Below are 288,358 nucleotides of genomic sequence, written 5' to 3' on the forward strand. Positions count from 1 at the left end.
GAAGGGGGTAGCATTGGAGTCTTGATCAACACTGTAACTGGAATATAAACCCAGGAAACACAACGTCATGCTTCTGTTTTCTGGCAGGCACATAGTAGTCCGTCCCCCCCCCCCCCGCCCAACATCAAGGGCATTCCCCAGCCAAAGGATTGCACATGGCAGATAATGGAGCAGTTGCAGCAACAGGGGGCCATGTTCCCTCCACCAGCTTATGTATCTTCCCAAACTCTGAAACTCCTCCTGCCTCTTGACTTACCTCCTGGCTGGTATAGCTCCCTACAAATCACTGCCCCCACGCCAAGTCAGACTCCAACCCCACTTCCCCCAGTGTACACTCCTCAGCATCCTTCCAGTCACTGACAATAGAGGGTGAATAACAACCAGGAGAGAATTGAAAATAAGCCACAACTAAGTGAAGTTGGCATGGTATTGGGTAAGGATCCATTATCTGAAGCCAGATGCAGCAACTCAACACACTTGGCTGGGGAATGCTATGGAAATTGACCAGCATACAAGGACCCAGTGTGGTGCCTTCCATGAAACTGGAACCCTGCTGGTAAATTTGAGATGAGTAGAGCCATGCCTTGCCTACTCAAGCTTGCACCATGGTCTGATGTGACTCCTCAAGAGGGCCCCATTATTTGTAGATGCTGCCCAATGGCGTTCCCACCCAAGTTGTGACAAATAGCTAAGCAAAAGACACATAACAACTACCTGTTAGCCACTGAAAGATGTGCAAAAACATTTCAACCAAAGGCGAGTGGTGGTTAATAGAAAAATTTCTTTCTAGCTCTGTAAACAAGCATCCACTCAACATATCAGTGGAAGACTCTAAAACTGAGGGAGGACTGGGAATCAGGTCACAAAGAGAAAGAAGGCTACAGTTGGAGCCGATTGACCTCTTTAAAGGGGCTCACTGCCTCATTCCTTCCCAAGATCTCACTGTAGATGAATCCCCACAATATCTCAGGGAGAATTGGCTCCTTCCCTGTCTTTGATGATGGCTGCACCACTTTGCAAGCTGGTTCTCCATTTGATTCCTTGCTGGGCCATTATTTCTTTTGCAATAAGAGGTAGTTATGGAAATGGAAACCAAGACATTCATTTCCCATTTGTCAAGTCATGGAGTACCTCAATGCCCAAAGGATAATGATAGAAAACTTAAAATGAAAAGGGCTGTATGAGTGAGTGTGCTGCAGTCTTCCATAATTTAAATGTCTTCAATTTGAGGCTGGTTGGTCTGCACTTTGAAAACATATGGACCCTCCACCACAACCTGACGACAAGAAGGTTGCATTGCATTCCCTACATGGGAAAATGTATTATTATTTTTTAATTAGATGTATTCTTTTCTAAGAGAGTATCCTCACAAAGCATCTAACACAGAATAAAAGCTAAAGAGCCATCCATAAACAATACACAAATACCATTTCAAACTTATCAAAAAACCACAAATCAATAAAAAAAAACCTCAGCACATCAATCTGAAGGCAAACAACAATCAGCCGAGCATAATCATAAAACACGAGATAGAAGAACAGCCCAACGGTTCCATAGTCAAATTAAACCCAATCTATAAAAGCAGAATACAAAAGTCTTCAGAGCCAGTTTAAAAATGCAATAAAGCGTTGGGGGGGGGGGAGCTTCTAAGGAGCCTTAAGTTTTAAAACTTTTTATTACTACACAATACTTCTCATATACTTTGTGGGGGCTTACTCCCTAATTTGGGGAAAACATTTGTTTTGGAGGAAATAAAAACAATTTTCATAAAATTAGCCAGGTTTCTCAGAGCAAGGGGTGCACATCTTCAAACACAGAGGTGCATCTTTGCTGTTGGTTGGTTCAATCCATAGAACTGTAGAGTTGGAAGGAACCCCAAGGGTTATCTAGTCTAACCCGCTGAAATGCATCCATAACAGATGACCATCCAACCTCTGCTTAAAAACCTCCAAGGAAGGAAAATTCACACCCCCAATTTGGTGACCTAAATTGAAGTTTCAGGAACCGAACAGGTGGTGAAGTTGTTTCTGTGAGCCCTTCACTGTGTTCTCAGTTTGCAACTCCCTCCACATAGTGGTTGGAGCAGTGACATGATAATGCAGGAGCACCACAATAAAGTGGGCTGGGTTGACATAACTGTTTTACTCTTTGCCAAATTCAGACTAGATTCATTCATCCCATGTTCTCAAGTTGCCTCATCAGTCTGGCTAGGAGAATTTCTCTGTCTGTCTGTCTGTCTGTCTGTCTATCTAACTAACTAACTCACATGTGCACATGGACATTCACACTTTGTATTTTCAGATTGGACAAATCAATTAATGAGAAGTCAGGGCTTACTAACTGGAGTAGTGAACATTCTGGAGACTGTGCAGCTTCTCTTCCAAGTTTACATCCTCTGTTTAGGGATGCAAAATGAACCTGGTGCTGATATACTGCACACCGGTGGCTGCAGCAAGCCAGGCAGATTGGTTTCTATAGCTATGCGCTGTAAAAGGATGCAAGAGTTCCTTTCAACTCCCTGGCTTTAGCCCAAGCCAAAGGCTTCTTAACGCAGGCAAGCTGTTGTGTGACTGCTGAAATGGAAGATTATTTATTTAAAGCAGAGACTTTTTTCTATCCCATCCCACCCCCTCAACCCCCAGCACTCAGAGAGCAATCAGTGCTAAAGGGAAAGATGGCAAAGCTCAGCGTCTCCAAATTGAAACTCAAGCCAAGGGTAGAGAAATGCCCTGCAGCTCATCCCAGTCTGTGAATGACAATAAATAACTGGCTAAGGGGATGTTATTGAAAAGTGAGAGGAGGGAGCAAGGCAGGTTGACTCTCTTTCAAAGTTTTTACTCCCAACATTAGTCTGAAGAGATTGCGAGGGATGCAAAGGAACCACTTTCCTCTGGCTAAAACACCCCTGGCAGAAACTGAGTGAGCAAAAAAAGTGGTCAGTCAGGTTGGTCAGCCATATAAACACAGCTGTGAGTGAGCTTCATGCATCACTGGGAAATAATGGCATCTATTTTATGGGGGGGGGGCTTGTCAGGTAATGTGACATTTTGGATGGCCTGATAAACATATGGATTAGGGAATTCACATGTCAGAGACTTTTGACACTCCTGAGAGTCTGCTCCTACTATCCATGCTTAAGTGCAGGTAGGTCCCATTGGAATGAACTGAGACTGCAAACCTGCCCACATCATAACCAAACATGTCCTACTTCTGAGCGAGCAGAATTGAGGTCATAAGAACGGGTTGCAGCCTAGGTATTTTTTTTTTTTTTTGGTGGGGTGTATCAGGAGAACTTCCCTCATCGCGTTGTCATAATGCCAAATATTGGGGGGGGGGAGCGCCCATCGGTCTAAAGAAGTCATATTACTGTTAGGCAGGCGTCTGCAACCACGAAGCACTGGAAACTGGGATCAACTTAGCCCCAACAACGCAAATCGCCTCAGAAATAAGTCCCGGGTTTGGGGTCCCCTGGTTAAACGCACCCAGGACTGCAGCTTCTGCGTTGTTGCGGATAGCGAGCCCCTTAAGGCGCTTCTCCCACGTCCGCGCCTTCCCCGCTTCTTTATCAACGAGGCGAAGGAGGAGAGGAGCAGCAGCAACGAGCATGTGCAGAGTGCCTTTTCCACAGGGCTCTGCCAAACAGCGAAGAGCGAGGGCGGTCGCCCTCTTTCGTATGATACATACATACACACTGTGCTTAAACATAGTAAGACATAAAAACCCAGCCTCTACAGCTTCTGCCCTTGGGAGAAGAAGGGACACGAGGCACGTTCACCACCAACGCGCCGCCGTCCACACACACACACACACACACACGCCGTTATTTTTAATTTTCGGCAAGGTGACGTCGCCTTGTGCCGGGAGGAAGGCGCGCGGGGTGGGGCTGGGGGGGGCGCGCTGTTAAAAAGAAAAAAAAAAGGCGGCAGAACGTGCGAGAGGCGCGCGCGCCTGTGTGTGCATGAGAGAGATGTGAAGAGGAGCGTGTGTCTGTGTGCGCGCGCCCGTGTGTGTGTGTGTGTGTGTGTGTGTGAAGGAATCCGGCGCTGCGCAAGAGCCTCCCCTGCTTTTCCCGCGCGCCTCCTCCTCCTCCTCGCCTTCTTCTCTCCGCCCCTCGCCCTCTCCTCTCTTTCCCTCCTCGAACAGCGCGGTGCCGGCGAGCGCGGCGCTGTTGTCGCAGCTCCAGAAGAGGCGGCGGGCGCTGCGAGAGGAGCCGCACAGGATTACTTCCCCAGGCTCGCGGCTGCTTCTTGTGGAAGTGCTGGTGGAGGAGGAGGAGGGGGGGGGGATAAAACCGGAACAGAGCGCGCCGACTACGACGAAGACTGCAGGTGGGTTGCTGAACTAGGGCACGGAGGGGGGGGGGAGTTTCTGTCAGGGGGTCTAGAACAAAATGGGGGGGGGGGGGTTGCAACGAACTTTTGCAAGGAGCCTAGTGGGGGTCTCCGCCCCGCCCAGCCTGCGTTGGTGGTGGGCTTCTTCTTCGGTCCTCGTCTGCCGAGAGAGTTGGGAACGAGGGAGAGGTGTCACGTTTCCTAACCGCCTCAGTTTGCTTTCTTTCAACTTTGGGAGCGAAGTTTATTTGGGGGGTGGGGGATGTTTTATGGTGGTATCAGCTTTCAAGCTGGCGGGAGAGCTGCGAGACATTTCGGCGTTGTTCTTTTATTTCTCGTGCTCTCTGAGCTGCTTCTTCCTGCTTAAGTGTTGAGACAGGGCGCTGCTAGCTATGTGATTTGCGAGGCGCCAGGCTCAAGTTTTTGTTTTTATTTCTTCCCCATCTCCTCGCCGCTCTCTGCTTGGTCCTTTTTTTTTATTATTGCCGGCATCATTTCCGAATGCACATTCGCCTTAAAAGCAAAACAAAAAGCCAGCTGTCACCTTTCCTCTTCTGCTGCCGTTCGCAGCAGCCTCCTTTTTTTTTAGCTCTGCCAAAGAGAGGCGAAGTCGACCAAAACCTTGCATTTTGTGGGGTGGAAAGGAGACTCCAGGGGTTGTTCTCTGAGGCGCTGTCTGTCTGAAAGCAGATCCTCTTGCCTCTCCCTTTTCTCCTTTGCTGTCACTTCGTTTGTAAGAACAAACTCATTATAAGAACATACACAAAACAACTCCTGCGTTAGGTTGATGGGACGGTAAGCAGAGAACAAACAAATAGGCACCTCTGAGAGTAAAAGACATAAACAAAAGTTCACTAGTTGTGTTTGTGTGTGTGTGTGTTGTGTGTCATCTTAAAGACTAATAGATTTGCAGTGCAAGCCTGTAATCAGAAGGAAGTGTTTATAAGGATTGCAGCCTTATTGTGGTACAAGCTTCCATGGAGTTGGAGTCCACTTCATCAGATGCATAAAGTGTTATTTAGTTGTAAATAATAATGATATGCAAGCTTTACAGCTCTGTGCTTTCATTTCACAGAGCACATTCCTTCACTCCTGTGCTCAAAGGAGGAAGGGGGGGCGGAGTTTCTAATGTGCCCCCAAACTAAAATGGGGACAGGATATCAACAAGGCAAAATCTCAAGATCAATTGCAGTAAAATAAACAAAGGCAGAATAATCCACACGAGCCCCACCTGGGGCTATATTGCTCTTGTATAACAATATTGCACTTAAAGTGGGGGGGGGGGATCTGTTTTGGAAGTGTAGATATTATCAATGATTATTACAGAGGGCTGTCAATGACTCACACCATCTGCATTACTCATTTTATTGTTAAATCACTTGTAAAACAATCACATTCCCTGTGTCTTTAATTTGTGTTTAAATGTTATCTTGCATTATTGAATGCAGAATGCATTCCCTAAAAATCATTTTTTAAAAGAACAACCCCTGACATTTGGAGCTAGGGAAAAATACTGCTCCATTCTCCTGTGGATCTCTTTAGCAGCATGAGCAATGGAAGATGCTAATGCTGCTCTGTTCCAACCGATCTATAATGTTAGCTTTACTGACTGAATATCTTTTTTTGCTCTCACTTTTGTGAGCACTAGGGGTCAGATGCTTTCTGCTGATGATTAAAAACGAGCTTTCATTGAGCATTGCTTTATTTGTAAACTGAAGTGTTTGTTTTATATAATCCAATTAGAAGGGTGACAAAACTACAGTCTCCCTCTAACAACCCCCAGTCAAAAAGATTCCTTGAGAGTAAACTTGCTTTGCTTCATATTTCCAGTTTTAAACAATAAATTAAATCAGGAATCCTCTTGAGACAAAAAAAATAGTTATTTCATGCTTCATAGTTTGCTCTTGGTAGGGGATTACAGATGAATAGGTGGTCACTATTAAAATATCAATTAATCTTACTGGATCATTTAGATTGGCAGGTCATCCTGCCATTCTAGGGCTGTTCTCTGTAACATGTTCCTTAATGCTTGGTACTCCTAATTTTGAATGTATTTGCCGGTCCATTTCTCAGTGTTAGATACTGTGACTTACTGATTTATCACTCTTGGATCTTTTGTGGCTGCATTTGATATGGTGGTTCTGACCCACTTATGCATTCCTGGATTGAGCAAGAACCGGCTTTTATGTCGTTTAGGTTGCAGTTTGCAGCCTTATACCAATTTACCTTGGAGTAAATCCCATTGAACTAAAGAAACATGATTCTAAATAGACTTGTACAGGATTGCACTGTTGTTCTTCTTACCAGTTGACTTGACCACAGACATATATTACATCTTGCTTTTTTCCAAAATCACAGAGTGCATACTTCTCAAGAAGAAAGTCCCAAGTTCAGTCCCTGGGGACTGCATTGAAAATTATACTGTATAATATGGCTTGGAAAATCCCCAGTCTTGGAGAGCCACTGCCAGTTGAGAGTAGACAGTACTGGGCTGTATGAACCAATGATCTGATTTTGTAGGTGGCAGCTTCTTGTATACACAGATGGTCAGAAAGACCATTGGATACCTCCCCCCTCCCCCCATTCAACTAGGCTTGTAGTTTAATCCCTTTCAACAGCATGTGATAATGCTGCCAAATGCAGCACAAGCTGCGTTACCCAATTTTGACGGTTGTGGCTGAAGTTTTATGGGCACTTTGGAAACTTGTTATAAAAGAAATTTGATTTCTGACTGAGATGCTTGCATGCAGAGTTTCAGATGAGAGTGACTTTTTTAACGGACAAAGCCATAAACAAGAAATAAGGATTTATAACAGAGGTTCTCTCTGGCGTTTATGGCACTGCAAATAACATTTCTGAGATGCATGCAGACAGGTGTGGAAATGTATTCATTATAAACGCATCTTGGTTTCAGAGGCACATGAAACATGATTTAAAAAGAGTGTTTGACAGAATTATTTAATAGAAGCTTGTAACATTAGCTGCAGAAATCCTGATCAGTTCTGGATCTTTAAAAAGTTCAACTTCCTGATAGTCTTGGTTTTTTTGTCTTGAGGGCAACTGATGTGCATGCTTTGACATTTCAGAATTTTGAGATTCCAGATATGCTGGAATCTAGGCATTATATCTTCATTATGTTTTCACCGACTATTAAGCCTTTATATGACACAAACAGTATGTATCCTATGGTCATACAGAACTAGGGAAAGAAATCCCTATGGAATATAAATACAATAACTTTACATCCCCCCGCCAAGCATTCTTAGAAATTTAGCTATATGATTGTTTTCCTAATGTAGGGTTCTGAACAGAATACCCAATAGTCATGGGCATAACTTCAATGTTGGGCAATGTTGGACCTGTGGAACTGTGGAAAAGTTCCAGTAGGATTGTACTGTGCGTCAGATCTGAAGCTAAGAGTAACTTATTTAAAGATTAAATAATAAAATTCCTTCCAGTAGCACCTTAAAGACCAACTAAGTTAGTTCTAGGTATGAGCTTTTGTGTGCATGCACACTTCTTCAGATACACTTGAAGAAGTGTGCATGCACACGAAAGCTCATACCTAGAACTAACTTAGTTGGTCTTTAAGGTGCTACTGGAAGGAATTTTCTTATTTTGTCTTGACTATGGCAGACCAACACGGCTACCTATCTGTAACTTATTTAAAGATTGATATCTGACTTTTGGTTTAATTTTTGAAAGGTTGCTGACAAAGAAACACCTATCATTCTCTTGTCAGGACAAGGTCTAAGTGTAATAAAATTTTGTTTGGGAAAGACAGTAGTGTTAAATTTTGTATCGTGTTAATCAGGCATGTATGAAAATAAAACTACGCATCATGCAAATACTTGTACATATGTGCTTTCCATGTTCCTATCTTGCCTGGGAAGCTTGTGTGCATATATATGGAAGATTTCACCTTTCACCATCACTTTACATTATTGCTTTAACGTGAAATATATCAGTATTGCATGCGTGGGTGTGTGACTTGTCCTATCTGTGTAGCCCAGGGATAGGCAACATGGTGTCCTCCAGAGATGTTGTTGGACTTTATTTCCCATAATCCTTGACCATTGGCCACACTGTCTGGGGATCATGGGAGTTGTAGTATAACAACACCTGAGGGCACCATGTTGACTGCCTATCATTTTTTCTCTCTGCTATTTTGAAGTGAGTTGTTCAAAACCCAGCATGCTTTGAGAGAAAGCATGAAGAGTGTGCTTGGCATGCTTGTTTTGGTTGTGAATGAAGAAGAAGGTTTGTAGTGCTGGACCAAAAGACCTGATCTACAGGGTCTGTAATTTTCTTGTCTGCTAATGTTTAAAAGAGGCACTGAAAAGCTCTCTATAGAGTCACCTTTGTATATGTCTGGTTGATTAGATGAAGACCATTTGATGCTGCACACAGTCTATAATTTCTTTTGGATTATGGGGAATTATCAGAAGTTGATAGTAGATTCAAGAGTTGTGGCACTTCCCATGGAATTTGGAGGACAAATTACTACATTTAGTGTTATATCCTTATATTTGAAAAGCCACTGTAAGCCTGCTCAGAAGTTTCCAAAACCTAGAAGAACAAATTAGACAATCCAGAAACCCACTGTGTTTTTAAATTTAATCCAGTAACTAGGGTTGCCATATTTCAAAAAGTATAAACCAGGACACCCTGAAAGTTCTTGAGCTTTTTTTAGGAAGATCCCAAAACTGTTGAACTTTTTTTAAAAGAAAATTGTTGTACAAAAATGCCCAAAACTCTGCGTTTTTTTGATTGATTTGCCTAAGATCCAGGACAAAGTGCCACATTTTGGAAATGCTTTAAATACTTTAAATTCCCAGTAATCATATTGTATAATATGGCTTGGAAAATCCCCAGTCTTGGAGTAAAAAAAGGTAAAGGTACCCCTGCCTGTACGGGCCAGTCTTGACAGACTCTAGGGTTGTGCGCTCATCTCACTCAATAGGCCGGGAGCCAGCGCTGTCCGCAGACACTTCCGGGTCACGTGGCTAGCGTGACAAGCTGCATCTGGCGAGCCAGCGCAGCACACGGAACGCCGTTTACCTTCCCGCTGGTAAGCGGTCCCTATTTATCTACTTGCACCCGGGGGTGCTTTCGAACTGCTAGGTTGGCAGGCGCTGGGACCGAATGACGGGAGCGCACCCCGCTGCGGGGATTCGAACCGCCGACCATGCGATCGGCAAGTCCTAGGCGCTGAGGTTTTACCCACAGGAGAGCCACTGCCAGTTGAGAGTAGACAGCACTGGGCTGTATGAACCAATGATCTGATTTTGTAGGTGGCAGCTCTAGTAAATCAAATTATTCCTGAATCAGAATGAACAGGAGTCCGTGATCTCTAACAGAAGGACTCAGTTTATGACTGAAAAAGAAGCCTGACTTGGAGATCCTTGGCTTGATAATGTAATGGCAGTTGTTGATAGATTTTCAAGTTTGGTAGTTTAGACAACTGGTAAATGAAAATTGGGGCTAATTTTTGAAAAGAGTTAATGCATGTTTCAAAAGCAACATGATTTAGCATCACTATCACCTTGTGGTTAATCGGAGTAAAATGAGACTTGAGTCAACCCTTCCCAATGATAACACTTGATGGCACTCTCAGCAAGAATATCACTTTATCTAACCAATTACACAGGGCAATCATCATGTTTGTCATGGCAGCTTTTGCACTGCATACATAGGTAGTTATTGAAAGGATTTCTTGGTAGGAGATACTTGCATGACCACCTCTATCTATTGCCTTTATCAATTCTATTTCTGTCATTTTTGAAATGCCAACAGAACGATAACAATTTTAAAAGAAATACCATGCACGATGCATTACAGCTTGTTATTTTTAAAAAACCCCAATATGATATATATATCTAGTTATTCCTGTATTTTCTTTTATACATTTATATACCGCTCTTCAATCAAAAGCTTCACAGAGCACTTTATAAGGGAATAGAGTAACAATAGCATTGATGTAAGCTTTCACGCAAACACAAAATCAATAAAACCATAAATTAATAATGCAGATTACAATACCTAACATTTTAAAAGGCTGAGGGGTAAAAGACTATATTTGCAGCTTCTCTGTTAAAACTGGATCTAAAGTTGGTCTGAATTGGATCTAAGTAATGCACCATCTAGAAACTTTTGAAGTTGTGTGGCCTCCACTCATTCAAGCAGTTTGCCTAAGAAGGGTATAACTGCCACTGGTTGATAGTTGTTGAAATTCTCAGGATCCAGGGAAACTTCTTGGGTGCAAAACAAAATAAAAAAATTCCTTCCAGTAGCACCTTAAAGACCAACTAAGTTAGTTCTTGGTATGAGCTTTCGTGTGCATGCACACTTCTTCAGATACACTGAAACAGAAGTCACCAGACCCTTCTATATAGTGAGAAGGTGGGGAGGGGTGAGAAGGTGGGGAGTGAGAAGGTGGGGAGGGGTATTACTCAGAAGGGTGGTGGGATTGGGTGATTGGCAGATAGCTGTGATGAGCCTGTTGACGACTCTTAACGACTGCAATAGGTTTTACAGGAAAAAGCAAGGGGTGAGACTTCTTGGGTGCAGACTCACAATAATCTCTTGGAAGATATGATATATCTTCTAATACAATGATCAAAGAATAGGTGGTAGAATAAGAAAATTTGTCCTATGTAATTAAAAACAACATAAAAAAACAACAACTAAATTTATTCCTTGTTTCTTTAGTTCTCTAGTATTTCCAAGCATCCTATTTACTCCTCTGCACTTTCTAAACCTATAGGACATAGCTCGGGAATATTACATGTTACCTGGTAGTTCTGAAATATGTTCATTAAAAACAAGAAGAAAACCTTAAAACAGAGGTTCCATTTAGAATAAATTCTGGTTGCACTGATGTATAAAGCTAGCATATAAGAATCTATAACGAAAGTAACTGAGTAACTGATTTGCATATTTTGAAATGATTCTTTTCCACTGTTTCGTTACTTTTTTGCTACTTTGCGTTGTGCCTTGCCTGCAAAGAAAGTCTCATGAGAGACTGTTAGCTCCCCCTTCCATGCCTGATGCTGTGAAATAATTTGCAAATGGGTTTATAGAACAGGAATTTGTAAAACCCTTTCCCCAGCCTTAGGTCAGATTTTCCCATTTGATTTGTGGTTACAGAATGAATGGAAAAGGGAGTTTTTAATGATAGGAAGAAAGCAAACTGAGCAGAATTCAATTGTTCACTGTTTTCCTATTTCCAAAGAGCATTGTGACTCCTGATTACTACATCGTGGGTTGAAGTTGGTCAGAGCAACAGTCTAATACGGATTCTGTAAGAACAGGGAAATGGCTTCAATTTGCAGGCATTTCATTATCAGTTTTCTTGGTAGAGATGTTTGGGTGACTAATGTAATCTCCCTCTCATTTTGTATCCAAATAGGGATGTTTGGGTGACTAATGTAATCTCCCTCTCATTTTGTATCCAAATAGGAGAGGCCCAGAACTACTCAGTACAGTAGTATGCATTTGCTGGTTGCAGTCACTTTTTGTTGTTGTTGCCTGTTCTGCAATTCATGACCTAGAATGGATCTTTCCATATTACTAGATGTATTTTGCTGTTTAAGAGTGCCTATTCAAAAAGTTGGATGGGAACAGCAGCGGGGCATCTGTTTTACCTTATTGAATTGCCATACATCTGTGATGGCCATTCCCTCAATGTACCATGGGGAAATTTGTGCGAGTGTCACCTGGCTAAGCCCTGGCTACACAGTTCACACTATTGTGATTCTTTTAATGAGATACTAGCATCTTTAAATATTCTCTTCAGTCTTTGGCTGACAATGAAGTTGCTCCAAGAAATGAACAGAATAACAAAATGCTCAAACCATTTATTTATTTATTTTAAAAAAATTGTTCTTCATTTAAGTTTTTGAAACTTTGTATGCATGGGTGAATTTGAGGAACACTGAAATTAGGCTTTATCGGTTTGAAAAAGGGAATGGCTTATTTCTCCCTCCTTTGCATTAATTTATTTTTTACTTAATTATAATTTTGCTACCAAATACAACAAGTTCAGAGATAGTTTTTAAAATTTCTGCAACCAAAGAAGAAGCATTTAGCTATCATATATTTTCTCTACTTTCATCTGAACATTGTACTCTTGCTAGCGTTGGGGAGGTTTGAGACATTGACTTTTAGCTTGGACCTGCAAACAGATCAGCAGTTAAGTGCCTGGTTGCATCCAACTATTTCCTACTCACAGTAGACCCATTAAAATTAATGGATCTTAGTTAGTCATAGTCATTTATTTCAATGGGCCTTCTCTGAATAGGACTAACATACAGTACAACATTCCAGTAGTAAATTCCGGTTCTCAGCTCACCTTCCTATTGCAGACTGAGTAAGACAATTTCCTATAATTTTTTATATGAAAATTAAAGGGAGAATAACATCTCTCTCACACACATATCCACACTGTCCACAAATGTTTTCTGTATATTTTTTCCATTCATCTGCCATGCTTACGGGTTTGTTTTGTACGGATTTCACAGTAGTGTACAAAAAGTTCAAAACAACAATATTAAGCAAATATATCACATTAAAATTAAAAGCATCAGTCAAAATCGTAAGAATAGAAACCATCAAGGACAAAATTAGCAGATAGACAATGTGATGCTTTTTGAAAAATAAAAGTTTTAAGTTGCCTTCTTAAAGACAATAAGGAGGAGGATTTATGTCAGTGTTGGGGAACCTGTGGTTTTCCAGATGTTTATTTATTATTAAATTTATATTCTACCCTTCCTCCTAAAAGGAGTCCAAGGTGGCAAACAACAAGTGATGAAATAATAAGAGCACTTTAAATGTTTTCCGATGCTATTTGACTCCAATTCCCATCAGCCCCAGCCAACATGCTAATTCATTAGGGATGATGTGTGTTGGAGCCCAGCAACATCTGAAGCACCACAGGTTCCTCATTGTTGTTTTATGTGTTTCTTTTACAAGAAGATTCCAGAGCATGGAGTTGCCACTGGGGAGCCCCTGTATTTTATTGAAGATTATTGCTCCCTTGTTCACACATGCAGAAGAATGGAAAATTGAAACATATGAAACTGCCTTGTATTGAGTCAGACCTTTGTCCCATCCAGCTCAGTATTGTTGACGCTGGCGGTGACTCTTCAGGTTTTACCAGCCCTACCAGTAGATGCCAAAGGCTGGACCTGGGACCTTCTGCTTGCAAGAATACCTCCCAGATAAAACACCCCCCCATCCCCAAGTGGGAATGAAGTGGAAAAGTTTTGATGTCATAGAGTGGACTGTGTCATTTTGGGTGGTGAGTGGGGGAAATTGACACTTTCAAATTATTTCATATGTTAAAAATGCCCCATATATATATATATACACACACACACACACACACACATGCGTGCGCACACGCGCACACACACACACACACACACTGGACGCTCGGGTTGCGAGGGTGATCCATGCGGGATGCACGCTCGCAACCCGCAGCATTCGCAACCCGCAGCGGCGTGTCTGCACACGCACGGGTTGCAATCTGGCACTTCTGCGCATGCGCAACCGCCGAAACCCGTTCTGGTACTTCCGGGTTTCGGCGGCTGCGTAACCCAAAAAAAGCAACCCGAAAAAACACTGTAACCCAAGGTATGACTATATATTAAGGTTGGCTTACCTTCCTTAAAAAAGCAGATGAGAGTTTTCCTACTTCTGGGGAGAGGAATACCTGTAGTGAGCATGAGGTATGCTTGAACCTTCTGAGCACTCCAGGTTTCCTGGTAGGGGCAGGTGAGGATGTCCATAGACATGCTCCGATTAGATAGCTATTCTGGTCACTACCAGCAGGAGCAGAAGGTTCCAGTGGACCTCAGGCCAACTTATTTAGATGCCCAGAGGGATTATGAGGCATACCTAAAGCTTTTGGTCCTGCCAGACTTCCTGCTGGGATAGCCAGAGTACTCATGGGAACAATCCTGTGCATTCTGTCCTGCCCCAGGCATGGTTTGCCAGTTTTTGTGCACCTCACATTTATCGTGGGCAGCCGCACAGGGTTTCTGCCTAAGTTAAAAGTGAGGAAACCCCCTGCCATGTAATTTAAGTAAAGTAAACTAATCCTTTTTCCTCCACCAAAGGCGTGCATATTTTTTCTACATTTTGTTACTTTGTTGTGGAATGTTTATTTCTCCCTTACACAGATGACACAACAAAACAACTGAGCTATAAGTAACAGACAGGCTCTTTGAAAAACTGAAGCTGTACTGTGGGATGTTTCCAATAATTTTCTTGTCCATCCCCACAAATAATAATTCTACTTTTTCTATTATATACTTTGATTCTTAAAAAACAACCCTGAAATGCAGATTATGACTTTAGATTGCTAGCTGCAAATATTCTGTGCAGACATGTATTACAATGAACTCTTTCTTGGTAATTTAATATGAATTGACTGAATCCATTCTCCCCCGTTTTTACATAATTGTGTTAGCTATTTATGGTTATTGGGTCAGTTTTCCTGAATGTGATTAATATAAAATAAATAAGCAGACAGAGTAACAGAACACTATTAACAATGGTTATACTTTATGCATTCATGAAAGTATAATCTCTATATGACTAAGCTCTTCTGCACTTCGGAATATATTAATTTTAATACATTTTATGTTCTTCAGCTTCTCATCGCAGTGTGCTACACAAGGACATTTTCTTCTTTTGCATTTGTACTTCATAAATTTGTCACCCCTTCTCATGGTATCTAAAATCTTTCTTGCAACCAAGTCCAAAGCCAAGATGGAAGAGTTAGTTTCACCATTTTTGTCAACGTACTTCAAATGCTGATGGAGGTGCAGTAAGATAGTCAGAGCACTATGTGATTGTAAACTGCCCTTCTGTGGTAGCTAATTTTTAACATTAAGTGGATTTGCATATCTTATGTATTTTGAGGAATATTTAGATACACACCTCAGCTAATATGCAGGCAGGCTAATCTGTGTGACTGCAATCTCGTGCACACTTACTTGCGTATTAAGTCTCATTGAATTCAGTGTCACTCCTGTGCAAATGGGGCTATCAGATTCCTGCAGTACAATCAGATTGGAGAATTGGGTCCAAAACTAACAAAATGAATTTCAGTAGGGTCAAATGTAAAGTTGGACACTTAGGCAAGAAGAACCAGCTGCACAAATATTAGATGGAGGACACCTGGCATGCCAGTAGTACATGGGAAAACGATCTAGAGGTCTTAGTAGACCACAAGCTTAACATGAGTCAGCAGTGTGACGCAGAAGCAAATAAAGTTAATGCTTGCATCAACAGAAGCATAGTGTCCAGATCAAGAAAAGTAATAGTACTACTCTATTCAGTTTTAATCAGACCATTTTCTGGAGTACCTATGTCGCAGTTCTGGGCACCACAATTGAAGAAGGATATTGACAATCTGGAACATGTGCAGAGGAGGGCAACAAAGATGATCAAAGGTCTGGAAACCAAGCCTTATGAGGAACAGTTGAGGGAACTGGGTATGTTTAGCCTTGATAAGAGAAGTCTGCCCCTTCATGGATCACTGCCTTGCCATGGTGAAGGGGCTTGAATAACTCAGAGAAGCTATGAACTATGCTGAGCAGGGCACCCATGATGAACAGGTCATAGTGGAGAGTTTTGACCAAACGTGATCCACCTGGAGGAGGAACTGGCAAGCCACTCCAGTATCCCTGCCAAGAAAACTCCATGGACAAAGACAACAGGCATATAAAAGTTATGACGCTGGAAGATGAGCCCCTCAGGTCGGAAGGTGTCCAACATGCTCCTGGGGAAGAGCAGAGGACAAGTACAAGTAGATCTAGAGCTGATGAAGCGGCTGGGCCAAAGCCGAAAGGACGATCAGTTGCGGATATGCCTGGAAGCGAAAGGAAAGTCCAGTGCTGTAAAGAAAAATATTGCATAGGAACCTGGAATGTAAGAACCATGAACCTGGGTAAGTTGGATGTGGTCAAAAATGAGATGGAAAGAATAAATATTGACATCCTGGGCATCAGTGAACTAAAATGGACAGGAATGGGCGAATTCAGTTCAGATGACTATCATATCTACTACTGTGGGCAAGAAACCTGTAAAAGAAATGGAGTGGCCCTCATAGTCAACAAAAGAGTGGCGAAAGCTGTACTGGGATGCAATCTCAAAAATGATAGAATGATCTCGATACGAATCCAAGGCAGACCTTTTAACATCACAGTAATCCAAGTTTATGCACCAACTACTGGTGCTGAAGAAACTGAAATTGACAAATTCTATGAAGACTTACAAGACCTTATAGAAGTGACACCAAAGAAGGATGTTCTTCTCATTATAGGGGACTGGAATGCTAAAGTAGGGAATCAAGAGATAAAAGGAACAACTGGCAAGTTTGGCCTTGGAGATCAAAACGAAGCAGGGCAAAGGCTAATAGAGTTCTGTCAAGTGAACAGGCTGGTCATCACAAACACTCTTTTCCAACAACACAGGAGACGACTTTACACATGGACATCACCAGATGGGCAGCATCGAAATCAGATTGATTATATTCTCTGCAGCCAAAGATGGAGAAGTTCTATACAGTCAGCAAAAACAAGACCTGGAGCTGACTGTGGCACAGATCATCAGCTTCTTATAGCAAAATTCAAGCTCGAACTGAAGAAAGTAGGAAAAACCACTGGGCCGGTAAGATACAATCTAAACCAAATCCCTTATGAATACACAGTGGAAGTGAGGAACAGGTTTAAGGATTTAGATTTGCTGGACAGAGTGCCTGAAGAACTATGGATGGAGGCTCGCAACATTATACAGGAGGCAGCAACGAAAACCATCCCAATGAAAAAGAAATGCAAGAAAGCAAAGTGGCTGTCCAATGAGGCCTTACAAATAGTGGGAGAGAGAAGGCAAGCAAAATGCGAGGGAGATAGTGAAAGATACAGGAAATTGAATGCAGATTTCCAAAAAATAGCAAGGAGAGACAAGAAGGCCTTCTTAAACGAGCAATGCAAAGAAATAGAGGAAAACAACAGAATGGGAAGAACCAGAGATCTGTTCAAGAAAATTGGAGATATGAAAGGAACATTTCATACAAAGATTACCATAATAAAGGACAGAAGTGGTAAGGACCTAACAGAAGCAGAAGACATCAAGAAGAGGTGGCAAGAATACACAGAGGAACTATACCAGAAAGATATGGATGGCTCGTACACCCCAGGTAGTGTGGTTGCTGACCTTGAGCCAGACATCCTGGAGAGTGAAGTCAAACGGGCCTTAGAAAGCACTGCAAATAACAAGGCCAGTGGAAGTGATGGTATTCCAGCTGAACTATTTAAAATTTTAAAAGATGATGCTGTTAAGGTGCTACACTCAATATGCCAGCAAGTTTGGAAAACTCAGCAGTGGCCAGAGGATTGGAGAAGATCAGTCTACATCCCAATCCCAAAGAAGGGCAGTTCCAAAGAATGCTCCAACTACCACACAATTGCACTCATTTCACACGCTAGCAAGGTTATGCTTAAAATTCTACAAGACAGGCTTAAGCAGTATGTGGACCGAGAACTCCCAGAAGTGCAAGCTGGATTTTGAAAGGGCAGAGGAACCGGAGACCAAATTGCAAACATGCGCTGGATTATGGAGAAAGCTAGAGAGTTCCAGAAAGACATCTACTTCTGCTTCATTGACTATGCAAAAGCCTTTGACTGTGTGAACCACAGCAAACTATGGCAAGTTCTTAAAGAAATGGGAGTGCCTGATCACCTCATCTGTCTCCTGAGAAATCTCCATGTGGGACAAGAAGCTACAGTTAGAACTGGATATGGAACAACTGATTGGTTCAGCATTGGGAAAGGAGTACGACAAGGCTGTATTTTGTCTCTCTGTTTATTTAACTTATATGCAGAATTCATCATGCGAAAGGCTGGGCTGGATGAATCCCTAGCCGGAATTAAGATTGCCGGAAGAAATATCAACAACCTCAGATATGCAGATAACACAACCTTGATGGCAGAAAGTGAGGAGGAATTAAAGAACCTTTTAATGAGGGTGAAAGAGGAGAGCGCAAAATATGGTCTGAAGCTCAACATCAAAAAAACAAAGATCATGGCCACTGGTCCCATCACCTCCTGGCAAATAGAAGGGGAAGAAATGGAGGCAGTGAGAGATTTTACTTTCTTGGGCTCCATGATCACTGCAGATGGTGACAGCAGCCACGAAATTAAAAGACGCCTGCTTCTTGGGAGGAAGGCGATGGCAAACCTAGACAGCGTCTTAAAAAGCAGAGACATCACCTTGCCAACAAAGGTCCGTATAGTAAAAGCTATGGTTTTCCCAGTAGTGATGTATGGAAGTGAAAGCTGGACCATAAAGAAGGCTGATCGCCGAAGAATTGATGCTTTTGAATTATGGTGCTGGAGGAGACTCTTGAGAGTCCCATGGACTGCAAGAAGATCCAACCTCTCCATTCTGAAGGAAATCAGCCCTGAGTGCTCACTGGAAGGACAGATCGTGAAGCTGAGGCTCCAATACTTTGGCCACCTCATGAGAAGAGAAGACTCCCTGGAAAAGACCCTGATGTTGGGAAAGATGGAGGGCACAAGGAGAAGGGGACGACAGAGGACGAGATGGTTGTATAGTGTTCTCGAAGCTACTAGCATGAGTTTGACTAAACTGCGGGAGGCAGTGGAAGACAGAAGTGCCTGGCGTGCTCTGGTCCATGGGGTCACGAAGAGTCGGACACGACTAAACGACTAAACAACAACAACAAGAGAAGACTGAGAGGATATAAGGTAGTCATATTTAAATATCTGAAGAGCTGTCATTTGGAAAATGGAGCAAACTTGTTTTCTCCTACTGCAGAGGAGAGGACCCAAACCAGTGGTCTTAAGTTACATGAAAGGAAATTCTGACTAAACATCAGGAATAACCTTTCATCAGTGGAACGGAGTCCCTCAGAAGGTGGTGGACTTTCCTTCATTGGATGTTTTTAAGCCGAGGTTGGATGGCCGTCTGTCACAGATGCTTTAGTTGAGATTCCTGCATTGCAGGGGTTTGGTCTAGATGACCCTCGGTGTCCCTTCCAACTCTAAAATTTTATGATTCTGTAACCTTAGACAAGTCTGTTCAGAAGTACATCCCATTGAGTTCAATGAGGCTTCCTTAGTTAAATGACTAAAGGACCTCAGTGTCATATACAGCCTTTAACTACTTTTAAATAAATTATTAAGCATTAGAGGATTCATGGATTTCAAGTCCCCTTATTTAAGGTCAATGTGTGCCTTTGTAAGAGTAGTTCCTGAAATTTATGTTGATAAGTTCTTAACTGTGCAGCACGTTTTTGTTTTTGCTTCTGCAGCTCTTCTGGAATTACATTGACATGCTAGTAATTTTGAAATCTTGTTTCAGTCCAACAGAGCTTGACATTCAAAAGATGTTTTATGGCTACATATATTTATCTCTTCTATGATATTAAAGTATAATCAATTGCTGGTTTTTATAGTTGTAGATTTCTCCTGCAATAAATCAGTGAAGACAATCAAGAAGCTTTACAGACTTTGATTTAGTAAAGTGCTAGCAGTGTAATACTACTTTACGCTGGGGATGAAAGAAATCATTGGTGGCATTACTGGTGTAACCCAGCCTAGAGCAAGCAATTATGATAAACTTTGCTTAGCTTACATGATGGAGGTTTCCATTATCCTTTGGCAGAAAATTCCATGGTGCCCAGTGTTACAGGAATTGAGTTGTACTTCATTCAGTAACGCATGTAAGTCAGAATAGTTGGCATGCAAATACTGTACCAAGTTACTGCATTTTAACCATTTTATTTCGTTTTGAACATTTTGTCTTTTTTAATGGGACTAGAATGGTGGTTTACTCGTTCTTTTTGATCTAATACATTTCTATTGCATTAAGCTCAGTGTGGGGGGGCTGTTTTGGAAGGTTTCTGCATTGAATTCAACATTAAGAGGTTGCATTGCTATGTTTGCACAGGATGGCTTGGTTCACGCTAAACAATAAGGCAAACCATGATGTTGTGTGAATGAGCAAATGCATGAGCTTCGAGAAGAGACTCTAGCTTACTCCTACCCAGTCATTTTGCCTCTGTGCTGAGCCATGGTGGCACAGTGCAGTAGCGGAATGAATGATGAGGAGCATAGCAGCTGTGGGTTACTGATTTGTTTTACAACTCAACATTAAGAAAACAAATGCTTTAGTGATGTGGAGTCTGCATAAACCTAGCAGTGCTTCCCTATTCCAGTCAGCCTTTCAGTTTAATACAGCTGCAGGAAAGTGCAGTTAGGGTAGATGTTTAAATTCTGCGCTTGTCACTATTCAGAGTTGTAAAGGCATTTAGCATTTTCTTCCTATTTTCATTAAGACTCTTAAAGCACCTTGCACTCTACAGTTCACGAATCATTATCATGCTTAACCTTAGGTTATTGCAGGCATAGGCAAACTCAGCCCTCTAGATGTTTTGGGACTATAACTCCCATCACCCCTAGCTATCAGGACCAGTGGTCAGGGATGATGGGAGTTGTAGTCCCAAAACACCTGGTGGGCCAAGTTTGCCTATGCCTGGGTTATTGCATACAACTGACTTCCTAGGGTTCCCACAATAGATAGTTAGACTGTTACTGTTTACACCTGTCGAAACATGAAACAGAAATAAACTGTGAGTCCCTGTCCATGACTTTAAATTTGCTCATACAATATAGTACATGTATGTTTTAATATATCAGTTTCAGGGTCTGTATGTACAGGATGAGTTCAATTACACTCATAGTGAATATCCTAAACCTAAAAAATAGCAGGAGGTCAGAATAACTCATTCCAAAATCTATTCTGGTGAGAGGAATGGTGTACATCCTTTCTTCCAGTTCCAGGTAATCCCATCTGTAGAGCATAGACACTAGTGTAAAGGCTGTCAGCAGAAACAGTGCTGATTGAATGCCCTTCTCTTGAAATTGCTTTTTGTAGAAGTGGAGGTGAAATGACTCATCAGTGGTCTCCTCCTCTTGCTAGTACCTCTGCATGGCTTGTAGTTGAGGCTTGTTTGAGCCCCCAGTCAAGGACCAAGATGAGTATAGAGATGTGAAAATTACAGAAGTGCAATACTTTCATTACCCTCCTCTTCTGTATGCATACAACTTTTCCTGGGCCCCTCTGTACTTGCATTCTTTCTGAAATGCCTGTCCTAACATTCTAGCCTCAGACAGCCTTTTAAAATCTGTTGTATTTGTAAGCAAACCAGTGGAGGCTGTATTGAGTCTGTAAGTTGTTAACCCAGTTTATTGGTAATATACAGTAATACCTCTGTTTGCAAACCATCCTCCTTGTGAATGCTTCAAGTTATGAGCTCTGCTAACCGGGAAGTAGCTGCTCCCAGTAGCGAACTTTCCCCTGGGATGCGAGCGGAAATTGCGTGCCAGAGGCCCCATTTGTGAAAGCACACCTCAGGATAAGAACAGTTTCCAGTTACGAACGGACCTCTGGAATGAATTAAGTTCGTAACCAGAGGTTCCACTGTAAACAGATTCACAGTGACTGAAATCTAACAACTGCTCTGTGGAACAGTGGATGTGAAAGTAGGTTGCAGCTTACAGAAGTTACTAAACGTGAGGTAGGTTGAACTCTTGGAGTCATGACTTTTCTGTAGACCTTAGGGAACTGCAGTTAAAAGATAAAGAATCTTCTCTGGTCCCCCCTCCCCCCGGCATATAAATTAGTTATGGCATGTGGTCTGTGCTGTCAGAAATGCATACTGAAGTATATTTAAGAAAGGTTTGGAAGAATGAATGTGATTTTTACACCACCATTAAAAGATAACTGGGTAAGAAGTATCTACTATATATGGTGTTTTTGAAGAATTTGTTCTGCCTTGGGCAGTGGGAGGTATATGCCTCTAGCTCTTTAGGAAATGTACTAATGTTTTTGAATATATGACTTCAGAGATTATTACTTTTTTAAAAAAAAAATGTATCTGGCTTGAACTTAATTTTCTTCCCATCTGTTCTAATTTTTGCCTCTATTGACTAAATAGGCTAAGAACATAGCATTGTGCAGATACATGAATTTGAGCCAACACATATTTGAGTTGAAGGAGCTGTGTTTTCCAACTATTCTCTGCATTCTGCTGGATAAAATTGGCATGTAATTTAATTCTGCATCAGCCGTTGAAAAAGTTCTTAAATTACAGCCCACATTGTGTTCAGGAAATAAATCTTGTATATATTTATTGTACCATTCGCCGAGTGCTTTATTCATAATGCTAAATGGCTATGCAAACGTATGTGGGAATAAATCTCATTGGGGCTGATTGGAAAGTATGGGATTGCAGAGTGATACGGAACTTTGAGACAGGTACTCGGTAAATAGGGGCAGTGTCAGTAACTGGCAGCTTGGGGCTGCCACTGGGCCCCATCACTCTTGTAGGTTTCAAAGCTGATGCCTATCCTGGGTTGTCTTCTGCCATCCAAGGCAGCAGCCCCACCCTGCAAAAGGGCTGGACCCATGTCTCTTTCTGTGTGCTATTTTCTTTAGTTGATCCGTAACAGTTGTGCCTCCCTCTTGTGGAGAGCTCTCCCCTGCGGCATCTGCCTGGTGCCATCGTTAACATCTCCCAGTCAAATGACTGGTTTTGATAAATGTTCTGCAGCTGAAATTTTGCTGGGTCATTGTAATTATGGCGTTCGTACAGAGCCCCCGGTCGTTTCACGGACTGTTGACCTATACACCACTACTTTATTCTCAGTCAGGTAGAGTTAACAATGAAGATTAAAGTTTACTTCAAACACAAGCAAGTTTTAAAATACATTCGAAACGCTGTCACTCTATTCCCTCTCAGTCTTGTCCCTGCCTCTTAACTCACTCTGACTCCTCTATCTCCCCCCCCCCCGCCAAAATAACCAACCGAACTAACTGTCAAAACCTCTGGGCTGAGCCTCAAAATCAGGTAGGCTCTGCCTCCGGGCTTTCTTATTGGTCAACTTATTAACCCTTTCTCTCCCGCAATACAAACATATTCCCAAAGAATGGGCAAACGCCACAGTAATGACTTTATTATAAGACATACTTTTTGTTTTTGTGCTCTTCATATCCTTAGACTTTTTTTGTAGTGAACAAGCAATAAGTCGAATGAATGATAGCTTATCATGCTAATTATTTATACAATGATAAGAGGACTAAAACTAACAAGTGATACTTTTACGTCTTGGTGAATATGTTTGTTTTTCCACCCTTTAATTGTTTAAAAACTGCCTGTTAGGAAAAGATACTTACATACAGTACTAAGGAATAAAATGTCAATTTTTTGGCTTTGGCAAATTATTGATATTGGGTTATCAAGTTATTATAAATGTGTTCTGGAATCTGAGCATTTCTCCCTATTTTATATTAACGTCTCATTAAGTGGGCGTGACTGGGCAAAAAGTTACTATGGACAAATTGTACTGCATGAATGAATGATTGAATGGGAAATGTTGAAATGGTATAAATAATTGATACCAACCCTTAAAAAGATTCTGTGTTACTGTAAAATGAAATATGCAAGAAGTCAGCAGATGTTTGAATATAATGGGGTTAGGCATGAGTTAATACGTTTTTTTTTTCATCTGCAGACCATACATTTTAGATAAGAGGATAGAGTGCTGGACTTAGCTAAAAATCACGCTCTGCAATGAATCTTGCTAGATGACCTTGTGTTGGTTATAGTCTTTGAGCAATAGCTACTTCACTAGGATTTTTGTGAGAACTGGAATACAATGTATGCCACCCTGAGTTCCCTGGAGGAAGATAGAGGGTGCAAATGAAGCATTTAGCCTCAAAGTCTGACTATGCCAGGCATCCCCAAACTTGGCCCTCCAGATGTTTTGGGACTACAACTCCCACCATCCCTAGCTAACAGGACCAGTGGTTAGGGATGGTGGAAATTGTCCCAAAACATCTGGAAGGCCGAGTTGGGGGATGCCTGGACTATGCTATCATTCTGCAAATAAAATGTTCATCAGAAAGCAGGCAGTGATTGTGATGCATTAATTTGTTTATCGGTGCATATTCAAGGATCCACAATTTTATTTTCCAAGGCTTCCTTCCAGCTCTGGATATGCAGGGGGAGAGATGATGCTCACATTTTTGGAAGTATATTTTAAGGTTTGGGACAAAATCCTTGAAAGAGAACACAGCTGGCAACCACAAATCTTTAGCTGGTCATTAACGAATTAGGGAAGATTTGTTTACAACATATATGGTTTTCCTGAGAAAGTTGCTCCTGGCTAGTTTGGCTGCTTGTGATGTTCTCTGACAAGTTCCAGCCTTATTTTTGTGTATTCTGATTGGGCAAGGGAATGTGGTTTCAGCCATTGTCCCCCACAGTCATTTAGTCACAAATGTTTCAAGGTCATCTTTCCCTACTCTATGTTGTGTAATCTATCTTGTCATCATAGTTGTCATCAATTCTTTTCGTTTATTCATTTTCATTTCATCCATTCTCATTTCCATATCACTTTATATTTAAGAAAACATCTCAAAGTGGTTTAAAACACATTAAAGCATCAAATAAAACAATCCAAAATAAAAGAAGGTTCAGATTACTTGAAGAAAATCAGATATATTATATATTCATTCAAAACAACATAATTAACAGGAAACTGAAATAGTTGCTGAAATATTTCAAAACTAAACATTACAAAGGAGGGCAACTACAGAGTGCACATTTAACACATCAAAGTTAACAAAGAAAAATCTTGAGCATTTCAAAAGAAAACATTACTAAAGGAAGTCAAATATAAAATGCACAATTAAAACAGAAAAATTAGCACGAGAATAAAATATCATAAGCATATCTGTGCCAATCCTGCCAGTGGTGGTTCATGGTGGGTGGTGGCTGTGGAAGCTCAGGCTTGATGACCTAGGTCTGCACTAAGAGACATCCAAGATGGCCTCTGGCCTCTACAGCAGCCTCAGCTTTTGTAACTGGAGTCAGTCAGGACCCCACCCTCCTAGGCCAGGTAGACAAAGGCCTGCAAAGGCAGGGAAAATGTATTCCAGGACCCCCAACCAAGATGGTGTCTTCTTAGCTTCTTTCGCCACATTTGTCTAACAGAGTATGGCTGTTTAATATATGTCATTCTCTTCTCCCTGAATGTGATTATATGGTGGTAAAGGGTTAAAAGGAACTGCAACTGTTGCTCCTCCTATCTCAGTCAGTGGGATTTATGTTTTGTATGTTTCAGCCCTTTACCAGTTCAGTTCTGTGTAAGGTTGCCTCAATGCTAGACCTGTTTATTCCCTTGTTTAATGAAGCAACTGTTCTGATGTTCTCTTGGAGTCACTGCTCTGGTGCATGGTTAACAGGATGGTGTGCAACCATGTGAGTACATACAATATGACATTGAAGTAGCAAACACAAAAATAATAAAACAATGCTTGAAAAGCATTGTCAAGACAGCAAAAACAAAACAAAACAAAACCTCTCACCCAGTGATCTCAAGGTTACCAGGAACTGTGTCCTTCAACTATCAGGTTTTTAATAAACTCTTCCTGAAAGTTGTTAACTAGGGAGACAGGCACACCTCACCAGGGAGGGCATTCTACAAATAGGGAAATGCCACTGAAAAGGCCCTGTCACTGGTCAACAGCAACCAGACAACCTCCAGTGGTGGCAGCGCCAACGAGGCCTCACCTGATGATTGCAGGGCCTGAGATGGTTTACTGGGCAGTTTATTTTCCAAATAAGATTGTGGTTTAGTTTCTATTCAAGGCATTGGACTTTTGCGAAACGTTCAAGAACTTGGACCGCAGTTCTGCTTGTTTAGTTTTTTCAAGGGCCAGATCCTTTCATTCATGTCTCTCATCAATCCTCTCACAACTGAGCTGCTGAGCTCAGGAGGTCATAAAAGACTCTCTCAAAGATGAGTTGAGTGTTTGAAGCACCTAAATTATTATCTGCTCTGATTAAAACCCAAGCAGGAGAAGAATTGCCAGCTTCCCTGGTAGACAAATGCTTCACACGGCCAAGTCTTCGTCAGCCAGGGATTGTGTGAGGCACTTTGGCAGCCAGAACTAGCATTGCTTTGGCTGTCAAAGCTTCTACTGTGTTACATTGAACGGGGTTGATTTCATGATATGTATAAACCAAATCTAAGGGTGGGGAATGGTGGGCGTGGGTGAAGGCCTTCTCCATACACAGGGATCATCCACACCCTTCCATTACATTTGGCCTCCACAATGTCATCTCCCTGCTCTGTAGAAACTAATTGAGCCATTCACTTCTGTGGGGGAAGGAAAAGGCTCCTAAAACTTGACTTTTTGGGGGTTGGGGGCTGTACTGTGGTGGGAAGGACTTGGGTAATTTCTGAATCAATTCAAGAGAGCTTCAGGAAGTTTGCCCAGCTCTAGTACTAATGGTGAAGTTTTGGATCACAATGCTCATGAATTCCTGGAGACTTGTGGCTGCATTGCTAGATTGCTAGGAATGAATGTTGAAGAAATGGCTCTTTGAAGAGAACAAGGGTAGTGGTGAATTAAGTGACAAATCTCTTAAAGGCATCACCAGCACTAATACATGTGTTCCTCTTAATGTGGCTTAGTCTACAGTCCTAGACTCATGTATCTAGAAGTAAGTCCTATTTAGGGTCATCATGTCCCATTTTGCTGCTTGAGGCAGAACAGGAAGTGCCACCCTGACAAATATGAAAGATCAGGAAAGAGAAAGACCACCCCCATCGTTCAGCCCGGACACTGAGGTCCAGCGCCAAGGGCCTTCTGGCGGTTACAGGGAACCAGGCAGAGGGCCTTCTCGGTAGTGGCGCCTGCCCTGTGGAACGCCCTCCCATCAGATGTCAAGGCAATAAGCAACTATCTTAGTTTTAAAAGACATCTGAAGGCAGCCCTGTTTAGGGAAGTTTTTAATGTTTAATGCTGTATTGTGTTTTTAATATTTGGTTGGGAGCTGCCCAGAGTGGCTGGGGAAACCCAGCCAGATGGGCAGGGTATAAATAATAAATTATTATTATTATTTATTGATGAGGAGATGAGACGAGAGATTATTGGGTCTCAAATCAGACCTAATATGAATGAGATTACCTGGCAAAAGCAAGCTCACACCTCTCATTGAGTTTGTATACATACTTAAGGTATGTTTATAATTATATTTTGGGAATGTTTCATGTTCTTATGTTGCTGCATTGTTTCATATTTCTGGATGTCCCTTGGTCATATTATATAGTAGTTATGTTCTATGTTGCAAATCATGAGATTTCTAAGCTTCCTTTCCTTGACTGAGTGGAGGGTAGAGGCCTACCATTTCCAATAAAAGCTTGATACAGTACAGTGGTGCCCCGCAAGACGAACGCCTCACAAGACGGAAAACCTGCTAGACGAAAGGGTTTTCCGTTTTGGAGGCACTTCGCTAAACGAATTTCTCTATGGGGTTGCTTCGCAAGACGAAAAAACCGCTAGACGAAGAGAATCGCAGAACGGATTCTTTTCGTCTTGCGAGGCACCACTGTACTTGAATGCATGCTGAATGGCAAGGGGTCAAGCAGGGCTCCATTTTATCTGTTGCTCTGTCACCTCTGTAGGATGTTCAAGGCTTTTATTTACAAGAATATAGACCCTTCCCCCCCCCACTTGTGTATTTTCAACATTTTTTTGTTTTCTTTGTTAGCAACAGATCATCAAGTGTATTTAAGTCAACTGAAATAAATGGGTTGGATCCAGAGATATATCAGTGGAAGAACCTTGAAGTGATGGTGTGCTGTGGGCAAACACATGTCTTGAGACATCACAAAATACTTTTGCAGATGTCTGGAATAGCTGGTGCTAGCAGACCTTAGGCTTCAGAGCGGGATTGAAGGGAAGTAAAGTCAAAGGAGGTTGGTTGGAAAAAACCTGGTTAAAATGCTTTAAATGAATGAAATAAAGTATATAAGTGCAAAATATGAGCCGCTAGGAGAGGCACATAGCTGGAGTTTGGTTGTCTTTCTCATGCTAGGACTTTGCCCTAAGTAGGCAAAATCTCTTCCATTCAGAGGGCAGCTCTGACTCCAATTTACTAGTTTTAATCTTGGTTAGCTCTGTGCTGAATTATGTTTTAGAATTTTATTTTTTAGTAGTTTTGAAGGTGTGGATGAGCCCTGTGGCTGGTTTTTTGGGGGGTAGGATTGCATACTGGCAAATTCAGGTCTCACAATTACAGCTGATGCTGCATTTTTGTGCAACAAACCAACTTCCACTAAAAATTTGGGACTTTCTGTGATAAGGAAAGTATCAGGAAAAAGCACTGGGATTCGAATTGTGCTGTACGGGCCAATTTTTACAGCTCAGGTCATTTCAAAGGTAACCATGCATAGGATTGCACTGCATGAATGCCAGTGCCTACTTGCTCTTCCCCATGTTGAAGTTGTAAAAGGAGAAGGAACATAGACATTGAAAAGTAAAAGTTGTACTGATGCAGCATGAGATGTTTGTCTCATTCTTTGTGCTTGTATTAGCAGATCCATTATAGATGCCTTATAAGAAGGTTAATGTATGGATGCACTTAAGTCTAAAGGTATTATACTTCTTGATTTTTTTTTAATTATCAGCAGCCAATACTTTACAGTCTCTGCTCTTAGATTCCCACACAGTTAACCAGCAGTGTGCTTGAGAACCTTTGCTTTGTTAATACTTCTACAATTAAAAGATAAATCCATATTGGTGACTAAATGAAAGAATGGTCTGAAAATTGATGTACTGGTGAAAATTGATGTACTGGTGCTTTATTTTTTCAACCCATGAATAAGGAGAAGTTACTTTTCGTAAAGAAGATAGGCTACTTTGAATGAGCGTGTTTGTTTGTACCTTCTGTTGGTTGTTCTGATAACATGTTTATGATGGTTTGTGATTCCTTCTCTTACACCCAAGTCCTCTGAAAACCCTCTACTTCCCACGAAGCTAGGATTTGACAGAATCCTCAGATGCATTTGGCTGGGCCGAAATGAGTTTCGTTTTCCTTCCCCTCAAATATTTCCCTGTTCTGTGGATCCATGTTGTAATCTGCTTGTTGCATATTACGGTACATTGGAAGCAGCAAATCAGACCACTGGCTCATCTAGCCCATTACTGTCTACACTGAATGGCTGTGTTTTCAGGAGGTTGAAACTTATGCATACAAAACATGCACTCTGCCACTGAGCCACCACATGAAAGCATTTTTATACCATGATTTTTTGGGTTTAGGGGTCATTCCAGTCTCTGCAGCTTTTCTGCAAAGGCAGGTATTCTCTGGTCTGATTCTGCAATTTATACCGCTTAGCACCCTCATGTTACAAAAAGGTAAGCACATTATTTCCCCTCTTGATGGTGATAACGGTGTTTTTCATGCTCAAAGCAGAACCACTTGTTTGAGATTTCACCTGGTCAGGACATTTCCCAGCAAGTATTTTAGGATTCAGTCAGCTGGCAAAGCCAACCTGAGAATTACTGCCCCACTCCTAGCAACAAATTTTAGGTTGGTTATTAGTAATGTGAGATTGCTGCTTGCCAAGAGCAACTTCTATATGTGTGTGGTCATCTGTCAACTGTGCTTACTGGTGATTTATCATCTCTGGCTTTTCCATATCAAGATTTGATGCAATAACACTATGCTGAATAACACATCATTGTTGTCTTAATGTGTCCTTTGTTTCCTTGTCATGCAGAAATGTAGCGATTTTGTTGCACCACATGGCTAACTTTGTGAAGATGAGCCTTATATTGTGCAGCATTTCCTGTGGTTTTATAAATCATCAGAGCCTTTTTGTCTTAGCTGCACCATTTTAAAAATAAATGTGTAGCTGAAATCTCTAATTTCCCCCAGGCCATCAGCTGCCAATTAATACTTTTGAGTTAGCCAACAGCTACATTAAGAAGGCACAAAATGAGTATTTCACATAATAGCCAGCTCTTGCATAACAAAAATGAAAAATCTGCGACCTTGTAAAACATGTCTTTGTCTGGCACGATCTATAGAGCAGTAAATGTCCTGTCTCTCTTCCCAACCCGCTACTTAGTGTTTTGTTTTCTGAGGTTTAAACAGTAAATCAGGGAATGAAGATTCCTTAGGTGGCTGGCATAATGACAGAACAAACTCTTAATTGTAGGTACAAGTAATCTAATGTTAGTAGCCACAAAAGACTAGTGGGCTATTGACCAGGAGCAAAATCAAGGGCTTATCCACACTTCCCTTCCCCCACTGCTTTCCCCTAGGGAAAGCAACTCTTTAGCGCTCAGTTGGAGCAAACAGCAATTCAATTTTTCTCTGGGTTGACATTTGTGTCGATTTAGCACCAAAGAGTGGGTTTTCCCTGGGAAAGGAGTGGGGCAAGGGGAAAACCACTTAGACCCATGCTTTCTAGACATGAGACGCAGAAGAGTGGACCAAACCAGTGGACTTCCGGTTGGTCGCCCGGTATGGAGGACGGGAGCTCTTTCAATTGAGTTGAGCTTTGAAATATTATGACTGGGTTCTCTTATATTTTCAAAAAATGTTTACAGGCACAATTCAGAAGCCCATGTTTTGATTAACATTGCCCCTTTGTTGCCTTACCCCAGTTGTAGTGCTTCTTCCTTTGAATTTTAAGGGGGGGGGAGTGTAAACTCTGTTCCTTAGCAACCTCTGCCCCAGTTCAGATGTAATAATCTCAATAGATGAACCTTGACTTGTCATCTTCTCATACATTCCTTGTCCTTTCTCTGGCACCTCTTCCTTACAAGATCCTGGTTTGTAAGCAGCAGTTAAACCATAATATCACAGACAGTATGGGTGTTATGGGAAACTATGATCCCCTCCTCCCACAAAGTCAGATGATATATGAGGAGGGAGTATGAGGGTATAAGGCTTGTTCTAGATCTGATTGTATTTATTGATGATTGTTGTCTGAAAGAGGCCTTTACCCTAATGTAATTTATATTCAGAAATAGATTGTGGAATCTTCAGACTTAGTCTAATAAGGTGAAGATTGCTTATATGTTGTATGTTTCCATGTTTTCAATTTTAGCTCTTGGTTTCTTGCAAGCAAAAACAACATCGACCCTTGCACTGATTTAAAAGTTATCACAAAATTAATTTCAGCTATATTTTCAGAAATGCTACCCATCCAGTTCTCAGCAGATGAGTTCATGTTTAGGGGTTGGCATAGCTCAACAGAATTTTTGGCCTTGGCAAAGTGTTACCTTGGTAGACTAAACTATGAGGGTTGCTAGTTTTCTGAAACATTGCTAATTTAAACATAAAATTTGGTCTCAATTTTAAGCAATTACATTAAAAAGTTACTTTTCATTATTTAACTCAATCAGCCTGAAATTAATAAAATCTTTACAACCACAAAATGTGCTGATTAGGGCAAGCCAAAAGCCAGAGACTGCAAAATTAAAACAAGAAGTGCATAGTAAAGTACAATAAAGTTTCTGATATTTCACTTTAGATTTGGGTCATTCCACATAGCTCTCATATTTAATATTCCATGTAATCTTATGTAATTACATTGAGTGGAAAAGTGTGTAATTCTCCACCCCACCCCTCGGGGCCGGGGAAGGATTTAATCTTTTTACATTATACCATAGATTTGATTCTACGGATTTTATCCACACACTCTGGTTTTTGGCAAGTAACTCATGGACAGGCAAAGAATATCGATGTGCATCTTTCTCTCCCCTCTCCTTTTGGTAATCATAGAAGTTAGAAGCCATTGCAAATAAATCTTCACAAGAAGAAGAAGAAGAAGAAGAAGAAGAAGAAGAAGAAGAGTTTGGATTTGATATCCCGCTTTATCACTACCCTAAGGAGTCTCAAAGCGGCTAACAATCTTCTTTTCCCTTCTTCCCCCACAACAAATACTCTGTGAGGTGAGTGAGGCTGAGAGACTTCAGAGAAGCATGACTAGCTCAAGGTCACCCAGCAGCTGCATGTGGAGGAGCGGGGACACGAACCCTGTTCACCAGATTACAAGTCCACCGCTCTTAACCACTACACGACACTGACTTCTTGTGCACATCTGGTGTTTGTGCTGCTGAGGAACGGGTACCGTTTGTAATACAATGAAGAACTAAAGCAGTATTCTGTACCAGAAACCAAAAATATATATACAATTCTTTTTTTCCTTTTTCCTTTTATAAAGATGCTGCAAATACAGTGTACAGTAGTGATGGAGACTTCCAGTTGCTAATGTGTGTGTGCTGATGACAGCCTTGCCGGCTAAGATTAACACTTTGTGGCTTCAGTTATTGTCTAATTCACAAACACAAACACACCTGTTGTTATTTTGTGTATCTTTTTGCCTTTTATATAGACCAGTGTTTGGGAAGATTGGCTCCCGTGAACACAGCCAGTGGTCAGGGTCAGGGATAATGAAAGTATCATTCTAGTAATATCTGGATAGCCACAGGTTCCCTATCACTGTTTGGACTTTGGAAGATGCCACCTAAGATGGTAGAAGGATTGGCTACCCATGATATAGATAATTAGAAGCTTATCATGAAAAAGAGAGAAGACACACAGCCCAAGTTGTGATTTGACATTGAAGCAACCACATTTTCCTTATGCTTTACTGATGTGGTCTTATGTTTCTATAGATGTTTATGCATTTTATAATGTTTGCACAATATGGGCTGTTGTATATGTTTTTAAAGCAACCAGGCAGTTCTCTTTAATGCTTAAAATATTTTTTAAGTTTTCAAAAAATGCTCTTGCTAAACAAAATGTAGAGAGAAAACTATATTGACGCCGTGTAGGGAGTGGCCCTTGACTATATGTTAAAAATAAAAAAATGGTAAAAATAAATCTCCTTTCTACTTTATTGGCCGAACATGTATCGTGCTTTATAGTATGAACAAAAGTGAAACATTCCTACCCCATGGAGTTTCTGTTTAATTTTTTGGCATTGTGGGATGAAAAGAAGTTGACGGAGTTGAGAGGCAAGAGCTCAAATTACCTAATGTTCTGGTGAAGGAAAAACCCTTGCACATTTTTTTGAATTTTGAATAAACTCACCTTTGATTTTCATACTGTGAAGTTAAAAATGGAATAGTCCTTTGAATAGTGCCTCACTAGCAATTCAGGCTTGTATGATTTTTTTGGGTATGTGTGTTTAGTACAATGAGATTTGTCACTTATGGGTAGAGAAGACCAAATTCTTTTTGGGAAATCACATTGAGAAAATACAGAATATTATTATCCATATATTATGGATAATATAGTTTCTTTCAAAATCATGAAGAAGAATGAGCTCTTGACAAATTGCTTTAGCTAACCCCATGAAGCCAGGTTGGTGTATAAAAAAGAATCACTGTTCCAAATACCAAATACTCTTTTTCAATGAAAAGAATCACTCAGTGGGGAAGTAGGTTTGCAAAAGTGCGGAGGGAAGGGCAATGAATGAACTTCTATAGAATGAATATCAGTAGGATTCTTCATGCGGTATGAGCAAGATGTTTTAAGAAAACGAGAATCCCAGTGGGTTAGATATTATTTTTATTATCATTTATTAAATTTATATACTGCCCTTCACCTGAGGATCACAGGGCGGTTTACTGATAGCCTAAATAAGGAGTATGGTATTCAGTAACTGAAGTCCGGGAATAATATCATCCAAGATATGCAATATCAAGCATTGGGATTGCCCTATGTGGTCTCTGGATTTGGGGGAATCCTTTATATGTAATGGGGTCATTTGATCTTCACCAGAGGACAGTCTGTTCCCTCGCTGTCCTGACAAGTTACCACACGTTATTTTATTAATTTGAAAAACTGCAATAATGTGGGAAAGTGTGATATAGAAACTATTGCTCACATTATCTAGCTGAATGATCTCTACCCTTACTTGGCAAATGAGGACATTCAGAGGAAATATATATGTACTGTATTTGAAAATGATCAATGTGCTGTTATTAGCCTTTCCAGAAGCACAGCCAATATTCTGTTTTGTTCAAGAGCAGGCCTACCGATCTAATTTTGTTTGTATCATATAGATGCCTGGGGCAGTTTATAATGGCACCGAAGTATTCTAAATAATATCTATTGGGAGGAACAAATGTATTGGTAATAGTTAACTGATAAAGTCATAGGACTGGAAAGTAGTCCCTGATTTAGTGGTTAGAATACCAAGTTAGAATAAATGATTCTTAATCTTTCTGAAATGATAACCAAACCTTATTAAAAAATTTCCCCAAAAAAACAAGTACAATTTTTTTTAAGGGCTATATTCTATTACTATTTCTTTTCTTCTTTTGTCTTTACTGTTCAGCTTAATTGAGGTTCCCTGTGTACTGCAGTTTCCTGCTGGGATAGGATTAGCCACAGGCAGCTCAGCAACTTCTACCTGCGAAGGCTGCTTTCTAGTAAGCAATACTGTTGCACAGATGAAGTGCAAAGATCTAATGAGACCTCCAAGGAGCCAAAGTGCCTGGCATTTTCTTCCTTTCTTTGTCCTTTCTCTGTTTCTTCTGGCACAAACGTTGTTTTGCCTAGCATGCAATTAGCATTGGCCCTTCATCATATACTGCATGCAGTATTTCTCAAAACCAGCCTGTTTTTCGTAAGTGACTGGTGATATTTCTGTATTTAATTTAGCTGGATACAACACTTGCATATTAGCACTGTTTACAGATAAGCATTTTACTGTAACACATTTATCTTATTTTCTTATTATATTTGCCTCCAGGGTTCAAAGGTCAGTGCAATTTTAGGGCTAGGCCAAAAGATGGGGTACTTTTCATAACGATTTTCACAAGTGAAGAAAAGCACTCTCCCCCACTTTTTAAGGAATCCACAGGATTTCGCAGCAAGTTGGATGAAGGTGCAGAGAGCAATTGATGATCTAATTAGCTGGTTCATCCAGCAGAAAGCATTGCCTTCATTATCATTGACTTCTTTCCCCTCATTGATGTTGTATACACAATTAGATTTGTATACACAAATCTAATTGGCTAATTGTGATGTTATCATTTCACAAGTGATCCCCGATTCTCTGGAATCACTCTAGGAAAGAGAATTAAGCCATAAGCAGATATAAATGTTGCCGTAACCACCAAACAGAGAGACAAAGTGGCAGCAAATAGCAGCCAGATAGGATTGATATAGAATTAACTTACAACTATTAATTTACAAGGCATTCTCAACTTTTCTCATAATGGGTTTACGCAAAGAAAAGAAAACATTGCTGTTCTAGTCGAAGTGAACTTGGAGAACAGGAGAACACTTTTATAAGGTCTATTTCCCAGAAGATCTGTTAATTGTATGATACCATCGCAGATTATGTGCTTTAAAAGCACAGAAAAGCAGGACTACTTTTCAATATGTATTTCCATTTACTTTGCAGATTTGGTCTTGTTAATGACCCCCTTGTTGCTTCTTCCACCTTCTGGGAAATGAAATTGTTAGCAAGGCAATGGAGGAATTTGTTGGACCTTGCAATCTTGGCAGAGTTTGAGTTCCAGCAGATATGGGGGTAGCTAAAGCCTCCCAGGACTGCTATATCTCTCTCTGAATGTTTGGTAATCTGCTCTAGGCAAAACATAATCAAAATCTTCTGTCTTTCTTGGAGGTCTATAGCAGACACCCACAATAAAGTCACTGCTGTTTCCTTCTCCTCCAGTTTTTACCCATATACTCTTAATCTGCCTTCCATGCTCCAGGTCATGGACCTCTTTTATAGGAGGAAATTGCAAAAGATAAGTAGAAGATGAAATTTCAGCCGGTGTACCTTGCATGACAAATTTCAAACTTTTTGGCTCTGGTAGGTGTTTGGCCTGTTGTTCAGATAGTGTTTGGCTAGATTTGGATCTTTTTGCCTGGTCTTCTCTTTCTTTTAGTTTCTTGTAGTTTATCACCTGGTTCCTACTTGTTGGTTCTTGTAAGTTTGTTGTTTGTATAAACTAAAGAACAATATTGGTTCTTTTTTGTTGTTTGTATATAAACAAAATAGGCCAACTTCAGTGCCTCTTTTGAGGTGGGAGACACATGTTTTTAATAAATACATAAAAGCTTATTTGCAGTCTAAAATTGGTATGCCAAATCTCATATGGTGGCAATTATGGAAAAGTATTTCTTAATTAAAATACTTGTACGCCTTAAACAAGATCCTCCATATTTAACAAGATCCTCCAAAACAAAATAAAAAAATTCCTTCCAGTAGCACCTTAAAGACCACTAAGTTAGTTAACACTACAGGACTGAACCCAAGGAACACACAGTACTTATTTGCCTAATAAAGTTGCTTGCAACTAGTTCCTCCATAGACCCAAAATATGTATAAAGGCACAGTCCTCAAACCACAGGCCTTATTTGCAAATCTTGCTGTCTTGTTTCTGAGCATTCATGGAATACTATCATGATGCGCTTTCATCATGATAACTCACAACTTTGGGTGGTATTCAACTGTGTTTTACTTAGAGTATACCCTTGAAATAAATGGGACTTAGCCATGCTCATTAATGTCAATTCACCTACTTTGAGTAAAATTTGATTGAATCCCACCCCATACTTTTTTTAAAAAAATGAAAGCCACAGACATCTAAAAATCTAATAATCATTTTGAAGTTCAACAATAATATGCAGTAGAGGGCTATGAGTGTAATGAAACAACTTGGTATTTATGGTAAAGGAGAGTGAAGCAACATAAACTTTACAAACTTTTTGCACTGCAGTTAGTTTTGTTCTAAAATACCAAATGACAACAACAACCAAAAAGTAAAAAATTATCACTGGGGTGACTGGAAAATGTAACAACATTTAAATTTCTGCTGTATATGGAATGATAGGCATATTATGGTTTTATAAAATCCTGGGCAAAAGCAAGCATATTAACTTTCAAGGAAGTCACCAGTAATTTTGAGGAAGAGTTCATTTAGTGGCTGAAATGAAAGGGAAATAAAAATGAAATGATGCTGCAGATGTCTTGGAAATATATGTGTAAATGGGAGAGCTGGTGGATCGTTTTAGCATGTAATCATAAAACAAGTCATGAACGTCTCTATAAACAGAAAATAGTATAGATGATTAAAATCAAGCCGTTATGTGAGTACAAATTAATTTAGCAGAAACAGTTATTTAAACAGTAAAAGAGTCTCAAGTAGCTGGGATTCTCAAGATAAGAAAAGGCATTTTTATGATTAGCAGGATGGTGCAGAAATACCTGTTGTTGTGAGTGAAATGAAACAATTTACCAAGATAGTGTAATTGGTAATTACATGAGCACGATTTCACTGGTAATTGTGGATTTTGACTTTCAGCGTGGAATCAGTAATTTGGGTTTCATAATCCAGACTTAATTATGACAATAACCTTTTAGAGATGAAGACAAAGCAAGTCTGTCAGAGGCTTCACAGTGAAGATAATTCCATTTCAGATTGCACCTCTAATTAAGACAAAGGCTGAAAATGTGTCCCTATAGTGCTTCCAACTCAGCTGTAGGGTTTCCCCTATGCTTCAGGCAAATTGTTGTTGTTTTTAATATCTAGTCTGTTGTATTTTTAGACTTCCTTTAAAAATAAAAAAGCAAGGGAGAAGTACCTGTGATTTTTGCAAGAGCCACCCACCCAAAATTCTGCATACTTGGCTTCTCTTTGAAACAGGAGGAATTGTAGCTCAGTAGGAGTGCATGCAAAAAGTCCCAGGTTGAGCAGGTAGCATCTCTTAGTAGAACTTTGGGAGACTCCTGCCTGAAACCCCTGGAGAGCCACTGCCAATCAGCGGTATCAAGCTACATGGACCAATCACCTGACTTGTTATAGGGCAGCTTCCTTTGCTCCGAAAGAAGTTGGTTGTCACAAGAGAACAAGGAGCAGAAAGTGGGGGCTTATGGGTCCAGATCTGTGTGTCTCCAGCCTTGCAAACAAGCCCACAAAACTTTAAAACGTTAACAGCACATCCTGCCCACAAATACATTGATTAGAAATTGGTGACAATTATTACCATACCCTTCCAAACTAGTGGACATTTGCAGGACTTGTGTGCTTTGTATTTTTATATTATTGCCTTCGTTCATCTCAGAGAAATTTGGCATATTGTGAGTTATCATTGGCCTTTTGAGACCTGGCCCCATCTGTGAAATGTGAACTTTCAATTTTTTTTTTTTTTACTGTGTCCATTTTTAATCTTTTTCTTTTTTTGTGGGGGGTAATGCAAAGAAGGTCATTGACTTGTATTTTTGATATTTCTGAAGGTGCAGTTTAAGAACATAGTAGAAGACCTGGTAAAGGTAAAGGTAAAGGGACCCCTGACCATTAGGTCCAGTCATGACCAACTCTGGGGTTGCGGCGCTCAGCTCGCTTTATTGGCTGAGGGAGCTGGCATACAACTTCCGGGTCATGTGGCCAGCATGACTAAGCTGCTTCTGGCGAACCAGAGCAGTGCACGGAAACACCATTTACCTTGCCGCCAGAGCGGTACTGTGATGGGATGATGAGCTGCTTGTGCGTAAAAGCTTAGTCCCTCAGAGTTTGCCCAGATTGGCAAAGTTCTGTCTGTAGCGGAGCCCCTTAAGCATGGCTCCCTCAATCGCTGGCAGAATCCGACAGTGGGCGTTTATGGAATCTACTCCAGCATAAAAGCTCCTTGACGGAAACGCGTCGTCTGGATTCTCGGCGCGACAGTTTCCGGCGAGGAGTGTCCTGAGACTTCTCCGCTGTTTTCGCTAGAAGACTCCCTGAGCCATTCCTTCGCCTCCCTCTCTCTCTGATCTCCCGTTCTCCCCCTGCTGGTGCCTTCCTCCGCTGCTGAGTCTCTCCTGGCTTCTGAGAGCCCCTCCACCACCTGCCTTTCCGATGGCAGTTCCCTGACATCCACCTCCCCTCCAGGGCCCCCTTCACCCCCTCCCGCCCCCTCCCCTACTGGCGGTGAGGATGGAAAACCCCGGAAAGAGCCCTCCTCATCGTCCGAGGATTCAAACACTTCTCTCCACTGCCTCCCGTCTCTTCTCCCTGAGTCCTCCTCCTCGTCGGAGTCTATTCCCTCTTCCAGCCCTGATTCTGGGAAACCTTCAAACTCCTCTTCCTCATCGGTGGTGCCGTAGTGTTCCCTCCTGAACCGTGCCATGGGCTGAGGTTTCCTTGGGAACCGTTGATGAAACATTTCTATTAAAACTTCGTCATTGACCTCCTCTGCCGGTTCCCATGTGTTTTCTGACTCCAGTTCCCCTTCCCATTCTACCAAATACTCCACCTGATTCCTTTTCCACCTGGAATCAATGATTTCTGCCACATGCATGTTGCGTTCCCTTTCTTCTATGACTGGCGTTTGAGTAACCTCCCTCTCACTTCTCCCCCACTCTCGCCCTTCTCGGTACGGCGACAGTAAGGACCTGTGTAATACTGGATGCAGTTTCATGTGGTTGGGCAACCTGAGTTTGAATGCTACCGGGTTGACCTGTTGTATGACCTCAAAGGGTCCCAGCCGTTTGGGTCTCAATTTCTTACACCCTCCCTTGAACGGCAGTCCTTGGGTGGATAGCCACACCCGGTCCCCCACCCTTATGGTTTCACCTTCCCATCTGCTTCTGTCTGCTTGCTTCTTGTATTCTTCCTTGGCCCTCTCTAAGTTAAGCTGGAGTTGCCGGTGGATCGCTTCCATCTCTTCAACAAAGTGTTCCGCTGCCGGCACACTCCATCTCTCCCCTCCTTCTCCAGGAAATGCCCTGGGATGACACCCATAATTAGCCAGAAAGGGACTTATCCCTGTGGACACATTCTCCGCGTTGTTGTAGGCAAATTCTGCCAGGGCCAACTTATCTACCAAATCATTTTCTCTGTCATTTACATAACATCTCAGGTATTGTTGTAAAATCCCGTTTGCCCTTTCCGCCTGCCCATTTGTTTCTGGGTGTCGGGCAGTCGAAAAATTGACTTCTACGTGCAGTAAGCTCATGAGCTTCCTCCAGAACCTGGAAGTAAATTGTTCCCCTCTGTCTGAGACCATCCTCAAGGGGGCGCCATGCAACCTGAAAATATGCTTTACAAACAACTTGGCGGTTTCTTCCGCTGTGACCGCGTGTGAACAGGCTATAAAATGGCACATCTTGGTTAATAGGTCTACCACCAGCATGACAGCTGTTTTCCCTTTGGATTTTGGCAGATCCGTCATAAAATCTATGGATACTGCCTCCCATGGCCTCTCTGGTGTGGGTAATGGTTCCAATAGCCCCGCTGGTGCCAGCCTCTCCCCTTTTGCTCGCTGGCACCGGTCGCACCCCCTAACATATTCCCGTACGTCTTCCCTCACCTTGGGCCACCAAAACTCCCTGGTAACCAACCACATGGTTTTGTGTTGGCCGAAGTGCCCCGCTGTGGGGCTGTCGTGCAATTGTTTAAGTACCCGACCCCTCAATTCTCCTTCCGGTATGTACAGTGCCCCCTTGTAATACAACGTTCCGTTCCTTTCCTCAAACCCCCGTGTGTTCTCTCCCCCTCCCCGGAGTCCTCTGAGTTTATCTTGGGCGTATTCATCGTTCTCGGTTCCCTCTACCAGTTCTCTTTGCCCCACCAATGCCGCCCCACACACCCAGTGGTCCTCGGGAATGATATGTCTCTCCTCTGGCGCTCCCTCTCCCTCTAAATACTCTGGTTTTCGAGAGAGAGCGTCCGCTCTGACATTCTCCTTCCCCGGCACGTAGCAAATTTCAAAATGGAATTTGGAGAACTCCTGGGCCCATCTCACTTGTCTCTGGTTCAGTACTCGGGCAGTTCTCCAGTATTCTAGATTTTTGTGGTCGGTGCGCACTTGGACCTTGTGCTGCGCTCCAATCAGCAAGTGTCGCCATTTCCGGAACGCTTCATGAATGGCGAGTAGTTCTCGGTCGTACATGGTGTAGTTCCTCTCGGATTTGTTCAACTTCCGCGAGAAGAAGGCACACGGTCTCCATTCTGACGTATCTTTTCCCAGCTGTAGAAGCACCGCCCCCACCACTCGGTCTGATGCGTCAGTCTCCACTCTCATTGGTTGCTGTAGATCCACGTGCAAAAGTTGTTCTTCCGACGCAAACGCCTTCTTTAATCTTTCGAACGCTCGCTGCGCCTCTTCCGTCCAGACAAATTTCTTCTTGCTGCTGAGACAATCAGTGATGGGCGCCGTTAAGTGGGCAAAGTTCTTGATGAACTTCCGATAGAAGTTTCCGAAGCCTAGGAACCTTTGCACGTCCTTCTTAGTTTTCGGTGTCTTCCATTCCAGTACCGCCTGCACCTTGCTGGGATCCATGGCCAATCCCCGGTCTGACAACTGGTACCCCAGGAATTCCACCTCTCTGGTATGAAACTGACACTTCTCCAGTTTCACCCACAGCTGGTTTTCTTGCAGTCTGCTCAGTACTTCTCTTACATCTCGCACATGCTGCTCCTCATTCTCTGAGTACACCAGGACGTCATCTAAGAACGCTACACAGTTCTTGTAAAGCAATGGTCCCAGGACGTGATTCATGAACGATTGAAAACAGGCCGAGCCCACCTGTAGACCGAAGGGCATAACGAGGTACTCAAAGGCCCCTAAGGGGGTGAACATCGTGGTTTTCCACTCGTCTCCCTTTCTCATACGTATCAGGTTATACGCCCCCCTTAGGTCCAGCTTGGTAAAAATTTTCCCCTTCCTCACCCGGGTCAAGATGTCATCGATTCTGGGCATGGGGAAGGTCACTGGTTCTGACACTGCATTTAGGGCCCGGAAGTCCACGACCAATCTGGGTTTATCAGTGTGTGTTTTTTGTCCACAAAGAACACTGGGCTGCCCCCACCGCTCTTGACTCTCTGATGAAACCTCGCTTGAGGTTTTTGTCAATAAACTGCCTTAACTCCTGCATCTCCCTGTCTGACATTGCATACAGCTTGCCCACTAGCAGTTGTGCTCCTGGGAGTAAGTTAATTTGACAGTCAAAGGGTCTGTGCGGGGGCAGTTTATCTGCTTCTCTTTCGCTGAAGACGTTAACCAGGTCGGCGTATTGTCGTGGTACCTTCCCTTTATCAGCTACTTCCATCCCTGCTAGAGTGGCCTTGGCTCCCACCTGGGCTTCCCCTTCCTTGCAGTGTGCCAGGCAATGCGCTGACCCAAATGAGACTACCCTCTGGTGCCATCCCACTAGCGGATCATGCAGCGCTAGCCAGCTCATCCCCAAAATAATGGGCGCTCCTCCCAAGGTGGCCACATTAAACGCTATCAGTTCTGTATGTCTTGCCACCCTCATTATCATTGGGACAGTCTGTTGGTTAACTTCTCCCCCCAACAGCTCCCTCCCATCAATCGTGGTCACCTGCAAAGGGTTACTTAAAGGGATAGTCTGTATCTGGTGTTCGGCTGCAAACTCCTTACTCATAAAATTACAGGAGCTGCCTGAGTCCAATAGCGCCTTTATCTTTAGTGGGTGTCCGTTTGGCAGCTCTAGCGACACCTCTATTACAAGTGCTGGTCTTGGGGGTTCCGGCATGGGCACATTCACTGCTCTTTGGCCTGGCTGCTGTGCCCCGATGGTGGCAGCCAGGCGTTGGCTTTTACTTGCTCCTTAACTCCCTCCTCCTCCCCCCCAACTGCTCCCACCATCCCTTGCCATTCCTTCCTTTGCGGGCAGACTCTGGCAAAGTGACCTGGCTGTTGGCAGAGAAAACATTTCTTGGCGCTCTTTCCCTCCTTCTTCCGCCCTTCACTGGGGTTTGAAACTGCGTGCGTGCGCGCTGTTCCAATTTCCATCGGCTCTGCTGGCGGGGAATGGTGCTCGGGAATCTCTGGAATGCGGAAATCCCTCCAACGTTCCCCCTTCCCTTCCCGCTTCTCCAAAGCTCTCGCCTCCTGGCATGCTCCTATGGCCAGCGCGGATTTAGTCAGCTGGTCCATACACTCCGCCCTGGGCGCCCGGGAAAGTTCGTCCTTCACCGCCGAAGATAGCCCTTCTTCGAACAGCATTTGTATCGGTTCCGCCGACAATTCCCATCCCAATTTATGGATCAACATGGTGAACTCAGTCCAGTACTCACGGACAGATCGGCTCCCCTGTTTACACGCCATTAACTGTCTGCGCACCACTCCCTGCTCAATCTCGCTGGAAAACATCAGATCCATGGCGCGAAAAAAACTTCCTCGAGTCCTTTACGGCGTCATTATTAGCTGCCATCAGGGGCCTCACCCAGTCTTTCGCCCCCCCTTCGAGATGGCCAATCACAAACGCTACCCTCGATTCCTCATCAGGAAAGTCATCAAACTGCAGATTGAGGGCATATTGCATCTCTGTCCTAAAGGCTTGATAGTTCCTGGGATCACCCCCAAACTTCTGCACCAATCCTGGCACCTTCCTTGTGAGTGGGGTGGTTTTTCCCTTTTCTGCATCCTGAGCCCTCCTCTCCTCGAGCCTCGCCGTTTGCAGTGTTAGCTGGACCTCCAACACCCTGTACCTTTCTTCCAGGCTTGGACCTGCTCCAGCTCCTCCTGCGGCTCCGGCTCCGGTTGGGTTGCTCATGATGCCTCCTCTTGCACAAGCGGCTTTCAGAGTCTGTCGGATTGCTGTGATGGGATGATGAGCTGCTTGTGCGTAAAAGCTTAGTCCCTCAGAGTTTGCCCAGATTGGCAAAGTTCTGTCTGTAGCGGAGCCCCTTAAGCATGGCTCCCTCAATCGCTGGCAGAATCCGACAGTGGGCGTTTATGGAATCTACTCCAGCATAAAAGCTCCTTGACGGAAACACGTCGTCTGGATTCTTGGCGCGACAGTTTCCGGCGAGGAGTGGGTGTACCTATGGGAGGTCCTGAGACTTCTCCGCTGTTTTCGCTAGAAGACTCCCTGAGCCATTCCTTCGCCTCCCTCTCTCTCTGATCTCCCGCTCTCCCCCTGCTGGTGCCTTCCTCCGCTGCTGAGACTCTCCTGGCTTCTGAGAGCCCCTCCACCACCTGCCTTTCCGATGGCAGTTCCCTGACAGGTACCTATTTATCTACTTGCACTTTGATGTGCTTTCGAACTGCTAGGTTGGCAGGAGCAGGGACCGAGCAACGGGAGCTCACCCCGTCGTGGGGATTCGAACCGCCGACCTTCTGATCTGCAAGTCCTAGGCTCTGTGGTTTAACCCACAGCGCCATCCGTGTCCCAGAAGACCTGTTAGGTTAGACCAAATGCCTGTACTGTAAAGCATCATAGTTCCCATGATGGCCAGCCTGATGCCTATAGGATTCTCACAGGAAGGACATGGATATAATAGCCTTCTTCAGCCGTATTATCCACGAATTTGTCTACCCCCCTTATAAAATCATCGCCTCATCTTGTAAAGACTCACATTATAAACTGTATGAATAAGTACTTCCTCTTGTCTATCTAGAGTCTTCTACCACTTGGCTTCATTGTTTCTCACATTAAAAGAGGCAGAATAAATTCTCTCTTTCTCTATTTTCTCCACATCACACATACATTCTTTTATATCCTTCACTGATGGGTTGCTCCAATCCTTTGTTAATGCTGGTGGTTGTTTTCTGAACATCCCCCCCCCCTCCGTTCAATAGGACTTCTGAGTAGACATGGTTAGGGATTGCACTTTAAATGTGTATACTTTTCCCCCCTTGTTAACTTTAAAATGGGCTGCATCATCCATTGTGTTAAAAGCTCCTGGCTCCTTTAAAATAGTTATTTAAACAATGGCCATGTCTAAAATATATATGTCAGAGTGCAGATGTCATCTAGCTATTGAAAATACCAATTTCAAAAGAAATTGCAATGCTGTCTGTTCAAACAGGCATTAGGAGAGAAGGAAGATGGATTAGGAAAGAGGATGGGAGCACAAGAGAGATTTATCCAAGCATATTGAACTCTGGGTCTCTATGGGCAGAGAGTACCCAGAGGGTACCCAGAAGTAACATGTAAACCTCAGTTCTGCCACTACTACTATTTGTAAAAAGAAAGAAAAATTGAAAGAAAAAAAGACAGATAATGTTCTCCCTCAAGGACAGTGCCAGAATAATAGCTGGACAATAATGTTATAGGATAAATCCCATGGAGGATTGAAGAGGTTTTGTCTTGACAGTTCTGTAATAACATGTCTGGACAAAACAGAAACCTTCAACAGTGAAGAGTTCCTGTGGATTCCAGGCTGCATCAATAAGACTAAACAAATTTACAGGGTGGTGGTGGTTTTGGCCTGGGGCGCTTCCATAGCATAGATTAATGGAGTTGTAGAATTGGAAGGGAACATGTGTGTCATCTAGTCCACGCCCTGCAATTCAGGAATATTTTGCCCAACTTAGAGCTCACCCACACCCCTGAGATTAAGAGTCTCATGCTCTACCAACTGAGCTACATGTTTAAATGCATTTGCTTTTATTTTTAAAGTGACACTTGAATTAGCCTGTCCCGTACCAACAGCATGATAGGGTGGTGGTCCAGTTTGGAGCGTTCTTGGTGAAAACAGATGATTTAGTCCAGACTCTTTACAAACTAGGTTTGGGCTTGGGTTTGGCAATGAAACAGCCTTGGTTGCCCTCATGAATGATATATGTCTGGACAAAGACGGAGAAGTGTGTCTCTGCAGTTTTGATACCATTGACCATGGTATCCTACTGGGCTATCTCTGTGGATTGCGGGGACAGAGGATGAATTTGTTTTGAATGGATTTCTACACAGAATTTGGCAGTTTTGAATCAGTCAAGCTTTCCCTGCATCAGGCCATCTGTTGCACTGAGTGCCTCCTTATGTCTGAACCACTCATGCGTCGTGTTTCTATGTGTGCATCATAATTCATTATATGCAATCAATATGCAAGATGATGCGCAAAAATAAGTATCTACGTATGCATCTATTTCTGTGTTGCTTATTTAAGAGTGTATATGCATATAATATTACATGTATAATATGTTAGAATTGTTTGTATTTTTAGTGGAACCAATAAAAAAACACTCACTTCTTGTCAAGATCAAGAGATCAAGATAGGGGAGGTTTGCATTGTGATTTGCAGAAAGATCTGTTTCCAGAAGGCATAAAGATATTGTGGGTTTGCAGAGTTGGTTAAAGAACATACCAGTGATGGGTTCTGCTCAGTTCCATTCTACCCATACAATGGCATCCATCTAGGTTCTGTTTTAACTCCTTTGCTTTCTAACATCTCTTTCAGGCTAAGGAACCTTTTTCAGCCACATGCTCTTCTGGGTGATCTTCCAAGGACCACATGCCAGTGGTGGGTGGGGCCAGAAGCAAAAGTGGGTGGAACAATGAATGCATACTTTAGCTTTGTAGACTATACACACTCACATACCCTACTCTGTCCTCCATCCAGAAAGAGGCGTAATCAGAGTTCAAGGACATACCTCAACCAGGCTATCATACTTGAGGTTAGGTTCGTGACATGGGGAGAGTTCTGGTTGCCAGCAGGGTTTGAGGTTCCTCTCTGCTGATCTCGGTGAAGCTTTTGAGTGAGTTCACTTGAGGGTTTGTAGAACGGGTACCATCAGTATGCTGATGACACTGAACTCTATTCTCTTCATTATCCGAGTCAAGTGAGGCTATGTGAGTGCTGAATCAGTGGACTGCTTGAAGATTGATAAATGGATGGGATGGAGGCAGTATTGGTAGATAGTTTTCATGTCCAGGAAACTGGTGTTCAGCCTGTTCTAGACAGTGTTGCACCAGACAGATCAGGTATGAAATGTGGTGTTACTGATTTTGGCCCAGGTGCCTTAGCTCCTCGGGACACCTTTTGGCTTATTTGCCAGCTCGTGCCATTCCTACTTAGGTATAGCAATGGCATGGAAATACATTCTCTGGTAGCCTTTGGGTAATGAGTCAAATATGGGGCTCTTCTTAAAGACATTGTTGGTTTTGCTCTGTATTTGAAGCTATTGTTTTTTCTCAGTTTCTTTCCCCCCCTACTCTTAAGTCTACTTTTCCTAAGTTCAGTTTTCCATAATTCCAAATCAGTTTCTATTTTGTTTGTTTGTTTTGTTATTTAAGTCCTAATGAACCTACAAGTTTACCCTTGAGTTTGCCTTACCCTAAATGTGCCCACTCAACTGGCCAATGAACTAAGAAGCACAGTCTTGAAGCACGGAGCAGAAGCCAACTGAACTATTTACTATTACAACTCATTGTTGTTCTTTAGTCGTTTAGTCATGTCCGACTCTTCATGACTCCTTGTAACCAGAGCACGCCAGGCACTCCTGTCTTCCACTGCCTCCCACAGTTTGGTCAAACTCATGCTGGTAGCTTCAAGAACACTGTCCAACCATATCCTCTGTTGTCCCCTCCTCCTTGTGCCCTCAATCTTTTCGAACATCAGGGGCTTTTCCAGGGAGGCTTCTCTTCTCATGAGGTGGCCAAAGTATTGGAGCCTCAGCTTCAGGATCTGGCCTTCCAGTGAGCACTCAGGGCTGATTTCCTTAAGGCTAGATAGGTTTGATCTTCTTGCAGTCCATGGGACTCTCAGGAGTCTCCTCCAGCACCATAATTCAAAAGCATCAATTCTTTGGCGATGAGCCTTTTTTATGGTCCAGCTCTCACTTCCATCGATCACTACTGGGAAAACCATAGCTGTAACTATACGGACCTTTGTCGGCAAGGTCATGTCTCTGCTTTTTAAGATGTTGTCTAGGTTTGTTGTCACTTTTCTCCCAAGAAGCAGGCGTCTTTTAATTTTGTGACTGCTGTCACCACCTGCAGTGATCATGGAGCCCAAGAAAGTAAAATCACTCAACTGCTTAGAACAGCAGAATTGGCAGTTCTACAGATGCCACATTATACCCGTTCCACTTTTGTAAGAACTCAGTCATTTAGTGTGGCAGCACCTGCACTTTAGAACTCTCTGCCTGTTGAGATCAAGCAGATGGCTTCACTGTACTCTATCCATCACCTGCTAAAAACATTCCTGTTTAGACAAGCCTACCCAGATGCTTAGAAAGTTGAGATTCTGTTTTAGTAGCATAACTCTTGCATGTTTTCCTGTATGGTTGTAATTTTTTCTTGATTTTACTGTTTTATCTTTTGTAAACTGCTTTGAGGGGGGGATTTGCAATCAAGGGGTGTATAAATTTTATTAAATAAATGAATGAATGAAAACTCAGCATTTAAATGTAAACTTATAGACCATCTATGCATATTTGCCATCAGCTGTAGTTTTAGAGTGTTGGCCGACGAAGTGAGTTGCCTCAGAATGAAGTGAGACGCAGAAAGTAAAATCCATACTTCTGTTGTTTTAGAGTTTGGGTACAATTCTAAAGATCAATTTTAATGTCTATGTCCAACCTAATGGGTAATCCTGATTGTGTGTCAATAATTTGGTTATTTCACCGTATGTATGTATGTATGTATGTATGTATTAATGACTTTTGTAAGCTGCTATCAGCTAGCATTCAAGACATTAATCTTAGAAATAAATATATAAAATAATTTCAGTTTTTTGGGTGAGACTGTGGATGACAGTGCATTTCAAAACATCTGAAGGAGTTCTGATATTGGTTAAAGATTGCAACCCATGTAAATTTTAGGAAATGTCCTAGTATATATTGTGTAATTGCTGTACAATTTGATGTTGAGATAAATGCTTCGGGAGAATCCCAAGACATTTATTTTCTGCATTTTAAAAGCTGGTAATCTGCTTTATAGAATATATGAAATATATTTCACTTTGAAAAGTTCAGAGACCTCAAACAATATCATTGAATAGTCTGAGGCAAACACCTATATTTTCACAAGCTGAATAATCATGCCAGAATATAATTGGAAACATAATTTTTCATTACTTTTGTAATATAATCTCTTCGTGCACTTGTGACCTCTGTGTCATGGTGATAATACTCCTGTTTCTTCAACAAGTAATTGAATAATGATGAAATTTTTGTTCCCCTCTAAGGTATTATAGAGCAGACTCGGTTATACAAATGGAACAGCAATACAAGCTTTGCCTTTTTTAAAAAAAAAACCCCGCAAAAGTACTGTACCTGACTGAGTATAAATGGCAAGATTATTAATACTCCAACTCAAATTCACATTGTGGCTCTTTTTCTAAGATAAGATGCAAGAATTCTGCAACAGGGGAGTTCTGCCTTAAAGCCTTAGCAAATCTCCACACGCACCCCTTTTAAACCCCGACATTTGAGTACAATTAACACTAACAATGCTCTCTGCATTTTCCCTGGATGTGGCTTTCCCCTTTGTTTAATGACTTTCACTGAGAAGTTTATATGAATGTTGAGATTTCCAATGCACAAAAGCATCAGTTTGTAGTGGATTAAAAGATGTGAAAGGCAGGGAGAACTGCTGGGACTTAACAGTCCACAAATTTATTTCTCTTCAGCCCACAGACATCCAATACATACATAAATATTTACATACATATTTAAAATCTCATATTGGTATTTTTTGTAGTGCAACGAAAGTCATGGAAGTGTCAAATATATTAGGCACATTAGCCAGTTCTTACAGAACACTGCAATTTGGCTAACACAACTGGTTTTTAACATAGTTGTTTCTTTGAATAAACCTAATCATTTAAACTAGCCTCAGGCATGAAATATAAAGGAAATGGCATATTTCCACCCCTGTACTGTAGCCAGGCATTAAGGTTCATGGAGATTTGTTGGGCTAACATGGCAACATTAGTTTTGGTGTGTTTTTTTTTAAGGAAACCTGTTTTGATCTCCAAATGAAGATAATTCTTATAATGCTGAGCTGCATAAGTACCAGGAGGAAGACCTGTTTTCTGGCTGCCTTTCATATGATCTTTATTGTATATCTATGATTGTGTCACCAGGCAGAATTTAGTAATACCATTGATTGTTCATGCTGGTGGAGAAATAGGAAAGATGCTTTCATCTGTTAGGGGCTGGATGGAGCGAGCGAAGGTGAGGTACATTTCAAAATGTCTGAGGAGAGGAAAGAAGAAGCAAATCAAGCAAATGAAAACCCACAAATACATATGAACACTGAGGAAATCTACCGTATGCCTATGGGTGAAAGAGCTGTGGCTATTATCTGTGAAGGAGCTGTAGTTGTAAAGCATGTGATTTCTCTGTGGAGCTCGGTCTAAGGTTTAAGAAAGCTTGAGTAAGTCTGTTGATGGGATTACTGTGTGCACTTTAAAATTCTGGTATTTGACTGACTGAACCATTGCTGTGCTTGAGAGTATTGCTTTACGGCAATTATTCATTTATGTATTTTTCTAAATTTGAGAATGAATTTGCATACACATGTAGATTATTTTCCTTTTGTAGTCAGAGATGCTATCCAGTGCAGATATAGTAATTAACAGAATATTATGTTAGGATCATAGAAAATAACCTTATTCTAAGTTAGAGCCATTGATCCATCTAGCTCAGTTATTGCCTACATTGACTGGCAGAGGCTTTCCAGTCTTTCAGGCAGGGGGCCTTCCCAGACCAACCTGGAGATTCCAGGGATTGAACCTGATACCTTCTGCATGCACCTCTGGGTCTTGTTTGAACTCCTTCTGGGTCTAGTTGGAACTGCCTGGAATAACCTCTATGTCTACCATTTCCCCATTTCCCACATTTAAGATGAGACTCCTCTCAGATGGTCCTTTGGCATTGGCAAGATAAAGTAGATTTTGGAACACACCAACTCTACTTATTGAAACCAGAGCAAGAACAGCACTCCCAAAGAAATAAGATTACTTGATTGCTAGCTGGCACAGTGTGTAATTTTCTAATTCTAAGTATAGTTTTTTTACCGAGCCTGAATTGAAGAGTGAATAATTTTTTATGGCCATGAGGGAGCATCAATCTTCCTTCCATTAAAAAGTTCATGTGACAGGTAACATGCTTTTCATGTGGTGAATCCTATAATTAAATTATTTGTGTATTCATGTTGTTTTAACAGATTAAAGGTACTGTGTGGAAGACTTAAGTGTACTGTTCATTTGAGGCTGGACAAGAACTTCTAACTTTTGGCAGCTGAAGATGTTGTTACTATGGAAACAGATGTTCCTGCTTTCCTTTGTTGGCTGCCTTGGAGGTGAGGATATATGTTTATCTATAATTTCTAAATTAGAGCTGCAACTGAATCATTCCTTTCAAAATAAAATGTTGCAACAGTAAAGTTAAACTTTTCAGTCCATTAAAAATAAGTGCATTATAAATTTGGAACATTAATGGAGTATAAAAACAACTTCATTTTCCTGTGTTGGTTATTACATGCAGCTTGCAAACACAGACATTCAAAAGAAGGAGGGCCATTCCTTAAAAGTCACAAAGAAAAATATGTGGTGGTGATAAACCTAGATGCGTGCATTAAAATGAACATCAATATACTGAATAAATAAGAATGTATATTTAAAATATGACATCCAATGCAAATAAGCAGACAAATCAGCATAAATACCCAAGTGGTACAGCAACAACAAAATTGTTTAAAAGTTTGGCAAAGGCTTTCACCATTACAAAATGATTTCTGCACAGCTCAGGGGTGGCTCAATGTATCCCTTTTGAGAATTCTTAAGGTAAGGTAAAGGTACCCCTGCCCGAACGGGCCAGTCGTGTCCGACTCTAGGGTTATGCGCTCATCTCGCTTAAGAGGCCGGGAGCCAGCGCTGTCTGAAGACACTTCCGGGTCACGTGGCCAGCGTGACAAAGCTGCTCTGGCGAGCCAGCACCAGCGCAGCACACGGAAACACCATTTACCTTCCCGCTATAAAGCGGTACCTATTTATCTACTTGCACTTAGGGGTGCTTTCGAACTGCTAGGTGGGCAGGAGCTGGGACCGAATGATGGGAGCTCACCCCGCCGCGGGGATTCGAACCGCCGACCATACGATCGGCAAGTCCTAGGCACTGAGGTTTTACCCACAGCGCCACCCGCGTCCTCACCCGCGTGAGAATTCTTAGCCATGAGCAAAACCGGAGTATCCTTCACTGATAGTATGATGTTTCTAAAAAGCATAAGGAATAAGGAGCTGGGTGGAATTTAGTGCACTTAGGGTGCAGGGTCTAGAAGCAATAATCCACTCAAGGAGCAACTTTATTTTGGTTTTGGAGCAGTAAGAGTAGTGTGGCATAGAGCAGGGATCCTGTCATTGAGCAGCACTCCAGTTGGCTGATGTTCCAGTCCTGCCCAGTTGCCAGGTCCACTAGCACAGGCCAATCTGATGAGCCCCATAGGCAACCTGGGGTGCTGTGGCCCAGCAGCAACCCTATCCAGCTGAGCTTTTGTGCAGACATCAGCTTGCCAAGATCCATGAAGGAGACCCACCCAAAGGGAAGCAGGGTGCACACCCGCCCTGCTCACCCCTATAATATTACATACATATACATTCTCAAGTTTCCTAATTTAATCAGCACATAAACCAGTACATACAGCAATGCATATCACTGTGTAAAAAAGTTGTGTTATCTATAGTATAAAACTATTCAGCAGAAATACAGTGTCACATGGAGTTTGACTCTATCACATGCATTAACCATATCTTTGCATATAATTTTGCATATTGTTTGCTTTTTTGTGGGTGGGGGGAGAGAAATCAACTAAGAAAAAGGCTAAGATATAAGCCAGTGCTCAATGGAAGAAGTGGACTGAAGTAAGCAAAGACTGATCAGGTTGAAACCACCAAATATCATGTATAAATACAATTAAAACAGACTCCTTCTCTGTTGCTAGTAAGGAACCACTGAATTTCATTGAGAAAGCTGTCTCCAGATGATTTGTTTAACGTTGCATGAGGTCTTCAACAAATAAAAAAGGTATAAAAACGAAACCATACAGAGCTGTTGCAAACACTGCCTTGTGCACTAAACTACTGTGCATCGTACAGTGAAGGGAGATGAAATACACCTTCTCAGACTTCGCAAGCTGAACTCAAGTTATGAAAGGCCACATATATACACTTCATTCATATGAGGACAACAATCCTGCGATCACTAAAAATAGATGGAGATGATGTACCGTGCTTATAAAAAGCAGCTCAATTCCAACAGTTCATATAATCATAGAATTGTAGAGTTGGAAGAGACTCCAAGACCCATCTAGTCCAACCCCCTGCGATGTCCACAACAACCCCTGGTTTGGCTCGAACCACCACCCTTCTGGTTAACAGCAAGATGCACCAAGCCATTATGTCACTGGGGGCTCTGAACTCATGCTGCAGTGCCTTAGTGTCCACATCCATCAAGTCATGGGACTTGAGGTTTTCAATAGCAAACACTTTGTCAACATGAAGTTGGCAATATCTAAATACGAGGAGGACAGTAGAGCACATGCTTTGCTTGTGAAGGGTTCCAGGTTCGGTCCTTGACATCTCCAGGTAGAACTGGGAAAGACAGCTGCCTGAAACCCTGGAGAGTCACTGCCGGTTGGTGTGAATAGTACTGAGCTGGGTGAACCAATGGTCTGATTTGGGATGGCATATTTCATCCCTATGGGTGGTTCTCCAACATTGTGTGAGGAGACTTTTCACTCACCTTTCACCCCCAGTTTGATACAGAGTTGCTCACAACACTTGCACCTTTACTGATGCCGTTCAGGTTCCCTGCTGTGCCTAACTTTACGGCATTGTTATACTTGCCTTTGAGAGGCATTGGAATTCCTGATTTTGTCTGCAGCTTCCTTCACTGAATGAGCAAAATGAAGGGAAGGGCTATAGTTGTTGCAAGTAGTTACGCCTGGGAGCTTCAGCAAGCCTAAGTGCTTCTCTGTAGCGACAAGGGCAAAATGAGACTTTACTCATACACTTCCACATATTGTTTAGCCACCAATTTGCTCTGTCTGTTTGTTCTAATTGTTCTCATAACAGTTCTTGCCCCTAAAGGATTTTGAAGGCTATGAGTGAGATTATAAACATCTTGAAAGTGCAAAGGGTAAAGAAAAGACAACGTTTCTCAATTTTCAATAAGTGGGAAAGCCTCTTGAGATGTAGGAAGGAGGGAACTGCTTGGAAAGCTGCAAGAGAGATCCTGATACAGCTCTGAGCTTTTATATCAGAAAGACATTCTAGCTGTGCTGGAAGTTTGACTGTATGGTGCATTTCATGGTGTCTGTTTCATCATGTTTGAATGTAAGCTTTTTCTGCAGGGGTTTTTTAAATGACAGTTAGGTTTAAGCTATTGGTTCTGCTTCTGAACATGTATTGCACATATTTTCTGGCTAATGTTTTCCCCATCTCGAATGAGAATAGTTTCAAGGAGAAAAAAAGATACTTGTTCTGTTCTAAAACATTAAAAGGCTGCTGCAAACAGAAAATCATTAATGGGATCTGGGCCAAATTTTTAGAAATTATAAAATGAGAAACTGCAGCTGAGTGAAAGAGCACTAAGATTGCACACATAATGGCTTGACTGTTTTTTCTCAAAACAAATCTCAAAACAAATCAAAAACAACACAACATAAACACATACACAAACAAAAACATATAAACATGCATAATTTCATAACCTTTTTTCCATAAACCTTACTTCTCTTTTTTTTTTTGAATAATATTTATTGAATTTTCCAGTAAAACATACCAATACAAAACAATTACAATAAAGACAAACACAAACAAAAAACAACAAGTATAATTCCAAAAATTATTTTCTCAACCTAATTTCCCCGACTTCCTCATACCTCACCGTTTTGTATTCTAATTTCATTATCCCGTCAGCAACTCCATTCCCTTATTTCCCAAATTTTTTTAACAAATTCCATTCCTTTTCATACTCTAATATCTCTGAAAACCACCATATTTTAAATCCACGTCAATCTAACATTCCTTAATCTTATAGTATTTATTAAGATAGTCCTTAAATTTCTTCCAATCTTCTTCCACTGTCTCTTTCTCCTGGTCTCGGATTCTGCCCGTCATCTCTGCAAGTCCCATATAATCTGTCACCTTCATCTGCCATTCTTCCAGGGTTGGTAAGTCTGATGTCTTCCAATACTTTGCAATGAGAATCCTTGCTGCTGTTGTAGCATATAAAAACAAAGTTCTATCCTTCTTTAACACCACATGACTAACCGTGGCCAGGAGGAAGGCCTCTGGTTTCTTCAGGAAAGTGTATTTAAACATCTTCTTCATTTCGTTATATATCATTTCCCAGAAAGCCTTAATCCTTGGGCATGTCCACCAGAGGTGAAAGAATGAACCTTCATTCTCTTTGCATTTCCAACATTTGTTATCTGACAAGTGGTTAATTTTTGCAAGCTTGACTGGGGTCATGTACCACCTATATATCATTTTCATAATATTTTCTCTCAAGGCATTACACGCCGTGAATTTCATGCCGGTGGTCCACAACCTTTCCCAGTCAGCGAACATAATATTGTGACCAATATCTTGTGCCCACTTGATCATAGCTGATTTAACAGTTTCATCCTGCGTATTCCATTTCAGCAGCAAGTTATACATTTTTGATAAGTTCTTAGTATTGGATTCTAACAATTCTGTTTCCAATTTAGATTTCTCCACCTGGAAACCAATTTTCTTATCCATCTTGTAAACCTCCATTATTTGATAATAGTGAAGCCAATCTCTAACTTTGTCCTTTAGTTTCTCAAAACTCTTCAATTTAAAGTTACTACCCTCCTGTTCTAAAATTTCCCAATATTTCGGCCATGTGGACTCCATATTAAGTCTTTTCACAGCTTTTGCCTCCATTGATGAAAGCCACCTTGGAGTTTTGTTCTCCAGTAGGTCTTTATATCTAATCCACACATTGTACAATGCTTTCCTGACAATATGACTTTTAAAGCCTTTATGAATCTTCACTTTGTCATACCACAAATATGCATGCCACCCAAAAGAGTTGTTAAAACCTTCCAAATCTAAAATGTCTGTGTTTTTAAGAAGCAGCCAATCCTTCAACCAGCAGAAAGCTGCTGATTCATAATAAAGTTTCAAATCTGGCAGGGCAAATCCCCCCCTTTCCTTTGCGTCAGTTAAAATCTTAAATTTTATTCTGGGCTTTTTGCCCTGCCAGATAAATTTAGAAATGTCTCGCTGCCACCCCTTGAAACACTCCATCTTGTCAACAATTTGCAATGTTTGAAACAAAAATAACATTCTAGGCAATACATTCATCTTAATTGCTGCTATTCGGCCAAAGAAAGTTTCAAGTTAGCCCAAATTTCTAAATCTTTTTTCACTTGGTTCCAACATTTCTCATAGTTGTCTTTAAACAAGTTCACATCATAAACCTTACTTCTCAGACTTCCCCTTACCTCCCCTTCTCTGCATCCCTGTTTTAAAATTTATTCAACAACCCTTCAGACCAATTAACTAATCACTTATTTTCTTTTTTAAATTTCTTCTCATGATTAACCAATCAATCAATTACAGCTGTATTTCTATATTTTCCTTTCCCATGACATTTCAGCACTCATCAATATTGCAACAGTTCTTAAGATATACTTTAAATTTCTTCCAATCTTCTTCTACCGTCTCTTTTTCTTGGTCACGGATTCTGCCAGTCATCTCCGCCAATCCCATGTAGTCAGTCACCTTCGTCTGCCATTCTTCCAGTGTGGGTAGTTCTTGTGTCTTCCTAAAAGAATCCTTGCTGCTGTAGTGGCGTACATAAAAAAATGTTCTATCCTTCTTTGGCACCAACTGGTCGACCATGCCCAGGAGAAATGCCTCTGGTTTCTTGTGGAAAGTACATTTAAGTACCTTTTTAATTTCATTATAAATCATTTCCCTGGGAAATGCATAATGGCTTGACTGTTAAGAATAATCTGTGTTGAAGAGTGTACCTACTTGGTTTAAGGTGTGGAGCAAGGCATTAGAAAGAAATTCTGAAAACTTGAATTCTGCCTCTGAAAACTTAAAACTTGGTTTTACTGTCTTGCTTGTTGTCAGGCACCTGTGTTGTAGGAACAGTCTTTCAGATGGTGAGGGTAGCAAATGCTGTGTCTCTCCCCACCCCAAAGCAGGAGGGTTCAATCCTGCTAGGTGCAGGAGTTTGATTTGACCACCCATTCCAAATAGGACTCCTGCAGGATTGTGCCATCTAAACACCAGCGATCTTTAATCTAATTGTATAGTTAATCTCATAATCTATTTGTATATTTCCTCAAATTCATTCTTCCTTCAAATTGTGTGTGTATGTATATGTATGTACATGTGATACGAAGTTTGCTTCACAATCTAGTTGGCATTCTTGTATAGAGGTATAATATTAATTATTGATATTGACATGAATTAAAACAGAGTTATAAGATTTTTCTATTGAAAGTAAGCACTACAATTCATTGTAAGGAGGAATAGTCAAATTTCCTACACACTATGCAGTCGATAAAAAGTAGATTTTTAAAGAAAGGTTGTGAGTGAAGCACGCATTCATATGTTTAGGCCACATTTTACTATTGGATATTCATCTTGTTTTTCATTAGGCACTGTTCCTTAAGTAAATACAAGCAGTATATTTTCATGTCTCTCCAGTAATAAATCACATTTTGGTTTAGCAACAATGCTCAGGTTATTTATAGTACAATGAATGAATTTCTGTAACTGAGAGCAAAGTTCTGTTTTGTCCAAGGCAATTCTTCTGGGTATGAACATATAAAGTAATATGAATTAATTGCCCTTTGACCATCCTATTGATACCACTTGTATGTTTGTCAAAGAAGAATAAATGGGCATATTTTTGCACCTTTCAAAGAATACTTCTCAGTAAAGCACTTAATAGATCATGAGTAGATAACCAAGGGATTAATAGTTTTAAAAAATCAGTTAAGATAGAAGGTAAGGGCATTATTTTATATATGCAGATCTGGATTGCTAATGCTTTCATACACCAGGCAATGGATAGATGTTTTCTCTTGGTTTTAAAATCTTGATCGTTCTCCTGGGGAATGTAAGAAGTTGTCTGCAGCTCCCAATATTTGCTTTCCCCTTCCCTGCCCATTTTGTGGATTTGACATAAGAGGGAAATTGGAGAGAAATAATACACTGGTGATAGTGACACATCATCTGTCTTACCCAGCTTCCCTGCCAAATCCTCAAGATACCTGGGAGTGTTTGAAGAGCAACTGTGGCTCATAGTGGAGGCAGTTTCTAATACGCAAACTGATGTACATGTGCACATTTTATCAATGTAAGGAATGATTCAGAACCCTGATTTTATGTTGCGGGACAGTTGAACCCTGCTTTCATCCTTTCTGTGGACCTTTCTAGGATATTAATGGATATTAAAGTATACCTTTTGTTATAATTGCCCCACACTGTGCCATGAGAAACCTGTAATTAAGAGGATATGCTGCTCCAGTTTCCAATAGGACTTTTCACTGTATTTTAAAAAACAACCTCATTCATTTAAGGCACTGCTTTAAGTTTGCTGCTTTCTAAATAAACATTGTGAAAGTGCCTAATGTCAAGGCCTCTTTTGGTGAGCTGCATTTGCTTACAGAAGACGATTCTTTCTAATACTGAACCTAGGCTGGATCAAAGAAGTTTTTCAGTTAAACACGTTGTAAACTTTGTATGAGAAATCAGGTTGGCAAAAACAGAACTCCACTGCACCATCTGGTGTCACAGTGTTATAATGCATATATAATACATTTAAAGCGTTTTTTTCTTTGCCAATCTAGCTGAGTCCTTATAGACATGGACCAAATACTAGACTAGTTTTCCTCAAGTCTGGTTTTCCCATTGTACTTAGCCGTTGTAACACTGCTGTATGAATCCTTTGGTGTGATTCATTATTTGCTATTTACCATAAATCATTTCTATCCTATATTTCTATATTTAAAAGTAGGAAAGGCAGAAAACTATGCTTCAGTCTCCGATTGAATTAACGTGTGAATACAGCCACCTGATCTGGTTCTTGGGAGTCAGTGCACACTACCATAATGGGGGAACAGGGACACACACACACACAAAATTGGTTAAGGATAAAAATTATGATGATAACTTGTCCAGTCTACACACCTACCTGGGAGAGATAGATCAGGTGAATTCAAACACAAAAAACCAAAAAACCAGAGCCCCCTAATTCCTCTACAGCCCTAATGTGGACCATTTCTTTCCAGAGCAGTCTCACATCAACTTGCTTCAGAATGGCAGGACCAGGATTGGGCTCGCTATTATACAAGGAGAACTTTATTCAGAGTTTGCTTGTTTTTTTTGGGGGGGGGGGTTAAAAATTGTTTTCCAGTGTTTTTAGTACTGTGGTGAAACCGACGAGTTCTGCTCTTGGCTCTCCAAACACATACATAATTTTATTTGCAGACTGCCTTTCCTTAGTTAAAGCCATGCTCAAGATGGCTTACAACATGTTAAAATTTGCTAAATTGCAAACAAAACAAAATTAGTAAGAAACAATGAATAAAATTTTAAAAGTATGCAAACAGTTGCCACATAACTCATAAGGAGATCTAAAATAAAGATACAAAATATTAATCTAAAGAACAATAACACCCCTAAACAGCCCGACTGTCTGTTTAGCAGCCTCCACTTTTGTAGCTGGAGTCAGTCAGGGCCTCAGCCACCCAGGCCAGGTGAGAAAGAGCCTACAAAGCAGGATCACAGCTAAGGTGGTCTGCCCATCCTATTCTGCTGAGTTGTTTGGCTGGCATGATCTAGGGAAGGACTCTTGAGGAAGTTTTTTTCCATCTATTGTAGGGCTTTATGCCTCCAAATAAAATATGCAATAAATTGTGCCTTTTTGAGGTCATATTTAAAGAAGCTTATTTGAGCTCTTGTTTTTGTTGTCATGGGATAATTACAATTCTCAGGATTAAGAATAAGCTGCAAAGGCAATTTATTTTAGATGTATTATTCGGGATTCTGAATTCACTGGGATAGAAATAGCTTTGCAGAACTGTTGTTCTTCTAATATGCCAACTCAGCTTTAGAGATGATGGTGTAATGAATCAAAATGCATAAGAATGGCTTAGTGGCAATTACACAATGTAATAGCAAATCTTATGTAATTCACCATTAGCAGCAAGACATACATGTTTGGGAGTTTAAGAGCAAAATGTATAACTTGTGAGGAAGAGAGCAGCTCTTCAGCAGTAGGATTTGATCACTAGCTTGAAATTCACAAATGTACTATGAGCTAAAATGTTCAGTTTTCTTAACTTACCTGCTTCAAAGTTACATTGAACAGTTAAATGTTTAAGTAACTTGCACAGTAAAAGTAGAATATATTTCCAATGTTCTGGTCCCTTCAGGACTCAAGTTCATTTCCCTGCCCTTTTGGGAATCAAGCTTCCCCTTCAGAGATGCATCACAAATTAGACTATATAAATTGCTACTGGAGTCTATAATGAAAATGTTTTATGAGGTCTTCATAAATAAGGTTTTATTATCTATTGAGAGCAGTGAAGTCCCTTCCAGTATTCATATAACACTGTACTAGTCATAGCTGGTAATACAAGCCTATTAATCAGATTAGCCTTGGTATGAAATGCATAATTTACAGTGACTAATATAATGCCAAGAAAATGAGCCACAAGCATTTGAGGTACAAGAGATTTAATTTGAATAATATTGTCTCTTGCAGATGGTAATTTTAATTAATACTTTTTACAAATTATGCATTGATAAAAACATTTTAGGTTATTAATTCATTGTCAGTTTCAATAATAAAATATGGCTTGTAGAAAACTTTGTGAGTAGTGGTGGTGGAAATAAGGCAGATAAAATCAAAACTCCCAAAACAAATGAAGACTGCAATCCTGTTACACATTTATCAGGGAATAAGCCCCATTGTACACCAACAACATATGGAAGTTTATGGAACTCTTTAAGCACAAAAAGCCTTGATGTCAAATATCACTGACCAGTAACTTGCGGGGGGGGGGGGGGGCTCTGTGCCACACACTGTGGACAGACAGAATATTCAGGCTGAACAGCAACCTTTGTTTTATATCTTATGTAGTTTATTTACTTTTATTACTTTCTGGGGATTTCTCTCACGTGTTTGTTGTTTATGATTTGTAGCCTTATCTTTTACAAGATTAAATAAAAATTAATTAAAACAAACAATTGATCATGAATCACTGGCATGTATTCCTTAACAGCTAGCAAAACTGCTCTGCCTCTAGGTTAGCCCAACTCAGAAAGAAATAGTCCCCGCTTGGTCTGTTGCTTTGCACACATGTGCCAGCTAACCTAAATTGCTTAATTTGTGAAGGACCAATCTAATCAAAATTAATCACAGACTAATCAAAATTAATCAACGATCCATTGACTTCATGAGAAATCCTCAAAGCCCATTGAAATCAAATGATATATGCAAATATTGCTCCTCATTTCAGCAGCATTTCCTCCTCACCTTACTTCAAGGTTGGGTGAAAGGGAGTGGGTAGAAACAGCCACAGTTGTTTATCTCACAGTGAAGAAGTGCATCCAGTGAGCCACAGCTGAGTCTCAGCAGAAGGGGAGCAAAATAAAAATATTACCGCTGACTGGCAAAGATTCTTAATACAGTCATACCTCAGAAGTCAAGCGAATGTTTTGGCTCCCGAACGCCACATACCCGGAAGTGAGTGTTCCGGTTTGCAAACGTTCTTTGGAACCTGAATGTCTGATGCGGATTCCGTGGCTTCCAATTGGCTGCAGGAGCTTCCTGCAACCAATCAGAAGCCACACCTTCTTTTCCGAACGTTTTGGAAGTTGAACGGACTTCTGGAACGGATTCTGTTCGACTTCCAAGGTATGACTGTACATAGTGCTATGGAATATATTATTTTTTAAAAAACAACAACAGTTTTCTCAGAATGGTGGGTTGTTGTGTGATGAGATGGTGTGCATCCCACAGCCAATAAACTGAAATAATAAGCAATGCTTTTCCAAGTTCTGTCTGACCTTTTGTGATGTGATCAGTTCAATTCTGGGGAAATGGAGATGTTGCTGGTCTTCGCTTATAAACCTTGACCTCCTTTATGTTCTAACAGATGGACTTATTTGAAATTAGCTTTGCTGATGGTTTATTTTCTGTCTTGAATTGCTTTCGGTTTGTCATTTAGATCTTAATAGGAAGGATAAAGGAGATCCCTTGACTTGAGAATTTGGATGAGTTTTTGAAGCTTGCTTATTTTGTTTTAAATGCAACCTTGAATACTGACTTCGTGGTAAAGGTGAGAAAGCACCGCCACTTCAGTCTGCAAGGCTGCAACACCCAGAAGTGGATAATGGGTTCTACAGCACCAGTAAATCAAATATTTCACTGACTTTCACTGGTTCAACTGATTGTGTGTCACTGCTAATGTTAAGCTTCGGCTCTAACGAAAGGTAAAACTATATAGAATTAATAGGGTTCATGGGCACCACCCACTGCTTTACAACAGTTGTTTGGGTTTATATAAAATGTATGGTTCTAATAGTTAACATGTCTTACACTCTTTGTGATCATATTTTTGCTGAGGGTTTTTTTGACCACCTGTGTATGGGGTGGGGTGATCATAAATTCCATGGAAAAGAGAGAAATGTGCATGTACACACAGCAGCCACAAGTAAACACTTGTGTGCTCATTTCCCCTGCTCCTTGCCAGCAATTGGGTGTGGGAAAAAAGTTTAGCAAATTTAGTTGGGAGGGGCGCAGTGATATCAATGTAGAGTGCAGCTGCAGACAGAAGAGTTAGCCTTCCTTCCTTCCTTACCTGCAGGCTCTAGGAAGATACCCACCCCCCAAGAAAAAGAACTAGAACAATTCGGCTTGAAAAAAGCCTTCTACTGGAGCTTATAAAAGGCCTCTTTAAAACCTAATTGCAGTGGAGAAGGGGCAATTTTATTGTAATAAATGGAGGAGGGGGTAAAGAAGTTAACTCTTCCCAGTTATGACCTTCCACACCACCTCTCTGTCATTGCAATTAGGGGTCCCCCCCTTCAAAGAACACTTATTACAAGCCAAATTGTAGGGTGGGGGTAGATCTTGTAGATTGTAGCTGGTGGGTGAAGATTACCTGTAGCTCTTTTCTTCTCAGCACTCTCTGCAGGAAGATCTCTTCATCCCCCCCTGCCCCCACTCCAGAAAAAAAGACTTGGGGAAAAATGTGATCAGGACCAACTTGCATTTTTTAACAATTGTGTAGTTTCAGCCTCAGATAGCTGTTACTACAACATGAACCTAGGAAACATAGAGCATATTAAGTGAAATGAGTAACTGAGATTGAGCTAGGTAATGGTTCTACAGTATATATATCAATAATTACTAGTAATGTATTTCATCCTCTATTTTTTATTAGATACAACGAGGAATAGCTAGTGAATATTCTTTAGCTCTTTCATTGAGTCTAATCATCCCCCCCCCCCCCCGAAAAAAATTACACATTTCCTGAGGTGATGACATCAATTATGTCCTGGGTGAATGAGTTCTGGAGGTTAATTTCTTGCGTTTTTAAAACAACACGGTTTGTAGTACTTCTTTAATCTGTTGTTTCCCCATTTTGCTACAGCCCTTTGGGGATTTGTTTGCTAGATTTCTTTGAACAAAACATGTGTAAAAGGATCAACCATAAAGTCAATTGCATATTGAAAAGGGGAGCAGATTGCTCACACTTGCAGCTGCCTGTGTCGCCGAGAAAAGCATTGACTATTCTATACATTTAGCATATACAGAAGATTTACCCTTACTTACCCAATTCTGGCTGCTGGTGTTGGTTGGTGTGACCTGTCTTATTACTGTATTTACTCGAATCTAATGCTCACTGTTTTGGGCCAAATTACGTTGTGAAAATTAAGGTGCGCATTAGATTCGATGGCACATTTATACTCGCCAGCAAATACTTTTTTGCTTTCAAGGTTCTGAAAACTGAGGTGCACATTAGATTCAGTGGTGCATTAGATTCAAGTAAATACAGTAATTATTACATGGCTTTATTTTTCTTGTACACCACTGTGGAATCCTAAGATACAAATCACGGTGTTTTGTTTTGTTTTGTTGTTTTGTTTTGTTTTTTGTTTTGTTTTGTTTAAAAAACAAATTAAAAACTGATGGCTTTGTGCCAGTTAGCAGAAATGGACATTATAAGTTTTGCAAAACATAGTTGAAATTCATTGTATTGAATAGCCAATCATTTTGTAATGATAAAGACATAATAGGAACCCAGGGGCTCATCATGGGAGTTCCGAGAACAATCCTTAAGGAATCTTGCATTTCATAACTGTGTATCCTTTTTTGGACAGTGCAGTGTATCTATTTTTTTAAGAGTGTTTGAGAATGGCCTTGCTGGATCATGCCAGAGGGGCATCTAAGTCCAGCATGCTCTTTTCACGGTTGCCAGCAAGGTGTCTATATGGGAAGTCCACAAGCAGGTCCAGAGTACAGCAGCACTCTCCTCACTTGAGATTCCCAGGAAATGGCATTTAGAGGCATAGTCAGTAGAGGTGTTGCAAAGTGTTGTTCACTTGCCTTCCAAGTGCCAGAGTGTTACTGCCAGTTCCTAGGTGGGGTTGTGGTGGTGGTACTGAGGCATAGGGAGCTTACCTCCATGTGAGCAGCCATCATGGCTCCACGCATTTGTTTATAAATAGCAGACTTTATGCATGAGAGAGAGAGAGAGAGAGAGAGAGAGAGAGAGAGAGAGAGAGAGACTGGGTTTCTTTCTGTGGTATATAGAACATTTACATGGTTGTGTAAGGAACAAGCCACGTTGAGTGCTTTTGGCATCAATTCAAGACGCCTGCTTCTTGGGAGAAAAGTGACAGCAAACCTAGACAGCATCTTAAAAAGCAGAGACATCACCTTGCCAACAAAGGTCCGTATAGTTAAAGCTATGGTTTTCCCTGTAGTGATGTATGGAAGTGAGAGCTGGACCATAAAGAAGGCTCATCGCCAAAGAATTGATGCTTTTGAATTATGGTGCTGGAGGAGACTCTTGAGAGTCCCATGGACTGCAAGAAGATCAAACCTATCCATTCTGAAGGAACTCAGCCCTGAGTGCTCACTGGAAGGACAGATCCTGAAGCTAAGGCTCCAATACATTGGCCACCTCGTGAGAAGAGAAGACTCCCTGGAAAAGACCCTAATGTTGGGAAAGATTGAGGGCACAAGGAGAAGGGGACGACAGAGGACAAGATGGTTGGACAGTGTTCTCAAAGCTACCAACATGAGTTTGACCAAACTGCGGGAGGCAGTGGAAGACAGGAGTGCCTGGCGTGTTCTGGTCCATGGGGTCACGAAGCATCGGACACAACTAAACAATAGTCTGGCATGGCAGAGAAAGGTAGAAGCTGGAATAAAATAAACTTCTTCAGAATACTCAGGAGTTTAATGCCTCTCTGGGCTGCAGCAACCCTTCATTGTATGAGGAGCCATTTAACACTCACAAAATTCCCAAGACCTCTGTACAGAGCTCTCCACTCTGGACAAGATTTCCGGTGAAAGCCAGAAACAATCAGTGAGTAAGAAATGGAGGAAGGCAGCAATAAAGGGAATCATGGTGCTATCTTCCAGAAGGAATGACAATTTCTGCTGGATGTGAGGGAAAGATACACATTTAAAAGTTCATCATTGTGTGTGCATTTAACTCTAGAAGGAAAACTGTGTCAGCACAGCAAAATTTGTTCAATCAGTCTTTATGGTGCGCACCAAACAAAGAGAAATCTGTTGCATGACAACTCCACAGTACCATCTATTTCTTCATCTGCAGGTAAATTATTGGTGATGACTGAAAACTAATCAGCTGCCTTTTCATTTCAGCAATAGGCCAAACCCTTGAATAGAGAGCAAGGTGCTGCTGACAGCTACTGTTTTTTCTCACCGTGCAGCCTTGAATCACTGCAGTGCAGCCACTATGGTGATGAAAATTACAGGGGAAGAAATATCTGCTTGTGTTCCATTTCTAAGGGAAAGTAAAGGAGACGAAATGACATTTGTGAAAAGACACAAGCAGTACATGCCGTGTGCCTGGCTTGATAGTACTATTGACATTGCCATTATAGCTAACAAGATACACACCAGAACTATAGAAATGTATGATTTGACAGAGTAGCTGTGAAGCAGCAAGCGCTGTCTTTCTGCCAGAGTCTCCTAATGGGATACTTGTTCCTAAAAATCAAGCAGTCTACCTGATTGCAACCTGGCTGCTAGAAAAGCCCCAAGGTGCTTGTGGGTGGCCTGACTTTGAAGATAATTATTTAAGCAGAAAATGTAGGTATGCAGTATTGTATTCTGACGCTCTGCAGAAGCTTTACAACTGCAAAATGAAAAGATGCTTTGGAGAAAGGAGGGCTTTATATACACCCAGGAACTTTTCCTAGTATGGTCTATTGATTTTATGATGAAAAAGAATTGCATCTATTTCCTTTCTGCAATAGAATTTGGAAGTAACCTGTTCATCATCTTGAAGGAATACATATTACAGATAGCACTTGCCCAGTTTGCAACTGGAAGTTTGAAATGCATCAATTTAATAGGTTTCCTAATTATGTCAGAGACCTTCAGGGCTTTAACTAGTTATATATGTATATGAAGCACAGTAGAATTATAAAAGCAGCAATTAATGATTAATAGTAGAACGCTATCTGATTTTTTTGTAACCATCAGTTGCACTGAATTATGAATAGATTAAATTTAGCTCTGAATTTTCTGGTCTGTCTTGGTTTCCTCCTGAAAACTCAGGTGGTGAACTTACTAGGATCTGGTAATGTTTCCAGGAAGTCACTCGCCTTATTTCTGCTGCATCTACTCAGAACAGCCTGGGCCTAACATAGGCCATGTCTTGAGTTGATGTCAGTTGATGTTGTCATCAACCTGTACCTTATACATTAGTTTATGTACATAGATGGCAAGGCAATTGCCCCATCGTGCTGTGTTTTGCCAGTTCCAGAATATAAACTGGTCAAGAATACTACTACTACTACTACTACTACTACTAATAATAATAATAATAATAGTGTCGTACCTTGGTTCTCAAACTTAATCCGTTCTGGAAGTCCATTCCAAAACCAAAGCGTTCCAAAACCAAGATGCGCTTTCCCATATAAAGTAATGCAAAATGGATTAATCCTTTCCAGACTTTTAAAAACAACCCACAAAACAGCAATTTAACATGAATTTTACTATCTATCGAGACTATTGATCCATAAAATGAAAGCGATCAACAATGTACTACAGTCACACAATCAATCAATCAGTAGCTGAACTCGGTTCCACACAGTCACAAAAACAAAACAAAAAAGCCACCAAAATGCAAAATAAATAGCAAAAACAAACAGACCTCAGCGTAACACTCAAAACAGAACTGTGGCACTCAAATCAGAAGCATAACACTCCAAATGGAGCATGTTCGGCTTCCAAAAAAGTTTGCAAACACTTGCTTCCGGGTTTGCAGTGTTTGGGTTCCAAGTTGTTTGAGTACCAAGGCGTTTGAGAACCAAGGTACCACTGTAATAATAAATTTATTATTTATATCCCACTCATCTGGCTGGGTTTCCCCAGCTGCTCTGTGGCTATGGTCAAGAAAGAATTTGCCTAGCTTAAAATGGTGTACCAGCTGTACCCATTCCTAAATAAATAAATAAATAAATTTGGACTGGCCACAGTCCACATGCTTCTCACATCCTGATTGACTTATTACGATGGGCTGCATATGAAGCTACCTTTGAAGTGTCTTTGGAAATTTGAGTTGGTCCAAAATGCAGAAGCAAGGATATTATTGAGTGTGGTTCCAGGATACCTTAGGGGCTGCATCTTCACATACCAGCCAGTCTGCCTGCCTCCTATGATCTGGTAGAGAGGTCCTTATGCATGTCCTGTCTGTGACACAACTGTATGTGTCACATACAATTGGCCCCTTCCATTGAGGTTTTCCATCAATTGGTGAAAAGGTCCCTGTTTTTATTTGTTGAACTGTATACAGGGCATTTTATCTGCTAAGCCTGGAATACTTAAAGTTTCCCCTGAGACTGGTTTATGTTGCTTTGTTATGGCTTGTGGTTTTTTTTCTTGCTTTAAGGCCCTTCTAATTAATGGGACTGCATTAGAGGGAGGGGATGTGCATTTAAAAATAAAATAAAAATAAAATCACGAATAATTCTATCAAATTCATAAATTCCCTCACAGTACCCTCCTTTACTAATATAATGCAGCTAAGGTATCCTCTTTTCCATCACTCTGGGATGCCATTTGGCTCACCCCACTTTCCCAACTCATCCCCCTTTCCCCTATCCCTTGTTGTAATCTTTAGAAGTCAAGTGCAACTCATTGCTTCTTAATTCAATAATAGCTAATGATGTTTTCCCATGGCAGCTTCTACTTTCCTTTCTCTCTGGTCGGGGACAGAGGGTGGCGCTCGGGGGGGAATTGTCATCGCGCCACTCCTTGGTGTGTGGAGTGCCTCAGGGTGCGATTCTCTCCCCGATGCTTTTTAACATCCTTATGCGCCCCCTCGCCCAGCAGTTTTGGGCTGGGTTGCCATCAGTATGCTGATGACACCCAACTCTATCTGTTGATGGATGGCCATCCTGACTCGGCCCCAGACACACTGGCGAGATGTCTGGAAGCTGTGGCTGGATGGTTACGTGGGAGCCGGTTGAAGTTAAATCCTTCGAAGACAGAGGTCCTCTGGCTGGGGCGGGACGATATGGGATTGAGGGGGCAACTCCCATCTCTTGCGGGGGTGCAGTTGGTGCCAGCACTGTCCGTTAAGAGTTTGGGTGTAATCTTCGATACCTCCCTCTCTATGGAGGCGCAGATTACAGCTATTACAAAGGCGGCATTTTTTCATCTCCACCAAGCTAAGCAGTTGGCTCCTTACCTCTCTCGCCCTGACCTAGCCACTGTGATCCATGCGACGGTCACCTCCAGACTGGATTATTGTAACTCGCTCTACGTGGGGCTGCCCTTGAGACTGACCCAGAAACTCCAGCGGGTGCAGAATGCCGCGGCGAGACTCCTTATGGGGTCTTCGCTGCGAGATCACATTCATCCGGTACTATACCAGCTGCATTGGCTCCCGGTGGAGTACAGGATCAGGTTTAAGGTGCTGGTTTTAACCTTTAAAGCCCTATACGGCCTAGGACCCTCGTACCTACGGGACCGCCTCTCCTGGTATGCCCCACAGAGAAACCTACGGTCTGCAAATAATAACATCCTCAAGGTCCCAGGCCTCAGAGAGGTTAGGCTGGCCTCAACTAGAGCCAGGGCCTTCTCGGCTGTGGCTCCAATCTGGTGGAACGCTCTGTCACAAGAGACTAGGGCCCTGCGGGACCTGACATCCTTCCGCAGGGCCTGCAAGACAGAGTTGTTCCACCAGGCCTTTGGTCAGGGCGCAGCCTGACTCCCTCCTCTGGCAACCTGCACAGAATCTTGCTTAATTAGTTGCCATTAATTCGATTTTAATTGATTTTTATAATGAAATATTTTTAGAATGTGTGAATATCTGATAGTTTGATTGTTTGATTGTTGTTAGCCGCCCTGAGCCCAGCTTCGGCTGGGGAGGGCGGGATATAAATAAAATTTATTATTTATTATTATTATTATTACTTAAAGGGTCAAGAGGCAGACCCATAATGTATATAATTACACTGGCTGTTGAGACGTTGCTTCATTCCACAGTGTTGTTTGTTTGTTTGTTTGTTTGTTTGTTTGTTTGTTTAAAAAAGAGGATTGAATTTGGCAATAATAAATACATAAGTTAGTAAGAGATGCTGGTACTGTGTACTTAGTGAGTACAGTGGTACTTCGGGTTACAGATGCTTCAGGTTACAGACGCTTCAGGTTACAGACTCTGCTAACCCAGAAATAGTACCTCGGGTTAAGAACTTTGCTGCAGCATAAGAACAGAAATTGTGCAGCAGCGGTGCGGTGGTAGCGGGAGGCCCCATTAGCTAAAGTGTTGCTTCAGGTTAAGAACAGTTTCAGGTTAAGAACGGACCTCCAGAACGAATTAAGTACTTAACCCGAGGTACCACTGTACCATCACAAAAAAGCACTGGCAGTATGCATTCTTGGACCATGATCTCCATCCTGGGCTGTGTAATTGAAAATCTCATTTGGAGATATTATTTATTTATTTCATGAAAAATGTGTACCACTTTATTGCAAAATAAAACCCTCCAACCAACTTCTAACTGGTTTCTGATCACAATTACGCAACATTGATTTCTCCCATTTAAGGTTTTCAGTTCGGAAAGTTAGGAAATTCTCCCATGATCTGATGAATACCAGGAACCTTTCAGTGTTAAGGATTTGGAAAAGTCTGACATATGTGGTAATTCTGTGCCAACTATAGTTAAGCCTGATTATTAGGTTCTATTTTCATTTGTTAAAATTTCTCAGTTCTAAAAATTATTTCTTCAGGATGTGGGTTCTAACTAATGATAGTCTTACGTTCCGGAGTTTTAGTGAAAGCCACGTGACCCAGAAGTGTCTTCGGACAGCGCTGGCCCCCGGCCTCTTAAGCAAGATAGGCACGCAACCCCAGAGTTGGACACGACTGGCCCATACGGGCAGGGGTACCTTTACCTTTACCTTTAACGTTTCCTGGGTTTTTACATTCAGGTCAGGAGAGAGGTTCGCCAGGTAATAGTCACAGGTGCATTGCTGTTATTTATTTTTGTCATGGTCACATATGTGAGAATCTGGCTTAAAGCGTTTTTATCATCCTAGGGAAGTGCTGTGACACCAACAAATGAAACAATGCATTTTATTCCCTAATCCCAGCGGCTGAAAGCCTACAGCTATTGGCACCATAATGTCATTAATTCAGCTGTGACTCAGAGAAGAGTCTCATTTGAAATATTAGAAGTTCTCTCTCTCTCTCTTTCTCTCTCTCTGTGTGTCACATTCTACTTCTAAAAATAAAACTTGTGTCAACAAGGATCTGGTAGGATGAATTTGTAGCCATGTATCCATCCATCCCCGGGAAGCATAAGGGATTAATTTGTTCTACATGCCCGGCTTCCTTATTGCTTCTATTAATTATTTATATAACAGTTAAGGTGTGCACATATGCTTCACAAACTGCACAGTACCATTCCCTGGCTAGTTGGACTTGGAATTACTTTTAAGATATAGGGCACAGTTGAGTGTGAAAATTCAGGAGGGAAAAATGGAGGTAGTAGAATAAGGAATAACTCTGCAGGCTAATAAGTGCCTAGTAAGGGGGGGGGAACGTTATGTGTTGCGTGAGATGTCTTCTGGTATCCCTGACAAATGTCTTAGCTAGGTAAGAAAAATAGTAGCAATATTGTTTAATAGGTAGGTGGAAATTCTTCGGTCTGTACAGCACAGCTGTGCCACTAAACTCCACCAATTTTTGTTATTATGGCTCTCTTTCAGCATTAGGTGTCCAGTAGCCAGCCAGTTCTGCATACACTTAACCAGAGCTGGAACTGGCGAGGGAATCATATAGATGGGTACGCTATAGGAACACTAATCCAACCTTCTTTGGGTAATAACTCAAGCATCTTATCATTGGAGTTGTTTAGAGGACATGGAGATATAGAACCAATTTCCCCCTTGTCGTCATATTAAGCACACATATTTCATTGTGAGTAGATCAGCTGAGAAACTGAACTTGCAGTTGCTTCCTGTGGTCCATGCCCAGCTATAAATACCAGCACAGGCTGTGGGCTGCAGCGGCACATTGCCAGTGTCCACTTCCTCTGGTTGAGCTGACTTTGGCTAGTAAGTAACCAGGACAGGAAGAAATGTAACTCACTACCAAAATAGACCTGGGCCATGATGTTTTCACCTTTTCCATAGCAATTGCTGAGCAGGTTGGGTTGCAGTACTATGAATTTGTCACAACTTTTGCTCTGATGATAGATAGGGTCCTCCCTTAAAGAGGGCACGTATTGTGGTGAGACCTGGACAACCAACAGCCTGTGTTGTGGGTGGGTACAATTGGTAAGCCACAACACCCGACTGGTAGGTCCCTCGAAGCTGGGTACAATCTGGCCAATGGGATGTAGTTCAAACGGTTTGAGGGACCTATTTATGCCCATGCACGTGACCCAGAGCTTCCTCTTTCGGCGCGTGCATTCGGAACACCCGCCCACCTCTACCTACTTTTATGGTTTTGCGTTTGACCTTGCTATGCCGTTGTGTGTCGCCTGTCGTTGGGAAGGGGCATGGCAGGAATTTCCCCACTTGGCTGATTGGCTGTTGCCATTTGGGTTTCGCCTGCCGCGTAGCAAATCGTCACAACTTGTAAGGTTGTGGATAGGCTCTGGTTCAGGTGATAGGGATGGGAGAACGCTCTCGCCATCCCTATCTGAAGAGTATTCCATTAAAGGAATCCAGGGACTTGATGGTTTGGTCAACCCTGTGAGGGGGTTGTGCTCGTGCCTGAGTCCAGGGGGCATATGGATGGTGGAGTTAGCCTGTTCCTGGCTTTCTGCTTATCCAAGTGTTCACCCTTGACTGACCTATGCTGGTGCCCTGGTCAGTGCTATCTTCATGGCAGGGAGCTAGTCGAACCAGAGCCTATGCAACCAGTCACTTTCTGTAATCAATAAAGTTGTGGCCTAAATTCTGCCAAAAACCAAACCAAAAATTTGGGTCAAGTGTGAATTTATTTAGGGGGGAGGTTTCTGGGTCTGAACACGCAAACTGTGCTGGGCAGGATCCATAGCATATGAAAGAATCCTCATAGGAAGTATTGTGGCTTGTGTTGTAAACCCCCAGCCCTAGCTTGGAGGACTGCGGTGGCTGCTGCAGCAGGTTGCTTGCCAGCTTACTAGAGGGATCCACTGGAACAGCCCATGCCACAGTGTGGCTTCTTGCCTAGCAACTCCTGGTTACCCAGCAAGTGGGTGAACCATTGGCCAGCAGGCTATCTGTCTGATAGACAGATCTTTACTCCATTCTATGGCCAAACCTGATGTGCTGTAACTAGGGATGTTTTTTCCCCAGAATAATCTTTTGGAGAATATTCTCAAGAATATTCTCAATTAATGAGAATATTAGAGAATTTTCATTTAAAATAGGAGAATATTCATTTTAATGCATTGAAAAATGATATAATTTTAATGCATTGAAAATGATATAATTAGTTAATATACATGTTTATTCATGGGTAAACTTGTTCAGATGGCAACCAAAAACTGTACAGATACTTTTATTCAATGAGGCAATACAGTGAATTCACATTATTTGATTTTTTGCACCAAACTTGAAATTGAAAATTCATCATGAATGACTCACCTTAATCACTAAGCCTGCCACCAAGTGTATATTTACCATCAACTTTGAATTCTAATTATGTTGTGTATGTATGAAATGTAGCTTTTAAAGTAAAAGGAATTTAAAAAACAACCTCAGGTCCATTACACGAGTATGTTCTTTCATAAGCATATCTACATGGTACAGTATTTTCAGTGCAACACTAATAAAATCAATATAAAGTTTAAAATAAATGCTATTATTTCCAGAAAATAAAACACAAATAATCAGTAATGACAAGTTACATAACATCAGACACCTTGTATTATTGAATGACACTGCAAAAACTAGTTACTGGCACTAAATAAAAATATAGAAATGTCAATTGTTTAAATCAAGGCCACCTCACATGCTGTTACACCTCACATAATTGTATCGGCCTAGGTACTTTAAATGTATAAAGCATTAAAGCTACTTTCTGTTTTTAAAAAATCACACTGTATGGCCAAGGGTATAGAATTGCTAAGAATAAGGTCACACCAAAATAGAAAAAAGGCTATTACATATAGTTGAAATACATACGAATTCAAAGGTTCATCAAATTAAATGAAATGCATTTTTAAAACTAAAACTGTTTTCTGTAGCTCACATTTCAGAACTGCCAATGGTGAATGACACAATGCCCAGTAATGTAACTAGATTTAAAAAAAAAAATTATTCATTACTTACACTGGCAGTATAAGAGCTTGACTTATTATTTACTAGATTTTTTATATGTGGGTTGTAAAACTGGTTCTTACAATAGAATTTACAGTTTGTGGAGAATATTCTCCAGAGAATTTTCTAGCAGAGAATATTCTCAAGAATATTCACCGGAGAATATTCTCACCTAACATCACTAGCTGTAACCTATAAAAAGTGTCTTCATGTTTAACCTATACACTCATATTTGCCTGAATATTGCTCCTGGATATGGCTGGTGCCTGGTACACACTTCAAGCTTTGCATAACATAACATAATATCAGTACAGTCGTACCTTGGTTTTCAAATGGCTTAGTTCTCGAACGTTTTGGCTCCCAAACGCCGCAAACCCAGAAGTGAGTGTTCCGGTTTGCAAACTATTTTTGGAAGTCGCATGTCCTACGGGGCTTCCGCGGTTTCCGATTGGCTGCAGGAACTTCCTGCAGCCAATCAGAAGCCGTGCTTTGGTTTTTGAACATTTTGGAAGTCGAACGGACTTCCAGAACAGATTACGTTCTACTTCCAAGGTACGACTGTAGTGTAATTTCTGCCAAGTTGTAAGCATTAGTATAGGGAATAACATATTTCCTCTGTTTCTTTGTTGTTATGTAGATCCAGCCTGCCTTTTGTTCCACTGCTCTTGAATTCCATTTATCTAGGCACATTCTAAAATTAATTCTAGAACCGGAGCATGGAGTTTGCTGCAGCTTTTAGTTCAGATCGTTTGCCTTCTCACACTTTCCCCTTTCAATTAATTCATGAAATTGCTGAACATTTCAATTCCCATAAATGTTTTTGGGGTTGTTGTTGTTTTAAAAAAAGCTATTAGTATTTAAAGACAGGCAGTTGATAAAGAAAACTTTCTTGTAGTTGCATCTAAATTGATCCTCAGTTGCTCTCTCTGTGCAGCCAGAAGAAGAGAGTGGCCTATAAAAGGAGAAATCATATTAGAGATTTCAAAGGTACAGATGAAAAGAAAAGGGTTTATAGTGATGATTAATGCAGTCTTCTCAGTAAAGTGCACAATGACCTTATTGGTTTTCACCTTCTGAACACTCAAGACATTACATAATAATAGAAAGGCAGTTGGATGATTTTTCTCTTTGTGAGTAAATAGAAGTATTGATCTCTTTTCTGCACTGCATTTAGTGTGAAATTCTTTCTAAAGAACAAAGCAGAGGACTGAACCACATAAATGCCAGTATCCTAGTACTGTTATTTCTGTGAAAACAGACAAGATTGGACAGTACAAATAATCTTCTTTAAAAGTAAAACTGTGTGTGTGTGTTTTAAAAGAAGACATAAAATAGCTTGATAGTTCTAAAAAAATAACAAGTAAAAGACTTGATCCAGTTTCAGGTGTGCAACCTACCTGGGACTGCACTATTTCAGATGTAGAACCATATGTTTGGATGTTTCAACATGCAAAAAGCCAACATATTTTTAGCTTCCCCTTCCCCTTATGTGCTTGTTTTCTATCAAACAGACTGTAGTTTTTGGGATAGAACAAGTATTCAGACATGTTACACCTTCCTCCCGTCAGCAACCTGTATCCTAAAGAGAGAAAATTCCTAGATGACTGTATCACATAGTTTCTGAAGATATATATTATCCCTGAAACAAGGGTTTGGAGTTTCTCAGCTATTGCTCAGGTGATACGATTGTGAAGTGTGGGTTTAGCGCTATGTGAGTTGCAATTAGCTCTGAGGACTTGGATAAAAATATATATGTTTAAAGTAAAAGCGTGCACTTGTAGATGCGGAACCTTGTTTCACATTACAAGCTGTACGAGAACTTACAAGGGAGGCACCAATCTATCCTTATTGGTTGCTTAAAAGCATAACAATCTAGGCAAATGCATATTCTGCACCAGGTAAGTACAAGGTTTTGCACCAAAAACAATGCCCCATCACACACAGATCACATACCAATTTCCTGGTTCATGAAGATCCTGAATGCTTTCAGTGGTAATCGGTGAATTTCTGTGGTCTGACTTGAAATTGTAATGATAATACAAGACTTCGTTTATTTATTGTGTTGCTATCCCTCTTTTATATCCTTTGCACTCAAAGTGATGACCCATCTGGAAAATATTTACTTGTAGTGGGTCACCTGTGGCCCTTCAGAAATTGTTGTTCCTATCAGCCATAGCCAACATGGCCAGTAGTCATGGCCAATGGGAGACGCACTCCAACAGCATCTGGAGAACACCATGTTAGTCATCCATGGTTTATTGGGCGCTCAGAATCATTGCAGTGCTACATCAGGCCAATTCTAAATTAGTACAACACCCTTTCTGCTCTGCTTTCCAAGCAGTTCCCCCTCACTTTCTTTTTCACCCATAGAGAGTTCTCCAACATGGTAGACCTCAGTCGGTAGTAGTGCACTAATGCACAGGGCCACTAGAAATTACATAGAAATGGTATTTTGAGTATGAATAGTAGTATCTAGGGCCTGATTCATTCCAGAGAGAAGAAAGTACTTTATAGCATATAATTACATTTTTGGATTTCCCGCTGTAAGCCGTGGTGATGGCTTAGATGGTTTTAGATCTTCCTGCTGTTGCTCTGCTTAATCACTATCTTTCAGACTGTCTTTGAGACATATGGCTTTCCTTTTAAGAAAAAGTAGCTTAATGTAGTAATTTTAGATGAGACCTCAATTTCACTGAAGCTTGTTATAGCTGTAGTTTTTGTGTAGCTCAGCAGTTTTCTCACTAGGTCCTTTAGAAGAGACCCTTAGAGATGATCGATAATGGTGAAAAAACTTACTGAACAAAGGTATGCCCATCATTAATGATCTTCCTCTGCAATGTGCTGCTGCAAGGGAGCAACAGATGTGTACTAGGTCACACTCTCACTTCATATGAACAAACAGTGGTGCCCCCAAAGCCTGCGTCCCCTAGAATTTGTCCCCAAACACTGCAGTGAACTATACTTTCATGTGGATTCCTATCCAGCGCACTCAATGTGGAAAGCATTTCCTAAAAAGACATGAAGTTTTGGTGGGAGGACCAAGCATCTAGTCAGATCTCATCTTCTCTGGGAGATTTAATTATGTGTTGAAATTGCTCTTTTATTTATTGCATCTGCCACTATAATAAAATTCCGATTTTACTCACTGGTATATATATATATATATATATATATATATATATATATATATATATATTTGCTTTCGTAGATTTTCACGGGTACAGGAATGCAGGTTTTGGTGTCCTCGGGTGTCTTCCCGTGTAAAAGTTGGGGTGTCTAGGCGACGTTTCGACGAGGTCTCACTCGTCATCTTCAGGCTGGTGCTTTCGGCTTCTTGTTACTGGAACAGAGCAGGATCTCAGTGTTTGAGTTCCTATAAATACTGTAGAGGGGGTGTGGTGTATAGCCTCCAATGTTCTGGGCAGAGAGGAAGTTCCCAGGCTAGTGTGCCTTTTCTTCTTTTGTTCCTTAATTACTTGAGAGATATCTTGAGTGATTTCTTGAGTGATATCCTGAGTACCACTTAGGTGGGTCATTAGGTGTGGATTAGTTGTTAAAGTCTTTGTGTCTTGACCTCTTGAACTTTGTGAAGAGTTTTCCTGAGAAGATGGCTGTACTGTACTTAGTTGTGCTCTGGCTTGGCTTCGTGTATAGGGGCGAGCTGTGGTTTTGTGGCTTGTGTCAGCCAGATCTGTGTAGGGATTGCAGGGGGGTGCAGCATCCGGAGGTGCCACCATGGATTGGCTACTGGATGGTGTCTGTAATTCATCTGTGGAGAGGGTCTGGGTTTGGGTCTGGTGTGGTTGATTGGTGTTGGCGTTCTGTGTGCCTCTGGATCTGGTGTCAGTTTTTGTGGGGAGGGCTAATTTCCAGATGTCTGGCAAGCGGGATGTGTCGTCACGCTTGTTCATGTTGTGAGGGTGTTTCTCTATCTCGATGGCTTCCATGATTATTCTCTTGTGGTGATGTTCCGTGTTAAAGAGCAATTTGGAATCTGCAAAATTAATTTCGTGTCCTGTTTCTTTCATGTGTTGGAAAAGAGAGGAAGTTTTTTCTTCTTTTTTGACGGCATTCTTGTGTTCTGCGATACGTGCATTTATCCCTTCCTTGACGTCCTAATCTACAAAAAACCTGATGGCTCCCTAGGACACACTATCTACCGGAAAAAAACACACACCAACCGCTACTTACATGCACAATCACACCACCACCCTGCACAAATAAACTCCGTAGCCAAGACTCTCATCTCCAGAACCAAACGCCTGGCTGACAAAGACCACTTGACAACTGAGTTACAGAATCTCTCAAACGTGTTAATTGCCAATGGATACCAGCAAAACAGGATTACGAAGCTAATCCAAAAGGAAACACCCCCCAAAAACCAAGACACAGAAGAAAACAATGGCATGGCCCTCCTTCCTTATATCAAGGGCACTACAGATAAAATTAGCAAAATCCTCCATAAACACAATATCAAAACAGCCTTTTGCACCAACCAAAAAATAGCCAATATCCTCAGAAACCCCAAGGATAAAATCCAGTTGGAAAACCAAGGGATCTATGAAATACCCTGCAAAGTCTGCCCAGCCACGTACATTGGACAAACAAACAGACGAATAAATGCACGTATCGCAGAACACAAGAATGCCGTCAAAAAAGAAGAAAAAACTTCCTCTCTTTTCCAACACATGAAAGAAACAGGACACGAAATTAATTTTGCAGATTCCAAATTGCTCTTTAACACGGAACATCACCACAAGAGAATAATCATGGAAGCCATCGAGATAGAGAAACACCCTCACAACATGAACAAGCGTGACGACACATCCCGCTTGCCAGACATCTGGAAATTAGCCCTCCCCACAAAAACTGACACCAGATCCAGAGGCACACAGAACGCCAACACCAATCAACCACACCAGACCCAAACCCAGACCCTCTCCACAGATGAATTACAGACACCATCCAGTAGCCAATCCATGGTGGCACCTCCGGATGCTGCACCCCCCTGCAATCCCTACACAGATCTGGCTGACACAAGCCACAAAACCACAGCTCGCCCCTATACACGAAGCCAAGCCAGAGCACAACTAAGTACAGTACAGCCATCTTCTCAGGAAAACTCTTCACAAAGTTCAAGAGGTCAAGACACAAAGACTTTAACAACTAATCCACACCTAATGACCCACCTAAGTGGTACTCAGGATATCACTCAAGAAATCACTCAAGATATCTCTCAAGTAATTAAGGAACAAAAGAAGAAAAGGCACACTAGCCTGGGAACTTCCTCTCTGCCCAGAATATTGGAGGCTATACACCACACCCCCTCTACAGTATTTATAGGAACTCAAACACTGAGATCCTGCTCTGTTCCAGTAACAAGAAGCCGAAAGCACCAGCCTGAAGATGACGAGTGAGACCTCGTCGAAACGTCGCCTAGACACCCCAACTTTTACACGGGAAGACACCCGAGGACACCAAAACCTGCATATATATATATATATATATATATATATATATATATATATATATATGAGTGAGCTATGTACATTACAAACGGAATCACCCGTATTCTTCTTTTAAGCAAATACTGAACAAATGTGCACAGCCAAACTGACAAGGCCGAATCGATACAGCATAAGTCATGCAGCCTGTAAAATATATGTAAAGTGTGTTGTACTGCTTGAATACTAAATATTTGTGGATACAGGAGCACTTGGTTGTTCATAGCTGCTTGCCATTGTTTAACAAACTGTTGTTCATTCACAACGAGGTTAAAAACTTTAATGCAATATAAAATGACACCACCAAAGCATCAGTGCTGGGTGGATTAGCACTTTTTAATGCATAAAAGGATACCTTGCATTTCAGAAGATTTCTTTATCACAGTCTGGGATGCTGGGCTAGCAAAGGAAGTTCATGCACAATAGGTTCATGATAGGCAAAATAAAATATTTTTTTCACACAATGACATGGGGCTGGATTCGTTTACCCTGTTCCTCTAGCAGCAGTCAGCACAAGGATTCCTGCTAGCACAATGGGCTTTCCCGTGTCCTCCTCCTCTGACTCTGGAGTGCTAGGGGGAAAAAACCCAGAACAGCATGTAGGGAGAGTAAAGGGGAGATCATTCTGTTGGGCTTGCACTAATAGAACAGTCACCTTAGCACTATAATGAATTCCACCCATAGGGTGGTATTTAACTATGTTTTACCTGTAGAAATTAATGGACTGAACTTAGTCATCTTCGTTAATGTCAGTGGGTCTACTCTGAGTAAAAAATTAGTTGGGTTGATATCTACCTATTGGGTTGGTATCAACCTCTTGAAATGAATGGACAACTAACCAGTTCACTGATTTCAATAGGTCTACTCTAGATTTTGATTTAGTCAGATACAATCCAAAATAGTACTATATTAGCCAGTACACCTGTGATGGTAACTTGAGATCCCTTAGGAGATGCATGACTTATGCTGTATCGATTCGTAACCATCGATTCGTTCACCTCACCAGCTCTGTCAGCAGAAGTCCTGAGCTAGAACTCGCACTTGTGCAATGGGGCCTCCCCCTGCCCTGTTCCTTCTATGTGCCCCCATGACACCTGCAAATTGCTTGGGGATGGAGGTCAGGAGATCCCTTAGAACAACACCCAAGGGAGGAGATGGGGGGTCGTTCAGTGTGGCAAGCGGAAATGCTTGTGCAGATGGAACGACTGGGAGAGCATTATGTTGAATTCCACCACATGAATTAAATTTTTGCTAACAGCAAAGCAATAACAATTTTTTTTGGTCACTTTTTTATGGCAACTCATTCATAAAAGCATGTTTCTATGTAAGTGAAAGTGAGACACAGTTAAAAGAAATGCCACTTTTGCAAACTTATCACAAATATGCTTTGACACTTAAGAGAGTTATATTAAGATATTTACCGAATTCAGTCTTTCTTAAAGGTTCGTAAAGGAATGACTAGATATGTTCACCTATTGTTATTTGCATGTAGGGAAAGAACATGTCCCTAGGGACTCAACTAAAGCATAGAAAACTGCCTTTAAGACCGTTTCCCCATCAATCTTTTCATGTGCACAATATGCCAATCTTTTAAAATGTATGAAGGAATGCCATTCTAAAATAAAAAGCCATTCGTTTCTTTTATAGCTTGCTTTCTAATTAACTACTGTTGTGTTCACTATTGCTTTTACTGGAAGTAATGGAAATATAAACAGCCCCCAAGAGATGAATGCTTGGAATTTGCATATTTAATTTTTTCCCTTTGAAAACATAACAAATTAAGTCTGAGCAGTAATTGCCAGAGAAAGATGTGCAAGTGTTTCTAATACTATAAAAGAGACAGATTTTCTGGGCCACTACCGTGCCAATTTTACTCCAGAAACATCAGTCCAGAATTCATCAATCATTTGTTCCATGAGTCAGAAGATTTATTATTGAGCATGATACTCTCTAAATATAACTGACCAAAGCAGTTGCCTAGTTTTCTAAATGATAATACACCTGGCAGAAGACAATGGATCCCAAGTAAAAACTATACTGTACAGTTGTACCTCGGAATTCAAACAGCTTGGTTCCTGAACGTTTTGGCTTCTGAACATCACAAACCGGGAAGTGACTGTTCCGGTTTGTGAACTATTTTTGGAAGCCGAACAGCCGACTGGGGCTTCTGATTGGCTGCAGGAGCTTCGTGCAGCCAATCAGAAGCTGTGCTTTGGTTTTCGAACATTTTGGAAGTCGAACGGACTTCCAGAACAGATTCAGTTTGACTTCCGACATATGACTGTATCCCTTCTTTCTGCCAAATGGTGTTCATGGTGGCTAACAGCAATAAAATACCAATGCACTAAAACAGCAGTAAAATACAAAGAGACGCTGAAGTCCAAGTCACTTTTGCACTGAGCTGGGGGAAGGAGTCAACTAAGTGGAGGTGCCATTGTCCACAGAGTAACATCAGTGTCCACATGTGTAAAAAAAAAAAGTTAAATATTTAGTTTCAGGTCCCAAAAGAGATGAACAGATACCAGAACCAGAAGTCCCCTGCCTCAGTTGCACTTTCATACTCAAAAATCAAAGAGGAGAAGGAACATCTCATGTGAAAGCCGTTTAAAATTTGAAAGGCCTCCTTTTTTCATTCTTTCAATATTTTGTAGCTAATCTACAAAACAAACCCTTTATCTTTCAGTGATACAGTTCCAATACCAGAAAAAGTCCCTGATAGACGATTGTTGCTTAGGCTAATCACAGTGTCTAGGGCTTCCTTGTGACAGTAAACAATTCATTTGTTAGAACTCTTTCATATTAAATAAAGTTCTTGGCACTAAAGTGAAATTGTCAGGCTTATTAAGGACTTTGGGAAGGGTTTGTAATTCCTGTTCTCCTTTGAAGTATAATGCAAGCCAGAGGGATGAGGGGCAGATATCAATGTAGGTTCAAATTTTTCCCTTAACACAGAAGGATGCTTTTGAATTTTGCTCATATTTCCATTCAGTATGCTGTCCTTCTAATACCCTCTTCAGTCCTGCTGAGACGATGTCCTAATTAACCTATGAATAAAACTTCTGGGCATGGTGGGGGTGTGGGGACATGATAGAGATCCAATGACACATCTAATTAAAACTCTCAAAGGGCAGGTTTGTCTTGAGACCCTCTGAATTTTATCTGCTGAACAAATGCAGCCAATTAAGAATCTCTTCATTCAAGAAGGCACCAAAGGCAAGTTAAGTGCCATGTAATTCAGTTCATATTTTCATCACTGCGGGGGCTTTAGCCTTGTAAGTGAATAAGAATACACAATTTTTAATTTTATTTTTGCTGTTGACCAATTTGGTGTAAGAATCTTACTGTAAAAATATTATTCTATGCATAGTTAATGGTGACATTTTAAAAATGGAGGCAGCTGGAAAAAAGAACAGAAATTGTTGCCCCTGAAAGAAAGCATTGTGAAGAGAACTATTTACATCATGTAGTTTATTCTGGTTCTCTCATTCCCCCTCCCCACCCACCCACATCTATCTTCAGCTGGATTTAATGAATGAATGTAAAACAGCATTAACTTCAATGAATTGGCTTTAACAAATATCTAAAACTAGAAGAGCTTAACTGTAATGTTTTTGCTTTTGGACATTACATATGTTACATAAACCTCATTCGGTTTTCTTTTGAGTAAACTTACATAAAATTGGGCAGCATTCTGATAAACCCATAATGTATCCATTTTTAACTGGACTGTGGAATAAAGTTGAACAAGGGCCACATTTTATGAATAATGAAAATTGTGTGCGGCTGGTGGGACCTTATCTCCAGAATATAGTTTGAGAAATACATTGATCCATCATCACAGTTTTCATAAACAAAAGATGACCCTAGTATATTCTCGATAAAGGTTTATTGCTTATGTTAAAATTCTGCATATCTTAAGCCAATGTCTAAAAAACCTTTGGTATATTTTCCCCATAATTGATAGTGCATACTCTCTACTTTCTGGATTAGCTGAAATGAGGGAGACACCTAACTGGTGTGCATTTTACTTCATTCTTGACTTTTTGTATGTGCTGTATTTCCTTAGTCAATCAAAGATTTATCACTGTAAAAAATAATGCTGAAAGTATCATGCTCCACGGAAATTGAATAGCAAGGTTTTGTTTTGTTTTTCCAACCAGCCAGGAACTGTGGTTAAAACACTTGGGAATGATTTTTGTTTTAAACAAGAATGGTTATCTCAAAATAACAATTCCAAATCTTGATGGTTATTGTAAACAAATCTACAAACCATACCTACAAACTACAAACGAATATACACAATGATATACAAAGCAGAAAGATACAAACTTTCCTAATCTTTCCATATTTAGGAGGAAAACATTCAGTGTTTGGTTTAAATAATGCCAATTTTCATTTGCCTTTGGTAAGCATTTTTATTCTGTACCCTCAATTACTTTATCTATGATGTACTGCCTAAAGCATTCCTTGCATATTTACAAAGAGGAAAATCAGTGCCTCTCTAGTGTAGCAGGTGCCTGATGTATATTATAAAACATAATATTCTTCCAAATAATGTCACATGTTAAAGTGCAGTGTAATCTTAATAAATAATGGAAATACTGAACATGAAAATTTATGTAGATGTTTAAAGAAAGCAGGATGTTAACAACTCAAATATCCTGTTTGTTAAATTATCACTTTTTGCGCAAAGTAGAATTTTTTAAATAAAAAAAAAGAGATTCTGATATTTATAAAAAGTAGAAGTTATTCATTGTGCAAATGCAAAAGGTAAAAAAAGAAAAAGGTAAAGGACCCCTGGATGGTTATGTCCAGTCAAAGGCAACTATGGGGTTGCAGCACTCATCTCACTTTCAGGCCAAGGGAGACGACATTTGTCCACAGACAGCTTTCCAGGTCATGTGGCCAACACGACTACCGTATTTTCCGCCCTATAGGGTGCACTGGCCCATAGGACGCACCTCGGGTTTTTTTTGGGGGGGGGGAATGAATAAAAAAAAATTCCCCCCCCAGCTGCGGGGCTGGGGCGGGGGAAGCCTGAGCTTCCCCCAACCCCAGCCCCTAGAACAGGCTGCTATCCGCAAGCCTTGGGAGCCTGGCGGCAACTCCCACCAAGCTCGTAAGGCTTGCGGACGCCTGCTCGAAGCACGGGGCGCCCATAATTTGAGTCATGACTTTGACTCATCACTTTGCAAACCAAATTGAAGACAGCTTAACATGAAAAGCTCAGACTGTGGCAGGTCAATATTAATAGCAGTGTGGCGTATAATTTTTACAAGGGGTGACCAAAACAGAAACAAGTGCTCCAGAAATGTTATCCCCCCCCCCAAAATCAGAAATAATAACTCCAGTGAAAGAACATGGTTTCCTCAAATACTGATTGAGGGAGCACAATCTCTGAGGAACCCTTCTTAAGGAACACTGGTTTTAATAGATATAAAGATTGAGGGCACAAGGAGAAGGGGACGACAGAGGACAAGATGGTTGGACAGTGTTCTTGAAGCTACCAGCATGAGTTTGACCAAACTGTGGGAGGCAGTGGAAGACAGGAGTGCCTGGTGTGCTCTGGTCCATGGGGTTACGAAGAGTCGGACACGACTAAACGACTAAACAACAAAATAATTACATAATGGTCCATTAAAACCAGTTCCAAACCCTAACAATACGAACTGTATCTGTGAGCTTTTTGGCAATCACTCCTTTGCCCAACAAGTCAGGGTAGCTCTACTGATAAAAGACCCATATAATTTGATAATCTTTGTACCTTCAAATTTTTATATTGTACAATTGATACTTTACTTGAACATATTGAAATAAAATGGGAAAATATATTAAGTAGTTAAATATTTGCTTGTTCTAAAAGTCTTATTTTAAATTTAGGCCAAATATTATCACTGTGCTTGTCAGAGTTTTGTTTTGTTTTTTAAATGAATGCTAGGGAGTCCTAAAATGTATTGGTACTTAACAATGTCTGAGATTTGCTGATGGCTCTTCCTTTATATGTTCCTTGGGAGCACTGTTGACACCTAGATATATAGTTATGTTTTGGTTTTCCTTGAATATTAGTTATCACAGTGCTAGCTACTTATCACAGTGCTAGCTACTTAAAGCAGAATTTTGTGTTTATTTGTGCCTAAAGTGAAAAATAAGGCTGGACTAATTAGCAACCATCGCAATGCCACAAGCACTGAGAATATGGCCTGCTGTGAAATTAGAGTGGTGATTCCCTCAACATAACAGGGCAGCTGGAAGTACAAATTTTTATCTTTCTGTGTGTCTTTGATGTACCTGGAAGCTTAATTTCTTTGATCCTTTTATACATTTTGCTTTTATTTTCAGTGAATAGGCAATGTATTACCCTTGAACATGAGTTGTTTCTGTTGGAGAGGGGGAAATTACCCATTTAACTAAATACTAACTAGAGCATTACATTTTTTTTAGAATAGCATTGTCTCTGTACATCAATAGTTCTTGCAGTTGACTAATACTTTTGAACAATACTTCTGAACATTGGAACAGTGACCTTTTGATTCATCATAATTAATCAAAGCCTAGTTTGTTTGTTTGTTTGTTTGTTTGTTTGTTTAAAAAAATAGAAATGGAGAAACCTTAAAGTAGACAAAGACTTCATATTGTGTAGAGAATGGAATCTTGGCATGGTTTGTAATTGGAACATTGGTTTTCTTGACTCATTAGCTGCTTCAAATATATCTATATCTATATCAATATATCTGGAAGAGTCTAATATGTATTTTGTGCCATTCCAAAAAAAGAGTCTAAATTTCAGTGTGAGAACATACAAGTCTGAATCATACATGTAGGATCATGTAATAGTCTGTCCCACCATAGTTTTGCTGTGCAGCTCTGAACAGAGCATTCACATTATCCACCTTCTTTAAAATGGAATAAAGTTTTTGTTCTTGTTATGACTGGAGTATTCTCCTATAATGACCAAATGAACCATTTGGCACCTGCAGTTTTCAGAAATGTGGTTAGAAAATGAATATCCATGTGCACACTTCAGAAAAGTCAATGCTTTCAAACTCAAGATTGCTGCGAAAATAAGAAAAAGGAATTGTTTGTCTGTGATGTCCAGCTTCCCAGTCGAGTACTCTCACATCTGATATTTTGGACTACAATTGCAATCAGCCTAAGGATGCATGCATGGTTAATGGTCATGGATGATGGGGTTGTTATATAAAACATCTGGAGAGTGCCATCTTGAGAAAGTATACATAGACATTGACTGTGTGTAAAATATGAACAAATATGTATTTATTCTGTAGATCTGTTAAACAGCCTATCTTTATCATCTAACAAATATGAACAATTTGTCTCTAAGATCAGCCTCCATAACATAAGGTCTGGAAAGTACCCAATATAACACCATATTTTTTTAAAAAAAATGGAGCCAGGGTAGATATAGAATATTACAAGCTGGCTAGGATAGCTTCAGCTTTGTGTGTACTATTTATAAACTTGGTATTAAAAAATAAAACAGAAAATAGTGTAAAGAATGATTAAAGAAAAACTTATCAAGCATTTGGGGGTCTTTTTGGAAAAGAATTAACGTGGCTTTAGCAAAGGTAAGTCTTCTCTCACAGACCTTACTGAACTGAAGGGCCAACAGAGCAATTCAGGTTTTTTTGTTTTGTTTTTTAAAGTACAATTCTGCTTGCAGGAAAGCTTTTGACCAGAGTTTCCCCACCAAGGACTACTGATTAGTCATGTGATGGGAGGACTTATCTTCTTATGGATCAGTAACTGTTTAAGGAAAAGAAACTAGAGAGAAGGAATAAATGGACAGTTCTTTCAATGGACAAATGTAAGATGTGGGATCCCCAAAAGATCTGCATTGGATCTAATGTCTTTTGTTTATAAATGATCTCGAGGTAGGGATGAGCAGTGAGGTGCCCAAGTTTGCAGATGATACAAAATCAATCAGTATGGTAATACAACGGTACCCCTGGCTGCGGACAGGATCCGTTCTGGAGGTCCAGTCAGATCCTGAGGTTTCCACAACCTGAGGACCGTTTTTGCGCATGCGCGCGCAGCGAAACCCGGTAAAATACTTCCGGGTTTGCCGCTTTCGCATCCTGAAGTTTACATAACCAGAGGGTTACGTAACTGGAAGTACTACTGTACTACGAAAGTTTCAGAAATGGTCTTTCCAAGCTGGGGAAATGTCATTAAAATAACAAATGCATTTCATTGTAAGAAAGTGTGAATTGATGCATGGTGGGGCAAAAATTCTCAACTTTACATCTGCACTGGCAGGGTCTCCGCTGGCAGTGACTGACCAGGAAACAGGTGATCTTGAACGAGAAGTATCTAGCTTTATGAAAATGTGACCCACACTGTGGCAGTAGTAATTATTTTTTAAAAAAACAAGTTAGGGATCATTAGGAAAGGAATTGAAAATAAAGCTATCAGTATTGAAAGTGTGACCCTACTTGGAATAGAGTGTACTGTTCCGGCTGCCTCACCTCAAAAGGATAATGTGGAGCTGGAATAGGGGCATAAAAGGGCAAGCAAATTATGAGGGGGCTTGACATGTTTGAGATGTAAAATATTATTGAGGGTGTGGAAAAATGTTAATGCATGCATCCCCCCCCCTTCCTCATCATTGTGGAACCTAGGGTCATCCAATGATAGTGGGAAATTCAGGCTTCCTGTAGGCATTTAGTTTAGCCCTGTGAGAACAGTATACTGGAATAAATGGTTTTTGCCATGATCCAGCAGGGCTTTTCCTATCCATGTGTTGTTATTTGAACAAGTAATTCCTTAGGGTAGGGCAACATTAGAAAAAAGAGGAAAATGGCATAAAACTGTTCTGAAGAAAAAAATGTTTACCTAATTATTTGAATGTTAAAGTAAAATATTTCTGTAGGCAACAATTTTACAATATTCAGTTTTAAAATGTTCAACTGCTATAATGGCTTATTTTTAAATAATGTGATAATGTTCATTGTTTGTGACCACATATTATATACCAATTCTAATAGGTAAAAATGAGTGTGAATTGGAGTTATACTGGGCAGCATATGCATTAGTTTCACATAGAAAATGTGTTAGCATTTGTTCTAACTAGGGCTACTACATTGCTTATGCATACTCTGAATTGTCAGGAGCATTATTTTCACAGGCTTTTGACAAGATACAGCGCATGCTGGGCTTTCCTCTCTCTGCTGATGCCTTGCCTAGCACTATGTGCTAAGGCATCTTCATTCTTTTTTATGTAACAATATTTTTGCTTTCTGTAGCTCAAGGCTTTTTATTAAATAGCTGTTAACAGTATGCTTCTGAGGATTACACTACCCAGCATGGAGCAATTTAGCTTACGCTAGAGATCAGTCGGTATATAGTAGATTAATTACTTAAGGAATCTGTTTTGACGGCAATAGAAAGATTTTTGATCTCTGGAGTGTTTTATTTTGTTATGTACTTGTCTCTCACTGTGCAAACCTTCTTGGTAGCACTGTGTCTTTTATAGAAGAAACATCAATAGTTAGAAACTAATGAATAGATAAAACAAATCTCCACCATGAATTGTATTGTTGGAACATCTAGATGCCTCATGGGTTCTTTTTGCTTTATTTTCTCTCACACACCAGAAATAGTTGCTCTGGCAAGATGCAACTCTGTATTCAAACACATTTTGGCAACCACAGAAAGCATGCAAATTATCCAATTTAACGTTCATGATACGTTAAAAGTTTGTCCAAAGATGGTCTCTGCTGTCATCTGTTGGACCCTTCCACAGTCTTGACAGTCTTTACCCTAATTTTGCTTTCATTCATGTGTGGTGTTATCTTATCAGAAGTGTGACTGCAATTCTCCATTGACCTGTCTTGGTTAAAAGGTTTAGCTATCAGACAGTTTCCACAGCCGTCTGATTGAGCAATATCCAATGTAATGCCAGCGAATGCAAAGAACTTCCATGAGAACAAGCAATGTTGGATCAGGCCAAAGGCTCATCTAGTTTAACATTCAGGTTACTCACTTGCCAACCAGATGTCCATGGGAGTCCACAAAGGAAGACCTGAGTGCTACCCTTTTGAGATTCCCAACAATCTGGTAGTCTTCAATGTCTTTGAGCATTGAAAATCTCATTTCACATACCTTTTATATCTTTACTGCATAGTGGAGGCAGTTTCCTCTTGAGTGAAGGAAAGTTAATATTAACTTTTAAACTTTGCTGCCATTCCTTAACTTTAGTTTATTTCTCTCCTTTTCAATGGGGTATAAACATCCTTCCATTGTTTCTGTTTTTCAGTTAATGTAAGTTCCCTGTAAACTCTCTTACAATGCTATTGCTATGCTTCATGGTTTGGGGTAGTGTTGAATTATTTTCTCATTATCTCTTATGGCTTCTATAACTATTTAGTCAATTTAAATTGGTTAGTTTAAATGGGACATACTTTTAATCCAGATATTCTTGAAACCAATTTGAGTGTTTTAAAACTCATTTATTTAAATTGGTGTTCATAATTACAATAGAGAACAAGCTTTCTTGCTAGGCCTTCATAAAATCTTGCTTATGGTATCAAATCAAAAATCTTGTTGTGTAGACATTGCATTATGATGTGATAGGATATGATATGATATGCTTCAGTTTGTCTGAGTTTATATATATTCACACTATAATGTAAAATTGAATACCATTATGCAATCTAACAGTGCAGGAATCATGTTTTCATTTCACCAGATAAATTACTGGGTAAAGTATTCTTACTAAACTGAGTTGTTGGTATCATGAAACTAGTAATGAAGTTCTTTCCCTCTGGGACAAGATGAGGGGGTTGCGGCTGTACAAGCCCAGGCATTATCAATGACATTTATTAATTTGATCCACCATGTGAACAATAAAGGACTGCTAATTCACTGGATATTCCTGTGCCTTTTGATATACTGACCATGGTATCCTTCTGCACTGACTGACTGAGACAGAAATTGGAGCTATTCTGTTCCAATGATTTTCTTCCAGCTTTGCAAATTGGTTTTAGAAGGTGGTGCAGGTAGACAGACCATTGCTCTGCACCATGCTTCTTCTGTTACAGTTTTCTGCAGAGTTCTGCTTTGTTTCTCAAGCTGAGTGGGATCATCCCATTATCTGCTATATTTTGGAACAGCCAGTTCCTCCCAACGTCCTGATGTCACACACCTTAATAAACTAAATCTTAATGAAAGTGACTTTTCTGTGGTAGACTCTGCCATGCTAAAATCTTTTGTTTTTCTGCCCAGACTTTTAATGTTAATAAATTTGAAAGTGCTGCTTTAGATCTGACTGTTTGACAGCTGGTTGGTCTGTTTTATGTTTCGTTAAGGAAATTATTTTAAAGATTGCTATTGGTTTACTTGGTGAAATCCATTAGGATATATATTTTAATGATAAAGTCAGGGTATAAACTGCAGAGAGAGAGAGAGAGAGAGAGATGAGTAAACCAGCACTTTTGCTTCAAAATAGTAACATCTCAAGCATATTGTAAATACTTCTAAAAGAAAAAATCCCAGCTTCAGAAATGTATGAGAGATGAGATTCAGAATGAGGAAATATACAGTGATGAACCCTGCAACATATAGGCCCAGTTTATTAAGCTGCGATATGTATAAGCTTGTGCCCATTTTCTCAATCTAGATGCCATCCTTTCCCTTCTCAGAATTTGCAGTTAATCCAAGATCCCTTTGGTTCACCATAAATGCCTGTTAGAACTGAAAAACTTTGGAACCAGTCAGGATTGTAAACTCAAGTTCAAACAGGGGGCGAAAGGCAACAAAAGAGGAAATATAAAATCTAATTTGTTTTACATCATGCATCATCAATCCATTTCATTTCCAGGGCTGGAGTGAAGTATGTTCTGATAACATTAAATAGCTTAAAAAGTAAAATATATTGCTTAGCCAATGTTTACCCCATGCCGTGAACACTTCTTTGTAAACTGCTGTGAATGTACTGATGAAAAGAGAGGAAGAACAACATCAACTTGTTTATTTTACATTTCTGCTTTAGCTGATAATGGGCAAAACAGTTAAGCTGTGTGAGTTCGACTTGCTGTGTTTGTTTAAAGGGATTGTTGGTCATCAAGGCAAGCTTCTTTCAACAGCTAACTGGGATGCTAATCAGGAGCTGCGAAAGGAGTGTGGTGTGGTGCCATACCTGTCTCTGCTGAATTATAAATCTGCATGAGATACAATGCAATTTGAAATTACACAGTGCAATTCAATTCCTGCAATCCAATTTCATAATTGCGAACAAATTAAGAGTTGAGAAGGAAGAAATGTTACTGGTAGAGCAGACGATTTATTGTTCAGACAGCAGAAGGATTACCTGTGCAAACCTCTTGCCTACATTTCTAAAATGTTTTCTATGCACATTTTGGAAGATATTTTTCATTCATATATCAAATGTGTGCTCACTGAAGCCCCAAAGCAATTTTTGAAGTTATTTCAAATGTCTTCTGATATTTCTGATTTTTTATAACTGAACTTTTAACGCTATTGTTGTTAAACTCTTCAGTGAGGAAAGGGGCTCTTTAGTTTGAGGAAAGAGTAAATTATGAGTAAAGAAGGTAAAGACAGAGGTCTTTCTTCCTCTCTCACAATATTTGAACTCAGAATCATCCAGTGAAGCTGAACGTTAGACACTTCAGGACACTAAAAGAAGATACACAGATAATTAAACTGTGGAATTCTGTACCAGAAAATGTATTGCTGGCCACCAACTTTTACACATTAAAAGATTAGATTCACACATGGAGGATAAGACCTTTAATGGCTACTAGTCATTATGGCTGTGTACTCCCTCCTGTATCACAGATGGTATGCCTCTGAACTCCAACTATCGGAGAGCCCAAGTGGGGAAAATGCTATTGCATTAATATCCTGCTTCCTAGAAGCATGTAGTTGACTGATCTAGCAGGGCTCTAGTGAACTTCCATTTACAATGCTACCTTGATGGCTTGGCTCCCAAACCAGATGGCTTGGCTCCCTAACAAATCAGCTCCCAAACACCGCAAACCCAAAAGTGAGTGTTCCAGTTTGCAAACATTTTTCGTCAGGTGAACGTCCGACGCGGCTTCCGTGGCTTCCTCCAGCCAATCAGAAGCCGTGCCTTGGTTTTTGAACCATTTCGGGAGTCGAACGGACTCCTGGAACTGATTAAGTTCGAGAACCACGGTCCCACTGTATCTCCATGAGTTTTGATTTTTAAACAGTGTTTAATCATCCCTTCCTTCCCTATTTGTTTAGGGTATTAATGCATTGATCCAGCTCTCTTCTTTCCTTTCATTTGTGTCTAATACATCTCCTCCAGTTCTTTAGATTATAATTATGGGGACAGGGCTTGATATTTTTAACAGTTGCTTTTATAGAAGTATATTAGCATTAGATTTAGTTTGGGTGATACTTTATAAATAATAATTATTAACTCGCCCACCCCACAATGAATTGCCAAACTTGTAATAGAAACAAGATTATGTGCTTTGCCTCTTGGGCTTCGCCGCATCAGAAGTATGTAACAAAATGTTGCTGTAAATAACACTGGGCCCATAATATTTATTTATGCAGAATGCTTTCCAGGAAAACTGCTGTGCCACAGCTCATTAGCATTTGAAGGTATTTGTTTGTTTTTTATGTTGCTTTCATCTAGCTGCATAAAGGTGGTTGTGCATACAGATCACCCTCCCTCTAGGCATCAGACCAGACTGGATTTTGTTTTGTTTTGTGTGTGTGTGTGTGTGTGTGTGTGTGTGTGTGTGTTGGTAAATGCTTTTTAAGCTAGTGAATCCTTCTATGTAGTCAGTGTCATGCCTTTGTCAAGTAAGGTTACCTTGTCTCTAATCAGGTGCACAGGTTATCTCTATATTAGTTGGAATTAAAGTATGCCATTTAGGTGCCAGCTAGGGGAGCCTAAAAAAGAGAGGCATTTCCAATTTAATAGGCCTCTTAAAAACAGCAGCAACAACTTTTGTAGACCTTCGAGATGCTGATTAAGAGGTCACTGTGCCTCTATTTCTGATCTTCACTTAAAATTCCATTCCAAGGATCAGCATATACAGACTACTGTAGCAGAAATAGATTTCTTCAGTTTGCCTTGCCTTACCTATGTGAATAAATGTGCATCTCACTTGGAAGCCCCCATCTGCCCTTTCCACAATTCATTCAACAATTTATTCTCCATTTGCTCTGCTTTATTTCATTATTTTACACTTTATTATTTCATGTTTAACTACCCAAACAAGCAGGCAGGGTTGCTCATATTCCTTGATTCTCATATTGAAACTAAATCCTTCGAAGACAGAGGTCCTATGGCTAGGTCGGGATGGCATGGGGATGAGGGACCAACTCCCTTCTCTTGCGGGGGCCCAATTAGTGCCATTGCCTTCCGTTAAGAGTTTGGGTGTAATCCTTGACGCCTCCTTTTCCATGGAGGCGCAGGTTACAGCAACAGCCAAGGCGACATTTTTCCACCTTCGCCGCATCAAGCAGTTGGTCCCTTACCTTTCCCGTCCCGACTTGGCCACAGTGATCCATGCGACGGTCAGCTCCAGGCTTGACTACGTAATTTGCTCTATGCGGGGCTGCCCTTGAAGCTGTCCCAGAAACTCCAGCGGGTACAGAATGCTGCAGCGAGGCTCCTCACGGGGTCTCTGCCATGGGAGCATATTCACCCAGTGCTTTTCAAGCTGCACTGGCTCCCGGTGGAGTACAGGGTCAGATTTAAGGTGCTGCTTTTGACCTTTAAAGCCCTTCACGGCCTAGGACCCTCGTACCTACGGGACCGCCTCTCCCAGTATGCCCCACGGAGAGCCTCAAGGTCCATAAATAGCAACACCCTAGTGGTCCCGGGCCCTAAGGAAGTTAGATTGGCTTCAACCAGAGCCAGGGCCTTTTCAACTCTGGCTCCGGCCTGGTGGAACGCTCTGCCTCATGAGACCAGGGCCCTGCAGGGTCTGATTTCTTTCCGCAGGGCCTGTAAGACAGAGTTGTTCCGCCTGGCCTTTGGCTTGGAGCCAATTTGATTCCCTCCCTCCCTCCCTCCCTCTCTCTCTCTCTCTCTTTTTTCTTTTCTTTTCCTTCTCCTCCTGCGATGAGGCTACATTTTAATATTTTAATGTTCCATTATTTTAATGTTGTATTTTATTTTTGTTTTTAAGTTGTAATCATTCTTCTTGTTTTTATTATTGTTTGTAAGCCGCTCTGAGCCCGGCCTTGGCTGGGGAGGGCGGGGTATAAATAAAAAATTATTATTATTATTATATAGGGCTCCTAGCCTTTTCACAGTTGAAGCAGCAATCTACTTTTCCATTTCCTCACTGTGAGGATATGGTGACTGAGCAGCCACTTCCACCATAGCAACAGGCAGAGGTTCACCGCCATTGCCTTTGCCATTGCCATCTGCAGCTACACATGTCAACCTATAATGCAAAAATAGTCAGGCACAGGCCTACCATTAGGTAGAATGAGGTGGCTGCTGCAGACAACAGATGCTGGAGAAGACCCAGGGGCAGGAACATGCTGGAAAACAGCTGTATTTTCCATATGGTCAGTCCTGCACCTCATAGGCTATCCTGTTGCCCACAGGTAAGGTGGGGGATGCTGTCCCACCACCAGTCAGATTAAAATGCTTGGGTGGCTTCTCTACAAGGAATGGGGGCATGTGCACCACCTTGTCCTTCTCCCACGGAAGCAAAATGCCCTGAAAATAACAAACAAGCTGTCACCCAAGTGCGTCACATTCAGAACTGCATTCCCCAAGATGCCATGTGAAAGAAAGAGGCACAATGCATTCAGAAATTTATGTGACTCCTGCTTCATGGAAGGTCCTGGTAGAGGACAATTTGTGGAATGGGGGAAAGTGGAAAAGGACTGGAGCAGATAGACAAATGGACTATTTTATTATTATTATTATTATTATTATTATTATTATTATTATTATTAATACCCCAGCCACTCTGGGCGGCTTCCACCAAATATTAAAAACAATACAGCATCAGACATTAAAAACTTCCCTAAACAGGCCCCCTTCAGTTGTCTTTTAAAAGTAAAATAGTTGTTTATTGCCTTGACATCTGCTGGGAGGGTGTTCCACAGGGCGGGCGCCACTATCGAGAAGGCCCTCTGCTTGGTTCCCTGTAACCTCACTTCTCGCAGTGAGGGAACCGCCAGAAGGCCTCGGCACTGGGGGTGGAGATGCTCCTTCAGGTATACAGGACCGAGACCGTTAAGGGCTTTAAAGATCAGCACCAATACTTTGAATTGTGCTCAGAAATGTACTGGGATAACGAAATGAAAAAGGAGAATCACCATTGTCTATAACTGGAATATGTGACACAACATATGTTATGGAAAAAGTCAGCAAAAAAAAAATCACTTTTTTAAGGAATGGAGATGAAAAATATAGACTGGAATAAAAGATCCTAAAATGTGAAAACTTCTATTTGTTTTGTACTGCCTACAATGTTATAGGACCTGCTTCTTCTCTGCTGTTCTCCCAATCTTTAAGTATTATTTTAAAATAGTTTTTATTAAGATTCTCTTGGGTTACAAAAATGTATACATCACCTCTGTTTTCAGATAATAAAGTCCTTTCTTGGTTATATTGAGTGTGAGACATTAATGTTGTAGATCAGGGGTGTCAAACTCAAATTCATCGGGGGCCGCATCAGCAGTTTGGTCACCCTCAAAGGGCCGGTTGTATCTGTAGGACAAGTAGAGGTTTCCTGAATGCATGTAAAGTGGAGGTTTCCTGTGTAGAACAGCCGGCGCCGCTAGAGGGCAGACGTTCTCTGGCTTGTAGGCTGCCGCGCATGCGCTGAAGAGGCGGCTTTCTTGTGTAAAAAAAAAAAAAAGCGAGAATAAAAGGTGAAGGCTGTCGGACGGCGGCGGCTACACGGGCCACATGACGAGGTCTGGCGGGCCGGATTCGGCCCGCGGGCCTTGTGTTTGACACCCGTGTTGTAGATGGTATAAGGTTGGGGGATGTTATGTACTGAAGTTCTCACCCTGGGCCAGCAAGGGGATACTGTAGATAGTTTTCACTCAGGTCCACATATGCAAATAAGGGATCGAAAGTGACGTTCAGGGATTGGATAGTTACAGAAAATGGTTACTGTTGCGTTCTAGTGGAGCTCTATATAAGCAGGCTTGCTGAACCCTTCAGTTCAGTTCTGTTCTGGCCTGTGAATAAACAAGAGCTGTTTGAAGAATCGCTGTGTCGTCTGATATGTTCACCCACAACTTAACAGGGGAGAAGAGAGGGGGGTGGTAAACTTTCATTCTTTTACATAGTGTATGTGAAAGTTTTTCACGGCAGCATCACGTGGGTAGGTTCTCTTTCTACTCATTTATTAGTTTTCATTGGCAGTGAGAGAACATTGTTTAGCTTCCTGCAGATTTTCTGGCAATGGTAAACTAAGTTTTTCTCAGAGTAAATTCATTAAAATTAATGGACCTTAGTTTATCAAATCAATTAATTGAATGTGTCTACTCTGAATAGGTCTACCATAAGGTTATATCTGACCAAGTCATCAAGTTAGTGCAAGGACTTCCCCTTGCAGATCAGAACTTCTCTTCTCTGTGCTCACCATAAATTTGTTGTAGGGGTTACCCTAACCCTCCATAACAGATTTGGGGTGCATACGGAGGAAGGGAGAGGAAGTTCCATTCTGCAAACAGAAGTTTTTGCACAAACCAGGTGACTGTGTTTTGAGTTGTACACAGCATTTACTACTCTCTTTGCAAGTTCACCAAGTAGGAATATGTAAACCTTAATAGAGTATGACGCCTATTTTTGCCATTTATGCTGCAGTTTAAAAGATAAACACATTTGTGCCTGCTTCTCATGTAAAATAAGATGCTGTCTTGAAGCAACTGAATCCCATTTTTGTGTGCTATTTCATAACACTGGCATATGCATTCCAAATAAGCAATACCAAATTCAGTAGTAAAGGAAATGTAAAGTAGATATATATGTTATGATGGAAATGGAAATGAAATTACTATTTCAGAATCTTGGAACGTATACAGCTTCTTTCTTCGGTTGTTGTTAATTTTAAATGTCCTTCAATTTTCCAAGCTGTAAAATAGCAATAACATTTCTATCTCTTTTTGAGAATCTGGTTTTAGGACCTTGGTTTTCAGCCCAGTCATTCAATTTTTATAAAAGAAGAAACACACACCTACCTAAGCGCCATTGCTGATAATGAACAGTTTTTACCACTTCAGAATTATTTCCCCTGAAATTACAATCTTAAATCACTGCTCATATTTAGGCATATCTCTATCATTTGCCATATGGAAAAAGATACACTTGTTTTTCATTATGGACAGAACTGCTTCAGTACTTGAAGGAGAGACTAGTTGTTTCACTATCAAACCATTCCTAGTGTTTCAGAAACCCCCAGCACTATCAAGGAAATCTTGTTAGCCACAAATCGGTTCTAGATCTCCAGAAGCTGTAATTTATTATGACCATTATTATTGGGTGACATTCAGTGAGGCCCACCTGATGTTGCAATGGACTTCTGCTTACGTTACAACGTTTCCCCCTCTTCTCCATCAACCCCTGCGCACCCTCAAAATCTTGTCTAGAGAGGTGTGTGCTGTGGACTGGAGCGGGGGAGTGTCATTGTATGAGTGAAAGTCCACTTACTCAAAGTTTGGATATCACTCTGTATTTTAAAAAATATTTATAACCTGTTTTTGTCTATTGATATCAGGGTCAGATACAGAACATAAAATGAACCATGCATTAATTAACTATGCAACAATAAAAACATAATTAAAACAAATGGAGGCATACTCTAGAATACCAGCAATCCAAATTATTAAGATAGAAGATATTCTAAGACTTGGCAATGGAGCCTGGGCTGCTGTTAACTGATGAGAGATAAATTACAGTATTTACTTTTCAAGTCCCATTCAGTTTCCATATACAGGTTCAAAAGCACCAGGTGGAAAGATAGAGCAATTGTTTGTTTGATCTCAGCAAACACCTTATTCCAAAACTGAGCTGGAGCTAAATGATAATATTATTTTTTAGACATACATCTATAAGAGGAGAACATTCTATAAAAAATATTCTTCTGTTACAACATGGTTACATACCATAGTTCTACTTATTATTTAGTTTGCTAGTTAGATACAGTGGTACCTCGGGTTACATATGCTTCAGGTTACATACACTTCAGGTTACAGACTCCACTAACCCAGAAATAGTACCTCGGGTTAAGAACTTTGCTTCAGGATGAGAACAGAAATCGAGCGGCAGCGGCGCAGTAGCAGTGGGAGGCCCATTAGCTAAAGTGGTGCTTCAGGTTAAGAACAGTTTCAGGTTAAGAACGGACCTCCGGAACGAATTAAGTACGTAACCAGAGGTACCACTGTACATCCCAAGAAAAGTGACTATCTTTCAGTGATTTTTTGCCCCCAGGAAACATCAGACATTTTGGAAAGTGTTGCTATTCTCACATTTTGCAAGGACTGTGACTGCCCCATTGGACAGAGAGGGAGTTTGGGTATGGGGAGCAGGGCATGCTGGATATTGCAGGTTGCCTAGTGATGGGAAGATGCCAGGGAGACTCATCTCAAGGGGGCTTCTAACCAAAGCCACACCTTCCATCTCCAAAGGCTTAATAGAAGCCCTTCCCATAGTCCTTGACAAAACTACCTGCTCCCTATACTCCTCCCCAAAGCTGCTCCCTCCCCATGCTCTATTCCAAAACCTCCCCACCCCCCTGAGCTCTCCAAAACAACCCAGTCGTCTCCTTTTAGACTTCTCCCAACTTCCACTTCCTGGCCTTTGCTGCTCACCAGCCTCAACCACCTGTTAGCCTGCCTGCCTGCCTCTGGTTCCTTCTTCTGATGCTGCTGTGATAACCCAGCTGGTCTGAGATCCTAGTTTGTCATTGTGCTGTAGTTTGCAGTGTCACCTGTTGGTGACCATGCAAATTGTAGCATGACAACATCCTTAGGAAAATATATATTAGGAAAGAAACACTGCCCTGCACAGAAGGGGAAAACTAGGACAGTTGCACACAGGTACAAAGGTATGATCAGGGAATCACAGGCAGCTGAAGGAGGAGGACAGAGGGTGAAGAAAGAGCTATGAGTGGAGCGAGGTCCTCCTCCCATCCTTTGGACCGCCTGGGAAACTCAACAAACCTGCTGTACCTGGAACTGGGTGTGGAGAGTGCAGCTGAATTGGACACAGGTGTGGGCAGCCTGAGGAAGTCCCATCCACCTGTCCTTAAAAAGCAAGTCTAGAGTGAGAGACTAGGGTGATGTCCACTGTTTCCAGGTACTCTTCTCATTGTCAGACTTTTGTGGGTGAGGTGAGAGGTTGTTGGACCCGGGGTGAGAACCCAAAGGCTGAGAGGGAGAGAGTTAGAAGGAAAATTAATTGATACTGATTTTTATATATTCATAACTTTGTTTTAACGTAGCTTTTTATATGTAACTCTGTATATTTCTAATACAGTGGTACCTCGGGTTAAGTACTTAATTTGTTCCAGAGGTCTGTACTTAACCTGAAACTGTTCTTAACCTGAAGCACCACTTTAGCTAATGGGGCCTCCTGCTGCTGCTGTGTCGCCGGAGCACGATTTCTGTTCTCATCCTGAAGCAAAGTGCTTAACCTGAAGCACTATTTCTGGGTTAGCGGAGTCTGTAACCTGAAGCGTATGTAACCTGAAGCGTATGTAACCCGAGTTTTCATTATATACCTTTAGGCCCCAGGCAAAAACATTCCTTTTCAACCAGGCCTTTGGTTGAATTAATTGACATCCTCTGCCCTTTTTAAAATTGGAGGGGGCGGGTTGGGGGGTTATTAGGTTGTTTTTATTTTGATTGTGTATTTTGTGGTTTCATATTTTGCTTTTGTTCTGTGAACCGCCCTGAGACCTCCGGGTATAGGGTGGCATAGAAATTAAAGAAATAAAATAATAATAAGTTCTCTGTTGTTGCTTCAGTTTTCTGTACACCGCTTAGAGATATTTTTAATAGAAAAATAGGAATTAAAGATTCAAAAATAATCAAATATGTTTCCATCTTTGCTTTGTGCATTTGTGCATTCCAGATGAAACCTGCAACTATGAAGGAATTAAGAGTGCTTGCTAATATGATATATTACACTAATAATGCTTTGCATTTTACTAACCCTATTATCAAGAGCTCACAAGTGTGTTATTTGTGTGTTATTTATTTAGTTAGCTATTCTAAAAGCTTTAAAATAACTGGATGAGGTTGCAGTACACCAGCAGTGGTGTGATTGCATTCAACAGTTTGTTCTTTAGAATAATGAGGCATTGAAATGCCAAATTACTGTTGTTTAAGTGGCTTCGGTGAACATCTGCTGTTGCTTTTTTAAAAAATGTTGGGAAAGACTTTACATTGCACAGAATAACTATTTTTGGTCACTCCACCATTTTCATTATGTGTTGTTGGAAAGATAGTTTACTTTGAAGTGTCCTTTGGGTGCATCATTGAACATCTGTACCTGAGTAGCTATGCTTTATATAACTGTAAACAAAAATACAGGCTGTTGAAACTGTTGCTGCCTGGCAGTTCTCTGACCTGACTGAATTGAATGTACCTCCCTTTACTCTAGTTTATAATTTGGCGAAAACAGAGGCTGTATGAGTGTGTCTATGGCAGGGTGACATGCCCCAATAAACATGGGGGAATGTGCAGTATATATGGAGACATCTAGATGAGAAATGCACTCGAGGTATTTTAGGAAAATAGCTGGCTTGGTCCTTTAATCCTTATGAGTGCCTAGGCTGTTCAGCTGAGCACCATAGTCCATATTTGAAATAGCTTATTTTTCCCCTATCAATTTACATCTGCCCTGTCCTACTCCCCCCCCCCCGCTTGTATCCTATACTAATTTATGTTAAAGCATTGCAATTTTTTTAAATGCATATGCGCTCTCTCTATCTCAAATGACACATTGTTGTATGCAGTGCTAGTCCCACTCAGAGTAGACCCACTGAAGTTAATAGACCTGGGTGGCCTATGTTAATTTCAGTGGGTCTACTCCCAAGTAGTACTTGTTGGATACAATATTAAAATATAAGCAGACATAAAACCATTCCCAACCATAGCAGGAAAGCAAGTAATCAAGCTGCAGTATGCCCAGGAAATACAGTCATTGAGAAGCTATTTTAAGTAGGTATATTTTAATGTAATTTTGAATACTGCAGATGAAGAATCCAACAATGCATCCTTTGTGGGACAGTTTGATAAGGGAGTGGCCTCTACTGAGAAGGCCCTGCCGTAGTGTCAGTATTAAAGGGAAGGCATCATCTGTTTGCATCATATCATGCCCATACATGCCCATGCATTTGTGTATTGCCCCAGAAGCACAAAAAGAGAAAACAGCTTCTTTGTATGCTATCTGGCGAAGTCAACCTTGAAACACATTTATATGAATTATTCTGTAGACCAGGGGTCAGCAAACTTTTTCAGCAGGGAGCCAGTCCACTGTCCCTCAGACCTTGTGGGGGGCCAGACTATATTTTGAAAAAAATAATAATTAACCAATTCCTATGCCCCACAAATAACCCAGAGATGCATTTTAAATCAGGACACATTCTACTCATGTAAAAACACGCTGATTCCCAGACTGTCCATAGGCCGGATTGAGAAGGCGATTGGGCCAGATCTGGCCCCCAGGCCTTAGTTTGCCTACCCATGCTGTACACTCTACTTCTGTTTTTAAATGTTGCCCGATTGTTGTGTTAAGGGCGATTTTACTACTGTTTTAAATCAATATTAGATCATTTTTATTGTTAGTTGATGTATGTTCCCCATGGGAGGAAGGGTTGGATATAAGACAGATGAAATAAAACAATCCACACAGTATAGTTAGCATAAAACTGGAATGTGCAAGTTACAAAATACCATGGCTTGCTTTTTACAAGAAAATGCTGTTATCTCTTTCTAAGCAATATCTCTTATGTTTAAAATAATCTGATAATAAATTTCTTTTTCTTTCATTCTTTTTACTGCCTGATTTTTAAAATTTGCTTCAGGACAGTATAAACGTAGGATTTAAGAAACTGTGTTCAGAAAACTCTGCCAGACTTTATTCTGGTTATGGCCAATAATTATAAGTGACACTGGAAAACACTCTCAAAGAGTTTTCCTTCTGTGAGTTACCAAACCTCCCAAAACTTTAGCTTGCAATTGTTACTGCTTTAGCAGCAGCTGGTGTTCCAGTGTTGAGGGAAATGTGATCTATCTCTCCATTTTCCTACTCTTCTGTCTAGGCCCTGGAAAATATACCGTATTTTTCTGTATATAAGACGCCCCCTATTTTGGGGGACTCTAATAAAATTTAGTAAAGCCTCAGCGCCTAGGACTTGCCGATCGCATGGTCGGCGGTTCGAATCCCCGCGGCGGGGTGAGCTCCCGTCGTTCGGTCCCAGCTCCTGCTCACCTAGCAGTTCGAAAGCACCCTTAAGTGCAAGTAGATAAATAGGTACTGCTTTATAGCGGGAAGGTAAACGGCGTTTCCATGTGCTGCTCTGGTGCCGGTGCGCCAGAGTAGCTTCATCACACTGGCCACGTGACCCGGAAGTGTCTGCGGACAGCGCTGGCTCCCGGCCTCTAGAGTGAGATGAGCGCACAACCCTAGAGTCTGTCAAGACTGGCCCGTATGGGCAGGGGTACCTTTACCTTTACCTTTTTAATTTAATAAAACGGGGGAAGATGGCCCAGAGTTGTTGAGCTTTGGAGGGGGAGGAATGCCGAAAATCACTCACCAGACTGACAAACGCTGCCAATCGCACACATCACAAGCAAAGAAGCGTCTGCCCGCTCACCAGCCAGCAAACACACACCCAGTTGACGCAGCAGCAGCCCTTGCCACATCCAAAAATCACCCACCCAATCGCCGCAGCAACAGCCAATCCAAGGCAGATCTTGTTGCAGCCACCAATCAGCCACCCAATCGCCACTAACAAGCTCCTGCTTGTGGCTGCAACCAATCGCCCATCCCCCCCTCTGCACTATCCATGTATAAGACAAGCCTTGATTTTGAACATTATTTTAGAGTAAAAAAAGCTTGTCTTATACACGGAAAAGTATGGTAATTTTCCTGGGTTCCTGATGTTAATATGGTTATTAAGTGCCCTGGGGAAGCTCCAGGTGCCCAAGCGTTGTGACTTGCTGAGGTTTGCTCTTATATTGAAGCAATGACTGATGAACCTTGGAAACACCCGTAGTAATAATGGACATTCTGTAGAAACATTTCATGTGGAATTGGCTCCCCATGACCAATTATCTCATTGAAATTAATGGGGAAACTACCATTTTTAGGACAAAGCGTACTGAAACAAAAACCTTGCTCTTTTTGTTGATATCTGTTTGCTAACACGTTTATTTCCCTTCTTTTGGAAAAATAAAATAAACAGATCTTGAAAACTTAAAGACAAAAATGAGAAGCACTGTGTCTGTACGAGAAGGACAAGGGGTTGTTCTGCTGTGTGGGCCACCAACTCATTCTGGAGGTAAGAAATGTTTGGAAATATTAGCACTCTTCTCTGTGGCGGTAAAAAAAATAAAGACAAATACTGAATGGTTGCAGTATATTCAGGAGGAAATGTTATTCATGCTATGAAGTCAGACTATCGGTGTTGGCATTGGCCTATGCTGCTCTGAAAGCATGCATTTCAGAATCAAATAAGGCATGACCTAATTTGGCATCATTTGTGTCTTTCATCCTTGTGTGTTGATTTTTATTAAATAAACAAATAGCTGGAATTAAAGGGGGTGGTAAATTTCCTCCCATTGTAAATAGGTGGAATGGGACATTCTTGGATTGGGATTACATTGGGGCGGGGGGCTTTAAGTCTCCTCCTCAATGCTGTGGTGCAAAACTGGCTTGGGCGGCCCTGTGCTAGTTATTCCTTTTTTTTTGGGGGGGGAGGATGACAGGGGCTTTCATCTAAATAAGTTTATTAAGTTTATTCTTACTGGTTTCAGAAATGCAAACTCTGTTCCCCGCTTCAAATTACTTGAATCTAAAATGCTTGCCACTACTTCAAAACAGGCAGTGGCAAATCTAGCAAAAAGAATGAGGCTTTCCCCCCTTTTTGTGCTCCCACCTTCTGCCTGCTGAATGGGCCGGCAAGAGTGCTGTCAGTGGACCATCCACAGATAGAACCCAGCAAAAAGCCCTGAAACTGGGCATTCCAGGAGTGGGGGTGGGCTGAGCCAGCCTTGGATCCACTAGATCTGGAGCTGGTCATGTGTTGGCAGTGGGGTTGATTGCTGCACCAGCCTGTAGCCTCGGTTGGTCTGCTTGTCTTTCCCTTCCCATCTTCCATCATGGCTGCCATGTGTGGCAGGGCTACAGATATTGGGGTAGCCCAAATATTCTGCAAAACCCCACCAGCTGTTGGGGGAAGGGAGTTTGGATTACATTCTAAAAGTCATAATGGATTTTAAGGCCTACAGAAGCTTAGCGTCTTAAAAAGTGCTCGCTGGTTTTCTGTTTCTTTTTTTCGCACATTAGTCAGGGCCGCATATCTAAAAATAGCTTAGGTGAGATTTCCAAACATATGGACATCAAATGTTTTCTTTTTAAGCATAATACATTTTTCTTAAATTATATTTGCCATGGGGACCATAAGATTATTCCATGCCACTAAGTAACAGAATTCAAGCCAGACGTAGTGAATTATTGAACACCAGATCAAGATCAAAATAGGTCTGCTAGTGCAGCATTTTATTTTACTTTATTTTTGATCACAAAGTGTGAAAATGTATCCTGATAAATATATAGTTGGCAATATCCTGGTCAGGTTATATTAAAAGTCACTTTGTTTACATTCAAGAAATTGTAAATTGGTTTATGATTTGGAGTAACGTATGAGGCAGAAGCTCACACAACTGTGCTGATGCACCTCTGTGAACAAAATATACTTCCTTGTTCATGGCAGCTGCTGCAGCTTTGTTAAAGGAATGCTTGCTCATCACGTGTTGCACTGCTCATTTGGGAACTTTGCTTGCATGAGTAAAGTTCAGAAATAAACTGTTATTAGCTCCACAAACAGAAGTCCATTTGTGCAATACAACAGACACAAGGCTTTGTGGGATATTCTGTGATACAACCCCCCCCCCCCCAGTATCTGCAAATTTTCTTGGTCATTGTAAGCTCATAAGATACAATACATATAATAAATAAATAAATATAATAACAAATATTCAGGAGAAGAAAAGCCTAAGGAGTAAACCCTACACAAATCCAGAGTAGAGGCCCTAGGGCAGTTGGATGGCACCTTGTACGCCTCCTTCCAGCAACTCCTGCAGCCAAGCTGTTGCCAGACATATTGCTCTGCTTTCTTTTGGACCATATCATTGAGACCAAGAGGGAGTTCTTATCATCTGGGCAACCCAGGACTTACATCCACACTGCCCACACTTGTACCTTCTCTGTTCCTAATACAGCTGTTTGACTTCACCCCTGGAGGCACGCTTCATTGTCTCTCAAGAGAGATGGATGCCAACATATAATATAGGCCAGGGGTGGGAAACCTGTGACCCTTCAGATGTTGATAGGCATACATCCATCACCCCCAACCAGTATGATGGATGATCAAGGGTGATAGGAATTGCAGTCCAGCAGCATCTTCATGTTACTCAATCATAACATAGACAGCAATCACAGGTAGATATAGCTGATTTTCTTAGTGTGATTGTTTAAGATTATCTTTCTCCCCACTAAATCTTTCCCCCACTATATTAGGCACCAATATATTGATTTCTACAGAACCTGATCTGTGTTTTATCTTTCAGGAGTGCCAAACAAATTTTATCTTTCAGGAGTTTAAGGCAAATGCTGATAAAGAATAATTAAAGTGACATGACCTACTTCATTTGGTATAGTTTAAATTGTCACAGGTTGTTTTATTGACAACCTCTGTAATGAGCTACAGTCTCCTGCAAGTTGTAAAGTGAAAAACATTGATGACAACTTAATGGGATATTTGGAGAAAACCTATAGATAATGAAGTAGACTTTGTTTCGTAACTGAAACTTGGTGTACTTAGTGTCAGTTCAGGCACCAAGTACAACCTTTATTGGTTTGTTCATTTTAAACTTTTGTAGCCACCCTTCCATTTCACAACTTCCAAGACAGGAATATAGGAAGCTGCCTTGTACCAAGTCATATATATGCTATAAGAGCCACTATCCTGTAATATTACATATGAGCTTGTTCTACTGATGAAGCCTAGGATGGCAAAACAAGGCTAATATTCCAGAAATCCTTGTCTTAGACTCTGTGAAAGGATTCTGGGGAACTGTAACAACCCTTCATGTGGATTATTGGACTCTATGAACAGACAGGTGGAATAGACACTTATACATGTATGGACCTTATGCATGAACTGACTAGAGAATGAACTAATCTACTGGGTCTTCTGCTTTTTTTGTTGAACTTTATGAAACTTCCGTTGAAATCTACAATTTGATGCAATGAATAGTATACCTTATTTATTCAAAAGTACAGCCGGTTACGTCTTGTGTGTTTATTCAGCATCCTCTTTCCAGCAGGATGTGGAAGCCTGTAAGTAGGAAGTGGAAACAGCAGTGTTTCTCATTGTCTCACTCCCAGCCCAGTCTCATCTCCTGAATAAGGGGTGTTTGGCCCCTTGCTGGTTTATAGGAAGAGAGCAGTACCAAACCCTTGGCAGAAACAGCAGGGTGAAGTTCTGTTTCAAAAGCCTTATCTGAAGCCCTGCTGGCTATCTCTGGCCATCAAATGTGGCTGCTTGTTAGCTTTCCAGCTCCAGGGTTGCACTGGGCCCATCCCAGAGGAACTGGCCCATGTAGGTATTGGCCTATGGCATGTGCCAAACGAGTGCAGCTCCCCAAGCGTGTAGGTTCATGGCAGTGCAGTTTTGTGCTGGAAGAAATTGAGACCGACTTCAACTCTCCAGTCATTTCAGTCCTTTACTGACAGGTCCAAAGCCTTAAGGCAGTTTCACTATATAGAGGCTTCCACTAGATCCATAGTAGAAGGTGCAGGCTTCAAATGCAAAGCAAGGGCACCTCACAGCATACATACAGCACAGAGTTCAGTATCAATCTGGCAGAGCTTCCTTGCAGTGAAGCAAAGAGGCAATGTACAGCCCCCTCTTAATATACCCAAGAATGACCACACCAGTTGCCAGGTCACAGTGACCTAGAATCACAGAATCATAGAGTTGGAAGAGACCACAAGGGTCATCGAGTCCAACCCCCTGCCAAGCAGGAAACACCATCAGAGCACTCCTGACATATGGTTGTCAAGCCTCTGCTTAAAGACCTCCAAAGAAGGAGACTCCACCACACTCCTTGGCAGCAAATTCCACTGTCGAACAGCTCTTACTGTCAGGAAGTTCTTCCTAATGTTTAGGTGGAACCTACTTGGCTGGTTGTCAGGTTAGTGACCTTCAAACACTAAATCACAAGACCTGCAAGATAAGAGAAGCACATGCACCAGATTTTCCTTAACAGCAATTAAAGGAACCTCAACAGATGCATGGGAAGCTGTTATCTGCCGCCCTGCCCCACCTCACCCCCATAGGAGCCTGATGCTGGATACTGCATGTGAAAACACCGCTGGTGCTGTTTTTTTCCATGGCTCATCTTGTCTCAGCCCCTCCAGCAGCAAAAATCAGCAGGTGGAGATTGGTGTACTCTTCAGCTTGCTTGTACTTTCCTAACTTCCTGTATACATTCTAGCTGAGCTCATATTGTCTTGGTTTTAAATGGTCTTCCAGCATTCTGATTTCTCCATCTTTGTCTCTTCCCTTTCATTTGATCCTTTCATTTTTGACAGGTTTTTCCCCTTTGAAATTAAATAAGATAGAGTTTAATTGCATGAATGTTTTGAAACATGCAGGCCACTAGAGCTGTAATTGCCGGTCCTCTATGTTAAGTGCCAATCATTCTATATCAAGTGCACTTGCTTTTGACACTTAAGTCAGTGGGCCTGAGTTAGTTTAAGTGAATCCATTCTAATACTTAGTACTTTGTGCCCTAGGTTTCTATTAACATATTTAAAGCATAAGTATCCCCAATACAAATTCCACTTGCCTTTTAAAATGTTTTTGGGAGTTATCTATAAGCAACAGACAGTGGCATATATTTTTGCCATGTGTTCTTATAGATAGATGGCTGTCAATCATCTACCTAATAACATCATGTGTGAATATGTGCACTGACTTTTAAGCTTTGGACTTCTTCAGAAAACTCTTGTGTGAGGTGCCAAACAGAAGCTGATACAAAAAAGCAGGATGATATTACTAAGCACTGCAATCCAAAAAAAACACATGGTGAAAGGTGAGAATTATTTCATAATCTACAGATGGGATCTTACTAACACCCACACTAGAAAGCTGTTTGTTCACTGAAATGCTTGTGCAGGAAGAGACAATTTGAAGATAGTTTCCTCCTCCTTTTTGAAAACGAAACTCTCCAGTAACCATTTGGACAGGTATTGGTCAGGATATCTGTCGAAGAAAAGAAGGCAACCAGTATCTAATGATGGGTGAATTCCGTTAATTTTGAAATCTCAAGTATCTGTGTTTTAAAGAACTTTTGGGGGTGTCTTTTCTCCAAGAATACTAAACTGACTTGTAATGTTGGTTTTACTTTATTAAACTGATACGTTTTTGTCTGTTTGTGATTAGCCAAGTGACAAATAAGTCATAACTGTGGGGAAACAATTCAGAACCTGTAATAAAAGCGTTTGCACATGATATTGGCCCTTGCACTGGGGAGGTTTCTAGAGCTTCATCAGATAAGCTCCTGGGCTACAAAGCCTTTTAACCCCTTGGTAGCTTCCCTGGGCCTGCCCATCAATTTTTGAAGTCTTCAAAGTTTCCCACTGCAGCTGTTTACTTAGCACCTCTTGAGCAGTAAGTCATGTCTACAAATTGAACTATGTTACTGGTTTTTATTATTTTAGTTTGTGATTTATTATCTGCCCTTCAGTGTAAAGTGAAGGGCTAGTTACAATAACATGGCTGTATAATTTAAAATCAGATAAAAGTATTTAAATAAAAAAGCAATGCAATTTAAATAAGAACAAATGCAGTTTAAATCCAGGGATAGAGGTAGACATGAAAACACATCTCAGCTGTCAAAGGCTGAGGGTAAAGAGGTTCATCTTTAGTACCTGACCAAAACAATACAGTGAAGATGGCCAGACGCGCCTCTGTGAGGAGGAAATTCCACAATTTAGCTGCTGCCAATTTAGGTGCTCTCAAGGGCCGCCACTCCCTGTAGTTCTTAGGGTATTGGAACTACCTAAAAGCGCTCCTTTGTCAGTCATAACACCCAAGAGGGTCTGCAGGGAAGGAAATGGTGCTTCAGATATTTGAGGCCTCTGTCATTTAAGGCTTTGAACACCTTGAATTGGGCCCAGAGATAAATTGGCAACCAATGTAGCTCTTGTAATACGTGGGTTAAAAGAAGTTCAAAATGGAACCCTGGTCACTGCATTTTGGTCCACCTGAAGCTTCAGAGTGGTCTTCGGGGATAGCCTAATACTGTATAGAGGCAATAATCCAATCAGAAAGTTACCAAAGCAATGGAGTACAATGGCCAAGTAATCTCTTTCCAAAAGGGACCATCACTGGTGAACCAGCTGGAGCTGGAAATAGGCACTCCTAGCCTCCACTTGCAATACACTTTAAAATAATTACTTCTGCGTGTGCAGACCTTTGTTTTAAATTCCAAGCTGTGGAAGAACTTTGAAGGAAATAATATCCTATTTAAACTGGCTTTACAAAGTAAGTAAATTGTACTAGGTAATTGAGTTTCATCAATGTCACAACAATTGATTTTTTTATATAGGTTTTTCATATCTCAACACAGAGTTGAAAGTGTTGTAAAAGACGCTAATAATTTTCATTGGTGTATACGTTCATATCTTTTGTTCACTTATCTCTGGTTAAACAGACTCTGCAGGTTTTGGATGTGTAAAACCTATGTATGAGAGGTGAACAGTGGATGAGTGTACACACTGTAAGGAGTGATGCCTTTGTGAAAACTGCCTTCAGAGTTCTGGAAAAAAAAACAATTTTTGGTCTCCTACCAAAGATTCTGACCTCACATTTGCTATAATATTTTGTATATGTAGCAACAAGTTATTGTATTCCTCAGTGGCCTGAGTTCATTGACTGAACTTCAACTTTCCTTTTGGTTTTCCTTTGGGACACTATGTAAAACTGGCAGTTCTGTCCTGAAATAGACAGTTAAGGAATTGCTGTAGGTATACTTGTGGGAACTTGTAAATCCCCTGTGCATTTTAACAAGGAGGCTGTGAGGTTATGCTCGCTGTTACAAACCTCCCTGTCAGTTTTCACTGTTTTACAGCAGAGCAGTGTTACTTCACAAGGGGCCCTGTGTATGACTTCTTACAGTCTTTGTATCATACGTCCTGGAAGAAACTTGCTGAGTAAATCATTTCCACTACAATGTGAAGAGTTTGTTTGGCATACAGTGCATTTTTTGTTGAAAGAGGAATCCCCTTCGCATCCTGCGTAGTACTGTGAGCAGTAACTCTGAAAAGAATCTGACAATTTCAGTTCCCATCAGTTTTGTAATTCAGCAAAAGATGGTGGAATGTGAAGAAGGTATGTGTGAAGAGGGGAAAGTCTGAGCTGACTTCACATTATTCTGAAAAAGTAAAGAACCACCTGCCACAAAATCATGCGTTTGATGCCCAAAATCTCCAGTTATAATTATGTTACCTCCTTGTGAATGTACCTCTCATAAGCCATAACCATTGGAATTGCCATGCCCGTGGTCGTGGTGCTGGACATCTAAGGGGTGTTGACCATATCAACAAGAATTATGGAAGGCATGAAAAGTAGAGGGGGAAGATTTGACTCTGCAGTAGGCTGCAGATCTCCATCCCTGATAATGCCATATTCTTTTATTTTCTTTCAAAACTTTCCACAGGATTTGTAAAGTTAAGATATCATAAACTGTAACAAGGGGTTAATGCAAGCTCAGACTCATTAAACTCTTTTCCAACTTTCTCGATTCTTGTTTCTTGTTCTTTTCCTATGGGTTGTAACCAGCCCCAATATATTTGTATTGGATTTAGTGTAATTTTACTTGATTTAGCTCTGTTTTTATCCTGTATTGAATTTATCTAAATGGCGACAGACAGGAAATAGGTTGAATATGTGAATGAATGAATGGTTCCATCCTCATAAACCACTTTACAGAAGTAGTTTGCTCCTGCTCTAAAAATTAAATGGGCTGTCTTGAATCAAAGGCCTACAATAAAGTTCAGAGTGTATATACTGTCTAGAGGATTGTGCCTGTTGTATATAACATGGCATCACCATTTGGGCTCTGAACATAATACTCTGAATGAAAATTCAGAGTATATAATATAAGTTGCATTTTAACGAGGCCTTTCACAACATTAACACTGCAGCCCACAAAAGAGAGATTAGTTTTAAGAAAAGAATGGTAAATTCTGTTAAATACTATTTTAAACACTAAACATTTACCCTTAGGTATATTTTATGATGCTTACATAGCTTTATGTTCATAAGTTCTCTCATTTCTTTTACCTAAGAAATTAGAATAACTTTTGTCTTTTAATAATTAAAAAAATCATTATAGACAGGAGGCAATTTATACAATCTTCAACTATTAAAGGCTATTAACTATTAACTATTAAACAGTGTTGTTAAAAAATGTTCAAAGCAATTGACTGCAAAGTTCTTGGGAGTTGATTAAAAGATCCATTTGTCACTTGAAATGGGATATGGTTAATGGAAATGTATTTTTAAAATTGCTTCCCAAAGCATTTTTTCACTTTATACATTCAGAATAAGATAAAAAATGATCAGAGTCATAGCACTTTGAACGACATTGTTAGTCTGAAACAATTAGCTCAGGAATAAGATAAAAAGGAATTAATCCGTCATATCCTCACAGCTACAGGGGAAACTAAATGGACATTTTGTTCGTTAGTTCTGCCCAAATGTGTAAAAGTAGTTTTGCTGGACTATTTCATTTAGAATCCCGGCTTCACTCATAGCAATAGGCAACATTTAACTTGTCAGCTAAGTAACACTTTTTTTTATTACAAGGGCAGAAGTCCCATCTCTCCTTGGAGATTTACTTTTCCCCCTTTTCCCTCAGCAGTGCTGTTAAAACAGAAAATGATGCTACCAAAGTTTCATTTGAAACAAATGACTAACTAACCATCAAATTTCATATATGTCTGAATAGGTTTTTTGTTGTTTTTTAAAGAGCAGATGCTGGCAGTTTTCCAGTTTTTGACAGACGTTGCACAAGTGCAAAATTCTTCCACTGTTCCTCCTGATACGATGCCTGTAATCTTTACCCTCAGTTGACTCGCGATTTCTCTTGTTTACCCAAATGAACGCTACTTTGCCTGAGAAATGAAAGAGAAAAGTAACTCTGGGGAACGGGGAGAGAAAATCAAGGACAATGCCATGAACTTAACATTTCCAAGGATACACAGGGCAGCCTTCAAAATTCACCAGGTTTACCTGGTTATTGACAACTTGTGACCAAGTGAAGATGCCCAGGCACCAGGATGGCACTTGACGTCTCCACAATCTGGAGGTTCATGCCTGACAATCTTTGGATCTTCCCTGTTTTCACACATCAACACATCCTTTAGAATTTTATCTGTGATATGTTATCTGCACAATTCAGAGCAAATTTCAGGAACCAAAAAGATCTATTGAAAAATAGGACTTTCGAGCCGCCCGGCCCTAAAATGGCAGCTAGGCATTCCGTTTTGGCGACTTCAACCTTGGCTCAAGGAGTCACTTAGCACCTAGCTTATATATCTGAGTTTCTAACGCTGCAAGGTTAAAGCCTTCAGTCAGCTTTGGGGTAGCCATATTCCACCCAATATACAGACTGAACTGGAGTGCTTTGCAGTGACTTCCACAAATCCCAAGGTGTTTGTCTCATCCAGTCTTTTGTCTAAGAAAACACACTGTGTGTACCTGAAAAGTATCCCAGTCTTGTCACCAGTAAAAAGTGTCATGAAGAGGACTCCACACAGCAGATGTAGACGAATGACTCTTTTAATACAAAACAGTTTGTGGAGGGAGCAAACCTTGCAACAGGTTTCCGTTTTGATGCAGAACTAAAAGTTAAGTGCACGCTGCCTGAGAGCTGACACAGCAATTCCTGGTATGGCAAGCCGGGATGGCCAATGCACTACACTGAGATAGTTACAATTCCTAAGTTAAGCAGGGCTACTCTAGAAGGCATCTTAAGGGGCAAATTAATGGCAAGATCTGCAGGGGTGAGCGGTTTAGGATGCAGTGGATCTCCAGTGCAGCCAGTGTCAAGTCCAGCTCAGCCACAAATAAACCACAGATAAGCTGGCATCAGTTTCTCATCTTGGCTGAGTTGAATGTGGCTGAACCGAGGCCAGTGTAAGGCTCCAAAAGAGGGTATTCTGGGGACAGGACCAGACTTAGGTCGCATCCTAAGCTTGTTCGCATGGCCTGTTCACCCCACATAGGACACTATTTTAAAGGCTTGGTTTCCCACTGCCGAGCGAAGTCAGAACAGCAGCAGCCCTTCTGCTGAATGGGGTTTGGTGCTTAACTTATACTGGCTTGCTTTACACCAACTTCTTGTGTATAGGATTGCACCTTAAGAGAATTACTGTGAATAGTACAGTCCACAAAGAAACGGTAGATGCAGTTGGTGCTTCTGCTCCACAAGTACCTAACAGTGATTTGCCATACTATTCTCTGTTTAATATTTTAACTTCTCCTGAGGCAAACATGACTTTCATCTTATTGCCTTGCTTTAGTTTCTACCCTACCAAAAAAAACCACAAAAAACTGAGCTGCTACACCAGGAGTGAATAACCTTTTCCAGTGCAAGGGCCACATTCTCCCCTGGGCAACTTTCCAGGGGCCACATGGCAGTGGTAGGCAGAGCCAGACAGAAAAGTGGATGGAGCAATCGAAGCCTATTTTATTTTATCTTTGCACAATAGGCTACTTTCTACACAAACTCTGCATTCCCTCTATCCTCCATCCAGGCAAACAAGGGGAGGCATTTTCAGAGTTCAAGAACACATTCTACCCAGGCAGAAACACTCAAGGAGGGCTGGTTGGAGAGGGGTGTATGGCCCGTGGAGAATGCTGAAGGCCAGATATAGAAACCCGGAGGGATGTATTTGCCTGAGGTTCCCCACTCCTGTACTAAACAGATTTGAGAAAATCAAGTAGCAGCTATATGGATGGAGCCCTAGATATAGCACGAATGAGTGTGTTGTGTCTCCTTTCAATATCCAGTTTTGGATTTGAATTATGTTGTCCATTTGACTGTAGGTGGAAACGAAACATTAGGAAGATTCCTCTTTGCTTCAGCAGAGAATTTGCCAGCCCTCTTGGAGTTAAATTTTCCACATTTTATTGCACATTATGTAGGTAATTGCTCTCATAACTTTCCTTGTTCTGGTTTTCTGAAGAGATGACATGCATTTTCATTCCTACATCAAGCTGGAAAGTCACCTTTTTGGATTTTATCTGCTGAATAATTAACCTTTTATGCCAAAAAGATTAATGATTTGCATCTGTTTCAAATCAAAATGGTATTGTAAGCATTTCAGAGGGGAAATGGAATTTTGCTTCCAGGCTCACTTTTAATTTCTGGTACAATTTAACATATATCTAAAATATGAATTGTCCACATTTCTAAACCATTCTATATGCATTTGCATTTGAAGGTTGAATGCATTTTTGACAAATAAGGCAACGGCAAAGAAAACAACATTGCATATGGTTAATTCTAAGTCCAACTTCTGCAACATTTGTCATAAACTACATTTAAATGTGGAAAGGCAAATATCATTACATACCTGTGGAAGTTCAGGGGTATTTTCTGAGGCTAAAATGGGGACAGACACACACACATACACACACACTGCAAAAAATAAAACTCCACAATCCTCATGCTTGATTAATTCCAATGTTGACACCTTTTCTAACCAAAATGTTTTGTTTAATTAATTAATTAAAATATTTATAGCTCAGCTTTAATCTCAAGAGCTCAGGGCAGGGAACAATAGCTTCATTTAAAAAAAGCAGAAGAAATATCACATAAGGAAATAAAAATCAAGGGTTCAACTATGTATTACCCTGCATTCGAAGATCACAGGGCAGTTCAGAACATAAAATTACAAAATAAGAACACAAAATAAATAACCAAAAATCAAACAAAAGGACCCCCCTTTAAACACATTTAAAAGGTTGTTGTTGTTGTTGTTTAGTCGTTTAGTCATGTCCGACTCTTCATGACCCCATGGACCAGAGCACGCCAGGCACTCCCAGCTTCCACTGCCTCCCGCAGTTTGGTCAAACTCATGCTGGTAGCTTCGAGAACACTGTCCAACCATCTCATCCTCTATCGTCCCCTTCTCCTTGTGCCCTCCATCTTTCCCAACATCGGGGTCTTTTCCAGGGAGTCTTCTCTTCTCATGAGGTGGCCAAAGTATTGGAGCCTCAGCTTCACGATCTGTCCTTCCAGTGAGCACTCAGGGCTGATTTCCTTCAGAATGGATAGGTTTGATCTTCTTGCAGTCCATGGGACTCTCAAGAGTCTCCTCCAGCACCATAATTCAAAAACATCAATTGTTCAGCGATCAGCCTTCTTTATGATTGTTTACTCAGTCAAAGCCCTAGTTATAAAGCCCTGGTTTTCACCTGGCACCTTCATAAGTACTGTTACAGATCAGGGGCAACAGAGTTTGGGGGCGCAAGGGCACCCATAACTGTTAGGGTCAGTGAATGTTAGAAATTAATTTAGCTGATTTTGTGAGTATTGAAGGGAAGATGCCAGGCCGGTGGAAAAATGCAGGCTAAGCTTCCTTTCCACGCCATGGCCATTAACATGACAAAAGAAATATGGAGCAAGGACTGACGGTAGACAGGATTTAGTTTTGGATTGAAGCTTGCCACTCATAAAAATCCAGAACTCAGTGAGCTGGGTTTTCACAAACATGTAAGTAATTTCACTTCAGCCATTACTGCACACTGGACATACTGAAACATCCATGCTCAACTCTGTTCTCTCAATTAGCCCAGTTACACATAGGCTGTTGTAAGTTTACAAATATTATATGTTGTTTCACTAATTAATTTCACAGATTTTATACTATTCATCAAGAAAACATCTGCTCAGTTTCATAATTAGGTGTTAATGGGGAAAACAAAAAAGTGGGTGGATCTGTAATCACAAGAACTGTCAAGGTTGATCTGCATTTTTCAGTGTACTGCTGTTTAGCAAGTTTTTAAAAAAATATATATGCAAGAATTGAATCACATGTATAATATTTGCATCCATATGCCTGTTAACAGTGCTTTGGAGATAACCTGATTTTACATCTAGCTGAGCATCTTGAAGTAGATTTAGCAGAGTTACTAAAGTAGTGGAATTATCCTGAACAAGGCAGCAGAGGAATACCATTTTGATTTCCCATTCACCATCAAAGTAATAAGTTTAGTTCATGTGCTTTTGTTATGTCTGCCCAACTACTGTATTTCTGAAATGTATCATACAATTCTGCTTGCATTGTCACTTACCTGGTCTGCTATGTCAGTGTTTCCCAACCTTTTTTGGGCAAAGGCACACTTGTGTCATGAAAAAAATCTCGAGGCACACCACCATGCCAGATGGGGAAAGGTCACTTTTTACTTATGTAAAAAAAAATAAAAAAATAGTAACAGCATAGAAGGTAATGGTAGATGACTGTTAGGGTCTCCCCCCAAATGCAGAATTCTATTAATATCTTCCTTAGCGAGCCGCGTTAACCCCTGTAATGCTTTCTATAGAGTAAGCATAGGGGACACTGGGGGATGTGGAACCAAGGGGGCAGTGGGCCAAAAGAGTTCGGGATCTACTGCTTTAAACAGAAATAAGAGCCAGTGGGTTCTACCTTTTTTAAAGTATCGTTTCAGCGGGGACAGCAGTCCGGATTTCCAAAAAGCGGCGCTTTTTTGCGTCTGAGCAAAGAAGAGAGAGAGGGGAAAAAAGAGAGAGAGATTGATTTGTGGCTGCGCAAAGGGGGGAGGAGCCCAGGAGTAAAAGTAGGAAGGACGAAGGGAGGGGAAAGGAAAGTTAATAGAAGGAAAGGCGGGTGGGAGAGAAAGAGAAAGAAAGAGGGAAGGAAGGGGGGAAGAGAAGTGGAAAGGAGGGAGACCGAGGCGGGGGAGAAGCGTCTGGAGAGTTGCTCCGAAGTTTGGGGCGCCGCGGGGGTGGGCGCGCGTCCCAGGAGGCGGAGGCCAGCCCGGGCTGGGAGCCGCGCCGCGGCCCGGGGGCGGTAGGCGGACCGCGGCTCCTAGGATGTGGAAAGGGGACGGCGGCGCAGGGGGAGGAGACCCGCACGGCTAGGGCAGCGCGCAGGGGGAGGGGAGCGGGCCGGAGGCGGGTGAGGGGGGCCGCGATCCCGCGCGCCGCGAACATGGCCTCCTTCCCCGCGGGCCCCGCCGAGCCCCCCGGCCGGGGAGGGCGGCGCACCCCCGCCGCCGGAGGAGAGCAGAGGCAGGAGGAGGAGGACGAAGGCGCTGCCGAGGAGGCGCGCCAACTTCTGCCAACTTCGGCGCCCGCCCCGTTGCCGCAGGCTCCTCCCGGCCGAGAGCCAGAGGACGGCGGCGGAGCAGGAGGAGGAGGATCGGGTTTGGCGACGGCTGCTGCGTCCTCTCCAAGCGCGGGGCTGGCCTCCGCCGCGCCCGATCCTCCGCGCTCGCCCGCTTCTCGGCGGAGCAGGTCTCGTGCGGGTGCGAGGCGCTGCTGCAGGCGGGCGACCCCGGCCGGCTGGGCCACTTCCTGGGCTCGCTGCCGCCCGACGCCGAGACGCCGTGCGACTCGCCCGCCTCCCTCCCACGGCATACTAGGCAACGTCTCGCGGCACAGTAGTGTGCCGCGGAACACCGGTTGGGAAACACTGTGCTATGTGCATTTGTCACCAGACTAGCAGTGTGTGGGTGTGAGAGAGAGAGGTGTCACAGGTAGTATCTACCCTAGTCCACTTCTCTTATTTTTCTTTTTTTGTCTATACACACACACACACACACACACACACACACACACTGCTAGTCAACCAGCTAATCAACCAGCTTATCAATCAATATATCCATTTACATTTCCCCCCCTTTTTTATCCCCTCTCCTCCCTCCCTCTCCCCCACCCAAGGACTTCCCTCAGCTTGTCTCTCCGGTTTCTTTACACATATTATCCTTTGTATTTTGTAAAATTGTACATATCATTGCCTTATCTATCATATACTCAACAAATAAATTTGTGTATGTTTATTCAAAACCTGCCAAGGAGTCCAAATCATTTTGTTGTCTTTTTTTGTGCATAGGCCATGCTAATCTTCTCTGTATCGTTCCAATTTTAGTATGTGCTGCCAAAGCGAGCACTCTTTTTTTTATTAATTTTAATAAAACATGTTAACATAACACAGGCACCACAGAAGCAACAGTGCATTAATCTACAAGCAAAACACTGTACTAAATCACCCAAGAGAGAAAAGCCGATTCCCAGCCATGACTACAAGAATATAAGATTATCTTTCACAATTGCCTTAAGTATGATGATAGTTTATGTGTTCTGAAAGTGCTGTGTTCAACACTCAAGACCACTACATGTCCTTAGAACATGTGCCCATGGCTTTCCTGCTTTGAGCGACTTCCAGGCTTGCAAGGGTTAAGAGGAGTGACATAAGTTATTTGTGATGGATAATGGGGTGCATTGAACAATGGGGTTCATTGACCAGCAGGGGGTCAGAAAGAAAGGTGCTGGGTTGTAATTTCAGAGATTAACACAAAAACCCACAGCCAACATGGATCAGACCCTTCCTGGGATTGGTCTATCTCCAACTCCCCTATTTCCTCCCCCTCATCATCTGATCACTCTTTCCACAATGTCTCCAGAAGACTCTCATAGACTATGTTATAGTATTCAAAACAGGGTTCTGATCCTAATCTGTGCCTGGATAAGAGATTGCCTGCAACCCCAAATGTGTCACTTCAAGCTTCCTCAAGGAAGAGCAGGCTGTAAGCTGATTAAGTAAAAGATAATTTTTTAAAAAGAAATAAAAATGGAGTTCTGAAAAAAATACTGTTGAATAGTGTATGTCAAATCTCCACTCCTTATGCAGCTTTGGGCCTGAAGAAAGTTCAAAAACATCTAGCTGAAGTAGAGGAATGCATATCCCAGGATATTACTAAAACGAATTATTTCTATGTTTAATGGGAAATCAACTGAAGAAATGTAATTGACAAGAGAAGTTTTATTTTCCTTGAAGTAATCTCACTAGAAAAGGGTGTGTGTGGGTGTGTAATATATGAAACAAAAGTCACATGAGAGGTTGTTTACTACAGTTTTATTTAGGAAACAATGCAATTTTGTTTTGATTTCACCAATACAAAATTAAGTTATTGCAGATGGTTACAGACGGAATGTTGCACTCTGTTTTAAAGTGCAATGAACATTTGATTAAGGCTGTAATCCTGTGCATATTTTTGTTTCTCGTTGTCAACAACAACAGAAAGTTTTGCAACAGAGATTACTCGTAAAATTATGGTGTGATCAATTCTTGTTTTGTAGTAGCGAGAATCAGTAAGGAAGATTCCTTGAATCCATTTTTTTATTATAAATTTGTACTTTCTCAATAAAACATAGACACTGAAATATAAAATAGCCCAATATTAGAAATGGCCTATACATCAATGCCACACCAGCATGCCACTCACCTCAGTGCTTGGCAGGAGGCCTCCTCAGTCCAGAGAGCTGAGCAATATGATGCCTCTGCTGAATCCAAACATCCCACAGCCTGGAATGATTGTTCTGCTAGTGTAAGAAAATGCAAAATTAAGCAGTACCAGCTTTTAACATTGCAGTCTGTGGGTTAAACCACAGAACCTAGGACATGCCGATCAGAAGGTCGGCGGTTCGAATCCCCGTGACAGCGTGAGCTCCTGTTGCTCGGTCCCTGCTCCTGCCAACCTAGCAGTTCGAAAGCATGTCAAAGTGCAAGTAGATAAATAGGTACTGCTCCGGCGGGAAGGTAAACGGTGTTTCCGTGCGCTGCTCTGGTTCACCAGAAGCGGCTTAGTCATGCTGGCCACATGAACCGGAATCTGTACGCCGGCTCCCTCGGCAAATAAAGCGAGATGAGCACCGCAATCCCAGAGTCGGCCATGACTGGACCTAATGGTCAGGGGCCCCTTTACCAGTGTTATTTAGTAAAAAGTAAAAAGAACCAAGACTTCTGTAAAATTAAAACAGAAGTCAAGCCCTGTTAACGGCCTTGAGAAATGTGGAAATGGGAAAATATATTCTAAATCAGGTTTAAATATGCTCATCTAATATTTTGTGGTTGAAGAAATAGAGAAGAAATAGAGTATTAAAAAACCAAAAAACCATTATTGCATTTGCACTCTGTGAGTGTCATGTCCAATTAACAAATGTTTTATGGAAATGGCTGTGGAGGAAACACCTTTACCTCTCACTGCCTCTGGGTGCAGGTCAGGGCTAAAGTTGCTGTGCTCTTTCCTAAGCTCAGGTATTACTCAGATTTGCATTCCTACCTTTTGGCCACCTAAAATGTCCCAATCTTCTGCTATGAATATGAAATAGTCTTGCCTCATAAGCTTACCTACCTTGACTAAGAATTAGAATGATAGTTTAGGAATTTGAATTTACTGTAAGTAGAAGGTTTTGTGACACAAATGGGATTGTCAGTGAGATAAATTGCAAAAAGTGCAAGGAAAACAAGTGGGAACTGTTGCGTTGTAAGAACTACTTTGCCCTCAGTTAATAATGAAGATGATATTGAAGAATAGTCTCGTTAAAGGGTGGTTAATTTAAGTGAACATGGCAAATTGGACATGTCACTATTTTAATCTCTCTCCAAACTGTTTGAACGCTGTTAGCACATGCGACAATTGTTCCAATTGAGATACTCATTTTAAAACTTAGTTACCTAAATGATATTGCTAAACCCTGCTTTTAAAAGGAAGGAAAAATGCCAGAACAAGCTGTCCCAAAGTTTGAGGAACCACATACAGACATAAATATTGTGGAAAAGCCAGGGAGGAATGATGGAAAGCTATGTTTGCACCTCAACACATTTCTTCCTTGTTATACTGTTCTTAGTGCTGTATCTGTTTTCTTGAGAGGGGGCGCTATCTATTGTTTAGTACAACTCTTTGCTTATGGGTGCAGTTGATCCAAGCTGTAGTGGATTATTTGCAGACACAGCCTTTCTCATCTTGTCATGTTCAAATTTCACTCAGTTTGTATGCTGCGGTTGATTCAGAATCTATACCTGGGTGCCAGAAGTCACTGCTTGTCACAGTTGCTTGAGTTGGTTTGATTCAATTTTCCTGGAAGGCCTTCACAGTGCACTGGGAATATCACTGATTTTGCAGCTATTACATGTTGAAATAATGTTGGTTATTTGTTAAGTACTAAACTTTTCTTAATGTATTGTTTAATAGTTGTTAGCCACCTACATCTGATTAAGACAGTTAAGCAGTTTCACTTAGAACTGTTTTGGTGTGTTCAATTCTTGATCCATAGTAGCAAGAATTAGTAAGTAAGGATCTTTTCATGCCAATTTCAGGGGGTTTTTTTATAAATGTATGCTTTTCCAGTAAAGCCTAGACATCAAAATATAAAATAGACTAGGATAATAAATAATAGTTACAATACATTTCTTATACAAATGTTTACATCTTAGAATTTCAGCAGGGTAACATTTCTAGGAGAAAGTAATCTTGCCCACCCCTGTTCCAGCTAGAAGGTTTACAGGCAAGGAGCTTAAGATGGTAGAAAGCTAATTTGTTTAGAACTTAGAGCATATTTGTGCAATTTCTAAAGATCACATCATGTTGAATTAATCTTTAACATAAGCGAAGAATCCCATAAATTTGGGCTTATGTTCTTATTATTCTGTTATTTAAATGTTCTTAAATAATTAGAAGATGATTGGACATGGACACATCTGTTTCTTATAGATAAGTTCTACATTTGTGCATTTCATTTTCTAGATAAGAATTGACAGGTCTTAACGCAGAGCTACTACTATCTTACCCTAACATGGGAATGTAAATGTTATGGCTTTTAACTGATAAACAAAAGTCCAAGTAAACCTCTGACTTTGAGTGACAGTTTTACAACTCAACTTTCTTCCTGATTGCCATGATCTTGTTTATATAAGTTACCCAGAAGACATCATTAACATGAACTGCTTTTGTGTCTTCCCTTAACATAACAGCAATAACACCTTTAAATTTGTGAATATTTTCATATGAATCGTGTCAATTTGCCTTCTGCTTGCCCTTTCCTTACAAGATACCTTGTATCACTGATGGAGGTGAATCAGCAATTTCTCCGGTGTCTCTTCTCATCCAGAAGTGCTAAAGCAACTGATTTTGCTAATTACGGACAGTATCATGGCTATCAGCTAGATGGAGATTGTAAACAAACCTTATTTTAGATATTTGGAGCTGATGCAAAGTTTTATGAACAGGAATGATTGTTTTGGTAATAGCCACACAGAGACAGCTGTGGACAGGATTCCTGCCTTGCAGAGGGTTGAACCAAATTACCCTTGGGGGTCCCTTCCAACTCTACTGTGATTCCACCAGGTGGGGGAAATGGGTCCCCCTCTTCCTCTCTTCCTCTTAATAAACTTGTTTGATGCGGGTTCAGAAACTTCAGCTGGTTCAGAGTGCATCAAAGTTGGCTATAGAAAACAGGTGTCCTCCATGTTGCAACAGTTTCATGCCTTACTGATGCATGTCCTGTGGTTCATTCAAAAAGTGCTGATTATGACCTACAGACCCACTTGGGATCTGAAAAACTGTATTCCGATTCTATCACCATATGAACTTGCCCATGGTTTAAATATCTTCATCATCAACTGAGTTTTTGTGGACATTGTAAATATGCCGCAGTTTGTTCAGATAGAATTAGATTTTATTAGTATGATTGATTTATCTGGCTTCTTCGTTTCTGATATTCTGTATTTTAGTTTTAGTTTTACTGTTAGACGCCTTGTGGACCTTTGGGTGAAAAGGCAGGATATAAATTTAAGAAATACATAATTAGAAACACTTTTAAATTACCCGAAATCTACTTGTTTGCCATTGTTAGCTTTTTTCTAGCTTACATAATGGTATAACTTTATAGTTTAATAAAGGGCAATTAAAGATAATTGGAAAAGCAATCAAATTTTGAACTTCTTTCTGTTGTTAACAGATACCATAAATATTTCAATAATTTGCATTAGTTTGTTTTTAGTTTTATGCAACATTTTACATACTGTGAATTAACCTTTCTGTTCTCTTATTTCTTGGCAAAGCAGTACTAATACCATTCAGTAATTTTCTTTTCCCGTAGCTGCATGAAAATAATTTCCCAGGCCCACTTGTAAATTACTAGGTTACACACAGGCAAGATTTGTAAAGGCACTGAGGAAGTTTGGCAAGATGTGTTAATGACTACTAGGCAGGTCAGTTAGATTATAATTAACTGAAATCAGTTTGTATAGAAGCTGCAAAGGCTTTTATATTCATCTACTTATTTTTTAAAGATGAAAATTATATCTACCTTTGAAACTGTGTTTTAAAAACCTTACTCAAGCATATGAGCTTGAAGGAAGATAGCATACCAGCTCCTATAGGAAATGGCTTTTGATACACACACCCATATTCTGTCCATAAACTGTGATCTATAAAACTAAATTACATAGTAACTGCAGTTCTTCTCGGATCTAATCCCATTGCCATACTACTTCAAATTGACTAGATGACAGTGGCACTGGCCCAATACCAATTTGCATGCTGCAAATCCTAATAAACCTTTGCATGTGCAACTGCACTGGATTATGGTTACTGAAATTTGTGACACGTGGCAGGCTAGTGCCACATTTTTGGCCCTTCTTATCATCTTAGAATTGCCAGAATGGACAAGGGATGGAACCAAATCCACTTCTCCTATAATCTAACAACTTGCCCTAAGTGCTGAGTCACCAAGTGAAGTAATAGGGAGTCAAAGATATACATGTGTGACTGTTTTCTTAAAGTCACACACTTGTTCTAGAAAAGCAGCAAAAAGTTGTTGTTGCTTTAGAGATATGAATAATTATGGGTGAAATCATATGCATATAGTGCTATATTATTCCTACTAGGTATGGGTTCTTTCCCATAACTGTATGCAAGCAAACAACCTTGGGATTCATCTGCTTAAGAATACATCTCATTTCATGCGTATTTTCATATATTGACTTTCAGAACATTCTTATGCTTGGATCTTCAATGAATATCCATCATTTGTGCAAGAAGACAGTCGTCGATTTGTTTCTCAGGAAACTGGGCATCTCTACATAGCCAAAGTAGAGCCATCTGATGTAGGAAATTATACATGTGTCGTGACAAGTACCGTAACAAATGCCAAAGTTCTTGGCTCGCCAACACCTTTAGTGTTGCGTACTGATGGTATGTATGAGTTTATGCTTATATAATGCAGCAACTAACAGTTGCTTAGTGTAATGCTCAATGGTTTCTAATTCTTTGGAATACACACTTTTTTCAATGCATAATTTATCTCTAACAAAAATATTTATGTTGCCTTTGCCTTGCTAATTATGGCTCTTGTACTTTCCTTTAGTGCCCCATTTTTGGGGTGTAATGTCATCATGTAGGATACTGTTAAGTGGTGATTCTGATGAAGTATATTGAAAGAACCCAAAGACAAGAGTGGCTACTAGGAATTGTCAACCAAATGATGATTGTCAACCAGAAGACTACTAGGAAGCTAAAAGAAATAATACATAATAAATCCCTTCCTTAAAATATCCAAAGAAGCCTTATTGCATAGTTGTTCTCTGGGGCTCAAAGATACAAGCCTCCTTCCCTAATCACTCTTTTCCTTTTCTGAAATAATAGGAGTAATGGGGGAATACGAACCCAAAATAGAAGTTCAGTTTCCTGAATCACTTCCAGCTGCTAAAGGTTCGATAGTAAAACTGGAATGCTTTGCCCTTGGAAAGTAAGTTTGTATTCATGTTTATCCATATTGCAATAGTTGGAAACAGAAAAGTTATGTTGTACGTTAAATGGATGATGTGAGATCCTTTTAAATATGCCATAATTTTTTAGTTGCATATAAATAGTTACAATCGTTGTGTCCAGTTATAAACTAAACAACTTCTCACTATTATTGCACATGTGATACATTAATAAGATTTTTCTGCTGCCTTGTTTAAAACAAATAAGTACATACTTTGCCTCCTCCCCATTCTATCCTCACCTGTGAAGTAAGTTATGCTGAGAGTGAATGACTGGCTCAAGGTCACCCAGTGAGTTTCATGTCTGAGTGGGGATTGAACCATGGTCTCCCATGTCCTGCTACAGCACTAACCACTATCCCACACTGATTCTAAGGTGGTATGACTGGTCACAAAAACACATGTTTGAGAACCTCCTGAGCTAGGATTATAGTGAGAAAACATTGAACTATGGGAGTCTGCAAGATTTGGGCTAAATTTCACTTTGACTCATGGATTCCCCCCCCCCAAAAAAAAATAATTGATTCTCATGACGATGGAATTAGAACTGAAATTAGAATACCTCCTGAGAATTTCCAGAGACCAAAAGACTAAAACAATAACACATATTTATGCTTTTGGACCTAGAGTGTCTGTCAATCCTACCTAGGATTAATGTATCCATCCGACAGCAATGAAGTCTTGGCTCACATGACTATGTCTCAATCTTAGATAATGACTGAGTATCAAGTTCTAGATTCCCAGTCAATGAAAGTGTAACAGGTACTCTAGAATAAATTATCACAGTGGTGTGTTGGTGTTGTTTTAAAGTACCAGATATTGTTAATTCCTTCGTATGCTGCAATATTATGTTTCGTTTTTAATCAGTTCTTTTAAAATTATCTTCAAAAGCCTTAATTGCATTTGGTTTCTGCAGCCCAGTACCTCGGATTAACTGGAGAAGAGCTGATGGGATGCCATTTCCAAGCAAAGTAATGTTGAGGAAATCCAATGGCATGATTGAAATTCCAAATTTCCAACAAGAAGATGCTGGTCTCTATGAGTGCATTACTGAGAACTCTAGAGGGAAAAATGTTGCCAGGGGGCGCTTGACATATTATGGTAAGAAACCTTTTTTTTAATAGTAAAAAAATGTTGAAATAGTTTAGTCATGCTGGCCACGTGACCGGGAAGCTGTCTGCGAACAAATGCCAGCTCCCTTGGCCTATAGAGCAAGATGAGCGCAACCCCAGAGTCGTCCACGACTGGACCTAATGGTCGGGGTACCTTTACCTTTACCTTTACCTTTAAAATGGCAAATGTCCGATTTTAATGTGATGCAGTTGTATAAATATGAAGTCAGAACAAAGCCCAGCTACCATTCAGTGGGACTTTATCACTAAACTGAAAACTATGGAGAGACCTGGTCTTAATAGAGATATTGGATTCCTGTCTCATTACATATGCTAACCATCTGCATACTATCCCTTCCTTTTTTCTGTAGGACTAATTGCAGTCGTTAACAGTCGGTCAACAGGTTTACCATACCCATTGAGCCAATCACCCAACTCCTACTACCCTCCTGAGAAAAACCCCACCCCACCCTCCCACTATATATAAGGGTTTGGTGACTTCTGTTTCAGTGTATCTGAAGAATTGTGCATGCACACGAAAGCTTATACCAAGAACAAACTTAGCTGGTCTATAAGGTGCTACTGGACAATTTTTTTTTTTATTTTTTTTTTTTTTGACTGCGTCAGACCAACACGGCTACGTACCTGAATCTATGTACCTGAATTTACACAGGGATCTCAGTTTGTTAATCTCACATCATAGAGCTTTCCTAAATCAAACCCCCCCAAAGGGTGATGGGGCATTATGTACATTATGATGAGAACCAGGAGAAATATATTGGCTATATTCACTGCCCTCTAGGATCACAGGAATATAGTTGGAGTGAACTGCTTGCAGAAATCCCTTCCCCGGTCTACTTCACCTAGCGCTTTCCTTGTTGGCTTCTAGGTGCCAGCTGAAACACTGCTCTTTGTGTAGGCTTTTAATGTGCAAGTTTTTAAAAGAGACTGGACTCTTAAAAGTTTTGTTATTGGTTTCAAACATAGTTTTAAGCTGACGTTGATTGCTATTGGTCTCTGCTTCCATTTCTCTTATTTCTGCTTTTAACAGAATTTCCTTCTCCCAACAGTCAGTGTGCAACTTCCTCTAATGGGACAATTCTCAGTGTGGGCAGCCAGGCAGCCAGTATAGAGTACACCAGGTCCAAACAGGAGCAGGACTACTGCTGGCTGAGCTGGATTAAGGAAAAGCAGACCTTTAAAATAAACTTACACCCTTTTTGCTGGCATATATTCTGCTATGCTGCCAGGCCACATGACTAAGCAAAGGGGTTAAGACTAGTGAATCTTGGGTTTGTATTACTCCCTAATGGGGCTTTCTCCAATGGTGAAACATTTCCTCTGTTGAGGATTATTCCTCTCACTGCAAAAAGACTTCCTCCATCACAGAAATGGATATTGGGACACTTTTATGTCCATATTTCTTTACAAAACATCAGGAACCAGTATCTTTCGTACTTACTATCGGTATATGAGAACTTGTACATGAAAAGTACTTTTTCATAAAATGATGTCTGTGGTGATTATATTGAAAACATAACCCCAGTTTTGATAATATCCTTTAAGTATATATGTTTTAATCTCTGTACCAGTGAGCAGGTTATCTTTTAGTTTTGTCTCAGTGGAAGCTGTGTCTGGTGTGATTACAATGGGGAAGTTATAGTCCAGATTCCACTGTAGAGATCTGCATTCCTTTTCAAGTCTGTATTTGAGCAATTTGCTCTCTGTTACATTTGGTTGATCCCTGGTTCATAGGAAATTATTTCTAGTAAATAACAAGAAGAACAAAAAACAGTCAGTGACAGTGTTTTAGTGATTCTGGAAGACTGGTGGTATCTAAAAGGTCTTAAATATGACATGTGCTGTTTCCTGGAATAACGTCTGACAGGAAGTTCAGAAAAGTTGATGTTGCTACTTTATTGGAAGATAAACGAGCAAATGGTTTAGCCTATTCATAAGATTTCTAAGCTGTGATATCTCCCACATTGTGACAAGTTCATATTTTGAGTCACAAGGTGATATCACCCTCAATTATGGAAAAGATATATTAATCAAAAAAAGAAAAAAAATCTCCCAGTGTGCAGAAAAGGATGAAAACCTTAATTATAAGTAGACATTTTCTAACTATAAACCAGTTAGCATTCTATAAGCGTCACCCAGGCAAATGTCAAAGCAGGAAAGATTAAATAAAACTGGTTAATCCTGTCATATGGATTACAGTGGAGAACTGATCATATAAACTCTGTATCACTTTAACATATGAGGTGGTTATTTATGGCTAGCATAGCAACTGAATCTCACCCAACCCAAACATATTTGATGGACCATCTGAATGGTTGGGGCACTGTGTGATATGGAAAGCTTCATATACAGCCAAACTATAGATGTGTGGGTGCGCACATGAGCGCGTGATGTTTCTTGTTGTTGCTGCTGCTGCTGGTACATCATCATCGCCGCTGCACAGCATACTTACTGTATGATCTGTTATTTTAATCAGTGTAAGAACGTAAGAAGAACACTCAGGGCCAGATTTAGGTTTGATGAGGCCCTAAGCTACTGAAGGTAATGCGGCTTTTTATATGTCCAGCTGTCCTTTGTCAACAACAATTTTTTGCTGTTTTTGTGCTGAATATATGCTATATGGTAATTTATGGACCTAATAGGTATCTAAAGCCATTTGCACATGTTGCCGTGCAACCAGTCCATGCAGAATGTAGGCACCCTGTATATAAAGGTAAAGGGACCCCTGACCATTAGGTCCAGTCGTGACTGACTCTGGGGTTGCGACGCTCATCTCGCTTTATTGGTCGAGGGAGCCGCCGTACAGCTTCCGGCTCATGTGGCCAACATGACTAAGCCGCTTCTGGCGAACCAGAGCAGCGCACGGAAACGCCGTTTACCTTCCCGCCAGAGCGATTCCTATTTATCTACTTGCACTTTGATGTGCTTTCAAACTGCTAGATTGGCAGGAGCAGGGACCGAGCAACGGGAGCTCACCCCGACGCAGGGATTCGAACCGCAGACCTTCTGATTGGCAAGTCCTAGGCTCTGTGGTTTAACCCACAGCGCCACCCGCGTCCCTATATATAGCAGTGAGCAAACCAGTGATATTTTAGGGAGAAGACTAGCAGGCGGGGCCCATTACTTACATCATAGGAGCCTACACAACACAAAGCACTGTTGCTGTGTGTAGGTTTTATTTTATTTGTTTTTTATCATATGTTTTGGAAATGTACATCCAGTAGTTTTTTCCTTCAAAATTTTTTGGGGCCCCTAAGAGAGTGGGGCCTAAGCTATAGCTTGTTTAGCTTATGCGTAAATGCGGCACTTAGAACACTGCTGGATCAGGCCAATGGTTCATCTCATCCAGAATCCTGTTCTCTCAGTGGCCAACCAGATGCTTGTGAGAAGCCCCCAAGCAGGAACTAAGGGCACCAACCCACTTGTGATTTCCAGAAACTGACATTCAGAGGCATACTGCCTCCAACAGTGGAAGCCAGCAGATGAACAACCTGTTTTTCATCTCAGACTTAATTGTCACAAGTGTCTAGAAGCAGCGGTGGACTAGCAGATTTGACAACTGCACCTGAATCCCTGTCAGTTTTCAAAGGTCATCATTCTGTGGCATTTTTTACTTTGCCAGCTGAGGGTTCCAAATCAGGCTCCCCGCATGATAACAGATCCAGCAGTGTTGTGGCTGTCACTGTAACACCCTTTCAACATACATCCTAGTCAATATTCTATGCCATTTACTAATGACAAGAAAACCATTGACGATAGCGTTCAATCCACCATGCTCTCTCTGCAGCTGCAGGAGGGGCCTGCATAGCATACAATACATAGCAAACTGTAGCATTATATTCCTTTATGGAACAATATATATCACAAAGATTTTTGGGACAACATTTCTTATGTGCTGCCTGTGTGCATTGCTTAGCCTTTGCAATGGGAAGTGAAACATTGCTTAATTTGCTATTTCTACAATAAAGAAATGCCTTTCTTGGGGACTTTTTTTAAACAAAAATTGTCAGCTTGCAAAATAGTTTTATATTAAGAAAACAGCAATATAGTCTCTTGGCGTTCAGTGTGTTCATACTTTAAAATGCACAAGAGGTTATCTTGGTATTCTGCATCTATTTCTTACATTATGTTGCTTCTTATCTCATAGCAACTTCTCTCAAAACAACGATTATGTTAAAAAAGAGAACAGAGGAGGGCAACAGTGCCCTTAAGATTCACAAAAGGAATCGGGGGGGGGGGGATCAGACAATTGGATAAAAAAACAAAGAATGGCTTCTAAGACATAGTACGGTATGGACAGCTTGTGGGGCAACTGGGAAGCTATGACCTTTGCATCAAAAGAATAAAATGCCAGCTTCAGATATCTAAGGATTCAGTTGCTACAGTCAATTAGTTTGCTATATTTCTTCACACAGAATTTTCACAAACGCTACTGCTAAACTTTCAAATCTGAGGGAGCAAGTTGGCTTAAAACAAACTGATGTAAATTAAGCTGGTGTAAAGTGATGCCAGGTCCAAACTCCATCCATCAGAAGTTCTGAACTCTGTTTAGGAGTGGAGTTACTGTTGGTTGAGCCAGCCTAAGCAGAGAGGAAAAAAACAAGCCTTTCAAATAGCGTTTCAGTTATATCACCATTTAAGCCACCATTTTGCTGGGTGCCAGGTTGCCAGATCATGTGACTGAGCTGAATAGGTTTGGGATGCAGTTTAAGACCTGCTTCTCTGGTCCTCCCATGCCACACCTGTTTTTCCAGATCTTATGCAAGTTTGAGAGCCACTGGGATGGGATGGGTTATGCCCAGCTGAGCCGAAGATGAAAGAGTGAAGTCAGCATAGCCTGGCTGTGTCAGAAACCTCCCAGCTCAGCTGGAGACCTGCTGGATCCTAACCCACTTGTCCTGGTATAGGATTTCTCCTTTGTACTGTAACCCTATGCCTTAGTCTCCAATCCTACATGTGCTTACCTGGGGGTCCCACTCAGCTCAGCATGGCTTACTACTACAGTAAGTAGACTTGTATAGGATTGCACTGTTAGTCACTGGTGCCAAGGTTAGTCACTGGTGAGGTGGGGTATTTCTCAGAAGTGTAGTAGGAGATGGGTGATTGGCTCAATGGGTATGGTAAACCTGTTGACGACTGTTAACAACAGTTAATGACTGCAATTAGTCCTACAGGAAAAAGCAAGGGATAGTATGCAGATGACCAAAAATAGCTTTAGCATGTTTAATGAGACAAGAATCCCATACAGTGGTACCTCGGGTTAAGTACTTAATTCGTTCCGGAGGTCTGTTCTTAACCTGAAACTGTTCTTAACCTGAAGCACCACTTTAGCTAATGGGGTCTCCTGTTGCCACTGCGCCGCCGGAGCACGATTTCTGTTCTCATCCTGCAGCAAAGTTCTTAACCTAAGGTAATATTTCTTCGTTAGCAGAGTCTGTAACCTGAAGCATATGTAACTAACCTGAAGCGTATGTAACCCGAAGTACCACTGTATCTCTATTCAGACCAGGTCTCTCCATAGTTTTCAGTTTGGTAATGAGTTGTAATAGTAAATAGTTCAGTTGGCTTCTGCTCCGTGCTTCAAGACTGTGCTTCTTAGTTCATTGGCCCTTCCGAGTTCTGGCTCTACTTTACCCTTATACTGCTTCTCTCTGGATCAGCTACTGCTAACCTCAGTTGCACGTTCCCGACAATAGCAGAAGCACAAGGAGCTCTGAGTGTCTTTCTCTGTTTAGCTCTGGAATAGCGAGGTCACAAAATTTCAATGAAAAGTTAAAATAGATCATTGTCACTCACTCCTAGAGCCCTACTATATGGCTTCAGCTGTGCTAAAGGGCAAAAACTAATGCTTGGACCCATATATACTGACTGTGCTGAAGTCATGGTACTTCCTTCTGAATATAGACTATTGTGGTAAAACAATGGAAAAAACGTTCTTTCCTAAAAAGTTTAATTACAAACATAGGCATTTAAGCATAAGTTCTATGCTCCATAAACTTAAAAGCTGCATTATTTAAAGGTTTACTTAATGATGTATTTGAAATGTGATGGAATTAGATTTTCCCACTGATATTAAAAAGTACAAGAAAAGTAATACCCAAAATCTATGGGCTTGCATTCTCCTCCTGTTTGATTGTAGTAGAGCAGAGGCTGAAGAAGGAGAAAGAGGTAATAAATTTGTGCAATTGCAAATGTAGCTATTGAGTCAAGGGCATCCTAGACTAGGATGCTGAAGGTTGAGCATCAGCTGCATTCTCCAGGGTTACAGAAATTAGATATTAGAAGAGTTTTAGCAGAGCTCTAAGACACTGCCAGAGTAATCCTGTCTGTGAGTTATGCCCACTGGTCAGGACTACTAATTCTCCTGTGTGCACAAAGCACAATTCTGCACTGGCAGGAAAAATTACGACAATGTGGTAGTAGAGGAAAAATACAACCTTCAGGATTCAACCACATCACAGAGGAAAACTAGGATGTGACCTGGAGAGGAACAGACTTAAATTAGAATCCCATGTTCATTTAGGATCTTTTTCTCAACATACATATAATCTTAAACCTGCAGAATAACTGGTATAGCTTTGAACATTCCCATCAGAATCATTGGAGAACCCCGGATAATTCACCCTAAGGTTGAAACACAAAGGGGATAGGACTGAGCATGTAGCCAATTATTGCTATAGCACCAGAGGTATAAATTTCAAATGGGGAAGATAGATCTGTCTCTATACACACTGATACGGTTTTTATTATGGAATGTTAATGTTAACCATTGCAAGGTACCTTGAGCAGCTATACACATTAGAAAGGTACAATGAAAATCTCAATATAAATAAAATACATACAGGGATGAGTGGTGAGGCTACAAGGCTTCTTGGCCCATGAAGAGGATAAGCAGTTACTGTTGTAGAGTTACAGCTCCACGTGCCAGTCATTGTGGATAGCTATCACAGTACATCTTTGTGGGCAGATAGATCTCTTCCTGACACCTAGGAACCACTCACCCACAATGGTACCCTTTGCCACACCATAACAGGCCAGATACATATCCCCCCCCCACTCTAAACCTGGATTTCTGGAGCAGGGGACATTGCTTCTGGTTCTGCTTCATCTGCCTCCCCCCGCGCCTGCCTTTAAAGTTATTGCTGCTGTCAACCACTTCCCATGATGTAGGCATTGCCTTCATCTGTGCATTTATCTAAGTTGGGACTCAAACCCATGGTTCATGTTGACTGCTTCACTCTCCTTTCCCACTGAGCTACTGGACAAATCACAGTGTTACCCTCCCCTGGGTTTGCTATTATAGTTTTCATTCTTCTTGCAGGAGTTGTGAACATGTATGCATGAGTTCCACAGTAAGACTTGTATCCTTCTCCCGAGAAGCCTCTAGTTTTCTATGTTGGGCCTTCTTGTACAATGAGAAGCACAGTAGTCTCTTTTCCAATGGCCTAGTTATACATTGTAAGAGTGCACTGGATTGTGTTATATCATGAGCTCATTTGACTACCACCGTGCTTTGATTAATGCCTTCTGTGCCTGGGTGATGTAGGCATATTAATGTTCCGCAACATCCTTATTTCCAGGCACACTGTGGTATTGCCTATCAGTGCTGCTTCTGTTAGCTGTTCCTGGGTGTGCATTGTATTGTGACTACCTTATGTGGGCATGAAGCCTGCCATAGTAACCCCATATTATGTAGTGGAACAAAAGCATCAGCATGCTCATCTCACTTTTACGTAACAGTTCTTTGGGTGTAGAACAAATAGTTGGCATCTTTAAAAAAATGACTTAAAAGGCTCAATAAATCAAAGATGCAAGGAACTATTTTGCTGGGTGAGGAAATTTCATGGCTGCATACTCTCCTTTATATGGAAACTTTCCTTCTGGCTGCTTATGCGTCAGTGAGGCATGGCATCGAAATCAGCACCTGCCGCCGTAACGTTAGTCATGTTAACAGGCCTAAGTAAAAACACAATGTGACATTAATGTATCATTTAAGGAACTTTTTTGTTGTTGTTGTTCAGAACATTCCCTGCATTTACTGTTGGTCAGCTGCTTTCCTAACATGCTTCTGTTATCACCTTCTTGAAGAACAATACCCCTCTTTATTAAGGCTTTCTTATCCTTTTGCTTTCCTTTAAAGCAAAGCCTCACTGGGTTCAACTCATAAAGGATTTTGAAGCTGCGGTGGAGGACAACTTATACTGGGAATGCAGAGCAAGTGGCAAACCCAAGCCATCCTACAGGTGGCTGAGAAATGGAGAGCCTCTGGCATTGGAGGTAATGGTGGCTGTTCTTTCTTTGGGCAGGGGGTGGGGTAGGCATTCTTGCATATATGTAGACCATGGACTCTGCACAAGTAACTCAAAACGAGCTGACAAAGGATAATGTTATGCCTCAAATAGCTTCTGCAGTTAATTGTTTACCAATAGCAAATTATGCTTAAGAGGATTTATTCTTTGGCACATGGGCTAAGCTGCATTGCCAATGTACATGGTGGTGTTGGCACATGAAGGTTGTGCGCCCATCATTTCTGCCTATTCTTAAAATTACTGTTGAATTGCTTGGGTTGTACTGTATGTAATGCTAATCTGAGTCTGTTTATAAACGCGATAAATAAACAACTCAGAGCAGATCCATTAAAATTAATGAGCCTGTCAGTTATGTCTATTAATTTCAGCGGGTCTATCCTGTGTAGGACTAGCATTGTATACAACTCATGGTTCTTACATTTACATGAGCAGTTAGCCAGGTTATCTATCCTACAAAGAAGGGTGCCTCCAGGCTTAATGGAAGTTATTTTCATCCTGTATCACATTGCAGGGTGAGAGATTGTCTTCTGGCTTCCCTCATATATAATCATTTCTGCACTGTTTATGTTGCTCACTTATGCAAATCAAATGGAAAGATTGCACATAAAAGCACAAGAAATCAAATCTATTGAGAAGTGTCATTTTGCCAACTCAGTCAGCTTCCCCTTCCCCTTGCTGAATAGACAAAAGCAGTAGATGGGGAAGGCAGGGGAGGGCAGAACGGTACAAAATTTATTGGCAGGCAGTTACTATGAAAATTACAGTCTAACAGATGTTTGTTGTCTCACTTTTAGTATCATCTACGTATGTGAGACTGAGAATATCAACTTTATTCAAAGTATACTACAGTGGTACCTTGGTTTAAGAACAGCCCTGTTTACAAACTATTTGGTATACGAACTCTGCAAAACCGGAAGTAGTGTTCCGGTTAGCAAACTTTACCTCGGTCTAAGAATGGAATCCGAACGGTGGAAGGGCACCGGCGGCGGGAGGCCTCATTAGGGAAAGCACACCTTGGTTTAGGAACGGTTTTGGTTTAAGAACGGACTTCCAGAATGGATTAAGTTTGTAAACTGAGGTACCACTGTATATCACTTTTGCACATTCCTAGTTGCTGGTTTCAGGATCAGCATTTGTCAGGCAACTGTTGTTCAGTTGGACAAGATTCCTAGTAGACCAAGTACAGTGATAACTAACTGAGTAGTAGGGTGAAAAATAACTAAGAGAGGAATTCAGTGTAGCGCTAAGTTAATGTCCCTTAGCACTAGCAGAATTTTTTGTGCTAGTGGAATGGTACTCATGGCTGGTTGCACAACAATTTGCTTGTTTCGCTTTAATTCTGATACTTCCTATTGTGCAATCTGTTGCACAACAAGCTTTCTGTGTGCATAGCTGTTGTGCAGGATTTCATATTGTGCCCCCATTATTCTTGCCCTTCTGTTAGCACAACAACCCTTCCGCTGGCAGTCAGAGAACGCTGAATCTGAGCCTAGGGTTGTATCTAGTGCTAGTTCAAGATTTTATATACATGTATGGAGGACACGGGTGGCGCTGTGGTCTAAACCACTGAGCCTCATGGGCTTGCCTATCGGAAGGTCAGCGATTCGAATCCCCATGATGGTGGTGAGCTCCCATTGCTCTGTGCCAGCTTCTGCCAACGTAGCAGTTCAAAAGGACACTAGTGCAATTAGATAAATAGGTACCACTGTGGCGGGAAAGTAAACGGCATTTCTGTGCGCTCTGGCACTCATCACAGTGTCCCTTTGTGTCAGAAGCAGTTCAATCATGCTGGCCACATAACCCCGAAAGCTGTCTGTGGACAAACGCCGCCTCCCTCGGCCTGAAAAGCGAGATGAGCGCCGCACCCCATAGTCGCCTTTGACTGGACTTAACCGTCCAGGCGTCCTTTACCTTTACTTATACATGAACATCAGTAACTTAATAGGTGATTCTGGGGGGGGGGGGGAGAAAACTGTACACAGACTTATATTAGGTCTGCAAAAGGATGTAGGAGGAGGGGACTCTATAGTCTATAGACTCTGAATTTGAAGATAATCCTGGATCTCCCCAGCCTATGAAAACATGGAAAGCAATATTTTTAAATGAAATGGGCATTTTAAGAGCATATATTGATTACAAAATTGAACTGGCAAATAAAAAAAAGTTCCCTGAGAAAGTTAATGAGTTTGAGATTATGGATTTTAGAAACCTAATAATTGCAGATAAATTAAGTGGGCTAAAGTGTAAAGTTCCCCAATATGATGAGCAGTTTCTTCGTGCCTTTGTTCACAGACTGGATGATCTGAGAAATAAGACTCCTAACTTTATTTTGCCAGCAGTAGCTGAAAGGATCAGAGTCAAAAGCATTGGTTATAATTATTTCTCACCTCTATGCACCTTTGAAGGTGAGGCAGGGAGTGATACAGGAGAGGGCCTTTTCTATGGTGGGATCCTGTCTTTGAAACTTACTCCCCAGGGGAGCTTACCTAACACCATCTCTTGTTATATCTTTATGCAAGGCAAATACTGTTTTTATTCGCCTAGGCATTGGAGGATGTTTACATCTGCTGATGGGATTGCCAGACTTCAAAAGTCTCTTTAGTCATATCTTCTTCTATCACATTGTATTGTATTCTTCTTCATTGCTATTACTAGTGGGGAGTGATTTGTAAGGATTTTAGTGTGATTTGTAAGGCTCTATTACTAATTTCTCTTCTAGTCATGTTAGTATTCTTTCTTTCTCACAACTGCAAAATGAATCCCTCCGTGGCTTAAAAAAATCATTCCTAAGTGAGAATCATGGACCACAAAAGTGATGGTGGAAATGTGATACTGGCCAAGGGGGCTGAGTCCTGCTGCCCAGATGATCAGGCAAAAAACCTGTGCTATTACAGTCAAGGCTGATTGATGTTCTCTAAGTGCCTCTAAAGATAAATTATAAGTTCTTAGGTTTCTTTCTTTTTATTCAAGTGTGCATAAATTGTGATAAACTGATTGCTGAATGTGATAGCATATAACATTATTATTTGCATATTCAATAAGCAATGATATAAACTTCCATCTACAGTCTGAATTCGTGCTTCATGTATATATACCCTGTTCAAGGTGAACAAGACTCTGTTTCTTTCTCAAAACACTACACCCAGTCTCTGGAGTTGTAATATGACTTGACATTCCGAAGGAGCAGAATTGAACCCCCACCCCATGCCAGGCTGCAAAACCGTTTTATAGAAGTAGGCATGCTTGTAAGCACCAAAATTAAAGTGAGTTGATCCCCAGGATTGTTAGGAATAGGGCACATTGACAATCAAATCCAACTCAATTTTCTCAGAATTCAAAAGAGGATTTTCAAAGCTGGTGTTCCAGTTTGAGGCTTATATCTGCTGGATAGCACATAAAGCCTTGTAGCTCATAAAGGCCATTATTACTGTTATTATTGTTGTGCTACTCTCTTTGGTCAGAGCATGCCAGAAACTTCACAGTTGACTCAAGCATCAGTTAAGCTATGTTTAAACTCTTCAAATGAGATTTGATAAAAGCATGGGGTATAGTTGTGCAGTCAAAATAGCTTCCCGTGTCTGTTTTATCAGTCATTTAAAGGCATATACATTTCTAACTTTTGCTTTTGCTGTCCAGGGAAGAATACAAATCGAAAATGGGGCTTTGATCATAACAAACCTCAACTTGACAGATTCTGGCATTTACCAGTGTATTGCAGAAAACAAGCACGGGACAATATATTCCAGCGCAGATCTCAGAGTTGTAGGTAGGTCTAAAATTTCCTATCTCTTTCATAGAATCGTTGGGTTCAAAGGGACCCTGAGGGTCATCCAGTCCAACCCGCTGCAATGCAGGAAACCTGCCCACAGTCATCCCTGAGTGGGCTCGAACCACCGGCCTTCTGATTAACAGCCAGATGCACCAATCCGTTGTGCCACTGTTACTAAATATGTATTTCCATGCCATGTAGTTGTCAGAATGATTGCCTTAAGAAAAAAACAAGTGGCAAAACTTGGTGTGTTGTTGTTTTCTCATCGCAGCAAAGCAACTTCTAATTGTGGTGCTGCAATACTTTACTCACCTGCATCTAGAGGATGTATTAGATGGGTGCGGGGGTGGAAGATGAAGCCTGGTGTGTTTTACAGCCCAATCATTCACTGCTTTAAAACAAGGAGACCAAGATAAATTATTAATTAGGGGGAGAGCGGAGACAAAGGCTTGGATGCAGTCCCAGAGATTAAAACTAATCACACGATCTGGAAGCAACTTCGGTTCAGCACATTACTCAGGTGTGCTGACCTTCTGCATCACGGCCCTGGTATTCCTGGGAGAGCAATGTCATTTAAAAAGCAATAAGATGGGTTCCTGTGACCCCTTCCTTGATTATGGAGACAGGGGCCAGTTACTGAGGTTATGCCAACTTGCTTTTGAAAACAAATGGCAAACACTCATCAAGGCTGAGTGCTTGACTCTCGGCGCTTCCACAGAATTCTAATAACAAGCACCCTTTTTCACTGATAAGGCAGTTGAGAGAAGCCTTGACGACCACCTTGTGCAGTTTCCTTTTAAGCATTTCTAAATAGTTACCAGCACCTGTTCATTGTTACAATTCACAAAGGTCACATCAAACTATCCTCACAGCTATATACAGCACATGGGGTCGTATCCAGCCAGTGCAAGTTCTCAATCCTCTCCTTTCCCTGTGCAACCCCTAAATCTCACCCACAACAGATTTAGGGGCCATGCTGGGAGAGAGAATGGCAGGGAAGTTCCACTGCACAGCCCAGAATTGTTATGCTAGCAGAACTGTGTAGTTGGAACCACACACGGGCTATATTTGGCCAGTTGTCTCACTCCATTTGTCACTTGTAATATAACCTGCTCTATTTGTACTGAAGAGCATGAGGAAGCCAAGTGGAGCCTGCTAATGGTTTGAGGTTGATTGCAAGGTTATTAGTTTGAGAGTTTTTTTGTGTGCCAAAAGCAGTTCTCTGATATTGCAGCACTCGATAAATTTGCAAAAAAAAATCACTTAAATATGAGCCCAAAATCAAACTAAAGGTCAGCTCACATGGCATCATTTTAACATTGCCCTTCTGCTCTTTGAAGTTATCCTAAGCTGTGTATTCCAAGGAGACCTGTTCTGCTTCCATTTTGTGTTCCTTCATTAGCACCTTGGCTGAAGAGGTTCCATATTTTCCAAAATGGTTGGCTGGCAAAGAACTCGCAAACCAAGCCCTAAATGCGCTTGAAAGCCTCCTGCCAAAATCTTCTGCTGAAATGAACAAGGAAGTGCTTTTGCCTTCGGTCCATTGCCGTAGCACTTCCCAAAATTGTTAATGTTAAGTCTTCCTCATGTTCCTGATGTAATCAAAGCAACGCTGTCACCTGCTGATTAGCCATGAAGAACTCTGATATTATTTTGGAAGAAACGATCATTTAGAACTCCACCTGAAGCCTAGACCAATTGTTTTGGGGCCCTTCCCAGTCTTACTAGTAACAGCACTATAGTATGTGTTTCTTCGCCGCCACCAAACTGGTAAAATGAAGCAGTTATCAGCATTATCCCATTGTAACCCACATCCTGACATGCTAAAAGTTGTGTCCTTATGCAGTTTCTGAAATCAAATTATATTCAGAAAAGCCAGTTTCTCTGGATAGCAGTCGCTGGGAGAAACTGGCGGAAGAAAGATGTACCCTGCTTGTGAGCTTCCTGCAGGCATCTGGTTGACTGTTGTGCAAAATGGAATTCTGGATTAGATAGACTTCTGGTGCGATCCAGCAGGACTCTTCTCATGTTCAATGAAATGAAAATGAAGTATGCGTTTAATTCCAGCTGAATTCAGTGACAATTTAATGTGTGATAATGTGCAATGGTAATTCAGATTCTTCGGTGGTTAAATGAAAAACGGGCCTATTTTAACTCACGGGATCCACTGAGGCCATGGCAGAGAAAGTTGTGTTTCATAGTTAATATTCTTTTTTCCGCTGCTAGCCTCTGCTCCTGACTTCTCTAAAAGCCCGATGAAGAAGCTGATTCAGCTTTTAATTGGCAGCACAGCTCATTTTGACTGCAAGCCGAAATCTTCCCCTAAAGCGACGACTACTTGGAAAAAGGGAGGTGAGCTGCTCCAAGAAAATGAAAGGTATTATGTGAATCATGAGTGCTTCCATACTACAATTTAAACTATTATTCTTAGTCCCTATCCTGAATAATAATAATAATAATAATAATAATATGCACTAATCTAAACGAGGTAATAAACATGCAAACACAGCTTTTGTAAAAGTAATTGAGCTTCTCTTTTCCCCTCTTTTTCCCCTTTTTGGATCCACCAGAGTAACATTCAAGGCCACTGAAACAACATCCTGTCTCCCCAGTTGCCCAGCAGATACACTGCACATACATTTGGTCTTTTTCTGATTATGTGGTTAAGAACGGTAGCTACAGAAGTGTTGCAACACTTCAGAGAGCGATTTCTTGTGAAGTGGTCTTTCATACACACAACAGCCTGCCTCGCAAAATGCATGAGATAGGGTGTGTGCTTGTTGTAATGTAATATATAAACACAACACACAAACGCACATAGATTGCAACAGCAAGGAATTTTAAAAGATAGGAACTGAAGATACCAGGGTTACAAAAAAGGAGCAAAAGCCTTAATAGCTAAATAACTTCTGCTTATAATACAAAGGCTGGAGGTGGAATCCTACACAGTCTACTAAGGAAGAAGTCTGACTGATTTTTTTCCTGAGTAAACATACTTTTGTGAGTTTGCAGTGCGAGTTAGGCTGTATACCTGACCAGTAAAGTGAAATTGAAGTATGTTCCTAAGCAAACAAAAACAAAAATACTTTATGCCCCAGGAAGCTTATAATCTAAATTCAGTTAGTCATGCGCAGGAGAAAGAATGGTGGAAAGTAAGCAATAGGAAAGGCGGGGAATGGATGTGAGCAAATGCAGAACATGTACCTGGGCTTTGTTTCACTTGAGCGTGAGACCTAGGGAATTAAGACAAAGGCTTCTCAGATGAAGGACATTTTCAGCTGAATTTGAAGAAAGGGGGTCACTAGGTAGGAAATTGTAGCATCAAATGAGGTTTAACAACTTGACAGCATTGCTCCAGGAAGCCTTGCCAGGTTGGAATTTTATCAGCAAAGAGCAATGGGTGGTTGTTGTTGCAATGTTTGAAGCAAAACTGAAGAGTCCTCATTCAGTTCCTAAGGCAATTACACAAATCTTGCCCCCTTCCTCCTTTTTTTAAACATTCCCCCAAATATGGGGAAATACTTCCACAGGAAGAGAAGTTCTTTTAAAAAACACACAACTCAGTGTGGTTCAGCACAGCACTAGGCCAGCAAATGCATGATGCCTTGATCTAGTTGGGAATACAGCTTCTAATGCAAATAAGGATGCACATCCCATTGAAATGTTCAGTTCAGTGCTGACCAACACTATGTTTCCATCTATCTTGTGCAAGACTTGATGCATTTAGATACCTTTTTTTTATCTCAACTAAATTGGATAGATCTGAACATGAGGAAAGTTAGGCATAACTGTCAACACCACTAGAACAACAATATCAATACTGAAAATGCAACATCATGAATATCTATATATCCCCAAATACTAAATTGTGTCACCAAGATACTGTCTAGGTGACAGAATATAACTTGCCTGAAGTTTGTAAAGTTTTGTTCCATGCACTGTGTGTGAGAGGGAGAGAGTGCACAGCTGATTGGGGAAATTAGAGGGGGGAATTACAGTAGAAGCTATATGTTGAGAAAAAGGTGGCGTACTCAGGTAATACTGCAGGCGTAATATCATTTCATACAAACTCACGCCCTTTTCCAACAGTTGGGCGTTTTAGCACAAATTGGCCTTTAGCACAAAACTGATGAGACGTTGTCATTGTCTCTGGAGATTTGATTTGTGCCATAGTGTCATCATAAGCAATATTTGAAAAGTGAGGCATGCACATAAAAGGAAGAATACATGGCAGAGATTCGTGTTAAGAAATGACTGGTGCTTAACAATGGGTCGCCTCCTGTTGTTTTCTAAATAAAATGCATTGTGAAGAAGTTGCAATGCCATAGCAAATCAGCAGACGATACAAATTATTCTGGAGAGTCAAAGTGGTGCCAAGGGAGCTAATAAAGCCAGGCAGCCTAGCAGCACCTTGACAGTTCAGAATCAATGCTGACAAATGCAAGGAAATGTGTGTTGGAAGGGAAAAATTGAACTACTCATGTACAGGACTAGGTTGTAATAAATTAACCTGTAACAGCTTAGACTGGAGCATCACTTGTGGAGAGTTCAATGGAGATATGTGCTCATTCTGCAGCAGCAGCAGTCAAAACAAAGTGAACTGAGAAATGAAGAACGAGATAGAAAATAATACTGGAAATCTCGTTCTGTTGTTACATAAATTGATTTTAATGCCCTTAGACCTTGAATGCTGCACACTGTCCCGATCATCCTGGCTCAGTGATATAAAGAGACTAAGGGATGGCAGGTGAAGATTCAAAAAAAATTGCAAAGGCATCCCTATGAACTGCGAGTAGGAAGAACTCAAGACTGATTTAGTCTGAGGAAGACTAATTGTATGGGAATCTCTAGGTACAGAAAAAGCATTATCAGAAGCTTAATATTTACCTAACTATAGCTTCCATTACTAGGAACAAATGAAAAGCAGTGCATTTAAGGCAGCAAGGAGCTTATGTTGACATAATACCATTAGCATATGGTATGGTTGAACCAACATTGTGGAGCGACTAGAGTGTTCTGTTTGGAAGCAAACTGACAAGTTTGTTGTTATCCAGAAGTGTTTCATTGGGATTGTTGAAGGAAAGATGGGACATAACAATTGTTCTAAATGTGCCAGATTACTGAAAGGATTGAGATAAGTGGGGGGGGGGGGATCCAGTATAAATAATTGTCAGTCGTGGTACTATGCACTATGAATGGAGAGCATGAGAAATGATTTTGAAATATACCACAAGAGTTATTTCAGCCAATTAAGGTAATTTCTCATGAAAAGATTCACATAGCATCAGCATTCATAGTTGCAAGTTAGGTTATTTGTTTCGAGTAGAGTTATCTGTGCAGAAAACTACCGATTATTCTTATGTTCCCTTATTCTCTTTGACAAGCGTTGACATGTCCTTCATTATGACTAGCAACCAAATGGTTTTACTCTGGAAAGGTAAAAGCAATAAGGAAATGCAGAAGTAATGTTGTTTTTACTGCATCCATGTCTTTTGTCTTTGGTACGAGTATCCTAATGTAGGGGGAATGGTTTATCAATTCTTTTTATTTATTTATTTTATCTCAGACATTTCTATGCTGACTTGCCTTTTGCAGTGCACCAGGAAAAAGGTATTCATAAAACACTTCACTGGAATCCTTCCCTAGCCAATATGGTCATACATTGTGTGGTTTTTTAAAAAATAAATAAATAAAAATTGTTTTATTTTCTGTAGAGAGAGCAATTTAGACCACGAACTGAAAGATGAAACCAGAGACCAACACAGCTTTTATAAAGCCATCTACAAATTTCTGTGACCATAGCCTTTATACTATATTTGGTCTTCTAGGAAGAGTTTGTAATACTCTGATCATAAGGAAACCTACCTGTGATTAATTGCTGCGTAGGACTTCTTATCCATGAGCTATCCAACTATGTCATCACACGAGTAGAACAAATTTTGCTAATGTAACAGTATTCAGCCCTTCTCTGCAAGCCCCTGCACCACTCCCAGGGCAGATTTTGGCATGTGTGGGCTGGGAGCTGGGGTGGAACAAATATTGTTACTTGTTGTTCAAGTAAAAGTGCAATCACTTAGATACAGCCCCAGGGCTTCAACAGCAGCACAATCCTCTACAAGTTTACTCAGAAGTAATCCCTTTAGAGTCCAGTGGGACTTACATGCTGGTAAGCGAACTGCAGCTTATTATACACTGGCAGTGTCCAATTCAATTGCATCTATCAAGAAATGAGGAAGAAGGTAAAATATGCAGAAGCTATTCAGCAAGTTGAAAGCCACTGAATTGACCCTTTTCCAGAGACACATCTGTTTTTAACATTCCATTGTCAAAACACAGTTATTTTTATGAAGTGTTGTTTGTCTAGCCGTATGCCCCTACTTGAGCTTGCATCATTGCTTTGGCTAGGAAAGAAACCCAGAGGGAAGTTGTTTCTTAAAAATACAGCAGCTGAATTTCTGACCTAAATCTTGCAGCGGCTTATGAAATGAATGTATTAGATTAACCCAGGATTAGCTACTTAATTAAAAGTGAAGTGTGTTCAAAGCAGAATAAAACTGTGTACATTTTGATGGAAGTACTCTAATTCTTTCGCTTCTTTGAAGTGGGTGATCTGAAGGGCTGTGTAAACCCCCTTGTTTTGGGTGATGGACTGATCTCCATCCCAGCAGGAAGGCTCCCTAGCTCTGCCCTAACTTTACATTTCTTCATAGAATGCATTAAAACAGTACTTGCACTTCTATCAGCTTCTAGCTTTACCTACACACAAGACTGCTTCCTTGGTGGAAGATGAGGTGGAGTTGAGATCAACTTTTTCAAGTGATATTTTGAGCTTCTACTAATATATAGCTACGCTGGAAGTTTCTTCAGGGAAGCTAATTTATAGGGCAAAGCACTATTAAAATCTGGAGAGCACATAATCCCTGCCCCTTGCTCCACCTTGTACTTTCTTCATACAGTATTATGCTGACCTTTGGGTCAATGTACTGAAGAAGGTGGAGTGGGGGTTCAGGTTTGAGGCATGCTTGGAGGAAACTTGATTGCTTGGATCCATTCAAGCCTGGTTTCATGGCACTGAAACTGCCTTGGTCGCCCTAGTTGACAGCATTTATTGGGAGAGAGATGGGGAGAGTCAGTCTCTTGGCAGCTTTTGATACCATGGTATCCTTCTGGAGTGTCTCGGGAAGGCAGGAGGTGCTAAATAGCATGGAGGACAAGATGGAACCTTGTGGGACACAATAGGACAAGTCCTAAAATGCCAAAGATTAGTCTTCCATAACTGCTTTCTTGAAATAACCTTGGAGGTAGTACTGGAACCATTGAAGAAGTGCCCCCATCTCTGGGAAGCCTCTGAAAGCTGTTGCCAGGAGTGAAGTGCCATCAATATGCAGATAATATCCAGTCACATTTCTCTGTACCATCTGAATTAGGGGAGGCTGTTAAGGTGAAAGCATCTTGTGGCTCATTCTCAGACTGGAGAGAGACGGATCTAGTGGGTGAGAAAAATGGGAGGTGCTTCCTCTCTTTTTTGAGTGAGTCATTCAAACTTGCCTTTAAGCATATTCTTGTGCTATTCAGTATCTGTATATGAACTGAGCTACAGTCTCAGGGGATGCGGGTGGTGCTGTGGGTTAAACCACAGAGCCTAGGACTTGCTGATCAGAAGGTTGGCGGTTCAAATCACCGTGACGAGGTGAGCTTCCGTTGCTTGGTCCCTGCTCCTGCCAACCTAGCAGTTCGAAAGCACGTCAAAGTGCAAGTAGATAAATAGGTACTGGTCCGGCGGGAAGGTAAACGGCGTTTCTGTGCACTGGTCTGGTTCACCAGAAGTGGCTTAGTCATGCTGGTCACATGCTGTAAAGTGAGATGAGCGCCACAACCCTAGAGTCGGTCACGACTGGACCTAATGGTCAGGGGTCCCTTTACCTTTACCTTTACAGTCTCAAAACTGACATACTAGAAATCAATGGATACAAAAAGAATGTTGCAGGTTTTCTGTTCCAGCGGTGGTTTCCCAGGGTCACATCAAATGCTACTACAGAGGATGCCCCCATCTTCAAGATGGGATACCTAGGGAGCATGAAAGGCTCCTATGGGAAAGAGCAGTTTAAAAAGACTTGGTTCACATATGGTACTTCATGCATAGTCCCTCTGGCCTCTGGAACCCTATGTTTTACAGTAACAGAAACTGGTTGCACAAGAGAGCCATTCTGCTTCCCTTCTCCACTCCTGCCACATACACAAAAATGTAAAACATCCTACGGCTTTGTAAAAGTGATATGATGATGATGAAGAAGAAGAAGAAGAAGAAGAAGAGGAGGAGGAACAGCTGTCAGAGACAGCAGCATGCCTCAGGATACCAAATACTTAGAATTTAAATCAGGACACATTTGTTCCCTTAATGTCTTATTTGTGAGCTTCCACTATTGTAGCAGAAATAGTGACTTGGTCCTTTGTTCTTTTGCAGTAAACTTCTCCTTATGCTCTAATGGAACCATTCACTCTGCTCTGCTTTCACAACCGTTGCTTTAGGTAGCATAGCTGGAAATAGAATGCTGTGCTAGCTAAAGGGACCTCTGGTTTGATCCACCAAGTCCCTTGGGCTCTTATAAAGATAATAGTTCTGACCTATAATTCCACAGTGTCAGAGCCATGGATTTTGACAGTGTAGATTCTCGTGTTGATATATAATATAATGCCTTGCCTTGGTTTCTAGACCTTGTATACTTACAATATCCCCCCCAGTAGATAAAATGCTGTGAAAACAGATGCATATACTTTTTATCATGTTGCAAAACCATTCTATCTCTATTACACAGGGAGAGAAGTTGCTGTTTCACTGGCAGTTTTAGGATCATATATAATCTTATTGTACAGCCATATTCAATAACTGTCTCACAAGATTCTATTTATAGTCTATTATTACTTTGCAGGCACCTAATAACAAGATGAAATTCCTATTAAGGTACTCTGTATTCTGTTTAATTCTAGTATGCAAAGCAAGGTTTCTCCTGAAATATTTTCCTCTGGTGTCTGTGAAATAGTTCAAAAAAGTTGGGTGATAGCAAAAAAGCCAATTACTTTTGAGCATCAGTATGTTACTCTTTGATTTCTTATACAGTCATACCTTGGTTGTTGAACGCCTTGGTACTCGTACGTTTCGTCTCCTGAACAATTGAAACCCAGAAGTGAGTGTTCCAGTTTTCTAACTTTTGGGGGGATGCCGAACATCTGATGCGGCATCCGATTGGCTGCAGGAGCTTCCTGCAGCCAATCAGAAGCCATCCTTTGGTTTCCAAACATTTTGGAAGTCGAATGGACTTCCAGAACAGATTCCATTCAACTTCCAAGGTATGACTGTATTATAAAAGTCATTTCTGCTGTCTTCTGAGTTGGTTTCATCCATCTTCCCAAATGTTCTTACATATCAAACAGATATAAGCAATTATTCATGGTGCCTCATTGACATCCCAGTTAAACTGGAACAATTTGATTAAACATGTTTTGTTTCGTCCCATTGTAGCTAACATGACAGCATATGTTCAAATCCATAAACTTTAGCTTAAATAAAGGATCCTTAGGAACCATTGATATTTCAGCCATCCTGCTATAATTATTTAGGAAGGTTCATATTGAAAATCTGTTCCTTCTGAAAGAAAGATTTAGGAAGGTTCATATTGAAAATCTGTTCCTTCTGAAAGAAAGGGAGAAAGATTTCCGATTATGTATGTTTGCTGATGTGCCTGTATACTTGATAAGCATGTTATTACGGGGGAGGAGAGGCATTTTGATCCTGCTAGTTAGTGAGGCCGCAGTTCAACTTTCTGCAAATGTTAAGCATTTATTACAGTTTCATCAGTGTTTGTACCCCCTTCAAAGTCTACCAACAGTCCACTTATAGCTGCTTAAAATTGAAATATAATATCTGAAAGAATAGGCAAAGCTCTTTAGGTACTAGACATTTCAGTAGAGTATTGATAAAGAGAGAACTGTACTGTAATCCATGTCTTTCACTTATAAGTGAAGCATAAAAACTAGGCCATTTCCAGTCATTTTTAAATGAGTGCCATATTAGACTATGTGGGTTATTTTCTCTCTTAAGTCATCAAACATTTACAATTGGACTGGCTCCTCTTTCAAGCAGGAAGGGTTGTTGATAGCAGATATGTCAATGTCTTCTTTGAACATCAGCTTAGATAGCTGGCTTGTGGCGGGTTTCTTTGCTAATAAAGGCCTTTTTTAGAATACATTCTTTCTACCATCGATTTGCTTTGTGTATATCAAAAAGGGTGATACTTAAATATAGGCAGTTGAAACATACATTATCAACTCAGACACGTGTTTGACTTCCAAGTACCTCAAAGTACTCTACATTGTTTATTTTAACTAAACAATAGGCATTGGTGTAATATGCCAGGTCTTCTTTCTGTGCCAACTCAGTGCTGCTGTCAACATTGATTTGCATTGATGTGACAAAGCCGATAGATGTGAACCACTAGAATCCTCTGAAAATGGAATTTGAGACTATATCGCACCAACCAACCACTTACTGCTATAATCTGTGGTGCTTATGAAATGCATCAGTCATTTTTCAGTTCCATTCATAAGCAGCTTTCAGAGGTGCCCTTGAGAGCAAAGACAAATTTTGTAGCACAGATTTAATGCACAGATAGCTAACTAGCAGCATGAGAGGTAGATCTAGTCCCAAGGTAAGTTTATCTGGTTTTTTCCAAATTTTAATCATTTCATCTGGAAGGAAAAGAAGAATACTTAATATAAATTTGGGGTGGAATTTGAAGTAGCACTAAGGAGACCACTCCATCATTGCAAACGTTTCAGCTTGCCATACAATCTCCCCCTCTACCACCACTTATTGTTCTGGGCATTCTCACAACCCCCTAGACCTGTGCAGGGGGAGAAGAGTAGGGAAACCCTTTTGCACTAGTGGGACTCATACTGGTTCCAGCTTTAGTTGAATCTGTGCATTAGTCTGGAAAGTGTAATACAGTGGTACCTCAGTTTCAAACGTAATCTCTTCCGGAAGACAGTTAGAGTTCCAAAACATTCGAAAACCGAAAACTCAATATGGAAGCCTCAAAACGGAAAACTCAATACGGAGAACTCAATACAGTGGTACCTCAGGATGCGAACGGGATCCATTCCGGAGCCCCATTCGCATCCTGAATAGAACGTAAGACGCATCTGTGTGCGTGGGTTGCATTCCGCTGCTTCTGCGCATGTGCGTGATGTCATTTTGACTCTCTGCGCATGCGCGAGCGGCGAAACCCGGAAGTAATGCACTCCATTACTTCCGGGTCACCACGGAGCGCAACCCGAAAATACTTATCCTGAAGCATATTTATCCGGAGGTATGACTGTACAGAATGTTCAACTTCTGAGGTGAGTTCAAAAACCGAAGCATTTACTTCCGGGTTTACAGCGTTCAAAAACCAAAATGTTCGTCAACGGAGACGTTCGAATAGCGAGGAACCACTGTATATAGTGCTTTTAATGGTTTTATCCCATTCACTCCCCACTACTGCGGCTTCCTCCACTACCACTTCATCCTTTAGTCTAGCATTCTGTTCCCAAACTGGGTGACCAGATGCCTATGGGAAGCTCATAAGCAGGATGTGAGTCTAACAGCCCTCTCCCTACATGTGATTTCCAGCAACTGGTATTTAGAGGCATAGGGCCTCAAAACACTGGAGGGGGAACAGGAGGCAGTGAAGAAGCCAGCAAAGATTCTGAACCAGTCTCTGCTTGTTGTGAAGGCACTCTTGCAGCATGCAGCATGGCTGAAGTATGTGCTTTCCTATTGCATCCATTTGTAGCCTGAATTTATTGCTTTCTTACAAGCCTGCATAGTGCAGCTGAGTGCTGGATGAGAGCTGGGGCCAGTCACTATCCGAGAATGATAAAATAGGATGGGGGAGAGCTCTGCACTCTGCCATGAGGTCCTTAGAGGAACAGCAAGATATAATAAATCCAAATTTTAGAAATAATAAATCCAAAACCCCTTAAGCTCCCTTTATTATTCTGGAGCTCTTTTCAAGAACTTTCTGTTCCACCATTGGGTAAACACTGTAAAGCAGAGATGGAAATGAGCTGAGGAAGTATTATCTCATGCCATTGCTCTTCTAAAAGCAACTCCCAGCTTGAACTCACCTATACTAAAGGGTTACATAATTATTATTTTCTCAAAGGAGTGATTAATTTTAACGTTTTTTGTTGCTGCAAGATAGAGCTAAAAGGACAGAATTTAAACTAATTTTTGAAGTCATATATTTTCGGCTTGCATTACCATTTCATTCACCTTTTAGAGGATTGTGCATTAATCATACCCCTTATACATAACGTTTTCCCTTCTTGAATATATGTATCTGACTGCTGCTTGTAAAGTATTCTGCAGTTAACAAGACAAAGGGGCCTGGTCTCCCTGTTCAGTGCCGCACAGTTGCTTTGTCCAGTGCACTTATATATCCAGGTATTGTATGCTATGATTATTCCAAACTGAAATATGCCATAAATTGTGGGCTTTAATTTCCCTTCATTTCCTCCCTTGATTTCTCTGATGCCTCTTCCTCCCTTGACAGTCTTACCTTCTTCCAAAAAATCAAAATCAAAATCCTTCTCCTCTGTAGCTTTATAGTAATATCCATTACCGACTCACAGCCACTGTGTGTAAAGCCTTTTTCCTCTCCTGTGTGGAACAATCCTGTGATAGTGGTCTTTTCTGACTCTGTAAATTATCCCAGAAGTTGATGGACTCTGCACCCATTAGCCCAGCCAGCATGGTCAATGGTCAGGAATAAGAACATAAGAAGAGCCTTGCTGGTCCTTGTCGTCCAGCACTCTGTTCTCACTGTGTTTAACTAGATGCCAGTGGGAAGCCCAGTAGCAGGACCTGAGTATAAGCGCGCTCTCCCTTGGAAAGGATGACTTGTGTTGCTGTCCAACAAGACCTGGAGGGCACTAGAAGGTGGCTCTAAAGAACACTAATCCAGGAGTTTATTTAGTTTGTTCAGGAAGCTCTACTCACTAGTACAGTCCAGAATACATCATCTGAAATTCCTATTATCCAGACCGGCCTTTCTCAGCCTTGGGTCCCCAGCTCTTCTTGAACTTCAACTCTCATCATCCCTGACCCCGGCCATTCCACTACAATAGGAGTTGTAGTGCATGTTGAGAAAGGCTGACCCGGACTGCTCCTCTCTTTATAACTTTTTCAATAGTTGGAGAATTTTAAAGGTTTTGGGTTGCTGTTTTGCTGTGTTTTCACTTCACATAGGCACAGCATCTCCAAGGCTTGTAAATGTAGGGTTGATGAAGCTGCCACATAATTTTCTTACTCTGTAGCCAGAGGAGGTTGGAATAGAATGTATTATTTCACTTTCTCTTAAGAACATTAGGGAGCTGTGTGTGTATGTGTTGCAATTAAAGCATTTAAAGAATACACATATTTCTCTTTGCAAAGCTACACTCTTTTCCCCCCATCTCTCTTATTTTTAGAATTTCACTATTAAAAGATGGAGGCCTCCGAATAGCTAATGTGAGTAAATCAGATGCTGGAAGTTATACTTGCCTGGCAGAGAACCAGTTTGGAAAAGCTAGTAGTTCAACTAGCTTATTAGTTACAGGTAATTAGATAGCTAATTGTCTATCAGTAGCAAATTGTATGAACTGAGAAATTTGTGAAACAGACATTCCAGTTTTATATTTTCAGTTTACTTTCAATTAGTACTGCATGCACAATTCATGTGAAATATGTAATCAGTGCTCTTGCTAAGCTCATAGGAAAATGGTTTTATATATTAGACTGTTTATATTGAATGCTCTATCTTTCAGAGTTTTTTATATGGTGACGTTTCAGCTTTTTCTATGAAACTTTCTGATAGTCTCCATGGACAGCCATATGAAATCTCTGTTGCCTTAGTCTATACTTGACCATGCATTTGTGGAGAGGGAACAGGTTTACAGTTTTGAAATAGAACTAATTTTTGCTTTAAAAATATATATGACAATTCCATTACAAAAAAAAAAAGCAGGAAAATTGGGTTTTTGTCAAGGACAGTACTGGAGATTTGAAATGCTTTTTCATAATACATAAAAGAGTGCATTCCATATCCTCTGGTTGTCATTCTCAATCCTCAATCCTCTCTTAGGTTTTTAATTCTGCAGTATGTTTATGCCTATATTTTTTCACAGGGCATTCTTGTTTCAAAGGCAGATTTTGCACAGTTTCCGGTTTCATCAGATTTCCTCTCTACTTTTGAGATGTTTTCTAACATTCCTGAAAGATGCTTGATTGGAGTTTGGAAAATCTTTGAGGCAGGGAAACTGTACTTAAGTCTTTGACTCAGTTTTGTGTGTGTGTTGTATACAAAATTATACTTTAAAAAAACACAACTATGCAGGAAAGTAGAACAGTAATTCAGACAGCTGAAACTGACTCTTCCTGTTCTTCACAGAACCAACTCGGATAACTCTGGCACCTTCAAACATGGATGTTTCAGTAGGGGAAAGTGTTATCTTGCCCTGTCAAGTTCAACATGATCCACTGCTGGACATTAGTTTTACATGGTATTTTAACAGCGCATTGACTGACTTCAGAAAAGATGCATCTCATTTTGAGAGAGTAGGTGGGGTAAGTTGTAAAATATTTATTTATCTTCTGGTTGTTATCTTTAGCTATACTCGTCATCTGGAAAGGGCAAAAAATGATTTTACTAAACTTAGTACGTTTGTAGCTTTTTAATGACAAAAACAATACATAACCATTAAACTGCTAATGATAGTGTGGGGTTTGCTGCATATTATTAATGGATTTGACAGTAGAGGAATTTCTGCAAAATAAATCTCACTTTTTTATTAGTTGTAGAAATGTACTTACAAGTGGATTGAATTTACATATTCTTTTTTGCAATAGCCCATCCATTTTGCCCAGATATTATTTTGCTCCACTCATTTATATACCCTTTTTGGGGTTTGAACATAACACCTCCCGTCCCTGGAAGATATAGCTGCTCCTGTTATGTCTAGGATGACTCCTACCATAAAAACCTTCTTATAGTTTATGATCTGCTTTGGCGGCTCTGCCACAAAGGTCCGGTTTTCATGTCACAGTAAACCAGAGTATGGCTTGTCATGATTTCCTGAATGTTCTTTTTTTATAATTATATTTTATTAATTTTCCATCAAAAGAAAATACAAATCACACCACATTACAACTTCTATAATTTTTTTCCATTTTTGACTTCCTTAAGCCTCTCTGCCAATCATCTGAATTATATCTTCTTTAATTACACATTTCCAAATTTTGCTATTGCCTTTATGCCTACCCCCCACTTCTATTTTCCCTTTTTACAATATTTCTTATGTTATTACAGAGCTTCTTTAAATGCCACTAACGTTATTCCATTATCACTTATACATTCCCAATACTCAACTAACTTTCCCCAGTCCTCGATGAACTTTTGATCTCATAGATATCTGATCTTCCCAGTCAGTTTATCAAGTTCTGCATAGTCCATCAGCTTCATTCTCCACTCCTCCAGCGTTGGTATTTGTTCTTGTTTCCATTTCTGGGCCAGTAGATTTCCTGAATATTCTGCCTCCTTAATAGTTGCTCACACCCACTATGTTCCTCTCCAAGTTTTTAGATTAGCCCAGGACCACAGCTAAGGGATCATAGGTAAGCTATCTTCTTAATCACAACCTATAACCTTGGGGCAATCCTTGGCTACAAATCATGTTTGAGGAAGAGGGACCTTAAACCACAATCCTGGGTTAAGATGGCATAGTAAGTGGCCTAAAAATGCCTGAGAAGGTGCAATCTCCTCCTTGGCTTTGTGCCAAGCCATGGCTTAGCATGACAAGCAAATGCAGCCGAAGTGAGGCTAATTGCAGAGAACATTGGGCAGGGGCTTTGCCAGTGATATACCAGCTGTGGAACTCCCTCCCTAGGAAGGTTAGAGTGGCTTCTTCTTTAGTTTTAGGCAAGCTATTAAAACTTACTTGTTCTTTGTAGCTTTTAATTCTGCCCTTTCTCTTTAAATGTGCATTTTTCTTGTTCCTAATCTGTTCCTCCTAATATTGCTTTAAATTACAGTTTTTGAATTGTGTGTTGCTTGGCTGGTGTGCTTTTGGATCAAAATGCAAATTCATAAATAATTTTATGAATAAATAAGAGAGTCCAAGTACCCATGGAATTGTGCGCTATATTCCCCTATAAAGTTTAAGGCTAAATTGGACCTGACATGAATCACATGATCGTATCTCCCCCTCCCCCTTACTAAACATTATGCTTTTTTCTGCTTTTCTTTTGCTACATTAAGCTGGGGGGCAATCCAAATTGGGGCAGTGGGAAAAGGAGCAGGGAGATTTAAACTCTCTGGCCACACTTTTACAACTTATTTGCAGAAACAAAAACAAAAAAAATGGACTCGGCAAGATTTAAATAAACATTTACAATTTTATTTACAGAGAACAAGAAATATAACAGGTGATAACATAGTATTATGTACAAACAGCAGAATGCAACATTTGATGTAATAAACCAGAAGTTGGGGGAAGTCACAGGGAGGGGGGAAATTGGAAAATGAATGTTAAGTAATGATATTGGATAGTTGTTATCAGAAAAGAAAATCAATAAAAATTGTTTTTAAAAAATAAAAATAAACTTTCTGGCCACACTGTGGCACCAACGGTAGCCTCGCTCCCACATAAAACAGCAGTCAAGAATGAACTCTCCTCTTGTTATAATGAAACTATCGTTTTTCCTTTTTTTTCAAATAAAAAAGACTAAAATTATAATGAAGTTATATCTAATTATAAGACTGGATTGTTTTAAAATGCAATGTTGGTACTATACAGCTTTATTCCACTAATTGCTAATGGCAGGAATCCAAAGCACGGCATGTAGTGTTCCACATACGTGCGTGGGCCAACTTTTTTCACTTCCAGTCTGCCAGCAGTCAATTCCCTCCCACCTCTTTTAAAACAAACAAACAAAGCAGAGGTTTTGGAAACCTCTCCAGCACAGAACCTCTTGAGGCCTTGAAGAACTGGGAGGCGGGGAGGGGCAGGGAAATCACATTACCATCATACCTAACTTAAACCATTTCAAACAAAACCTGGCCTCTTTTCAAGTGGCCGGGTGTCCTACCCCAGTGTTAAGCATCGTTTGTTAGAATTGTTTTATTCAGCTTTTATTTTAAAGGGTGACGTCTTAACGATTAGCTGACAGGGGCTGATACAGTGAGTGTTCTTTCAGAATGAGACACAGCTTACTGTCTCCTGCCTAATTAAACTTCTCACCCTGGTTTCTAGCACCTGAGATGCAGCACCCATCTTCTGCAACTAGTACTGCAGGTCTTTTCAAGCCAAAAGAAGAAGTCTTGGGATCAGCTTGTGTGACGCTAGGCTTTCAGTTCTAGCCAGCGCTGCCTCCTTGACTTTTAGAACTGCATTGCTTGAGAGCAGGGTAGCTTTTCAGAGCACGTATGCCATGAAGCAGTTGAGGGAAAGAGGGCTGGAATTTCAAAGAGAGAGAAGCTACTGAGAGGCTTGGACGCTTAGACATAAAGACAGAACAAGTGATCGCTGCTTGACATGTGGCAGAAACTTAGCAAGTTGAATGTGTTATCCCAGCTTCTAAGCCCCACTGTATTTCAACTTCCACACCACCTCTGAAATAAAGATATAGGAAAGTGAATGGGTTGCACTATGGGCCCACAGGGTCTAACAAACCCTGCGCAAGGACTTTCCCTTGCACAACAGGGCTTTGCACACACACACACCCTCTGAAATTGACTCTTGGGGAGTCAAGTGAACCCCAAGAACAGGGGGGAAAGGGAAGGGAGGTCATTTCACCTAGCAAGCTGCAATGCTTGTGCAAACAGAATGATTGGTAGAGGGTGACGTTGAATTCCACTCCACAGTAGACTTGGGCGATATATCAGTATATCACCCAGGACAGCTTTGATGGGCAGACCACAGTGACAGCTTCACTCAGCAGTATATTGCTGGTGAAACTGCTGCTGCTTCTGAGTCCTCTTTCCTTCAGCACACTGGGCACTGGAGGAAAAAAATCTGCCGGTGCTGGAGGCAGAAGGACTCAAGCGGTGGCAGTTTCACCAGCAATATACCACTGAGTGAAACCGCCACCATGGTCTGCCCCTCATACTGGCAGAGGGAGATACAGCTGGTTCCTCCACTTCTTTAAACTGCCTGGCTGAGGAGCATGCCACTGCCCTTGTCTCAGCCAAGCAGTTTTATGGAGCCTCCAGCCCACCACCAGCTTGCACAAGCCAACTGCGCAGGGGGGCTCTGCTACAAGTGCTCCCGCTTCCCAGCTGAGGGAGCCTGAACCCAACTCCTGTTGCACGGGAGCAGAAGCTGGATCGGGTCTGCTCAGCTGGCGGGATGCAGGCTCCATCACACTTTTCCACTGAGGGGTTCCCGGCTGTGTTCCCCTCAATGGAGAAGTTTAAAGGAGCACCGCCTGACCAGGCTGAGGCAGCCCAGCAGCTGCATCAGAAGCGGTACAGGAGCTCTCAGATGCAGCTGCTGGGCTGCTTCCACCTTCCCCGACCCCAGCCCCTGTTCTGTCTGGCTGCCTTCAGGTGGCGCAGGGGCTCTGAGCAGCCCTGATCCTGCTCCTACTTGCAAAGAAGCAGGAGCGGGGTCAGGGATCTCTCAGCTGGGAAGCAGAGGCTTCACGCTCCCCAGCTCAGCAGCCCCGATCCTGCTCCTATTTGTGTGCATTGCTCCCAGCGCGCCAGATGCTGGGCTGAAAGTGCCTCAGGTCCCGCCATGAGACAGTTTCTCCCAGCGCCTTGCCAGCTTATTTCAACATTGTGGTTTATTGCCGTACCGTGATGTTTTGCTGGTGATGCACCGCGATGTTGAAAACCTAATATCACATAGCCCTACTCCAGAGCTTTATTCATTTATATGTCTACTCTGGAACATTTGTAACTAGTTAAATCCAGTCCAGTTTATGCACAGGTGTACTTCCTTTCCAAGCTGAGGTTTGCTCATCTCTTTAAAAGCAGGGGATTAAAATTAGAAGTTTTGCCCAGATTTCTCCAGTACTGTGGGAGTGAACTACAGATGGTCTTTGATAGCGTATGCTAATTGAGGTGACACTTCTTCAGAAAAGCACGAGACAGGCTAGAGAGCACACATGCATGCAGACAGATATGTATAGTCCTTAAATATTACATTTTGCCTGGTGTGTAGTAAGCTAGTCTCCTCCACCACCACCACCACCCCAGATGTCCAAGCAAGTAAGGATTAAACAAAAATTGCCTTACCATTCTCTTGACAGATGATGCACACAGCTTCTGAACTGTTAACATGCTGCCTGTATGCCACTGAAGATATTACTGTGTCAGAAAGCCTATTATCAGCTGAAACTGGGTAGACATCAGTATTAGAAATTGTTACAATGTGGTTACTGGTTTTAATACCTCCCAGACTGCTGGTGATTTCTGTTTCAAGAGTCAGCGTAGTACCGGTCAGGGAAGGTGACCTTCCTGTCATTGTGACTTGACCACAGCAACACATATCTAATTTCACTGGCTGAAGATGTGAATGAAATCTCTCCGACTGCCAGAATTCCAAGAAACATTGGCAGTTTGAGAGCATGTTGCTGCACCATTTTTGTAGTGCTTTCACAATACCCAATACTGAGTTACACAAAATGCTAAGGCTTTGGTAGCACATCCTTCGTGATATGGTGAATGATTGATATTGGAATTCAACTTTCACTCTCTCTCTCTCTTGCCAACATGATATTGTTCACCGTGATTAGATACAGCATTGTTTTGTCTATTCAAACTTGTCATCGGAGAGGTGCACAAGCTTATATATAGAGTTTGACAATCCCACAGGCAAATTTATACTTAGTGCAAGATTTATTTCAGCAAATAAATTACCGCATTGGAAAGGGTGAATGTGGGTGTCTTAGCCTTGAGGGTTGCTTTACACTGTCAGTTCTCACTGTTGTGTGAATTTATATGTTGTGCTCTCTGGAAGAATTTTGAGCTGCAGTTTTTTACACCAAACATCACACTCTTTCCCATTAATTGTATACAACACTTTTTACAGATATTCCAGCTTGTATTAAACATAGAAATAGTCAATCATTACCAGGTACTTAAGCTTTCCATTAAGCTAGTCACTTCAAAAAACTGGCAAGGGGAATATTACATTTGGTTTAAGACACTTTCTTTTAGATAAGACATGACTTTGCATTTTTGGAAAGCAAAGGCCACTGAAAATAATTTAATCAAAAGATTAAAGTGCTGCTGATTGAGATCATAAGGGAAACAGAAGGAAAATAAAGCATCTAAACCATATCTAGGGAACTTTTTTGAGCCTGAGGGTTGTGTTTCCTGATTGCCAGTGTTCCAAGGTCCTTATGTAAGTGGTGAGTGGGGCCAAAACGTGGACAAGGTGTGTGTATGAACATACATGCATGCACACCACACATGAATGCAGCACACATAGTGTGCACACACCATCCCCAAAACGCAAAAACTTTCCTGCAATATAAAGAAGCACAATCATTAACATTCCTTCTTTCCATCGGTTCATAAAAACTCTCTTACCCAACCATCCCACCACAAACGAGAAATCTCCATCCAAAAAAGACCCAATAAACTCTTTGCAACAAAGTCAGCATTTCTTTTTCTTATGAACGTGGCTTCGTGCTTAAGAAGCTCTCAGTGGGTCGTCCTGTTATCTTCTCTCTCTCTCTCTCTCTCTCTCTCTCTCTCTCTCTCTCTATCTCTCTCTCTCTTAACGGGATTGGTTTTTGGTTCTTATGCACTGCTGTTTTTGTAGCCTTAGAAAAGAAAATGCTTGCCTAACTCCTGTCCTCTGTTTAGTTGTTATTCTTCGTTTCTTTCATTATTTATTGTTGGTGTTATAGATTGTGAACAATCAAAATAAATTACTGGTGGTTTCCTGTAGATGCATACATGCACAGTGTGAGATGATTTTATTTGACAGAAACACACAAGTGTCTATCTGACACTGATGCATTGTTAAGGGTCATACAAAGTGTGATGTCTTGAAGTGTGAAGTCACAGTAGACATTTGTGCTTCGGGAAGATAAAGTTTTGCAAGTTTGAAAAATGAGACACAGAGAGAGAGAACCACTTGTCAGCCTTCTGTCACTGGAACTGGAATTTTTAATGCTTCTAAGAGCTGCTTTCTTTTTAAGGAGATCCTCATTACAAACATCTCTGGATAGAACAATGAGTATTCAAGTCATTTGGCTTCTTTTTTTTTTATAAGGTCAGTTTTATATTTGCTGTGCACCTGTCTGCCCAATTTGGGGCTGGATGCTAGTTTCAGCTAGTAATTGGGGGCATAGATAATATCAGAGTCAGATGGCAGGCAGAAGGTTAAATTGCTCAGGCTAAAGAGAAGAAGCAAAGACCTTGGATAATAAGAGACCCATTATCCCCATGGATAACTTGGCTGGTTATGTAGTTAACAAGGCTCAGACTGGGCATGGCAGGTAACAGGTGTTTTGTGCCCATAGTACATGGTGGCACCCAGCAGCAGAGGCCTGGCCTTCCGTACTTACTCCTCTGTCTTTTGCCTTACTTGCACAGACAGAAAGAAGCCAGAGTTTGGCTACCAGGACTCCCAATTCAAAGTCCCATAGTATCTTTAGACAGAGTTTCTTCCACTAAAATGAAAGTTCCTCCCTTTACATCTAGGACCCTTTGACCCCAATCTGGGGCTGGAGTTGTTTTGTTGTATGCTTGCTTTTAGCATCTTACATTTGTACTTGACATTTTTATTTATTATTTTTATTATTAACTTTCTATGCTTCCCTTCATTTGAGGATCACAGGGCAGTTCACCACAAAATACAAATACAAAATGAGAACACAAAATACACAATAAAACAAAAACAAACCAATAACACCCCTCCAACAAACACATTTAAAAGGCCATAGAATGTTAAATAGCCAAAGGCCTGGTTGAAGAGGAACGTTTTCACCTAGCGCCTAAAGATGTGGAATGAAGGCGCCAGGCGAGCATCCCTGAGGAGAGCATTCCACAAGTGGGGAGCCATAGCAAAAAAGCCCCCATTGTTGTGTTGCTGCCCTCTGGACCTCTTGTGGAGGAGACGCATGAAGAAGAGCTTCAGATGATGATTGCAGGGTCCAGATCAGTTCATAAAGGAAGTCAGGTCACATCCACAATCCCAGTTCTTTTATTCATCTAAATTTAAAGGGCACCTTTTTATGATTCCCCTTCAGCTTTCTCAAAATTCCCCAGGGGGGAATTTGATGTCTAAAGATACTATGGGACTTTGAATTGGGAGTCCTGGTAGCCAAACTCTGGCTTCTTTCTGTCTGTGCAAGTAAGGCAAAAGACAGAGGAGTAAGTACGGAAGGCCAGGCCTCTGAAAATAATTTCATCTTCCTCTGTCATATTCTGTTCCTTCTCCATTGTGCATGCACACGCTAGTGCACACTAGACAGACTGCATTCCATGCAAGCAATTATTGATAGAAGTGTTACTTCAAAGCTGGTTTCTTCCTCTTGGGGACAGGTTGCAGCTCAGTGTGTACAGCACATGCTGTCATGCAAAAGGTTGCAGGTTCAGCCCCTGACATTTTCAGTTAGGGCTGAGACGGGCTCCTGCATGAATTTCTGGTGAGCTGCTGCCAGTCTTGTGTCAACAGTAGTGAGCTAGATGGACTAATGATCTGACTCAGCACCAGGCAGCTTCCTCTCTTTCTCTCTTTACCTGAAAAAACCCAGATGCTGTTGAACCAAGAACAAGCAAGCTAACTGAATATAAATTTTAAATATATATATTTATCTGAACAGAGTGCATCGGGAGACTTAATGATTAGGAATATCCAACTGAAGCACAGTGGAAAATACGTGTGCATGGTGAAGACGGAAGTGGATAGTGTGTCATCTGCAGCAGATCTCATTGTTCGAGGTATGAGCAATGCTACTTACTTACCTAGGCGTAAGTAAACACCTCTTAGGGTGTTTCCAGATTGAGTTTGAGAGTTCTTTTGTTGTATCTAAAGTGTCAGACACTGCCTTGCAAACCTCAAGAAAGTGTTCCTTCTTGACATGTTGATTTCCTCAATATGTACATTGAGATCTATCAGGACCAGCAGTAGTGACAGAAAGAGAGAGACTGTATGTTGGAACTCTGGTTGATGTCCCTGTCAAAGAGTGCTAAATTAGCAGTGGTGGGAGATAGTTTCTGAATGTTTCTTTCTAGCTTCCCATAGGTTTCTGAGATGTTCCTCCTACTTCCTGAGATCTGAGGAAATGAACACTACACAATACACATATTCAGTTTATATGTTGCAGTGGGGGGGGGTGCAAACACAGCAACTTGTTGCTATTGAAAGCAATAAATCCTCTGGAGGCTTGGGGGGGGGACCCAGCACAGGTTTAGGGGGCACAAGGGAGAGGGGGAAGGTATTACTGTGCAAGTATACATCAATTCATGCTGTACAAATTAATACTAATTTGGATGAAATTTGTCTTTATGTGTAAAAGTGAATGTGACAATCTTCATCTGTGGCTACACTATTTTACTTCAAAATAACATTGTATTAGCTCTTACTTGATGTTCTCTCTGTGTGTTTTTATTTTAAAATGTATTTAAGAAGAAGTAGAAAAACACAGTAGTATATTTTGTAAACTGAAGCAAATCCTTATTTCCAGAAATGCTTAAGAAAGCTTTCAGGGTTAAATTGCTGTCCAGGGTGCTGATGCGGTTTTGTGCAGGGGAGAAATGACTACCAAGCGAACATCATGGCAAAAACTGCTTTAGATAACAAATTGTCAAACGAAAAAGATGTATTAGCAGATTAAGGCAGGACATCAAGGACTAAAGTAAAAGACGCTGATTTGAAAAGGTAGTGAAAAGTTGCTGAATAAAGGTCCCCGGAAGAATACATCATCTGCTCTCTGCTTGTGAAACTGCTGTTTCAGAACTTGCTTTTACAACTATAAAATAACCAAGCAGGAGTTTAGTAAATGTAAAAAATGGCAGTTTTATTGCAATCTAAATTGTTTTCTTCCCCCCACAGTGCTGGCAAAATAGAAATCAGCTGGCACTGTGTTTAAAGATTTGTAGAATAAGTGCTGCCTTCATAACACCTTTCCAATTTAAAAATCTAATATCTTATTGCATTAGGCTCACCTGGACCACCGGAACGTGTAAAAGTGGATGAAATAACAGCTACCACAGCCCGGCTTACTTGGCATGAGGGCTTAGATAATCACAGCCCAATCGCTAGTTATACAATACAGGCCAGGACACCCTTTTCAGTGGGATGGCAAAGAGTCACAACAGGTAGAGGGAAATATTTTTGAAGTGTTTATGAAGACTGCATTTTAATATTTTATTGTTGTGGAGGAAACCAGGAATTTGCAGTTTCTTTCAAAATACTCTGTTACAGTTCCTGATGTCATTGATGGGAAGACGTTCACAGCCACTGCAGTAGACTTAAACCCTTGGGTTGAATATGAATTCCGTATAGTTGCCAGTAACAAAATCGGAGGTGGAGAACCTAGTTTACCCTCAGAAAAAGTAAGAACTGAAGAGGCAGGTTAGTGGGTTTTTTGTTTGTTTGCTTGGTTCAATTGATGCAAGTTCAGTGCAGCAGGTTTTCAAACCTTTACATTTTTAAAAAACTTTTGTAAATTTTTTTTTTTTCTGTTTTTAGGCAGTTCAAGAGATGAGTGCTTGGCACTCAGTGACTAACCAGATTTATAATACGCAAGTGCTTGTGTGCTCAGACAACTTTTACATGAAGTTACATATTAATGCATATACTGAAAACCTTCCCCTTGTACTAAATGATGAACTAGAGAAGCCAAATTGTAACAGTGGGGTGCTTGCTGCAGTCCTGAATTCTGTTCCGTCCAAAGTGAAAAGTGTCACCTATCTGTTCTGCTAGAAGTTGTTGCCATAGCACTGCTTGACAGAATGGCTTTTGCTGGCATGTCTAATGCTTTGCTTTTGGCACCACTGAACATTCTTAGGTGAGGCATAGCAAAGCGCATATACTGTGGACCCTCACATCCTAAGATAAGGAAAACCAATTTCAGTCACCACAGGTTGGAGATTACTGGAGAAGGTCACTAAATAGTGGTGTTTGATGTGCAGCCCTGGAATATTTTAGGTAAAGGCGAGAAATAAGCCTACACAGGAATAAGAAAATTATTCCACAGTATTGCGGCTTTGCCATTGATGTTTAGAAAGTAGAAAAATTGTGAATACAAGTGAAGATCAGAGTATTCTTTGCAGTAGTCAAAACAACTTGTTTATATAGTTTTAAAAAATGGTAGAGAATAAAGTAGGTTTGTGTGAGTATTGAACAGGAGCACTCAGATAGAAATTGCTTAACGATTGTTTTTTCTTCTTCTGAGACTCTGCCACCCACACTGACAAGGTGACTGCAACCTTTATGTAATGCTTGCACATGCTTCACGGGGTTCCTTTCCTCTTTGTAATACATACATATATTTCCTCTCCTTAGAATGTGATTGTGCAGTTTAATCAGCAGAGCACTGAAAAGCAGGATGTCATAATTCTACTATGATAAGAATTCAGAATGGCCTTCTTAATTTTTGTGCAGCTTTTTTTAAATTACTTGGCATAAATGTAACATAGAAACCAGCTCTGTATCTTTGAGCTACAAGAATTCAAGCACTACCTGGGAGAAATCTGCCAGTCAAGCAATACTCATAGAACATACTCAGCACTTTGTAGACTTTGTCTGAAGAAGGGTTCCCTTCTTTCAGGAGACTTAGTATGGTTTAAAAAAAAAACAACTTAATTCACTTCTGAATATTAAGAATGGTTATTCCCACTAATAATGAATTTTGACTGTTGAGCACTCATTCGGGTGACTCCAAAATAAGATAGTGGCTTTTAGATAAGTTGGAGACTCCCTATGAACACAGAAACATATACCGTTTTTTTCGCTCCATAAGGCGCACCTGACCATAAGGCTTGGGGGGGGGCGGGAATTCAAGGAAAAAAAATATGTGGCTCTTGGGGGCTTTTGCGGGAGGTGGGGGAAGTGAGAGAGAGCCTCGCTCTGTCCCTTCCCCCACCTCCCGCAAAAGCCAGGGATAGCCGCACGAAGCCTCCCCAGGGCAGAGGGATGAAGGCTCCCCGCTGCCCTGCAGAGGCTTCACGGGCTACCCCAGAGCTGCTCGACCCAACCTGCTCTTTGGGGCTGGCGGTGGGGAAGCTCGGCTCATGCGCTCAGCCTTTCCGCCGCTTCCTGACCTGCTCTTTGGAGAAAGCCACCGCCAGCCCCAAAGAGCACGTCGGGGAGCTCCCCGACCTTGTCGGGGCTGGCAAGGGAAGCCTGGGTCCCCCCCCCAAGCCCCAGGGACCACACATTCAGTCCATAAGACACACAGACATTTCCCCTTAGATTTTAACAGGAAAAAGGTGGGTCTTATGGAGTGAAAAATACGGTAAATACAAACTTATGGCATCTGTCTGTCTCGAGTGAATATGGAGTGTACCTCCAGGGGTGAAGTCAAATTGCTGTGTTAGCAGCACCAAAGTGACCTCCCCAGGGTGCAAGCCTAGGAGGGCAGAGAAAGAGAGGAATTGACCTGCTTGAACCCTCAACATTATAGTAAATATCCTGGAGAGGGAGAATTGGGGCCAAGAGAGATATATGCCATGAGACAAAAGAACCCCTCTTTCTTCACTATGCAGGGATCTAAATAAAGTTCTTTATCATGATATAGAACTGATACAGTTTCACCTCTGAATTTCTGGGACCATTCAATTAATGCGCCTTCTGTTATATTCATGTGCAGCTAATGTGTGTTTTCCCTGTACAGTTCCTGAGGTACCACCATCTGAAGTGAGTGGAGGAGGTGGCAGCAGGTCTGAACTGGTCATCACATGGGATGTAAGTGTTCTGCTTGGAATTTATTTCCTGAAAGTAGCCTTTTTTATTATCTACTCAGTAAAAAATTAGCCAATAACTGACATAAACGTTCATTTATCTGATACAGCTGACTTGTTCTGTCGTCTTAATATGTATGCTTTTCCTGGCCTCTTTCCAGAATATTATCAGAGCAATATTTAGCTAAGCTTATTATTATAATAATTTCATAGGTTTTCAGAGTTAACACAAAAATTAAAACAGCTACTGAAAGTACCTCTTCTCATCAACTTTATGTCCCCAACAAATAGCATATGTTTTCAGAGTTTTGGTCTGAGATTTTCTGTAAGATTATTTGACACATAAACAAAATCACACAGATTTATCCCAGTCTGGCTGAGGCCATCTGAAAAATACTCCAGTAGGAGAAACCTGTAGATTGAAAGGGTGCGAAGGCCTGCCATTACTTCCCTTAGTGATATATCCCTTTGATGACAGTGATGACATTGGAAATAGTCTTCTTAAATCAACACTCTGTAAAATCCTGGTTGTATTTGCCTTAACAATAGACCCAACTTCCAACCTTCCAAGCCTCCACATAGTGGAAACCCAAACATGGTGTCTCTTACTAAGATTATCATCCTAAAACTAGTTAGGAATTGCTGTCGAACTGAATGGGACTTGCATCTGAGTAAACACACTTTGAAATTTGTTCATTTAGGACTAATGAATGCACCAGTCCTTGGTCTCTTTAGGGATAAAGCTTATTGTATTTCTGTTGTGGCTTTGTTTTATGTTTCATTCATTCCTATTCCCCAGGTTGCAATCTTCATTCAGTTAGTGCTCCTTTCTTCCCTTTATAGTTTCTTTTTTCTAATTCCCACCTTTGTTCCTTTTCCTATTCTCTTCCTTGTAAATGTAATAATCTCTCTTTTGCCATCCATCAGGCTGACTCCCCTCTATCTTTCAAACCCTTTTCAAACAAGACACTTTCTTACTGTACCTAACGGATGTTATCGCTTCTCTCCCTTTGTTGGTTTCCTGTGTCATCTTTCTTTTGCACTGCACATGTGTTTATTAGATTATAATATTAACTTTCTGTGTAGTTGATTATTATGCTTTTTGTGTTACTGGTTTGGATAGGGAATGGGACCTGATCTGTTTTATATTCTGTGCAGCTCTTAATTAATCATCTGTGCTTAATAAATGACTGACAATGATAACTCGGCTTAATGCTGTATGGAATTTATGCCACTGAATACTGGGGCTGAACTGAATGTCCTCTCTGTGAAACATTTAGTCATTAAAAAAACTTGCTAAATCAAGCAATAGGCATGCTTTGTAAAAGCCCAGAATGTCGCTGGAAATGGTACTATGAGATCGTGTTGCAGTATTTCCATTGTACAGGGGAAGAATAAGGTGCTTGGGTCTGCAGACTTCCTTGGGATATACTGCTAAATATATGTGCTATCACATGCATTCCTAATGTGCCCTTGGGTTTCTTAAATTGGATCCCATTGCCCCTTTGGCTAATTTAATAAAAACCCTCAGGAGTCAAGTTTCTCTTCCTCATAACGTTGATGAGACAAATTCTTTTTGAGACCTCAAACAATTCTTTTACTAGCTTTTTTATGTTTACATGGCTTGAAGTTTTTGTTGTTGTTATTTTAGTATTTTATTAATTTACAAATTTTTTGCTTAGCCCGTTCCTGAAGAATTACAAAATGGTGAAGGATTTGGCTATGTCGTAGCTTTCCGACCTCTTGGCATTACAACCTGGATACAGACAGTTGTCACGTCACCTGACACACCCAGATACGTCTTCAGAAACGAAAGCATCTTGCCCTTTTCACCATATGAAGTCAAGGTTGGTGTGTATAATAATAAAGGAGAAGGACCATTTAGCCCCGTGACCACAGTGTATTCTGCTGAAGAAGGTGGGTTTTTGAATCATCTCTTACATACCTGTCATTATTTCCCATGTCAATGAGTGAAATATAAATATTTGCTTTGCTAGTATCTGTGAAGCCATGTTAATTAGTTGGCCAGTGAGTTCGTTAAGTTTCTTTGTTTTTCCTGATTCCCCTTCCACCCTGGGTTTTCTTACTGTTTTTGTTTCCTAATGCAGAACCCACCATAGCACCTTCTGGTGTATCTGCAAACAGCCTCTCATCTTCTGTAATTGAAGTCTCCTGGGTTTCCATTCCTTGGAAAATGAGTAGTGGAAGATTGCTGGGCTATGAGGTAAAAATAAAACACTGTGAAAATGTTCCTTTTCCTAGAAGCTAACATGACTGTGATAAGGTGTTTGATTTTTTTTTTTTTTTACTTTCAAATCATTATTCAGTTGCCTGTTGGAAGCCAAAGCTTGCTGCTAAAATCAGCTGCTCTGTCTCTGCTTCTTTATGGAAAAATGAGTCATGCAAACATCTGGTGATGTACTTTTTTCTCTCCCCCAAATTTTGGAAGGGAAGTTGCTAAACAGGCCTGCTGTTTGAAACTAGAAAGGGAGCTTTCTGCTCCTGAATCTAGGCGAACACATGGCATAGTCACAAATAATCTGTTCTTGGGAGAGTATAAAAGCCAAATGTAACCAATCCCACTTTTTGTATGTGTAAAACTTGAGCTTTGCCTTATTTCCTGGCCTCATGCCAGATCAATTACTGCAAGCTCACTAAAACTGCATTGAGAATGGAAATCAGTTGGCAGTCAGCTCTGCTTTTGCTAGCTGCATATGCCTGCTTGGTATCTACAGCATCTCTTGCTGTTTCTCCAGCAAAGGTAAGCACCGTACCCAGTTTCCATTAATAAAAACCCAGTTGCATTTAAATACCCGTGGTTGTGTTCCTTTCTGCTTTGGGAAAGGTAGTAAAATTGCACGTGCATGATGACTTTATGTAAACTGGGGTTTAAGCTGACTACAAAACAAGCCAGGCACAAAATTCGATACTGGCATTTGCAATGCTTAATAGCAATAGTGTTGTGTGCCCATGTAATGGTAGAGAGCTGCTGAGTAACTGCAACTTCTACGAAAATGAAAATAGAGCTGTTTCTCTGGGTTTTAAACAAAAACCTGGGAGGGGGGGTTCCCTTTCAATACTGTGCTATTTCCCATAATAGTCTGAAAGTAAAATTGCATTCAGACAGTTGGACCTGCTAAGCAATAGGTGATAAACAACTATATCAGAGTAAGCAGCAAGGTCAACAATATGTTCTAAGTAGCCGGCTCTTTGTACCCTTTAGGTGAGGTACTGGAATAATGGTGGAAAAGAACAGTCTTCCAACAGAATAAAAGCCATTGGAAATGAGACATCAGTAAGAATAACAGACTTGATGAGCAACCTGGTGTACTACACAGCTGTTCGAGCGTACAACAGTGCAGGAGCAGGTCCTTTCAGTGCCACTGTCAATGCTACCACAAAAAAAACACGTAGGTATCATCACTAGGGGCAGATGTCACAATGGGGTTCCTTTTCTTGCAAGGAAAACAAAATAAACTTTTAATAATGCTACCATAAGCTCTGTGATGCTTTGGAAGCATGCTTGCTAACCAAAGAAGTTTCAATAATAGACCTTTTATCTATTTTTTTGTGTCTGCTGGGAAGACAATAACACAACTCGTACATGGACCGTTTTCAGATATAGGCAGGCAACTGGGCTTCAATATACCTAAACCAAAGCATTCTCTGTGCACCTGAAACAACATTCCTGTTATACTGATAACCAATTTGTTGCTCAATAACTTAAACCTTTGGGAGTCTAGAGCTACATATCAGTCATGTATCGTTGGAGTTTGGTTCTGATTCCTTTAGGAAGAGGGAAGTCTTTCAAGCTGTGAACCCTATCACTGCTGAAGAATATGCCTAGCTGTGTGTGTGTGTGTGTGTACACACAGACACACACATCCAACAGTGAAGGATACTGTTTCACAGACTAGTGGGCATGTATACAACTCTGATGTGGGTGATATGCGTAATATATTTGGATTTGCACCTGCTGCATTCTGCCAGCTTTGGATAGGTAAGAGCCACGGAGGTTGTTGTTATTACTATTACCTACTACTATTACTACTACTATTGTTAGCATAAATGGAACTCTCTGGGGGGAGCATTCCTATTACTTGCCTTCAATATAGCGGCAGTGTTGTGGTACATATTGAAACATAGCTGTATCTTACTGTTGCTACGTGAGATGCAGGATTCTCCTTGAACTGTTGCCTCTTGATTTGACTAGAAATGGGCAAATTGCCCCCATATGGTACTCGGAGTATCTCAGAAATAAACCACTTTGTCCTCCAATATATCAAAAACACATTGGCTCCTTTCCCAAGGCTCTTGAAAAATAAAGGCATCTCCCCCCCCCCCACCGCCCCGCCATGCCAAAAGCACTCCCACCTAATGAGCATCCAGTGCTGCTCTCACTGCCACTCAACTTCAACATAAATTTGTATACAATATAACTCAGATGGATTAGACTATTCCTCTAGGTGTTAAGATGGATGTTAGAATTAGCATCAAAATCTATAGTTTAGAAATCTGAAATACCTCCCCTCCCTGGTGGTCAGAGGACTCTACTCCCTAGTGGTCATTTATTTTTTAATTTTATTTATTTGAAGGTTTATAAACTGCCTCACAGCCAAAAGATACCAAAGCAGTGTTCAGTAAAATAAAGTAAGATAAAATATAAAAGAGAATGGTGTACAAACTTAATAAATTGATTCTCTAATTTTAGCCACCTACACACACACACACACACACACACACACACACACACACACACTCAATACACACACTGTGATCATGTGCAGATTTTAAAGTTGCTGCCTGGTGATTGACAGATTGGCAGGTCATCCATATGCAGAGCTTCCAGGGGACTGGGGTGGGGAGGTCATGGGAGAGGGAAGTCACCAATTTGCCTTTTAAAACTTGGTTCTACTGCTGGCAGATCAGGTAGAGCCCAGTATAGAGTATCAGTTCTTCAGAACTACTTACCTAGATGTTCCCACAGATATGCCGGTAAATTTCAATTTTTGTCATCATTTCAGGAATTTAGCCTTATTAGAACGCTTGGGGGCAGGGGGAAACTAACCAATCCAGTTTAATTTCTGACGCTCTCAGATTCAGCATGAGTTTCAGCATTCTCATCACAGTCTATTATTGCACAGTGGGTCCGTAATAATTGAGGCTCTCTCCTAATTGCAACTTTCTGATGTGATGTGGAGAGATGGAAATGTATATTTCAATATAGATTTGGGAACCAGTGAAGAGGCTCGTAGAAATTAAGCAAGGAGAAACTAGTAATGACCCCTGCGGCTGAACACGGCTATTCAGGTTATGATGTTACAATTCCGTAGTAATTGAAAAAGTAAAATCATTTTCAATGACCTTTGTCTTTTTAATTATAATCCTAATGTAAGATTGAAAACTGCCTATTTATCTTATAAAGGTTGGAGCAAGTCAAGGGCACATGCTACAGAGTTGATTGTTATCTCTCTCCACCCCTGCTCATCCCTGCAGTAGGCACTGTGGAAAATGGAAGTTCCCCTTTCATGCTTGCTTCCCCTTCCTTAAAAAAATATTTGAATGCTAAGGTTGAAAAACACTTGCATGCAGGACTATTGTTATTCATAATTAATTAATAAGGACCACGACAAGGGACTGATGTCCATATCCCCCACTTTCAGATCACTCTCACTCTGCTCAGCCAAGAAACAAGGTCCAGAATTTGGCCTGCCATATGCAATCTACAGGTCTGCAATCACAAATGGGGCAGAGCCCACTGGCCTAGCTCCCCAGCAGGTTGGTCACTTGTGTTTATTGGGGAGGTGTGGGGCAGTGGGAAGCCATGCTTCCATCAGTATTACTACACCATGCTGGCTTTCCCACCGCCTCACCCATTTCCCTCCCAGTAAGCAACAGCCACCCACCTAGCGGGAAGTTAGTGCAGTGAGACACTTCTGTCTACAGTTATGGCCGTGCCCTGCACTTCGCAGCTTGAGCAACCAATACACATTTCCCCAGGAGAACATTACGTATAACAAACCACAGCATAGATCATTAGCATGCTTTGAAATCAATGCCGCAACAGCCAGGCTTAGCCATTTATCACTTTAGCGGATACTAATATAATTATCCTGCAGTTTTAGGAGATAGTGATTTGTTACAGAAGCTCTGTGGCTGAAAACCCGGATAGGACCGAGCTGAAAATAGTGGTGGTGTGTGTTTGTTTTTCTGAACAGTTTAGACAGTATCTAAAAAGAAGCCCCACCCTTAAATATTTTTGTTGCATTGAGTGCATTCACCTTTTGTTGAGTTGTTAACCTCTCTCAATTGACTTTGTTTGCCCTCAGTTTACATAAGCTCATAGACCAACCTGATTGGCTGCACAACATTCTGTTGGAAATGTTTGCTACGTGATCAGCAATCACATAACTGAATAATGCAAGGAGATGAAAGAAGCCTAATAAAGTCTAATTAAAGGAAGGCTAATAAAAATGCTGCCAAAGCAGCAGCCAACAGAGAACAATGACACGAAACAGCAATGTCTAAATTTCCTGGAAGCTGAAATGTTCAATACATCTCTAAACAGAGTTTAAAATGTTGGTTGAAATTTCAAAATTGGGCTAATAGGACCATTTACGCTTTATTTGTGTTGAGTGCACACACTAACTTAAAACAGTTAGAAACACATTCAAGTTCACCATCTCTTGACTGAATTAAGCAGTTCTCATTCCTACCCAAAATGACAGCTTAATAAATAACAGTTTGTTTTTCTTTGACTTTGACTTTACTTTTCATTTTATTTTCTTAAAACTAATAGTTACACTTTGAAAAGCACCCCCATTGCAAATTCCACCTAAACAATGTTCTGTCATAGTATGATTGAGTCTTTAAAATGGTCTCTTTTATTTGTCGCAATTTGTAGGGTTCCTTTACTAATCACTTAAGAAATAACAGAAAGAAGTACAGTGAGAATGAGACCTCCGGGTATAGGGCGGTGTAGAAATTGAATAAATAAATAAATAACCAGATTCCCCACTTAATGAAGTACATGTAACAACAACAAAACAAAAAACAAAAAAGTTGCAGTGTTTTATGCTGATACGTCTCTTTGAGGATATTTAATGGAAGGTCCAAAGTCATTTTAAAACATAATAATATTTACATGCCTCTCCATATTTTAAGAAATGAATCTAGAGTACAAATGAGATGGCGCTTTGTGAAAGTGCTCCTACATCTAACATGTCATGACAGTCAATTTACCTGGGTTGTTATTTGCTCGCACGTAATAAATCTCTACTGCCAAGTAAATTAAAATCATGTTTTAATTATGCATTTCAAGCACCCAGCCAGCCTCCAGGAAACATTATGTGGAACGTTACTGACTCCAGGGTCATGCTGAATTGGGAGCAGGTGCATGCAATGGAAAATGAGTCAGAAGTCATTGGTTATAAGGTAAGTAACCAGAGAGACTGCAGTGATACCGTTCAGAATGCTTGCTTAGAAACAGGCTGTTTGTATCAGTGCTGGGAAATACTTCTTTTCCACTGATTATCTTTTTTTATTAAAAAAAAAACCCCAAACCCTCCTGTAATATCTTTTTATATAATTTTTATATATATATATATATAAATTTTTATTAGGTTTTCACATTTTATAAAGACATACATACACAAAAAGACACAGACAAACACGTATGTAGTTTCATACCCTTACTTTCATTACCCTCTTTCTCTGACTTCCCCCCACCCCCTCTTCCTACATCCCAATTTCAATAATTATTTCAGCAAGTTCCTATCCATTATCTTACACATATTATTATTATTATTGTTGTTGTTTTAAAAAAGAAGAAACATTTTACTTAAAAACATTTAACTTTTCACTTTCCAATTCTCTTTTTCCTAAGGTCGACCCCATTTCCCTTCCATGAATTTCTCCCTTTAATATTACTTATAAATCCAATTGGCCTGATAAAAGATTATAAAGTTTTAAAAGTTTTTGTTCTCCCCTCCCTCCCTACCCCGGCTTCCGTCCCCAGAGAAGCATCCCCAAAAAGAGTTCCTAGCCCGGATTCCTCACATCCGAGGCCCTTAATTCTCTGTTAGTCTCTCTCTGCCAGTTTTGTTGGTAGTCTTTTTTGTTGGTCTTCGGTTCTCGAAACAGTTCTGTCACAGTCACATCAAGTTTTCTTCCATCCAAAAAGTTTAAAAGCTGTTGTTTCTGAAGATCAAGCCCATGCTTAAGAAGAAAGTCTCGGTCGTATTTCTTTATTCTTTTAAATTCCAGTGTTCCAAGTAATCCAGGGGCTTCCTTCTTCATCTTTCTCATCTTTTGCAGAGTTGTAATCCAAAGGGCTTCTTCTTTACTTTCTGTCAGTATAGGCTTTTGGTTAATATTTAGTTGGTTGATATTTTCCACTTGAACTGTCTCCCTTCCTCCTTTCCTTTCCATCCCTCCTTGTGGCTCGGCTGCAGATTCTTTTTCAGGCGTGTCGTTTGTACATTCTTTTTCAGGCGTGTCGTTTGTACATTCGGCAGAATTGTTTGTTTTGGAGTTCAAGGTCATAAGTACTTTGCTCATAGCCGTAGTCTGCTCTTGTAAAATTCCCACGAGAAAAAACATTTTTTCTATTTCTGCCAGTAATTTTCCCTCTGCAGCCATTGTAGTGCCTCTAGTCCCCCCTAGGGGGATTCCAATTGCTCGATAGTCCTTTCCAACAGTCTGTTACTTTGTCATTTATTTACTACTTTGTTTCCAACCATCTCATTTTAAATGTATCGCTTTTAAAAGAGAGAGTTATTAGATAGCAAGATTTTAACTTTGGCCGCTCGTTTGACAGCTCCTTTGACAGCTGTCAAACTCTTTGTTCTTTTTCCCTCCGGCAAGACGCTCCCGGGTTCAGGGGGGGGGTTACATTAAAAGTTCCAAAATTCCTCCCTTTCTCTCCAGCACAAAATCTTCACCTGTCAGATTCATGGAAAGATCTTTTTTTCCCTGATCAGACAGCAATTTTTCCACCTTAGTTCTCCGATCCTTGCTTTAGATCGTTTGTAGATAGGGGGGGTGCGGACTTCCCTTTAGCACATCCCCTGGTCGTACCAAATTCAAAGCCAAGAAATTTTAAGTCCAAATTCCCTTCTACTCACGGGTAGCTTGTTTTACAGTCCAAATTTCAGGAAGAAAGTTAGCGCTCTCCGGTCATGGCTCGCGGCTTCACTCCACTGAGGTAGCGATCTACTCACAGCACCACGCCGACCTCCGTACCCCTCCGTAGCCTTTAAAAAGGCTCTTCATGAGTCGGGGGCGCTTAAGGTGCCCACCGAGTCACCAGGTCCGCAGGCATCCGCGCCTGCGGTTTCTGAGGGTCCCCGTGTCGCCGGCGCGGCAAGACCCGTCCTCAGCGGAGCCGATTCCCTCCGGAGCTCGGAAGGAATCCGCCATTCGCGTTCGCGCTAACCCGGAAGTCCCACCCTCCTGTAATATCAAATGTAGGGCTAAACAAAAATGTTTCAGTAACCAGCACTTAATATCTCCACAACCTCAGTTCTTAGGAAACTTGTATAGGATTTGGCTGCTTCATTTATTTATTTTCTTACATTTATATTCCATCTTCCTCCCTTCATGGAGCCCAAAGTAGCATGCAGTTGGTCACCCATCCAGGCACTGACCAAACCCAGACCTCCTTATCTCCAGCAAGCTGGTGGTCTTATGTGCCTTCAGACCATACATGTAATTTTGATCGTCATTGCTAAAATACACTACCAGTTTGTATGGGTGTCTTATTTCCCTTCGGATTCCCATACCTCCTTTTAAATCTTTACGTTTGTCCCCTCTTTGAGCCAAGTACAACCTGTGAGCTTTTCCTTTCTCAGTACACTGCACACACTCAGTACAGTGTATGAAACCACATAGAGTAGTACCAACAAGTCACTTGCTTGTGGCCTCAGAGTAATCGTCATTTCTAAGCAGGGATTTTTTTATCCATTTCACCAGTCTAACATCCAGCACTGCCTGTTATACTACATCATGGGTAGGCAAACTAAGGCAGGATCCGACTCAATTGCCTTCTCAATCCGGCCCACGGATGGTCAGGGAATCAGCATGTTTTTACATGAGTAGAATGTGTCCTTTTATTTAAAATGCATCTCTGGGTTATTTGTGGGGCCTACCTGGTGTTTCTACATGAGTAGAATGTGTCCTTTTATTTAAAATGCATCTCTGGGTTATTTGTGGGGCAAAGGAATTCATTTTTTTTTCAAAACATACTTTGGCTCCCCACAAGGTTTGAGGGACAATGAACTGAAAAATTTTGCTGACCCCTGTATTGCATCAATTCTTTGGCAGTGTCAAATGCTCCTGCACACATTCATCGGTAGCTTCACAGCAGGCTCCCTTTCGAATGCTCTAATTAGCAATTGAATTAGGTCTAGAACAGGGAAAACAACCACTTAAAATGTTTTCCTTTGTTTAAAGAGCCGTACAATTTTGTGCAGAAAATCCCAGGCATTCGCACTTCTGGCTGAAAGCAAAAAAGAATTTGCCTTAAAAAAAAAAAGATTTGGAAAGGACATCATTGTGCGTTCCATTAGTTGCACAGGTCATTATGGGCTATATGCCTAAGATTTTCTGCACTAGCTCTTAAAGTATACAGTGTATCATGCTTGATGCAGCCATATGGGTTTGCTCCATTCATGGTAATTAATTCTGCAACAGATTAGGAACACGCAAAGCCCAGAAGAGTAACCATTGCACAAAATTTTCACACTACTTCATACCTTTCTCTCTCTATCCTATCTTACCCCAATCCCAGTTTCTGATTTAGTATCAGAGTGGAAGTGATGTGGAAAGAACCAGTGTGCGCAGGTGTCTTTCTCTAACTATTAATAACACTAATTATGTTGTTTTTGAGTATTCCAAATTCATTGGAGGTGACATGTGGCTTAGGTTAGTCTTCAGCTTTTGCTTTGTCAGCACAATATTTTTTAAAAAAGAAAGAAAGTGGGGGGAAGAATTTTCACTAAAATCTGAACTTCTGTATCTCATGAATGGCCTTAGAAATCCCAATTGCCAAAATCACTTATTTGTTAATTGCATCTTGCTGTGAGGTTTATTGCAATAGAACGCAGATGTTGTTATAACTGCATGAATTTTTTTTTAAAAAAACCAGCAATAAATATTCAGTTTAATTCCAAGGTAGAATAATGACTTACTACATACAAACTTTCTCTCCACATAGCCCATAATTCTTCACTTTCTTGTGTGCTTGACACTCCAGTATCCTGACCCTATTTATTGCTTAGAGTCATTGATCAAGCTAATGGCAAGCTCCAAATAGAGTAATAATTTATAGAAGACCCCATTACTGAGAAACTCAATAGAATATATTATGTATTCGTTGTTGTGTATTCTTGCATTCTAGATCAAAGCTGTGATAAAGGTACTTGACTGATGCTGTATACTTCCAGTGCCTTGGAAGAGATTAGGTAGAATTCCGTAGTGTGCTATGCCTCTCCCTTCTTCTTGTGTGTCCCCCCCCCTTCCACCTTAAAATGACATTAAATGCATCATGTTAGATGAAATAACATCCCTAAAATTATCAGCTTTCTTTTCCATATTTCAGATTTTGTATCGGACTAGCAGTCAAAACGAGCTCAGTGTCCTTATGACAAACAGAACATCTGCAGAACTTCTGCTCCCTTTAAATGATGACTACATTATAGAAGTGAAAGCAGTGACTGATGGTGGAGACGGCATTAGCAGCGAACAGATTAAAATTCCTAAACTAGCAAGTATGTTTACTAGATGCTGATGAATGGAGTTTCATCATAAGTAGAACATTACGGTTTATCTTTAAAGACTGAGAGTTGATGTGAGATATGAATTTCATTTAGTGGAAAAAACTAACTTAACCCTTTGTCATGAAATTGCTTCAAAGCAAGGTCACTTTCACATCGTACTTTTGAAGCACTATGATGCCACGTTAAACCGTCATTACTTTCTCCAAATAAGTATGGGAGCTGCAGTTTCTTAAGGCTGCTGAGAGCTGTTAGGGGACGCCTATTCCCCTCACACATACCCAGCTTCCAAAGTTCCCTGGGAAAGGATTGATTGTCAAACCACTCTGAGAATTGTATCTAGGGTGTTATTATACAACGGAATCTTGTAAATATAGACTTAGATTTCAATTTCATTTCACTTTCAGTTTGTATCCTGCCTTTCTGGGATACAAGCGGAAGACACAACAAAATAGGCAACAAAGATCACACATGTTAAACTCAGAATTATAGGTGAAGAGGCACATAATTTGGTGAAGTCAATATCTTGGAGGGAAGCAGATGACATGGAGGCCCACTGCTCATTAGATTTAAATTGAGACTAGTGGGAAAATAGGAACAACACAGGCCTATCCTATCAGCAAACTGAAGGCATTGGACCACGTGAACAGCATGGAAAAATTATAGATGATATTGGTGCTGGGGGTTTATAATCTGCTGTACCCCAGCAGAGAAATACAGGTAAATCTCAGTTGCAATCCATTTAACTTGAACTCTGCAAAAAGTTGTTGGGCAGTGCTGTTTTCGAAATTGAGTTTATATTGATTAATAAAAGGGTGGGGTAGGGGATTTATGCACTACATTAATGTTATGAAAAAGAACCCAATTAAAATTCTTCATGTTCCTATGCATGACAAATTGCATTCAGTTGAGCTAGTAAATTACCATGTAAATTAGACAGCGGTATGTGTAGGAGAATCAGTTTTTAATTTTTCAGTCTGTTTTTCAGAATTGGAGATAGCTGAATAAATATTCCAAATATTAATTTGTTTCAATTGTTTTTAAAATATATACAATATATCACTTCTCAATTGTTTGTCTAAGATCAAGGGTAATGACTCTATACAATAGCTGGACAGCATAATGTCATTCAGGGGAAATGTAAAGCTATTTTTTAATAGCTCCTGGGAACTAATGGAACATTGTCCTTACGATGGTCTATGGGAACTAGTCCGTTGCAAATGAAGCTTACCAGTCAGTGGTCCCAATAGAACAAATGGCTCTACAATCTCAGAAGACCCTCCTTTTTGTATGTTCTTTCACACCTCAGCTGCTCCCAAGCCAACCTAGAAATGTGTTTCGGATTCTGCCTATATGGGTGCTCTCACCAGTTACAAACATGCAGTTGATTGCATTTTCCAGAGGATTTGGTGCTACTTTACAAGACATAAATATCTATTATGATTTTATTTATTTTAAATAGTTCTAAACCAGCTTTCAGCAAGCAGATTTCATGCTGGTGTGCAATAAACATGCCAGTAAAAATGTCAGGGAAAATGCAAATAGGTCCCTGGCCTATATACACAGCTACCTGAAAGAAAGGCTCATTGAATTCCATCGGTTTTACTACTAAGTAGACATGCAGTGCATTGCACCGTAAATGCATAAAGCTATGGCATATGGAAAGGCACTTCTGGAGATGAGCAGTTGGGGAGATTTCTATGACTAGTAAGCACTAGTGAGAGCCAAAAGAAAGGGTTGTATTTTGGGGTTGGGGGGATTAAGAACATGCATATTTTGCTTTCCAACTAATCATATATTTTCCCATTTGTTGTAGGTATGGATGCAAGAGGTTCTGGGGCAGCAGTCTTAAATGGCCTATCCAGCTGTATGTCAATAACACTATACTTTATCTTTAAAGTGGTATTGTGTTGATGCATTTTCACAGATAGGTGGAGGCTAGGTGAATAATTTACTTTAAAAGTGCTTTTTAAAACAACAATAGCAACACAACTACAAATGGTGGTTATGCATGGATCTGCTACCATTGATTTTAAACACTTTCTATGAATTTCATTCAAAAAATAAAATAAAGAGCAAACCATATACATATTAAACAGTTCCTTCTAAAGGAATATAAAATGCCTTAAAATGTAATGAACCAAAGGACTTTACACATTACATGCTTCAGAAATGACAAAAATAAGAGGATGCACATTGCAAAAAAAAAGAAAGAAAAAGATGCGAGAGTTCCATTTTCCAAGCAATTCGGAATTATTTTAATGTAAATTGCAACAAAATCATACACATACACACAGATGGTAGATAAAAACAAATCCGTATTTCAGCAGTATCTGATGGGAAACTTTGCATTATTTTCTAAAAGCCTCACAATGGTGAATAGTAACTGGATAACTATCATTCTGGCCTTTTGTTTTATGTCCTTTTTTTCTTACTAATTAAACACCACAAATATTTAGTTTACTATTTAAAGTCCCCCTTGCCCCCATTTTTTTGTACCATCTACATGAATGTTCAACTGCTTGTTCTTACTTTGTAATATAGATTTAAACAGTCAAGTTCTTTATGGTTTTTAAGCTTTTTTCAATCGTAAAAAAGAGGAAACTTTCTTCTAGATGCTATTAGAATTTTGTTTTTGAAGGATTATATGTCTGTACAGCATCACATAAGAAGTGCCTCCTAGATTGGGCCAGTGGGCCCATCTAGCTGAGCATCCTGTCCTCACAGAGGCCAACCAGATTCCCATGGGAAGCCCAAAATCAAGACCCTAGCACAAGAGCACCCTCCCCACTTGTGATGCCCAGCAACAGGAATCACAATTTGAGTATCAAGAGGCCCGGGGCTTATTTTCACACTGGAGCACTTAACGGTCCTTGGCCTTTTCTACCAGTCTGCATTAGTGCAGCACAGAGTGCTCCTTTTTGAAATTATGAATCAGCAGTTTTAGCTTAGCATTATAAAAGTACAACGATCAAACCTCCTAGTGTAGGGGGTGCTAGAATGTTCTGGAATATCAGGTATTACTTGGATTCCAGTCTTTTCACCCAGCAAGTATTACTGCCAAGAGAGGAGCGTTTGCCACAGAAAGACACGGCAAATAAAATATGACCACTAGCCCTTAGTACGGACCTACGTCCGTTTTCTATTCAGCTAAAAGTTGGTAGCTCTAATATTGTTCAGCCATGCAACAATTACAGCATTTTGACCCTAACAGAAAAGCCTTCTGTTGCATGAGTTTAGACTTTTCCTAATATGTTCAATACACTATAAGATATCTTTACATAGCTTCCTTTAAGATAGGCTTCCTTATTCTTTCTTTGTAACCTACAACTCCTCCAGTTCCTTATATTTTGACATTCTTCTCTATACATCATATTTATCATTGTATTTTTTAAAAAAATAAAATAAAAAATAAACACAGATGAAGTGCCCAGAGTAGAACATCACACTTTTTGGTGCAATGCACCAGAGCCTTATAGCCAGGGAATATTACCGCCCTAAATTATTTGTGGTGTATCTGAATATGCAGCCCTAAATCTGTTGCCCTTCTATATACCACTGCTACATTTTGTGTCTCGTTCATTGGATTCTCTTTGAATCTTGGTCCTGCTGCAATTTATCCACTTTTTAGAATGATCCTGGATGATAACAGCTTCACTGCCATTTTCTTATTTCTCAGCAGAGACTTTTGTCAGTATCATTAACTGGACTGTTTTAAATCAACATTTTCATAGCAATGGGTATATATATATATATACAGAGAAATCTATTCTTGGTACATTTGAATGACTACAGTTTCAATGTTTACACAGTTTTCATCTCAAAATTTCTTTTTCACACTTACTCCTGACAGGTGTCAGCCATAGAACAATTCAGATATCACTCTAAATTTTATTATGCATTCAGATAATATATCATCATACAGCCCAAACTTTAAAACACACTCCTTTCCCCAGTGTCTTGGGGAAATCTGTATATATTGTACATAGTAAAAGAACGTAAATAGTTACTTGCTCTTCAACATGGCAAACTACTGATGCTTCCAAACACTTTCCAATAGGTGGGAACAAACTCCTTTTTTGTGTAATTCATACTCATGCAATGAGAGGTGAACCTGTCATTCTTGCTATAAGAAAGTTATACATCATGTTCCTGTATTGCCATTGTCATGACCATCCTCTTGAATTTAAATCCTTGCTCTATTGTCTCTATGAGATGTGTGCAGAGTATTTTGTTTCATATTGAAAAGTTTTATCAATTTCCCCTTCAACTCCTAGCTGTGTGTGTATATCCTATGGTTATCTGTATGTATTTTTTTTATTCTAATAAAATATTTATAACATTGAAAAATGACTGGGTTGCATCATGTTGCTATAGAATCACAGACATTTCGTATTCACATTGCAGGCATGTACAGGTCTGTTCCTTATGCTCGTAAGAACAGCTTGGCAAATGATACTTCTCTCCTTTTCTGTCCATAAATGAGTTAAGCTGGAGTGTTTTGATTTAAGCCAGTGGTTTTTAAACTGCATTTCCAAGAACTGTGGCATTCTAAATTCCCTCAATGAGCTGATGTCCTCAGACAACTGAGACAATTCCTGAATAGCAGCCTCCTCAACACTCCTGGTCTTCAGTCAAATAGAACATAGCACTTTTAAAATTTAACTTATTTAATTTTCAAAAGTTTAACACATGTGCTCTAATACATAGTTTTTTCTTTGGTTTTGTCAATTTCCCATCCTGTTTCCCATGATGTTTTTTATTTCTCCCCCTTTGCTGTACTCTATCTTCTATCTCTTATACCATAACAACAAAATAATAATCTCTAATTCCTTCTGTTGCTCATAGTTCAAATCCTGCTTCATAGTATAGTATTTATTTAAGCAATCCGAAAAAAGGCTTCTATTCTTCCATAAAACAATCGTCATTAGGTTCTCTTATTTTGGCTGTTAACTTTGCCAATTCTGCATAGTCCATCACCTTGCTTATCCATTCTTCTTTGTTGAGAACCAAATGGAACATATCTTGTCAATGTTGAAACAACTGGCTGCACATTCCAAGGTGCTGGGTTTTGCCCATAAGGCCCTAAATAGCTTGGGATCCAGCCATTTCTTCCTGCATGAACTTTCCTCAAACTCCTCCCACTGTCTGAAATAAGGTGGGTGATACTTGTGGAAAAGGCCCTTTCCTATTGTAGCACCCTGACTGGGGAACACTCCTAGGTAAACTTACCTGGCACTGATTCTGGTGTCGTCTTTGTGCCATTTTAATGCAAATTCTTGGATCTTTTGACAAAGTCTTGCTTGTTTTGGTGACTGGTGCTATTTTAAAACGATCAATATATTTATGCCTTCATGAAAGAGTTAAAGAATACTGCAGTCTGTTGGTATATTCTGGGCTTGGTTGCCTGATGACACCCAACAGACCTGGCCAGGGTCCTACAGAAACCAGTTTATATGCACTGGAACATGAACCCAAAGTAAAACATTTTAAACCAAGAAATTAGGCTGTCTAAACACTTTCTAAATTAGGATGTCACTACTGATGAGACTGGCAACACAATCCTATACATGTTCACTCAGTTGTAAGTTCCATTGAGTTGTCAAGTAAATGGGTTTGGATTCCCACCTAAATTGCTTTACATGTTGAGTATTTGGGGCTAATTTGTGGATTGGAGAACTGTGCACAAGGATCCTTTCTTTCCTACTAAAAGCCATCTTGCAGTCTAGCACTCTTAATATGAACATTGCCTACTATAAAGTAGAAAGAAAGAGTGCCCCCAATTTGTTTTCCTGCTTATTTCCAACTAATGGCCTGTTTCAGTATTCTTCTTACAAATATAATGATTTTCAGCATATGAGGAAAGAGAAAACAAATTGGCCTTTTCTTTCCTTCCTCATTGCTCTTCACCTTATACTTGACTCATTGAAACAGCGAGATCCCTTCCTTTGCTGTGTCCCTCTAATCATCGCAAAACATGTCCATGCACAGAAGCCAGACCCACATTATCAAGCCAAACACGAGGGAAACGAAATCCATTTTTGGCTTTTCTGCCTTGTTATAGAATGGGTTTGGGAGTCACTGGGCAATGTTACTAAGGAACAGCACATCCTTCATGTGTTGCCAGTTGCTACCAAGCCCAGCATTTAGTCCAATGAAAGAGCCAATTAGAACAAACTGCAGTTACATGGCCTTTACATGAGTATTGTGCTGCCGATCCAAGTGCTGGAAGACAAAGTGTTAAGTTCAACATCCATTGACAAGGTGGCACGATAGGAAATTTAACAGCAAACTGGGTGCCAGGTTCTGAAGGACTGAAGAGAGGAACCTTTTGAATAAGATAGGACCCTACGCTTAAGTATCTGCCTATGATTTGCATTTGTCGCAACAGGACTTAGACAGTAGAAATCAACACGCTACAATTACAGGTAAATAGGTTGAAAACAGGCTCAGTTAGATGCACTGTTACTGGTTCTTTAAATCATGGTTTGTGAAACTGTGAATACACATTAAGCCCACACTGTTCTCCCTCAGTGCAGAGGTCTTTGTTTGACTAGTTAAACAGATGAGCTGGGATTCAAAACATGAAGGGGTAGACGTATATGAAAGCCTTAAGGGACTGTAGCTCCACTTCTAAGGGCTGGTTCAGACATGCAGCACGACTGTATCATCAGGTCCTGACTTGTACATGTAAATGACACATCGCAAACTGGGGGCGGGGCGGGAATACCAAGGCAACATTGCTTACATAATACTTTCCTAGTGGTGCAGCAATAAAACTGCTAGCACATTTGCAAAGCTAAGCAGGGTCCAGTATGGTTTCAAATCGGATGGGAGACCATGTGTTGAGTTTTGATTACCCTCATGGTCCCTTCCAGTTCAATGATTCTTTAAGCATTCTATATAAGTTTGTGGTCTGACTGTCATGCAAACTCCCTTAAGAAGCCCTTTTGGCTGAAACATGAATAAATACCCCCACGGTCCTTCATTTTGGTAGCTATTTCCTGGAGGGGTTTTGTGTTTGTGTCTTCTAGATTTGTGATAGGCCAGTTTCATGCACAAGTTGTGACCTCATAATACACAAGCTGACGTTTTACTGCAATTGAAACTTGCATGTCATCCACTGTTGAGTAATCAACGGTTGTATCCAACTAAACCCTACGCAGAGTTGAACCACTGAAATCAGTACTTAGGTTAGGTATGGCAATTGATTAAGGCTTATTTGGATACAGCCCCAGGTGCTTTGGCCCCTTTTCAAACCAAGCTTATTTTTACAACTTATGGACAGCAGTGTCCCGTGAAAAGATTGGTTCTCTTAGTGAGATACATACTTTAATTTTTAAAAAAATATTCTGTGCCCAGCTGGCATAGCTTTCAGAATAGATACTACAGTATCATAAACCATGATAAAAACAAATAATAATAAAATGAAGGTAAAGGGACCCCTGACCATTAGGTCTAGTCATGGACGACTCTGGGGTTGCGGCGCTCATCTCGCTTTATTGGCCGAGGGAGCCGGCGTACAGCTTCCGGGTCATGTGGCCAGCATGACTAAGCCGCTTCTGGCGAACCAGAGCAGCGCACGGAAACGCTGTTTACCTTCCCACCGGAGCAGTACGTATTTATCTACTTGCACTTTGACGTGCTTTCGAACTGCTAGGTTGGCAGGAGCAGGGGCCGAGCAACGGGAGCTCACCCCGATGCGGGGATTCGAACCGCCGACCTTCTGATTGGCAAGTCCTGGGCTCTGTGGTTTAACCCAAAGTGCATAATTAAAACAGAAGGGAAGACAAAATAGAAAAGTAACGCAGCTGACATATCAAAAGGCCTGTGGACAAAAAGAAAAATGCCTTCCCCTAGTGCTGGAAAGACACAGTACTGAGAGCAGCATCAGCTTTCTTGGGGTGAGCACCAGAGAAGGACTTCTAGTAATAGATTTAGTGTATGTTGTTTATTTAAATATTTCTATCCCTCCCCTCATTGTCAATGAGTTTCAGGGCCAAGTACCTACCATGAAGCCACAAACATCATGTTTAATGCAGAGTTCCATGAGAGCAAATAAAACATGGTCAAAACAACAAAGTCTACAAGAGAACATCAGGTAGCATCCTTCCAGCCTAAAGCTGCAATGCCAAGAGCCAGCAAATACATCTTCAGTGGGTGCTGAAAATAGCAAAGAGGTGGTGTAAATTAAGAGTAGTGCAAGAGAGTAGAATGGAGAGTGGTGCATGAGCAGGTATGGTTGCGTGCATCATCTTAAGCTGAGTAAAGGCATCCTTTTTTGTTTCTCAGAAGATTCAATAAGCAAAAGGTTCACAGAGGTGTAAATTCTTGGGAGCTGTTTGAATTCCTGTTGATAGGAATGCCTCCTGACGGCACAGCTCCTGAATCTTTCAAGAGATACACCACAGTCAGGAGTTCAATGCTGAACATTTACCTGTGGCTGCATTTCTATGACAACCAAACTCTCTCCTTCTGAATTTCTGATATAGCATGTTTTTAAGTGGACGGCTGAAACAACAAGATCTGCAGCATAAGACTAAAAGACAGAACATGTTTACCATGTTATATACCACAGTCATTTTTCAACTTATGACCATACTGCCTTCCGTTCACCTGTTCATCCTGTTGATGCTGCTCCTACAAGTACTGTACAAAGGGCCCAGTATACCTGAAGGAGCGTCTCCACCCCCATCGTTCTGCCTGGACGCTGAGGTCCAGTGCCAAGGGCCTTCTGGCAATTCCCTCACTACAAAAAGCAAAGCTACAGGGAACTAGGCAGAGGGCCTTCTCAGTAGTGGCGCCCGTCCTGTGGAATGCCCTCCCATCAGATGTCAAAGAGATAAACAACTACCTGACATTTAGAAGTCATCAGGGAAGTTTTTAATGTGTGACATTTTGATGTATTTTTAATCTCTGTTGGAAGCCACCCAGAGTGGTTATTATTAATTCTATGATTCTATTATTATTATTATTATTATTATTATTATTATTATTATTATTATTATTCCCAATCATCACACTATTCATACCAGGTGCTCATGAGTTCAGCTGTAACTTCCTCAGCAGGAAACGTTTTCTACTCTTTACAATGTGGAACCCTGATCTATCCAAAGTTACAGCTGAACTTATGAACACAAGCTGAACTCATGAACTCAGTTACAGCTGAACTCGTGAGCAGCACAACAATGTGGGGGTTGGGAGCAAAGGCACTGCTGACGTCCAAGCTATCTGAAAGACCATACTCCCACATATGAACCTGCCCAGGTTTTGAGATCTTCAAGGGAGGCCCTTCTCGGTGGATGCTCCCAGACTCTGAAACTCCCCCCCCCCCCGCCAGAGAAGCTAGACTGGTTCCCTCCTCTTTTTGCCAGCAGGTGAAGACTTTATTGTTCCAACAGGCTTTTGGGAATTGAGTGCTTTGAACGAAAGGATTGGCGCCTGCTGTTTTTATTGTAATTAGCTATATGTTTTAAACAGATTTTATATATGGTTAATGTTTACACTGAGCTCCCCTAGCTTTGGTCCACTGACTGCCAAAAGCTCTCCGGGGTTTAAGGTGGGCTTCTCTAACAGCCGCACCTGGAGGTGTCAAGGATTGGGCCTGGGACCGTCTGCCTGAAAAGCAGATTGTCAAGCTTCAGGGAATTGGCTTCCTCCCCCATGGTCGTAAACGATCAAACGAAAGGAATTCTTATCAGTTAGTTTCTTTAATAGACACGGCAAAAGAAAGCATCTACCCAGAATGGCGGTGCTCCCAATTAAGGCTAACACCCCTTCCAGCCCTATTAATCTACGTCACTCCTACGTTTTTGTAAACTGAGCTTGTACCCTCTGCGCTTTCTGTTCTGAGACCTTCTGAGCACTTCTGGACCTTGGGCTAGGCAGAGGAATTCTGTCCAACGACTGTGAATCTGTTAACCCAGTGTTTCTTCTCCTAGCTGTTCCCTATCCAGTATTTCCCAGCTTCTGCCTTCTGAACTATGCCCCTCTGCAAACCACTGTTCCAAATCTCTACTGTCCTCCTGCTCCTGGGAAGATGCAGGAGCAGGGAGAGCAGGTGGCTCCCACCATCCCTCCTCAGTGCAGCCCCCCTCAGCACAGTCCCTGACACAGATGCTCGACTGAACTATTGCACTGAACTATGGCACTTCCCCACAGAGAGACGGATCACAGAGAGATGGCTACTCACAGAGAGATGGATCAACCATTACTAACCTCTGTAAATAAGGACTTTAACCAGTACGAGGCTATTCACCACACTGCTTGGGGGGGGGGGGAATGGCCTCTCCAGGGGAAGGTAAAATAGCCATGCTGGACTAGGCTGATTGAGCTGTAGTCAGAAGCCACTTGCAGGATGGGGCTGAGCCACTGCAGTAGCTTTCTAGCAGGAGGGTTGCTGCTACTTAATGGGAGGAGGAGAGGTGAGATGGCAAGGAGGTCGGCATGGTGCAGATGCACCAGCAGGAGTGTTAGATTAGCTCTGCTGATGCATTCCCCCCTGCAAACCCACCCCCTATTTTGCACCTTGTCCTCACAGTAAACAATAGCAGCACACCTGACAGGAATCAAGCATAGCCATTCCAGCAGGTTGCTTCTAGTTCTAGTCCACAGCATCTGGAGAACAATGGGTTAGTTCCACCAAACAGCCAAAAGACATTTCATTACGAACATAGGCTAAGAAGGAGACAATTTCAGTATCCGTATATTTTCTCATGAATGTAAAGATCTTAATTTTGATCATTTGGAGCAAATTTCTTCACCTTGCTGAGCAGCCAGCCCCCAAAGCCTTGAAAGGGTGTAGTTATCTCTGTGTCAAACTGGAATTCCTAACAGAACAAAACTCTTCACACTTTTAAAGTGCATCCAATTCTGGGGGCACTTACCCCTGTGCCTCACAGTTTTCAGAAGTTAATATGCCATTTTATTTTTAAGAAAAACCAGAAATTAACATTTCTGTCCTTTAAAAAGCTGGTAAGCAGCAGCATCAGACAGAAGTGGGCAGCTCCTGACTGTATCTGCATGTAATACCTTAACAACAGGCAGTAAAAACTAGCAGCTCTGCGTGAGAGGATGCATTAATCTGACAGATTTCAGACTGGGAAATATAGCTGTGAAATAGTGGGTAAAAAGAAAGAAAGAAAGAAAAAGAGTTGTGGGGGGAGGCACAGGAAATAAAGAATTGCCCTGCATTATTTTACCCAAATCATCTCCAGGACAGAAAAGCAAAGCTTGGCATAGCAAATGCAGATATTTTTACATGTGCATTGTCACTTTTTGATCAAACATAGTAGTAAGTAGATACATTCTTTATGCGGCTACACACTTACATCAAGTTACTATATAAACAAAGATGCACTGTCATTATGCCACTTGAGATCTTATTTCGTTCGTATTTACCAGCCTCCCTTTTACTTGTATGATAGCAAACTGTCCCGTAGGGATCTCTGCTTTCTGCCTCTCCCTTCGATAGAAACTGCTTCAACGCTAGGGCTGGTTCTGCTTCCTTTTTTTCTTGGCTTTTGGCTCAGAACAACAGAGATCAATAGCAGGGGGTTCTGAGTTATTTTCCCAGGCTGGTTCCCCCCCCCCCTTTTTCTGCACTCCCTTCTGTTCCAATGTACGCAACTATCATATGCGTATGATGCAAACTTGGTTCTCCATCTATTTTTGAACACCAAGGGTTGTGGACAAAGCTAGTCCAACTCAGAATAGACCCATGGAAGTCAATAATAGGTTTATGATTTATGTTTGGAGCCTGTGGTGCTTGTTGTTGTTGTTTAGTCGTTTATTCATGTCCGACTCTTCGTGACCCCATGGACCAGAGCACGCCAGGCACTCCTGTCTTCCACTGCCTCCTGCAGTCTGGTCAAACTCATGCTGGTAGTTTCGCAAACACCATCCACCATCCAACCACCTAAACGTTAGGAAGAACTTCCTGACAGTGAGAGCTGTTCGACAGTGGAATTTGCTGCCAAGGAGTGTGGTGGAGTCTCCTTCTTTGGAGGTCTTTAAGCAGAGGCTTGACGACCATATGTCAGGAGTACTCTGATGGTGTTTCCTGCTTGGCAGGGGGTTGGACTCGATGGCCCTTGTGGTCTCTTCCAACTCTATGATTCTATGATTCTATGATTCTATGATCTCGTCCTCTGTCATCCCCTTCTCCTTGTGCCCTCCATCTTTTCCAACATCAGGGTGTTTTCCAGGGAGTCTTCTCTTCTCATGAGGTGGCCAAAGTACTGGAGCCTCAGCTTCACGATCTGTCCTTCCAGTAAACACTCAGGGCTGACTTCCTTAAGAATTGATACGTTTGATCTTCTTGCAGTCCATGGGACTATCAAGAGTCTCCTCCAGCACCATAATTCAAAAGCATCAATTCTTCGGCGATCAGCCTTCTTCATGGTCCAGCTCTCACTTCCATACATCACTACTGGGAAAACCATAGCTTTTACTATACGGACCTTTGTTGGCAAGGTGATGTCTCTACTTTTTAAGATGCTGACTAGGTTTGTCATTGCTTTCACGTGGTGCTTAGAGCCTATTAAATATTTTTAGGATTGCAGTCTGAATGCCTTATGTTGTTGGTAATGTTGGGAAGAGGATGGAGTTTTATTTATTAAAGCAATTTTATCCCACTCCAGCAAAAGAAAGAAAGAAGCTGGCAGAGTGGCCTAGATTATAATAAAAGACACAGTCTACCTGCAAACTTTACTTCTAAAAGATATTTTATAAAAGAAAAAGGTATTAGGAGGGAAGAGAAAAACGAGGAAACTCAGGCACCAGTAAAAGGTCTTTTTGTAGCTGTATCTTTGTTGTTGCCAATTATTCTGGTCCAGTATATTGCATGGTAGCAAAATTTCTCTGAACACAGACACATATTCACAAATGGACCTCATAATTTCAAGGACTGGCTCAAAAAATATGTGCTATACCTCCCTCCTCTTGCCCCAAATCTCTTTGTGAAAGAAGTTAAGAATTCAGTTATGAGATACCATCTCCAGCTAAGTTACAAAGATATGTGGCTCTTTGTCTGTTCAGAGCATCTGCATCCTCTATTTTGCTTTCTCAAAATTCTATTTGCTCAACTCCCAGGTTCAAGTTCTTTAGTTCAATGAGAAATAAAGATTATTATTATTTTTTTGTATTACAAGATACAGTACTTATATAACAATGAGCCACATGGGTAGCAGTCGAGCCTACTTAAAAGTCCTTGGAGCTCAGAATGCTCTTGGAACCACATCAATTATAATAAATAGGCCTCTGCTAAAGAACTACAACTTCATTCTGTCACAGGCATGTACAGTTTGTGTGCATGTCTGAATGTTGCAGATGTGTGCTAAGAAGTGGAAGCAAGATGCTTTTAAATCCAATGTACGTGCCAATCTACGATTGATTTTTTTTTTTTACAGTGCAGATATAGGGACAGCCCCCTCCTCCTCAAACAGAAAACAAAACAAACAAACCCTGCAGAGGAATCTATAGTTGACTCAATAAACCCGAAAAGACCAGGCTTTGTTTGGGAACTGGACGTGTGAAGGCAAAAGTATGTCGAGAGATGGCGGCACATGTAGGGACACTGAGAGGCAATTACAGCAGATTCTGATGTACTGGATCCCACAGCCAATAGGAGCTCCAGACTCTTACATTTAAAAAAACCCACAAATCTCTAGTCGTCTTAGAAAGAAAGTTATAAATCAAAATGTGCAGGTAACCTTCTAAGCTATTTCTGAGAGATAAGACTAGCTTCTCCTGCATTTCAGTGCTTTTAGCCAATGAATGAAGTCAGCTGTGATTGACAAGTGAGTTGTTTAGACATCAGGTGAAAGGAACCCCTGGGGTCCTAAAGAGCAACCATTTCCCCCTCCCCTTTAGTGTTCTTTTCTGTTTCTGTGAAATTTATGTAGCAGCTAAGCACCAGGCACTTGTAAGAAGTCACTGCAAAGTTAATTTACAGTTTATGGCATACATACTCATAAGTAAGTCTCCTTGTGTTTAATGGGCCATACTCCTAGGTAAGTGAGTAGACTGTAGCCTGGGCTTTGGTTTAGAGTTGGCATTTGGGAAAAGCAGGATTCTTGTGCCTTTAAGAGCAGTGAGGCAGACAGAAATTAACCAGGCCAAGCTTTTTCTAGTCTGGAAATACAATTATAAGGGAATTTTCACCTGTCAGACATTTTATGCTATGTGTGGATTTGGTGGCCCTCCACATCATCTGCAAAAGAGGATGCAAATTTCCGTATGTCACGAAGCAAATACAAACCCTACACAAATCTGAATCCTGTTTTGTGTGTGGGTCAGAGGGCCCAATCCATATACAGTGTACAGAGCCCAGAAAATCCTGTTGACCCCTCCAGGCACATGCTGCAGCATCTACCCCCACCATTATATATCTCTGGGGATCCCTGCTCCACTACAATCCTTGTGTATTTAGTGTGAACATCTGAAGGGTCGTGTAAGCATGTTTGTCCGAACATTGTTTACAAGCCTTCCAAGGAATATTGTAAGTGGGTGCAGGAAAACATGCTTACAAGCCGATTTCGCACCCTTGCACTAAATCCTTGGAGGTTGGGAACGGATAAAGTGTGTCATGTGTGGTGTGCCTCTGCCTCATTGTCTAATTTTGCCCTTACCTGCCACGGCTGAGTTCCTGAGGGGAACAAAAGCAGCAGTTCACTCAATAACCCATATATTAGGCACGGGACTTTACACAGTTAGACATGTGGCTTTAGGTGGGACACTTTTGAGAGACAAACATTCCTTAAGCTCTTACTGGTTCCCACAGCAAATCAAAAGGGGAGAGGCTGACAGATAATGGCTTACCTAAAGCCACCTATTAAGTTTGTGGTGAGATTCAGGTAATGGGATTCAAGCCAAACTAGGAGCGATGTGAGGTTGATTGCATGACTGGAATTTATATGCAGCCACCAACTGGGGTGTGGGGGTAGGACTGTGCCGCAGGTGGGGGGGGGGGTCAAACCTTTTCCTACCCACCAGAGTCTTGATTAACCATTTCCCTCCAAAAGTTCTATTAGCTCCTTTCCAATGGTGCCAACAGAAAATTTCCTCCCAGGACTTAGAGCAGTTGGCAGGACGATGAATGCTAAATGGCAATGTCTTCTGCACACCGTTCAAAATGATTTCCTGGCATTGCAAAATTGAAGACTGCCATGTTTCAATATCTGTCTGCTCTCTGATACCCCAAGAACCTGCCATGTTTCATTTAAGGTATGGGACAGATCTGGGTTGCAAGCCAGACTCTGATACAGTGGTACCTCTAGTTGCGAACTTAATTCGTTCCAGAGGTCCGTTCTTAACCTGAAACTGTTCTTAGCTAGAGGCGTGCTTTCGCTCATGGGGCCTCTTGCTGCCACTGCACTGCCGGCACACGATTTCTGTTCTCATCCTGGGGCAAAGTTCTCAAGTTGAGGTAACTCTTCCAGATTAGCGGCGGAGTTTGTAACCTGAAGCATTTGTAACCTGAGGTGTTTGTAACACAAGGTACCAATGTATTTCAGAGATGGAGGGTGGGGGAAGCCATTATTACTTCTTTATCCCAGAATCTATATACGTCATGTGATATCTGTAGCACTTGGCTGGGAGCAGGCTTGTTCACATGTTGTGTGATACTGGTAGCACAGGCCGGGAGGAGGCCTGTGAGCTCCATAATGATACTGAGTCTACAAACTAACCTTATGGTTACGACTTCCAGATTAACTTTGTTTCTTTTCTTGTTTTTAAATCTTTCATTGCCCTTTGCTTTCTGAAGAATTCTGCAAAACTCAAAAGCTTACCACATTTGGGGGTAGTTCTAATACAGGCCTTGTCCAACTACAAATGCCCAGACAGCACATTTAGGATTCTCCTTAGACTCAGCTACATTAGTGAACAAAAAAAGTGTTTTAAATGCATTATAACACTGTGACACCAGGTGGCACTGTGGAGTCCCATCTTTCAGTAACATGATTTCCCATTATGAGGTTTACAAAGCATTTTCCTGAAACGTGTTTTTTTTTAATGTGTCTAAAACCACAAGAGTAATTGCCATAATGATCACCAGAGCTATCAGCCGATTCATATAATTTCCATATGGTCAAAGTGAATCGTTTCTTTGAACTTTGGACGTTTTTCAGAGCATGGTGCTAAATGAAAAGAAATTGTCAACGTAGAAAGATTGCTGTTATCTCTTCTGCAGTATTTGTACAGTTGATTTAGAGAAGGGAGGTCTTTACTGAATTGACCCCAGTCTTAGAATTTGTATTTTGGGATTATCTAAACTCCTTTTTTAGCCTCTGAATATGAATTCAATGTGAATTCAATTATGCATATCATATAGAAAAGTAAAATCCCAAATGACTATCAAACCTGATCTGCCTTATTTGAGCTCATCTCTGTCATAAATTAGAAGGCCTGAGGTCAGTATTTAACTTTGCTTCCCTGCAGCCACTCATGCCCACTCTTTGAGCTTTAATTTTCTGTCTGAGGAGCAATGGCTAAAATCATGGGTGTCACTGCTTGTGTGCTTGTGCTTAGCCCTGGTGCTAAATTTACTGGGCAATGCAGTTGAGAGAGGTGCCTGAAAATGGGATATGCTAACAATTTTGGAAGAAGGCAGTTTCTTGTGCAACCTGAGCACAAACCATCATTTCCCCCAGAAAAAAATGGCACCCAATGGCAACCCTTCTCTAGGCGTTATATGCGTTCTGTATATGCTCCCCCATAAATAAATTTGGCTGTGGAATTCTGACCTAATCAGAGCTTCTGAACAGCTTTCCAGGGTGGTCCCATGGTAATAGTCATTAAAAACACTTTAGGTTGCCATCCTATATATACATTCCTGGGAAACCTCATTGAATACAAGTAAGCATGCATAGGATTTCAGTGTTAGTGTTTGATGCCAAGCATTAGAAAGAGCCTGTACAGATTACCATTTTCTTTAAGACATAAATAAAAAGATGCAGCACAAGGTAGTCCTACAACAAAGATTTATTGAAAATGAACAGCATCCCAAGTAAGGCTTTTTGGCTGGAAGCAGCAGCCTTTTACCACACATTTCACAGAACTGGATGTGAGGGGCACATAAATGTCCCCTTGCAACATGGCCACAAGACACAGCTTTAATAACACAGGGTGACAGAGATCGCCCTGGACTACTTTGGTCACCTCTATGAATTTCCAACGTAGACAAAATTAACCTTGGATTCTTCTTCCTATCATTCATGATTCTGGCAATTGTCACACTTTCCCCCTGCCTCCTGTTCTATGAACACTGGTGTTTGTTTGCGGATTTCAAGTGCCATTAAAAGGGAGGGAGCATTTAGGTCAGCACAAGAGCTCAGCAGTGTTCTATTGCACTGAGGGCTAAAGGGGGATAACAATGACTGTGGACTGGGACTTTCGTAGAACCAACTCTAATCTCCTGCTACCCTTTTGCCCACAAGAGATGCTTGTTTTTGTTTTGTTTTGCCCAAGAAGAAGAAAAAATCACATCATTATGAGACACGTTGCTGATAACCAGATGCAATCAGGTGGTGCTTTCTGTGAAATGACACCTCTCCATAGCTGTGTTTTTCAATCATCCTCTGTTCCTCCAGATGACCTGTTTATTGTGCATTCACCCTGCTTTGCTTACACAAACCTTACACGGAGTTCAGGCTGCACTCAGCCTTCATTGAACATTCCTTCTGATTTGTCAGCGGGGCAGTAACACAACAGCAAACACTCCTCCTGATTTGCTTTTGGGATGCTCATCAGCAGCACATTTCCTGCTCACTTTCCTAACTGCAAGAAGTCTTAGGATTCCTTGTTTCGTTTTTTAAAAATGGAGATTTGTTGCACCACTGCAACAGAGCACTTAAAACATAAGAACATAAGAAGAGCCTGCTGGATCAAGTAGAATGGCTCTTCCAGTGTGGTGTAGTGGTTAAGAGTGGTAGACTCGTAATCTGGGGAACCAGGTTCGCGTCTCCGCTCCTCCACATGCAGCTGCTGGGTGACCTTGGGCTAGTCACACTTCTTTGAAGTCTCTCAGCCCCACTCACCTCACAGAGTGTTTGTTGAGGGGGAGGAAGGGAAAGGAAAATGTTAGCCGCTTTGAGACTTCTTTGGGTAGTGATAAAGAGGGATATCAAGTCCAAACTCCTCCTCCTCCTCCTCCTCCTCCTCCTCCTCCTCCTCTTATTCTTCTTCTTTCCCAGCTCCTGGTTCTCACCGTGGCCAGCCAGTGGGAAACTAGCAAGCAGGAGCACAAGAGCCCTCTCCCCTCCTGTGGTTTCCGGCAACTGGCATTCTGAAGTATTACTGCCTCTAGCTGTAGTTGCAGCACAATGTTGCCACCATGGCTAGTTGCCATCAGTAGCTTTCTTCTCCATGAATTTGCCCAGTCCTCTTTTACAGCTTCCTGAGTTGGCGGCCACCACTACCTCCCGTGGGACTGAGTTCCACAGTTTAATTCTTCGCTGAACATTAATCCATCTTAATTGGACAAACCCAGAATTCTGGAATGTACTTGTTTCCCTCTCCAAAGCAACTTCTATTGACAAGGGAGGTTTCTGGCCAAACTAGCCCTCTGCCCTGGCTGTTTGAAAAGAAGTAGATGCAAACCAGCACTATTTTTCTAGAAAAAAAGGTGCCGGAACTCACCATGAACACCTCCCATTCTCTTACAATGGCAATGGCGCCCACTTGAGAGGTGCCAGAACTGAGTTCCAGTGAGTTCTGGCTGGAAAAACAAGCCCTGGATGCAAGTCATGAGTTACCATAATCTATTCCCTTCAGCTATCAAGATGATACTACTACTTTGCACATATTCACAGTATCTGAGCTACACTTATGCAATATATTGTGCAATGCAATCCCAAGCAAATTTTAGAGCACTTTTACAGGTTTTTAAATCCTGTGCATACATTATCTCAGTAATAAATATGGCAACTGTGTTAAATTGCAGATGGGAAGAGGTGTCAAAGCCTGCTGAATGCATTCGTATCAGTTCCAGTTCAGCCTTTTCTCCTCTGTGCTATACCCACAGTTATTTGCTACATTCCTGCTTCTTTTTAAAAGTTTAACTTTTGATTTCATGGCAAAACATTGCTCAGCATATTCTCTCTGTCTAAACAGGGGGACATTTCTCATTTTACAGCAAAGCCTCTGCAAATGCCCCAAGCAGAAATGCTGTTTTACCGGACTCATTTTCTGTCTTGATGCAGATGGCATCTTTTTCAAGGCACCTGACAGAAAACCTCTAGGACTTGTACTTAGTTCAGTCAAGAGAGGCAATACTGGATGGCATTGAAATGTTATGGGTCACCAAGTTGTGACAGGTAACATTCGTGATTGACCAGAAGGGCATATAAAACTGGGATGTGATTGCTTTAAGTGCTGTGGATATTAATGCTTACAAGGCTCTAGTGGGAAACTGGCACACAGAACCCATAAAAGGCTTGCCTTCCCCCTGCCTGACGACACACGCAAATGAACCTAGCAGGACAGGCTTAGACTTAGCATTACTGGCCACCGGGAGTTGGGTCTATTGCTAGTCCTACTCAAAGTAGACCCACTGAAATTGATTGACTTCAAAAGATCTACTTTGAGTATGACTAGAACTGGATACAGCTGCTGGCAGGTGAGCCCCAGGAGGAGACCCACTGCTACTCCAAGGAACCTCCTGGCTAGAGTTGCCACCTTTGTTCTGGTAAAATTCAGGATGGAGGGGGCAGATGGGAGGCGATTTCCCACCCTCCACTTGGTTCTGAAATGACTTCAAAGAAATCCAGCACAATCTATTATAGCCTAAGAGGATGGCCCCTCTGGAATTTGTCACACACACACATAAATTTGTAAATCTGCCTGTGCTTTGCTACGCAGAACTTAAATACATGACCTTCCACCATTGGCATGGTTCTGAATGAGAGAGAAAAAAATTGGGGCAAAGAGGGAAGCCAAGCCTTGTGGGGAGCTACTTCCTACCCACCCTCCTGTGTCAGATATCATGCAGATAACTATGTTCAGAACTGGGGCTCTCCCACTCTCTGACTATCTCCACTGAGCCCAGCCCATTGCCAATTTTTGCCTCTGGTCCTGACCAGCACTGGGACACATAGTAAAGAAATAAATGCAGCCCTCAAGCTGAGAAAAGTTCCCCACAGATCCTGGGTTGTGTCACTGACATTAACTGGGGTAGGGTTAGTGCACAAGCTTTTCTATCCGGGCAGAAAGGGGTTTGTCATCACCACTATTTGTTTCCCTCCCCCTCCAAACACATTGGAGTGACACTTGCCTTTATTCCTGTCACAGACTTGTCAACTAGGTAATTAATGTTTTGAAGCTGTAATGGTTTGATCTTTATGAATATTGAAAAGCGAAAGTCACTGTGGAACACTTGCCGGTATAATAATGTTTTGGTTTGGAGGCTTATTGAAATTCCAGGGTATTTGTTACGTTTCTTGGAAACTGAGGTAGCCCAGGCCAAGCTTTCAGGAGCTCTTATATAAAAAGACAGTCCTCTAATTTAGATATTGTCCTGTTTTTAATGGACCGAATTAACTTTTTAAAAAATGAGAACTAATCACCACATATTAACCTTCCAGCTGTGATAAGACAGCCAAAGATGTGATGAAACCTGGAGTTAAGAGTCATCAAAATGAACCTCAAAGTAGGCCATACCTTTACATTCTTTCCTGAGGCAAAACCAGAATGCCTTTTATATTTTCTCTGTTGAACTTAACCAGAACAGAAGTTTTACATTATATTACGACTGCAAACCTAAACAAACTTCTAGGGGAACAAGGGAACACAGTGCTGACCTCCCCACCAACTCACCCCCCCTCCTTCTGCTAAACGGCAGCAACAGAACTGCCCAGAAGCTAGTGTTGCAACATCACCCCCCCCAGAAGACCAGCTTCTTCTTCTCCTGATGTACTTCCTCCCCACCATGCATTATTGTATACATCTCTATCATGTCCACCTTACACTCTCTCTTTTTTTCTATACAGTGGTGCCTCGCAAGACGAAATTAATCCGTTCCGCGAGTCTCTTCGTCTAGCGGTTTTTTCGCTATTAGCGGCTTAGCGGCTTTTAGCGGCTTTTAGCGGCTTTTAGCGGCTTTTAGCGGCTTTTAGCGGCTTAGCGGCTTAGCAGCTTAGCGGATCAGCTGATAAGCAGTTTAGCGGCTTAGAAAAGGGGGGGAAAGGAAAAAAAACCTGCAGGAACTCGCAAGACATTTTCGTCTTGCGAAGCAAGCCCATAGGGAAATTCATTTTGCGAAGCGCCTCCAAAACGGAAAACCCTTTCGTCTAGCGGGTTTTCCGTCTTGCGAGGCATTTGTCTTGCGGGGCACCACTGTACTAAAAAGCCCCAACTGTTGTAACTTTTGCTGTTGTTGTTTTCTGTTCTCATGGCAGAAGTGGAATTCCGGGAGCACAACTTCTGCAAATTTCAGGTTGAAGATCTTCCGATATTATGAGCATTTTTAGGAACTTCAGTGTGATGCTAGCATAGTTGCACAACCTGCTTTTAGAATGTAAGGAAGATACAATGTCAACCTAAAGTAGCAACATAGGGTTGTACCCAAAGTAGCACTGCAGAGCTCATCCCATTAGTGCAGTGTTTCCCAACCTTGGGTCTCCAGCTGTTTTTGGACTACAACTCCCATCATACTTAGCGAGCAAGACCAGTGGTTAGGGATGATGGGAAGTGTAGTCCAAAAACAGCTAGAGACCAAAGGTTGGGAAACACTCCATTAGCGCAAAGACTTCCCCTTGCACAATAAGGCTTTTCTCCCCCTGGACCTTCTCCCTAGATCTGTTCTAGGATTGCCCCAAACAGGCTATGCTTAGGGGGGAGGAGAGTGTGAGAAGTCCCATTGCATGAGCAGAGGTCCTTGCTCTGGTGGCATGTGTTAGTTGGATGGCACCCTTTAGGAAGGAAGGCTAGCTGGGAGACGAAGATTGGACCCAGAGTTGCAAATTATATGTAATTTATACAATTGAACCTGTTGCACCCCTGACACTTGGTGACTTTTTAAATTTATTTACAGGCATTTGCAGGTGAACCATTTTAAGTGCTAGTTATTTCATCGTGCAAAAAAATTAACGCCCTTCAATTTATTTCAAACATCTGATCATGACTGCTTCCAGAACTTACTGTCCACCTAGGAAGATAGAACAATGAAATTGTGTTACAGCCACTGTGCAACTGTCAGAAGTGTTCACATCTGCTGTGCAATTAGTCGTGAGTAATATTTTCACCTCTATGTTAGCATAATTTCTGTGTCAAACTGAGTTGTTTATACTGGAATTCTGAGTTGTCTATTCTTTATCCAGCTTTCCAAAACAGCAACTGGCAGGCTTCCCCTCTCTTTTTCTACGTAGTGTTTATTTTTTAACCCTCTGTTAAGATTAAACTCATTCTTGGAAGAAAAGGTATGATCAAATAAAAATCCTTTTATCTTGGAGGCAAATAGAAATTTTGAAACTTGGGTGAATATGGAAAGCTCTTAACAAAATATATTAAAATATTTTTTTGTTAACTGACTGTCATTATTATTATTATTATTATTATTATTATTCGCCCATCTGTGTTTCCCAGCCACTCTGTGCGACTTCCAGCACATATAAAAACATAGTAAAACATCTCTAGGTAAGGATGAGAAGGACTCTTGTCTGAAACCCTGGAGAACCATAATGTGGCATTGTGAACAATGCACAGCTAGATGAAACAATGATTCCTTCCTAGATTCCTACTGTCTTCCCATGTCAATAGCAGCCATTGTTTTGTTGTTGTTTAGTCATGTCTGACTCTTTGTGACCCCATGGACCAGAGCACGCCAGGCACTCCTGTCTTCCACTGCCTCCTGCAGTTTGGTCAGACTCATGCTGGTAGCTTCAAGAACACTTTCCAACCATCTCCTTGTGCCCTCCATCTTTCCCAACATCAGGGTCTTTTCCAGGGAGTCTTCTCTTCTCATGAGGTGGCCAAAGTATTGGAGCCTCAGCTTCACAATCTGTCCTTCCAGTGAGCGCTCAGGGCTGATTTCCTCCAAAATTTCTCCCAGGCAACTTTAATTACTGTTAATTTCCAACAGTTTTGAGATTGCTTGAGATATGGGTGCCACTCAGCTGGCTAATAGCATGCCTGTTGGCCTGATTATGTCTTGACCTGTCTTACCCATCATCTCAGATAGCTTCATCAGTCCTGTGTCATCACTGATCACATCTACATTTACTGTGCAGTGGGAGCAGCTGTATATTTGGGTGACTCCACCAGTCTTTGACTTTGTTATGCAGGTTTGGGGTGAGGGTCACCATCATTCTCATTATCTCAAGAAGCTTTTTGCAGATCTTGACACACATGCAACCGTGCTTCTGCATCATACTTTATATAATGTGGGGCTGCATAGACAATTTATACTGGCCTCTGCCCCACCCTCCTTCAACAGAGAACAAGTGCTCTCAGTGAAGTGGGAGCAAACCTGAAAGCGTACCTCTCTTACTACTCCAGCATCCTTACAAAACAATTGTTTTCTTTGCCCCCCTTTTCCCCGCGACACGCTGTCGGTTGCTGCATTTATCCTTCATCTTTGCTCCTTGCTGGTAAGGAATAGCAAATGCATTCTTGCACCATGGGATTCCTGAGACTTAAAGAGATCAGCTTCAAAGACAGCCATCCCTGTTTATTTGGGAGGTGCGAGGCAGGAATCCTTGGCTTGTAGCACAATTTGCAGGTGGGCCTAACATAAAATGACAGTTTTAAGCATTTCATTCTCCGGCTTTCCAGAATTATGTGAAAGATACACATCTCACTGCCTCCTAGAAAGGAAAATTTAGCTGCCTTTGGTCAGGGGTAATTGCCTAGCAGCAGCCCATCTCAAAGTGGGTTTGCAAAGTGGCAAAAAAGCAAATAATATATCATTGCCTATCCCCTGGAAGAGGCTGAATTGAGCCCAAAGAGACCTGCATGACTCCTGTTCAAAGTTATTAGATAGGGAAACATAGTGCAACTCTCTTCACTTCAGTAAAATCACTTGGCTGCTTTGGCTGCCTTTGTTTTGTAACTCCAGCCTAGATCAGATCAGATCAGATCAGTGTACATGCAAGTCCTGCTTTCTGAATGCAATGTGTAAATTGTTTATTAGGTGAGTGTTCGCATAACAAGCTGATAATTTCCAGAATTTCCTATGGGAACATTTCAAACCCATGATTTGTCCAACCTCTCTCCCCACCGCACTCGGCCCCAACCCTACATGGTTTCTTCCTGAAATGGCTGCAGCCAACCAGCAAAAGAGACACAAAGGAAAAGCTTATTTGTTTGAACTCCCTTCCTATATAGTTTCTGCCTTTGGCCAGCAAAACACAAACAAGTAAGGAGGTGACTGAAATTCCCAGGTGTCAAAAAAGGTTATTTATGTATGCTACTACTGCGGCCCGCGTTTTGTTAGCCCCAAAATGGAAAGCGATTGAGGTCCCAACTAAAGAAGAATGGCAACTTAAGTTGACAGAATATGCACAAGCCTCAGACTTAACATATAGAATAAAAGAAGAAGAACTTACATTTAAAGAAGACTGGGAAATGTTTGTTGAATATATGGAAAATAATTGCGTACAGCTGAAAACGCTGGCAGCATTAGGGTAAATTCAACAGTATAAACAAGTTTTGATGGATGTGAAATATACTCAGAGTCGCAAAGTGATTTCATGCTCTTTATTCAGCTCATAGTGGTGAGGAGGAATGAATGAATGTCCCCTCAAAGTATCTGCTTTATATACATTATTTACACAATGGGCTGCACATGATTGGCTAATTCCAGGATTCTACTGTAGGCCAATCAGGTTGTGGATTCACTTCTATCTGGAGCATGATTGGGTGGTTCCTGCTAACCAATCATACTGCTGCATTGTTCTAGGACCAATCAGACTGCTGCATTCTGAATCCTATTGTTCTAGGACCAATCAGACTGCTGCCTTTTGGAGCCTATTGTTCTAGGACCAATCAGACTGCTGCAGTTTGGATCCTATTCAACTCAGTACATAACACCCCTCCCCTCTAAGTTCCAGTCCTGCCCGGAAGGTCGCATTCATAGTCCTCAAGGTACGCCGGTGGCCTACGTGTGCGTTGCGGCCTGGGGTGTTCCCTGGTCCGGGGTTCAGGTTCTGGCTCGTGTTCCAAGGATGGGGCTGTTTGGTCTGGCGCAACCGGCTCGCTCAGTCGTGGTTCTGGTTCCGGTGTCCTTTCGGCCTCGCGGGTCCTCTCTGTATTTACTGATTCTGCCTCTCCTGCTTGCCCCTGCTGCTCTATGGGCCTCACTGCCCCACTGTTCCCTTGGGACTCCTCTGACCTGTCCTCCTCCTCCTGGTTTTCTCCCGGGAATCGTCGCCGTATCTGGTCGCAGTGGCGGCGCCAGCATTGCCCCCCATCTGTTAGCACCTCGTACGACACGGGGCCCGTGACCCTGGTGACTGTGGCAGGTACCCATGCAGGGCCTGCCCCAAAATTCTTTGCGTACACTGGGTCCTGGGCCTCGAAGGTCCGGGGGTTCCTGCCTTCCCCCACCACTACCTCATCCTGAGCTCTATCGGGGTGAAGGCGGTCCAATCTGATTGCAAGGCGCCGACCCATTAGTAGTTCAGCGGGGCTCCGGCCAGTCGTTGAGCTGGGGGTGCTGTGCTGTGCTAGAAGGAATGTGGCAAGGCGGTACTCCCAATCCCCTTGCGTCATGCGGCGAAGGGTGTCCTTGGTGGTCCGCACCATGCGTTCTGCTTGGCCATTGGTGGCAGGGTGGAATGGCGCCGAACGGATGTGGCGGATGGCGTTCTGCACTGTGAAGGTTTGAAATTCTCCTGATGTAAATGCAGTCCCGTTGTCTGAGACGAGAGTGTCAGGGAGCCCGTGGGTTGCAAACAGCCTGCGTAGTACCCGGATGGCTGCGGACGTAGAAGTGGACGGTACCAGTGCGACTTCCAGCCATTTGGTGTAGGAGTCCACCACTATGAAGAATGTTTTCCCCTGAAAGGGGCCAGCGAAGTCCACATGCAGGCGTGACCATGGTGCTCGGGCGGACTCCCAGGACTGGACTGGGGCCCTTGGGGGATCTGGGCGGGATTCCTGGCAGGCCTGGCAGTGTTTGACCCAGGCCTCTATCTCTCCGTCGATCCCCGGCCACCACACATAACTCCTGGCAAGGGCCTTCATTCTTACTACCCCTGGGTGTGTCTCGTGTAGGGCTGTGAGGACCCTTTTGCGGAGGGGCTGGGGAACAACGACCCTGCTTCCCCATAACAGGCACCCCTTGTGGGCTGACAGTTCATGTTTGCGGGTTGTGTAGCCGGCGAATTCTGGCCCGGGGCTGCGGCTGGGCCATCCCCTCCACACCCAGTCCAGGACCCGGGAGATGACCCTATCTTTCTTGGAATGGTGTGCAACTTCTTGTGCCTGAATGGGGCGGTCAGGAAGCAGCTCCAGGCTCATAACCTCTTGTGCAGGTGCTGGGTCGGGGCCTGTTTCCGGTAGTGGTAGCCTGCTGAGGGCGTCTGCATGGCCCATCGCCTTTCCAGGGCGGTGAATCAGTGCATACTGGTAGCTGGCAAGGAAAATTGACCACCTGAGGACGCGAGGAGACAGCACTTGGGGGGTCTGCTTTTCGGGGGCAAACAAGCCAAGCAACGGCTTGTGGTCAGTCACCACGGTGAAGGGCCGCCCGTACAAGAAATCATGGAATTTTTTTACTCCCTTCACGATTGCCAGACCCTCCTTGTCGATTTGCGAGTAGTTCCGCTCGGTTTCGTTGAGTGTCTGGGAAAAGTATGCTACCGGTACCTCTCTTCCATCCGGGAGTTGGTGTCCCAGGACAGCGCCGATGCCATAGGGCGAGGCGTCGCATGCTAGCACCACCGGCAGCCTCTCGTCGAAGTGTGCCAAGACCGAGTTTGAGACAAGCAAGTCCTTGACTGCCTGGAATGCGGCCTCCTGGCGCTGGCCCCACACCCAAGGGGCCCACTTGTCCAGGAGTCTGTGTAGGGGCTCTGCTACCGCCGCCTTGTGGGGAAGGAAGGAATGGTAAAAGTTCAATAATCCCAAGAAGGCCTGAAGTTCAGTCTTGTTCTTGGGCGCTGGGGCATCACAAATGGCCCGTACCTTGTCCCCAGTCGGGTGAACCCCTTCTGCATCCACCATAAATCCCAGAAAGTCCACTTGAGGCACTCCTAGTAGACATTTTTCCCGCTTCACCTTGAGACCCGCCATCTGGAAACGGTGCAGAACAGTGCGGAGGCGGTCCTCAAACTCCTCTGGTGTGGGCCCGGCAATCAACACATCATCAAAGAAGGGGGTGACACCAGGAATCCCTTTAAGGAGAGAGTCCATTAGATTCTGGAATATGCCTGGTGCCACGCTGACCCCGAATTGCAGCCGCTTTACCCTGAACGCTCCTCTGTGCGTCACAATCGTCTGTGCCTCTGCTGTGGCCTCATCTACTGGCAGCTGTTGATATGCTTGGGCCAAGTCCAGCTTGCCAAAAATTTTCGACCCAGCCAGGGTGGCAAGGACATGGCTGACCACTGGCACTGGGTATGCATGGGCCATGAGGGCCTTGTTTATGGTACATTTGTAGTCTGCGCAGATGCGGACCGAACCATTAGGCTTGACGGGTGTGACGATTGGGGTTTCCCAGGGGGCATTAGGCACCGGCTCCAGCACTCCTTGCTCCACGAGTCGGTCCAATTCCTCGTCTATACGGGGTTTCAGGGCGAATGGGACCCGGCGGGCCTTGAGCCTGACTGGTCGTACTGCGGGGTCAAGCTGTAGAGCAATGGGGGGGCCCGTATACTGTCCCAATTTCCCATCGAAAACCCCCGGAAACTCCTTGCATATGGCGTCCACGTCCACTTGTAAGCTCATGTGGTTCACCCCGGTGATGGCTAGTCCCAGTGGTCCAAACCATGCCAACCCCAGTAAGCTAATGTAGGGGCCCTTGACCACAAGCAAGTCCAGTTGCCGCGTCCGCCCTCGGTATTGCACCCTGAAGGTCCCCACCCCCATTGTGGGGACCTTACGTTTCTGGAAGTCCCGGAGGGTGAATGGGGCCGGCCTGAGTTTGGGACCCCCAGTAGGACACAGTTTCCTTAAGGTCCTTGCCGAGATTATGGATAGAGTTGAACCCGTGTCAAGCTCCATGCGGCATGGGGCCCCCTCTATCTGTACCTCTACATAAATTTTCTCTACGTTGGGGTGGGGCAACTGGTATACCTGGAAGTCTGTGAGCTCCGTCGAGTTGCCTTGGTGCGTTGGGCCCCGGGACCTGGGGCTCTTGGATTGGTCATCTGATGCCTGGCTTCGGGTGGGCCGAGCCCGACACACCCGGGCGATGTGTCCCAATTTTCTGCACTGCCTGCACTCTGCGTTGCGGAAACGGCAGGTCCTCCTCTCGTGACTTTCTCCACAGCTTGCGCAGTTCCCTCCTTCTCGTCGAGGCAGCTGTGGTATGTGGGCTGCTTGAGTGCGCTGCTGTACTCGGTGCACCTCCTCCCTGTCGGATCCCGAGTCGTTGGTGAGGTCTTCGTGGTGGACCCTCGGTTGGGACGGCTGGCTCAGCCGTGCCTCTTGCGTCGACCTCTCAGCAGCTTCCGTTGCCAGGGCCTCCTCCAGAGCGACCTGGAACGTTAGGTTCTTCTTAGCGTAGAGGCGTCGTTGCAGCTTCTCATCCTTCAGGCCACCGACGAGGCGGTCACGAAGCATGTTCTCCAGCTCTGAGAAGTTGCAGAACCGGGCAGCTTGGCGGAGAGAGGTCACAAACCCAGTTATGGTTTCCCCAGGGGCTTGCCGCTTTGCGTAGAAGGCATTTCGACGAGCCACCACTGAGGGCTGTGGCGAAAAGTGCCCCTTCAGCTGTTCCATTATTGTTTTGTATGGAACAGTAGCGACGTCTTCAGGCGCAAGGAGAGCCCGGGCGATTTCAAATGTCTCCTCTCCGCAGACGCTGAAGAATATTGCCCTCTTCTTGGCGTCTTCTTCATCGGTGACCCCTTTGGCTTCTAGGAGGAAGGTGAAACGGGAGGCGTACGCTTCCCAGTCTCCAGATGCTGGGTTGAATGGCGAGAAGCTGCTGTCAGTTGCCATTCTGAGTTCCTTGTGTCCCGGAGCTGAAGCCTGGATACACGGTGCGAGGCAGCGGTGCGGCAGGTGGCGGTGCTGCGGTGCTGTGTGTGGCAGTCAGCTCAGCGGGATCCCACCTTCGTCGCCAGTGAAATATACTCAGAGTCGCAAAGTGATTTCATGCTCTTTATTCAGCTCATAGTGGTGAGGAGGAATGAATGAATGTCCCCTCAAAGTATCTGCTTTATATACATTATTTACACAATGGGCTGCACATGATTGGCTAATTCCAGGATTCTACTGTAGGCCAATCAGGTTGTGGATTCACTTCTATCTGGAGCATGATTGGGTGGTTCCTGCTAACCAATCATACTGCTGCATTGTTCTAGGACCAATCAGACTGCTGCATTCTGAATCCTATTGTTCTAGGACCAATCAGACTGCTGCCTTTTGGAGCCTATTGTTCTAGGACCAATCAGACTGCTGCAGTTTGGATCCTATTCAACTCAGTACATGTTTGTTGAATATATGGAAAATAATTGCGTACAGCTGAAAACGCTGGCAGCATTAGGGTAAATTCAACAGTATAAACAAGTTTTGATGGATGCAATAATGGAATACTGAATGGTATAGTTTTTGTAAAATACGCAGTGGATTTATGATATGTTAAATGAACCATGGAAAGAGAAGAAGGGAAGTCATTGATATCTTAAGGATGTAAAAATAGTATTTTAAATTGTAAAACAGAAAATTTAATAAAGAGAGAGAGAGAGAGAGAGAGAGAGAGAGAGAGAGATTGAGTAAGGAGGTGGGCAAATTCAGGCTGTTTTCATAGCTGAATCTTTGGTATGTTGGAGTACTAATTCCTCTTGTTCAGAAGTGAATATTCACATAGCGAACATTCAGAAAGCAGGACTCGCATGTGTATGTATCTAGTCATCAGACAGAATACTGCAAAGGGACCACATTGCCATATGAAGGGGGAAGGTGAGAAAAATTAAACATAAAATTAAAAATTATCTATAAATAAAATTATATATTTTTGTTGTTGTTGTTTAGTCATTTAGTCATGTCCGACTCTTCATGACCCCATGGACCAGAGCACGCCAAGCACTCCTGTCTTCCACTGCCTCCCACAGTTTCGTCAAATTCATGTTAATAGTTTCGAGAACCTTGTCCAGCCATCATGTCCTCTGTCATAAAATTTGCACATAGCCATATACATTATGTAAAAACATAGGCAAATTTTAAAATCTGAAAATCCCTGGCCAGACACAGCATTCTCCCTTAAAAAATGCATCCCTAACATTAGCACAGGTTAAAATAAATAACATTTACTGTACTCAAATTATAACATTGCATAAAAGCATAAACAAATGTGAAATTCTGAATCTCCTTGGCATGAGACAGGATTCTTTCCTAATTTGATTGCTAATAATTTCTATGCTTTCCTTGACCATGTTCATGTTAATCCTGCAAGCACATTGCTTCCTGGCTTGGATATGCCAATGATTTTTCAAGGTTAAAAATGCAAATGCACTGCTTTCATCTCTGAGCCATGTAGGAAATATGCATCATAATTTAGGATGCACAGACTTTAATCTTGAAGATCAGAACAAAGCTCTTCAGTTTGCTGGGGAGGATTATCATCCCTCTTTCTATGAAATACAAAACAGCCTGTAATCCAAGGGAAGCATTGTTTTAGTCATATACTAATAATAATAGTAATAATAATAATAATAATAATAATAATAATAATAATAATAATAATAAACTGGAACCCTTAGACATACTGGAATGTTTGAAATAATGAAAATTATATAGCAAGGCACAAATGTTACATGGCCTTCCTTCCACTGCTGCTGACTGGATTTTAGACTGTAATATAAAAACAACAACACAGTCTTGTGGCACCTTAAAGACTAACATGTTTATTATGGCAAAAGTATAAGCCTCAGTTAGCAGGTATAAATACACAGGGGTATAAGCAGGAAAATGTAGATGCTAGGAATGGAATTGGAAAGCAAAAGCAAAAAACAAACAAACACAGCCTGTGGCAATTCAGATAGAGCTTAAACACATATAAAATATGCCCAGAAAACCATTCACAGCTACAGTAATTGGTTAAAACAACAATCATTTCAGCAATTACTGCCCTGGATCCTCATGGTGATGGGTGGGTGAAAAATCTACTGAAATAGTGATGATGATAATTGCATAAATTAACACTGGTAGTGGAATTGGAAGCCATTGTCTCTATTGAGACCAAATTGAATAAAACTGAACTTCTTGGAATGTTGTAACTTGGCATTAAAATGCACATAAGAAGCGCCTGCTGAATTAGGTCAATAGCTCATCTAGTCCAGCATGCTGTTCTCACAGTGGGCAAACAGATGCCTGTAGGAAATGGGCAAGCAGGGTAGGAGCACAGGAGCACTCTTCCCTCCTGTGGTTTCCAGAAACTGGTATTCAGAAACATTACTGCCTCCAACATATTGATAGACATATCCTCCATAAATTTGTCTCACCCTCTTTTAAAGCCATCCAGGTTGGTGGCCATTACTTCCTCCTATCCCAGTACTGATGTATGGAAGTGAGAGCTGGACCATAAAGAAGGCTGATCACCGAAAAATTGATGCTTCTGAATTATGGTGCTGGAGGAGACTCTTGAGAGTCCCATGGACTGCAAGAAGATCAAACCTATCCATTCTGAAGGAAATCAGCCCTGAGTTGTCACTGGAAGGACAGATCCTGAATCTGAGGCTCCAGTACTTTGGCCACCTCATGAGAAGAGAAGACTCCCCGGAAAAGACCCTGATGTTGGGAAAGATGGAGGGCACAAGAAGAAGGGGACGACAGAGGACGAGATGGCTGGAGAGTGTTCTTGAAGCTACTAACATGAGTTTGACCAAACTGCGGGAAGCAGTGGAAGACAGGAGTGCCTGGCGTGCTCTGGTCCATGGGGTCACGAAGAGTCGGACACGAATAAATGACTAAACAACAACAACAACAACATGCGAGTGAATGCCATAGTTTAACTATGCACTGCATGAAGAAGTACTTTCTTTTATCCGTTGTTGTTATTATTATCAAATTTATATACTGCCCTTCACCACAAGATCTCAGGGTGGTTCACAGAATAAAATACAAGCGAAAAACACAAGTAAATAATTAAAACAAAAACAGCAAAACAAGAATCTTTCAACATCCCAATCACCATCCAATCACCAATCGATCAGGTGCCAGGACTGATACTCCTACCTCTGTATGTGCAAGGATAACCAGCAAGAGGACCAGACCAGCCATGCAGCAGAGCCAGGTAGCATTGCTTCCAATCATGCGGCATGAACTTATACCTAGTGGAACAAGAGATTTTGAACAATTGGCCTTGGCATGGGTGGGGTACCATCTGAACTTTGCTTCAGGCAAACTCTGCCACCCCCATGGCAGCCATTTTCTGACTGGCACCCACAACACTTTCTCGCATTCCCAGTGTGCCCACTGGCCCAGAAAGGTTGGGCCAGACTCCTTTGGGAACTTTACACACCAATAATAATACGTTGATCAGTCATGTCCTAGCAGCTGGTGAACAGCTTTTAGCAGTGATGTAATATACAGAGGTGCTTTGGCCAAAAGCATGATATCTCAGAAAGCAGAGTCCCAGATTGCCTTATAAACTTGATTTGTGAAAACCACTCTGAAAAATCTATGCCTCAGCTCCTGCTTTTGAACACTCTTCTGCCTGTCTACCTTGCAGGTATAGCCATTTCCTTACTTAAAGTTCACCTCTCGCTAAGTAAGTCTTGAGCTGCCTCTGTGGAAAGCCGACTTAATGTGTGGCTTGAAGTGAAAGCTTCTCACCTGACCTTCGTTGCCCTGCCAACTCCAAAGCCAAAAATCTAGGAAGAGAATGAATGTGTGCGCATTATGACCCTCTCAGGCACATCCAGGCTTCAGAATGGTTATCCTTTCCAGATATGCTATCAGAGGGTAAAATAAGGGGGGAATTACAAGCTGGTAAGTGATTTTATTCTTGCTTCATCATGCCAAGAAGTTCAACGCTTGCCTTGTTCTTTGGCCAAAGTCAGAGCTTAGACATTTGTCATGTCTATGGCTAAGCCTTTAAGAAGTGAAGTGATAGCATACAGTGTGTTTGCCAGTAATGGTACTGTGCTATTAGTTAGCTGCTGTACTGATGGTAATGATAATGGGCAGAGACCACCTCCCCATCCTGACCCTTCCAGGGAGGAGGAAGAGGAAGACAGTATAGATTTATAATGGGGGTATGCGGGAGGTCACAGCTCAGAGGCAGATGAGGGGAAAAGCTAATGGGAGAGGAGAAGCAGGCAGAGCAGCAGCTGGCTGACCTGTTGTCTCTAGAAAGCATTCCAGCCCCATCATCTCCCAGAACCTGGCAAGCCTTAAAAGTAGGAGAGCAAAGAGCTCAAAGACAGAGGGCACTTAGCCGGCATCCATAGAGGAGATGGTGTTGATGATGATGATGAAGAAGAAGAAGAAGAAGAAGAAGAAGAAGAAGAAGAAGAATTAGGAAGTGGGAGAGAAAGAGGGGTGGAGATTCACTTGGGACAGCGCCATTATCCAAAAGGTTGAGTTCTATAGCCTCTCTTTGTAAAGTTTGAAATAAAAAGATCTGTGAGGAAGATTTATTGGGGATTCACCCCAGTGTAAAAGAGCAAACTGACCTTTGTAAGACACCCCCCCCCAAAAAAAATAAGCCTTTAGGAAGAAGCACCTTCCCTCCTTACTAAGAAATTTCTAAGAATCTCATTTATTTTAGACTCTAGAGCCTTCATGTTTTATATCGGTATATCTCTACATCAGCGCCATAAGATGAGTCAGGTACTCTCCTGGCACGCAATTCGGTCTCTCATCCTACTATACCAGAGGCAGAACTTGAAAAAGGAAACAGCAATGCCAAACTGAATAGGCCTACCTGCCTACCATATCTTTCTTCATTTGGATCTGTCCCATTCTTTTGACAACAACACAAAATGGCACTTAATATTGATTTGCTGCACACCAGTAGAATCTTGTCCATTGCATTTAATTCCAACTCATTGCTGTTGCTCATAGAAACCATAATCACCATCCCTGGGGAGTAAATTGCTATGGCATTCATGCTTGTTTCCAGGCATGCATTTTAAAAAGTTTTTAATTTAATCCCACTCACCCTGAAAAAGTTATTCAAGCTTCTCAAGTGCATCATAGAAGCACAAAAAGCTGCAAGGAGCTTTTGGATTGCCCCATCTGAATACTCAAAAGAGCCCCTGGGTGCCTGCTGCTTCCACCTTTTCCAGACTTCCTCCCTCTTCTTAAAGGCAATCTATCCTACAATTCAACTTGAGCAAGGAGATGTGGAACAAGATGTTTGGGAAAAGATGCACCATGTGTCAGTTTTTGCCCAGGATGACATCCTTCAGAGATGCCTCTTGGGCAAATGAAGCACATTATGTCTTTGCCTGGAAATGAACTGGCAACCAGATTAGGGGTTTGGATTGCTCTACCCTACTGTAGAAATCCCGGAACACAATACAGAGTTGGACTGATCAATGGTTTGATTCTGTACAAGGTTCTTGTTGAAATAAACGAAGCCTCACAAGATCACAGTGCCATCGGATAATGCTGCGCCCAAAATAAGTAGCCTAGAAAATAACGTACGATGCTATTTTATGTAAATGAAAAACTGCATCCCACACCTCCTTCAACTGAGAAATGAGCTGTGGCCATAAATGAATCCATATAAATACCGGAACCCTGTTTCATTACAAAACAAATTGAGAAGTCTACTTGAAAACATTTGCACATTTTTAATAAATGTACTTCATCTGTTTAAAACATTACGCATTTTGCTCAGCCCAGAGAAGCAGGATTCCCAGAAAGGAGCACAATGGAAGGGGAAATGAAAAGATTCAGCAGCTGCTATTTAAGGCTGCTGTAAGCCGTTGCTTGAAGAAATAATTCTATGTACCGTGTCCCACTGCTTTAGAGACAGGGATTATTTAAGTCAGAGCCAATTTTTGGCAGCAAACAAAACTGCGTTGTGCAAATTCTCCCGAGAAAGAGAGTTCAGTTCTAAAACATGCAGATGAAGTGGAGGGGGTGGGAATGCCAGACAGGAAGCAGTAAATCCAAATGAGCTCCAGAGGAGTTTTTATTCTGGGAAGATGCTAGCATTACTTATACCCTGGCCTTCTGCCCATAGGACTCACAGACCACAGTATAGAAGAAATACACACAGCAGAAAAAACTTCACATGAAAAACACGACCAAATGTAAACTGAAGAAACTATAAACTAAAAAGAATAGAAAAACAGTGCAAAACCCAGAAACGGGAAACCTTTAAATATTAAAAGCCTGTTGAAAGAGAAAAGTTTTTAGCTTAGAGCAAGACAGGGCTGGGGAAGAAACCTGATGTATCTCCACCAGAGGGGCATTGCAAAGTTGTTATTGAAAAAATATTTTTGAACAATTTATTATTATTATTTGATTCATTGATTTACAGGATTTTTTATCCTATCCCTCATCACCTCTGGGCAGTCCAACACAATGTTTCATGCATACACAGTTGAGATCTCTTTTTCACTCTCTTTTGAAAATGGTTTATCTTGAGATCCCCCCCCCCGCCTTTTACTAAAAAGAAAGAAAATGCCCTAGCTCCTGACTTGTATTATTTTATATATTCAGAAATTTTGGCCACATTTCACTTCTTGTGGAAAAGTTTCCACTCACCTGGAATCGAGAGGAACATATACTCCCTCTTACAGGCCACAGAAGAAGAAGAAGAAGAAGAAGAAGAAGAAGAAGAAGAAGAAGAGGAGGAGGAGTTTGGATTTGATATCCCGCCTTTCACTCCCCTTAAGGAGTCTCAAAGCAGCTAACAATCTCCTTTCCCTTCCTCCCCCTCAACAAACACTCTGTGAGGTGAGTGAGGCTGAGAGACTTCAGAGAAGTGCGACTGGCCCAAGGTCACCCAGCAGCTGCATGTGGAGGAGCGGGGAAGCGAACCCAGTTCACCAGATTACGAGTCTACCGCTCTTAACCACTACACCACACTGGCTCTCACTGTAGGAGGTTAGAGATAGGATTTCTTAAACAAACAGAAAGAGGAAGAGCTGGCTCTTTCGTTGCACCTGTTCTGTTTCCTTCTGGGTTTACACAGGTGTTGTGCTGATGATAAAACAAAAGAGGGGGGACTTGGATCCCCCCCCTATAAAAATTAACTTTAAAAAAATCAAACCAAATATTTATATAAGAGCATAAGATTTGGTGTGGGCATGCTTAATAGTGACAATTCCCCTCCTCTTAAATTGCTTAAAAACAACTTTAGCAATTCTAAAGCCTTTTAAGAATGTTAAGGAGCTAGTTCTTTCAGTCAAAAGTCTTACCCCAGCAGATTTTCAACCTGCCTCATTGAAGAAAAAGTCAAGGCAGAGGAACAGGTAGCAGCTTCCTAAGTACAGGGGGCCCTAAACCTCAAATTCAGATTTTTAAACTCATATATAGAATCATAGAATTGTAGAGTTGGAAGGGACCCCAACCCCCTGCAATGCAGGAATCTCAACTAAAACATCCATGATAGATGGCCACCCAACCTCTGCTTAAAAACCTCCACGGAATAGAAGTTTTCAACAACGGTTTAAGTTTCAGAGTATAAAAGACAAAATAATTGCATTATTAATAATGAACAAAAATAATGTAACAATTAGTTTATATATTATACAATGAATCTCTAGATGATGATGTACACACACAAAAATTGGGCCAGATTCAACTAATGGATCCCATTAGCAGAAGCTAGCACAAGGACTTGCAGACCCTCCAAGTGTCCCTATTTTCCAAGGACATCCCTGATTTAGAGAAGCCGTCCCAGTTTTTGATTTGATCCCGGAATGTCCCATTCTTCCTTAGGATGTCCTTATTTTCATTGGAGAAATGTTGGAGGGTATGGATTTATCTGACCCCCTGAGCCATCTGAAGGCAATCCTTTATAGGGATTTTTTTAAAAAAAAAGTTTAATGTTTTATTATGTTTTTATATATGTTAGAAGCCACCCAGAGTGGCTGGGGCAACCCAGTAAGATGTGTGGGGTATAAATAGTAAAATTACCATTATGGAATGGGATGTCCCCTATTTTCACTGGACAAGTGTTGGAGGCTGTGGACTTCTGCTAACACAGTGGGGCTTTGCACCTTCTCCTCCCACCCCCTTGTGTGCCCCATGTACATAGCTGTCAACTTTTTCTTTTTTTAAGAAAAATTCCCTTATTCCGAATAGGATTCCTCACAAGAAAATGGAAAAGTTGACAGCTATGCCCATGTACCCACCCCCAAAATTTGGTTCGGGGGTTGTCAGGAGAACCCCAGAACACTCTGCTTTGGGGGGGAGCTATATTTCCACCGGGAAGCAAAGAAAATTGCACCGATGCAGCGAACTCCTTTATCTCCATAGCACCATGTTGAATTCCTTCCATGATGTATAAATAAAATATAAATAGAAAACCAAAAACCCATCAAATACAAACACTTCAAACCTAGCCTAAACACAAACAAGTACCAGCACTTCCTTTTCTTATTTCATCATTTGTAAACAATAAGCTTCTTCCAGTTCCAAAACAAGACTCTTGACCTTAGATCATGTTAATAAATTTCTGTTCTTTGATCCTCGATGTCCCTGGGCTAACTCTGAAATTAACTACTTAGGACTCTTGTTTATTCCTATGATATTTCCTCTCATCTTCCTGGAGATTATCTTTGATTAGCCTGCTCTTTCAATGGTTCTATCCTTACTGAAACATTTGCTTTTTTTTTCTTTCTTAATAGATAGGCCAAGAGAGCAAGAGATTGGAATAAGAGAATACAAGATTCCCCGATGCAGGGATCAATTGACTTTTGGGATATGGATTTGGGTCAGGAGGAGATTGGAGTTTTGGGGGCATTTGGATTTGGAGGAATTTTGAAACAAGATTTGGAATGCTTTATGGATCCTAGCTTTAACTATGGAAATCTGGCTGTCCTGTTAAGAAGGAATAAAGGCATTGTTGGGATGGAGCTCCCCCGAGATCTGCTTTTTAGCACTAAAGATTATGAAGAAGATCGGCAGAAGGGATGTGAAGAAGAGTTAAGAGCCTCGGATATAAGATCTCCAGGTTGATGGACTGTTTGGAGTTGACAGAAGGGACGGCAGAGGCTGAGACCAGGGAGAGGAGACGGTGGAAGAAGACTGGGAATTTAAAGTTTATATTTGGAAATTTTGTAAAAATTTAATGAGGGAGAGAAAAATCGTGGAATGAAATTTTTATGACCCTAGTGGAAATGTTTTAAGAGTTTAAGTTCAAATAGATATATTAATTTTAAGGGAAAGGATTTGCTGAAATATTTAACTGAATTAGAATACAAAAAAGGGAGGTGGGAGGAGGTCAAGGAAACAAGCAAATGAAAGATATATTATGTGAAGGTTTGATGTTTTTCTTGCTTTTGTTTTTCCTTTTTTCTTAATCTTTTCTTTCTTTTTTAATTGTATGGTATTCTTTTTTTTAATGTGATATATTGTTTTGTTTTTTGTTTAATTTGGTGTTTTCCTGTTTTATCTGTAACCTTTAAAACCTCAATAAATATTATTATTTTTTTAAAAAAGGAATAAGAGAATACAAATAGGTAGCCGGGGTTGGTGTGTAATAAGCTTTGTGTGACAGAAAAGACTAGAAAGTCCCCTATCTCTAATCCACACCAGTTCAACTGATCTTGGAGGTGAATCCAGGATCCAGATCCTCGCGGCCAATTTTGATGCCTGGGCAGGCTCACTGCTGGTCAAAATAGGTAATACTTTGGTCCAGGAATTGGACCATTAGTCTGAGAAGGCAGTTTCATACACTCATTCATAGGAAGTGACCTTAGATGTTGGCAGAACCTGGATATAAGAACATGATGATCCTATACAGAGTGCAGGAAAATAAATGCTGATGACTTGGGAGTGTATTCATTCTAACAGTGTTCAATTTCTTTTAAAGCATTAATGAAATCACATGGGCCACCTAGATGAAAAAGGAAGGTATGAATCAAACAAACAAAGGAGGTCAGCAAGGATGTGGGATGCCAGCAAAGCAGTTCCCTACAACATGAACTTTCTATATTATTACTGTTCAGTATTATGCCACCACTCCAGTCATGTAGACTGTTCATCTGTGGTCTCTGGTGAAGCTGATCAGGTACAAGCGCAACATAGATGGCATAGATGCACATTTTTCTTCCTCTGGATGCACTTCGAACATTTGTGTGGCGGTGATGGCCATGCCTGTTGCCTGCAGGGCTGCTTCACTGACATTCTCAATGGATCAGACACAGCTTCATCTATCACCCCAGTCTCACAGCTTCTCCTATGAAGTTCCTAGTTCCTGCCTGTATGGGCACACTGAGACCACTGATACACCTGGACAAAATCTTCTTTGAATCACGTGTTTGTGTGTGTGTTAAAAATCACTCTGTGAAAATAGCTGCTCTCAAAACACACACAAATTGGGAGAGCTGGAAAGAAAATTGCATGCTGGGCTGCCCTGGGATTCTCTTATTTAATTTTAACTCCATCTTCTAATCATGCATGCATTGTTAAATGAACTAACACATGGGGTTGAAAATTACCGGGCAGGTGTCTGAAAGACTTCCGTAAGCAATTCTGCCGTGGTCTAATTAGTGTTCTAATATATTTTACAATGCACAGTCATCGTTATTTCCTCTTCATTAACTGCTGATATACAATACATGTTTTTGGTTTTGTTTCCATTAAAAAAAAAAGGCAGCAATTTCGGGGGGCCCTATACAAATAACAAAACTACTTGTTTTTCCTCTTCAATTCAAAGGCAATGGGAATATGATTAATGCAGATAATTTAAAGTATGTGCATAAAACATTAAAAACCATCATACCGTCACAGCTTAATGTTCATTTGCAAATTGTCAGATTTTCTTGTCAACATTAATAATTTCAGTGTCTGGCGCACTTCTTGGAGCACAAGCAAATGCAATCAACAGTGTTCTTAAAACTGTTATTCTGTTAGCAAAAGCTTCACCAGGGTGCAACATGGGCAGAGAAACCCTAACCCTAACCTTGGTGTCCAGGGAGGCACCAAGGGGCAGATCTGCTGCAGCAGCCAAAGTCCAGGGCAGACGTTCTGGGGAGTGGATTTTTGCCCATTTTTGTTGTGCCAGCTCCATCCTGGTGTAGCTAAGAGGTCCATGTACTGGGCCTATCAGGGAATCTTTGGGGCTTTGGTTGCAAAATCCCTTGTACACTCCTTGAAGCACTGCATCTCTGAGGCTTTCCACTAGCAAACAGTGGCTGACCACCTGCTCCTCCTACCAGCAATGCATCTCTCTGACGGCAGAGGCCATTGAATGCCATCCCATTCCTGCCTCTGCCCCCTGGAAGCCATCAACGTACACTTGGGGATGCGGGAGTAGGATTGCTCTGTAACAACCCAATCCTATATTCTCAGGGGCTTTATTCTCAGATAAGTATCTATAGGTCTGCAGCCTCAATGTAGATGCTCGAGATATATCCCACTAAAGAACAACAGGCTTGATATCCAAGCAAGTCGTGTCACATGGAAGTTGCTGGGTTTATGATGGTATTTTTAAAAAAATTCTGCCCCTGACATGCTCACAGGTGCTTAGCTTCAAACCCCGCTACATCTACTCTCAGAATAAATAGACAGGGATGAAAGCTTAGGGAACAAAATGTATTGGTTTTGATATAAAGGAACTGTCCATAATTTGATTTTGTTTTTGGCAGGACTGGATTAAATTTACAGGCTTTTCAGCCCCTTCTGAGAGGATGGATACTCCAAAATTTCAGATGGATAGCATCAATGGTTTTCCTGTATGGCCAGTACTTAACATTAAGAGGAGTCACTTAGTCTCCCTTATTGTTTTGTGGGCAATTTGTATGAAAATAGTTTACATGAGAGAGATGCCCCTGGTAGGAAACCTGCAAAATTATAGTCAAATTGGTCCAGGGTTTGTTCTGTGCTAGACAACTTTAAAGTTGATGTGGGGGGAGGGAATTTTCTTCCATACCTGTGGTTTTGATGGGCAACAATTGCATTGTGAAAATGACATACAGTGTAGAGATATCCCCAGGGAAAGCAATCTTCAAAATTTCAGAGGAATGGATGCAAGGGTTAGGGAATGATGATGTACGAGAAAAAATAGCTCCAGGCTTTCCTCTCTCCCAAGATCCAGGTCTGAATTGTTCTCCATGGGAACTTTTCTTAAAGTAGCAAAAAGTCCAGATTGCTGAAATCACAAATGTTGCCAGCTTGCTCATCAGCTAAACCAAACCTACTTCTTGTTTCTTAGTCCGCTGTAAGGAAAAGCCATTCACGCACACACGTAACTGTTCTGTCCTGGTTGCTATGCAGTTGCTAAGGCTTGGCACTATTTCTTATCAAAGTTGGTGCATTCTGCCCTGCAAAGCTCACAACTTAAGTTTTCAATACAGTGGGATTAACTTTATTTAGTAGTGCAGCAATAAAACTGCTAGCGCATTTGCAAAACTAAGCAGGGTCCAGTATGGTTTCAAATGGGATGGGGGAATTGTGTGTTGAGATTCCTGCATTGAGAGGGTTGAACTAGATGCCCCTCAAGGTATCTTCCAACTCTATACTTATATGATTTTAAGAAAAGTCTAGAATAGAATATATGGGTTTTTTTAAAGCCTTATATTGATAAGCCTTTTAAAGCCTTATGGTTTTTTTAAATATAAATATAAATATAAATATAAATATAAATATAAATATAAATATAAATATAAATATAAATATAAATATAAATATAAATATAAATATAAATATAAATATAAATATAAATATAAATATAAATAACAAACATTAAAGCTAACTAGGTGGCCAAATGCACAAATTGGTGTCAGTGCTTCTGCTCATTAGGGTTGCTAACTTACTAAAACTATGTTTAACAGTACAAAATTCATTTTAATTATGACACCTTCCTTTCCCCCCAACAAAACTGCAAAGAGGAGGAATAAAACAAAAACAGGCTGTGTCTGCTTCGCCTAAACAAAGACAAAGTGCGGGGAGAGGTAGCAAAAGAGAGAATAGCCTCAAACAAGCCACAAATGCATCTCCAAGGCCCACAAACCCACTCCTCTTTGTCTTTTCCATCAGCCCCTGCAAAAATTCCCAGTTACTTCACCCTGGTTATTTGCTCTGACTGTTCATCCTTCTCACAAAGCTTACCTGGGCTGATTACTCCTATTTGCAGACCGTTAATTAGATCTCACAGGCTAGGCATAGGGCTCAATTTCTCAACAGTGGTACTCAAAACCAAATAGGACTCAGGTTAAATATTATTGTTCCATTGCTTCTGATCCAAAAAAATCTGCCAGCTAAGAAATCTGGACAATGGCAAGCTTTGAGTCAATTGGCTTTTGAGATATCCTTACCTGAAAAAGCATTAGAACTTCTATACCAGTAAACCACTGATGTTGAAGAGGCTTCATTTTATGACTCTGAAGGTCAGTCAGGTGTTTGAACATCACAGGAGGAATTAAATCATCAGCAAACATATCATTTTTTTACTCTGATCTCACAATGCTGAAGAGAGAAACATTTTGTTGCAGTGTGTTTTGCATCTTTCCCAGATATAAAGGAAATAGTTTGGAGTTTGAACTTTAAAAGAATTACGCCACAAAGATATATGTCAAAGCTCACTCTCATCTCTCAGCACTCCAGGGAGAGATAATATTGCAGTATGTTTTCTGACCTCCTTGGAAAGAGATGTGTTTATTGAGCTGTGATTTGAACCTGAAGTGGAGAGCTGTGTCATAAACATGCATACCAAGTTTCTTTGTGATCTCTCCGTATGATCAAGGAATACATCACACAGTAATTCGAGTCTTACGTAAGATCACAGAGCATAAGAAGAGGCTGCCAATCAGGCCAATGGCGGATCTAGTTCAGAATCCTGTTCTCATAGTAGTGAATCAGATGCCTGTGGGAAACCAGGGAGAAGAGCATGAGAAAAAGAGTATTCTCACCTCCAGTGTTTTCCAGCATTGCCACCTGTGGCAATCACACAAGGCCCCTGGACATTTGATGGTCTATTGACCCTGTGCCAGCACTGCGATTGCTTTTTCCGCTGCCACCACCCCGTATCTCACGGGGACACACGGAGTCCAGTCAGTTGTTAACATTAACAAATAATCAAGTTTATTTTTAAATGCAGGAACAAGCTTATGATTTCAGTTAGTTTTTCTTGACAGTTTCTTAATCTTAGTTCCTAACAACTTCAAACTGATTATCCCCAACTTTCTATTTGACTCCACCTAACAATTCCTCTCACTGTCTCACAATACAACTCGACTAACCCACTGCCTATTCCTCCCTCTTCCTTCTCCAATTCCCAAACCTCAACTGACTTTCAAAACCTCCCACTCTAACTTTTACTCCACCCCTTGCATTCCCACTGGCCAATCACATCACACTCATTTAACCCTTTCCTTATGACCCACCTAGGAGGCAAACGCCACACCACCTCCAGCCCAAGGAGGTAGAGAATAGCCATAAGGGTGACCTTGGGCCAGTCACTGCCTCTCAACCTAACCTACCTCAAAAGGTTGTTGTGGGGATTGAAGGAGGTGGGAGAGAACAGTGTGTGCCACTTCAAGCTCCTTGGAGGGAAAAAAGTGGGATATAACTGCAATAAATAAATAATAGATAAAATTAAAAGAAGACTAGATTTTCTGTTCTGCATTACTGTCTGAAGATGCTTAATGATGATAGCAAGGTAACTTGTAAAATTAATATTACTTAAGAAAAGTGCTCGAAAGCCAGGGGAGCAAAGAAAGAAATCCCCAAAACAATTGGGTTACCTTGAATGATTTCTCACATACTCAGAAAAATCAATGTACCGGCTGAAGAAGCTGAGCATCTATCTTAGGTAAGTATTGGAAGACAGTAGCATTACGAACCTTGAAAAAGGGCATCATTAATGACTTTAAAAGGGAGGGATGGATAAAAGATGGATTCCACCACCATCACCATTACTCCTACCCCTCTTAGTGCAACTTAACATTATGTAGTGCCCAGAATGTGCTGGTTTCTGCACAGAAATGTTGCCCTTTCCCCAGAGAACCTATGATCTATGCTGGACGAGCAAGACAAATGTATGGTGGGGTAGTGAGAGAAAGAGAAAGCATAAGCTAATAGAAGTCTAGGGCAGATGGAGTAGGAGTCAAGTAACAGATTAGATACAGGAAAGTGAGGCTATTATTAAGGATGAATGGATCTGTCTACATTCAGTTCGTGTCAGTTTCACATGTACTGAAATGTTTGCTCAGGTAAGCGTTGCCTCAGAACTTGGTTCATCAAAAGTATGGCATGAGGGCAGCCATCTTTTTTCCTGAGAGGGATAGCACTTCATTATACCTCATCGTTCCCTCAAGCATTTGCGGCTCTATTTTCAATATGTGCTGCACTTATGACCCCTTTTAGGGTTTATTTAAAAAAACAAGCAAAAAGCTCTTAGATCTGTAGAACAGAATCTGTGGTTCAGATTCTGAAGGAGAACTATGTTCTGGCCCTCACATTAGTGTGGGAAGTGTGGATCGGGTGAATTCGCTTCAGAAGCCAAATCTATGAATTCCTAAAGCACCCACAGCTATTGCAATGTTTGTTCAATAAAGGCTTTGGGGAGGAACAGGAAGGAGAAGAGGAAAATGATTTGGCTTATAGAGAGTGGAGAAGGTTGTTGTAGTTCGGCTTTCACCAACCTGGTCCTTTCCAGATGTTTTGGGCCACAAATCCCATCAGCTCCAGTCAGCACGGCTATGCTGGCTGACGCTGATGGGATTTGTAGTCCAAAATACATTGAGGGCAGCTGGCTGGCAAAGGCAAACAGTCCTTATTTAAATGCCCCTCCCAAAAAATGCATTTCTGCAAACCTCGAAGCTCCCCCAGCACTGCTGATTGTCTTGTGCCTGGGTAGTGTCGTTTTTGCTACGTAAGGACTGCCAGCACAGGAAATGCTATTAGAATATACAGTGGTACCTCGGGTTAAGTACTTGATTCGTTCTGGAGGTCCATTCTTAACCTGAAACTGTTCTTAACCTGAAGCACCACTTTAGCTAATGGGGCCTCCTGCTGCTGCCACCTCCTCCTGCTTTAGCTAATGGGGTCTCCTGCTGCTGCCGCCGGAGCACAATTTCTGTTCTCATCCTGAAGCAAAGTTCTTAACCTGAGGTACTATTTCTGGGTTAGCAGAGACTGTAACCTGAAGCATATGTAACCTGAAGCGTATGTAACCCAAGGTAAAGGGGCTCATAAAGGGGACCCCTGACCATTAAGTCCAGTCGTGGCCGACTCTGGGGTTGCGGCGCTCATCTCGCTTTATTGGCCAAGGGAGCCGGCGTACAGTTTCCGGGTCATGTGGCCAGCATGACCAAGCCACTTCTGGCGAACCAGAGCAGCACACAGAAACGCCGTTTACCTTCCCACTGGAGCGGTACCTATTTATCTACTTGCACTTTGATGTGCTTTCGAACTGCTAGGTTGACAGGAGCAGGGACCGAGGAATGGGAGCTCACCCCGTCGCAGGGATTTGAACCGCCAACCTTCTGATCGGCAAGTCCTAGGCTCTGTGGTTTAACCCACAGCGCCACCCGAGGTACCACTGTACAGTTGATGCATAATGTAGCTTCATGTTTAATATTTTCACTAAAAAATATCCTGTTTATGAGCCGAACCATCAGTTTGGATGGCCTTCACACAACTTGGCTTTGCATCTCTTCTCTAAAGTTTTGACTGCTTTCACCCACTCACCCTGGTCCCTCTTTTTGCAACTTGAACAAACAAACAATTACCTGCCCCCTCTGTCTCTTTCGTCTCTGACCATCAACTATGCAATTGCCTCTCAGCATGCAACTTTTCAGGATGAAAGCCCCAATGCATCAATTCCTATTCATTTCAAAGGGGTTTTTTCTTTATTTTTACTGTGCCCTACAAATTATACATACATGGAAGACAGATTACTTACCCGACAGGGGAGATACCATGATCAAGACTGGAAGACAGATTTTCAGATGAAGTCTTGCTGGAACTGAACTCTTGCAAACTTGGTTGTGTGATCATGGTCTCTGGGGACTATTTGTTCACAGAGATCCATTTTGCCACTGAAACATGTCACGCCTTCCTTAGAAACTAATTGGATTGATGGTGCAAATGTTTGTCAATTCCTCATTGGGAATGTTTTTTTGCAGCTATCCTGTAAGAAAGATCTTCAAAACAGTTCCTTATCCAGAAGCCCGTTGTCAGCTGCTTAGAGGATTCTTAAATACAATAACAATATTTTTTCTGCTATATGGTTTTTTGGACACCTCACTGAAATGTGCTTTACAGGCTTTTGCAGGCCAAATACGGAGGTTCACTGCATACAGCTGCTCTCAGAGCCACTTCTCCCAGAGTCAGCACTCTGACACATCTGCAAACTTGTAACTGGATGCAGGCCTGTAAGCCTGTGTCTCTTACAAATGCATGTCTTTATGACCCATTTTATAAAATTTCCAGCTATGCTAAGCAGACAGCAATAGTATAATTCTTCAAATCTTATAACGATTCCATCAGTGTAAAATCATTATCCTTGGGCATGAAGCAAGCCGATTCAATTATGATGTTGGTTGAAAACCTGAGGATGAAAAGTTGTAGTACATATTAAACTTGGAGGGGGGGGCACACACACACACAGAGCAGCACGTATTAAAATAGTATTACAGAAATCTGGGCATTGAGGCTAACAAATGCTAATATGTTCTTTTGTTACCATCTAATTTATATGATTCATGTAAGCCTGCAGCAAGAGAAAACTTGTTCTAAATTTCATAAGTGCTCCACACACACACACACACACACACACACACACACACACACACACAAATAGCCATGCAATGAATTGTAAAGGTATTAACATTCATGTCTAGTTGTGTTATTAAGCTGTACACATCAAATCTGGTAGTACAAGTGGAAAAATGTCATAATGAAGTAGAACAGCATTTAATCAGAAAAATTCTAAAGGTCATCGGAGCATTATACAAAACCCATCCATGCAAGGCAGACTTCCAAAATAAATAACTGAAAGTACGCTGAGGGGAAGAAAATGGAATGTGAATGGTCCAAGCGTTCTGCATTTTCGCAAAGGATATATCCTGATTCTCATGCTAATGCAGATTAAGCCTTTGACGGTCTCAGAAGCAGCCCACAGCCACACACTTAACACGTGTTCACGTTGCGTAAAATCAAAACCACCTCTGTGTACGGTGGTCAAAGCAGCGGGTTGTGCTGCTCTCTCCTCATTAGTCAGAGTAGACAAAAGCTGTGCACTGTAAATAGCTGATGATTTATTCATATTTCCCCATTTTCAATAGCAATAGTCTTACCGATCTCATCCTTGGCAGCTCTTTCAGTCCTTTAAATATTTCATATTAAAGTTCTGAAGAGTTTCGGTTTTTGAGGGTCCCAGCGCAGCACAGTGCAGCCGAGCAAAGGTGAGCACAAGCCGAAATATGTTTGGGGCATTCTGCAGCTGAGAGCAGGACCTGTGCAACATTCCTTTATATGTGTGGTTTCCCCTGCCCCCACCTACAATTCAAGCACTTTTTTAAAAACAAAAAACCCATATCATAGAAGTGCTGGCATGGATCCATCCTTTGATGTGCTTGAGAATATGCTGAAACTGGGCTAACCCTTAGAATTTAAAAAATGTGCCTTCCCAGATAAAACCTTACAATGTATTTGCAGGTGTCAGTGGAATTACATGTGCCTGCCAGTAAAAAAAAAAAATTATCTCTCTCCGGTTAGCTTTCCACGCTTTTCTTTTGTAATGTACAGTAAGGCTTATACTCTATGCATGTCATGAGGTCACAGAATTCTGCCCCTAGGAATAATGAAAGGCAAATGCTGTGCTGCACACAAACACACTTGTTACATATACCAAATGTTCCTCTTTTCTTCCCACAGCCCTTCAGTTAGTTTCCATTCCTATGACTGTATCAGACTAAAATGCAGATATTGTTTTGCATAGGAACTGTGCAGAGTAGAACACAATCCTTACATACCCTCTGACATTTCTCTGATGAAAATAGGGACTCTGGATGGCTTCCAACATATATAAAAACATAATAAAACATGGCCCGCCCCCATCTAGAAGCAGGTTTTGTCTCCCTAGGCTGGCCCAAATGTATTTCCAGTACAGTGGTACCTCGGGTTACAGATGCTTCAGGTTACAGACTCCACTAACCTAGAAATAGTACCTCGGGTTAAGAACTTTGCTTCAGGATGAAAACAGAAATTGCGGTGCAGCAGCAGCAGGAGGCCCCATTAACTAAAGTGGTACCTCAGGTTAAGAACAGCTTCAGGTTAAGAACGAACCTCCAGAACGAATTAAGTTTTTAACCCGAGGTACCACTGTAGCAGCATTCAACTGACCTTCCAACAGCTGAGTCACTGGTACTTACTCAGAGGGAGGGAAGGAGATTGTTGAGGCAGGAGGGAGGTCAGTTTGTTTACACAGTACCAACCTTCCTGCTGCCTCTCCCGTCCCCTCCCTGCTACTTCTAAGTAAGCATCACTGACTCAGCTGTTGGGAAGTCAGGTGACTGCCACCCCCCCGCCCCACTATCTCCTCCTTGGTTTCCCCGCAAATCTCAGCTTTCCCAGATGTTCTCTTCTTTGGAGTTATGGTTTCCAAAGTAGCAAACAAACAATATCTGGATATTACCAATATATGGAATGAAATATGGATAAGGCGGGGAGGGGATCTTCTTCCAGATTATTGGGCCATCTAAATCATTGGTTTGGAGTAGAGTTGATCTAAGTTTGTGAGTTAGGAACAGATTTTATAATTACAGAAATTAATGACCCATATGCATGGATCAGACAGGACATTTAACTTACAGTCCTAATTAATTGCAGACAAATAGCTGACAGTACATTAGGAGGAACATTAGGAGGAACATAAAAGCAACATCTTTCACAGGCTAATCCATTTTCTATAACTGGGGTGGCCGGAGATCACGGCCTTGAGAGTTGCACATTTGAATGATTGCTTTGCGTCATAACATGCCCCTGTTATGCCCTGGAGTGCTACCACAGCAGTGCCCTCAGCACCAGGGGGGCTGGGAAATGGACCAGGAATCCTGGGAATCCTCCGCATAGAACTTACAGTATCTGCATTAGCTGTAGTGAAGCATCAGACCACACAGGGTGGCTCCAATTCTTCTGTGGTGCAATGAGCTGAGGCCCTCAATCCAACTTTGCCATAGCACATCTCTGATTGCTGTACTCCACCCTGTTGAGGAAATTCAAGGGGCTCAGCTAGCATTGCCCCAGCAAAACAAGCCAACTTTGTCTTCTGTGTTCAAGGCCAGCAGGCACCTTAGAAGCAAAGCTTGTCTGGAGTTGGCTGTAGACACCAGCGTGGCAGGGAAAGGGGGGTGAAGTGGAATCCAAGACTCCAGCCCTCTTTTTCCTATGATACAATTGCATGAGCCCTGGTGTAACAGCAGCTTAGAAAGCTGGACCAAAGCATCATTCTACTCCATGTAGATAACTTCTACTGGCATCAACAGATATTGATTGTCCAAAAAAAATTGTTTAGAAATATATTTTTGGGGGAAATGAAAATACCCTTTGAAATGTTGCCTAGGCAATGTTTCTAATAATTGGTGGCTGGTGACTGCCATTATTTTAAGGCTTTCTTTCGTCATACACATATACACACACCAACTAGGACAAACTGAAGAAAAGAAAGGAACAGCTGGATGGAATAAGTTCCAATTCTTCTTCTTAATGCTTTGCAAGTTCCTATTAGAACAAGGTATTTGAGTATTTACATCTCTCTCCCTGTCCCTCCTTTTTAATGGTACAATTTTATCTTACAAATGTAATCTCATTGTTTGGAAGGGAGCACAGAATGCTCTTTGATTGTGGCTTCTCCCTCGACTTTCTCCCATGTTCTTTGTAACAGAGAGGCAAGTACCATTACAAATCCCACACAACAAATCATGTCCCAAGCACCCAAATGCAGTCGCTATATTTACTTTCATTCCCATCTTTGTTTGCTTTTGTCTGAGACACATAATAGCTTCATAGAGCAGGAGGAAAGGCAAGGGAGCCACTGCAATTTCAAGATTTCCCTGACCTACTAACAAGAAGGGAAACAATCAGATAGAAAAGCAGCAGCTTCCATATTGTGGTGGGCCCATTCCCCATTGCCATGTACTACACTCCAACTGCAATGTCATGAGGATGTAAACCCAAGGCGAGGATGTGTGTTATTTGCAACACAGCTGCACGGGAACCCCCAACAACCCTTTGAGACCAATCAGATTACATAGGAACACAGAAAGCTGCCTTATACCAAGTCAAACCCATCTAGATGCGCAATGGGTCAGTGTGTCTGGCTATTAACCAGAAGGATGGTGGTTCGAGTCCACCCAGGGATGGCTGCGGGCAGGATTCTTGCATTGCAGGAAGTTAGACTAGATGATCCTCAGGGTCCCTTCCAACTCTACAATTCTATGATTCTGTGCTCTAGATGCAACACAGGTCCATCTAGCACAGTGGTTCCTGATAGGAGTCTCTCTAAGCCCTACCCGGAAACATCAGCAGGGACAGAACCTCAGATCTTTAGCAAGCAAAAGAAGCATAGCAGTTATTTTCTTTATTGGGCTAGATTTATTAATATGAGACTATACTTTCCTATAAAGTGGTACCTCGGGTTAAGAACTTAATTCGTTCCAGAGGTCCGTTCTTAACCTGAAACTGTTCTTAACCTGAGGTACCACTTTAGATAATGGGGCCTCCTGCTGCTGTGCTGCCGCCACACAATTTCTGTTCTCATCTTGAAGCAAAGTTCTTAACCCAAGGTACTATTTCTGGGTTAGCGGAGTCTGTAACTTGAAGCGTCTGTAACCTGAAGCGTCTGTAACCCAAGGTACCACTGTAACTGGAGAAGAAGATACCCGTCGTGGTACCTGCTATAAAGATGCACTGTTCGGGAGCCCATGAAGGGGGAAACCTAGATTTAAATCTAATGTTATCCAGAGTACAGTGGAAAGCAGGGTGGGTGCTGAAAAGCTGTTTATGTTGCCATGAACCTTTGAACTGGACCTACATTGGGGAGGGGAACGGCTACAGATACTGTTTGCACCTGCAGCTCTCAAAGCTTCTGTGCAAAGAGCCAGCTGAAAGCATGGCTCAGCAGAGCAAAATACGTACAGAAGACAAGTGCCTTGCTCTCCACCTGAAGACCTGGCTAAAAATAGGATGATGGGGAGGGAAAGAATTCGATGGGGGGGGGATGGAAGTTGACCAAAGAACATAGTTAGCATCTATGGGGACCAGGTCAAGGTTTGTCTAGTATACCATCCCACTTCCACGACAGAAGTCCTCAAGCTTGGGAAATCCTCAAGCAAGACTCATACCATCTATGTCAGTCCCAACCCTTCAGCTGGGGCACAGATAACTCAGTGACACTACCACCGCCGTTTCCTTTTCAAGGATTCCCTCAGTCCCATTCTTAACATGTTTCCAATGTGGTGGGCAGAAGGGTGCAGAGAGAAAAACACACACAGCACCCTTTGTGGCCCACCCCGTCCTCCTCAAAGCAAGACACGCTGGGTGAGTGGAGAGTGCCTTTGCAGCCACTGTTTTTTTTATGCAATGGCTAGAAACACTTTTGAAGAGTGAATTTAAAGTTCAAGGAGTTTTAAACTTTTAGTTAAACTGAACAGAGAACTTCCAGCTGCTGTGGAAAAAGGGAGCACCAGCGCAGCCATTCTACTGTGCCACCTAGAACAATACACTTTGCTCTGAAGAAGAATCTCCAGCCTGGTCTGCACTATACATTTAAAGCAGCATCATTGAAAGCTACGGCTTCCCCCAGAGAATCTTGGTACCCCTGTTCCCCTCACAGAACTGCAGTTTTCCAGAATGGCAGTACAGTGTTTTCTGCCTTGGGTGCCAAGTTATTGTGGCCAGACTTGGTGCCTTCTACCTTGACTTGGTGGGTGGGGAGGTTGTGTTGACCACTGGCAGCAAAATGTTTTGGACTGACCAGGGGGCCAAGACCTGTCACCTCCACCAACAACACTGCTGCACTTTTGAACCCAGCTTGTCATTCTTATCTTTGGCAAATGTCAAAGAGGAGCATCGCCTACACCCTGCCTCTTTGATCCAATCTCTGTCTCGCTAGTTTCCCTCCCCCACCCCAACAAATTTGCTATTAGCTTTCCAGATCAGTCAAACAGATCAGTCACCTTAAAGCCTCAGCTTGTTCGTGATGTGTATTTTTATCTTTTAACTTCTCCAAAGCCCCGATTTGTCTCTTTTGAATCCATCCAGTTTTACTTTATCTACCAACAGATCCAACAGTCCCCTATAGTTCTGCAGTTATTGTTATGCATTTAAACAAGTCTCACTTAGTATAGCCTTTCTGATGGGTATTAGCACTCATTATTCTTAAGCTGGCTTTAACTTGTCAGGCTGGTGGCAGCTTGATGGAACACCCAGTAGTTAACTGGAGCCCAATAAACCACCACAAAGATTTCCCTTGCCCAGTTAACCCTTCCTGCAGCAGTCGAAAAATATGGGGAGTAGTAGATACACACCCAAACACACAATTAACTTCAAATACTTTACTAATTGCAGGTTCATGGAGATGACCCAAAAATGCTTTTCTCCCTCTACAGATGTGTTGTTGAAATTACAGTGGTGCCTCGCAAGACAAAAAGAATCTGTTCTGCGATTCTCTTTGTCTAGCGGTTTTTTCGTCTTGCGAAGCAACCCTATTAGCGGCTTAGCGGATTAGTGCTATTAGTGGCTTAGCGGCTATTAGCAGCTTAGCGGCTAAGCAGCTAAGAGGCTATTAGCGGCTTAGAAAAAGGGAGAAAAAAGCGAAAAAAATTGCAAGACTCGCAAGACATTTTCGTCTTGCGAAGCAGGCCCATAGGGAAATTTGTCTTGCGAAGCGCCTCGAAAAACGGAAAACCCTTTCATCTAGCGGGTTTTTTGTCTTGCGAGGCATTCGTCTTATGGGGCACCACTGTACCTGCTTTGAGAGTTAGAGAGAGGGGGAATGAAAGTTGGGCAGGAAATTCTGTACAAGCAAGCTTGCTGCTCTAGCATGTGCCACTGCTGTTGTGCTTTTTGTAATTACCTCCTGGTCTGCAGAGGGTAGAAAAACAAGCCGCTACTCACAACGGGAAATTCTTTTTCCTTGCTTGCTAGGGCACACTTGCTGTGAGGAACTGCTGAGAGCAGCACCTGTCTTTATGTTGAAGAAGACACAGAGGAGATCAACAGCCAAAGAGAAACCTTGGTATTTCTGAGTGGTGTTCAGGATGAAAAAAGTCTGTTGTAGTCAGGCGCAGTGAACACAATCAGCCACCAGACTCTGCCTTTCCTCTCTACTCAAGAAAAGCAACAGCCAGCGCCCCTGCTGCAGGCCTGTATTTAGAACCATGCCAGGGAGTTGTATACAATAGGGTTAAACAAGCCAGTTACATTACCAGCATCCGTGTACAGCATAAATCAGCAGCTGAGATTCTGCAAGAAGCACAAAGTAGATGCACTGTGTTTGCTCCCACATATAAATATTGGCTTATTCTTTGGGTGTTATCAGTAAACTTGGCTTCCTCTGTGGTCATCCTGATTCCATATCTTTATGAACATGTTAAATAGTACAAGCTCCAGTAGAAACCCTTGGAGGAACCTACTCTTCCTACCGTTTACCTAACATGCTAACAAACTGCTCAGAAAATCCAGAGTTCAAGATAATTTCAAAATAAAGAATTTTGTCAAAAATGAAAGGATGCTTTAAAAGGAAGCCGAAAGTGGCTAGAAGCTTATTCATCAACCAGATTCAGGCATTCCTAGATGAGACTAATTTTCGGGATTTGTTTCAGCTGGAGTTTAGGCCTGGTTTGGGCACAGGTAGATTACCTTTGTTGGAAGAAAGACAAGGAGTGTGAGCCTGTAGATCCTTCTTACCCTCTCAGAGGTTTCAATGTCATCAACCATGCTATCTTTCTAGAATGGCTGAGTTTCGGGTAGGCGGTACTGCCTTGCAGTGGTTCCTGTCCTACCTCAATAGTTGATTTTAGAAGGTGACGAATGTTGCTCAGCCCCACAGAGCCTTCAGGGTGTTCCAGAGGCAACAATCTTATCCCTACGCACCATAAAACTGCTGAGTGGGCTCACCTGGAGTTTGGGAGTGCATTGTCATCAGTATGCTGATGACCTGCAGCTCTGTTGTGCCCTTTTCACCTCAAGCAGATGTGTCAGTGGATATGCTGAACTGGTGCCTGATCAGGGTAATAGACTGGATGAGACCCAAGAATCCAGTCCACATAGGACAGAGTTATGGTTAGTAGGTGACTCTCTTATCAAGGTAAGTGAAGGGCAACTGATGCTGAAGGAAAGACACGTCCCCTGAAGGAACAAGAGGGCAATTTCAGGACAGTCCTGAATCTACTTCTCTTACTGGAGATACAAGCAACCTTCATGGTTTGGAATGCCTTCTATTAGCTTTGGCTGGTGGCCCAGCTGTGACTTTATTCAGGTGCAGATGGCCTGGCCTTAGTGATTTACACTCTTGCTTAGATTACTGCAACATATTATACATCGAGCTGCCTCTGAAGATCTTTCAAAAGCCTCAGTTGGTGCAGAATCTGTCTGACAGGGACCAAGCTATAAAAACATATGACACGAATTCTGGCCTGGCTACAGTTGCTGCCAATTCATTTCTAAGTCTAATTCAAAGTATTCATTTTAGCCTATAAAGCCTTAGGTAGCTCAGGACACCAATAACACCAACGTGAGATGTTATTGGGAGAGAGGGGGGAAGGTAGGAAAGAAGAATGGATAGATGGCCCCTTTTATCCATATGAGCTTACCTGGACACTGAGATCACTATCAGGAGACCCATGTTTGTGTTCCACCCAGGGCCAGCACACCTATGAGGTTCAGCACTGAGGGCCTTCTGGCAGTTCCCTCACTGCAAGAAGTGAAGTTACAGGGAATCAGCCAGAGGGCCTTCTCGGTAGTGGCGCCCGCCCTGTGGAACGCCCTCCCATCAGATGTCAAGGAAATAAACAACTATCTGGCTTTTAGAAGGCGTCTGAAGGCAGCCCTGTTTGGGGAAGTTTTTAATGACTAATGTTTTAATTTTAAAACTTTTGTTGGAAGCCGCCCAGAGTGGCTGGGGAAACCCAGCCAGATGGGTGGGGTATAAATAATATATTATTATTATTTATTATAGCAATTATTATTATTATACTATGAGGCAAGTTGAGGCGACCACCTTGAGTGGCAGGATCCACAGGGGCAGCAGATCCCAATGTAGATCTTCATTCCCCACCTTGTTCATGATGTAGATGTTGACTCATCCCTTCTTCCCTGGTGGAGAGAGGGCCACCATTTTGTGGTTCGCTTTAGGTAGCCAAATGTCCTGGGCTGGCCCTGGCTCCACCTCTAAGAGAAGCTCAGAGGATGCTAAACTCACACTCCCAGCTTCTGTGGAATAGTTTCTGAGGGATGTTCTCCAGGTGTCAACGCTGACAACTTTTTGTTCCCAGGTACTTTATTCTTCTCCATGCATTTGCGCACTAATAGTGTTGTGCCTTTTTTCTGTGTTCATTCAGGTATGGAATGTGTAATCAATCTTTAATCAATTGTTGTGGATGAACATCTGTAATTGTTGCATTACTTTTAAATTATGCATTTGTGATAAATTGTATGATTGTGTATTTTTACTGTTGTAGGTTGTTTCAAGCTTGTTTTTGCAATGAGGCAATGAAATAATAACAATAATTCTGTGGCAATGAATGTTCTGGGAAATGTATGTTGTGCAAAACATCTTTCAGCAAGTTAGTACTGAGTGAATTTCTGTTTTATTCCTTTTTTCTTCTATTTACTATATTGAAGACTCAAGAGTCTGCACTGGAGAAAATTGACTTCTGCTCTTCTAAAGAGCCTGCCAGAGCTATTTATGTTTGTTTGGTGAGAGAGTCTACAATCCAAAGAGTCCATTTAGGGGTTCATTGTGTTCCTGGAGTGAGTTTTTCCTCTATTTCACACAGCAGTGCTGCTTTCAGAAGTCCAAATTTCAGAAATTGCTCCCAGTGTGATGCATGGAGTGGGGATTGGGGTGTGTATGTGCGCGTTTTGTGGGGTGTGGGCTGCTGTCTTGGAAAATAACCCATGGTATATGTGTGTATAATCACCTGACCTGAGAGACTAAATATTGCCAGCTGACCCCCACAAACCAGCTGCGGCCCACCAGAGTTCATGAAATCCTTGCAAGATCCAAGTGTGCTCCTCAGTCTGAGCGATTGATCTCCCTGAGTGGTGACACAGATCATCTTTGCCTCACTTCACCCTCACTTGTGTTTGATCCAGAACTTCACCTTGAGCCCCTCTTTAATCGCATCACCTGTCTCTTCTTCCATCAGAACTGGACACCTCATTCATGGCATGTGACAAAATGCCATGTGTGAAACCACCCAAAGGGCCAGTTTGTATACTGTCAAAACTGTGGCATCATGATATATGCCACTGTGATTTCTCGCAGAGACACATGGGGCAAATTCCACTCTGTGTTGTTGTTAAAGATGCAGAAAATGGCAACCAGGGGCAGGATAGGCACCGGAGGTTTTCTCTACCAAAACCGCAGTGTGGTTCATAATAAAATTGTTGCTTCATGCCTCTGTAGTCAAGGCGTACAGCATATAATGTGTTTATTACTGTATTAATTCATCTTCTCCCTGTTTTTCAAATTGCCCCTAGGCTTCCTTACACTGGGTAGATTGGAATCAGCTTTTCAACCAGATGTCTTTTTAGCATTCGAAAAACCAAGTTAATAGTTTTTCTCAATGTAGGGCATTACCAAGATCACCCTGTCACTCACCTCCACAGATTTTCTTGCTGTAAACATATGCAGGATTATAAATGCTGAGCCAAACGCTTTTTATCACTTGATCGATGAAAATCTTTCATTTCAGCTCAGTATTACCTGGGGATTCTGTGGGGATAAGAAAGGGTTGCTTTCTGCTTTTGCATGCATACTTTTAAGGAACAGCTCCAATTCCTTAATGCCCCATCGGGGATGCCATTCGGTAAAACCACAGGTGCCTTAAAAATAACAGCAGAAGCAGTGCTTCAGAGAACCCTAAATGTCATCTAGTCTGGACACTGATCTCCAAAGCAGCATCCATCTCCCCACAACACTGTATGAGTTGGAGCCATCATGCACTGAATCACATCCCCTCGCACTAATCCCTGTCAATTGTGGCTGACGTTGCCTGCCTTCACATGCAATTACTTATTTACACATTTTCATACCATTTAATGCAATAAGAAAGCGGTTTACATAAAAGCAACGAAAATACAACATTCTATGAAAATGATTTCTAAAAATGGCATGTAAGCAAAGCAATGATGTATATCGCAGATGAGACCGAGCAGTGTACAAAACAGAGAATTAAAAATTAATAGTCCAGGAAAGCTTGAAAAACATATCAGTTTATAAGAGGCATTTAAGCATCATTACTGCTCCCACCTCACCACAAAACAAATTCCTTCCAGTAGCACCTTAAAGACCAACTAAGTCAGTTCTTGGTATGAGCTTTCGTGTGCATGCACACTTCTTCAGATGCACACGAAAGCTCATACCAAGAACTGACTTAGTTGGTCTTTAAGGTGCTACTGGAAGGAATTTGTTTTGTTTTGACTATGGCAGACCAACACGGCTACCTATCTGTAACCCCACCTCACCAGTTACCTGAGGGAGGGCAGCTAGAGAGTGTATGCTATCACCAACAAGGCCTGTTTCTGCTCTGTCCCTGTTGTGCTGGGACAGCAGAAAAACACACCAGGAGGAAGCAGGCCCCTTAAACACGACTGTTCTCTATTGCTACAAACAAGACTGGAAAATGAAACTCAACTCTCAAACGCTGCAGTACGCAAACTACAGGAGCTCAAGAAGTACAGCGAAACACAGTGCCCCTGGGTGTGGGACGGCCAGTGTGGTCTCCTCAGGAAGATCTTCAAGATCGACTTGCTCTGTGCTGAGAGGGTCATTCTGCTAGGTGCCCTGGTCCCAAGTTGTTTAGCACTTGAAATGCTTTTAAAGAGCCTGAGTGTGCAGGGTTCTAAATTGTATGAAGGCCCACCACTGAGTAGAGAAGGCTCTCTGATTCAGCGCTTTCAGCTGCAAACTTATGGGGGGGATGTAAACGGGATGAAGATGATGAGCCACAGCTGATGGGGCTTGGCTGCACATTGCCACTTCTCCTCATGATCTCTTTACACATGAGTAAATAGAATGCACAAACAGGGCTTTAGAGAATCTGCAAAATTGGAGTAGTTTATCTTGCAGACTAAGTATATTGTGCCTTTGCATGACTGGAAATCCTTGAACCATAATCCGCTGCAATACCGGTACCAGCAAATCTGGGGTGTCACTCTATTTTTAAAAAAAGCTGACTAAGCAGATATGGACACAGAGAAGTCGAAAGACAAAGGACACATTCTATACAAGTTGGCAAAGTTTTATTGCATATAGAGCTGATAAGGAACAAGAATGGCAGCTGCCACCTGCACGTGGATTTTTGTGGAGAGATGTAGTGGGATAAGGAGATGTAATGTGGAGAGATGTAGTGGGATAAGGAGATGTAATGCCTTTCTCTTTTGTAAACATAATGATGGAAAGGAATAGCAGGCTGATGTAACCATGAGAAAACCAATATGCCTCTTTCCTTTTCTTCCTTTTTGTTGATCTGCTGCACATTTTCTAATAAAAAATAAATATATAATGTAAAAAATAACATTCTAATGCTTCCATGAATTAATGTGAATGTTAAAATACAATTTTAACATAATATTAAGAAATTAGAGTTGGAGGCACAGGAGACAAGCATTAGCACTGAGTGGGTTCATTTGCTCCCGTGAGAGTTTTTGTTTTTGTCATCTGCGTGAAATCCTTGCTTGTTATGGGAAATCACTTTCATTCAAATGCTGCACTATTTCTGACATTTCAGGAGGGTGAGTAAACAAGGTAAAATGGAGAGTGGAAGAACTAAATGAAAATGTTTGAAAATTGTGATTCGCTGTTATTACCCCGAGGCTCTGATTTATGCTGTTCTTTGTCAGAAACACATCTATTTCAATGTTTATGTCAACACTCTCTATAGATTACACCACTGATTGAAAAATGACAGTGCCAAAGGATAGATTCTGCCTCCTCCAGAAAGCAGTCACAAAATAAGATAAAAATTATGGCTCCACAGAACCAATGGCAAAACACATGACACACTGCTCAGTGCTATGAGCTCCTCTGCCTGATGGTGTAAGTGTCCTGAACCCCTGCATGCTTATGAACCAAGCATAAGACTTGCTGTGCCAGCAAACAGGAGTTTAGGGATGCAATGTACTGACTTGCTGAGATACCATCTGCCACCATCCTGTTATATGGGAGACTGAGGACTAATCCACACTTCCGTTCACCTGGGAAAACACATGCTTTGGTGCTGAAATGGAACAAACAGCAAGTGGGTTTTCATCAGATTACCCTTTGTTCCAATTTAGCATGAAACCATGGGCTTTCCCAGAGAAAGCTATGGGGCAAAGGCAAAATCGCTTGGGCCCATGCACAAGACAAGAAGAAACCCTGTTGGACTCACAGGACAAGCAGAAGGGTGGACAAGCCCTCAGTGCAAGAAGTGGATGTGGAGCCAAGCTGTCTCCAAAAATATTGGGGGGGGGTTTCCATTGTTCTTAATAGCTTGGAATCTCCCCCCTCCAAATTCTAAATCATCAATAACCAAGAAGTTAAAGCTGACATTTCCTTCCCTTCACCTCTTTCAGGTGTGGTTAGATTTGATTCTAGGAACTGAATAAGGGCTGTTGCAAACCATGACTTTTAAAGGACAACAACAATGAAGAACTCTCACAGGTCTTTCAAAGAGATATTCCATGTCAGATGAAACTTCAAAATGTGGGAAATTTTAACTAATCCACCACCATTTTCAATGAAGAGCCATGAACTTTAATCACTCTCCATTTTGATAGCTTAAAGCAGCAATGTGGAATCTGTGGCGATCCAGGTATTGTTGGACTACTGCCAACATACCTGACCAATGGCCATGATAGCCAGTTCTGGTGAAATCCCACAGCTTCCCAACACCACAATTCATTCCGGAAAGCTGGTGAAGAACTTCAATATATCATAACTGTAAACTGAGTAGGGAACTTATCAGGTGGGGATATAAAAGTACCCCCTGGAGATACTTCAAACCTTCATTGAAGAATTACTTTTCCTCTTCTTTTCTCTCTCTCTCTTCTCCACCTTGGGCACTCCTCATGCATATGTAAAGAGCAAAAATCTGTGCTGTGTCCAGTAGTGTCCCTTACACTGATGGGAGGTTCTTAGATCCAGAGAAGACTTATGCCACCCACAGCCCACTTCACCACCACCCTCATTCTTCCAAAGAGCCCCCTAATCCTCTGGAGCAGGTTTTCAGGCCACATGGAAGATGAAATAGGGAGAAGGAGCTAGCCAAAATTACCTCCCTCCCTTCCTTCTGCCGATAGAAACCTCTGCTGAATCAAAGAGCCTTCTACCTGCAAGAGGGATACCACTGGATTCAACCCCAATATTTTGAAACCTGATAGCAAATACTGTATACTTAAAAAGATTGGAATTGCCTTTGTCCTTTAAAGCTAGCCCCACCAAAGAATAAGAATGGCTTATTGTTTCTGGGAAAGGTTCAGTCTTAGAACCTCTCTAGCAAATCTCTGAAGAATCTTTGCTTTCCACAGTTGTGAGGCAGCCAGCTATAGCACATCTCTGATTTTTGTGATGCTGTTCAGACTTGGAACGGGCATATATATTGTTCTCCTTTTGCCATATCTGGGTTCCTAGGATGAAGTTAAGCATCAAAAAGAAACAGATACAAGATTCTTATTCTTCCGTTTCATATTTTTTTTAAAAATCATGTTTTCTTGTCATCCTCTAGAGTGAAATAAGAAGTGGAAAGAAATAAGCAATAGAGATAAGATGAAATGCCCACAAAGAAAGGATTCCAACTCAATGGAAATACAGAAGGATCTTTAACGGCACCCTTGCTCTCCTGTCCCTCTAATAACTGCAAGATATGCTAATGGATCATTTCATTCCAAAGCAGTCACTGCCTTTAAGTAATCTTGTAATCCAAAGAAAGTAAAAAGACCTCATTTTGCTCACCCCATGTTAATTATTGCTCATCTCCATGCCTTTTGCTTAGGGTTAGACTTCTCCTTGGCAAGCATGAAAGATAACTCAGTTGTCACCTCCACCACAAATTACTTGCATTTATGGAGAACCAGAAGCTGATGTTTACAATACATTCAAAAGAAGGTGTCCCTATCAATGGATAGTTCCAACAGTTTTTAAATGTCTGTTCACCTGGGATCCCAAATTACCATGCAGGGTGCAAACTGGCTCGTGCTGTTACTCCAGGCATGTGCTTTTTACTCCTCTCTTCCAAGAGGTTGGTATATTCAGCATCATTGTATTTGGGTAAGTTAAGAATAGTTGATGACATGGGAGCAACCAGTGTCTCCCAATGTGCAGGCGATGCAGAAACAGTCTCATTCTGCCAAACATCTTATTATTTTTATTCCTTATTTGCACTTAGAGCCTGCCTTTCACCAAGCGGTTCCAGAGTGTATTACGAAAATATCTCAGTTGAAACTAGCATTCGTTATAATTAAAATGATTATGTTCATCAAATAAAACCACAAAAGGTGGCTACATATGCCACCACCCTAGTGCACGATACAAATTAAAGCCAATATAATTTCCCTACCAGTTCAGCAGTGTAATCAGCTTTCTGAAGCTGAGGTGGGGAACCTCAGACCCTCCAGATGCTGCTGAACTACAACTCCCATCATCCTTGACCATTGGCCATGTTGGCAGCAGGGTGACATGTTGTTCACCCTTGGCCTAATGAAAAATCACAAAGCAAAATTCTAAGCACATTTACTTAGCAGGAGCAGCCAGCGTGGAGGAGCAGCGTGGAGGGACCTTCCTGACAGCAGGGTCAATGCCATTTCCTGGGACAATAGGGGAGTGGGGCTGAGCAGCCGTGCGGTCTGGGCTCTGTGTGTGCCCTGGCAGATGTGCTGGATTTGTTCCACTGTTGTGTCCGTATAACCCTAAACCTTGCCACCGCCCTGCCACATTCTTGTACTATCCTGGTAAGTGGCAGAGATGCAACACTGCCCCTCCTGTCACTCAGAAGCAAATCCCACTGAGCGCAAGGGGACCAGTTCCTCCCAGTGTTTAGGACTTCAGCCTAAGCGCTTCACTAATCCTCGTTTGGAAGGTTAGCCGGAACAGAGGAAGCAACACAGCAATACGCTGTGTGTCACTGACCCGCTGCCTCGTCGGCTCGCTTATACTGTTTCCATCTTTCATTTCTTCATCTGCTTTGGAAGCTGTGTGCGAGCGGGAAATGAGCCGCTGTGCCACCTTCCTGTTTGAGGCTGGCTGCTTAATAAGACGTGCTTTTAGATTACTGGCACCGATTTGTCTCCTGTGTGTCAGTATGTTGCTTATCATTATCATTAGCCCAATGCAAGGCTGGTAGGTCTTTTGATGTGGGAAGAGCAGCGATTAGTTCAAGGCTTCTAACAGACTGGGGGCGGAGTAACTTCTGTTAAGAATCATCTGCGGGCTCAATTTAATATGTATTTGTGCCATATGCTGTGCTGCAGAGGGGAAAGGAGGGAGAGGGAGATGCATTTGAACACACAAAGGGGATATTTTTGTGGGGAAGGCAAAGGGGTTTGCTTTTCCTTGAAAGCTGCTTTCTGTTTAATTTGTTTGCAGACATGAAGCTGTTCAGAAATCGATCGTCATACTGTTGGACACGCACCTTGCTGGAAAATGGGGCCCCAACATTGGCTTAACAGCCACCTGTTCCCTTGCTTACTGTGGCATGCAGATTCTAGCACTGGGAGTGCACGAAGTTGAGGGTGTTGTTCTTGTTTGCACACATATGTATGTTTGTACACACACATGCCCCCACACATGTAATCCCCATGAATGGATTGGCTCCACACAAAAAGTTGGAGTCCCTCTGTGGAGAGTTGGAAGGACAGAGCTGAAGCTTCTTTGCTGGGGAACTGAAAAACATTTATGGGCTCTTACCTCAGTCAACCAGCTTTGTGGGGTCTGATGAGGATGCTTTGACCATGAGGGAAGAGAAGGCATTTCTGGAGGAAGCAGGTCACGGAGGCAGCTGATAGGACAGGGGTGTGGGACAGTTGTCAGCTAGACGGCTACATTCCCTTGTGAGCCACATTCTGGGGGCTGCCGGCCAGGATTGGCTGCCAAGGCCTGGGGTGTCCCACCCCTGTTGTAAGACTTTGATAAGAGTAGAAGCAGGGAAATCAAGGAGAAGATTCTTGCAATGATGAAAAATGCTAAGGGATGAACTAACCTGTCCCTATGTCCTTCTCTTGTTGCAATTGTGCCACAGATGTACAAAGCTTTCCCAGTGCCGAAGGTTAGTTTTTGAGAAAACAGAAGTGTGTGTGTGTGTGTGTGTGTGTGTGTGTGTGTGTGTTGCAGGCATATGGCATGGATTGCCAATTTGTATGGAAAGCCTGGCGGGCTCTGGTCCATGGGGTCATGAAGAGTCGGACACAACTAAATGACTAAACAACAACAACAACATGGAAAGCAAAGCCTGGAGTTTGGGGTTGGAGCCATCCTGGTGTCCATGGCAGGACCTGTCCTTTCTCCTCTGCCCTCTTTCAGGACATCCTGGGGCAACTGGGCCATTTTGAAGAGAACCACAGGATCCTTGCATTGGCACTTGAAGCAGTTGAGGTGAGTTATGTCTTTTTAAATGGATGGGGGTTGTGGTGGTAGGGGGATAAGCTGGGGAGGCAGTTCTAAGGAAAGGGCAGTTTGTGTGCTGAAAAACAGGGGTGGGAGAGAATGGGGCAAGGGAGACTTGGAGGGGCAGAGTCTCTAGTTTCATGAAGGTTGAATTCTAGCTTTTGGGCAGTCTCAGAAGAGGAGAATGAGGCAGACAATGACTGGACCATTGCCCACTTCTTGCAGCCCCCCCTTTTTTTGCCTCCATGGGCTTCCATGTTCTCTCTTAGATACATGTGATTTGAGAATCAACTTGAACATCGTGATATAATAGAAGGAACTGGGGTTAAGGCTCCCTCATAACAATTTCACTCCTTCCTATTAGGAAAGAAGGGGGATCCATTTTGCTGCCTTGCCACCAAGAAGGGGGGAAATAGTAGGCTTGAAGGGCTGCAAGATGTCTGCATTGCTCGCAGCTCTGTCTCACTTCCAAACTGTAGCTTCTTTCACACACAGTACAGGCCTTAAACTTGTGTGTCGGGGGTGGTGAGGGCAGGGGAAGAGAAACCACCTTCCCTAAATGGCTCTCCCATTCCAGAGACGATTTCTGTACACTTCCACCAGTAGCTGCAAATGAGGTTATGTTCTGAGTCACTAACAATCAATTTGCCCACTCAAAGGCCAGCATGGCTTGGCTAGCATTGGGAATGGCAACAGCACTGAGAAATAACCCAGCTGTTACAGGGGTCATAGATGGCACAAAGGTTTTGCCACACTGTTCAATGGCTCCAAATGAGTGAGGCCTGTGGGGCAGAGCTAGCAGGCTGCAATCTGGAACACAGTTCAGCTGAGGTGAACCCTCAGTGGCTGCCAAGGAAAGGACTATTCCCACACAGAGAGATTAGTCTTATAGGTATTAGTATTAGTCTGCATTTCATTTCAAGAAGAAATATGTTATGCACAGACATTATTTCCCCCTTCCCCTCTCCCCCCCCCCATCACACACCAAATACCTGAGTAATAATACCCCATTGTTGTTTTACCATCAGAATGCCCGGCTGTTGTATTGGGATATTATGGAATATGGATGGGTGAATCTGTCAATTTTGGTTTCTCTTGGTTTCTCATTTTTCCAATCTTAAATTCAGTTCACCACATTAGTTTTCCATTTCCATTTCTTTTTAAAGGCTTCATGAAAGTCCATCATTTCAGTGCACCTGTCTCTTAATATAAACAAATTTTAATGCAATTTTGCCTAATAGGTACATTTTTGCAAGCATTTCCCCCTACTATAATTTTTTTTCTATGTTATTTTCACTAACCTAGGCATTTACATGCACACATTCCCACTGAAATATACTCGGAGTCGAGTGTGAATTCCATGCTCTTTATTCAGATCATAGTAGCAGTGAATGAAACTTTCCCCAAAACGTCTAGCTATATATACATTATTTACACAATGGGCCCCGAGTGATTTGCTAATTCCGGGCTGCTCCTGTAGGCCAATCAGGTTGTGGATTCACCTCCTCCAGAAGCCTGATTGGCTGCTCCTGCAGGCCAATCAGGATGCTGATTCACTTCATCCAGGAGCCTGATTGGCTGCTCCTGCAGGCCAATCAAGTCACTGATTCACTTCCATCTGGAGCTGGATTGGGTGGCTCCTGCGGACCAATCAGACTGCTGCATTCTGGATCCTATTGTTCTAGGATTCAGCTCACTACATAACACCCATAATGTATGGATTTTTGTTCATGTTTTTATTATTGGGGAGCTGCATCACAACATTTGGATCAGCACAGATTTCAAAGAATAGCTGTGTTTTGGCCCACATAATGCTTCAGGAAGTGCAGTCTAAGTAGATTTGCCTTAAAATGTGAACCAGGCTGGATTTCTCTCCCACACCCTAGCAGGGAAAGGATCGAGCTAGCCTTTCAGATGCAGCTGTCCTTTATAGCTACATACATACTGTGTCTGAAGAAAACTCCACCTATGAACCACTGCAGCAAACAACTACAGAGGAGCTCAAAATGTCCAAAAAACACATTTAGTGGGACACAGTGCTCTTCTGGCATACATAACATTGGCTTACTGTGAGGGGCTGCAGCAGTAAAGCACCTAGGGTGGGGTATAAATAAAAAAAATATTATTTTGATTATTATATTCCTCCTTGGTTCAGTCACTGCCATCTCTAGGCATGGCCTGGGAATGCAACCCTGCTGCTGTGAATGATCTGAATGAGCCAACACGGTGCAAGGCAGCTTCCTGGTGTTTCAATAATTGGGATTTCTATTTGAGTTCAAATAAAAATACTTCATGTCATTATTTTAAAAACGAAAATCAACATCTGTTCTGTTCTCCAGCCCCGGAATACAATTGCCCTTAGAACTCCCTGGAACAGCTGGACAGTGACTCTTCTCCCAATCCTGCCCCCAGATATTTACAAATTTGCCAGCTTGGTGATTTTCCTTTCTTCCTTTTTCTGCAGTAGGAGATCTGCACTGAAAGGTTTAACTTTTATGGAAAGAGAGAAGGTTGAATCCTGCCTTGGCCAGCGATTAAAGCAGCCTTTTTATTCAGCAGCTTACTTGGAAACGTTCCCTAATCATAACGGCTGCACATATCTCTGATGATCAGAGTTTGTTTCTGCATGCATGATATTTACATAACTGTATGAGGCCATTAAATGCCTGCACCCAATTAAAGCCAGAACAATTCACTGAATAATTCCTATGCTGACCAAGCTGCTCAGTTTTCGGGTTGCCAAACCAGTTCTGTAGTCGCTGAGCCTTTTGCCACAGCAATAAAGTCCCCCCCCCCCGCTCCCCATCCCTCAACTAGGGAGATTAATTGATAACTATTCTCACAGCTGGAAATAGCTTTGCTTGACTTTGAATTTCCCAGTTCCTCAATGCAGTGTAGCCCACTGCGGAAACTATTCAACACACCATAAATCACAGAATGTGATACATTTTGCTTTTTTCCACTTTGTATTTTATATGAAAAAACTAGCCTTCTGTCGTTCAGAATGATATGCACTTAATTTCAGCTCAGAAAGTGGCTAGCTGTTTTTTGGAGTTCCATTCCTCCAAGTGCCCTTCTGCATCATCCAAGCAGTCGATGTGCCAAATGCAAAAGAATTTGGCCAAAAAGGGAGAAAACACCAAGGTCAAAGTCAGGATATCACTGAAATCAAGGATGCCCCCCCCCCAGTTATTTACAGAGCCAGTTGCCTAGATTCAAATATCAGCTGCATTCTGAATTGAGATGACATAAAGAACATAGTTGCAGAGGTCATGTCTTGCCTATAGAAGGTTTGCTAGATATGGGCTAGAACTGTAGGTTGTGAATTGCCAGTGGTCCGTGAGCTTCATTCAGGTAGTTCACGGCATGCCTGTAAAAATACAATTAAAAATCATCCAGCACCTAGCACAGTACATTACAATTCCTACTACAGTGGTACCTCGGGTTACAGATGCTTCAGGTTACAGACACTTCAGGTTACAGACTCTGCTAACCGAGAAATATTACCTCGGGTTAAGAACTTTGCTTCAGGATGAGAACAGAAAATTCGTGGTGGCAGCAAGGAGGCCCCATTAGCTAAAGCGGTGCTTCAGGTTAAGAACAGTTTCAGGTTAAGAGCAGACCTCCAGAACGAATTAAGTTCTTAACCCAAGGTAACACTGTACAGGCAGAAAATATTATTAATTAGTCCTCTGAGACCCTCCAGGAACCACTTGGCTAGATGAATCAATAACTGGACCCTCTTTTTGAGAGAGCCCTTAAACTACAGTTTTCTGATTTGGACATCACAGGAAACAGTGGTTTAAGAGATGAGAAGGAAAGGACTGGAGTGAAAGAGAAGGGAAACACCTGGGAGACTTTGGCCTTGCATTCTAAGCTTGTGCTTGTTCTTCCCACCCTTCAGGTATTTATAGGAGCTATGGCCCATGGGCATGCAGCTCTGGCGTGAGTTCAAGGGCTTCTGAACTAAAGGACTCTTGACTGTGACTCTCAGTCATCAGCCAAGCATTCCCTGTTCGCCCAAAACTGTGGAGAGTTCTGCTTCCAGTTTGTTGTGGCTGTTTTAGTGTACCTGATGTAATGGTTTGTAAATTGCACACTTTATTGATTTTTATTGTATTGTTTCATTTGTTGTTTTAGATTGTATGCCCTTCAGGGTAGAATTCCTATTTTGATTATATACAGCACGATGTACATTGATGGCACTATATTAAACAAACAGACAAACAAACAAACAATAGAAGATGCCAAATATTTAGTAGTGATAAAGGAGTGGGCTTTGGGAAAGAATTCTCAAGGTTCAAAAAAGAATTATTGGAGAACAATGAGAAATTATTATCAAAAATGTATAAGCTACTGTTAGAATGGGACACTAAAGATGAGAAAGTTAAAGCTGTAATGATACACTGGGCAAAAGATGTGGGTTACAATATACAATTTAATTTATGGGAGAAGTTGTGGAAAGAGAACTTAAAATTTATGGCTGTTGTACATTGAAAGAAGACTATATGAAAATGATGTACTGTTTTTATTTGACTCCAGTAAAACTAGCAAAAATGTATAAAAACACCTCCAACCTATGTTGGAAGTGTAATGATAAAGAAGGTACTTTCTACCACATGAGGTGGACATGTAAAATAGTAAAAGACATCTGGGAAATGATATACAATGAACGGAAAAAAAATGTTTAAGATAACTTTTATCAAAAAACCAGAAGCCTTTTTACTAGGGTTAACAGGAGACGAAATACCAAAAAAATTAAAAAGACTATTTATGTATGCAACAACAGCTGCAAAAATGCTACTTGACCAGAAGTGGAAGGAAAAGAAAGTCCCAACTGAAGAAGAGTGAATAACCAAGATTATGGACTATGCAAAAATGAAAAAGATGACCATGAGGATCAGGCACCAAGATGACAAGAAATTTAGTCAAGAGTGGGAAAAGTTTATAGAATATCTTAAAGACCACTGTGTATACTTAAAAATGTTAGCAGGATTGTTGTAGCATGTATAATGTAATATTAGCTAAGGTAAAAAAGGAGATAAGATGGTGTCAGGGAACTGCCATCGGAGAGACAGGTGGTGGACAGGCTACAGGAGAATAGGAGAGAATCTGCAGTAGAAGAGGGAACCAGCAGGGGGAGTGCAGGAGTCACAGCGGAGGGGAGGCTCTGGGATGCTTCCAGTGAGAGTAGTGGAGAGGTAACGGGACCCCCGTTGGGAACGCCCACCCTTCGCCGGAAACTGTCACGCAGAGAGTCTCGAAAGCGCATGTCTGTCAAAGAGCTTTTATGTTGGCGTAAATTCCGTAGGCGTCCACTGTCAGATTCTACCAGCGACTGACGGAGTCATGCTTTGGGGGCTCCGTTAGTGCATCGGTTTGGATGACCAGCCAAACCCCAGAGGGATCAAGCTTTTACGCACAAGCCGCTCACTATCCCATCACAGCAATCTGACAGTCCTTGAAAGCAGCTTGTGCAAGCAGAAGGCATCATGAGCGAACCATCCGGAACCGGAGGAGCAGGAGCGGGAGCTGGCGCAGATCCAAGCCTGGAACAAAGGTACAGGGCGTTGGAGGTCCAGCTGGCACTGCAAACGGCGAGGCTCGAGGAGAGGAGGGCTCAAGATGCAGATAAGGGGAAGACCACCCCACTTGCCAGACGGGTGCCTGGACTGGTGCAGAAATTTGGGGGGGATCCCCGGAACTATCAAGCCTTTAGGACAGAGATGCAATATGCTCTCAATCTACTGTTTGATGACTTCCCCGACGAGAACTCTAGAGTGGCGTACGTGATTGGCCATCTAGAGGGAGGGGCGAGGGACTGGGTTCGGCCCCTGATGGCAGCCAATAATGAAATCTTAAAGGACACAATGAAGTTTTTCCGCGCCATGGACTTGATGTTTTCCAGCGAGATCGAGCAGGGAGTGGTGCGCAGGCAGTTAATGGCGTGTAAACAGGGGAGCCGATCTGTACGTGAGTACTGGACTGAGTTCACCATGCTGATTCATAGACTTGGGTGGGACCTTGCTAGTGAACCTATTCAAATGCTGTTTGAAGAAGGTCTCTCTCCGGCAGTGAAAGATGAACTTTCCCGGGCGCCTAGGGCGGAGTCTATGGATCAGCTGACTAAATCAGCGCTGTCCATTGGGGCACGCCAGGAAGCTAGAGCTATGGAAAAGCGGGAAGGAAAGGGGGAACGTTGGAAGGACTTCCGCATTCCAGAGATTCCGGAGCAGCCTTTCCCGCCAGCAGAGCCGATGGAACTTGAAACAGCGCGCGCGCGCGCAGTTTCAAACACCAGTGAAGGGCGGAAGAAGGAGGGAAAGAGCGGGAAGAGATGCTATCTCTGCCAACAGCCAGGTCACTTTGCCAGAGTCTGTCCGCAAAGGAAGGAATGGCAAGGGATGGCGGGAACTGTTGGGGGGAAGGAGGAAGAAGAAATCACGGAGCCAGTAAAAGCCAACGCCTGGTTGCCAACATCAGGGCACAGCAGCCAGGCCAGGGAGTAATGAATGTGCCCACGCCGGAACCTCCAAGACCAGCGCTTGTGATAGAGGTGTTGCTGGAACTGGCAAACGGACACCCACTGAAGATAAAGGCGCTATTGGATTCAGGTAGCTCATGTAATTTCATGAGCAAAGAGTTTGCAGCTGCACACCAAATACAGACTATCCCATTGAGTAAGCCTTTGCAGGTTACCACGATTGATGGGAGGGAGCTGTTGGGTGGAGAAGTGAGCCAACAGACTGTACCAATGATAATGAGGGTGGCACGACACACCGAACTGATAGCGTTTAACGTAGCCACCTTGGGAGGAGCTCCTATTATCTTGGGTATGAGCTGGCTGGCGCTACACGATCCGCTAGTAGGCTGGCATCAGAGAGTGGTTTCCTTTGGATCAGCACATTGCCTAGAACACTGCAAGGAGGGAGAGGCTCAGGCAGGCGCCAGGGGCACTCTAGCAGTGATGGAAGTGGTGGACAAAGGGAGGGTGCCACCACAATACGCTGACTTGCTTGACGTATTCAGCGAAAAAGAAGCAGATAAACTGCCCCCGCACAGACCCTTTGATTGTCAAATTACCTTACTCCCAGGAGCACAATTGCCAGTGGGCAAGCTGTATGCAATGTCAGACAGTGAGATGCAGGAGTTAAGGGAGTTCATTGACAAGAATCTCAAGCGAGGTTTCATCAGAGAGTCACGAGCGGTGGGGGGCAGCCCAGTGTTCTTTGTGGACAAAAAAAACACAGGCAAGCCCAGGCTTGTATGTGATTTCAGGGCCCTAAATGCAGTGTCAGAACCAGTGACTTTCCCTATGCCCAGAATTGATGACATTCTAACACGGGTGAGAAAAGGGAAAATTTTTACCAAGCTGGACCTTAGGGGGGCATATAACTTGATACGTGTGAGAAAGGGGGATGAGTGGAAGACCACTATGTTCACCCCCTTGGGGGCCTTTGAGTACACCGTTATGCCTTTCGGATTACAAGGGGGCTCCGCCTGTTTTCAATCATTCATGAATCACGTCCTGGGGCCACTGCTCTACAAGAACTGCGTAGCGTTCTTAGATGACGTTCTGGTGTACTCAGACAATGAGGAGCAGCATGTGCGAGATGTAAGAGAGGTACTGAGCAAGCTGCGAGAAAACCGGCTGTGGGTGAAACTGGAGAAGTGTCAGTTTCATACCAGGGAGGTGGAATTCCTGGGGTACCGGTTGTCTGACAAGGGATTGGCCATGGATCCCAGCAAGGTTCAAGCGGTACTGGAATGGAAAACACCAAAGACCAAGAAGGACGTGCAAAGGTTCCTGGGCTTCGGAAACTTCTATAGGAAGTTCATCAAAAACTTTGCCCATTTAACAGCGCCCATCACGGATTGTCTTAGTAGCAAAAAGAAATTTGTTTGGACGGGAGAAGCGCAACAAGCGTTCGAACGCTTAAAGCAGGCGTTTGCGTCGGAAGAGCAACTCTTGCACGTGGATCTACAACAACCAATGAGAGTGGAGACTGACGCGTCAGACCGAGCGGTGGGGGCCGTTCTTCTCCAGCCGGGAAAAGATACGTCTGAATGGAGACCGTGTGCATTCTTCTCGCGGAAGTTGAACAAATCAGAGAGGAACTACACAGTGTACGACCGAGAACTGCTCGCCATTCATGAAGCATTCCGGAAATGGCGGCACTTGCTGATTGGGGCGCAGCACAAGGTTCAAGTCCGAACTGACCACAAAAATCTGGAATACTGGAGAACAGCCCGAGTGCTGAACCAGAGACAAGTGAGATGGGCCCAGGAGTTCTCCAAATTCCACTTTGAGATTCGTTACGTGCCCGGCTCCGAGAACGTGAGGGCGGACGCTCTTTCCAGGAAACCTGAGTACTTAGAGGGGGAGGGAGCGCCTGAGGCAAGGCATGTAATCTCTGAAGACCGCTGGGTGTGTGGGGCGGCATTGGTGGGGCAGAGGGAACTGATAGAGGGTACGGAGAAAGATGAATACGCCCAAGAGAAACTCAGAGAGCTCCGGAGGACAGAGGAGAACACAGGGGGGTTCGAAGAAAAGAACGGGGCGTTGTATTACAAAGGGGCACTGTACATACCCGACGGGGAACTGAGGGGCAGAGTACTCAAGCAGTTGCATGACAGCCCCACAGCGGGACATTTTGGACAGCACAAAACCATGTGGTTGGTTACCAGGGAGTTTTGGTGGCCCAAGGTGAGGGAGGACGTACGGGAATATGTCAGGGGTTGCGGCAGGTGCCAGCGAGCGAAAGGAGAGAGGGTGGCGCCAGCGGGGCTATTACAACCCTTACCCACGCCCGAAAGGCCATGGGAGGCAGTATCCATAGATTTTATGACGGACCTGCCAAAATCCAAAGGCAAAACAGCTGTCATGGTGGTGGTAGATCAATTAACCAAGATGTGTCATTTTATAGCTTGTTCACATGCAGTCACAGCGGAGGAAACCGCCAAGTTGTTTGTAGAACATATTTTCAAGTTGCATGGCGCCCCCTTGAGGGTGGTCAGCGACAGAGGGAAACAATTTACTTCCAGGTTCTGGAGGAAACTTATGAGCTTACTGCACGTAGAACTCAATTTCTCAACTGCCCGGCACCCAGAAACCAATGGGCAAGCGGAAAGGGCAAATGGGGTTTTACAACAATACCTGAGGTGTTATGTAAAAGACAGAGAAAATGATTGGGTGGATAAGTTACCTCTAGCAGAATTTGCCTACAACAACGCGGAGAACGTGTCCACAGGGATGAGTCCCTTCCTGGCAAATTATGGGTGTCACCCCCGGGCATTCCCAGGAGAGGGAGGGGAGAGGTGGAGCGTGCCGGCGGCGGAATATTTTTTTGAAGAGATGGAGGCGATCCACCGTCAGCTTCAACTTAACTTAGAGAAAGCCAAGGAAGAATATAAGAAGCAAGCAGACAGAAATAGGAGGGAAGGTGAAACTATAAGGGTGGGGGACCGGGTGTGGTTGTCCACCCAAGGGCTACCGTTCAAGGGCGGGAGTAAGAAATTGAGGCCCAAAAGATTGGGACCCTTTGAGGTCATACAGCAGGTCAACCCAGTGGCATTCAAACTCAGGCTGCCCAGTCACATGAAATTACACCCAGTATTTCACAGGTCATTACTGTCGCCGTACCGAGAGGGACGCGAGTGGGGGGAGCGTGAGAGAGAGGCCACCCAAACGCCCGTGATAGAAGAGAGAGAGCGCGACATGAACGTGGCAGGAATCATTGATTCCAGGTGGAAGGGGAATCAGGTGGAATATCTGGTAGAATGGGAGGGGGAAGCAGAGTCGGAAAACACTTGGGTACCAGCAGAGGTAGTCAATGACGAGGTTTTAATAGAAACATTTCATCAGCGTTTCCCAAGAAAACCGCAACCCGTGGCTCGATTTAGAAGGGAACACTTTGGGACCACCGATGAGGAAGGAGAGTTTGAAGGGTTCCCAGAGTCAGGGGTGGGTGAAGAAGCCGACTCCGACGAAGAAGAGGAAGACGGGGAGAGAGACGGTACGCCGTGGCTGGAAGTGTTAGAATCCTCGGACGACGAGGAGAGTTCCTTCAGGGGCTTTCCGCCCTCACCGCCAGTGGGAGAGGAGGCGGGAGGGGGTGAAGGGGGCCCTGGGGGGGAGGTGGATGTCAGGGAACTGCCATCGGAGAGACAGGTGGTGGACAGGCTACAGGAGAATAGGAGAGAATCTGCAGTAGAAGAGGGAACCAGCAGGGGGAGTGCAGGAGTCACAGCGGAGGGGAGGCTCTGGGATGCTTCCAGTGAGAGTAGTGGAGAGGTAACGGGACCCCCGTTGGGAACGCCCACCCTTCGCCGGAAACTGTCACGCAGAGAGTCTCGAAAGCGCATGTCTGTCAAAGAGCTTTTATGTTGGCGTAAATTCCGTAGGCGTCCACTGTCAGATTCTACCAGCGACTGACGGAGTCATGCTTTGGGGGCTCCGTTAGTGCATCGGTTTGGATGACCAGCCAAACCCCAGAGGGATCAAGCTTTTACGCACAAGCCGCTCACTATCCCATCACAGATGGATTAGAAAAAATGTAATTAGATGCAAAAAATAAAGGGGGAAATTTGGAAATCGGGGGGGGGGGGGGAGTCTGAGGGATTCAAGTAATCCCAGGAGTGTACAATTTGAAAACGATGTGAATGTATAAGAATTTTGCTTAAAAAATGAAAATAAAATATTTTTTTTAAAGATGCCAAATAAATGGGCAAGCACATAGTTCATTTCTCACTCAATAAACCACTGTTTATTACACTTGGGTCATGATGTCTGAATCAAGCATAAGCACATTGGGTAGGCTAACCTGTTTTAGTGTTTTGCAATGCAGTCCTGCACATATTTCTTCCCACAGCCCACAAATAGTTCGAAAACACCCACACTGCCAATTTATTTTAAATGCACAACAAGCATTCTTTCTAGCAACACACATTTTCATTTTCTCTTGTAGAAAAGGAATGGAAAGTAATAAATGGGCTGGTGACCCAGTAGTTTTACACCCTGAAATGCCTGGGTTGGTATGGAATAAGGTTACGATGCCAAATGCACAAGTTATTGGAAGAATAAAGCAACGGAAATAGGCTCTCTCGGAACCAGGAGATCAGGGTTCATTTCCAAGCTAGACTCAAAACACTTCCCTCTTTTGTTGTTTTCTCATAAGAAATGTATGAGAGCCAATCATGGAAGGGATGCATTACTAGACCTGTATTCTTAAATTGAGAAGGTTGTTCGATTTATAGAGGCTCATAAGGTTTGGGCAATAAAGTTACAGAAAACTAAAGGCGGTCTTCTACAAATCTGTGTTTCATCAGCTCTCCAACATGTCATGTATATCGTGTCTTCCTCCCAGAGAGCAAGTGGTGTTGTGAGATCAAGACTGACCTCACTGCTGTTGTGGGTGGGAGCGATTGGATAGCCACAACAACCTGATTGGTGGTCCCTCAGTTGCTGGGGTAATTCTGGCCAATGGGATCGTTTCACGCATTAACCGAGGGACCTATGTGTGCCACTGCATGTTGTGTTGAGCTTCCTCTTTTTGCCCTGTGCACTGAATCACCCACCCACCCTATATTTAGGGTTCATGACTTGCTATGCCGTCGTGGGTCGTCTGTTTTTGGGACAGGGGCCCAGTAGGAATTTTCCCATTTGGCTGATTGGCTGGTGCCACTTGGGTTTTGCCTGCTGCATAGCAAATCATCACAACTTTGTAAGGTTCGGCGGTGAGGCATTGGTTCAATGTGGAGGGGAGGGGAGGTTGTCACACCTGCCCCTCCAATGCGCGAAAGGGTATTCCGTTAAAGGAATCCAGGGGCTTGCCTTGCTTTTGTCCGATCCCCTTCCAGGGGTTAGGGCCACGCCAGAGCCCCTGGGAGCATTTGGGGTGAGCTTGAGTCTGAGCCTGGTCCAATGCTCCCCCAGGATTTTTTCCCTCACTGATCTCTGCCAGAGTCCAGTCGCCAGTGCTGCCCTGCCAAGGTCAGGTGCAGCTAGTCAGGAACCAATGCCTAAGCAAACCACTCACAATCTGTAATCGATAAAGTTGTGGCCAAAATTATGCCAATAACCTTAAATTAAATTCTGTGTCAATTGTGTCTTTATTTATTGGGGGAGGTCTTGGGATCTTAACACGCAACTCATGGGCTCCTTTCTATACATAGGCCTAGTTTAAAGAGTCGCATATCAAGACTCCTTGCCTCTGGTTAGTGCAACAAAATAGGCTGATAATGGCCTGGTTTGTTTGATAATAGTAAGCCATAAGACAATCACTTTGGGGGGCAGATTACCATTGGCCTGATGTAAACTACAGGGAAAAGTGCCTATTGCAATGGGCTTGAGAAACAGTGGTTGCCAGGGTGACCAGGTGGGAGGGATGCTAGAAGCGGAAAGGGAGGAATTGTTTTTGGCAAGTGCTGCTGGGAAGGAGAAGGAGGCAGTGACTCTAGCAGAAGCCATGCTGGCTGGCTGGAGCATACTGTTACAGAGAGACCCTGGGATGGGGGTTAGGATGCCTCTGAATCTAGTGCTGGGAAGGACAAGCCCCGCTTAAAATGTACCTGTAAATGCTGTGTCTCTCTCCATAAAATTCAGGTGTAAATGTGTGTGAATAAACCACATTTCATAAAGTCAGTAGACTGCTGTTCCTCATTCCAAAGGAACACAAAACCTGGTTAAGTACCAAAGCACCCCCCCCCAAACTTGGAATCTTGCTACCGCTCAGCAGAGATTGGGATGGCCTGCAACAATATGTCTGCATCGTAAGTCTGCTGTAATATGCAAATTGGCAGCTCATCTAGAATCATAATGTAGCCACACAGATTAAAAATGCCCTCGACTGCAGGTGGGCAGCATCAAAATTAATTTTTCCTGGAAACGTAAGCCAAAGAAAAGGGAGAGTGGAGGTGTCAGGGATTGAGTCGACATCAGGTAACTGGAACCATGTCAAAGCTGCTAAAAGTGAAACAAGCAGAAACCTTGCTCCTTTGTGGATGCTGGTCATCCACGGAGCTGAACGTATCACAAAACAAATCACCCTAATACAAAGCACAGAAAATCAGCTAGTAAACAAGACAACTCTAATTATTTAACAGCAGACTCCGGAATAATTAAATGCTGGTAACCCAAGTAGCTAAAAGCCAATTATGTAACCACAGGATCCAAAATATTACAGCCGCGTTATCTAAATGAGTAACTAGCAGCTATTTATTTTAAAGTTCTTCCCCAGGCACCTCTCTTGAATTCCATATGCCCAGATCTTTATCGTTTATTCTTTATAGCAGGGGTGGGGAACTGGGTCCAGCTAGCAGACCAGATCCAGAAACTCCCAATTCCTGTACCCCCCCCCCAAACCCTTTATGGGGCCATTTTGACAGGTTTTATGAGAGCAAAAATAAAAATAATAAACCAAATCTGCCCAATATTTGATTGTTTATTGTTTAGATGAGAACATTCAGGAGTGGAAGAATGTTGGGAGGGGGTGTCCCTGCTGCTTTTCAGCTTAAGATGACAGGATACATTTCATTTCATATGCATCTAATGCCAAATTTTTGCATCTCTAGGGACTGAAGAAACCAAGGCTAAGCACCACAGATGGACACATTTCCACAACTAAAATAATATGTCATTGTCTGGATCATTGTAACAGATGGTTTTACGAATAAAAGTGTTTATTATTATTCTGCATTCATGCCATTCAAACATGGAATCTGATATGGGCACAGAATTCAACATCCTGGGCACTTCTGGTGTTGGTCCTGCTCCCCAGCAAGTGGCAAGTCAGAATTTTGCTGGCTGTAGACCCCAAAGAGACATTTAGCCATGACTCAGTGCAGCAAGTGGTAGACTTCAGATAGATACATCCATCATTCTTGCTTTCACAGGCTGTGAAGCGATGTGGGTGGAAGAGTTTGATCTGATATATATTTTAATATCTTGAAATATTCATGAATACAACTAGAAACAAATATTTAAACATAAGACATGAATGAATTAACCATTTTGTATTTTTATTTGATCAGGAGAGTCAAAGTTCAGCCCAGGAAACAGAAACTTCAGGATCCAGAAACTTAAAAGCTCAGGTGGGTGGGGGAGAGAAACCAAATAAATTGTGGGGAACTATACTGGCTTTCTGATTGGCCAAGAGGTTGAGAGGAAGTGTTAGAACAATCTCCTCTCTCCTCTCTGTCATGTGCTGTTCTGGGGATTTTCCTGACCCCCCCCCCCACTTTGGGGGAAGCATGGGGGCACAGCAGAAGCAGCCCCATTGAGCTTGTAGGACTTATTGTGCCAGTTCCTACTAGCACAACTGTTTAGTTGAATCCAGCCAATGCTTTTTTCAGGGGGTACTCAAGGGTATGCAAGACCAGTACCTCTTTTTGTTGTTGTTGATAAAAAGTGTGGCACTTACTGTAACAACTTCATGGTGAGTACTGGCACCTATTTTTCTAGGAAAAAAGCACTGAAACCAGCCCATAACTTAAGGGGTACCGATTGTTGTAAGGACATCACTGGCTACTACTCCCGAGTTCCCTGGGAACAGGGGTTGCTTGTTCATCCGCTCTGCCATTGTAGCTCTGGGATATTGATCGTAGGCCGGTATTGCAGTGGAGTGTTCAGCAGCAACAGAGATAGTGAGACTGAAAGAAAAGTTGTTAAGCACATCCTACATTAGATTTGTGATGGTGGCATTGCAGTCAGGAGCTTATTTGAGAATATCAGTGTGATGTGTGGGATTAGCTGCCTTCAGCTTCAGCACCCACTGAGCTTCCGAGCTTGATGGACTTACATTCTAATCCTGTTTTAATATATTTCCTATTTCCTCATTTCTGATGATCTCCAAGCCCCTCAAAATTCTACCCTCGGTGCAATTGCAAGCCTGCTAATAAACAGTGTGCCATTATTTTGAGGTACTCCGCATCGTTATGTTGCTTTTGTGGTACTGATCATTTCAACTTCCTAAGATGGCCGCTGTTCCATTTGAACGCCACTCTGATGCTTAAGCGTTAGCATGTATTATACTTGTCATAGAAGGATAACAGGAAGGAAAATATAGGCCCAATTCTCCAGAGATGCAAATGAGAACTAGGCAGCAGCTTGTAGCTTGCCGTTCTGTTCTTCTTAAAACAGATATCAGTATATTCTTCTTTTAATGATATCACTGAACATACCTCTGTGTGTCCTTTGTGAGGGGTGTCGGTACACATGTTTTGCCCTGAGTTGCATGGGAGTCTCTGATGGGATCATTCCCATGGTTTTTATCCATAATACATGAAGTGCCTTTAGGAGGGACAGCAGAAAATGCTGCTCTCCTGCAACAAGCAACCAAGTTTGCTGCCAGGGAAAGGATGATGTATGGAGCTAGCCAGAGACTTCAAGATTACTTATTTAATTCTCTACTCTTTGGCAGTCTTGCTGGACAACTCATTTAGCTGCTCCTCGCTTTGGATTCCTAGATGCAATACAGAGATAATAGCATGCCTCCAAAGACCAGCAGTACTTTGATGGCAGGTGCCTATGGATGCTCTTCAGTATAAGGCATGGCAAGAGGGAGCCTTCATATGATTTTATTTTGAAGTCCTTTGACTGATGTTGCAGTGCTATTGCACAGTGTTAATAACCAACATAAGCTGATTTTTCCCGGTGGGTGGAGTGGGCATGTTTGGTTTCCCCATTTTTTTATTTTTTATTCTTGTCCCATAGCTAGAGAACCAGAGTGGTGATATGTGCAAAGGAGGGGGGCATTCTCTTTTTGGGAGCAAGGAGTCTCTTGCATTTCCCAGATAACTCTTCCCATAAAAGAGAAGCCCTCTGTTTAGTTTTTCCACACTTCCTCATGTCCTGCTACTTGCCCCCAGGGAAAGAAACCGCTCTTTAGTGCTCAACTGGAGCAAACAGCAATCAGGTTTCTGTGGATTCCCATTTGTTCCAATTTAGAGCTAAAGAGTGGGTTTTCCCTGGGAAAGGAGCAGGGCAAACTGCTGAGGGGTTCAGTTAGATATCCCATTCAACAACCTAGCTGCTTTCTGCACCTACTGCAGCTTCTGTATTAAGCCCACAAGAAGCAGCTAGATGCTCACCATGTGCAGGTGTAACGTTTGAATAGGCTTAAATACAACCCCCCCCGATGCACACCAGTGTACAGTGGTACCTCGGGTTAAGAACTTAATTCATTCTGGAGTCCGTTTTTAACCTGAAACTGTTCTTAACCTGAGGTACCACTTTAGCTAATGGGGCCTCCCGCTGCCGCGTGATTTCTGTTCTCATCCTGAAGCAAAGTTCTTAACCCAATGTACTATTTCTGGGTTAGTGGAGTCTGTAACCTGAAGCGTCTGTAACCTGAAGCGTCTGTAACCTGAGGTACCACTGTACAGCTGATCTCTGCATTGTTAAATGGAAGTAAATGTTTTTCAGGACATGGTGGTCTGAAGATTACACATGTATGTCATATTCAAATGTTATACCATGCCATGAACATCCTTTGGGTCGGGAGAGATTTTGTCTTTCCCCCTTTACTTTGTGGAGCCTGCCAGTGCCTAAAAATAGAGCATGATACAATACTACAGTATGAAGGTGAACTCTTCTGGGAATGAGATGTGGCTGAATAGCTGAAGTTTATGTCCCTGTCTCAAATGTACCTGAAGGGAATTCCACATCAGAACTCAGAAGGGAAACAACCTGTGAACTAAATGGAAGGCAAGGCTTGAATAGGCTGTTGTGCACCAGTCTCTCTCTCTTTAGTGATCACTCATAGCCAAGTAAGATTGTCTTCCAGGAATATGGTCTTAAAGGTGTATCCGTGACTGTCAACTGAGAGCAGAAGGCCATGAAGGGCAGAATTGACAGCAAATGACTCAGCCTATCTAACTGACAAAGGTTTAATGTTGCTGCCATAAATGCATGCAAAATCACAGGAAATTTATTCATATGGTTACCATGCCCTACCTGCCAGAGATGTCTACCTGTCAGCAGGTAGACCCTGAGTAACATACATGGAAACTATCATGCAGGCTAAATGACACTGTCTCACTCATCTAACCAGCAGCCTCTAAGTTGGGGCTTGGCTTGAGCTATTAGAGCAGAATCTCAACACCCGGTATAAGTCAAAATATTTCACATCTGGCTACCAGATGAATTTTTTGCAAACCCTTTGGGAAACATTGTTTTTTACACAGCCCAGAAGTAGCACATGATGAACTTTTCAAAATGGCCTGGTGTGTAATCGGAAAAGGTTCAGAAAAGAGGAACCCAAATGTTCAAGGGGGTGGTGTGACTCCCCTATGAGGAGTCCCGATGAGGGACTTTTTAAAAATCCAGAACTCACTGGAACTCAGTTCCAGCATCTCTCAGGTGGGCACCATTTTCTAGAAAAAATAACACTGGTTGCAACGTTTTGTACTTCCTAGTTTAGAGAAAAGTCAAGTGAGAGGTGACATATAGAAGTTTATAAAATTAACGCATGACATGGAGATAGTGGATTGTCAAAATGTTTTTTCTTCATCTCTCATAACGTAAGAACTTGTAGGGATCCCGTGAAGCTGAACATCAGAAGATTTAGACAGATAAAAGAAAGTCCTTCTTCATGCAGCACATAGTCACATTACGGAACTGGCTCCCTCAGGAGGCAGAGATGGCCACCAAACTGATGGGCTTTAAAAGAGCATTAGACAAATTCATGGGGCAGGGGGAAGGTTATCAGTGGCTACTAGCAATGATAGTTATGCTTGGCCTCCACAATTCGGGGCAGCTAAGCTTCTGAATACACCAGTTGCTGGAAACCACAGGAGGTGAGAGGGCTCTTCTGCTTAAATCCTGCTTGCTGGTTTCCCACAGGCATCTGTTTGTCCACTGTGAGAACGGGATGCTGGACTAGATGGGTCATTGGCCTGATCCAGCAAACTGTTATTATATTCTTAATTCCACAAGAAGTGTTTAGAGCCAAGACACTGCTGAGCAGGACAAAAATGCACTCATCTCCCCAGCTTGAACTTGCTCCCTGCCTTGCAGGTCTTTTCCCACCTGCCGTGGGAGGGCGGAGCCCTGACTAGCTGCAACTGCAAAAGCTGAACAGATTCTTAGGCTGCGGTATTGCTTAGAGTTTTGTTTGGGGGGAGAGGGGTGTTGATGTTATTGATATTAATTTTCAGAACTTTATTTTGTACCTTTGTTATGATAAGCGTGGAAATTGATCGGTTTGGTTGTGTATTTTTATGACTACTTTAGTTACGTTTAAATTATGGATTTTTTTTCATGTTGTAAGCCAACTTGAGCATGGTTTCCCCTGAAAAAACATGCTGTTTGCTGATGAATCAGAACAAGCGACAGTCTGCAAGAAACTTGATTGCCGTTTGGTCTGATTCAGTGGTAAACTGTGGGATTTCCTGGGGGAAGCAGTGGGGCAAACAGAGGTATGGATGAGTCCTAAATGCATGTATCAGGGGCATCAAATTTTAGTTTGTACTATGAAGGTCCATATTTTTCTGGGTGCTCCAGCCCTGCAAATTAGTACATCACCAAAGCTTTAACCACTCTTACGCTAGCCTGATTATTGCATGCTTAGCCAACGTATAAATCCTTCTTGTGCTCAGTTGCAGAGGGGATTGTGTCCTCGGAGGATTTATCTTAGGTCTGTAGCCACTGCAGGAGGAAGAGACGCTGTGGAAAGCAAAGTGATGTACTTTAATTTTTTTAAATTTTTACTATTTTAATTTTATGGATAAAATAGTAAGTATTTTTTTCCTAATTGCCCAATAGAAACAAAAATAAAACCTGCTCCCAATTTCCAGTCTTCTTGTGTCCTAGCAGCAAAACAAATGAAATAACCAACAGGATTGTTAAATGTTATAGAATAATGTTTATTTTATTAATAATAGTGTAAATGTATTAAAATTATTGTTTTTATAACCGTGTTTTTTAAAAAAATAAAAATAAAAAATAGCATTAAACATAAAGGTAAAGGTAAAGGTAAAGGTAAAGGTAAAGGGACCTCTGACCATTAGGTCCAGTCGTGACCGACTCTGGGGTTGCAGCACTCATCTCGCTTTACTGGCCGAGGGAGCCGGCTTACAGCTTCTGGGTCATGTGGCCACCATGACTAAGCCGCTTCTGGTGAACCAGAGCAGCGCACGGAAATGACGTTTATCTTCCCGCCAGAGCGGTACCTATTTATCTACTTGCACTTTGACGTGCTTTCGAACTGCTAGGTTGGCAGGAGCAGGGACCGAGCAATGGGAACTCACCCCATTGCGGGGATTCGAACCACCGACCTAGGCTCTGTGGTATAGACCACAGCACCATCTGCATCCCTAGCATAGTGGCCTGCTAATAATTCAGAAATGCGCAGGAAGCCAAACAGTGTGACTAGTACCATAACAACATCAGGATCTGCTCTTTTGATACTTTCTTGCACTGTGGTCTAAACCACTGAGCCTCTTAGGCTTGCCGATCAGAGGGTCGGCAGTTTGAATCCCCGTGATGGGGTGAGCTCCCGTTGCTCTGTCCCAGCTCCTGCCAACCTAGCAGTTTGAAAGTATGCCAGTGCACGTAGATAAACAGGTACCGCTCTGGCGGGAAGGTAAATGGCGTTTCCATGCGTTCTGGCTTCTGTCACAGTGTCCCGTTGCGCCAGAAGCTGTTTAGTCATGCTGGCCACATGATCCAGAAAGCTGTCTGTGGACAAACGCCAGCTCCCTCGGCCTGAAAGAGAGATGAGTGCCACACCCCATAGTCGCCTTTGACTGGACTTAACCGTCCAGGGGCCCTTCCCCCCCTTTTTTACTTTCTTCTCATCACACTGAGTTTGTGTGTGTGTACAGCACAAACTGCAAATCTCATTTCTCATGCAATGATGCTGTCAACTTCACTTGATATTACTGGATCTTGGTAGTTGCAGAACATTTGCTTTCATGTTTTCGGCTACTGAATTAGATTCTTCACCCAGAAATGGAAAAGTTATTTTATATTTTTTGTCTACTGAAATTCCTTCATTTATCTATTCATTGTATTACATCAGATCATGTCAAATCACTATATCAAATCATTACGTCAGATTAAATGAGCCACAGTAACATGCATGCCAGACTATGCATGAAGGTAATATTTGCAAGATTTGAGATTTGACGGGGTGGTGGTTAAAAAGAGGGCCAATTACATACAGGTTTAGCATTCTGATTACTTTAATTTTCACTGAACAGCCTATGTGCTAAGCCAAATGTTAAACTTCATATATAACGTGGGGTGGGGGAGGAATCCATATGAATACAATTTTCACCTGCAATATGCAACTTGAGGCTAGAAAGGAAATGTTCTTGCCCTACATTTCTCCACTGTGTCAAATACTGCACCTGAGGGAATCCCACACAGTGGAATGGATGTCTTTGTTTAATAATCTGTGCAGTCCCTCTATGCAGAGTAGTCTCATGGAGACAAAGTCCATCTCCTTCTGCATAATAGACCTTGAACAGAGAAATCGGTACTGCAGACCAGTACATTTTCCTTAATATTACAGCCGACTCTTCGGTAATAGAGTTAGAACTAGCCTCCCTCTTGATTGGTTTTGGGGAAATCCTGCTTGAGAACACTTCCAATCTTAATGTGTTAATACACATTGCCGTTTCCCCCCAGGAAAACCCTGAGTTTAGTGCTGAATCAGAACAAACAGCAGTTGGGTTTTCCATGGATTCCTGTTTGTTCCCATTTTTGTGAGGATAAAATGGGGAGGGGAGAACCATGTGTACCACCTCAAGCTTCTTGGCGGAAAAGCTAGTACTGTATATAAATGTAATAAATAGCTTTATCAGAAGTGGAAAATATCACCTGGGCGTCACGTTACATTCCTGGTGTTTATCTTTATGTGTAGCTATACAAATCTCCAGGTAGGCAAAGTGGGTGTTTTATAAACAACAGCTTGGTGACATTAATGTAAGATGAGGGTCTTAGAAAGATTGTGCTTCTTGAAAGAAATAAATGCTTGGAAAGGGGAAATGTGGCCAGATGCATATTTTACAATGTCATATTTCATTTGAAGCTGAAACAAACAGTACAGTGGTACCTCGGGTTACAGACGCTTCAGGTTACATATGCTTCAGGTTACAGACTCTGCTAACCCAGAAATAGTGCTTCAGGTTAAGAGCTTTGCTTCAGGATGAGAACAGAAATCGTGCTCCAGCGGCGCGGCGGCAGCAGGAGGCCCCATTAGCTAAAGCGGTGCTTCAGGTTAAGAACAGTTTCAGGTTAAGTACAGACCTCTGGAACAAATTAAGTACTTAACCTGAGGTACCACTGTATTTTTCAGCTTGATAACGCCAATATTGTCATAGTATTAATATAACTTTTTTGCAAATGTTTCTATCTTCATTTATTAAACTGCTTTCTTTTTAAGTGGCTTGATTTATCTCTTGATATAAGGGGAAATCGCCTCATATGATAATATCCATCAATTAAAATAATAGTTAAACTAATCTTGTACACAGTTAATTGGACCAGTTCATTCAATACATGCTGGTGAAACCTTGACAAAAATCACATGGAGCCAAGGACTTTCAACCCATGAGAGTCAGCCAAATTCTCCAAGGCCAGGTTGCATATTTACATTTCACATTTCACTGGATTTAATTATGCATCTACAATAGTTCTTTACTGCAATGAATAATGGCCGTGAAACACATTAACTATTTGTTCATAGTGTATTTATTAAAATAAATAATATGCTAACTAGGCTTACTTAATGGTGACTTTGCATTAGCCATTTCTCTTTGGCATCTTTATTTTCTAAGATTTGTAGTACCTGACCTATTTGCTGTATTTTTCTTCTAATAACATAAGAAAAATCTAAATCTAACTATATCCTATGGGGAAAGATATTGAATGTAGTTCTAATGCTAAAATTAATTCAGGGTCAAACAGAAAAGAAAAATAATCACCATGTCCCAAAATTATTAATTATGTTTCTACTTGCATTTATTTATCTAGCTGAATTATTTATATCTTGCTTTTCATTTTAAAAAAACACTTAAAGGAAAAAAACAATAAAAGCATCCTTTAACATTTCAAGATAAAATACTTCAGCATTAAATCAGCGCTTGCACACACACACACACACACAGAGAGAGAGAGAGAGAGAGAGAGAGAGAGAGAGAGAAGGGGGGGGGAAAGGAAAACCCCATTTAATTTTAAATAAAAGAAATCAATTAATAATTTCCTTCTGGAACAAAATGTTTTCAACACTAATCCAAAACCAAGAAGGGGTGGGGTTTCTTGCAACCTACCAATCAAATATTTGCCAGTGACAGATCACAAAGGAGGGGCCTGTGAGACTGATCTTAATGCTCAAGGTGGGTTCATGTGGGTAAAACCGGTCTTTAAGATAAATTTGACCTGTGCTTGCCTCAATAGATGTCCCTGGCCTCTGTTGTACTGAACAAGCACAATATTAAAGGGCATTCTCACACAAATGGATTGTGTAGAGCAAGGACAACCATTTTTCAGGTTGAACTGCCTGGGACAAAATACTTGGGACAGGTTCTGTTCCCCATCTATTTGCTATACCTTTGCCACTCTTTACTTATAACATATTGCTCTGGGAGGATAGCCAGTTGTATCCAGGAGGTGATAAATGCTTCTAAAAGAAGAGAGATCCCTGCCACTTTGAGGGACATGGTCCTTAAACCATTCCTAAGTAAAGCATCTTCGGAATTGGACCATTGATCCAACCATTCTCGCAAATATTTTATTTTCATAGAGGGTGGTGGGAGCTCAACTTTTGAAGAATACAGAGTATGCAAGTTCATTTCAATCCTGCTTCCAGGCTCAGTTTGATAATGAAACTGCCTTGATCTCCCTGGAAGATAATTAAAATGAGACAAATGCAAAATGAGTGTGTCCCTGTTCATTCAGATCTTAATGCCATAGAATAGGGTTAAACAAGGAACGCGGGTGGTGCTGTGGGTTAAACCACAGAGCCTAGGACTTGCCAATCAGAAGGTCAGCGGTTTGAATCCCCACGACGGGGTGAGCTCCCGTTGCTCAGTCACTGCTCCTGCCAACCTAGCAGTTCAAAAGCACACCAAAAAGTGCAAGTAGATAAACAGGCACCGCTCCGGTAGGAAGGTAAACGGCGTTTCCGTGCGCTGCTCTGGTTCGCCAGAAGCGGCTTAGTCATGCTGGCCACATGACCCAGAAGCTGTACGCTGGCTCCCTTGGCCAATAAAGCGAGACGAGCGCTGCAACCCCAGAGTCGGTCATGGCTGGACCTAATGGTCAGGGGTCCCTTTACCTTAGGGTTAAACAACATGGTGACCTCCAGGTGTTACTGGACTAGAACTCCCACCATCTCTAACTATTGGCCCTGCTAGCTAGGCCTGAGGAGAAATGTAGCCCAACAAATATCTGGAGGTCACCACATTGGCTTCCTTGGCTAATGAACATGGTATCTTCTACATCTGCGATGAAAATTGTTGCCACTATGTTCTGCTCGCTACCTTCTTACATGACAGATTGGTTGCTAGGGGTAGTACAGGAGGACATTTATTGTGTCCCATGGCATTTGTGCTTTTGGATACCACAATAATATTTCATCTCCTACTGCAGTGGCCCTGGGAAAGCTACATTTCCCAAGAGCCAGTGAAGCCTGTTGTGAGCATGCTGGCTAAATCACTGTTGCTGCAGCTTGGAAGGTTTGTTTAAAGGGAAGATGTGATGAAGTTCTGAGTGCTGGGTGCTGGGTGAGTGACTATGATGGGCCTGGGAGGAATTCTTCTCTGGGTCAGATTTTACTCCAAGCCAGAGAAGAATTTATTGGATCCTAATACTTGCTCTTCTTTGAAGTGAGCATTCCAAGTCCTCAAAAACCCATCTTCATGCTGCAAAGGATAGCCCTTTAGCCAAGATTACTAGCTGGGGACTTGGTATAATCTGTAATTCTGGAGTGGCAATAAAATAGGCAGGAAAGAGAGTGTCTGGGTAGCAATGTAAGAGCAGCAGCAAGTTTTGGGAAGCTGGGTGAAGCAGTGCCATCTCTACAGTTGTTGTATGAGGAACTAATAATGTAGAATCACTCCATGAGCCATGCTGTGGAAGCAAAATGTTATTTTTGAAGTGGCCCTTGTTCAAACAAAGTATGAGCCATAGCTGTAGGTAATGTTTTTTATATCACATCCCGCCCTTTATTAACTAAATGCGCTTTGTAAAAATGAGATCATTAGGTTTTTAAAAAGATCATGGAAGACACGGCATAATGTGAACTAAGAGTGTTTTATGTAGTAGTTTATTGTGGCTTACCTTATTCCCTGCTGAATCAGAATTTCGCCAGGAAACGCAGCACTTGCTCTGAATGTGAAGTTGTCCTCTGGAGGTCTTAAACTGTGTTAAGCAATGCAGTTTAAATTCATGCCTTCTAGTTTATCTGAATGCATATATTTCCTCATGCAGGCAAGGCTTTTGTCTCTCAATTTTTAATGAGAGACTATATGGGCTCCCACTGGTTTATGTTTTGTCAACTTAGCTGCTTCTGTAGGCATAATGGCTTTGTAAAATTTCTGTGACTCCTGGAGGGAATCTAAAAGTCTCTCTGAAAGCCCATGCATCTGGTTATTCATGTCCCCATTACATTGCCATGTTGATGAAAGGGAGAGGATGTGCACTGAATGTACATCGAGGAGCTGGTTTGCATATGGTTGTGCTGCATTGCTAACAGCTTGCCCCCAAGAGTTGACAGTGCAATTTCAGGGTCATTGCTCACCTTAGAGGCTGCATGGTTTGCCTTGCAGCATGTGAGCATACAGTGAGTCTTCCTAGACTTCTACATCTGTGCCAATGAACAGAACTCAAGAGTTAAACATAAATCTGATGTGTGCAATTAATGTTGATTAAAAAAAAACTACCAAGAAGGCTATCATCTGATAGAGAAATCATTTCCAGATCCCCCCCCTTTTTTTTTTACCATTCCAAACAATGGAATGGAGTTAAATCCATCCCATCTGACAACACGGAGTGAAGCAAGTATTGAATTATTTTTACTCATAAACCAGAGGGCAGTTAGAATGAAACAAAAATGGCAGCCAGGCACAAAGGGCCTCAAAAAAGCACAAATAGAAAAGCCAGTAAAGGCCAGTTAGGCACTAAGAAGTGGCCCCAAATTTATCAAGATTTAGGGCTGTCTCATGGAATTGTAGATGTTACCTTAGCTTTCTGCATAAGCTCAGAAACCCTGATTAAGAATTGTTGTTGCTGTTGTTTATTAATCACTTTCTACATATGCCCCAAAGCTATGTACAATACAGTGGTACCTCAGGTTAAGAACTTAATTCGTTCTGGAGGTCCGTTTTTAACCTGAAACTCTTCTTAACCTGAGGTACCACTTTAGCTAATGGGGCCTCCCGCTGCCGCCACACGATTTCTGTTCTCATCCTGAAGCAAAGTTCTTAACCCGAGGTATTATTTCTGGGTTAGCTGAGTCTGTAACCTGAAGCGTATGTAACCTGAAGTGTCTGTAACCCGAGGTACCACTGTATATAACAAAAAGAGCTTAAAAACAGTTTAAAAACAATTTTAAAGGTTTTCCATGTGCAAATCTGGTGTAATCTGAGCTATGAGATCTAGCAAGAGATACATTTAAGTTACACCTCTACAAATCACCCTGTCAGCAGGCTTTCTAGAGATGAAAACAATAACAGATGATGAATTTTAAAACAATACAAAGAGGACAAAGTTGGAAGGGAAAAAATGCCACAATTGTTACACAAGGGACTGTTATGTGCTTGTTTCCCAATCTGGAAATTAGATTGTCTTCATCATCTGGTGTGTAGAGGATTTAATCAAACTCTCTGCTACCACTTCCACAAACAAGTTGTCGTACAGGCCTGTCCCTCAATGGGATTTCTAGTCTTGAGAAAACACATCTGCAGTACCTTTACATCTCTCCCCCCCCCCCCCGGAGCTAGGGATTGTTTAAAATATGTTTTGATTTTATCTTTAAATGGCATTGTTTTAAAATTTTGATGTTTACATCCCTGGGCTGCTTTGAGAGGAAGAGGAGGATATATAAATTTAATAAATAAATAAATGCTCCATTTAAAAAAAAAAAAAAAAAAACACCAAACCAATATATACTCAATTTAATAAATCAACCATAATCAACCAGTTTAACAAATTCCACCAGCACAAAAGGAACAAAAAACAGTGAAGATTAAAGCTTAAGTCCCTAATTTTTTTTTAAAAAAAATAAAGTCTTCAGCAACTGCCTGAGGCAGCATAGGGATGAGGCCTCACCCTCGCTATTGGTGAAGTATGACATGAAAACAGGAAATCCAGAGGTAAATCGGTGACAAAACCATGGTGTGTGGACAGAAGCTTGTCTATGATGTTTGCTTCATGCGTAGTGATCACTTTGATGCCTAAAAAGTGTCAGAAAACCTCGCAGAGTTGGTGAAGAAGAAGAAAAATAACCCTTGAATGTATAGAATGAATAGTATCAGTGATTTCTATGACTGGGACCTGGTAGGAGTGATGAGGCTACTGCCCTTTCTATTGTCATTAATGAGGAGGGGGGAAAACAATGGGTGCCACACAAAGGTATGTGGCCACAATCTGAAGCTGATCAGTTACTTGCGGTATAGATTCTCATTAGGTATGACATAGATTTTTGTTACATAGCTCAGCTGGCTGCAAATTGGACTCGTCATACTGAAGTGTATGTTCTCCCGTTCTTCATTTCCTCTGTTCTGGTTGCTATAGTGACCATCAGAAATCACAGGGAGCAAACAAAAGGCAAACGCGAAAGGAGAGTTTCTAGCTTTTAATAGTTGTCTCCTTTTTTGGAACCTTCTGCAATTTTCTTTTCTTTTCACTCTGTTCCTTTTTTCTTTTCTTTTCTTGTGTTCCAGGGATAATCACGCACAGAAACTACAATTTTCCAATATGTTGCAGGAAAGTGTTTTCCACAAAATGAGGACTTTGTTGTTGCAAGATTTGGTGTGAGGCCTTCTCAGAAGGAAATACAACACATGCACTAGAAGAGAACCCCACTGCCTTTGCAAAACTCTCAAAACGAATCCCTAAGCTGCTTTTTTGAGCTTGAGAGAGTTTAAACAGAAGATTGGATGTTCAGCATAGGAACCTTTCAGAAAAGAAATTTTGGGGGAAGTTGGATACATGCATTAAAGGTGAAACAGATTTATTCAGAAATTTCATAGCTATTCTTCTAACACAAATTCGCTTCAAAAAATAATAATTCAGATTTACTTCCTCCAAGAGTTCTATTATGGATTCTGTTGGATTTGGAGGGTGGGGAGAAATAAATAAAAGTATTGCATTATTGCCTTAAATTTCAGAAGCAAAAGTGAAATGTGGGGGGGGGGAGTGAATTCAAACTCTGAAGGTGTCCATGATCCCTGAAGCCAGCAGTGATCTGGACACAGAGCCAGAAACTGCAGGGGTGCCAGATAGGGAGACTCTTCCACCTGAGGCTGATGGACAGGAGTCTTCAGAGGAAACTTCCAGACCACCTGGCCCTCATGAGCAGTCTCCTGAGCCTGAAGATCCAGATGGCTCCTACCACACATCACCAGTCCTGCAGAGCAGAGAGCACACCAGGAGGAAGGCTACTATACCTTCAAGCCAGTGGGTTGACCCTTTAAGAACCTGGTGTTCTCTACAAGGGGATAGAGCCAGAGGCAGATTTAGGGCAGCACAGCCGATTCCACCATGCTGGGCACCAAGCCTAGGGGGACACTGCAGGATGTCACAACTATGATGTAGTGAATTTATTATTATTATTTTCTTTTTTGAATTTTTACTTTTATTTTGACAAAGTAATAGTCACAAATAAATAATAATAAAAACGTGCACCCCACCACTGAGTCCATTGCATTGTAACTATTCAACCTCCCAAAATTTCAACACCTCTTGCGATGGTTTGACCCCTTTCCGTTTTGACAGTAGAAACACCTTACATCACCTCAAAATCATTTATCCTGCACATTCCCCATTCTACCTTAATGGCACATGTTAATTTATCATTAATAGCTATATCCTACACCTCCATATACCATTCTTCCATTTTAAATTCTGCTTGCCCCTTCCACTTCCTAGCTATAATAATTCGTGCAGCTGTCAATAAATTTGTGAGCAAGTCCTTCATAGCCTGCAAACCTTCCACCCCATCGTAAATTGATAATAATGCTACCTCTGGACTTTTGGTCAGCATTAACCCAGTGAATTTTGTTATCTCCTTAAACACCCTTTGCCCATATTTTTTTTTTTACATATTTACATCCATTGTTTTTTCTGGGGGGATGCAGGGGTATGCATACCCGTAAACATTTTGTGAATCTAAGTTTGGCCTCATTGAGGGGCAGTATTTCAATATGAGTAGGAAAATGAGAGTATCCCTAAAAAAATTTTTTTTAGGAAAAAAAGCACTGTTTACCTCCCTACCACATGTGGCCATAATGATGTAGTGAATTTAGCAGAATGGAAGGTGAGAGGTGGGAGCGTTGAATTTTGGGCTCGCACCAAAGTCTGCCTCTGGTGGAACCTGCAGGAGGTCATCTGCAGAGGACTAAAATCCTTACTCTAAGTCTACACTTGTTGGAGCAAATTGCATGCTTGGAGCTCTCCTTGGTCCAACCTCTAGTCACTTTCTCTGTGGGATCTAGCACAGGACCCAAACATAACAGAAAGTGTGATTAATCTCACATCTGTGCAAGGGGAAAAAATCAGTTTAGCATATTCAAATGAGCACACAAGCTTGCTACAGCTTTGCTTACCATAGCCTCTTGCATTTATCTTCTTACAGCTGAAAATAGGTTGTGTTGATTTAACAGAAACATGGTAAGTGTCACTTCAGAACAGGGATGGATGGATGAAAGAAAGAAATCTATGACATCTTTAAAATATGGGCAACACATTTAACCATTGCATACGACAAAATAAAACTGTCATTAAGATAACTCTGTTGGTTCTGTTGAAACAGGCTAACCCGAGTGCCCTTCAGAAAAATGGATCAATGATCATTCAATGAAACTGACTTCTGAGTAGACGTGGATAGCATAGCTCTGTCCGGGACATTAGGGAGTGGAAGAAGAATTCTAGGAGTGTAGTCCTGGTTGGATTGTGACAAAAAACCATGTCCTCAGCATATAGGCTAACCAGAATGAGGGATGTTTGAAGAATGTGTACATTTGTACATTGATATTACTTGATGTTTACCTCTTGGACTAATGTGCAGATTTGAATGTAGCCATTCACCGGATTTTGCACTTCTTTGAATGCTGAGGTAAATTACTCCATAGATCAAAGGTACCACAATAATCACATGAAAATGTGCATTAAAAGGTTTATTTAAACAGATACTTTGTATTTTTTAAACAAAATTCCAAGTTAATACAGAAATGGAACAAAATGGATTGATGGGTAAAAACATGTGAAAGTGACATGGATTAAAAATAGACATTTTCCCTCGTCCTTAACCATAATATTGATGCTAATGCAATGAAGTGTTTGTGGTGGAGGGAGAGAGGAAATAAAGTCACCTCCTAGTCTCTCTATCCCCCCAATATCTGGGTGGTGCTCTTGACAATTATCTGATCAGTGCTATTTTATACAGTATAGCCTTTATATATTTGCATTCATGTTGTCAGATCAGGGTGCAAATCTATATGTCCTGGACTATGATATCTCTATTTTCTAATCTTCACAATGAAAAAAAACATTTCAAGGTGAAATAGGCTTGTTCCTCTCCCCCCCCCCCCCCCGCCCACAGTCATCATTCTGCTTTTGACAAAGATGAGATATAAGTCATCAATATTTCTGTGACTTAGCAATTCATTTATACTACTTTACTGCTTGGGACGTAACACAGACTAGTTTTGAGCTTGATGAAATATTGTTATCTGCGTAATTCATTTTGTGCCACTTCAACGAGGTATTTGAATTTGTGGCTGCTCCCATTAGAGGCTGGAAATTGAATTGAAAATTCATGTGCAGGCGGCACGGATGAGGCAAACCGGAGCATCAGGAAAGTGTCAATTAAATTCACCTTTCTGCTTTCAGGCATAAAAATCTGGATCAAAAGCCTTGCCAAAAAAAAAAAGGAAAAAGAAAAGTTCCCATTATCGTATAGGCCAAAGACTACAGAAATTATTCCAGGCAGAACTGGTCCACGAGCAAATGCTTCTTTGATAAACTTCCAGTTTATTTTACCAAAGGATACGAAATTGTTAAACGGTGAACATGAGAGCAATTTGTTGTTTTCTTTCTCAAAATTTGATTCTGTTAAAAAGGTTATTGATTAGTTGTAGGAAAACACTCAGCAAATTGAGCTTCAGCCTTTCCTAAATATTTTTGTCATGAAACATATCAGTTGAAATACACCCAGGCACACACACCTGGTGTATAATTCAAAAGTCAATTTCCTCGCACCAGCAATGGCATGGAGGTAGAACATTTTAATCGGGTGCGGAAGGTCCCAGATTCAATTCCTACCATCTCCTTTCTACAAAAGGGTGCGGTAGTTTGTGATGAGGAATAGTTCTGCCTCATACCCTGGAGTGCCATTGTCAGTCAGAGTAGTAGCTCAAGGATATCTGAAAGGTCGTTTTCCCTCATACAAACCTGTCTGGGCTCTAATATCTCTCAGCCCCATCGCCATCACAGGCATGCTTGGTGGGGGCACAGGAAAGGGCCTTCTCGATGGCTGCTCTCAGCCTTTGGAACTCCCCTCCTAGAGAAGTTAGACTGGCTTCCTCCTTGTCCTTTCGCTACCAGGTGAAGACTGTCTTGTATCAACAGACTTTGGGGAACTGAATGGGGTTTTTTTAAGGAAAGGGCTGGTGCTGTGATGTTTTTATTGTAACAATCTATAGGTGATCTTTTACGTGTATATATTTTAATTCTACTACTACTACTACTACTAAATAATAATTTATTATTTATACCCTGCCCATCTGGCTGGGTTTACCAGCCACTCTGGCCGGCTTCCAACAAAATATTAAAATATAATACTCTGTCAAACATTAAAAGCTTCCCTAAAGAGGGCTGCCTTCAGATGTCTTCTAAAAGTCTGGTAGTTGTTCTTCTCTTTGACATCTGGTGGGAGGGCATTCCACAGGGTGGGTGCCACTACCGAGAAGGCCCTCTGCCTGGTTCCCTGTAACTTGGCTTCTTGCAATGAGGGAACCACCAGAAGGCCCTCGGCACTGGACCTCAGTGTCTGGGTAGAAGTTTGGGGGTGGAGATGCAGCTTCAGATATACTGGACCGAGGCCATTTAGGGCTTTAAAGGTCAGCACCAACACTTTGAATTGTGCTTGGCAACGTACTGGGAGCCAATGTAGATCTTTCAAGACCAGTGTTATGTGGTCTCGGCAGCCACTCCCAGTCACCAGTCTAGCTGCCACATTCTGGATTAGTTGTAGTTTCCTGGTCACCTTCAAAGGTAGCCCCACATAGAGTGATTGCAGTAATCCAAGCACGACATAACCAGAGCATGCACCACTCTGGCGAGGCAGTCCACAGGCAGATAGGGTCTCAGCCTGCGTACCAGATGGAGCTGGTAAACAGCTGCCCTGGATACAGAATTGACCTGTGCCTCCATGGACAGCTGTGAGTCCAGAATGACTCCCAGGCTGTGCACCTGGTCCTTCAGGGACACAGTTACCCCATTCAGGACCAGGGAATCCTCCACACCTGCCCACCTCCTGTCCCCCCAAAACAGTACTTCTGTCTTGACAGGATTCATCCTTAATCAATGCTTAATTGTTTTTTAATGTTTGCTTTTTAATATGTTTTAGCTGATTCTATTTTAGTTGTAAGGTGCCTTGAGTCCTGTCAGGGAAAAAGGCAGGATATAAATAATAAGAATAATTAATAGAACTTTATGGTATAAGGCATCTACCCCTGGAAGCACATTTTCATAAGTCACTTCAGAATTACCAGCTATATTGCCATGCTAAGCATTTGTTCATTCATTTTTTAAAAAAAATTAATTTTATTTTTAACGGTGGAGAACTCTAATCTGGGTACTATATTTTTGACTGGTATGTTTGGAGAAATCTTCACAAATCATCAGGATTTTTTGGGCTTAGAGAAGCACGAGGGGGTGACAGGGACACTGGGGGCTAACTTGATATTTTGTTCTAAAGAAATGTACAAAAAAACCTGTTCATTTTTAGGATGGTTGGGAGTAATGAGTAGCTTCATTTACGCATTCGGGCAAGGGGACCATTAAGAGAGGTCTGTTGTTTTGGTACAGAATGGAGCTGCAATTTACTAGGCACCAAGGCACAATTTTTATTTTGTTTCACACCATGTAGTCTTGCTATGTTTACCTGCAATTGTATGTAAGATAACAAAGCCTTACTTGCCATTGCATCCCTGCACCTTTGGCAGGGAATAATGACTTCAAGGCACAGGTAACCTGTGGGAAGAGGCAACCCTTCAGGTTCTGTCGCAGTCCCAACTGTGAAGGGCCCTAAGAGTCAATACTAGCACTTGGAATAGGGCTTGGAATTGGAATTGGACCTGGAGCACGTGAGAATGTTAAGATACTGATACCATGTTTGCAACAGAGGCAAATTAGGGCAGCACAACCAAGTTCTGCTGCATTGGGCACCAAGCCTAGGTGGTGCCACAGGACACCACAACTCGTGAATTGAGCAGATTAGAAAGTGAGAGGTGGGGGGTGCTGAATTTTGGGCTCACACAGGGCATTGCTGAAATTAGAAAGACCCAAGTTCACCCCTGTTCGTAACCAGGACTGACCCCAGATATTTTACTGAGAAAGAATACTGACTGATGCTCCCTGCTTGCCTCCGGGTAAGAGTACCCAGGGCCAGGCATCTGAGGCAGGAAATCCTACAAGCACCTCTGCCCCCTTCCTAGTAGGAAACTTGTATTTATTTATTTATTTATTTATTTATTTAAAAGCCGCTTGCTGCTACCTGAAGCTACTGCCTCACTCTGTCTAATTGCAGAGCCAGCACTGCTTGCAACAGCAGCTCCCAATTAGTACCCTCTCAGCCATATTCTGGACCCATTGAGGTTTCCAAAGGCAGTTCTGCTCCCATGTACAATGCACCGCAGCATTTGAAACGGGATCGCTGATGCCAGACTATCTCAACCCAGGTTGAGATAGAAGATGTACCAACCTATGCTGATATAAGGCGACTGGAGCCACAGAGGCTGCTTCTGCCTCTAGTGATAAAGATGGATCAATGAGAACACAATTACAGTTGTGGTCCAAAGAAGCCATCTGCAGATATATCCTCTGAGAAGAAAGTTTGAGGACAAAATAGAGCCCGAGCGATTTGGACCAAGATAGCTGCTACTGAGAAGATTTTGGCATTATTTAGTTGCCCCAGAGAAATAATCATGTGTCCCCAAAACTTAGGGGCAATTGCCTCCCATTTTCTGCAAAACAGAATCCCTGAATAAGGCATGAGTGAGAGGCCTTGTACCTGAAGCCACTAACTGTAGAATGGTTTTCTGAAAGCTTCTAAGAAGGGTTACTGCAACGCAGTGCTGAAATAATATTCTCCCTCTCCCTCCCCCCAAAAAAGCTGGTAGCTTGTTTCACTATTGAAAAGATCTTATACAATTAATAGATTGAGTATAGGCTGGCCAATCACCACACACTATTATTTCAAGGAAACCAAGGCAAAGAGATTTGACTTTTTTTTTAATTTTACATTCAGAAGCGGTTTCAAAGTTCTGCAAGCCTGACAAAAACTAATGTTCTTCCTAAGATTCAGTACATATGTTCGGGACTCTATAAATACGATGAGTGAAGGGCAAAAAAGAGATGCCTTTTCAATACAGGAAAGAAAAATGCTTAAATGGGACTTGTGTCAACAGATTTTTTCAGACTAGGGTGGAGGGAAGGTGCCAAGCTTTTCTGAGAAGATGATCGAGAGAATTTCACAAGGGGAACAAGCATATTGCATGCCTACCTTTACACCCCCCCCCGATCAATCCCCTTATCCTGAGATGCCGTTTGACAGTTTTCAATGAAAACCAGATTGTTTGAATTCTAGTATAAGATGCTCTCTGTGGGACTGTCCAAATGGGAACATCCTGTACCACTGAGATGAACCTTAATTAAAAGAACCTTGTCCTCATCATTAAAACTTCTAACACTGGGTTTTTGGTTTTGGCAGTTTAAAAACCTTCTGATACTCCCACTATAATTGGCTTTAAAATTACCCACTATTCGGTACATTTCAGAGTGTTCAAGATATTTACATTCCAATAACCTTCAGACTGATGAACTGCTCAGATTGGAGAGGGAAAGGATTCAGGTCAACAACCATGTAAGCAAATATTCAGTGTAATCATATATTACTGTAGAGTTTGCATTTGCAAAAATTTGCCTTTGCATGTTCTGTAAGAGTTTTTAAAGAAAGTTTTATAAAGTCATCCATTTGCACACAAGAAAAATGTTATTAAACATGTTGTTAAGTATGTTGTTGTTTAGTCGTTTAGTCGTGTCCGACTCTTTGTGACCCCATGGACCAGAGCACGCCAGGCACTTCTGTCTTCCACTGCCTCCCGCAGTTTAGTCAAACTCATGCTGGTAGCTTCGAGAACACTATCCAACCATCTCGTCCTCTGTCGTCCCCTTCTCCTTGTGCCCTCAATCTTTCCCAACATCAGGGTCTTTTCCAGGGAGTCTTCTTTTCTCATGAGGTCATGAGGTGGCCAAAGTATTGGAGCCTCAGCTTCACGATCTGTCCTTCCAGTGAGCACTCAGGGCTGATTTCCTTCAGAATGGATAGGTTTGCTCTTCTTGCAGTCCATGGGACTCTCAAGAGTCTCCTCCAGCACCATAATTCAAAAGCATCAATTCTTTGGCGATTAGCCTTCTTTATGGTCCAGCTCTCACTTCCAAACATCAGTACTGGGAAAACCATAGCTTTAACTATACGGACCTTTGTTGGCAAGGTGATGTCTCTGCTTTGTTGTTAAGTATATATTTTTTTTTAAAAAAACCAACAACTCAGGAATGGGCAGCCTGTAATCCAAATGCTGCATGGGGACCTTGGTCCAATTTCATGTAGAAGGGAGAGCAGAAACAGGTGGATTTGAGGAAGTGGGGAGGGTGGAGGGAGCCCTCTTTAAGCTATTAATTCAGAATTCTGACAGAAACTACCTGTCCCTTCCCATGGCAACCCACTTGGAGGGAGAGGGAAAAGAGAAAGAAAAGTGGGTGTCAGAGAGCAAGGGAGCAGGAGTGAGATTATGGAGGGGGAAGAGGGAGATTTGGTGTGGCAAAGTGGGAGAGAGAAGGGGTGGCAGAAGGAGAGTAGATGGCAGAAAAAGTGAGTGAAATTAGATGGTGGGAGAAAGATGGAATGGCAGAAAAAGAGATAGAGAAAATGGATGGGGGGCCCCTAACCTGCTACTGGTTTCAGACAAGACCGCTGAGATGGGCCTTCCAAGAGATTACCCTACAAGGGAACGCAGCCTTTCACAGAAAAAAGTTCCCACACCCCTGTCTTAACTCATATCCTGTTTAGAGGAGGAGAGTCCACACTTTCTGTCAGCAAGAAATGTTATTTGATAGAGCTAAAGTAATAATAGAGCACCTCAAAGGGAAATCTGCCAAACAGAAGACAGTGGGACCAAACAGAAAATAATAGCCAAAACAAAACGACTTTGCTTATCAGAACTACTTGGCGAACATCCAACCTGTTCAGCTAATTAGGTGTTTCATTGAAGTTAAGTAATATTTGCATAATGTTACACTAACAAGAAGAAGGGCAGAGGAGCAGCATAAGAAATTAAACTAATGAGGAGATAGGCAAGGCTTGAAAAACAGCCGAATCTGCTTTATTTACTTATTGTCTTTGGAATGAATATGTTATACTTATTTTTAAAAATTGACATAAGTTTTACAGCCTAATGAGATGAGGGCTTCCTCGCACCAACTACTGTTGAACTAGAAAATGCACATATAGTATAAGTGGGTGATACATTCCAGGAGTAGGAAACCCCCAACCTGGAGGCTGGATATGGTCTTCGGCCTGATTGGTCTTCAGGGTCTTCTCCCATCCATCAGCTGCTCAGCTGGGAGCAAATGAGAGTGAAAAGGCCTTTGATGTTGTGCCCACTGTGCAATTTTCAGTTTATTCCCCTGTAAGAAGATCTGCTTCAAGAACATCAAAGCAGAGGGGGAAATGTCTCAGCAGAGAGGTAGGCTTGTGTCCCTTGCAAATATGCAAAAGAAGACGTGTGTATTCATTTTGCAACTGGATGCACACAACCTCACATTTTGAAATAGGAGGCACTGAATAGTTGCAAGAAAGTCTGCAGTCCAGTTTTGCATTGATCTTATTTGTATTTTGCTGGTAGAATTACTATGGGTTTTTTTAGCCATTTGCGCAGTGAGGCCTGATAAAGGGGTTTTTTGGGGGGGTTATTTACAGCATAAGGGACTCGGGTGGCGCTGTGGGTTAAACCACAGAGCCTAGGACTTGTTGATCAGAAGGTCGGCAGTTCGAATCCCCGTGACGGGATGAGCTCCCGTTGCTCGGTCCCTGCTCCTGCCAACCTAGCAGTTCGAAAGCACGTCATGTGCAAGTAGATAAATAGGGTAGATAAATACCTTCTGGTGGGAAGGTAAACGGCATTTCCGTGTGCTGCTCTGGTTCGCCAGAAGCGGCTTAGTCATGCTGGCCACATGACCCAGAAGCTGTCTGCGGACAAACGCCGGCTCCCTCGGCCTATAGAGCGAGATGAGCGCCGCAACCCCAGAGTCGGTCACGACTGGACCTAATGGTCAGGGTTCCCTTTACCTTTACCTTATTTACAGCATAGAAGGTTTAACTTGTGTGGAGTTACGGAGAATTAAATGCTGTAGATGCCCCTATTTCCACAAGAAACAGCTTTAGTATCTGTGTAGTTGTCTTTGTGTGATTGCGTGAGGATCTGGCTCAACCCCTTTTGACTCAGGCCCTGCCCACTCCTAGAATACAGCCCCTCATGGCTTTCCACTGCGGTAATGTAGGCCTTGGCCCAAGAGAGGTGCTCTGACCTTGCTATGTATGATGCTTCTGATTGCATTCATCTTTCAAAGCTGCATGAGTTCCAACATTGGGTTGGGAACCATGAGTCATGAGATGCTCATGGAGTTGATGGTGCTGACCTTGATTGGCAGGCAAGTATCTTCAGCTGCACCTTGTCACATCCATAGCTTGCTGAAAACGTAGCTGGTTCTGGTCAATTTGATTTAGATATTCAGTTTCTTCATTTTTAATTCATAGCAAGTTTCTGAAGTAGCATTTTCTTATTTATGTGCATAGTGTCCCTTAGGGCAGGTTGCAAGTTAAATTAGCGCACATCCAAATAACTCAGAATATAAATACAGGCTTTTGAAAAGTCCCAAACTTTTGACTATCCAGAGGCAACTTAATAAAAAAAACCCTGTGATACTTTTCTGAGAATTGCAAGTTGAGTGTGCAGGATGAAAAGGATGTTCTCTTAGAAAAATAATTTGTACTAGAAAAGCAATTCAGATTCCAATGGTTCAGGTGGGAAAGTATGGTTGATGCACCATTTAAACCTGGCTGGTAGTCAAATAAGTTATTCACTGGCAAACACTGTTAATGGAGCTGATTAATGCACCACATCCTGTATTTGCCAGGATGACAGCGAGACACAAAAGCCCCATTTGTAAAACACTAACAGATTGAACTAATATCTGAGTGGGCCCATGCCGATTAGCTCTGCCCCTGATGTCCCTCAACATCTGTAGGGAAAGAAGTGATCACACAGACATCTGTAGGCATGAAAGCATCCTCTCTGTGGACTTTCGAGCTTTGCATACAGACACCAGGATGCAAGCCATGCTAGTGTGTATGAGGTTGGTAACCCCGATATTACATCTTAGACCAGTTGTCTGTTTCTCTTGTAACCAACAATAGAGGAGGTTTCCAGGAGCAGATTCACTGTTTCCTTCTGCACTGTGCAAGAGCTGCCACCTAATTCTGCCTAAAACAAATTTTGAGGTAGATGTGGAAAATCCATCTTTTGCTTGTGTCACAATGTCAGCATGAATGGAGAAGCAAGTTAAAAGAAGTTCAGGAAGATTTGCAGAAGGAATTTGAGGGGAAGACACATCTTCTTGCTGCAGCCGTTTTGGGAAGTGGTTCTGACACAAGGAATCCACCCTGATCCAGATGCTATAGGGAGAATCAATTTCACAGCTGGAGTTAAAAATACAGACAAATGTTTGGCTCAACCCCAGCAGTTTGGAAAGCTTCTACAGCATGTATCAACTCAACAATTTGGTGAAATCAAGGGAGAGTGAATGTCTAATTTTGGGTCAGATGCCAAAAATGCCTTTCTGTGTATCCTTGAATGTACATAATAAAGTGAGTGTCCCATTTTGATAATAAAGTTTGCGATGTGAAATAAAGAGAAAATGAGCAGCCAGCCCATTAGGAATTCTCTCAGTGCTATCAGGAGTACATTAAACAAAAATTGTTCCTGGAAAGCTGCATGAAACAGTAATTATGCAAGCGTTAGGATAATTGGGAATTGCCTCATGCAGGGCAAAAGGAAAGGAAAGACGGGGGGGCACACAAGTCTGAATAAAATTGAAGTTCTACAGTTTACCTGAAAGAGCCCAAACCTCTCCAAAGTTGTTTAAAATGCAACCTCAGAGCAAGCCAGGGGGGAGCCACCATGCCAGAACCAGGCAAGCAAAGAAATAAGGAGGCCAAACATCTGGTCACCTTCAAAAGGCATGCAACCTACACTAACTTTTGAATCACAACTGAGATTAAGCTAGATGTATATGACGATGATGAATTGATTTGTACATACAACGTAACAACAAAATAGGCTTCTACGCCCTTCAGAAGTATAAAATCAATGGCATAGGCATTAAAATATAAACATCCATAATTAAAACACACAACAAAGCAACCCCACTAAAATCTAATCATCCATTAATAAAATATGCAATAAAACAATACCATTAAAAGAGTACAGTAATTATAACAGGAGGCGTGGGTCAAAAGATCAAGGGAATGCCTGTCTTGGGATCAAGGGAATGCCAGCAGAAGGCCAATGTCGATGGATCCTCTTGAATTTCATAAGGGGAGGCCATTCCACAACCCCAGTGAAAAAACTTGCCTCCACCTCACTGCAAGATGCTGAGCAGTAGGCTGTGGCAAAACAAATTGGGTTCCGTTTGTTCATCTTAAAGCCCTTACAGAGCAATGGAGGGGAAATTGGTCTTTCAGATAACTGATGGTCCAGAATGGTTCTGGGCTTTGTATGTCAGTAACAAGATCTTTAAACTGGTTTGATAGCTAACAGGCAGCCAGTGCAGATCCATTAGCACAGGTGTGATATGGGCCCGGTAAAGGAACATACTAAGTAGATTCTAGGCAGGTTCTTCTGCAAAGTTGTGCTCTTTGGGAAACGCAACACGCAGCATACTTAGATACATCTGTGAGAAGATGAAGGCATGTTTTTCCGCTGTTATACACTTTGCCTTCAAATCTCTCATGATGAATTCTGATAGAGTAGAGCGAGGGGGAACAGTAGGAAGTAGAATAATAAATGTAATGTATGCTCCTGTTTACCAAAGAGAGGGCTGCTCTTTTCTGATCTCCGTCTGACTGAAAACAAAACTAGATGTGAAGGGTGAACAGAATCTCCCACATATTTAAGAGTATTAATAGCAGCCATGAGGATGGGCCATTTCCCAATTAAAATTGGCTACCAAACTTGCTATTTGTCCTATTTTGCAAAATGCAAAGTACTCATTTGACATTAATATGGTTTTTTGGGGGAAGAGCAGTTTTGTGACAAGAGGGTTTTTTAAAATAGCAAAATACAAAGCAACAGCAACACCAATGTTTTGGCACTTTATGGGAGCTCCAAGATCCACCTGCCCAGTAATCTGAGCATTGGGGCACAACATTAAAGGGAATAGGGCAGACATCAGTGATTGCTGTGCCCTGGCAACTACCCACTGATGTTGTATCGAAACAAGGCATGCACAGGATTAAGCAGGCATATCTATTCTTCGAAATTTGGCTTAGTTTCTTCTGCTTCAAGAACCTGCCTGAAGGGTTTTGCTGCTGAGGGCACACACTCATGTCATGGAGGCATCAGTAGGGATATCAGAAGCTGCCTTATACCAAGGCAAACCATTGATCTCTCTAGCTCGGTATTCTCTGCAACAACTAGCCGCAGCTTTCCAGGGTACAGGTGAGGAGCAGTTTCCAGCCCTACTTTAAAATATCATAAATGAAACCTGTGACCTTCTACATACAATGCAAAAGATCTAACACTGACCCGCAACCCTTCCCTATTTTGCCTCCGAATAGGCTACGTCATGCATTAGGACATAATTAGCACACAATCATTGCTACATTCATAAGTTCCGTGATTCCTCTAAAAGGTGGGTGGGGATTAGATTTCACTTGTAACTTGCAATTCAGATGTGGCAACTGTGTTTGATCACTTCATGAGCTGCAACTCTTTCATTCTGTGCCTGCTGTTATTTTAAAAACAGAATGTTTCCAATGAGCAAAAACAACAGCAACTTGGCGGTGAAAGGGGGAGTGAAACTGAATAGCCCCTTCCGGTGGCAATCTCAGATCCACCTGAAAAGTTGCTTTTGGCACTCCTGCGGAATTTCTCTCTTCCACAGACTGACTATGAACAGTGAGCAACTGCTCTACAGCTTAACACTTCTCTTCAGATTTGATATTAAATGAGAAAAGGTAGCTTGAATTAGCATAATCCTTTCAGAAGCTCCTTGGCAATGAAAATAATAGGCTTCTGCCGCATATTCCAGAGAGGTTTAAAGCGACTGATTACAGTAATGTGCCTTATTTTAGTTACTAAAATCTTCAGCTGTCTGGTCATTTTGCCATTAAGGGATGGCATATGATGGATTTCCTAAAATCCACAGCCTTTTAGCAGCTAGCATCCTGGATAGGGGAACGCAAAAGGAAGCGCTGAATATTAAGCACTTTGGGGGAAAAAATTCTCCTTCATGCTTAAAATGAAGGTGAGATCTGTTCAAAATTTTGACACACTTCACTGTTACATCGTGTTGATATATCTCTAAATATCTAAAGGGTGATGAATTCAATCCATTCTATTTTTTCTGTAGGCAGGATCTTATGTAAACAAGTATCCTAGAAGAAAATGTAAGAAGAGCCCTACTGGATCAGTCAGTCTTTGGCCCATCTAGTCCAGCACTCTGTTCTCATAAAGGCCAACCAAATTCCTCAGGAAACCCTTAAAATAAACTGGGGATAGCAGAGTTTTTCCCATTCTGCAATTTATCCTTGAATTGATCTAGGAGCAGGATTTTGGGGCTTGCAGTCTATCTTACCTCTCAATCAAATTCAGCATGACCAAATCTGTGTGTGTATGTATGTGGTTTGCAGTTTGCTGGTGAAGATAGCTACTGAAATCAAGGGTTGCTCCACCATGTGAAGTTTATTTATTTAAGTTTTTTTATTTACGACAGAGAGCTTCAGCCTTGGTTCAGTCTTGGATGCAAGAGCCCTCATTCATCAGCCGTCTGGGAAACTGTCTGGTCGGTCTAGGATAGAATAATCTCAGACCGACTTGAGGTATCTGTATTCTCAAGGCAGAAATTACTGGTGTTCTTTTTCTTGAAAGAGAATATTGTAAAAAAAAATAAAAAATGGAAACTCTTGCAGCTAAGGAAATGTGACTCCCAACTCCTGTTTTGAGTCAACTTGTAGGCGGAATCTCAACACGACACCCAAAAGTGATATAGGAGTTGGCAATGTGATGTGGTAGCAAAATCCCGGGAAGCTAAGATCAGCATTACATCACGTACTGAGCAAAGGCGGCATGTCTGCATTTGGAATTCTGTGTTCAGTTCCAGCAGACACATATTGACAAATGGAAGAGGAGATCAGCAAAGAGCAGGCAACATAATTAGTGGGCCAGAAGGATTGATTTAAGAGTTAATAATGTATCACTTGGCAATGCAACGAGTGGGGAGGGGACCTAGTCTACAAATACTTAAGGAACATAAATGCTGAGGATGAAGGGGAATTATTTAGATGGCTGCCAGTGAAGGCTCTGGGAGGAAATGGAGAAAGAGAAAAATTACACTGAAACACAGAAAAAATATCCAGAGCCTAATCCATCTCACTGACAAGGAAGCATTGCTTAAAAGAAGCCATCGCATCACTCGTCAGTGTGCCATGAAAGGCTTCCTGAGTATTGGACAACATGCACTTATAGAAACACAGCAACACAGGCATGCCAGCAAATTGTCAGGGCATTTTCACACATGGGGCTTAGTCTGGCTTGGGAAGCGGGGACTGGGTATGGCTCCATGGTTTATAGCACATAATCTCTGTGCAGAAAGCCACAGGCCCCATTTGCAGCATACACTCTGAAAGGATCCCAGGTAGCAGGGCTGAGAAAGACCACAGACTGAGATCCCAGAGAGCCATTGGAAGATGTATTATGCAGCACAGGGTGAGATGGAACCAGCAGCAGCTCACACATAAAATCAGTCCCTATCACAAGTGCAAAGCCCGCAATGTATCTCCAACGTACATTTTTCAAATTCTCTCAGTTGCCTCTTGGTGTTAGAAAAAGCACTTGAAAACCCAAGTTTCATGACCTCGAGAAACCCAGAGAGATGATCATTCAGATCCACTGCTACAATAGATGGTAGCAGTGAACCAGCAGTAAATCACACTGAGCAAGTTGGAATTAACTCTTCATTAGCAAAAACAGGATCTGCCCAGGAGTGTCAGGCCTAAGGAGCACAGCAGCTCATTTCTGGTAGGTCTTGCCCCCATGAAGCAGTTGGTCACACTGAAGGTCCCTGCCTCCCCAAAGCTGCCGAAGTCCCCTCCTCTCCAGGGTCCCCCCCAATATGGGACTGTGCCTGCGTGCAGCTAATTTTTCCTCCGCTCTCTTCATGCCTCTCCTTGTTCTGGGAGGCCAGGGGGAAGGGTAGCCTGTCGTAGCAGCAGCAGGAGACACCTGTGCCTCTTCACCAGCTGGACTCATCTCTGCTTCTTGGCCTCCCTCCTCTCCTGCTTCTGCCCCTGATTTTGGACTTCTTTCTGCCACAGACTCTGTCTTCTCACTAAGCCCTGTTACCTTCTCAGCTTCTGGCACCTCCTCCCAGTCTTTTCCTATCACCAATCCCCAGGCGCTGAGCCTTCTTCCCTTGAGGGTTCCCCAGCTGGTGCCTCCCACCATTCCTCTGTGTCCAGCCAGTCCGTGACATCAGATGCATATTTCTCTCCTTCCCCATATTTACCTAAAACGTGGTGGCTGTTCTCTTGCTACATGAAAGGCCTGCTTCTTCATTCCAAGCTTTCAAGAAATTAGTCCATATGCCTGGAGTGAGGAAAGATGTTTCTGGAATGAAAAGCATGCTGGGGTGTCAGATAATGGGCCCTCCAAAATGTAGGGCTTTGGCAGTCTTGAAAATATTAATGCCAGAATACAGTCAGAGCTGAATTGAAAAATCCCTGTTGCCTCCTCCTTTCCTTTGTGATTGATCCGCAGCAAGAGGCAGTGGGTTTTTCTTCCAGTCTGACACTTCCTGAAGCACTTGGCACCATCACAGGCTCGCACAGGTGCTGCTGGGTTTACATGGCCCACCCAGGTGCAGCAGCAGTCAGCCACAGGAGCAGAGAGTGTGCTTTGCATTCCAGAAGCCAGATTCAAAGAGACGTGGCTGCTTTTCAAAGAGGTCAGAGCATCGCAATAAGCTCCATCCCTGAATTCATTTGCTTGCATTAACTTTAAAAGACTAGCTTCTGCTACTCGGTTGCAGCTAGAGATTGGGGAGAAATTTAGCGTGGTTTGGGATTTTAGTGCAAATCTTCCTAATTTGCATTACGTGAACTGAAACACAGCTTTCCTTCGCCATTGACACTTCTCCGAATTTTGTGATGTGGGTAGTTCGCCAACCAAGCCATGTTTACAAAAATGTATATTGAAGGGTGTTAATTTAAGGTCTGCTATGTAGACGTTATGTATGAGGATTAGCCAAATTTAGGTATATAACTGTACAGAGAGTTCCTCCAAAACTATCAGGGAGATAGATTCTAGATTTGTAAAGGACTGAAACCAGCTATTTAGACGAACACTAGTATGCGCCAGACAATGTTAGTAATGAGATTTTATTGAGTTAGGGAACCCTATAACAGAAATAATCTTTTAGGTTCCAGCAGAAGGTTAACATACTTACATAAAGTCAGCTGAATTGTGTTTTCAGAAGCACGAATTCTCAGCCTATTGGGCAGGAAATAGCATATAAGTGAAGATAACAAATAAAAATGCATTATATTAGATGAAATTGTTTGCAGAAATGTGTGTATCTGCATTGCAATAGTGAGAAATTTTCGTGAGGATTTTTTTTAAAAAAAATGCAAATTGATAGAGAAATGTGGAGGACTGAGCATAAGGCTGAAAAAAAATGAATAAAATAAGAAAAATTGAAATGGATAGATTTGTCCATCTCAAGTATAAGCAAACAATTGCCTGCTTACAAACATTAATGCAGCAACTTCTACTGGATAACAGCTGAATCAAACAGGCTTTCCTTTTTTAGGAGTCATTCTGAATGGTGTGGAAGCTCTGCGCTGTTTCGTGCTTTATGATGGTTTTACTGTTTTATTTATTTGCTTATTATTGATTTTGGAATTCTTAATGGATTTTTTCCAACTCCCATAGAGAAATCTGTCATTCAGAACTGGTGCCATTCAGAACTGTCTGCCTAAAAGATGCAACTGACAAACTGAGAATGAACCAAGCCTTTCTGATGATCCCTGAGTGAACCAGATTAAGGCTGCAGGTCATTGTTCTCGCTACATTGAAAGATGAAGTAAATTAAAATTGATGCAAGAAGCCATGACACATTAGTCAGTGGTGTCTTTGATGATGATGCCTTGGATTCTGCTACAAGTGTTGGGAAGAAATTGGACTGAATTTGAACCATCTGTCAGAGCCAGTATGTATTTCAATCACTTCCTGTAGAGCACCACTGGAAAGTGGAGTGTTGCTCTCAGGTCCTGCTTGTTGACATCTTGTTGGCCACTGTGAGAACAGGATGCTGGACTAGACAGATCTTTGGCCTGATGTAGCAGGGCTCTTCTTGTGTTCCTCTGTAATTTTACCACAGTGTTCCTTGCAAATATATCCCAGTGAACTTTGCCTCTGGCTGGTCACAATGTAGGCCCTACACTCATAGCAATATGGAAATGCAACATTCTTCAGTGTTAACAACAAAGAGCCTTGTGCCGTCTTCAGTGTTACTCATTGAAAGTATGCATGATTTAGGTTGGCGTTAATTTTCACTACTTCTCCATCTGGGACAGATTGTAAAAGTGACCTTCAACTTGTTTTGGGGGGAGATTTACATCTAGCTGAAGGAAGTGCCATATGTAAAATTTACACTTGAATAGATTAGTGACAAGAGCAGCAGCAGTGTTAATGACCTACCCCCGAAAAATTATGTATAAAAAAAATGCCAGTAGAAATCAGGCAGAGTAGAATGACTCAGAGGCTTGGAATCTCGAAGAACATGTGACATACTGGGTTGGAGTTTGACAGTAAATTGTTTTCTTTAGAAAGAGTGCAGATAATGGTAAACGAAGCCATACATGTGGTGCGGTATTAAATCAAAACAGCAATGGCAGATATTAAATAGAAGACCATGACTGAAAGATAAAACACTGGCAGATAAAGGATAGTGAAACTGGAATATTTTAGGGACTGTGTGTGAAATAGAAGCAGACAAAGACAACGTGAAAGGAGACAGCTTAGGGAAACTCATAGAATTTTAAACACATGCAATTGGCAGAAATGGCAAAGCAATAAAGAGTGGAAGCCGTTGGAGTTCTGTGGCTGGAAAGTCCAATATAATTAATTACCTTCCCAAAAAAGGAAGTGGTGGGGAGAATTGGACTGAGCCACTGTGGGAGAAAGGGACATAGCCCTGTGACAATTCCCTGACTTTAAAAGTCGTTCCCCAAAACTGCTAATTTAGGGCTCATAGGCAGACATTATATTGGAAGTTCCAACCATGGAACCCTTGAAATAGGGTGCAGTTTGGCCCTAAGATGCTGTTGTCAGGGTTCATCAAGCTGATATCAATATCTGAGGATGAAAGAATCACTTTTCCATGTAAGAAATTCACAGCACACAAACATTCGCTGTCTCCCACCCTGGATTAACTGAAAACAAAGGTGTCTTTGTGCTGAGCTTCTAGTCTGTTGTAGAACGAGACTATTTGCTATGACAGACCAGGTGGAGCAGTTCTCTCTTTAGCAAAAGGCTAATTATCCAGGGGTGATTGTGTAATATCAAAACATATTTTTTTTAAAAAAAGAAAAAATCCATTGAATGAAAAGCACCAGGCCTTATGGAAAGAGTGGGAACATAGAAGTGGCCTCTCACGTCTAGCTGTCAACTTGTTTCTGGTGACATCCACATCATACCTTTAAAGTACATGGCTTTCCCTTGAAGAATTCTGGGAAATGTAGGTTAAGCCTCACAGAGCTGCAGTTCCTTGTACCCTTAACAGACTACAGTTCCCAGGATGCTTTGAGGGAAGCCATGTGCATTAAGTGTGCTTTAAATGTGTGGTGACATACTACCCAGCAGCCCCAAAGCTACACGTGCAAAGTGGTGAAATCCCTTTTCCTCAGTAACCTCCTTAGACAACAGGGGAATGCAAATGTGGACAGAAATAAGTTGATGTGGGTGAACTCTTGCATGTCAGAATTCACCTGGGTTGATTCTTTTGGA

General features: G+C 41.9%; 1 protein-coding gene and 2 long non-coding RNA genes across 4 annotated transcripts; 2 read left to right on the plus strand and 1 right to left on the minus strand.

The window, feature by feature from the left end:
- Nucleotides 1-51,115: 51,115 nt before the first annotated feature.
- On the plus strand, nt 51,116-181,866 carry LOC309336547 (contactin-3-like). The gene is made up of 20 exons (XM_081852484.1): nt 51,116-51,247; nt 103,895-103,990; nt 124,811-125,014; nt 125,465-125,567; nt 126,503-126,687; nt 134,860-134,996; nt 138,665-138,794; nt 141,024-141,174; nt 152,307-152,434; nt 153,266-153,441; nt 161,659-161,776; nt 162,998-163,156; nt 163,263-163,412; nt 165,676-165,746; nt 167,425-167,659; nt 167,851-167,966; nt 168,966-169,152; nt 173,064-173,176; nt 177,342-177,510; nt 179,333-181,866. Exons 1-20 carry the CDS (start codon nt 51,193-51,195, stop codon nt 179,428-179,430), a joined length of 2,781 nt encoding a protein of 926 aa, XP_081708610.1. The 5' UTR covers nt 51,116-51,192; the 3' UTR covers nt 179,431-181,866.
- Nucleotides 169,233-173,057, minus strand: LOC309337524. The gene is made up of 2 exons (XR_014154389.1): nt 170,490-173,057; nt 169,233-170,457 (listed from the first exon to the last, which is right to left on the minus strand). It is a non-coding gene; the product is annotated as an uncharacterized lncRNA (long non-coding RNA).
- An 86,093-nt stretch (nt 181,867-267,959) lies between the features above and the next one.
- LOC309335254 lies at nt 267,960-271,806 on the plus strand. 2 transcript variants are annotated; one of them, XR_014153426.1, is made up of 3 exons: nt 267,960-268,067; nt 268,454-268,732; nt 271,623-271,806. It is a non-coding gene; the product is annotated as an uncharacterized lncRNA (long non-coding RNA). The 2 variants fall into 2 exon arrangements; XR_014153425.1 differs by having other exon boundaries at nt 267,960-268,732.
- Nucleotides 271,807-288,358: the final 16,552 nt, after the last annotated feature.

This window comes from Podarcis erhardii, assembly GCF_964252035.2.
Source record: "Podarcis erhardii genome assembly, chromosome: 2".
Taxonomy (NCBI): Eukaryota; Metazoa; Chordata; class Lepidosauria; order Squamata; family Lacertidae; genus Podarcis; species Podarcis erhardii.

Excerpts from the sequence above, each read along its gene's own strand:
- LOC309336547 (XM_081852484.1), top strand. The coding sequence starts at position 51,193 with ATGTTGTTACTATGGAAACAGATGTTCCTGCTTTCCTTTGTTGGCTGC. Across the intron at positions 125,015-125,464 it reads TTTAGTGTTGCGTACTGATG|GAGTAATGGGGGAATACGAA; the intron begins GTATGTATGAGT and ends CTGAAATAATAG. Across the intron at positions 167,967-168,965 it reads GAAGATTGCTGGGCTATGAG|GTGAGGTACTGGAATAATGG; the intron begins GTAAAAATAAAA and ends TGTACCCTTTAG.